This window comes from Oncorhynchus tshawytscha, linkage group LG09 (genome assembly GCF_018296145.1).
Source record: "Oncorhynchus tshawytscha isolate Ot180627B linkage group LG09, Otsh_v2.0, whole genome shotgun sequence".
Classification (NCBI taxonomy): Eukaryota; Metazoa; Chordata; class Actinopteri; order Salmoniformes; family Salmonidae; genus Oncorhynchus; species Oncorhynchus tshawytscha.
Genome location: NC_056437.1, coordinates 48,933,166 through 49,221,523, shown reverse-complemented (window position 1 = coordinate 49,221,523; position 288,358 = coordinate 48,933,166). Strand labels below are relative to the sequence as shown.

Genomic DNA, 288,358 nt, shown 5'->3' with positions numbered 1-288,358 from the left:
ATCATGTCAGGTAGTCCTGGGTCATGGTCCTAGGGCTCAGGTCCTCCGAGAGAGAGAAAGAAAGAGAGAATTAGAGAGAGCATATGTGGGGTGGCCAGTCCTCTTCTGGCTGTGCCGGGTGGAGATTATAACAGAACACGGCCAAGATGTTCAAATGTTCATAAATGACCAGCATGGTCGAATAATAATAAGGCAGAACAGTTGAAACTGGAGCAGCAGCACGGCCAGGTGGACTGGGGACAGCAAGGAGTCATCATGTCAGGTAGTCCTGGGTCATGGTCCTAGGGCTCAGGTCCTCCGAGAGAGAGAGACAGAGAGAAAGAGAGAATTAGAGAACGCACACTTAGATTCACACAGGACACCGAATAGGACAGGAGAGGTACTTCAGATATAACAAACTGACCCTAGCCCCACGACACATTAACTACTGCAGCATAAATACTGGAGGCTGAGACAGGAGGGGTCAGGAGACACTGTGGCCCCATCCGAGCACACCCACAGAATATTTTATATATATATATATTTTTACTCAAGGGTCTTCTAATTCAAAATCAAATAGAAATAGTACCTTCTTAAAACAATTCCTTATAGCTGAGTAAAACCCAAAATCTGGTCCACCAGCATTATTATTTGGCCCCCCAAATGAATTATAAAAACATTTAATTAATACAAAACCCTACCTAAATATGTAAAACTTGTATTTGAACTTGAACTTCATGAGGAGAGAGAATGCTGGAGTAAAGCAGGCAGCAGACCATTTTGTGGTGCTGAAACGTAAAGCTACAACTGTGGCGTGTCTGTGTCTGAATGTCTGTATCGGGAGTCTCGGGATAGCCTGCTCCTGACCAAAGAGAAAATACCTTCACCTTGAGACCTAAATGTGTTATTGTGTTATTGACTGCACGTTTGTTTATCCCGTGTGTAACTCTGTGTTGTTGTTTTTGTAGCACTGCTTGCTTTATCTTGGCCAGGTCGCAGTTGTAAATGAGAACTTGTTCTCAACTGGCCAACCTGGTTAAATGAAGGTGAAAACAATAAATAGCCCTGGATAAGAAATCACAATTATGTTGGTATTTAGTATTGATTGCTTTCATAGAGGTAAAGGAAGACTCGCAGGTGTAAGTGGATCCCAACATTGTTAGCACATAAAATGCACATTTCCTTATTGTGCTGTATTCATCTGAGCATGCCACCCAAAACGCACACAAGGACTCGACACCTCTGAGCTCATCCATGATATGTCTCGATGTCTGGGATTCAATCAGCTCAGATTGCATTGCGGCCTCATCCAGCTAGGATATAATTTTCTTACTGTAGCAAGGGAGGAGAATTTTCCACCTTGGCGGACTGTGAGAGGATCATGTACAAACCCAATAATATCCCTGGGTAGACTGCAGACTTCAAATCTGGTGAAGAAATTGTCCCTTAGCTGCTTGATGAAATATTATATCACTTCTATGACAATGCTGTGGCCTGGTCCCTCTGCTTGTCGTTTCTTCAGTGTGTTGAAATCCAGTAGCCTTTCAGATGACAAGTCCAAATCAAACAACTCAAGCTTCCTAGTAAAGGCCTCAACTTTTTCCACCATGGCCACGACTGTTTCCCCTCTTCCTTGTAAGGGAACACCCCCCTGAAACGTACAAAAATGAATGGGAAGTCATTGGCACTGGACAAACCATATACACGGTGTCCAATACCACTCAAAAAGTGCTTTCTGGACTGTTTTTCGAAATTCTTTCGATTGTTGTGTCAATTACACATGTATAAGAACTGTATCAACATACTTTAGTCAAATTTTATTATCATAATTTTTTTTTTTTACTTGTGCATAAGGCATATGTTTTGTCTATTTGCAATATGATTTCATAGGAAGTCAAAAGTCGAAAATGTAAAAAAAAAATCAAAAACATACCACCCCCTTAACCCTTTCATGGGTGAGTTCCAAATATCTCTAACGGTCACCCCAGCGTGAGTTTTTTTATGCACGTGATGTTAGAACGTTCTCTCCATTCCAGAATGTGATTGTTCGGTAACAGTACATTTAATCGGCGCTGCCCTCAAACCAAAGCACGCAGCCTGTTTTTATTTGTCAATTTTAAATTATTTTCTAATAAGTTTTTTATTTCTAATAACAGTTTGAAATTAGGTGTGTTCCGCCTCATTCATTCACATACAAGTAGTCATTTTTACTTTTGCGGATCAATTAATTTTTTTGACATTTCTGACCCGGACAAAATTCCCCAAACACTTCTCAATTGTTTGTGCAGTTCAAGTCTGCAGACATTTGCTCATCTGCCGTCCTGCACACACATGTTCATGTTTTCCACCTGTCGCCTGCATCGCAATCAAAGTTGTTTTCGTTACCAATAATAACTTTGGAAATGTGTGCGTTTCTATCAAAGTGCCTTATTACGTTATAATAGTTTCTGCATGTTGTTTCTACTGTAGCATAATATTTTCGGTATATTCCTTATAACCGTGGACACGCAATGTAACGTTACTCATTTCATAACATTTATGGTGTTATACTCAATGATTAGGTAGCTAGCTACATTCTTCTATTAGCTCTGGAAAACAATGCTAATTGCATCAGGGAAGTAATAGCATGTGTTGTATTTTGAAGCTACCCTGGCTTCATGACTCCCAAGTGGCACAGCGTCTCCGTGCTAGAGGCGTCACTACAGACACCCATCTTCAAATCCAGACTGCATTTCTATCAAAGTAAGTGCCTTATTACGTTATAATAGTTTCTGTGTGTCGTGTTATACTGTGTCTACTGTAGCTCACTGTGTGTATGGAACATAATATATTTGTGTATATTCCTTATAACCGCGGACACGCTAGGTAACGTTACTCACCTTTTATGGTGTTATATTAAATTGTGCTTATGTAGCTAGTTACATTCTTCTATTAGCTCTGTAAAACAATGCTAAATGCATCAGAAGAAGATGTTGTATTTTGACGCTACCCTGGAAAAATTTAGAAATATCTTATACCACTTGGTCGTTTTCTGAGTGCATTCCACAAAGCTGTTTATCATGTCAGCCTTATCCACTGCCCCCATTTTGAGGTTATAGTCAAGCACGCAGTCTGGTTGGATGTTTCTCTGTCTGGTTTGTTTCTCTCTCCCGTCAGGTGGTCCAAATTCCCTGTGGCTGACATGGTTGCTGTATGGACAGAGGAGAGGACATGGACGTCTCGTTTGTCATGGAACTTTACTGCCAGCTGTTAACATTTTTTATTTTGTATAACGGGTAATTTAGGATGGCAGTAGCGTTGTTGATGAAATGCAGTCATAGCAGCAGAACTAGAAAGCAGTCTTGGGAAAAGAGGGTGGCAAAGAAGGGAGTTGCAAACATAGGATCTCTGCCCCAGTATTCTCTTATGGAGTTCGTCTCCATAAGAAATGTATACATTTCACTAATTGTGGCTGCCCCCCCTCCCCCCACTCCAGACTCGGACTCATCAACACAAACAGCAGGGCCAGGAGGGGTGAAATGGCTGGCAGCCTTCCAGCTACCACAGAAATCCTGTACTATCGGTCTGCCTCCGTCACCACCAGCATCTTCGAAGGGAACTGGGACTTTGTCAGTCGACAAGGGGTCCTCTGTCACTGTCAGAACCTGATTCCTGACATTCAGACTCATTGTCAGAATTTTTTTTAAATCTCCATTTCTGCATTTCTGAGTTGTCTCCTTTTGAAAGACATTGCAAATGCTACAGCTTAGCTCATTAGCTACGTACATAACAACACTGAATGGCTCAGAGCGGGAGTGAGAGGTTACGTGATTGACTGCCTGCACGCGCCATTTGTATCAATAAATCACTATCAGAAAATGTTTTTTGTAGTGTTCCTATATTTACTATTTTATTCACGTTTTTCAATTACCGGTGATAAATCATGCATTCCGATTTTTGCATAGATTGTAAAGGGCACATAGTATGTGTGTGAAATAATGTTTTGAAGGTTGTACTGATTATGAGCTAAGCTAATTCCAGCTATGTGTGTGGAGCCATGTTTGTTGACATACAATGCATTCTGGGTTTCACTTGATCGTCTGTCGGACCAAAGATGCTATAGCAAAATGAGGTAAGAGTTCACAAATTTTTTGAGGACTTCCGGAAATTAATGGTGGGATGTGAACGACGGTAGATGACACACCCCTTCAACATGCATACTATAAACAGACCAAACACATCTCGTCTTCTCTTATCTTCGGTTTCTGTGAGAAAAAAAATGCATGGCTGCGCGCTGAAACTAATCGTCGGATTACTTTCGATTTCTATAGTCTTTTACATAGTTATTTCGATCAATGGTGAGCTCACCCGTGATGTGATTAATTATACATAGTAATTGCTATTAGCAAATTCATAATGTAGTTTATGTCAGCCTAGAGCTAGAAAATATGACAGCTTGTGTGGGGTCAATCTTTCCTCAGTTAGCACTAGGACAACTGTAGCTTACATTTTTCTGGTTAGGATGATTGTGTTATGCTATATATACTGTACTTCTGTGAATATCTGAACATTGCATCCCAAAATAAACTGCTCACATTCTGGACATAACTTTGTAAGGACTGTGTTTGTGTAAATAGTTTCTGAAAAAAGTGTGGCCAGCTCAAACGCTGATTGTTGCGTCATTCGAAACTGGCCGTTCTAAACGAGCATTCTAAATGAGTGTTCTAATCACACAGGTGTGATCGTATGCTTCAGGGACCACTGTAGAACGATCACACCCATGTGATGGTACGTGTGAAAGGGTTAAAAAAGTCCTTTCTGGACCGTCTTTTGATTATTTTTGTCAATTAATCATGTGTAAGAACTGAATGAATATACTTTTGTGAAATTTTATTATCATACATTTTTTATTTTTTTTATTTTTTATACTTGTGCATAAGAAATATATTTTGTCCATTTGCAATATGATTTCATAGGAAGTCAAAAGTCACTTTTTTTGGCCAAATGCCATAAGAAATGTCCAAATGCAATATGAAAGATTTGAAAATGCCAAATCAGGATGTTATGTCCATTTGCCATGTACCATCACGAATCTGACATGCTCCAAAATACTGCAGAAATGCTAAATTGACTGGCCTGATGAACACAGGATGGCCGGGCAGTGATAGTGGTTCCTCTCCGTCGCTCGTTGTGTTGATTTCATCATGTCCATTTGGTGATGTTATTTCTAACCCTAACCCACAGATTACAATGACATCTCTCCCCATAGGAATACATTGCCTGCTCCCCTAAATTCAACCTAGAGCCTATGTGGGTTAACAATACCTTATGAACCTGTCTTTAATGACAATCCATCAGGCCACTATGAGGTCTACCTGTGTCTATTCTAAGCTTCCTGGAGCAACCGGAAGTGGTTAAATTCACCCAAAAGGTATTTTGATGTACATAACCTGCAAATGTGAAAATTACTGCATTCAACCCTGTGTAGATCAGTCAATTCTTAACATAAAGTCCTTAAACTCAGGATTCTGTAAGAGCATACACCAAGCAAGATATGGGTTTACTTATAGCTTCCTGTGCCGACCGGAAGTGCCTTTAATTGGGGTCACAGTGTCTGTTTCGAAGGGTTAAAAAGTCCAGATAAAGGTTCTCCCACTGTCACCCAAAAGCAAATGAAAATTAGGGCCAGGCTTCACCTCCATGACCAAGGCCCTTCTCCCCCGATTGCTCAGTTTAGTTGGGTAGCCAGCTCTAGGAAGAGTATTGTTGGTTCCAAACTTCTTCCATTTAAGAATAATGGAAGCCACTGTGTTCTTGGGAACCTGCAATGCTGCAGAACATTTTTGGTACCCTTCCCAGATCTGTGCCTCGACACAATCCTGTCTCGGAGCTCTATGGATAATTCCTTTGACATCCTGGCTTGGTTTTTGCTCTGTCATGCACTGTCAACTGTGGGACCTTATATAGACAGGTGTGTGCCTTTCCAAATCATGTCCAATCAATTGAATTTATCACATGTGGACTCCAATCAAATTGTCGAACCATCTCAAAGATTATCAATGAAAACAGGGTGCACCTGAGCTCAATTTTGAGTCTCATAGTGAAGGGTTTGAATACTTATGTTTTTTAATTTTTATTTTACCTTTATTTAACTAGGCAAGTCAGTTAAGAACAATTTCTTATTTTCAATGATGGCTGAGGAACAGTGGGTTAACTGCCTGTTCAGAGGCAGAATGACAGATTTGTACCTTGTCAGCTCAGAGATTTGAACTTGCAACCTTTCGGTTATTAGTCCAACACTCTAACCACTTGGCTACCCTGCCGCCCCATGTAAATTATGTATTTCTGGTTTTATTTTTAATAAATTATTAAAACATTCTAAATACTCATTTTCACTTTGTCATTATGGAGCATTGTGTGTAGATGGCTGAGTATTTTATTTAATTTTATTTAATTTTATCTTTATTTAATGTGGAAAAAGTCAAGGGGTCTTTCCGAAGGCATTGAACATATGCATAAATGATCAGATACAATTTTTAGATAATTTACTTGGTTTTATCTGCATTATTAACCCGAATTACTCAACCACAAACCGTCACCACCATGATAAATCATCAAGTTTAATCCATCATTGTATTCTTTTATTCATTAAATTGGAACATCATCCAACAACAGTATATCTAAGTCTGGACATTACATCATTAGCATTTCCATCATTCATGCATCAAGTGGCTAAGAGGAACTTTGAAATTAGTCTGAATAACAGTTGTTTTAGCTAACATTCCACTCCTTATCATTGCCAAAGAGACTGTACTTTCAGCAATCTCATCGTTTAACATGTGCTGGAATTAAGGCAGAGTTGCTCATTAGTTGTCGGAAATAATTAGAATTGATAGCAAAGTCAAAAACAAACATTTAGCTGTTAGCTAGGCAAGTTGTTGTATTTTGAGGACTAAGTTGTTTTGTGGCTGGAATGTATTTAGTTTGAAAATTTAGACATTCGCTATCAACTTTTTGGCAGAATGGTTTCTTCTGGACAAAAAAAGGTTGCTTAGCAACCGGATAGCAACGTCTTCAATGTGGAGAAAAAAATTACCATGTTCCTGCAACAATGTTCAGGGAGTGTGTTTAAATAAAATAAATGGAACGTAATACATAATAAACTAGAAACACTAACATGAAGGAACCAAAGGAGTGACATACAGTATATCGGGAAGGTAATGAGGGAAGTGATGCAGTCCAGGTGAGTCTAATGGCGCGCAGGTGCGCATAACAATGGTGACAGGTGTGCACCATAACGAGCAGCCTGGTGACCTAGAGGCCGGAGAGGGAGCACACGTGACAGTTCCAATATTTGTATAATTGTTGTGATTGGAAGATAGCTGTAAGGGTGATTGAATCATGGTCAAATCCTCTGTTTTCCTGGAGCTCATTAATTATTGAATGTTAATATTTTAAGATGGCAGAAAGGTCAGTCTGGCACATGACATGGTGGACAGGGAGTGGACTAGCTAAAGAGATTGGTACCCAGGCTAGTGGGACAGGTGTATTTCATTGATAATTCAAATGAAACTGTTAACAGACATTGCCCGGGGATTGTGGTGAATAACTTCCTGCTATCAACCCATCAGCATCCAGGATCCAAACAACCCATTTTATAAAGAATGTTAAGTCTCCTATTGACTGAGGTGAATGACGCTACAGCAGCCAAGGTGATAACGAGTGAATTTAGCTTGTTTTTGTTGTTTTCCTAAATGCATTTGAGTTTTTAAAATGTGAAGAAATGCAGTAAATGAGTTTCAAACTAATATATTAAAAATAAATATATATTTTTAATATATTAGTTTGAAATGTGCATTTCTTCACATTTTAAAAACTCAATGCCTGACCTTAGGTCAGGGTGTGACATGGATGATGTGTGTTTTTGTCTCATTCTAGGGTGTTTTTCACTGTCTAGGTTTTTTTGTAGATTTATGGGGTTGTTTTTATCTAGGTGTTTATGTTGGTCTATGGTTGCCTAGATTGGTTCTCAATTAGAGGCAGGTGTTTATCGTTGTCTCTAATTGGGAACCATATTTAGGCAGCCATCTGCTTTGGGTATTTTGTGGGTTATTGTCTTTGTTAGCACAGTGTTTTATATAGTGGTCACAGTCGTCACAGTCGTCTTATTCATTTTTGTTTAAGTGTTCTTCATTAATAAAGAAGAATGTATTCTAACCATGCTGCGCTTTGGTCTACTCCATATGATGATCGTGATATATATATATATATATATATATATATATATATATATATATATAAAAGGGCGGGGATCACCCTCTCAAGTCCAACCCTATCCCTTCGCCATACCCTAAGTTAAGCTGAAATTAAGCCTCTGCTGTTTTTTAAGTGATAATGCCCTCGAAGCCGGTGTTTGGAGGATATATTGGAAATTATATATTTGAAACTCATGCCAATAGAAGTAAATCACAGCTGAACATGTCCAATGTTCTTATATTGTATATACGGCTAATGTGGATACCTAATACATGTCTTTGATAGCAAGGGAAGATGATAATGTGCTAGAAATGTTCTTCTGAGTATCCAAAATCAAAACACCTCGTCTGTAGGTGTGCAGAGGTTTTTTTGGACGTTTTTTGGACGTTTTTTTGCATTGGTTTCAATGGACCACTTCTCTTCCCACTCTGTTAGAAAATGTTAACGTAAAAATGTTTGTCAGTGAACAACATCTTTTAGATCTAAAAGTAATGGGTAATTCCATGAAATGAGTGTCTTTTGCATCCATTTGATATTTTAAGTAGACATTGTGCACCAATATTGACTTCTAAAGTAAATTATATAAAAATAAATGCCCTTAAATAGACCACATGGATAATTCAATAAATATATTTTTTTATTTGTTAAAGTGCCAAAGTTCAGCATTTGACATGTTACTCCGTCAACCATGTGTTACTTCTAGGATAATTTCAAACCACAATCAAAACATTTCTCCAAGTTTCACCATCATTGTAAAGGTATTTTGTTGCTTTGACAAAGTCATTTCTGAAGATTGTGATTAGTGATTCATTTACTCATTCTAAGTTCACTCTTACATGAACTCAACTCTCGTTTTAACATGGTGAAACGATTCCTTTTAAAATGTTTTTTTTTCTCAAAAGAAACGTTGAGCATTTAATAGTCAAATTATAGTGTAAAAGCAGGTGAGCTGGTTTTACTGTTCTTGGCCATTTTCTGGTGTTTTGTGGTGGGAAACAGAACGGGTCGAGCACACAGTGCCTCCAGAAAGTATTCACCCCCCTTCACTTTTTCCACATTTTGTTGTGCTACAAAGTGGGATTACGATGGATTTCATAGTAATTTTTGTCAATGATCTACACAGAATACTCTGTAATGTCAGTGGAAGAAAAATTCTAACATTTGGAAAACTTTTTGAAAAATAAAACATTAACATTATCTTGATTACATAATTATTCAATGAATTGCAAAAATCACTGAAACTGGAGACTTATATCTCCCTCTCTAACTTCAAGCAACTTCAAGCTTACATCAGCTGTCAGATCTGTAAAGCACACAACTGCCTCATCCCCATATTGTTATTATCACTGCTCTTTTACACAGACAATCTGTAAATATTTTGCTAAGGCCACACAACTGCCATATATTTTCATGACTGTAACTGTAAATGAGAACATGTTCTCAACTGGCCTACCTGGTGAAATAAAAATTAAATAAATTCTTTTAAAAATTCATCAAGCTCTGTCAAGTTAGTTGTTGATCATTGCTAGACAGCCATTTTCGAGCCGATTTAAGTTAAAACTAACTAGGCCACTCAGGAACATTCAATGTTGTCTTGGTAAGGAACTCCAATGTATATTTGGCCTTGTGTTTTAGGTTATTGTACTGCTGAAATGTGAATTTGTCTCCCATTGTTTGTTGGAAAGCAGACTGAACCAGCTTTTCCTCTAGGATGTTGCCTGTGCTTAGATCTATTCCATTTCTTTTTTTCCAAAAACTCACTAGTCCTTGCCGATGACAAGCATACCCATAACATGATGCAGCCACCCCCATGCTTGTAAATATGAAGAGTGGTACTCAGTGATGTGTTGTATTGGATTTGCCCCACATGTAACAGGGTTATATTGGTGATTCCCCTTGCCACTTTATTGTTAGGCCAATGGGTTTTTGGTTTTAGTTTGGTCTTGCCTTCACCTACTCAACATAGCATCAACATGGCATCTTATTGGCTGGTTTGCGTGGATGTTTCAGTTAGAATCGTCCCAGTGAACAAGCACCAAACCAGCGGTAAGTTGTTGGTTGCAAAGCACTGTACATCAAAAGTAATTTTTATACTCCCAAGTGATGATTTGAATGTACAATTTATATTAATCTGTTTGTAAATGATATTAGAACTTCACACATAATATCCAGTGTTTATTTTGTATTATTTGGGAACTACGTTGCCCAGCAACCAAGCACCAAATCAGTGTGCGTGAGTGCAGAGTTGGATGGTGAGCCGTGCACACCATGACGTGCAATTTTGTGCTGGAAGTTGGAATTTGTATCAATGAGTGATTGTACACAACGCAAGAAGAGTACTGTTACACAAACATAGCACCTTGTATTCAGGACATAGTTGATTAGTTAGTTGATTTCTTTGACAGATTTTCTGCGGTTTTACTGTAGTGCCTTATTGCAAACAGGATGCATGTTCTTTTATTCTGTACAGGCATCATTCTTTTCACTGTTATTTAGGTTGACATTGTAAAGTAACTACAATGTTGTCAATCCATCCTCAGTTTTACGGATACAAGTATCCTGTGTATTTCTCTTCTCTCCTTCCTCCCCTCACAGGTGGCAATCATTCCCCAATCAGTCGCTAATCAGAAGACACCTGCTCCTTTTCGATTACCCTATCACATCCCCCTTCCCTTGGTTTAAAAACCCATTCAGTTGTTTTCTCTGGAGCTCGATCTCTCTGTGTTTCAATCTCTCTGTGTCTCTCTCACCATCTCTATTTGTATGCAGAGATCTCTCTTTTGGTGAAACTACATTTCACTTTGTCCGTTATCCTGTGAGTTTTGTTATGATGTTTGACTGTTTGTTTGATGGTGGGAAAGGGGGTACCAAGACATGTTGCCCATGGGCATACACTACCCGTAGGTCAACTTTGTCTAAATACACTAGTTAGAACCGGGCGGCTCACCCACTGTGTTTTGGTTAGTTAGCTAGTTGTTGTTGAAGCAGGTAGACTAGCTTAGGGGTGTTTTTGAATACTTATTATTTATTTCATTGGGTCCAGCTCAGCCCCTTTTCCTGCTCCCCTTTACCCTTTACCGTGTGTTTAAAAAATACTTTTTCACTATTATACTTTGCATGAGTTATGTTACGGGTCTTGTTATACACCCCCCCCCCAAAGGGATTCGTAAGACCCAGTTTTCTCCTATCACAGCTATTTAAACTTTGTAACTGTTGGAAAGTCAACATTGGCCTTATGGTGAAATCACTGAGCGGCTTCCTTCCTCTGCAGCTACTGAGTTAGGGAGGACGTGGTCACTGGTGTATTGATACTCCTTCCAAAGTGTAATTAATAACTTCACCATGCTCAAGGCGATATTCAATGTCTGCTTTTTTAACCCATCTACCAATTAGGACCGATCTCTGCGAGGCATTGGAAAACCTCCCTGGTCTTTGTGGTTGAATCTGTGTTTGAAATTCACTGCTTGACTGAGGGATCTTATAGATCATTTTATGTGTGGGGTACAGAGATGACATAGTCATTCAAAAATCATGTTCAACATTATTATGAGTCCATGCAACTCATTATGTGACTTGTTAATTAAGCAAAGTTATACTCCTGAATCTATTTAAACTTGCCATAACAAAGGGGTTGAAAACTTATTGACAAGACATTTAAGCTTTAAATTTGTTTATGTAGGCCAGTGACCCCCAAAAAATCCAAATGTAATCCATTTTAGGCTCTAACACAACAAAATTGTGAAAAGTCAAGGGGTGTGAGTACTTTCTGAAGGCACTGTAACACACTAATCCTTTAACCCATAGACAGGCTAGAAATGTTTAAGCAATATTTTTTTAGAGGGGAGGGGGGGGTGACACTTACATTCAATTGTCACTGCCTTTTGCACATAACAAGCTTCCATTCCCCCTGTCATGATTTATGGCTGATTTAAGATGAACTTGTCGACCCTGATACTTTATTTGGCACTTAATAGATTTTTTTATTGAGTTGGGAAAACGTGCTTTGTTATGGAGTTGAAGATGTGCTCTTCATGACAGAATGTTAAATTGAGGTGAAATCTAATGATTTTTTTTGGAGAAAGTTCCACTTCTCAAACGGCACCAACTCGGTGGAATGACCCTAATAACTAGGTCAAGATAACAGCTTGTAGCACCATAATCTGGTTGTTATAGTCAAGCACAAACACAATTTACAACATAAGATGTCTTTCAACACCACCTGCTTGTCATATTGCTATGACAATGCACAAATATTCTAATCTACACTGTACAATATGATAAGTATTGTTTTGACCATTTGAAATTGCTTTTCTTTAAACTGTGACATCCACATGGTTTTATTCAATCAAACTCACTCTCAGCGATAATAATGGAGGATTTCCAGGAAGAAACGCCACATGACATTTGCTGTTACTTCTGCTTAGGTTGACTAGGGTCTTGGCCCCACTGTTGCTTCCATGGCCTGCGTGTAGCGGATAGCCTGATAATTCCCTAGCCTTGCACAATTAAGCCTCGATTACAGACTCCAATGGTCCAGGGGCTTTGAGTCTTGGTCCATCAAGTCCTCTACCTCTAACCTGTATCCCTTCCATTTCCTGATCCAGCTTACGAATACATGGGGTTCTCTCTTTCAGTGACACATCACCTGAGCTTTTGGTTCTGCTCTACTGACAGAGGGCAATGTAATAGGACTGCAAGGTACCGAACACCTGGTTTCAAGAGATTTAAAAAGAACATGGTTGGCAATGACGGTTTAAAAGTTGTACACTTTTATGTATGGATAGCCTACTAAGTAGTTAAGTCAGAGTTACCGACAAATTTCCAATATAGTAGCTGAAACAATATCCTTCATTCATGTAAGGGACAATCAATGAGGGGCTATGTGTTTTATGGAAAATAATGCATGAACTGGAAGGTGTGTGCCACAATGCACAGTGCAGTGGCACTCACCTTCCACGGAGTTGCATTACCTTCCATAGAACCCCAAGTTGATTATCACACTTATACAACGGCTATAATTTATCATACAAACACATTTTGCCACTAGAAATGTGTTCAACATTCACTGAAGTTAGCAAGTTTACTGGATGCCTGCAGTAGTTGCCATGGTAACCTAAGAACCAGGTTTGCAAGCTAATCAGGCCACCTCTCTGTGTAGTGTCGTTGTCTAATAGGGCTCAGTCCACCTCTATTGTGTTGTTATAATGTTGCACTTTTGGTTTTGCCATTTGGCAACATTGTATCAGCTATGCCACGCGTTATAGGGAATTATACAACGGGTGGGTCTAATCCTGGATGCTGATTGGTTAAAACCTCATTCCAGCTGGTGTCTATTTAAGTAACAAGGCACGGGGTGTGTGGTGTATAGCCAATATACCACGGCTAGGGATGTTCTTAAGTACGATGCAACGCAGAGTGCCTGGATACAGCCCATAGCCGTGGTATATTGGCCACATACCACACCCCTTATTGGTATTATAAACGGGTTACCAACGTAATCAAAAATAAATGTTTGACATACCCATGGTAAACTGTCTGATATACCACAGCTGTCAGCCAATTAGCATTCAGGGCTCGACCCACCCAGTTTATAATACACAAGTGACCACTGGCTAAAGCTATGACATTGAAATGCCTATTTACTCTGTTCCATCTCACTGCACAATCCACTGTCTCATCAGCCCAGCCAAACCATTTACAAACTTGATCTCCACTGTAAAAAGCAGACATTATCTTCCATTTCCTTTAGACTAGAATTGGTATTCAATAGCGGATATTTGTATAATACTTGTGGTCTGTATCTCCAACATTTGCAACATTGTTTAAATATTGAAATCGATCTCCAGCTGTCCCATAGTAATGAACGTGTAGGGGTCAGGAGTCGGGAAAAGACAGACAGGCATGCAGCTTTTCGCAGCCAGTCGAAATCACGAATCAGCATCAGTTTTATGAACATATACAAAGAAATGTAAAATGAAACAAAGTGCAGTTGGTTTGCCTCCTGGGTGTCACAGTGTGCCACCAGAGATACTGGGTTCGAACCCAGGCCGCGACTGGGAGGACCATGGGGCGACGCACAATTGGCCCAGCGTCGTCCGGGCTAGGGAGGTTTTGGCCGGCAGGGATATCCTTGTCTCATCACCAGGTCGCCAGGTGTACGGTGTTTCCTCCGACACATTAGTGCGGCTGGCTTCCGGGCTGGATGTGCGTTGTGTCAAGAAGCAGTGCGGCTTGGTTGGATTGTGTTTCGAAGGACACATGGCCCTCGACCTTCGCCTCTCCCGAGTCCATACAGGAGTTGCAGCGATGAGACTTTTACCACCTCCAATTGGACACCATGAAATTGGGGAGAAAAAGGTGGTTAAAAAAAGAAAAAAGAAATGCAGCTAGTTTGCAGTCTTTCCCGCGATTGTGTTAGCTGCGTTGTTGGCTAGCTGCTGAACAACAGTGTCCTGATGAGCGCAAACATTTTCTATGCCCGGTTAAATTGCGCATCATTTGCCCATTCTTATGAATGTATCCAAATAAATGTCACTCGAAAACAGCTGTAACAAATGCATCTACTTTGCTGTTATTCTGGCTGCCCTGTTTAACGGGACTGTAAGTTAGCCGTACTTGATTAGCTAGCAAGCAAGGGATAAGAACGTTGACAGCCAGTACGGCAATGGAACCCTTAGAACGAACGACTAGGTCATGTCTATGGCAACTAAACCAATAGAAAAGAACGACTAGCCAGCTTGGGTAACAACCCTAGATTTGTGTCAGGTCTATGTCTCGTGGAAGGATGAAATAGTATGAATAAATTAATTATTTGATTATGTTGATAACCCATTATATAAAAGTGATAATGCCCTCGAAGCCAGTGTTTGGAGGATGTATTGGCACGGTGACTTCGTCTCTGGTTTAACAACATCCGTGCCAATATATCCTCCAAACACCGGCTTCGAGGGCATTATCATTGAAATAATGAACACCAATCAGAAACGAGTATTCAACAATGCTGTGTTATAAATGTGATTACTGTATACTTAAATTGTAATTACCCTTTAATTAATTAGGTTGTCATGTGTCTACATATATATGCTGTCAAGCTTACAGGCATTTTCTTCAATGCCATGACAGGTGTCATCGAGTATTATTAACCTGGCCAGATCACGTGAGCACTCATTACTTCACCATAACCACAACCGGCTCACGGCTCTCACACCTCTGGACTATTCTTGGAAAATCTGCACCTGTGTCCAAGCCTATTTATCAAATGTGAGTTGTTTCTGCTGAAGCATAAAAATCATAGCATAGCTGTCAAAACATGATTTATTCCATTTGAGGACTGGTCTAAACTCACTTGGTTGTCACTCAGCTCTAAGCATATCAATTTACATGTCTTGTTCTGTGTTACATTTCACTCACCAGCCAGACTTGAGAAATGTCATGAAGAAAAACTTATTTGGAAGTCGCTTATGATCTAACTCAATTGAGAAAGATAACCCTTTGTATTTTGATTGATAATTCTGTCAGTTTTTTATGATCTTTCATAAGATCTTTTCAAAAACCAAGTGAATTGAGATCTAAAAGGCTGTTTGATATTTTTTGTCTCATCTTGGGCGTAATATCAGACTTTTATCTGATGATTCACTTTTACAAAACGAAGTCAATTACATGATGACATGAAAAAAATATTTTATTGATGGAGAAGGGATGTCTTATATATGATTTCCCTCCCAACTCCTTAGTACTTTAACACGTGTCGCAAATGGCACCCTATTCCCTGCATAGACATATGAGCCTTGGTCAAAATTAATGTAGTATATAGGGAATAGGGTGCAATTGGGGCCCTAACCAGGGTTTGAGATTTAGTGAGGTCTGCATAGAGGCTCATTTACTGCACTTCTATACGGTTAAAAAAAAATCCTAAATGCTATTTGGAGAACAGCATAAACAAGCAAACATTAAAGCTGCAAACAGCATTCCTGGGGTTCAAGCTGTGTGCCCACTGAGACACCATCAGGGCAAATTGAACTTCTGTACTCCTTACCACGGTTGGCTAATATCAGAACTCAAAATCAACAAGATCATGCTAAATGCTTTTGATTTATTTTGGACAATTTCTGTGATATTGAGTACTTTAAACATCTTCTTCTCTTGAACCAAATTGAGTATATAGCATCTATGTATTCATGTCTTTAAATGCAACATTTTCCGAGAGTATATCTAATACATGACCACTATGAACCAATGAGCTTGCATTAATGTTTTTTCCTGTCACACATTGCCACCATGCGGCCAAACTCAACCATACTCTACAAGTTAGCTAGACCCACCTCCCCTCACCTGCATCACTCTGAGTCAAACAGATCAAGATATATAAACGTGTTTGTTATTACACCACCGTGTGGTCAATCTAAATGTGCTTAGATATATTGAGTCTTGACAGTGTTTGAATTCTTGTCACAAAATGAAGACTCATTTGTGTGAGACCTCGCCCATGTGAATGTTCATTGGTCAATAGCAGCCATGTTGTTTTTGTTACTAGTCTGGAAAATATTGCGTTGAGAGAGCTTAGTCCATGCATTCCACATGTCAAGTTTCATGCAGATCGGTACTAGAGGAGTAGAGTTAAGTGATTTTCATAAAATTCAAAATGGCAGAAAATTCATAATTGCAGACTTTATGGGTTCTTGAGGCAAATTTGTTCCTTGTGAGGGGAGTGACCTATGAACGAAATTCCATTTCTCTAGGTCACATGGGGTGCGGGTGCTGACCTTTCAAAGTTAGCATTTCAGTCGCTTGTTATACGTGGCCAATTTGCATTGTATTGCATGAGCGGAGGTGGCCCTTGGGCTTTTCCCATATTACTTAGTTGCACAGTGCTGAGCCTTTACATATCACGGGAATTCTAATTTCTTCACCAAAAGGGCAGAAAAAGGAACATAATAATTAAATCCGCAAGCAGCATTGCCGGAGTTCAAGCTGTGGGTCCACTGTGCAACCGAATTGGACACATCGCCCTAGGATGAACAACTTCTGTACTCTTTACTACGGTTGGCAAATATCAGAAATAAAAAAACAACCAGACCATGCCAAATGCTTTTAATGTACAGTACCAGTCAAACGTTCGGACTCACCTCATTCAAGGGTTTTTCTTGATTTTTATTATTTTCTACATTAATAATGGTGATGACATAAACTATGAAATAACACATATGGAATCATGTGGTAACCAAAAAAGTGCTAAACAAATCAAAATATTTTATATTTGAGATTACTCAAAGTAGCCACCCTTTGCCTTGATGACAACTTTGCACACGATTGGCATTCTCTCAACCAGCTTCACGAGGTAGAAAGCGGCCTTTCAGGTTATGTCAATTTAGGACTCGTTTTACTGTGGATAAGATACTTTTGTACCGGTTTCCTCCAGCATCTTCATAAGGTCCTTTGCTGTTGTTATGGGATTGATTTGGACTTTTTACACCAAATTACGTTAATCTTTAGGAGACAGAACGCGTCTCCTTCCTGAGCAGTATGACGGCTGCGTGGTCCCATGGTGTTTATACTTGTTTGTACAGATGAACGTGGTACCTTCATGTGTTTGGAAATTGCTCCCAAGGATGAACCAGACTTGTGGATGTCTACAAATTATTTTCTGAGGTCTTGGCTGATTTCTTTTGATTTTCCAATGATGTCAAGCAAAGAGGCAATGAGTTTGAAGGTAGGCCTTGAAATACATCCTCAGGTACACCTCCAATTGACTCAAATGATGTCAATTAGCCTATCAGAAGCTTCTAAAGCAATGACATAATTTTCTGGAATTTTCTAAGCTGTTTAAAGGCAGAGTCAACTTAGTGTATGTAAACTACTGACCCACTGGAATTGTGATACAGTGAATTATAAGTGAAATAGTCTATCTGGGATCAATTGTTGGAAAAATTACTTGTGTAATGCACAAAAAAATGTCCTAACCAACTTGCCAAAACTATAGTTTGTTAAAACTTCTCTAGGATAGGGGGCAGCATTTGGAATTTTGGATGAAAAGCATGCCCACAATCAACTGCTTGCTACTCATCCCCAGAAGATCAGATATGCATATTATTAATAGATTTGGATAGAAAACACTCTGAAGTTACTAAAACTGTTTGAATCATGTCTGAGTATAACAGAACTTATGTAGCAGGCGAAACTCCGAGGACAAACCATTCAGATTCTTTTTTGAGGTCAATGGGTTTTCATTGGGAATCCAGATTTCTAAGTGACTTGCTTGCAGGTCCTACCGCTTCTACTGGATGTCCCCAGTCTTTAGAAATTGGTTGAGGTTATTCCTTTATGTAATGAAGAAGTAGCCCTGTTTAAAATGACTGTCACTTCAAGTGTACTGTGTGAGAGAGGCACGTAAGCACAAAGGTAGCATCAGTTTGTTTTCTTCCTGTATTGAACACAGATCATCCCGTCTTCAATTTTATCGATTATTTACTTAAGAAATACCTAAAGTTGTATTACAAAAATAGTTTTAAATATTTTGGCAAAGTTTACAGGTAACTTTCAAGATATTTTGTAGTCACGTTGAGCAAGTTGGAACCAGAGTTTTTCTGGACCAAACACGCCAAATAAATTGACATTTTGGATATATATGGACAGAATTATTCGAACAAAAGTACCATTTGTGATGTTTATGGGACATTTTGGAGTGCCAACAAAAGAAGATCGTCAAAGGTAAGGCACGATTTTAAATGTTATTTCTGCGTTTTGTGCTGCGCCTGCAGGGTTTAAATATGTTCTCTCTTTGTATACGGAGGTGCCACCCTCAGATAAAAGCATAGTTTGCTTTCTCCGAAAAGCCTTTTTGAAATCTGGATTCACAACACGTGTAGCTTTAATTTGGTATCTTACATGTGTGATTTCATGAAAGTTTGATTTTTATAGTAATTTATTTGTATTTGGTGCTCTGCATTTTCCCTGGCTTTTGGCCAGAGAGGTTTTAACAAGAAATTTGTGGAGTGGTTGAAAAACGAGTTTTATTAACTCCAACCTAAGTGTATGTAAAGTTCAGACTTCAACTGTAAGCCTCACATGTGAATCCTTAAAGAGATGGGTGAGACTAATGCTTAACTTCTTATGGTATAGGGGACGCTTGCGTCCCACTTGGCCAAAAGCCAGGGAAAATGCCGCGCGGCAAATTCAAATAAAATTATATAAAAATCTAACTTTCATTAAATCACACATGTAAGATATTAAATTAAAGCTACACTCGTTGTGAATCCAACCAATGTGTCAGTGTCACGGTCGTCCTCCTCTTCATCTGAAGAGGAGAGGCGAGATGGATCGGAGGACCAAAATGCGGCGTGGTATGTGTTCACCATTAATTTTAATAAAGAAAACACTGAACACTGAAACCCTATACAAAAAAAACAATAAACGAAATAACAACCGTGAAGCTAATGCGAACTGCGCTGAAACAAGCAATCAACATAGACAATCACCCACAAACAAAACAGTGCAACCGAGGCTACCTAAGTATGATTCTCAATCAGAGACAACTAATGACACCTGCCTCTGATTGAGAACCATACTAGGCCGAAACATAGAAATCCCCAAATCATAGAAAATCAAACAGACTGCCCACCCCAACTCACACCCTGACCAATACTAAATAATGACAAAACACAGGAAATAAAGGTCAGAACGTGACAGTCAGATTTTAAAAAGGTTTTTCGGCGAAAGCATAAGAAGCTATTATCTGATGATAGCACAACAGTAAACAAAGAGGGTAGCATATTTCAACCCTGCAGGCGCTACACAAAACGCAGAAATAAAATATAAAAAATGCCTTACCTTTAATGAGCTTCTTTTGTTGGCACTCCAATATGTCCCATAAACATCACAATTGGTCCTTTTGTTCGATTAATTCCGTCCATATACGTATATCCAAAATGTCCATTTATTTGGCACGTTTGATCCAGAAAAAAACTACTTCCACATTGCGCAACGTCACTACAAAATATTTCAAAAGTTCCCTGTAAACTTTGACAAAACATTTCAAACTACTTTTGTAATGCAACTTGAGGTATTTTTAAAAGTTAATAATCGATCAAATTGAAGACGGGTCTATCTGTTTTCAATAGAGGAAGAAAACAAGCCAAGCTACTTTTCAGGTCTTGTGCAACTCTCATCAGTGTTACGCAGTTCCTAGATGGCCATACTTCATTGCACAAGGGAATAACCTCAACCAAATTCCAAAGACTGATGACATCCAGTGGAAGCTTTAGGAACTGAAAACAAGTTCCTAAGAAATATCGTTTCCCAGTGAGATTTCGCTGAACAGAGACCTAAAAAAATAAAATCTGAACGGTTAGTCCTCAGGGTTTTGCCTGCTACATAAATTATGTTATACTCACAGACATGATTCAAACAGTTTTAGAAACTTCAGAGTGTTTTCTATCCAAATCCACTAATAATATGCATATCTTATATTCTTGACATGAGGAGCAGGAAGTTGAAATTGGGCACACTATTTATCCAAAAGTGAAAATCCTGCCCCCCTGTACCTTAAGAGGTGTCAACAATGCTGAATGGGTGTAGACAATGAAGACCTCTCCAATAGGTACCAAAACATTCAAGGGCCAAATTTATCAAAAGTGAGGTTACAAGTTTAGCAGTTTTCAAAGCAGAATTACTTCCCCTTTGTTCCTCAACTGTAGAGTGTATGATATACCATTTTCTAGCTCTGAGTCTCACAATTTCAAATTTTGCTACAGAAAATTTGAATCGACCTGGTCGGTCACATATATTCTATTTATCAAATTTTATGCGGATCGGTCATTCATTGCTAGAGGAGTATCGTTTTCAGCGTTTCTTTACAAAATGAATCAAGGCTGACCTTATTGGTCCTTAAGGAAAATGTGTTCCTTGTGAGGAGATGTATGTACCGAATTTCATGACTGTTGGTCAAAGGGGGGGAGGGGGATTAGCTTTCAAAGTTAGCATTTTTAATCATTTGTTTTTGCACCAACATGTGGCCAATTGGCATGGGATTGCATAAGAGGTTTTGGCCAATGGGTCTTTACCATCATGTGAAGTTGCATGTTAATTTTCCACGACGGAATAATAATAATAATTATAATAACAATAGTGACTGCCAACAATAACAATAGGTTTTTATCCAGATTCTCTTCTTTGAACCCCTAATAACCCCAGCTGTTTTCACCTTGGCATGTGTAGGTTCATTCACTTCAGGCGATCCACAAACACAAACAACAATTGTAATGTTATACTACTGAAATTGGGAAATATGAGAAATTATTGACACTGACAAGTAGCATCAGCGACTGTTCAGATTGTTGTATTCATGAATTGCATAAAGACCAAGACATTTTAGTAAATTACGTAGTGTTCACATTTGTATTCCTAGGCATTACTAATCAACCTCTGCACAAACAGACATCAATGGAGCACACAGATTATCATATCTCATTTACATGAATTATTAGAATATGACTTACGATTCTGTATTAATATCAGTGACGTAATCGTAAAAAAGGTGGGTAATGGCTTAACTATAAACTCTAGTGGGCGTTAGAGATAAGATGAATAACCACCCATGTAAACAAAAAAGTATGACATTTTTAGAAGTGTATTTGTTCCATTCTGATTGCTTTAATTTTGTACGTTATCTTGCAAAGACACTATCAGCAGAGTCTCTAGTTGTCTACTTGAACCGGCTGAAAGATGGGGTAGTTCGCTTCAAGTCTCAGGCCCTTGGTCTGTGCCGTGAGAGGGTGGTGCAAGCCGTTTGAGAGTGTGGTGAATGATATAGAAAGAATTACTGCTCATAATTCCACTTGTTTGCAGCGGCAGGCCCAATGAAAGCTTAGTCAGATCAAGAATATAAGCGTTCTGAGCCTAATATTGGGAGCAATATTTAGATGTTAATCTGTAATTGATTTTCTTTATTTTGTACAAAATACACTGAATATACAAAACGTTAAGAACTCTTTCCATGACAGACTGACCAGGTGAAAGCTATGATCCCTCATTGATGTCACTTGTTAAATCCACTTCAGTCAGTGTAGATGAAGGGGAGGAGACCGGTTAAAGAAGCATTTTTAAGCCTTGAGACATGTATTGTGTATGTATACCATTCTGAGGGTGAATGGGCAAGAGAAAATATTGAAGTGCCTTTGAAAGGCAGTATGATAGTAGGTGCAAGGCGCACCGGTTTGTGTCAAGAACTGCAACGCTTCTGGGTTTTTCATGTTCAACAGTTTCCTGTATGTATCAAGAATGATCCACCACCCAAAGGACATCCAGCCAACTTGACACAACTGTCACGTCTGCTCCCGCTCCCCTTCTCTAGCGCTCGAGGTCGCCAGGCACCATTGTTCCGTGCGCCTGCGCTTCATTGGACTCGATCACATCATTGATTGCCTCCCCTATACCTGTCACTTCCCCAGTTTCATTCCCGTGTCTGCATCGATGTTGTTTTGTTTCTCTTGTCCAGACGCTGTTCTTGTTCATTTCTTTTCAATTTATTATTAAATCCTCACCCTGTTCTTGCTTCCCGTCTCCCAGCGTCTGTGGTTACGGAACCGTCACAACAACTGTGGGAAGCATTTCAATATTTGCGCAGGTATGTGAAGTGAATTACCCATCTCGCAGTCGGTTCAAGCAGGCACTTAGACGCTGCTGATAGTGTCTTTGCCAGATGCCGGACAACATTAAGGTCATTTTAAATAAAATGCAATCAAAATGCAAAAAAGACAGTACTAAATATGTCATGTTTTTTTGTTTACATTGGTGGTTATTCATCTTATCTCGATCACCCACTGGAGTTTAAAATTGTTTAAAGTAAATAGCAAATATACAGTTTATTCATGATGGAACGGTGTCCTACACTATATCACAGACACCCACCTGAGTGACCTACCCACTAAGGGGAAGTCATTATTCATTTCATAGGCCTACTGCAAATACAGTTGTTGCTCAACTAGGTTTTGCGATTATGCTGTGGGATTTAGAGGTCATTTGTGGGTTAGAACGGTACCCTGCGTCACTACTTCCAGTGCAAGGGGGAGTTAGAGCACTGATTACGCTTTTGGGTCCCAAGGCTCTACTGTGTCTCTAACTGACAATGAATGGGCGACATAAACCAAATAGAAACTGATAATTGTGCACGACTTCAAAATTGAATTTCAATTAACTGAAGGATGAGGATGGAAAAGGTGATTGAATTTACAACAACAGTTTAAGAACTGCACGTGCACACCCTGAAAAATACACTTGTTTTCTTGTTTCTACTCGTCAGTATTATTTACTAAAACTATTGTTACACTAAGGTTTTTATTCTAAGAGAAACAAACATTTTCAATTATATTCCATGATGTTCTTAAGATATATGTGTTGACTGAATATAAGCAAGTGATGTCTGCTAAATAATCAATTTGATGCCGGCGTAATATAGCCTCGGCAACTACATAAAACCTGAGTGACTCACTCATTCACGGCGTTGGATCAAAATTAATAAGTACCAACATTCTTTCTGATAGTCTTGAAGAAATAACTGTTTTGGTTATCCTGATCTGGACACCATGTATTATAATTGCCCATTATGTGCTATGAGCAGGACAATAGACTCTTGCCAACACCTCTCTGTATTTTGATAAGGCAATTGATCAGCATTAAAAACTTTGTGGATGGGACCTCACGAGTGGCGTAAAAATATTGTTATTTTTTCAACAAAGCGAATATTGTTATGATAATTCATTAATTTAGAATGATATAAAAGCCCCTTAGATATTCTCACAGATTAGATTTGCCCTAACGAAAAATGCCACTCATAATGGCACTGACGAGGGAAATGTTCCCGCTGTTCTTAGTGCCTGTCTGCATGTTCAAACTAAAACTTAAACTGTAACTAATAATGGCGCAAACAATGCCGCTTAGATATGATTTCAGAGGGCAGAAATTATTAAATGATAGTCTACCAGTATTCTTGAAATGTCTCCAGTAGATTTTCCGTTCCTTCTGAAAGCCCTAATCTGCTTACTTAAATTATTAGAGAGCCTGGTCATGGTGCTACAGTATGTTACAGAATAAGCAAAGTGAGGACAATCGGCGATCTACTGTATACTTATGGCCTATTGAATATGAAAGTCACACCTTTCCAGTACTCCTCACCTCACCCCGCCCCAAACTCCACCCTTAACACAGTTACCATTCAAAAACGAGCTGTTTATCTGTTTATCTGCGACCAAATAGAACAGACGAAATGGACAAGCCAGCTTCTTTCTATGGTGCTACCCTTTCCAGGGTTAGGACCGTAAATGAGCCGGAGCTGAAAGGATCACCAAACCAAAGGTATTTTGGTTTCAGTGCATTTTCTTTTAAAACAAATTATATACCCTATCAATGTGTAGGCATACTGTGTAACAAAATTGATCATTAAATACATGTAAAAAAATAAACGTGAATTTGTTTTTGCAGAGCACACAACCATGATGACAACCGGGCAACAGCTAATGCGTTGGTCCAGAGCCAGGTGGTATTGGCAGAGAGTCACATGCACTGCCTACACCAAACGACTTCTTTTTAAATGATGTGAGCAAAACATTTCCACTTTACTTATAACAGCAAGCCAGACAAAATTAAATGGGCCTATTTAAATAATGAATATGAATTCGGAAGGCTGGAATTATAAAATATTAAAGCATTGACCCGCTCACTAAAGGCTTCAGTCATACAAAAGGTGTACTTAAATCCAAACTGGTTTTCCAGCAGATCAGAAGTAATGGCTCACCCAGTGTTGAAAAATGGCCTTTTTCCCCTTTCAAATTACAATCTCTCACCTTCGGTTATTTGAAAATGAAATAATCTCCAGAATGTAGCTATTTTTAAAAAAGCCATAGAATACTGGTTGCAATTTCAGTTTAACCCACCAGAAAAGACAGAACAAATATTACAACAAATGTTATGGTTAAACTGAAATATACCAATTGATATGAAAAATATAGATTTTGGTAGAATAAAAAAAAAACTTGTCTAATCTTTGGTAACGATATCATAAATAGGACTGGTAGAGTTATGTCACACATGCAGCTAACAAAAATATATGACAACGTCTGCTCTATCCAAAATTACAACCAACTGATTGTAGCATTATCACAAAAATGAAGGAGGCAATTGGAAGGGGGAGAAGGAAAGGAACTTGTCTGTCTGCCCTACATAAAAGACCAAAATTGGTTAAAGAAAATTGTGATAAAAAAGTATACCAGTTTTATTTCAAGACCAAAACATGTATACCTGCGCCATACAGGTTGCAAAATAGTTGGGAAGAGATTTTCAAAGTGCCGATTCCATGGCATGTGTTTTATGAAATGATACACAAAACAATGCCAGAATAAACACGTAGTTTTTCAATTTAGATTATTATACACATTTCTTGCAACCAATGACATGTTAAAATGCATTCAATATTCAGACCCCTTGACTTTTTCCACATTTTGTTATGTTACAGACTTATTTTAAAATGGATTAAATTCCATCAGTCTACACACAGTACCCCATAATGACAAAGCAAAAACAGCTTTAGATTATTTTGCAAATGTATAAAACAATAAACTCTGTAAATATCACATTTACAAAAGTATTTAGACCCTTTACTCAGTACTTTATTGAAGCACATTTGGCAGTGATTACAGCATCGAGACTTCTTGGATATGACGCTACAAGCTTGGCACACCTGTATTTGGGGAGTTTCTCCCATTCTTCTCTGCAGATCCTCTCAAACTCTGTCAGGTTGGATGGGGAGCGTCGTTGCATAGCTATTTTAAGATCTCTCCAGAGAGGTTAGATCTGGTTCAAGTCCGGGCTCTGGCTGGGCCACTCAAGGACATTCAGAGACTTGTCCCAAATCCACTCCTGCGTTGTCTTGAATTTTTTTTTAACCTTTATTTAACTAGGCAAGTCACTTAAGAACAAATTGTTATTTTCAATGACGGCCTAGGAACAGTGGGTTAACTGCCTTGTTCAGGGTCAGAACAACAGTTTTTTACCTTGTCAGCTCAGGGATTCAATCTTGCAACCTTCCTGGTTACTAGTGAAATGATCTAACCACTAGGCCACCTGCTGTTTTGGCTGTGTGCTTAGGGTCTTTGTCCTGTTGGAAGATGAACCTTCACCCCAGTCTGTGGTCCTGAGCGCTCTGGAGCAGGTTCTCATCAAGGCTCTCTGTATTTTGCTCCGTTCATCTTTCCCTCGATCCTGACTATTCTCCCAGTCTCTGCCGCTGACAAACATCCCCAGAGCATGATGCTGCCACCACCATGATTTATCGTAGGGATGGAGACATGTTTCCACTTGGCGTGATGCTTGGCATTCAGGCCAAAGAGTTCAATCTTGGTTTAATCAGACCATAGAATCTTGTTTCTCATGGACTGAGAGTCCTTTGGGTGCCTTTTGGCAAACTCCAAGTGGGCTGTCATGTGCCTTTTACTGAGTAGAGTCTGGAGGGAAACCTTGCACCATCGCTACGGTGAAGCATGGTGGTGGCAGCATCATTCTATGGGGATGTTTTTCAGTGGCATGGGCTGTTTTTATTTGCAAACATTTCTAAAAACCTTTTTTTGCTTTGTTGTTATGGGGTATTGTGTGTAGATTGACAAAAAAAGACTATTTAATCCATTATAGAATAAGGCTGTAGCGTATTAAAATGTGTAATAAGTCAAGGGGTCTGAATACTTTCAGAATGCAGTGTATGTATACTCTAAGCTGGAAGTAGAACACTAAGTATTGTTGTCCATTAGTTTACTCCAATTAATAAGGGAGGGGTGGTAGGGTTAGGGGAAAAAATAAAGTACAATATATGGGGGGATTAGAAATGATGCAGAGAATTACATTGAAAATACCCACAATCTATGTGCAATATTAAAGATGATCTACCCGATACATTTTTTCTTTAAAAGAACAAGCTAAAATAATGGTCCACCACCCAAAGGACATCTAGCCAACTTGACACAACTGTGGGAAGCATTAATTTCAGGGCCAGAATCCCTGTGGAACGCTTTCGACACCTTGTAGAGTCCATGCCCGACAAATTGAGCCTGTTCTGAGGGCAAAATGGGATATAACTCAATATTAGGAAGGTGTTCCTAATGTTTTATTTATTTTTCCAATTTAGAAAAAATTACAGAGGTCCGGACTTCGGTGGCCTCGTAAGTAGTTATGGCCCTGGGTGCCATTTGGGACGCAGACTTCAACACTAAATCAATGGTGTGATGGCATTCATGTCCCACCTCAATGGCTTTCTGCTCAGTGCATGTTGGAATGTGCTACAAATCCCGGGGGAGAAGCAGCTTCTGTCAATTCAATACTTACTGTTGATTAATTGTCTTGCAGCGCTCTCTGTCAGTAGCCTATAATTTATGTAGAACAGAAACGAGACATTTGTTGATCCATGGGCTGCCAGATATCAGAGTGCACAGTGGGAAAGTGTAATTATAGGGAAGATCTGTCACACTATCTCAAAATTGTGGGGTCTCATTTATTTATATATTTTTATTTGTATTGATTGAATTTTGTTTTCTAATTTCAGGCGACAGGAACATTGTGTTATTAAGTTGTTAAAATGTTCCCAAATCAATTTGGTCGTGACTTATTCTGTGGAATTGCAATCAGTTTGGGTAGGTATGGGCATGAATTTTGCATGATGTGTTTCTCCTTTTTTGGGGCGCCGTATTCTTCAAGATGCCTTGTGATGCTGATCAAATCAACCTAATTAGTCTGTTATTGCGCAATCATGTACAATTATTATGTACTTTTCATGATTCATTATACAATGCCAACTAATTGCATATGGTAATTGTCACCATTTAGATACTTTACATTCCTTCAAGTAACATGTCACATTCCACATACTGGTTGAATCAGCATTGTTTCCAAGTCAGTTCAATGAAATTACATTGGAACTAACGTAGAATAGATGTTGAATTGATGTCTGTGCCCAGTGGAATACAAAATACATCTGTGGTGGGTGTAATAATAGCTAATTGCTGGTTTCTCGCCATTTCATTGCTGTGGTATGCATAATATTTATCACTGAAGCACTTACACATCCAAAGTATTGCTGTCTAGAGAGCCACCGTATGTTTGCACCACCCAACAATACTCAACCTACTACCTGAATATGATGGAACTGTCAAGTCAGCTCGGGGGAAGGTACAGATTCCCCTAGGTATGTATCTAGGATCAGCTTCTCCAATCCCAAAGTCAGGGTCTAGGGGTAACTTCACTCTGTTCCAGATTATATAACCCATGATACCTGAGTACTATGGAGCTGTCAAATCAAAACACTCAATTCCATAGTCCACTCTTGAGTTCATTCTAATTCAGGTATGTATTTCATACAAATGTGTGCTAATGTATTGAGGACAGCCATAAAGGAAAACCTAGGCAGTTGCACAATTGAATGCATTCAACTGAAATGTATTTTCTGCGTTAAAGAAAAATCCCCCCCGACGCTTTCCTCTTTACCATGCATGACCAGAGAGGACTGGTAGAGGAATAAATATGGCAGTTGCTGTTCAAACACACAAACACACCCCACCAATGGTGTCTCTTCCTGTGTCACAAACACTCATTAGCTAAGTAAGCCAATTAAGAAAGAGAGGGAAGAAAAACACCTGTTTATGTAGAGGCTTAACTGAATGAACAATAAAGACAGAATACAGTATGGAATTGTATTAAATAGTTTGGGGTATGGATTCCTCTCTGAGGATTAATCCTTGGAGCCAGAGGCTGAACAGGTAGCCCTTTGCTGGGCATCTGGCATTGCTTACCTACAAGCCCTTAAAAACAATGCAGTTTAAAAAATAGAGTTAAGAAAATATTGACTAAATAAACTGAAGTGAAAATAAATAAAATGTAAAAGTAACACAAGGAAATCACATAACAATAACGAGGCTATATACAGGGGGTACCGGTACTGAGTTAATGTGCATGGGTACAGGTTAGTCGAGGTAATTTGTTAAGTGACTACACATGGATAATAAACAGTGAGTAGCAGCAGTGTAAAAATAAGGGGGGTCAATGTAAATAGTCCGGGTGGATTCATTGTTCAGCAGTCTTATGGCTTGGGGGTAGAAGCTGTTAAGGAGCCTTTTGATCCTAGACTTGGCGCTCCGGTACCTTTTGCTGTGCGGTAGCAGAGAGAACAGTTTATGAATTGGGTGACTGGAGTCTTTGACATTTTTTGGGGCCTCCCTCTGACACCGCCTAGTATATAGGTCCTGGATGTCAGGAAGCTTGGCCCCACCCTCTGTAGTGCCTTACGGTCAGATGCGGAGCAGTTGCCATACCAGGTGGTGATGCAACCAGTCAGGATGCTCTTGATGGTGCAGCTGTAGAACTTGTTGAGGATCTGGGGACCCATGCCAAATATTTTCAGTCTCCTGAGGGGATAAAGATGTTGTCGTGCCCTCTTCACAACTGTCTTGGTGTGTTTGGACCATGATAGTTTGTTGGTGATGTGGACACCAAGGAACTTGAAACCCTCGACACGCTCCACTTCAGCCCCATCACTATTAATCAGGGCCTTTTCAGCCCTCCTTTTCCTACAGTCCACGATCAGCTCCTTTGTCTTGCTCACATTGAGGGAGAGGTTGTTGTCCTGGCATCACACTGCCCGGTCTCTGACCTCCCCCTTATAGGCCGTCTCAACGTTGTGTCGTCAGCAAACTTAATGATGGTGTTGTAATCGTGCTTGGCCACACAGTCGTGGGTGAACAGGGAGTACAAGAGAGGACTAAGCACACACCCCTGAGGGGCCCCAATGTTGAGGATCAGCACGGCAGATGTGTTGTTGCGTACCCTTACCACTTGGGGGCGGCCCGTCAGGAAGCCCAGGATCCAGTTGCAGAGGGAGGTGTTTAGTCGCAGGGTCCTTAGCTTAAGGATGAGCTTTGTGGGCACTATGGTGTTGAACGCTGAGCTGTAGTCAATGAACAGCATTCTCGCATAGTTATTATTTTTGTCAAGGTGGGAAAGTGCATTATTGTACCATACTTATAGACTAAAAGTAAATAGGGGAATGACATTCCACACATGGCTAATAGTAAAGAGAAGAATGAGACTCTAAACATCAATGAAATAGTCTATATTGATAAATTACTGTGATATTGCAAAGCACCACTTGTAAAATAGGCTACGATTATGCATGTAAGCCAATTTAATGTCAAATATGAATGACTATGCATACAGACTTTAGGAAACATGTTGTCTCTGATAATTATACGATATCAATTCATGATTGCTGCTGATGGCGATGGTGAGGCCGTTTGACAAGCTGTCCTCGGGTTCACCTTAGTTTGAGTCCACTCCATGAATTGGAGTGCCTTGAGAAATTATTCATACCCCTTGACTTATTCCAAATTTTGTTGTGTTACAGCCTGAATTCAAAATTGACTAAATCGATTTTTTCCCCACCCATCTATGCACAATACCCCATAATGTTTTATAGTAATTTTTTCACATTTATTGAAAGTTAAATACAAAAATACATAATTTATATAATTCACACCCCTTTTTTATTTGTATTTTATAAAAAAACATGTTTGACTAGGCAAGTCAGTTAAGACCAAATTCTTATTTACAATGATGGCCAAACCTGGACGACGCTGGGCCAATTGTGCGCCGCCCAATGGGACTACCAATCACGGTCGGATGTGATACAGACGGGAATCAAACCATGGACTGTAGTGACGTCTCTTGCACTGAGATGCAGTTTCTTCGACCGCTGCGCCACTCAGGAGCCCTTACCCTTTCTGGGAAAGACTAAGTGCTTTCCATACCTGGATTGTGCAACATTTGCCCATTATTCTTTTCAAAATTCTTCAAGCTCTGTCAAATTGGTTGTTGATCATTGCTAGACAACCCTTTTCAGGTATTGCCATAGAGTAGATTTAAGTAGATTTAAGTGAAAGCTGTCACCCGGCCACCCACATTCACTGTCTTCTTGGTAAGCAACTCCAGTGAAGATTTTGCATGGTCTTTTAGGTTATTGTCCTACTGAAAGGTATATTCATCTCCCAGTGTCTGGTGGAAAGCAAACTGAACCATATTTTCCTCAGGGATTTTGCCTGTGCTTAGCTCCATTCTGTTTCTTTTTTATCCTGAAAAACTCCCGAGTCGTTGAAGATTACAATCAGCTACCACTATTCTTGAATATATGGAGAGTGGTACTCTTAAATGTGTTGTATTGGATTGGCCCCAAACAGAACACTTTGTATTCAGGACAGAGTTAATTGCTTTGCTTTTTGTGCAGTATTACATTAGTGCCTTGTTGCAAACAGTATGCATGTTTTGGAATAGTTTGATTGTGTTCAGGCTTCCTTCTTTAAACTCTGTAAATTAGGTTAATATTGTGGAGTAACTACAAAGTTGTTGATCCAACCTCAGTGGTCTCCTATCGGCCATTAAGCTCTAACTGTTGTAAAGTCACCATTGGCCTCATGGGATATCCCTGAGCGGTTACCTTCCTCTCCGGCAACTGAGTTAGGAGTAGTGTCTGGATGTATTGATACACCATCGAAGTGTAATTAATAACTTCACCATGCTCAAAGGGATGTTCAATGTCTGCTTTTTTTTTACACATCTACCAATAGGTGCCCCTCTTTGCGAGGCATTGGAAAACCTCCCTGGTCTTTGTGATTGAATCTGTATTTGAAATTCCCTGCTCAACCGAGGGACCTTTCAAATTATGTGTATGTGTGGGATATAGAGATGAAGTAGTCGTTCAAAAATCCATGCAATTTATTATGTGACATTTTTACTCCTGAACTTATTTAGGCTGGCCATAACAAAAAGGTTGAATTCTTATTCAGCTTGGGGGGAAAACATAATTCCACTTTGACACTATTGGGTATTGTGTGAAGTCCAGGGACATAAAATCTCAATTTAATCCGTTCTAAATTCAGGCTGTAACACCATTTTTTTTGTTAAAGTCATGGAGTTTGAATACTTTCTGAAAGCACTCTAGCTGTGAACAGCACAACAGCAATCGGCTTATGTAGAGTTCTCACGGCTGGCGGGGCACGACCATAAATGTTAAGGGGAAAGAATAGGACTGTGGGCTACAAACCTGACATGATAAAAGCCCCATCATGAGTGAATAAGATTGCCTCTGTAAAGCTTATACCCTGTCTAACCTGTACATCTGAGAATAAACATTTTATTGTATTGATTTGCGCAGGCATGATAGCAGGTACAGTGAAGCCTAAATTATAATGACTATGCTTATGTAATGCATGCAGAACTTAACCCTTGTGTTGTCTTAAGGGTAAAAAATGACCAGCCACGATGTATAACAGCAAATTTGATTACTTTTCCTAGAGTGACCCCAACATTAGAAAAACTTAAACATCGCCTTCGTTCATATTTCCATGAAAGTTGTAGAGCACCAGGGTACAAAGATTGTCTTAGGGTAAATTTTGACCGAGGAGTTAAGATAATTTACACACCACAAAGACACACACATACACACAACGAGAAATTGAGATTATGTGTGCTACTGATTGAACTCAGGCTAAACTGAAACAAAACTAAAACTGTATTGTGCATGTTCAGCATCTCCCCTCCACGACCCCACACATGACTCAAGTTCACAGACAACTTTTTTTTTACAAAATTCAGACATAATAAACACCATTTCTGACAAAATAACAATTTATTGAATGCATTGTTTACTAATGGGGAATGCAGTCAGGGGCTATAAAGGTGCTGCAGATGACAGTCCCCCCAGTTCTCTCTTTTGCTGAAGCCATGACTGCAAGTTTCAGTGCCCAACAGGTCGTAGATCTGATTTTTTCCAGATCTCCAGGAGGAACAAGTGAACAATGATTTAGAAGAGGAGGGGGTATCTGAAGAAGAAGATGGGGAGGAATTACAACCCAGAGCACGATGAATCATCTTAAGATGAAGAAGAAATCCCCCAAGCTGAAAGATAAACAATTTTGTCAAGTATTCAGACCCTTTACTCAGTACTTTCTTGAAGCACCTTTGGCAGCGTTTACAGCCTCGAGTCTTCTTGGATATGAAGCTTCAAGCTTGGGACACCTGTATTTGAGGAGTTTCTCCCATTGTGCTCTGCAGATCCTCTCAAGGTCTGTCAGGTTGGATGGGGAGCGTCGCTGCACAGCTATTTTCAGGTCTCTCCAGAGATGTTCGATCAGGTTCAGTCCAGGCTCTGGGTGGGCCAATAAAGGACATTCAGGGACTTGTCCTGAAGCCACTCCTGTGTTGACTTCGCTGTGTGCTTAGGGTCGTTGTCCTGTTGGAAGGTGAACCTTCGCCCCAGTCTGTGGTCCTGAGAGCTCTGGAGTAGGTTTTCATCAAGGATCTCTCTGCACTTTGTTCCGTTCATCTTTCACTTGATCATGACTAGTCTCCCAGTCGCTGCCGCAGAAAAAAATCCACACAGCATGATGATGCCCCCACCATGCTTCACCGTAGGGATGGTGCCAGGTTTCCTCCAGACTTGACCCTTGGCATTCAGGCCAAGGAGTTCAAGCTTGGTTTCATCCGAACAGAAAATCTTGTTTCTCATCGTCTGAGAGTCCTTTAGATGCCTTTAGGCAAACTCCAAGCATGCTGTCTTGCCTTTTACTGAGGAGTTGCTTCCGTCTGACCACTCTACCATAAAGGCCTGATTGGTGGAGTGCTGCAGAAATGGTTGTCCTTCGGGAAGGTTCTCCCATCTCCACAGAGGAACTCTGGAGCTCTGTCAGAGTGACCATCCGGTTCTTGTTCACCTACCTGACCAAGGTACTTCTCCCCCGATTGCTCAGTTTGGCCCAGCAGCCAGCTCTAGATAGAGTCTTGGTGTCTCCAAACTTGTTCCAATTAAGAATGATGGAGGCCACTTTGTTCTTGGGGACCTTCAGTGCTGCAGAAATGTTTTGGTACCCTTTCCCAGATCTGTGCCTCGACACGATCCTGTCTTGATGTACCACGGACAATTCTTTCGACCTCTTGGCTTGGTTTTTGCTCTGACATGCACTGTAAACTGTGTGTACCTTTCCAAATAATGTCCAATCAATTGATTTTACCACAGGTGGACTCCAATCTATTTTTTAAACATCTCAAGGATGATCAATGGAAACATTATGCACCTGAGCTCAATTTCGAGTCTCATAGCAAGGAATACTTATGAATAAGTATTATTTATGTAAATAAGGTATATTTTTTTTATTTTTAACACATTTGCAAACATTTCTGTGTAGATTTTTATTTAACTAGGCAAGTCAGTTAAAAACAAATTCTTATTTTTTATTTTCAATGACCTCAATGGCCTAGGTGAGTTAACAGTGGGTTAACTGCCTGTTCAGGGGCAGAACGACAGATTTGTACCTTGTCAGCTCGGGGATTTGAACCTTCCAGTTACTAGTCCAACGCTCTAACCATTAGGCTACCCTGCCGCCCCAGATTGATGAGGGAAAAATAATATAATACATTTGAACAAGTCTAATGTAACAAAATGTGGAAAAAGTCAAGGGGTCTGAATAGTTTCTGAATGATCTGTATGACCCATTCCATTATATTTATCAGAAAGTGTTTTTTTTTGTCAGACTTGCCTTCTGGATTCATGTGAACATTAATGTGCTTGTTGAAGGAATTCTAAATTCCTCTGTTTTAATTCCCAATCAAAATTAAACACACTGTCAATGCATTAAGGGTTTGTAAGACCCTTATTTTCTAAGAATGGACAGAGCCCCTGTCTTAAAAGTCAGGTAACAGCCTTTAATTCAAGAGAGTACTGCCTTCATACACATTTTACCACAGGTTATAAACTGAAAATGACGTCAGCGTTTTCTAAATGTTCTCTCTCTTCTTGACACAGGTAGAGAGGCCCTATAGTTCTCGAGCCTTCCCTCCTCGCCTAAAGCCAAGGTCAGTCAGTGTAGATAAGCATTCTAGACAGTCTGGAGATAGTCCGTCCCTGCCATCTGGAGATAGTTCATTCATTTGTACCAAGGCATTGTTCTAAACTCCTGACTATATTATATACAATTGGGAATGGGAGCAAGAGAGAAAATTCATACATGTACAGTACATAATAGCATTTGGACTAGTCAGTCCTGATTGAAATGTATACATAATTAGTCATCATTGATAAAAATTCCCTTAACAGTGCCTTAATAACAAACGTGTATGTCATCTGTAAATACGTATAACATTTTTAAATTACGAGCCTAATTGCTTTAGCCACAGAAAAGACACAAACCTTCACTCTAGCCATGATTGGCTGAGATAATGGATAGGCTGGACATGCCGAGAGATGAGATTGGAGTGGTCTGCCATGTAGCATGCTTCTGTCAATAACCTGAGTTGCTCTGTACCTGTAGATAATCCTTTCTACCGCAGCTTTTTTGGAAGATATCATGAAGAGCTGCAAAAGTGCTACTACTGCTCACAACTGAATTTAATAGGTCCTATCGACCAAGATCAGTGAGAAAAAGTTGAGATTGACTACTTTCTCGAGGACGATCATGCCATGACTCTCACTGACTGAAAATGAATCAAATGCTGAGGAAATCTAACGTTTAAGTAAAAACATTTTCATGGAACTAGACATTGTAGAGTATTCTGATGACAGTGATGGTGAAGAAATGGCAATCAACCGTGTTGTTGTCACGGAAGAAGTATAGTTTTGAAATTAGAGGAATGCCCAATGGAAGCACAGTATGATTGCAAATGCGGTGGGGGTCGAAAAGAGAACACAGATGGCTGTTGTATAAAACACCTTTCTCCGGGTTACATCTTCAAACTAAGGACAACTATGGCATCCATGACAGAGAGGGAGAAGCGTTCATCGATGTACAGTATATGGGTAAAAGTTTAGCTACATTTTCAGATATTATAAGTTTCTAATTTCGTCAGAAAGTTGTTTTCATTGCAAGTTAAAACATACTGTTAGAAAGCTAGCTGGCTGGCTCACTAGCTAACATTATGTGTATGAGCTGTGTAGTAATAATATTTGTATCTAATTTTCATTGTTGGTTATATCCTAATGTTATCTAGCTAGCTAACATTGAACCTAGTTGGTTAGCTTTAGCTAGCTAACAGTACGCTTTCCATGGCATCCATGACAGAGGGGGAGAAGTGTTCATCTATGTATACAAGTAAGAGTCTTGCTACATTCTCTGATATTATGGTCCTTTCAAGACAACTGGGAACTCTGAAAAATATGAGGTCAAATCATGACGTCAGTGATCTTCAGGTCAGAAAGTCAGAGCTCTAGAAAGAGGCCCGAGTTCCCAAGTTGGAATTCTGAGTTCGAAGCTCGTTTTTTCCCAGTTGTCTTGAATGCACTAAAGACAGTAGTCTCAGAGTTAGCAGTTGTTTTGAATGCAGCATTATACGTTTCTAATTTTATCAGAAAGTAGTTTTCATTGCAAGTGAAAGCGTACTGTTAGCTAGCTATCTAACATTACCTGGCTGGCTCGCTAGCTACTCACTAGCTAACGTTGCGTGTATTAGCTGTGTAGTAATACTGTTCGCATCTCAGAAATTAATTTGTGTTGCTAGTTATAGCCTAATGCTCAGCCTGATCAGCATAACTCCAAATCCATACCTCCTTGGGTTGATAAATTTGATTTCCATTGATAATTTTTGTGTGATTTTGTTGTCAGCACATTCAACTATGTAAAGAAAAAAGTATTTAATAAGAATATTTCATTCATTCAGATCTAGGATGTGTTATTTTAGTGTTCCCTTTATTTTTTTGAGCAGTGTATTTACTCTGTTGCCTGCCTAGGTTTGTGTGGGATTATTCTTTCATTGTGATGTGCTCGGTGAGGTCATGCCATTCTTTGTTTTCACGGATTCATAAGACTATTATTGTAGGAACTTTGTTTGTTCCTCCGTGCGTTTGTACGGTTTCTCTGTTGTCGAGAGCATTGTACTTTTTTATTGTGCCATACCCGTATTGGTGGACTTGACAATTAAAGTACGCTTCTAAGACATCTCTGCTCTCCTGCGCCTGACTCCTTCACCTACCTCCTAAACGTAACATTATCACAGCGGCGGTTCTGATTGTATATCTACTTCAAAAACACCAAAGGATTATGGTCTGTGAAGACCAGTATAGGCAAGGCACTGGAGCCCACATATACCTCAAAGAACAGTAAGGCTAGCAAAAAAGCCAGCGTCTCTTGTTCAATGGTGGAGTACTTTGAATGACACAAGTTGAACTTACGGAAAAAGAAACTGATGGGCTGATCCACTCCATCTTCATCATCCTGCAAGAGAACCGCACCCACTCCCACTATACCAGCGTCTATCTCCAACTTAAAAGGTTTGTCAAAGTTGGGTGGCGGCAAGCACTGGGGCACTTTAGCGGACTCAAAATCATAGTTACAGTCATGGGAGCACTTAATGGTACCTTAGGACTAAGAAGAGATGTAAGGGGAGCTACTACCGTCGAGAAATTCTTACAGAATGTACGATAGTACCCTACCATCCCCAGGATTCTGTGCAACTGGCGGAGAGTCGTGGGAGCAGGAAAAGCAACAATTGCTTCCACTTTGCCAGTTACTGGGCGCACTTGACCTCGTCCCACTTGTTTCCCTAAGTAAGTCACAGTAGCCTTCCCAAACTCACACTTGGCCAAATTGAGGGTTAAAGAAGCATTCTCCAGCCGCTGAAACACACGTTTCAAGGTGGAGAGATGATCAGACCAAGTAGACAAATGAATCACCACATTGTCAAGGTGAGCAGTACAATTTGGCACATCCACGAACACAATGTTAACTTGCCGTTTAAAAGTAGCAGGTGCGTTACACATTCCAAAGGGCATCTCAGTGTATTGTACGAAGTTATCAGGCATAACGAAAGCTGAGATGTCTGAAGCTCAAGAGGTCAGAGGCACCTGCCAATAACCTTATAGCAAATCTAAGCAGCAGAGCCAATTCTATCAATGCAGTCATCTAAGCGAGGTAGAGGAAAAGAATCAGACTTTGTAACTGCATTTACACGACGATAGTCCGTACGTAAGTGGGACGTACTGTCAGGCTTAGGGACAAGAATACACAGGGAACTTCAGGAGCTGTTACTGGGTTTTGCCATGTCATTCTGTAATAAATAAGCTACCTCACTTTTCATTACCTCCCTTTTCTTTGCATTAACCCGGTGCGGATGCTGACATATAGGAGCAGCGTTCCCCACACCCACATCCACGCCAAGATGGACGTGCGACTTGGAACGTCCTGAAACACATTGAGAAAACTATTTGTCAAGAGGATAAGATCATTAGTTTGATCGTTATCCAAATGTTTCATTTGAGCGGGTAGCTTTTTCTGCATCTCTGAATTAAATAAGCGTTCACACTGCTGTAATGTATGGCGTAACTCCAACCCATCCTCCTTATCCTCCTCTAGGTCCCAGCCAAGGTTCAGCACCACCGCAGCCACACTGGAGACGACGGGCTGGCCTGGCTTACCTGAGGAACTGTTGGGAGGATCATGCACATAATATGCTTCAGCATGTTAACATGACACATATGGGAATAACGCCTATGATCTGGGGTCTTTATCACATAATTGGTGTCACTAAGTTTAATTTCCACAAGATATGGCCCAGAAAATAGTGCCGACAGAGATGAGCCAGGGATTGGCCACAAAACTAAAACTTGATCCCCTGGTGCAAAGCAACGGCCAACAGCCTTTTTGTCATAATGCAACTTCATGCGTTTTTGAGACGAGGAGAGAGACTTTTGGGCTAACGCACATGCGGCGTGCAGTCTCTCCCGCATATTCGTAACATAACCCAACACATTTTATGGGGTGCCCCTGGGTGTAGGAGATAGGATTTGCTCCTTCAGAACTTTCAGCGGACCCCATGGGGTGTGTCCAAACACAAGGTCAGCAGGACTGAACCCTAAGGACTCTTGTATTGTCTCCCCAATAGCAAATAGGATTAAAGGGCACCCCCTCATCCCAATCGGAACTGGTATCCTTTTAATACTTGCATAGCATCGCCTTTAGCGTCTGATGCCAGCGTTCGAGGGCCCCTTGACTCTCCAGATAATACGGACTGGAGACCTGATACACAGCGTCTTTAACACATTTGAGAAACGTTTTTACATAAAGTTGGTTCCTTGATCAGTTTGGATTACTTCAGGGAGTCCAAATGTAGAGATGAACTTCACTAGTTCCTTCACCACAATCTTACCCATTATAGTACGGAGAGGAACAGCCTCTGGGTATTGAGTAGTACTGCACATTATTATTAGTAAGAACTGGTTGCCTGACCTGGTTTTTGGCAACGGACCTACACAATCGATTATCACTCTTTCAAACGGTTCCCCCCACCAAAGGAATCGGGCAGAGCGGCACACGAGGAACTGTTTGATTCGCTTTCCCAGTGAGTTGACATACATGACATGTTTTACAAAATTGGACCACGGCAGATTTCAAACCTGGCCAGAAAAAATGTTGAAAGACTCAGTTATAAGTCTTCGTGATCCCCAAATGTCCGGACCACGCCTGGTCATTGGCGAGTGACAACCCCTGCTGTCGGGACGGTGTTAGAACAACCACTTGACACACATCACTCCGGTCACTAACGGTGTCATGAGTTGCCCATTTACGCATCAAAACGCCTGCTTCCATAAAGTAGGCAGTCTCCTTAGTTTTTGCTTCCTCTGTGGAAATTACCAAAGCAAAACACTTGCGAAGACTGTTGTCTCCTTTTTGACATTCAATCACCTTCTCGGGGCTGACAGACAAAAGAATGTCATGTAATTGGGGTGCAATTTCGCTTTCCCCTGCCTTAGTTTTTACAAGGGTAAAAACCGTCAGCCTTGCAAAAGGAATACTCGGTGCATTGTCTTCTACCTCAACATTCTCAAAAATGGAACTAGACAAATCCACCACATCTCCTAGCTTACGAGATTGTGCCCTCGTTAACACAAGCAGGAAAAACATGTGGAAATGCTTGAACCAATTCATCATCTGTAGTTTGGATTTCTGGGTTGTCTACTACCTCTAACACAGGAGTGACGTTTACCACCAGCAATATCATTCCCTAGTAGCAATGTGACTCCTTTTACTGGCAGTGTAGACACTACACCAACACGGAAACCAAGTCTGACACTAAGTGGACCCAGTGTAATGGTACAGGTACGGTTTTTGTCTCTATACCCTGTAATATGACATACGAGCCACAATACGTTTCAGGAGACCAGGGTAAAGCATCAGTAACAATTACTGACTGCGCTGCCCCGGTGTCTCGTAAGATTTGAATTGGCTTTTGATCCGCTTGTTCTCCAGTTAAGGAAACACAACTGGCAGAGATAAACGGAGCATAGATAGGATCTGGTTTCCCAAATGTTGAATCAATAACTCGGTCCAACGGATGAGCCAAAGACTTGACTAAACCCACACTTTTCATTTTTGGGGACGATGACACGGACTGTTTCGGTTTATTTTTCAAAACCGGGCAGTCCGCAATCACGTGACCCTTTTGGTGACAGTTAAAACAGTCACGGATTTCATGAAAAGGCATAGGGTTGTCAGAAGAAAAGTGACCTGAATGAGGCACTGATGATGTAATCGTTCGACCTTCAAAACGAGGCGCATCAAAGACGGTCTTGTGTGTCAAAACGTACTCATCTGCCAACACTGCTGCCTGGGCCACTTTCTGTTCATTTAAATGAACTACAATTCTATCAGGGAGGTTGCTTTTAAAATCCTCCAACAGCATCAATTCTCGAATATCAGCAAAGGTGTTAGCTTTGCTGGCTGAACATCATCAATTAAACAGAGACTCTTAGTCCCTTGCAAACTCAACAAAAGTACGGTGAGAGGGTTTTTTGTGGTTCCGGAAGCGCTGCCTATAAGTTTCATAAGCCTGCAACACGGTAGTTTTAACTGTATCATAGTGTAAACTGTTTTCCAGGGAGAGAGCAGCTACTACTTCCTGGGCTTTCCCAGACAATTTACATTGCATTTGAATAACCGCATCCCATGTACTCCCATCAGTTTCCCAGTTACTAATCCCTGTGGCATGAGTATTCATAAACTGATATCCCAACAACGCTACTAAAGTGACCCCTGCTACTACTAACATGGCCCATGCCTATAATCTCCTTCAGTTGCGATCCCTTCGGCAACTGCCGTGAGAATAACTACTTCCTATAATCTATCAAGTGTTCGCCGGCTGTTAGATATTGGGAAAGAGATTAAGGAGTTGGAAGAATATTCAACCTACATATCATTCCATCTAACCCATAACACACTAGTCACTACTCCTAATGCACTTCTACAGTTATAAACATACTAATGCATTCTCAAATCATTAAGTCAATATACATCACAGGACAATAACCTAAAACACAAGTCCAAATATACACTTTAGTTGCTTAGTAACCTGACATTGAATGTTCCTATATATCCAAAATGTCCATTTATTTAACTTTCATAAAATCACAAGTCTAATACATCAAAATATATCTTAACTTCTTGTTAATCCAACCACTGTGTCAGATTTCAAAAAGGCTTTACGGCGAAAGCACACCAGGCGATTATCTGAGGACAGCGGCCCGCATACAAAAGCATGAAAAACATATTTCAACAAGGCAGGTGCGCCACAAAAGTCAGATATAGCAATATAATAAATGCCTTACCTTTGATGATCTTCTTCTGTTGGCACTCCAAAAGGTCCCAGATACATCCTTTTGTTCGACAATGTCCTTCTTTATATCCATAACTCAGTTTAGCTGGTGTGCTTCAGTCAATAATCTACCCAGTTTCCCTCCATCAAAATGCATACAAAATGAATCCCAAACGTTACTAATAAACTTTTCCTTAGGTACCCTAATACATAAATAGATAACATTTAAGACATCGTTATTGTCTTTACTGGAGAAAAATACCAAAGAACGCGCTCTCTGCAACGCGCTTGGAAACACTACAGAAAAAATGGGAGTCACCTAGAAAAACGACAATTACTGGCAAATTTTTCCAAAAACCCACATGAAACTCTTTCTAAAGACTATTGACATCTAGTGGAAGCCCTAGGAACTGCAATCCTGGAGAATTTTGCCTTATAATAAAAGTGACAGCCATTGAAAACAGTGGTAGGCTGAATTTTGGGGGGGATGGTTTGTCCTCGGGGTTTCGCCTGCCATGTCAGTTCTGTTATACTCACAGACATTTTAACTGTTTCGGAAACTTTAGAGGGTTTTCTATCAACATCTACTAATTATATGCATATCCTAGCTTCTGGGCCTGAGTAACAAGCAGTTTACTTTGGGCACGCTTTTCATCCGGATGTGAAAATACTGTCCCCTACCCAAGAGAAGTTAAATGGTTCCATTCTGCCGTGAAGCTTTCATCCATATATGCGGGTAAGAGTCTAGCAACATTTTCAGATATTATACGTTTCTAATTTAGTTAACACGTACTTGTCACGGCTGGCTGAAGGACTGGACCAAGGTGCAGCATGGTAAGCGTACATTTTGTCTTTATTGAAAAATGATGCCGACAAAACGAAGAACAAAAACCAAACTGTGAAGCTTTGGGCTATGTGCTCTGAACAAAGACAAAGTTAACTTCCCACAAAACAGGTGGGGGAAAAGGGTACCTAAGTATGGTTCTCAATCAGAGACAACGATAGACAGCTGCCTCTGATTGAGAACTACACCCGGCCAAACACATACAAATAGAAAATCATAGAACATAGACTGCCCACCCAAATCACAACCTGACCAAACCAAAATAGAGATATAAAACGCTCTCTACGGTCAGGGCGTGACAGTACTGTTAGCGAGCTAGCGAACGTCAGCTTGCTGGCTCTCAAGCTAACATTATGTGTATGATCTGTGTAGTAATATTATTTGAATCAGAAATAATTTTGTATTCTTAGTTATAGCCTAATGTTAGCTAGCTAACATTGAACCTGGTTGGTTAGCTTTATCGACCTGCAGATTCATACTACAGCTATGCCAATGTTTGTATTGGTTGGCAGCAGTATGAGTTGGGATTATGCCAGTTCATTGTTTAGCTAGCTACATGTTTAAACAAAAGACTTAATATCTAAACAAAACCCTTCGCCAGATGATTACACGACCCATCAAGTTAGCCATGTGTGTCTGGGGGTGATTATGGCCATCTATTGTATTTCATGAACATTTCTAGACAATAGTGACACATCCACTTAGCTATATGTGACTGAGGGTTGGTTATAGCATTTCCATCACATGACAATCAATTTAGACAAGTTTGTCAGGTAAGTGTCATCTAATACTTTTAAAGTATTTATAACATATTTTTTATCTGGACACTTTCTGTTTTTGATATTTCTACTATGCAATTAACCATTTCACTGTACCATTTACACCTTCTGTAAACTGGCATGTGATAAATCCACTTTTTATTTTATTTGATGTAGTGTGTGTTTACCAGAGATGGTAATATGAAGAACAACATGACCTGCACCAAAGTCAAATTAGGATATAGGCCAAGGACTAGATAAAGTGTATTTTTACCTGGAGTTTTTCCTCATTGTAGGCTACTATTTTCACCACTTTTAGTCTTGAAATATTTGGTTGTTAACTAAACTAATCACTCTGTTTAGAAAATTGTCTCACATGTGAATCCCTAAAGAAATGAGTGGGGCTAAGGCTTAAGTGGGTGTGAACGATCCTGAATGGGTACAGAAACAGAAGAGCTCTCCAATAGGTGACCCAAAATATTCAAGGGCCATTTCAAAAGTGGGGTTACAAGTTTATAAACTTTAAAAGCAGAATTACTTTCCCAATGTTCTTCAACCGCAGTGTATGATATACCATTTTCTAGCTCTCGGTCTCTACTTTTATCCAATGTAAAAAAACACTTTCAAATGTTGTTACATAAGACCTAATTGACACAGTCAATCACATGTCATTCACTTGTAATGCACTGTACACAGACACAAGACCCACTGGAGACGAGCAGATATATTATTTTTGTAAGTTGGCATGTGCAATATCAGAAGTCTGATTCCTTGAAATCAATGTCCCATACCTTGTGCTGAGATTGAGGCTATTAGGAATATGGACACTGTATAATGGCTTTAGTAAGCGGGGGGCAGAATAATTTACCAACAGTAGTAGTAGTAGTAAGTACTGTAGTCAGTAGGAGTAGTAAGTAAAATAGTGATTGATAGTGTGAATTTATACAACATCAATTGAATTAACGTATTCAATTGTAGTTAGACTGAACGTTTTGACCCAAGCAGTTGTGTCTCTTTTTAGTTGTTTTTTCCTTCTTTGCTTTCACAATTATCTTCCACTTCTTCCAATACTCTGACTTTATCTGATTGATTGACTTTGCAAGGATCCTGAGTCAAAAGCCTTTCCATATGTGACCGACCGGCTCGATTTGTTCTTATGTAAAATTGAAATTGTGTTTTTCACATTTGATAAAAGTAGAGGTTCAGAGCTAGAAAATGGTAAAGTAATTCTGCTTTGAAAGTTGATGAATTTGTAATATCACTTTTGAGAAAATGGCCTTTGAATGTTTTGGTAAACCTACTGGAGAGCTCTTCTTTGTCTACACCCATTCAGCATCATTCACACCCTCTAAAAACCTTCGTCCCACTCATCTCTTTAACTTCTTGCGTCGAGCCATCCCGGATCCGGGATCGTGAATACAGCCTCAAGCTCATTACCATAACGCAACGTTAACTATTCATGAAAATCGCAAATGAAATGAAATTAATATGCTAGCTCTCAAGCTTAGCCTTTTGTTAACAACACTGTCATCTCAGATTTTCAAAATATGCTTCTCAACCATAGCAAAACAAGCATTTGTGTAACAGCTAGCGCAGCTAGCGTAGCTTTTAGCGTTAGCATCAGCAGGCAACATTTTCACAAAAACCAGAAAATCATTCAAATAAAATAATTTACCTTTGAAGAACTTCAGATGTTTTCAATGAGGAGACTCTCAGTTAGATAGCAAATGCTCAGTTTTTCCTGAAAGATTATTTGTTTAGGAGAAATTGCTCCGTTTGGTGCGTCACGTTTAGCTATGAAAAAAAACCTGTATCCAGGAGTGTAATTATCCCCGCAGCTCATTAGCATAACACAACATTAACTATTCATGAAAATCGCAAATGAAATGAAATTAATATGCTAGCTCTCAAGCTTAGCCTTTTGTTAACAACACTGTCATCTTAGATTTTCAAAATATGCTTCTCAACCATAGCAAAACAAGCATTTGTGTAACAGCTAGCGCAGCTAGCGTAGCATTTAGCATTAGCATCAGCAGGCAACATTTTCACAAAAACCAGAAAATCATTCAAATAAAATCATTTACCTTTGAAGAACTTCAGATGTTTTCAATGAGGAGACTCTCAGTTAGTTGGCAAATGCTCAGTTTTTCCTGAAAGATTATTTGTTTAGGAGAAATTGCTCCGTTTGGTGCGTCAGGTTTGGCTACCAAAAAAAAACGAAAATTCAGTCTTCAAAACGCCGAAATTTTTCCAAATTAACTCCATAATATCGACTGAAACATGGTAAACGTTGTTTAGAATCAATCCTCAAGGTGTTTTTCACATATCTCTTCATGATATATCGTTCGTTGAAAGCCTCCTCTCTCCACTCAATCACTGGATGACTGCGTGCAGCTTGTAGATTACGCACCAATTTAGACAAAGGACACTGGGCGGACCCCTGGTTAATGTAGTCTCTTATGGCCAATCTTCCAATGATATGCCTACAAATACGTCACAATGCTGCAGACACCTTGGAGAAACGATAGAAAGGGCAGGCTCATTCCCGGAGCATTCACAGCCATATAAGGAGACAATGGAAAACAGAGCTTCAAAAATTCTGCCCATTTCCTGGTTGAAGTTTCATCTTGGTTTCGCCTGTAGCATGAGTTCTGTGGCACTCACAGATAATATCTTTGCAGTTTTGGAAACCTTAGAGTGTTTTCTTTCCAAAGCTGCCAATTATATGCATAGTCGAGCATCTTTTCGTGACAAAATATTGCGCTTAAAACGGGCACGTTTTTTTATCCATAAATTAAAAGAGCGCCCCCTATATCCAAGAAGTTAACTTCTTAAGATATATGGGGCAGCATTTTCACTTTTGGGTAAATAGCGTGCCCAATTTCAACTTCCTGCTCCTCATGCCAAGAATATAAGATATGCATATTATTAGTAGATTTGGATAGAAAACACTCTGAAGTTTCTATAACTGTTTGAATCATACAGAACTTATGTAGCAGGCAAACCCTGAGGACTAACCGTTCAGAATTAATTATTTTTAGGTCTCTGTCGGTTCAGTGAGTCTCATTGGGGAACGATATTTCTTAGGCACTTGTTTTCAGTTCCTACCGCTTCCACTGGATGTCACCAGTCTTTGGAATTTGGTTGAGGTTATTCCTTTGTGCAATAAAGAAGTACGGCCATCTAGGAAATGGGTAACACTGTTGAGAGTTGCGCAAGACTTGAAAAGTAGTGTTAGTTTCCTCTCGTCCTCTATTGAAAACAGATAGACCCATCTTCAATTTGATTGATTATTAACGTTTAAAAATACCTAAAGTTGTATTACAAAAGTAGGTTGAAATGTTTTGACAAAGTTTACCGGCAATTTTTGAAATATTTTGTAGTGATGTTGCGCAATTTGGAAGCAGTTTTGTTTCTGGATCAAACGTGCCAAATAAATGGACATTTTGGATATATATATCGATGGAATTAATCGAACAAAAGGACCAATTGTGATGTTTATGGGACATATTGGAGTGCCAACAAAAGTAGCTCGTCAAAGATAAGGCATGTTTTATATTTTTGAAATATACTACTCTCTTTGTTTACTGTTGTGCTATCATCAGATAATAGCTTCTTATGCTTTCGCCGAAAAGCTTTTTTGAAATCTGACATGTTGGCTGGATTCACAACATGTGTAGCTTAAATTTAGTATCTTACATGTGTGGTTTAATTAACGTTTGATGTTTATATCATTTTATTTGAATTTGCCGCGCTGCATTTTCCCTGGCTTTTGGCCAAGTGGGGCACAAGCGTCCCCTATACCATAAGAAGTTAAGGATTCATGTGTGAGGCCATGTACTAAACAACCAAAGATTTCAAGCCTAACGACTGGTTTATACTACGTCTATCAACAGTTGTCGCAGTAACATCATGAACATTCCATTGTCATCCAACATCAAACTTGTCGTTGTCATTATGAAACAGTATAAACACAAAAGCTACAGATTGCATGACATCATTAGCCTGGTGTTCTAAAATAGCATAACTAGTGTATTTTAACACCAATAAACCCACCCGTTTAAAAATGAATTTAATATATTTCAACCTAGCACACCAGGCAACTGTTAAGTTAGCTAGCTAATGTTAAGTTAACTGGCTAGCCAGTTCAAATAATGACCATATCATATAGCTGACAATGTCTTCACTTTAGCTAATGTGTCTTCATTATATTACAGGAAAATAAACTGACAGCAAGATCATTATTTACAAGTTAATGGCGAGTCAATTACAGAAAATGGATTACGGTTGTGAGTATGACGAAATAAAAGCAGGGCATTCTACCAGAGAATTTTATAACTTAGACACTGTCTCGTTAGCCTAAGGTTATATATTCTAATTTTACTTTGGTGCATTACTGGTGCATTAATGTCTCTGAGAAACACATACTATAGCAAATACAATGAAAGTATATTTGTCACATACACAGGATACAGAAGATGTAGTGAAATGGTTTCCTGCAAAGTGGAGTCTTTTGCTTAGACATGTAGCTAGCAAGCTAAATAATGAACCATAATCCCAACTCATAATGTCACAAGCCTTTATGAATCTGCAGGTAGCTACCCAGCTAGGTTCAATGTTGGCTAGTTAGTTAACATTAGCCTATAACTAGCAATGCAAATGACTCTGAGATACGAATAATATTACTATTCTGATCATACATGTAACGTTAGCTAGCCAGCCAGCAAACGTTAGCTAGCTAGCTAACAGTACGCTTTAATATGAAATGAAAACAACTTAGAAATGTACAGTATAATATCTGAAAATGTAGGTAGCTAAACTATCTTTTCTGTACTAATGGATGGAAGCTTCTGCCTCTCTGTCATGGATGCCATGGGTTGCCCTTAGATTTAAGATGGAATCGGGAGACAGGTGTTTTACACAACAGCCTTCTGGGTGTTCTCGTTCCGACTCCCTCTGCATGTTTGCAATCAAACGCCATAATTTTCTCCATCTCCTATCATACTCTAATTGCATTGGGCATTCCACTGATTTAAAAATTAGGTCCTCCAGAAAGTGCAGAGCAACACTTTTACAGTTCTACTACGTGATATCTTTCAAAAAAAGGTTCTGTTAGAAAGGATTACCTACACATACTGACCAGCTCATGTTATAGACAGAAAAGGGCTACACGGTTGACCAATCTGAACTCATCTCTCTGCATGTCCAGCCCACCCATTATCTCAGCCAATAAAGGCTAACGGGTAGGTTGCCTTCTTTTTCCATGGCTAAACCAACTAGGCTTGTAATTTAACACTTTTATTGATATTTACAGATGGCATACAACTTTTCTAAGGTACACGAAAGTTTGCATGTTTCAGAAGGTATTTCTGCCAAAAAAAGGATTTAGATTTTCAAAAAAGATTACATTCAAATGCCTCTCCTGTGAAGTAGTGCGACATATGCCTGGTTTCCTGAAACGAGTCACATATGATTACACTTTTCCACCCCAATTAACTTCAGTAGTTCTCTTTTGAAACAATCGTTTTCAGAAGTTATTTTTTGACAAATGGAGCTTCGAACTAGTCATGACTTAAAAAGCTAAGGATTAGTTGGGCACATTCTCATCCCTGGTATGACGTTTCTTAAAATGTGATTTGTAGATTTATTTTTTAACAGGCACCACAAGCCCCTACCACTGCCATTGATTTTTAGCTAGCAGTGGCTGAAGTTAGCTTAAGTTTATAGTAGCTGTCTAAAGAAAACTGAACCATGGATTAGAGTTTCTCCTGGCCTGTAGACTACTTTAAGGGCAGTGGCGGTCAGTGCCGTTTAAGATGAGGACGGATAATTATTTTAATGAGCTCGGCCTTATTTCTATTACAGCATATCAGATGATTCTCATTCATATTCCATTCACCCAGTTCAATGTAACAGCGATAGGTTTAGTCTACTACATGATACTCACATTTTACCCATACCCATCATGAGGTTGCTACAACCTAGCCTATGAATGAAAGTATACAACGTAGGTGCGCACAGGTCGAGAGACAAATTTGACATTCAATACCGCCTTGCACACTCTTGCCTGGATCTATCTGATATAGATTAGAATCATTAGCCCAACAGTTGCAAATGAGTTTCTATTAGACAAATTCAGGTATGTTTATCCCTGTTTTGTTACGTTTGCTTTCGCTTAAGAAACATTTTTCGGTAGAATAGATACACCCGTGTTCACGCGTATAAACAGTTCACTTTCATGGCAGCCATGTCCTATGCCAGGGCTCTCCAACCCTGTTCCTGGAGAGCTTTCCTCCTTTAGGTTTTCAATCCAACCCCAGTTGTAACTAACCTGATTCAGTTGATCAACCAGCTAATTATTAGAATCAGTTGTACTAGATTAGGGTTGGAGTAAAAAACCTACAGGATGGTAGCTCTCCAAAAACAGGTTTGGAGAGCCCTGTCCTATTCACCCTACTTCTCTCACCTCTTCCCTTAGCTTGTGGAGTTCAATGCACAACACATTAGCTGTATGTGACCAGGCGAAAGCTAGCTGTCCTCCGGCTACCCTACAGAGTGCTGTTGATCTTCTTTGCAAAGTAGTGTGTTTTAATCAGTTATTTGGTGGCATTTGATTATATTTAGGATATAAAAGGATATATTTTAAAATGTATTGATATTTGAATTTTTATGAAATTCACTGAGGAGGATGGTCCTCCCATTCTTCCTCTGATGAGCCTCCACTGTTTAAGGGTAAGGAGCCATCTAATATTAATTTGTAGAGCACTGAACTAACCATTTTAACACACACTTCAACAACCCAAAGGAGCTTACTTGAGATTTTGACACTTTGATTGTGCGGGGACCCAGGTTAGTCAAGGTAATTGAGGTAATATGTACATGTACAGTTGAAGTCAGATGTTTACATACACCTTAGCCAAATACATTTAAAGTCAGTTTTTCACAATTCCTGACATTTAATCCTAGTTAAAATTCCCTGGCTTAGGTCAGTTAGGATCACCACTTTATTTTAATAGTCAAGAGAATTATTTATTTCAGCTTTTATTTCTTTCATCACATTCCCAGTGGGTCAGAAGTCTACATACACTCAACTAGTATTTGGTAACATTGCCTTTACATTTAAAAAAAACTTGGGTCAAATGTTTCAGGTAGCTTTCCACAAGCTTCCCACAATAAGTTAAAGCTTGAATTTTGGCCACTTCCTTTTATTTATTTATTTATTTCACCTTTATTTAACCCGGTAGGCTAGTTGAGAACTGTAACGGTTCTCTTGTGGTGAAGGAGAGTCGGACCAAGATGCGGTGTGTAGATTGCGATCCATGTTTAATAAACAAATGTAAAAACACGAATCAATACAAACACTACAAAACAAAGAACGTAAATGAGCGTAACGAAAACCGAAACAGTCCTATCTGGTGCAAACACAGAGACAGGAACAATCACCCACAAACACACAGTGAAACCCAGGCTACCTAAATATGGTTCCCAATCAGAGACAATGACTAACACCTGCCTCTGATTGAGAACCATATCAGGCCAGACATAGACAAACTAGACATGAAACATAGAATGCCCACCCAGCTCACGTCCTGACCAACACTAAAACAAGGAAAACACATACGAACGATGGTCAGAACGTGACAGTACCCCCCCCAAGGTGCGGACTCCGAACGCACAACCTAAACCTATAGGGGAGGGTCTGGGTGGGCATCTGTCCGCGGTGGCGGCTCTGGCGCTGGACGTGGACCCCACTCCTTAATTGTCTTAGTCCACCTCCTTAGCGTCCCTTGAGTGGCGACCCTCGCCGCTAACCTTGGCCTAGGAAACCTAACAGCGGACCCCACTGGACTGAGGGGCAGCTCCGGACTGAGGTAGCTCAGGACTGAGGGGTAGCTCGGGACTGAGGGGAAGCTCAGGACTGAGGGGAAGCTCAAGAGGAAGCTCAGGACTGAGAGGAAGCTCAGGACTGAGAGGAAGCTCAGGACTGAAAGGAAGCTCCGGCAGGTTGATGGATCTAGCAGATCCTGGCTGGCTGGTGGTTCCGGCGGTTCCGGCGGATCCTGGCTGACTGGCAGATCCTGGCTGAATGGCGAATCCTGGCAGACTGGCAGATCCTGGCTGACTGGCAGTTCTGGCAGATCCTGGCTTACTGGCGGATCCTAGCAGACTGGTGGATCCTGGCAGACTGGCGGATCCTGGCTGGCTGGCGGATCTAACTGATCCTGGCAGACTGGCGGCACTTGCGGCGCTGGACAGACTGGCGGCACTGGGCAGACTGGCGGCACTGGCGGCGCTGGGCAGACTGACGGCACTGGCGGCGCTGGGCAGACTGACGGCACTGGCGGCGCTGGGCAGACTGACGGCACTGGCGGCGCTGGGCAGACTGACGGCACTGGTGGCGCTGGGCAGACTAGCGGCGCTGGGCAGACTGGCGGCACTGGCGGCGCTGGGCAGACTGGCGGCGCTGGGCAGACTGGCGGCACTGGAAGAGTCTGGTTGACTGGCGGATCTGGAAGAGTCCGGTTGACTGGCAGATCTGGAAGAGTCCGGCTGACTGGCGGATCTGGAAGAGTCCGGCTGACTGGCGGATCTGGAAGAGTCCGGTTGACTGGCGGATCTGGAAGAGTCCGGTTGACTGGCGGATCTGGAAGAGTCTGGCTGACTGGCGGATCTGGAAGAGTCTGGCTGACTGACGGATCTGGAAGAGTCTGGCTGACTGGCAGATCTGAAAGAGTCTGGCTGACTGGCGGATCATGGCAGACTGACTGATCTGGCTGCTCCATGCTGACTGGCGGCTCTGGCTGCTCCACGCTGACTTGCGGCTCTGGCTGCTCCATATAGGCTGACAGCTCTGGCGGCTTCTTACAGACTGGCAGCTCTGGCGGCTCCGTGCAGACTGGCAGCTCCTTGCAGACTGGCAGCTCCTTACAGACTGGCAGCTCCTTGCAGACCGGCAGCTCCGTGCAGACTGGCAGCTCCGTGCAGACTGGTAGCTCCGTGCAGACTGGTAGCTCCTTGCAGACTGACAGCTCCTTGCAGACTGACAGCTCCGTGCAGACTGGCAGCTCCTTGCAGACTGGCAGCTCCTTGCAGACTGGCAGCTCCTTGCAGACTGACCTATCTGGCAGCTCCTTGCAGACTGGCATCTCCAGCTGCTCCATGCAGACTGACAGCTCTGGCTGCTTCATGCAGACTGACAGCTCTGGCTGCTCCATGCAGGCTGGCAGCTCTGGCTGCTCCATGCAGGCTGGCAGCTCTGGCTGCTCCATGCAGGCTGGCAGCTCTGGCTGCGCTGAACAGACAGGAGACTCCAGCAGCGCTGTAGAGGAGGAAGGCTCTGGCTGCGCTGAACAGGCGGGAGACTCCGACAGCGCTGGAGAGGCGAGGCGCACTGTAGGCCTGATGCGTGGTGCTGGTACTGGTGGTACTGGACCGAGAACACGCACAGGAAGCCTGGTGCGGGGAGCTGCCACCGGAGGGCTGGTGTGTGAAGGTGGTACTGGATAGACCGGACCGTGCAGGCGCACTGGAGCTCTTGAGCACCGAGCCTGCACAACCTTACCTGGTTGAATACTCCCGGTCGCTCTACCAGTGCGGCGAGGTGGAATAGCCCGCAATGGGCTATGTAGGCGAACCGGGGACACCATGCGCAATGCTGGTGCCATGTAAGCCGGCCCAAGGAGATGCACTGGGGACCAGATGCGTAGAGCCGGCTTCATGGCATTTGGCTCGACGCTCAATCTAGCCCGGCCGATACGCGGAGCTGGAATATACCGCACCGGGCTATGCACCCGCACTGGAGACACCGTGCGCACCACAGCATAACACGGTGCCTGCCCGGTCTCTCTAGCCCCCCGGTAAACACAGGGAGTTTGCGCAGGTCTCCTACCTGGCGTAGCCATACTCCCTGTGAGCCCCCCAAGAAATTTTTGGGGCTGACTCTCGGGCTTCCGTGCTTGCTTCGCCAACCTCATTCTCCGATAACCTTCCGCGCACTACTCCATCGAATCCCAGGCGGGCTCCGGCACTCTCCCTGGGTCGACCGCCCACCTGTCTATCTCCTCCCAAGAAGTATAGTCCATACTGTACTCCTCTTTGGGCTGCTCCTGTTGCCTCCTCTCCTGCTGCACCTGTTGCCTCTCCTGCTGCTCCAGCCTGTTGACACGCTGCTTGGTCCGGTTGTGGTGGGTGATTCTGTAACGGTTCCCTTGTGGTGAAGGAGAGTCGGACCAAAATGCGGCGTGTAGACTGCGATCCATGTTTAATAAACAAATGTAAAAACACGAATCAATACAAACACTACAAAACAAAGAATGTAAATGAACGTAACGAAAACCGAAACAGTCCTATCTGGTGAAAACACAGAGACAGGAACAATCACCCACAAACACACAGTGAAACCCAGGCTACCTAAATATGTTTCCCAATCAGAGACAATGACTAACACCTGCCTCTGATTGAGAACCATATAGAAATAGACAAACTAGATATGAAACATAGAATGCCCACCCACCCTGACCAACACTAAAACAAGGAAAACACATACGAACGATGGTCAGAACGTGACAAGAACAAGTTCTCATTTGCAACTGCGACCTGGCCAAGATAAAGCATAGCAATGCGACACATGCAACAACACACATGGAATAAACAAAACATAAAGTCAATAATACAGTACAACAAAAGAAAACAAAAAGTCTATATACAGTGAGTGCAAATGAAGTAAGTTCAGGAAATAAATAGGCCATGGTGGCGAAGTAATTACAATTTGGCAATTAAACACTGGAATGGTAGATGGGCAGAAGATGAATGTGCAGGTAGAGATACTGGGGTGCAAAGGAGCAAAATAAATAAATAAATAAATACCAGTATGGGGATGAGGTAGGTAGATAGCCCATCTATGTACAGGTGCAGTGATCTGTAAGCTGCTCTGACAGCTGGTGCTTAAAGCTAGTGAGGGAGATATGAGACTCCAGCTTCAGAGATTTTTGCAATTCATTCCAGTCATGGGCAGCAGAGAACTGGAAGGAAAGATGACCAAAGGCTTTGGGGGTGACCAGTGAGATATACCTGCTGGAGCGCGTGCTATGAGTGGGTGCTGCTATTGTGACCAGTGAGCTGAGATAAGGCGGGGCTTTACCTAACAGAGACTTGTAGATAACCTGCAGCCAGTGGATTTGGCGACGAGAATGAAGCGAGGGCCAACCAACGAGAGCGTACAGGTCGCAATGGTGGGTAGTGTATTGGGCTTTGGTGACAAAACAGATGGCACTGTGATAGACTACATCCAGTTTGTTGAGTAGTGTTGGAGGCTATTTTATAGATGACATCACCGAAGTCGAGGATCAGTAGGATGGTCAGTTTTACGAGGGTATGTTTGGCAGCATGAGTGAAGGATGCTTTGTTGCGATATAGGAAGCCGATTCTAGATTTAATTTTGGATTGGAGATGCTTAATGTGAGTCTGGAAGGAGAGTTTACAGTCTAACCAGACACCCAGGTATTTGTAGTTGTCCACGTAAGTCAGAGCCGTCCAGAGTAGTGATGCTGGACGGGCGAGCAGGTGCGGGCAGTGATCGATTAAATAGCATGCATTTAGTTTTACTTGCATTTAAGAGCAGTTGGAGGCCACGGAAGGAGAGTTGTATGGCATTGAAGCTCGTCTGGAGGTTAGTTAACACAGTGTCCAAGTAGAGGCCAGAAGTATACAAAATGGTGTCGTCTGCGTAGAGGTGGATCAGAGAATCACCAGCAGCAAGAGCAACATCATTGATGTATACAGGAAAGAGAGTCGGCCCAAGAATTGAACCCTGTGGCACACCCATAGAGACTGTCAGAGGTCCGGACAACAGTCTCTCCGATTTTAAAAACTGAGCAAAATCAGAGAAGTAGTTGGTAAACCAGGCGAGGCAATCATTTGAGAAACCAAGGCTGTCGAGTCTGCCAATAAGAATGTTGTGATTGACAGAGTCAAAAGCCTTGGCCAGGTCAATGAATACGGCTGCACAGTAGTGTCTCTTATCGATGGCGGTTATGATGTCGTTTAGAACCTTGAGTGTGGCTGAGGTGCACCCATGACCAGCTCTGAAACCAGATTGCATAGCGGAGAAGGTATGGTGGGATTCGAAATGGTCAGTGTTCTGTTTGTTAACTTGGCTTTTGAAGACCTTAGAAAGACAGGGTAGGATAGATATAGGTCTGTAGCAGTTTGGGTCTAGAGTCTCACCCCCTTTGAAGAGGGGGATGCGTTCCAATCTTTTGGAATCTCAGACGATACGAAAGAGAGGTTGAACACGCTAGTAATAGGGGTTGCAACAATTTCTGCAGATAATTTTAGAAAGAGAGGGTCCAGATTGTCTAGCTCGGCTGATTTGTAGGGGTCCAGATTTTGCAGCTCTTTCAGAAAACCAGCTATCTGGATTTGGGTGAAGGAGAAATGGTAGGGGCTTAGGCGGGTTGCTGTGGAGGGTGCCGGGCAGTTGACCGGGTAGAGGTAGCCAAGTGGAAAGCATGGCCAGCCGTAGAGAAATGCTTATTGAAATTCTCAATTATAGTGGATTTATCTGTGGTGACAGTGTTTCCTAGCCTCAGAGCAGTGGGCAGTTGGGAGGAGGTGCTCTTATTCTCGATGGACTTTACACTGTCCCAGAACTTTTTTTGAGTTAGTACTACAGGATGCAAATTTCTGTTTGAAAAAGCTTACCTTGGCTTTTCTAACTGCCTGTGTATATTTGTTCCTAACTTCCCTGAAAGGTTGCATATCACGGGGGCTATTCGATGCTAATGCAGAACGCCACAGGTTGTTTTTGTGCTGGTCAAGGGCAGACAGGTCTGGAGTGAACCAAGGACTATAGCTATTCCTAGTTCTAAATTTTTTGAGAGGGGCATGCTTATTTAAGATGGTGAGGAAGGCACTTTTAAAGAATAGCCAGGCATCATCTACTGACGGGATGAGGTCAATGTCATTCCAGGATACCCGGCCAGGTCGAATAGAAAGGCCTGCTCGCAAAAGTGTTTCAGGGAGCATTTGACAGTGATGAGGGGTGGTCGTTTGGTCGCAGACACATTACGGAAGCAGGCAATGAGGCAGTGATCGCTGAGATCTTGATTGGAAACAGCAGAGGTGTATTTGGAGGGTGAATTAGTTAGGATGACATCTATGAGGGTGCCCGTGTTTACTGATTTGGGGATGCACCTGGTAGGTTCATTGATAATTTGTGTGAGATTGAGGGCATCAAGCTTAGTTTGTAGGGTGGCCAGGGTGTTAAGCATGTCCCAGTTTAGGTCACCTAGTAGCACGAGCTCAGAAGATAGATGGGGGGCAATCAATTCACATATGGTATCAAGGGCACATCTGGGGGCAGAGGGAGGTCTATAGCAAGCGGCAACAGTTAGACTTGTTTCTGGAAAGGTGCATTTTTAGAAGTAGAAGCTCAAATTGTTTGGGTACAGACTTAGATAGCCTGCAGAGTTCTGTATTACTATCTTTGCAGTAGACTGCAACACCGCCTCCTTTGCCAGTTCTATCTTGGCGGAAAACGTTATAGTTAGGAATGGAAATGTCAAGGTTTTTGGTGGTTTTCCTAAGCCAGGATTCAGACACGGCTAAGACATCTGGGTTGGCAGAGTGTGCAAAAGCAGTGAGTAAAACAAATTTAGGGAGTAGGCTTCTAATGTTAACATGCATGAAACCAAGGCTTTTACGTTTACCGAAGTCAACAAATGAGAGCACCTGTGGGGTGGGAGTGGAGCTAGGCACTGCAGGACCTGGATTAACCTCCACATCACCAGAGGAACAGAGGAGAAGTTGGATAAGGGTACGGCTAAAGACTATACGAACTGGCCGTCTAGCACGTTCAGAACAGAGAGTAAAAGGAGCAGGTTTCTGGGCACGATAGCATAGATTCAAGGCATAGTGTACAGACAAAGGTAAGGTAGGATGTGAGTACATTGGAGGTAAACCTAGACATTGAGTAATGAAGAGAGATATAGTCTCTAGAGATGTTTAAACCAGGTGATGTCATCGCATATGTAGGAGGTGGAACAACATGGTTGGTTAAGGCATATTGAGCAGGGCTAGAGGCTCTACAGTGAAATAAGACAGTAATCACTAACCAGGACAGTAATGGACAAGGCATCTTGACATTAGAGAGAGGCATGCGTAGCCAAGTGAACATATGGGTCCAGTGAGTGGTTGGGCTGGCTGGGGACACAGCGATTCAGACAGTTAGCAGGCCGATGCTAACAAGCTAACAGTTAGTAGGACAGGGCTAAACAAGCTAGCAGCTAGTAGACCGGGGCAAGCTAGCAGTTAGCAGGCCGGGTTAGCAAGCAAGCAGTTACAGACCGGGCAGGTAAGCTAGCAGTTAGCAGGCCCGGGCCGGCAGCTAGCAGTTAGCAGGCCCGGGCCGGCAGCTAGCAGTTAGTAGACCGGGGCAAGCTAGCAGTTAGCAGGCTGGGTTAGCAAGCAGTTAGCAGGGGATACAGTTAGCAGACCGGGTTAGCAAGCAAGCAGTTAGCAAGGGCTAGCAGTTAGCAGACCGGGCAGGCAAGCTAGCAGTTAGCAGACTGGGCCGGCAAGCTAGCAGTTAGCCGACCGGGTTAGCAAGCAAGCAGATAGCAGGGGCTAGAAAGTTAGCCTTTGGGGGACGTCGCGATGGGGGTAAGTCTGCTTTTGCCTCTTCGTGCGGTGACGTCGATAGACCAGTCATGGAATTAGTAGGGTTCCAAGTAGCTCTAGGTAGCTAGCAGGCCTAGCTGGTTAGCATAATGGTCCTTCAGCGGGCGTCGCGCCTGAGGGGCCTGTTGGAAGTCCTCGGCAGACTATGTTGGTATTCCAGTAGTAGGGGATCTGCTGGGTTCCTCCTGACAGAGCTGGTGTAACTGAGTCAGGTTTGTAGGCCACCTTGCTCGCACACACTATTTCAGTTCTGCCCACAAATGTTCTATAGGATTGAGGTCAGGGCTTTGTGATGGCCACTCCAATACCTTGACTTTGTCGTCCTTAAGCCATTTTGCCACAACTTTGCGTCATTGTCCATTTGGAAGACCCATTTGAGACCAAGCTTTAACTTCCTGACTGATGTCTTGAGATGTTGCTTCAATATATCCACATATTTTTCCTACCTCATTTTGCCATCTATTTTGTGATGTGCAACAGTCCCTCCTGTAGCAAAGCACCCCCACAACGTGATTGTCAAGACTTCCACCGAAGTTGGTCCCTCTCCCTGTTCGTTCGGCGGTCGACCGGATCTTCTAGCCATCGCCGCTCCACCTTTCATTTTCCATTTGTTTTGTCTTGTTTTCCCTCACACCTGGCTCACATTCCCTCATCAGACTAAATGTATTTTACCCTCTGTTTCCCCCATGTCTGTGTCTGGAATTGTTCTTTGTGTAGGGTGTTACGCTACAGGCTGGCTAGGTTTATTTATGTCCTAGGTTTGTTTGTTTTGTTTAATGCGGTTCATGTTACCGTGGTTGTGCTTGATGCTGCCTTGCCTATGCCTTTGGGCCAGGGTGTATATTAAAGTTATCCTGTTATCACCCATCCCTGGTCTCCTGCACCTGACTTTCCGGCAACCAGTTGCTCACCCCGTTACAATGATGCTGCCACCCCCGTGCTTCACGGTTGGGATGGTGTTCTTCCGCTTGCAAGCCTCCCTTTTTCCTCTAAACATAACAATGGTCATTATGGCCAAACAGTTTTATTATTGTTTCATCAGACCAGAAGACATTTCTACAAAAAGTACGATCTTTGTCCCAATGTGCAGTTGCAAACCGTAGTCTGGCTTTTTAATGGTGGTTTTGGAGCAGTGGCTTCTTCCTTGCTGAGCGGCCTTTCATGTTATGTCGATATAGGATGTATTTTATTGTGGATATAGATACTTTTGTACCTGTTTCCTCCAGTATCTTCACAAGGTCCTTTGCTGCTGTTCTGGGATTGATCTGCACTTTTCACACCAAAGTACGTTCATCTCTTGGAAACAGAACGTGTCTCCTTCCTGAGCGGTATGACAGCTGTGTGGTCCCATGGTGTTTATACTTGTGTACTATTGTTTGTACAGATGAACGTGGTACCTTCTAAAGCCATGAAATCATTTTCTGGTATTTTCCAAGCTGTTTAAAGGCACGGTCAACTTAGTGTTTGTAAACTTCTGACCCACTGGAATTGTGATACAGTGAATTATAAGTGAAATAATCTGTCTGTAAACAATTGTTGGAAAAATTACTTGTGTCATGTACAAAGTAGACGTCCTAACCGACTTGCCAAAACTATAGCTCGTTAACAAGAAATTTGTGGAGTGGTTGAAAAATTAGTTTGAATGACTCCAACCTAGGTGTATGTAAACTTCCGACTTCAACTGTACATCAGTTTTGCTGAATGGACAAAAAATGTATGCGAACTAGTTTATCTACCCAAATAAACAGCTTTAATATCAGAAAACAGTGAAAAATACAGAGCAGGGGAGCAGGGGAGAATAAACCAGAAGACAGCAGTAACTCTACTACTTTTGCAGTTCTACAATTGCTGCAATGCTCCAGGGTTGGAATGCAAATAGAAAGTTATTTATTTTTACATTCATAAATATGCTAGACTCTCATTGGCATACATACTCTATGCTGTATATTTATTTATTTGAGTTGTTTTTTACAAATCAAATGCAAGGCTCAAAACAAACAGGCTTGAGTGAACATCTCCAAATATGTGCTCATCCAGTGTGATTCCCTCAGCAGTTGTCTTCTACAAGATGCAGGCTCTTAGCAGGCTCACAAGGGATCCCTGGTAAACAGTGGAACTGTAGGAGGAGGCGCAACACTTCAGGATGATTTAACATGTGGTTGAGTTGGCTTGTAAACACAGCTCCAATCAACACACATTTGGAAAAGACTGAATCCATTAGAGGATTCCTTATGATTTTACATTTCACTACCGCAAGGAAGATAGTTGTCTTTATGTTTGACCATTGCTTTATTTGAAACTCAACCATTGCTTTATTTGAAACTTTGTATATGGGCTCAATGCCATTTTTATTATGTGTGGGTCAGTCCTACTCCTTTTGTATCTGTTGAAGTAATACTACAGTGTTGGATAGACGGGGAAGATAGGAGCATGAGTCAAAGGGCAGTTGGCGAGATTCAAACCCCTGTTGACTCAAGCATACATTTCTCCTGGGCTCAGCGGCTCTAACCGATGGACCAGACTGGCCACTCCATAATTTTTTTTAGCTTCAACTGCTCCACCATAAAGATACTCTTTGTGATTGCAGCGAGTTGTCATACGACTGTGAGATGTGGAATATCAAAAAGTCATTATTGTTATAAAAGAAGCCTGAAAATATATGATAGTCTATACTACAGTGATGGGACTGACTTTGATTGTAGAGTAATCCCCCCCCGCCAAAATATATATATATATATATATTTAGATGTTTAAAGTAGGATATTGCAGCTTTTTATTACTCAATGGTTTAAGCGCTTCAAAGCTGAAATGTTAGGCATTCTCCCTATGCTTTGCATAGGGAGAATGTTGTTGTTCTTTACATGGATAACTGCAGACAAAATGTTTTAGTCAATTGCAGATTGTCCCATAAGCAAAACACCTGTCAATTTTGCAGTGTAAACATGAAGATTGAAATTATTAATTGACAAGGACGTTAACTCTAAAATGGTACCAATGTAGGGTTGTGCATATTATGACAATATTGGTTCAAGTTTAGGACACCTTCAGTCTCAGCAGGACTTGTTTAAATTCGAATGATGGACACCATACAAATATGCTCACTGCAAGGTCCACTAAAATACCTTTCTGTAATATGACAATAGACCATAGACACCCTTCATTTCTCTGCTTATAGTTATTATAAAAAGTCACCTCTATGTTGTCCATATTAGGAGAGCCATCTCTTTGTTGTAAGGCATATGATAATCAGTCATTATGAATGGTGGTGCTGGTAAATACTAAACAGGCATTGGAGGCTGCATTAAAATATCAAAACACATTGGGAAGTCATTTGGTTTATAAATTACATACTGGTGATTGTTTATATTGGTGTAATGCTTTGCAATTAGATAATTAACAAATGCCTTATTAATGATTGGAAACTGTTACCCAAATGAGTCGTTTGCTTTTGAACGTAGTTGAGAGAGGAATTATGATTTGTTGACTTTTTGTTGTATGAGACAATGCTGCACTGTGAGGATGCTCATATTGGCACTCTCAACTTAAAATCCCGAAAGATCACACGCAACCTTCATCATATTGTTATATTGATCAATTATTAAATTAATTATTTAATGAAGTCCTATTACAGTAGGACCTCAGACACAAACCCCAGTGTTACAGACTGATTGATCAACCGAACTGACAATATCAAACTGGGATATGTAAAAGTAAAACACATGTAAATATGCAATCATTATTTTTCTATAAAGCGGAATTCAAAGTTACAGACATTTCTGTGTTCCAAACGACCTACGTTCTCAACGAGTTCCTATGTTTTAGGTCCTACTGTAGTAAATATTAATTATATTGCTAACCACCTTCAGTATTTACTCTTGAACATAACCACCTAATTGTCACTTCAAACTGAGTAGTACCATTTGAGACAAAACTTAAAACAGTGGGCACCAAGTCATTGTAACCACAGAGGCAACAGACAGAAAAAAGTTACTTTATCTTCATCGCCGTCATTTAGTGGCCAAATCACAGTACACAAAAATGCTGGATTTACAGAGCTCCAGTGTAAACAACACGATATCAGCTAAGTATGGCAAGCCACAAATATTAGAACAGCTCCGGCAGAGATGACATTGTATTTGGCTCCACAGCTATCTGCTCACACATATAAGATCAGGCTGCAAGTGTCTCACATTGAATGGAAAAGTACAGATGATAAGGTCCTTGACCTTTTCTCTGATGTGTAAATATGACACTGTCCTTACAGAAGAAGAAAAACGGTTCCAGGAACTGATGGTTTGTGAGTGAACAAAGCAATTGAAAAGTCAGCTCAAGTGAAGTAGTACAACAGTATGACACATCCACTTCTCCATGCATTTATCTATGATCTGTGACTCAGTAATGAACTTTCACAAGGCATACATCAAAAAGGCAAAAATATCACCATAAATCCAAAATAAAGGAGCAAAATATAGATTTTACCAAGATAACCAAAAGGGACAAAATCTATAATCGTTGAGAATTAAAGTTGTCCAGGTGTAGGGCTATTAGACCTGCAGGTCAGCCAATTGGCAAGGTGTTCGTCTTTAGTACAATGCCTGCCGCTCACAACATATTTCCTCAGAGGTTTCATTATCCATCTAAGGATATTTTTTTTGCACGTACAAGAAATGCCTCGGGTGGTCTTTAACAATACCCCTTTGTGCTTCAAACCCCAACCGGGCAGCTGAACATAGGCCCAAGAGTTTGTCTTCCTCCATAATGAAAATAAACTTTTAAACAATTCTGGAACTTATCCACACAGACGTGTGAATAATACCTACAGCTGTGCATTTTGAGGCAGTCCACTAGCTGAAACAGAATAGGGGACAACAGCAGAGCATTTTTCATTTAGGAAGTGGACTTCTGATTGTCATCTTTTTTTCCACCAATTGTAGCTCTCAAGGTTATGATCTTTTTTGTTTGAAAAGCTTGTTTCAAGGGGAATAGAGGTACCACATGTAATCCAAATAACATGTAAAAAGAGTTGTACGTACAATGTCCATATTACGACAGCCTCAGTCTCAGCAGGACTTCAGTCTGTCCTAATATGGACACCGCAGTTGCCCACCGTCTGCCAAAGGTGGAATACTGCATCATCTCCCTCGGGTGGATCAGAGTACAAACCAAACAAAAAATAGCACTGTATACCAGTCAGGCAGTGTTCCTTAAAGTGTCCAAAGGTGCAATACTCGACCCAACCCGTCCGAACCCATCCCCATCCATTGCTCCTTCTGCCATTACACATGGGTCTGCATGCGTTTCTGCAGCGGCCGAGTCTGGTCTGAGTTCTGCGAGGACGACTGCGAGTAGTGGGAAGATGAGGAGGCTGCCGAGGCCTTGCTGTCCTTGTCAAACTGCACGTAGCCGTCCTGCTTGCTGTAGCTGCTCACGCTGCTGTCACACTGCGTGTCGATGAAGGAGTTGGAGTCACTAAGTGAGCCTCGCTGGAACTCGCGCTCACACAACTCGATAGAGCTGCTGCCCATGCCAAGCACGAAGCGCTGGCTGTAGTCGTACAGGCGGTTGGGCCCAGCACCTAGCGTGTTGTAGATGTTTGTGAAGGACATGCCCGTAGGCACACGCTGCTTTCCCATGGTGGATGAAGAAGAAGCCAAAGGGTTCCTGACCTCAGCGCCGCTGGTCTGGTTGGCGGCCATTGACATAGTCGGGGTGCCATGGTGCTCCTTGAAGGTATTGACACTGTAATAGCCATTGGTTGGATCCTTGTGGAGAAGAGGGGACAAAGACACAAAAGGAGGTGTTCATTTAGTGTAAGGATAGGAGACAAATGTAAGGCATGTCAGTACAGCTACTATTTTGTTAGTTGTTATCGTGATCGAACTGGTCATTGTTAGCCAAAGAACATCTCAGGTCTGAATCACAGATAGCCGTTCCTATCTAAACTAATTTTTTCATTAGGCACAATGGCGATAGGAATGAAATGCATCTTGCCAGTATTGCCGAGGGCCACTGGGTGCACAGGTCTAGTGTCCGATCAATTGAAGCATTGTGTGGAATTGGAGCAAGTCACCTAAACTAAACCAAACAGTGTTGTGTGTAGAATATTTTATGCTTTTTGCACCATGACTCCTGCATGCTTTGTTGACTATGAACTTGCTGATTTAAACCGAAACACGGGACACACAATGTTTGTTCCTACTCAACTCTGACTCTATTGTTTACACGGACTCTTGGCCTCCGATCCTATTCTAACCACCTCTCATCGGCTTTGTGTTCATGTTATCTGATGAAATTTCTGTACAATATGATCTTGTTACCATCTGATGAACATTCAAATGTCATAGAAAAGCAACACTACAGAGCTTTCCATGTCCTCTGCTGTGGAAATGTGCATGTACACCCTGGCCCATCTACTGTTGCTAGCCCCAATTCTGACTTGTGCTCTGATTTCTGTTCTCGTAAATGCCTGGGTTTTCTGCACGTTAACGCGAGAATCTTATTACCTAAAATTGATAAATTGAAAGTGTGGGTTCACAACTACAATCCAGATGTGTTGGTCATTACTGAGACGTGGTTAAGACAGAGGGTTTTGAACAATGATACTAACCTTTCTGGTTATAACCTTTTTCGGCAAGACAGATCTTCCAAGGTGGTGGAGTGTCAATCTTTACCAAGGAACACCTTCAGTGCTCTGTTGTCTCCACCAAATATGTCCCCAAACAATTTGATTTGCTGGCTTTAACCATTCAAATAGCTCTTTGTTGACTGTTGCTGTGTGTTACTATCATCCACCATCAGCCGGCCTGCACCCTACCTGCCCTAATCTCTCTCTTGGCCCCTTACACTAAGTATGAATTTCTCATGCTATGTGACCTAAACTGGGACATGCTTAAACCACCTGACCAAGTCCTAAAGCAACGGGACTCCCAAACTCTTTCTCAGATTATTACCTTATCTAAAACAGGCAGAAAAGTGTACTCTCCTTGATGTTATTCTCACAAATAATCCTGATAGGTCTTAGTGTTTTTCTGTAACGACCTTAGTGATCACTGTTTTACAGCCTGTGTTTGTAATGGCTTCTCAGTGAAACGACCTGTTTTGATTTGTCATAGACGCTTGATTAACTTTAATGAACAAGCCTTCTCATGACCTGGCCTCTAGTAAATTGGTATAGAATCAGCTTGATTCTCTCTGTCGAAGACACTTGGACATTCTTTTTATATTTTTAAGTGATATTGTTAAAACACCACTGTAAAGAAAATGAGAATTAAAAACAGGTTCAGCCCCTGGTTCGACCGTGATCTGGCAGAGTTACTCCACCCCAAGAATTTCATTTAGGAAAAAGCTCGGCACACACATACTCCGGCTGGCTTACTTTCGTCCAGGCAAATGATGAATAAGTGCACGCAGGCTGTCCAGAAGGCCAAAGGAGCAGTTCTCTCTGTGAGTCTAACCCCAAGAAGTTCTGGAATCCGGTGAAAGACCTGGAGAATAAACCCTCCTCCACACAGCTGCCCTCCTCCCTTTAATGTTGATTTTGTTTTTACTGACAAGGAGAGCATAACTGAGCTCTTTAATCCCTACTTCATTAAGTCAGGATTTCTATTTGACTCATCCATGCCTCCTTGCCCATCCAAAATGTCCTAATTTCCCAGCCCTTCTAATGCGACTAGCCCCGATGCTCTACGACAAAGCTTTCTTAATGTCCAACAAGCTTTCTCTGCCCTAAACCTTGTTGTGAAACACCACCAAAGCAAAGGTCACGTTAACCTTGGGCTCCCGAATGGCGCAATGGTCTAAGGCACTGCATCTCAGTGCAAAAGACGCCACTACAGTGACTGGGAGTCCCATAGGGCGGCGCACAATTGGCCCAGCGTCGTCCGGGTTTGGCCGGGGTAGGCCGTCATTGTAAATAAGAATGTCTTCTTAACTGACTTGCCTAGTTAAATAAAGGTTAAATAAAAAAATGTAAATGTAGTTCGGTAAGAGGAATGCCCTTCGGACAGCTAGCTTCCATTCTCCTCTGGCTTCATTGACTTCAATACAAAACCTAGAAGGCCGGCAGGCCTCATCCCCTTCCTTAGACATACATTGTAATTATGACCACTTCCGGAGGACGTCCTCCAACCAATCAAAGCTTTTGCAGTATGATCTGACAGGTTGTCCATCCAATCATAGATGCAAAATCAGAGAACGAACCTAGTGAGTTGTGTTGTGATTGTGCCACAGAGCATTATGAGGGTTATATGTATTGAGAAGCTTGGTGACATTTTTGGATAGAGATTAAGAATGAAGAATGATGTTTGAGCATTTTTGGGACATTATTCAATTCAAATTATTTTTTCAAATTACAGGAGATGGAGGAGGTATGTTATCAATTGTTTTCTTGGGTGTAGAACTTTATTTTTGTGTCCGGTTAGTGCAATGTATTTAAAGTTGCCTTGCTAACTTCAGCTAGCTACCAGCGCAAGTGTGCAGTTTTCTCCAACAAAATGGTAGAATGTTGTGGACTTTTTGTTGAAATACCCCTTTCATTCTCTGTGCGGTACACAAAAAGGTGTGAATTGCAAGCGAGGGTTGACCTCTGCCTGAGATCAGTTTCATGAAGAAAGATGAAAAGGTGAGAGCGTTCAATACCAACTGGTATCAAATGTATAGCTGGTTAACAGGGAGCCTATCATCAAGCCGCCTGTAATTGCACGTTACGACACTTTACATGCTGAAAATCTTTTCTGGGATGTCGAAAATAATGATGAATGATTTGATAGCTTCCATCACAACATCCAATAAATGTTAGATTAAAGAGAGAGGTTGATGCAGCACATTGTTTCGTGTGCGCTCAAGTAGGCTTTGCACTTTCCTCCGGTATTTATTTAGCAAAGATGATAACATGTAATCACCCTGGACAGACACAGGCAAAATCTCATGACATAAATTTAACCGCAGCCTAGGCTACACCTAAACATTCTAAATGAGACTATTTTTCTGTCTGATCAACAGTAGGCTACTAATTAGAGCAGCTGCATACAGCCTATGTGCCCTGTCCATCTGGTCAGGGTAAACTAATTGGTAACGTTATGTATTTATAGTCAATTTGTGTGTCAGTGGAAAATGTGAATGTGATCAAATTTAGATTATATCCAAAATTGGGCTGGCTAGGCTACGTTTTTTCCAAAATTATTACCTGTAATTAATCAATCGACATAATTATTATGTCTCATTTTTTTACAAAGCCTACAATCACATTGGCCTGCATGATGCAAAGATGCTTAAAGCAAGCTCAGCCCTATGAGTTCTATTGACTATCAGTTGTTGTCTGGGTAGAGGAAATCCCCCTCCTAATCTAGTCTAAATGTTATTTATATGAACAAATACAGTGGGGCAAAAAAGTATTTAGTCAGCCACCAATTGTGCAAGTTCTCTCACTTAAAAAGATGAGAGAGGCCTGTAATTTTCATCATAGGTACACTTCAACTATGACAGACAAAATGAGAAAAAAAATTCCAGAAAATCACATTGTAGGAATTTTTATGAATTTATTTGCAAATTATGGTGGAAAATAAGTATACTACTCACCAATGTCCATTCTCTTGACAACAAGGTAAACAAAATCCGAGCAAGGGTTGCCTTCCAGAGAGACAGAAATTGTAACATTCTCTGTTTCACGGAAACATGGCACACTCGGGATACGTTATATGAGTCCGTACAGCCACCTGGTTTCTTCACGCATCGCGCCGACAGAAACAAACATCTCTCTGGTAAGAAGAAGGGCGGGGGTGTATGCCTTATGATTAACGAGTCGTGGTGTGATCCTAACAACATACAGGAACTCGAGTCCTTTTGTTCAACTGATCTAGAATTCATTACAATCAAATGCTGACCGCATTATCTACCAAGAGAATTCTCTCCGATTATAATCACAGTCGTGTATATCCTCCCCAGGCAGACACCTCGACGGCCCTGAAAGAATTTCATTGGACTCTATTTAAACTGGAAACCACATCCTGGGGCTGCATTTATTGTAGCTGGGGATTTTAACAAGGCTAATCTGAAAACAGGTCTCCCTAAATTTTATCAGCATATTGAATGTGCGACCCGGGCCGGCAAAATTCTGGATCATTGCTACTCTAACTTCCGCGCCGCATACAAAGACCTCACTCGCCCTCCTTTTGGAAAATCTGACCATGACTCCATTTTGTTGCTCCCAGCCTATAGACAGAAATTAAAACAGGAAACGCCCGTGCTCAAGTCTGTTCAATGCTGGTCTGACCAATCTGATTCCACGCTTCAAGATTGCTTCGATCACATGGACTGGGATATGTTCCGGATAGCATCGAACAACAACATTGATGTATACGCTGATTTGGTGAGCGAGTTAATTAGCAAGTGCATCGGTGATGTTGTACCCACGGCAACTATTAAAACCTTCCCCAACCAGAAACCGTGAACTGATGGCAGCATTCGCATAATACTGAATGCGCAAACAACTGCTTTTAATCAGGGCAAGGCAACCGGAAACATGACCGAATACAAACAGTAATGTTATTCACTCCGCAAAGCAATCAAACAAGCTAAGCATCAGTAATAGAGACAAAGTAGAGTCGCAATTCAACGGCTCAGACATGAGAGGTATGTGGCAGGGTCTACAGTCAATCACGGACTACAAAAAAAAACAGGTCCGTCGCGGACCCCGATGTCTTGCTCCCAGACAAAGTAAACAACTTCTTTGCACGTTCTGAGGACCATACAATCCCACCGACAAGCGGGCCGCTATCAAAACCTGCAGGCTCTCCTCTCCTTCAGCCAACGTGAGTAAAACAATTAAACGTGCTAACCCTTGCAAGGCTGCCGGCCCAGACGGCATCTCTAGCCCCGTCCTCAGAGCATGCGCAGACCAGCTGGCTGGTGTGTTTACGGACATATTCAATCAATCCCTATCTCAGTCTGCTGTTCCCACATGCTTCAAGAGGGCCACCATTGTTCCTGTTCCCAAGAAAGCTAACTGAGCTAAACGACTATCGCTCCATAGCACTCACTTCTTTGAGAGTCTGCTTTGAGAGTCAACAATCATATCACCTCCACCCTACCCGACACCCTAGACCCACTCCAATTTGCTTACCGCCCCAATAGGTCCACAGACGATGCAATCACAATCACACTGCACACTGCCTCAACCCATCTGGACAATAGGAATACCTATGTAAGAATGCTGTTCATCGATTACAGCTCAACATTTAACACCAGAGTACCCTCCAAACTCGTCATTAAGCTCTAGACCAGGGGTGTCAAAGACAAATACCCAGTGGGCCAAAATGTAAAACCTGAACAAAGTCACGGGCCAACATTGAACAAATTAACCTTTTAATATGGACCCAAACAAGTTTTGCTTTAACATTGAATATGGAACAAGCATCGCTTATTACCATACAATATATAATTTAATAGTGGAGACATGCAAAATCGAATTTCAAATGAAAAAACACATCAATGGCATTCATTTATTAAATAAATAAAATGTAAATAAAAATTGTATGCCTCTTTTCTATTTGCAGCCTTCTGATTTAAATACCAAAATAAACTTTTTCCACTGGCTAATAATTTTACAAATAAAATTATAATAAATCAATCAACCATTCAAGCCCATGCCTTGTAGCAAGAAAAAGTGCATAAAGAAAACGTTAATTATTGCACACTGGTCTAATCTGATGTGCCCAAGCCAGATACCTGGCATCTCTTCTTGGATGCTAGTTCATCAATGTCTGGGCTCAAGCTCTCAGCTGAAGAAATCCTCAGTATCGAGCGAAGATGTTCATCAGTCAGACGTCTCCTGTGAGTTGTTTTGGTCATCTTCATCGAGGAGAAAAGTTGCTCGCATAGATAGGTGCTGCCGAACATGGAGAGCATCTGAGCAGCTTGGGTGCGGAGCTGAGGCATTGTGTCAGGGATGAACCGTGGAAACTGTGCGGCGCCCACAGCATCATACTTTGACTTCAGCGTGTCGTTGCACTGGAGTTCAATCAGCTCCATTTGGATGTTGGTTGGTGCATTTTCCACATCAACTGCGAAGGGATTACTAAGCAGTTCAAACTTGCATTTCTGGGCATCGAAGTCGGCAAATCGCCGGCTAAACTCAGCGGCGAGAACACTGAGTTTTTCAGCAAACTGTGCGCATGGGAACACGGCGGTAGAGATCTGCGCTTTTATGGATTGGCAGCAGGGAAAATGGCAAGGGTTTCCTTGCAGCATCTGATTCTCCCACAGGCACAGTTTAGTTTTGAAGGCCCTCACTGCAGCTTACATGTCTGTGATGATGCGCCCCCGCCCCTGAAGCTGCAGGTTCAGCGCATCGAGATGGCTCGAGATGTCACAGAGAAAGGCCAGCTCACACAGGAACTTTTGCTCCCGGAGCTCTGCTGTATCCTTCCCTTTGGTTTCCAGGAATTGACATATTTCCTCACGCAGCTCGAAACATCTGTTCAGTACTTTTCCTCTGCTTAGCCATCTCACCTCTGTGTGATACGGCACGTCTGCGTATTCCGAACCACACTCCTCCAGAAAAGATTTAAACTGGCGGTGATTTAGACCTTTGGCTCTTATAAAGTTAACTACCTGTGTTACTGTGGTCATAACATGTTCCATCTTTAGGGCTTTGGCACACAGTGCTTCCTGATGTATGATGCAGTGGTAAACAGTTAGCTCACCTGCACAGTTCTCTTCCCGCATCTTCTCCCGAACCATGCCCACCAGTCCACTCTTTTTACCGCACATCGCTGGCGCACCATCTGTCGTTAATCCAACGAGTTTATCCCACGGCAGCTTTATTTCAGTTACACATTTGGAAACCTCCTCAAAGATTTCCTTTCCTGTGGTTGTGCCATGCATTGATTTGAATCCTAATAGCTCCTCCGTAACACACAGATTTGAGTCCACTCCACGGATGAAGACTGACAGCTGAGCAGTATCAGATGCGTCGCAGCTCTCATCCACAGCGAGGGAGAACGCAACAAAATCTTTTCCCTTTTCCATCAGCTGGTCATACAGATTGGTGGCAAGATCACATGTGCGATCAGCTACTGTGTTCCTGCTCAGGCTGACGTTTGAAAATGCTTGTTTTTTCTCTGGGCATACGAGGTCACAAACCTTCATCATGCACTTTTTCATGAACTCTCCCTCATTAAAGGGCCGGGCTGATTTTGCGATCTCTGCTGCCACTATATAACTAGCCTTTACAGCAGCCTCACTTTGTGATGTGGCTTTTTTAAACATAGTCTGTTGTGAAACCAAACTTCTTTTCATCTCCTCTACTTTCTGGCTCCTTTGAGTCATGTCCAGGTCCTTGTATTTGTCATGGTGTTTCGTTTCATAGTGTCGTCTAATGTTGTACTCCTTACTTACAGCCACGTTGACTCCACAAACAAGACAAACAGGTTTGTCTTTTACATATGTAAACAGATATTCTGCCTCCCACTTGTCCAGAAAGCTCCTGTTTTCTGCCTTTCTTTTCGCCATTTTTGGGAAGGGTTAGCTCGCTGACAGTTGTAGCGTCTATGTTGCTATGACTACTGTCACAGAGGAGAGAGCGTTTCTGGGTCCTGTCCTGATTGGCGAGCGAAAACAGCAGAGCATTATGGGATTCGTAGTATTAGTGGTGAATGCGCTGTATAATACCGGCGGGCCAGCTCTAGTAGTAATTTGGTATTGTCTCGCGGGCCAAATATAATTACCCCGCGCCAGAGTTTGACACCCATGCTCTAGACCCTGGGTCTCAACCCCGCCATGTGCAACTGTGTCCTGGACTTTCTGACGGAACGCCCCCAGGTGGTGAGAGTAGGAAGCAACATCTCCACCCCGCTGATCCTCAACACTGGGGCCCCACAAGGGTGCGTTCTCTGCCCTCTCCTGTACTCCCTGTTCACCCATGACTGCATGGCCATGCATGTCTCCAACTCAATCATCAAGTTTGCAGACGACACTACAGTGGTAGGCTTGATTACCAACAACGACAAGACGGCCTACAGGGAGGAGGTGAGGTCCCTCGGAGTGTGGTGTCAGGAAAATAACCTCACACTCATCGTCAACAAAACAAAGGAGATGATCGTGGACTTCAGTAAACAGCAGAGGGTGCACCCCCCTATCAACATCGATGGGATAGTAGTGGAGAAGGTGGAAAGTTTTAAGTTCCTCGGCGTACACATCACGGACAAACTGAAATGGTCACCACACACAGACAGCATGGTGAAGAAGGTGCAAAAGCACCTCTTCAACATCAGGAGGCTGAAGATATTTGGCTTGTCACCAAAAACACTCATAAACCTTTACAGATGCACAATCGAGAGCATCCTGTCAGGCTGTATCACCGCCTGGTACGGCAACTGCTCCGCAAACAACTATAAGGCTCTCCAGAGGGTAGTGAGTTCTGCACAACGTATCACTGGTGGCAAACTACCTGCCCTCCAGGACACCTACACTACCTGATGTCACAGGAAAGCCAAAAAGATCATCAAGGACAACAGCCACCTGAGCCACTGCCTGTTCACCCCGCTATCATCCAGAAGGAGAGGTCAGTATAGGTGCATCAAAGCTGGGACCAAGAGCCTGAAAAACAGCTTCAATGTCAAGGCCATCACTAACATTGAGTGGCTGCTGCCAACATACTGACTCAAATCTCTAGCCACTTTAATAATAGAAAATTGGATATAATAAATGTATCACTAGTCACTTTAAACAATGCCACTTTATATAATGTTTACATACCCTACATTTTTTAATTTAAAAAAAAATTTATTTCACCTTTATTTAACCAGGTAGGCTAGTTGAGAACAAGTTCTCATTTGCAACTGCGACCTGGCCAAGATAAAGCATAGCAGTGTGAGCAGACAACACAGAGTTACACATGGAGTAAACAATTAACAAGTCAATAACACAGTAGAAAACAAAGGGGGAGTCGTGCAAAAGGCATGAGGAGGTAGGCGAATAATTACAATTTTGCAGATTAACACTGGAGTGATAAATGATCAGATGGTCATGTACAGGTAGAGATATTGGTGTGCAAAAGAGCAGAAAAGTAAATAAATAAAAACAGTAAGGGGATCAGGTAGGTGAAAATGGGTGGGCTATTTACCAATAGACTATGTACAGCTGCAGCGATCGGTTAGCTGCTCAGATGGCTGATGTTTGAAGTTGGTGAGGGAGATAAAAGTCTCCAACTTCAGCGATTTTTGCAATTCGTTCCAGTCACAGGCAGCAGAGTACTGGAACGAAAGGCGGCCAAATGAGGTGTTGGCTTTAGGGATGATCAGTGAGATACACCTGCTGGAGCGCGTGCTACGGATGGGTGTTGCCATCGTGACCAGTGAACTGAGATAAGGCATTACTCATCTCATATGTATATACTGTACTCTACACCATCTACTGCATCTTGCCTATGACGTTCGGCCATCGCTCATCCATATATTTATATGTACATATTCTTATTCATTCCTTAACACTTGTGTGTAAAAGTTGTTGTGAAATTGTAAGATTACCTGCTAGATATTACTGCATGGTCGGAACTAGAAGCACAAGCATTTCGCTACACTCGCATTAACATCTGCTAACCATTTGTCTGCTGTTTGTATTTACAGCTAAGTTCTCACATGTTCCCTGATTAAGAGGTGATGAGTACTCCACTACCATTGTCAACTTTCTCCTGACATAATTACCGTAGTTGCAATCTACTGCAGAGATAGCCTGCAGAGTTCTGTCATACTATTCAGGTCTGTGCCCAAACAATCTTCTTCTTTTAAAAATCCACCTTCCCAGAAATGTCTCTCACCCTGGACACCATATGTGAATTGATTACCCCCCATCTATCTTCAGAGTTTGTCCTGTTAGGTGACCTAAACTGGGATATGCTTAACACCCGGGCCATCCTACAATCTAAGCTAGATGCCCTCAAACTCACACAAATTATCAAGGAACCCACCAGGTACAACCCTAAATCAGTAACCATGAGCACCTTCATAGATATCATCCTGACCAACTTGCCCTCAAAATACACCTCTGCTGTCTACAACCAGGATCTCAGTGATCACTGCCTCATTGCCTGCGTCCATAATGGGTCCGCAGTCAACCGACCACCCCTCATCACTGTCAAATGCTCCCTAAAACACTTTCTAATCGACCTGGCCCGGGAATGCTGGAAGGATATTGACCTTCTTCCCATCAGTAGAGGATGCCTGGTTGCTCTTTAAAAGTGCTTTCCTCAACATCTTAAATAAGCATGCCCCGTTCAAAAAATGTAGAACTAAGAAGAAATATAGCCCTTGGTTCACCCCAGACTTGACTGCCCTTGACCAGCAGACAAACATCCTGTGGCGTACTGCATTAGCATTGAATAGCCCCCACGATATGCACTTTTTCAGGGAAGTCAGGAACCAATATTCACAGTCAGCTAGGAAATCTACGGCTAGCTTTTTTAGGACTGATTCCAAAAAGTTCTGGGACACTGTAAAGTCCATGGAGAATAAGAACACCTCCCAGCTGTCCACCGCACTGAGGCTAGGAAACACTGTCAACACCGATAAATCCATGATAATCGATCATTTCAATAAGCATAAGCACCGATAAATCTACAATTATCGATCATTTCAATAAGCATTTCTCTATGGCTGGCCATGCTTTCCACCTGGCTACCCCTACCAACAGCTCTGCACCCTCCGCAGCAACTTGCCCAAGCCCCACCCTCCACACTTCTCCTTCACCCAAAATCAGACAGCTGATGTTCTGACAGCTGCAAAATGTGGATCCCTACAAATCAGCTGGGCTAGACAATCTAGACCCACTCTTTCTAAAATGATCAGCCGAAATTGTTGCAACCCTTATTACTAGCCTGTTCAACCTCTCTTTCGTATCATCTGAGATCCCCAAAGATTGGAAAGCTGCCGCGGTCATCCCCCTCTTCAAGACACTCTAGACCCAAACTGTTACAGACCTATATCCATCCTGCCCTGCCTTTCTAAAATTTTTGAAAGCCAAGTTAACAAACAGAACACCGACCATTTCAAATCCCACCGTACCTCCTCCACTATGCAATCTGGTTTCCGGGCTGGTCATGGGTGCACCTCGGCCACGCTCAAGGTACTAAACAATATCATAACCGCCATCGATAAAAGACAGTACTGTGCAGCCGTCTTCATCGACCTGGCCAAGGCTTTCGACTCTGTCAATCACCACATTCTTATCGGCAGACTCAACAGCCTTGGTTTCTCAAATGACTGCCTCGCTTGGTTCACCAACTACTTCTCTGATAGAGTTCAGTGTGTCAAATCGGAGGGCCTGTTTTCCGGACCTCTGGCAGTCTCTATGGGGGTGCCACAGGGTTAAATTCTCGGGCCGACTCTATTCTCTGTATATATCAATGATGTCACTCTTACTGCTGGTGATTCTCTGATCCACCGCTACGCAGACGACACCATTCTGTATACATCTGGCCCTTCTTTGGACACTGTTAACAAACCTCAAAACGAACTTCAATACCATACAACACTCATTCCGTGGCCTCCAACTGCTTTTAAATGTTAGTAAAACTAAATGCAAGCTCTTCAACCGATTGCTGCCCACACCTGCCCGCCCGAGTAGCATCACTACTCTGGACGGTTCTGACTTAGATTATGTGGACAACTACAAATACCTAGGTGTCTGGTTAGACTGTAAACTCTCCTTCCAGACTCACATTAAGCATCTCCAATCCAAAATCAAATCTAGAATCGGCTTCCTATTTCGCAACAAAGCCTCCTTCACTCATGCTGCCGAACATACCATTGCAAAACTGACTATCCTATCGATCCTTGACTTTGGCGATGTCATTTACAAAATAGCCTCCAACACTCTACTCAGCAAATTGGATGCAGTCTATCAAAGTGCCATCTGTTTTGTCACTAAAGCCCCATATACTACCCACCCCTGCGACCTGTATGCTCTTGTTGGCTGGCCCTCGCTAAATATTCATCGCCAAACCCACTGGCTTCAGGTCATCTTTAAGTCTTTGCTAGGTAAAGACCTGCTTTATCCCAGCTCACTGGTCACCATAGCAACACCCACCCATAGCCCACTTTCCAGCAGGTATATTTCACAGGTCATCCCCAAAGCCAACACCTACCTTGGCTGCCTTTCCTTACAGTTCTCTGCTGCCAATGACTGGAACGAATTGCAGAAATCACTGAAGCTGGTGACTTATATCTCCCTCTCTAACTTTTAGCATCAGCTGTCAGAGCAGCTTAATGATCACTGTACCTGTACACAGCTATCTATAATTAGCACACCCAACTACCTCATCCCCATATTGATATTTTTTGTTGTTGTTGCTCTTTTGCACCCCATTATCTCTACATAATCATTTATCACTCCAGTGTTAATGCTAAATTGTAATTATTTTGCCTCTACAGCCTATTTATTGCCTTAAAAAATAAAGATGAGCCGCACACTCTTGGAGCTCAGATGCAAAAATATTTATGTCCAATGTTTCGACAGACAAGCTGTCTTCATCAGGGCAGGATGACTCATTTATATAGTGTCAAAAGACACACAGGTGTCTGTAATCATGACCGGGTGTCGCCTGATATCATTGGTTAATTCTCACATTAAAATAGCATACAAAAAACATAAATGGATAGTGTACGATCAAGTGTTCCACTCAGCTAGCCAGCACCTCGCCTAAATAGGTGTGGATTTTCTTTCTTTCTTTTATTGCCTTACCTCCCTAATCTTACTACATTTGCACACACTGTAAATAGATTTTTCTATTGTGTTATTGACTGTACATTTGTTTATCCAATGTGTAACTCTGTGTTGTGTTTGTCGCACTGCTTTGCTTTATCTTGGCCAGGTCGCAGTTGTAAAGGAGAGCTTGTTCTCAACTGGCGTACCTGGTTAAATAAAGGTGAAATAAATAAATAAAATAAATTAACTGAAGCCAATACGTTTCATGTGCCCACTCATCCATAGGCACATTGAATGTTTCCCTTCCAAGCACTGCGAGTACCCCTATCCATTTTTTCTCCTTACTGTATGTAGAATCAATCACAATTACTACACATTATTACACAATACGTTACTACACATCAAAGATTTTACTCCTTGCTTTAGACTAACTCATTCTTAGCTATGTTGTCTAACTGTGTATTATCCTGGGTCATTGTTTTTTGTCTTACCAGTAAAGTCCTGTCCTCTGAACACCTCAACTCATGCCATACACCCTCATTCAATCACTGCTGCGATCATTTCCAACACTGTAAGTAGCCCTCTCATTCCCCTTCCCCATAATATTGTACTATAAATGTCTTTATTAAATGCTTTAGGTTAAAATAATTAATCTTTGATGATTTTTGAAGCAGACCTTTGTGGTCTCCGTGCGTTCTGCGCCTATACCGTGGGTCTCCCATCCTCCTTAATTTGTCAAGTCACCAGCCTCCACTGATTTCTACCCATTGCAAGACCCACTGGATGATGCTTATTTATAATACCCTCTTAGGCCTCACTTCCCGCTATCACATACAACACCCGTTCTGCCAGTCACATTCTGTTAAAGGTCCTCAAAGCACACACATCCCTGGGTCGTTCCAATTTTCAGTTCGCTGCAACTAGCGACTGGAACGAGCTGCAAAAAACACTCAAACTGGACAGTTTTATCTCCATCTCTTCATTCAAAGACTCAATCATGGACACTTGTGGCAGCTTCGTGTGAGGTATTGTTGTCTCTACCTCTTTGCCCTTTGTGGCTGTGCCCAAATGTTTGTACCACGTTTGTACCATGTTTTGTGCTACTGCTATGTTGTGCTGCTGCCATGTTGTGTTGCCACTGTGTTGTTGTCATGTTGTATTGCTACCATGCTGTGTTGTCATGTGTTGCTGCCATGCTGTGTTGTTTTCTTAGGTCTCTTTTTATGTATTGTTATGTCTTGTCGTGATGGGGTGATTTGTCCTACATTTTCTTTTACCCGTCTCCGCAGATGGCCTTTTGCTTTTTGGTAAGTCGTCATTGTGAATAAGAATTTGTTCTTAACTGACTTGCCTAGTTAAATAAAGTTTAAATACAAAAAAAAAGATAACTCACTGAAAGATTGATGATTACAGTTTGAAAGAGGCTCATCTGTTCCCTTTATCTGCGTCAGCACAGTCATACAGAAACATCTCATTTCTGCCATTCCTCCTTTGATGAGCCAGTCATTGGCTTTCATTTGAACTGGGAAGAGTTATGCTGCGTCATTTTGGTTGTGAATATACGTACCTAATGATGAAATATAAATACTTTGAGGCACCACTTACATTATTGGTGTTCTGTGTGAGGCTGATCCCCCAGCTGTTTCTTCAACAAAGAGCATCAATACAGAGTAGGGTAAAGGGTCCGTTTGACATTTCCCACACTAGAAATGGGGAAGGGTAAGGGGATCCTAGATCTGTACCTAGGGGAAACTTCACCCTGGAGTGCATAAGCAGACTATAAACTTGACTTCTATGTCAGGCTTCATCAACAGGTATTTATGCCCTAATCCTAGCTGGTCTCAAGCTGTGACACAGCAACACCCATTGTTTCTCATGTATTCAAATGCTTGCCTTTTTGTGACCAAGGTTAGTCACATCCAAATGAACTGCTATTCATAAGAATGATGGGAAAACGAAGAAACAGGCTGATGCGTGCCAACGTGAAAAATAGATTACTTGCTTTTGGGGTGTGAAATAGTCACCTCCCACAAAGACAAATAAATCCTGCTATCAGCCAATTAAATGGCCTTGATGATATCACATGTAGGAGCAGCATACTGTATGTGGAAAAATTACCACAGCAATTTATTTTAGGTCACGGCCTACATGTGTAAAGCGTTTTTCCCCCTTCCATCTCTTATTCTCTCTGTTACTCCATTTCCTTTCTTGGAATTAACTGATTGTTCGATCCCTGGAGGAGGGAGATAAACTTTGCCTGCCGACATTCCAAAGGCGGAAAAATACTAATTTTGCTGTCAGAGCAAGCAGATTCTGTATCTTTGTCTGTACTTGTGGCTGGGGGCTATTGCAAATAACTATTAGTTATTAGTTAGATGGCTAGATAAAAGGGATGTGTCACGCCCTGACCATAGAGAGCCTTGTATTCTCTATGTTGGTTAGGTCGGGGTGTGACTAAGGTGGGTAATTTAGGTTGTTATATTTCTATGTTGGCCTGGTATGGTTCCCAATCAGAGGCAGCTGTTTATCGTTGTCTCTGATTGGGGATCATATTTAGGCAGCCATTTCCCCACTGTGTTTTGCGGGATCTTGTTTTTGTGTAGTTTCCTGTGAGCACTTCATTGACATCACGTTTCGTTTGTTCTTTATTGTTTTGTGCGTTTCACTTCAAATAATATGTGGAACCCATATCACGCTGCGCTTTGGTCCGAATGTTCTTATGACGATCATGACAGGATGGTACACCAAGCAGCAGAATATCAAGGGTGGGAATTGAATTACCTGAGGAAGAAGAAGATTTATTAGAATATATCAGCAGATAACACATCTGACCTGGGAAATAGAGAAGGGGTAGCCTCACAGATAAGAGTCAGAGTCAAGGTTCAAAGGTGTCAAGGAACAGGCTTAAATTAAGCCTTTGAAAGTGGAAGTTTCCAATATCCCAAATGATATTGCATATCCGTGCCTATTTCCGGATGACCTAGTCTGTTGTCATTTTATTCAAACAGTTTGAGCAATGGGCTTAAATGTTTGGATGAACTGACAATACCATAAGTCAAAAAAAAAGTAGATCTTTGTTTTATGTGGACTAACCCTTTAATGCTTTATACTGCAATTGAGCACACATTTTAGTCTGTCAATTACAGACCACTGAACAGCCTACATACCCCACAATCCTACTCCTTATCCACAATAATGATGGTGACCTCTTAATGCATTTGGATGAATCTTTCCTCCCGCATATCATACTTGGTTATATACAGTGGGGTCCAACATTTTTTGATCCCTTGATAAAGATTAGCAAAAAAGACTGAGCTGTGATGAGCATTTTTTGATCCCTTGATAAAGATTAGCAAAAAAGACTGAGCTGTGATGTCCGCTAAAAAACTAGAATAATATTATTTTATACCAGTACAATTGCTCGGAGAAAGTGATTTGGTTTATCAAAATCAATTATTGGATCCCCTGTTTTCAATACTCCAGCACCCTCCCCTTGCGAGGATAACGACACTGAGCCTTTTTCTAAAATGTTTTTTTGAGATTGAAGAACACATTGGAAGGGATCTGAGAGCATTCGTCCATACATACTATTTCCAGTTCATTGATATCCTTTGTCTGTGCTTATGGCTGCCCTAAATCAATTAAAAACCTCAGGTTTTCAATGGGGTTCAAACCCGGACACTGAGATGGCGATTGCAAAATGTTGATTTTGTGGTCAATTAACCATTTATTTGTGGGTTTTCATGTACATGGGGTTATTGTCTTGCTGGAAGATCCACTTGTGGCCAGGTTTTTGGCAGAAATATCCTGGTACTGGGTATAGTGCATGATGCTGTTGACCTTAACAAAGGCCCCAGGACCAGAGGAAGCAAAATAGCCCAATAACATCAAATATCCACCACCATATTTTACAGTAGGTATGAGGTACTTTTCTGCATATGCTTCCTTCTCTCCATGCCAAACCCACCACTGGTGTGTGGCCAAAGAGCTTTATTTTTATGTCATTCAACAAATGTCATTCACACCTAGAGTTTACTAACTGCCATTGGCACTTTGATTGGAACAAGTGCAATTGCCAAATTACATGAAAATAGAGCTCTTTGGCGAAACACGCCAGTGGTGGGAGATGAGAGAGGCATATGCAGAAAATATCTATCATTCCTTACATCTGAGCAGAAATACCAAGAGTCATTCTTTGTGTAAAAATAACAAACAGAATAGGAGTACTAACTGAATAGAATACATGCTCCTCCTTGAACTACAATATCGTGTACATTTTAGGACATTCCTACTAATGTTGTATCACTGCCCCCTGTATACCTGGCTCTGTGCCCACCTTATTCGCTGTACATTTTAGGACTAATGTTATACCACTGCCTCCTTTATGCTTGTTTCTGTGCCCACCTTAATGTGCTGGAACTCCTTCTCTTCCTCTTGTAGGACCTCCAGCTGCTTCAGCACAGACTCCTGCGCCTGGAACTCCCCACGCTCAATCTGAGACACCAAGGGAGCAGACATGTCACTCACAGGGGGTAAACACATGCAACAATGTTTGCGTGCAGTGGGGGGTACATGCAGTGGGGGGTAAACACATGCAACAATGTTTGCGCACCTTTTTATTTAGTTAATAGCATTTAAGTGCCTATTTACACTAAATAAGCATGGTTGTCCATCTGGGAGAGATGACAGGGTTTACCCACTTTTCTTTTTTAACACTATATCCCTGAGTAAAATTCCCTGTCTATTTGAGCTCTTTGGGTTCCTGTGTTTGCAGAAAGTCTATTAGATACAGATGTATGATCTTAATTTGATCACCCTGTTGCAGGAGACGTTTAAAAAGTGTAGTGTATTTGAGGTTTAAAAAGGCTGCTAAAGTTTAATTTCCATTTGATATTCCCTAAAAAAAGTAGCAACCCTCCAAGAAATATCCATGAATTATAATCTGCATAATAACTCACATTTACTCTTGCTGCAGGATTATTTCCCTGCTGTTTATAGGGAAATGGCTCAAATTAAGATCCTATACCTGTAGATGTACTGTAGAATGGAAAAAGCTCTTCAATGAACTGTCGATTAGAACATTTTCAATTGATTCTGATGTACTACATACAGTGTGTATCGATGAACTCGCATATTACGTGCAAAGAGGAGAGATGAGGTAGTGTAGCGTTCAATTTACCATTATCTGCTTGATGGCTGTATGCTCCTCTGTTTCCCGAGCTGCGTTGTGATCCTTGTGAACAATCTCCACCCGGATGTCGTTTTTTGCCGAAACCACTCCTTTGAGATCTGAAGAGAGACAGGGAAACTGATGGGCACCACTGACATAAGTCAACTGGCACTAGATCATACCACATTTGTGTGGCCTCAAAAGCTGCTCAGATATCTTGATGGGAGCTTGAAGCATTTATGTTTAGATTATAAAGGTGTCGTGCTGCTTATTTATGTGTTATATACCTTATATAGGGCACTGACTGTTTACTAGAGTGTCACTGAAATTGGTGATTATCATATACTGTACAATCCTATCCTTATGTTGGCAGGCTTCTTATTCTGTAAACAGACAGCAGTGATTGCCGTCGTTCATGGACATTAATGACATGGATATTTATGTATGTAGCATGTATGCATGGTACTAGTGAAATAAACCTAATTGCTTTATCGACAGCCACTGACATTGTAAAATCCTATACAATCATATATACCAGTCCCTCCAGGATTAAGCTGGGGTTTTGTGTGATGTTTACGGACATTTTAGTTCTGTCATTTTGCATGGCTACATGCAATGATTGTCAAATTTGTTGCGAAAATGTGCTGAGGGAAAACGTTTGTTGACTAGTGGCTTGATTGAACCATATGCGGTAAATGTGCAGTGATTGGTTGAAATTGCCAGTCTTCTATTTGTACTGCGGTGATGCGTCAATTTTATGTGATAATATTGCACTGATTTTACTGATTTATGAGGAAAAGATGCAGTGATTGGTCAAATTAGCAAGCCCTCGCATAATATGCAGGGAATTACAGTATCCTGGAGGGACCTATATACAAAGGTGACTTACTCTCGGTTTTCATTTTGCCTGCAAGGTCTCTCTGGCAAGAGGCAATGGAGACGGGTAGGGAGGACATGACGAGGTGAACATCTTCTGGGGTAAACAACAACAACATGGTTAGCAGCAGATAACATTGACCGGATATCTGTGGGCTGTATCTCTACACTGAATGTCTTCTGTTGTAAACAACAGCAACAACAACAGTCTACATTGATCAGATATCTGTGTGCTGTATCTTGACACCCCACTGTATAGGATGGGCTTTAAATCAGATAAGGATATTGCTTTTGGGCACCAGACGGCTTCAAGCAATAAGTATTATGTTAGAGTCTGGCTGCAGATTAACTATCGGCTTTTTTAGGTCCATAAATGTGCACTTTGCAATAGATTTGATAAAAAGGGAGGGAAATAGAAGTACCATAGTTTCAGCTTTATGTCCCATCTCAAAGGATTTCTTGAGTTGATATCCTAAAACCATGAAGCTTAACATTCCAATGGGACTCATATTAAGCACTACATAACATATTGATATGCATATAAAAAAAAATGTTTGACTGTGAAACTAAGAGCGTCAACTGAACCCTTTTACTGTGAAACCAAGGGTGTTTTAATGAACTCTTTGGCTGTCCCAGAAAGCATAGGGTTTCAAAATGCACTTACTCCTCTGGAAGCGAGCACAGCAGAAGGCACCCAATGTGCCCATGAGAACAATGAGGGCAAGGAAGGCCCCCACAGCCACTCCTATGATTACAGCCAATCGGAGGGACTCTGAGAAAACATGGAGGAAAGACATTGGTACGGTGTCAATGTTAGAAGTCCTGATGAGACTGAGGCTGATATGGACACCGTACAGGGTGGTTCAGTCATACAGTTAATGCAAGAAAAAAAATCAAGGGACACATTATTTTGAACCACAGTAGTCTTACATCATGTCATATACACTGAGTGTACAAAAAGTTAGAAACTGCTCTTTCCATGTCAAATACCAATAGTTCCCAAATCGAGTTCTTGAGTACACCCAACAGCACACATTGTTGTAGCCCCGGACAAACATACCTGATGATTAATTTATTGATGGCCTGATGGTTAGTTGACAAGTTTAATCAGGTGCACTTGTTCAGGGCTACAATCAAAAGGTGTACTGGTGGGGTATATGAGGACTGGAGTTGGGAACCACTGACATAAACTGACCAGGTGAATCCAGGTGAAAGCTATGATCACTTATTGGTGTCCCCTGTTAAATCCACATCAATCAGTGTAGATGAAGGAGAGACAGGTTAATAAAGAAGGATTTTTAAGCCTTAAGACAATTGAGACGGATTGTGTATGTGTGCCGTTTAGAACGTGATTGGGCAAGACAAAAGATTGAAGTGCCTTTGAACAGGATATGGTAATAGGTGCCATGCACATCGGTTTCAGTGTGTCAAGAACTGCAATGTTGCTGGGTTTTTCACTCTCAACAGTTTCCCTTGTGTATTACGAATGGTCCACCACCCAAAGGACATCCAGCCAACTTGACACAACTGCGGGAAGCACTGGAGTCAACTTGGGCTAGCATCCCTAAGGAACGCTTTTCAATAGCTTGTAGTCCATGCCCCGACGAATTGAGGCTGTTCTGAGGACAAAAGGCAGTGCAACTCAATATTAGGAAGGTGTTCCTAATGCAAAGGCGAATGGAACTCGTGAATGGCAAACTTTGAAAACCTTTTACAGTACCATTTACAGGACTGACACTTGACACCCATTATGCACATTTACTTCAAATGGCTGAGAGGTTTACCACTTTATAACAAGTGATGTTCTAAATGTTGTGAATAAGTTCATAGGCTTCAGGGGTTGATTGGTTGAACGGAGTTGTCTTAAAGATGAGTGTATAAGCCTGTGGCTAGTCGAGGTCTAGTTAATTAATTCACTTTAAGAGCAAGGTTGTCTCTCGTAAGATCCTCCATTGAAATGAATTGTTACAGAATTGGAATTTTCATGATCCAATTGAAAACAGATAGTTTAGTACTTTAGAAGGAAGATACCTAATAAAAAGGGGGAAATAAATGAGAGAACATCATCTCATTTAGAATAAATATTTCAAATAAATCATATTTGAAGCTTTAACCAATTGAGGTGTCGTAAATTAGATTACAAATTGGATGCCGTTGCAGAATTTCACAGATTGAAATTGTTGACATTTACCCAAGTAAAAGGCTTATCACAAAGTCATTCCCTCATGCTTGAAGTGATCACGGCAATATCCTTACTCTCCTAGGCATAACCGCACTTCCACGAAACACACAAACTTTCTTCTTCTCTCTGTCTCTCGCTTTAATTTACCCACTTTCTCCCAGATCCCAAATCTCTGTCTCAAACCCATAGTCCGTCAGCCACATACATGTACCAACACAGACCACACCGCTTGATACAAAAACACACGTGTCCACTGTGTCGTGTCTTTGGCTCATGACAACTGCGTAAACATTCTGAGAAAACACAGTGTGTTTACACTTTAGAACAACAGAGAGAAAGCTATAACATGGCAAACTTAGCAAACAAGGCATTTATGCTAAGTGCATGAAAGCTGGCATCTTTATGCACATCTGCCATTGATTGAATGAGGAATTGATTGAAGTGGTACAAAGGGAGTTTGTGTACCTTGTTCCTTCAATGTAATGATCTCTGTGTCAGACCCAAAGCTGTTCCAGGCAGTGCAGTTGTAGATGGTCTGGAAGTCAGCAGGGACGATGTTACTCATGGTGAGGGTGGAGATCACCCCCTCCTCGGTGCTCACCGTCTCCACGGTGTATCGGCCAGACGTCCCTGACTCCAAGACTGTCTCCTTCCACGACCAGGCCTTTGGCAGAGAAAACTGTCAGAATTATACGTTACAGATACACAAGCACACCGTAACACAGCCATATGCAAACGCACCACACACACACACACACACACACACACAGGTATCGAGGCACGCACCCACAATCGCACATTCACAACACACCGGCACCTGAAAGAAACCAACCAACAAAACCTATTAAAGATAAAAAAGTATAATGAGCCTTTGGGTTGGGTTTAATGACTGTCCACTTCTATCTGCAATACAAAGTCACGGGTTATGTCCTAATGGCACCCTATTCCCTACACTTAAAAAAATGCTGGGTTGTTTGGATGACCCATTTACTGGTTTCCAGTCACTAAGTTGGGTTGTTAAAAAGAGCAAGGTTGGGTTGTCGATGCTGGTTTATTGATGTTCAGTTATTGAGATATGACCCAGTTAATGGGGTTAATTCTCCCACCAAATCCAGAAGATCAAAGATATTTTTTTAAACTTGTGAATTAGGACTGTTGCAACTGTAGCAAGTCTACCAGCGCAGCTAATGCTGAGTGGAATGACTTTTCATCTGACAAATGGCCTAGGCGTTGTGGCTGATGTAAAACTGTGAGTAAGGTTACTAATTATCCATTCAAGTCAAATAGACGTAGCTATCATAATTATGTTAGCTAGCAACCCCATGCATGCTAGGTCGAGCATTAGCTAGATAGCTACCTAGCTAACGTTTTCTAACGGTTGTCTATAGTTACCATAGCCACAAAGTCAAAATTGTCTATCCTAAAAAAAAAATACTTACGCCTAGGGTTAGGCATAAGGTTAGCAGTGTGGTTAAGGTTAGGGTTAAGGATAGCATTATATTTAAAATCAGAATTTAAGAAGATGCCATTTAGAAATACAGTGCATTCCAAAGTACACCTCATACTTTCCCACATTTTGTTGTGTTGCAGTCTGAATTTAAAATGGATTAAATTGAGATTCTGTGTCACTAGCCTAAACACAATACCCAATACTGTCAACGTTTGTAATTTTACATTTTTTATTCATGAAAAATGAAAAGCTGAAATGTCTTGAGTCAATAAGTATTCAACCCCTTTGTTATGACAAGCCTAAATAGTAAAGAGTAAACATGTGCTTAACAAGTCCCCTACTAAGTTGCCTGGACTCTGTGTTTATTGTTTAGCATGATTTTTGATTGACTACCTCATCTCTGTACCCCACACATGCAATTATCTGTGAGGTCCTTCAGTCAAGCAGTACATTTCAAACATAGATTCAACCACAAAGACCAAGGAGGTTTTCCAATGCCTCGCAAATATCGGTACCAATTGGTAAACGGGTTAAAAAAAAGCAGACATTGACTATCGCTTTGAGCATGGTGAAGTTATTAATTACACATTGGATGGTGTATCAATACACTCAGTCACTACAAACTCAGTTGCCGGAGAGAAAGGAGACCGCTCAGGGATTTCATCAAGAGGACTGTAGTGATTTCCTTACCATTTGAATATAGGCACTGCCCAAGTCTGATGCGCCATTTTTTCGGATGCATACAGTCCACATTCGAAGTTACCAAAAGCCAAATGGCAAAAAGCATTCACAGAGATACAGGGATTTAGTGCAAAATAATAATAATAATAATATTTTAGATCTATCAAAAATAATTATCAGATCAAATTTGAGCTTAAAAACAAACCAAAAATATAAAAATAAAGCATAGGTAGATAGGTAGCATAGATAGCATAGGTAGATCATCTGTGAATATGGTCAAAAGACTGTCTAGCTAGGAAAGCTTTTCTTCTGTAGGCCTATTGTGTGGTGTATCGTTTTGCGTCAAGTAGCTAGCTCGCTAGCCAGCCAACTTAGTGCCATGTGTATCTTGATTATTGTTTAACATTTTAGAGTCATATTCTCTAATCCTCAGGTAGGAACCAATATGGCTGAATATTCTGCCAGGCGACAAAAAGAACATGACATCCGAACCCTTTGTTCTGACTCTTGAGGACAATCACTTCTACTCCCTGGCATTCACCATCAGGAATGGGTAGGCTCTAGGTCAGAAGACATTGTTTCATTGTAGTTGTTTTACATAAAATCATGTTAAATACTGTTACATGGAAGGTAGTGGTGCCTGAATGAGTGGATATACTCAAATTTTGCCTAAATGTTTCCAAACGGCCCGCCCTTCAAACCTATAAATGAGGCTGTAAACTGAATCAGAAATTCACAGGTTTCTGATGATTAAAAAAAAAATGTATATCTCTTTTCATAGAAAAACAACTAAATTGGATGTTCTAAGTTCATAACAATGCTTAAAACACATCAGGAGACCACTTTTGAGGAATAGGAAAATTCTAAGAAGTATAGATTTTTTAGTGTAGTTAACCTTTAATTAAAGTGTGCAGGCACCTAGCATTGTTGTTAATTAAGTTAGCTGTGTTTCTGCAGCGTATGAGATGGAGTTTGCAAAACAAATGGTATAATGCAAATATTCCTGATATCATTCTGCCAGGTAGACATAAGCTAATTTGTAGCTAGTTAACATTTAATTGAAAAGGTTTTTGGAAAAGCAGAATACGGTTAGGCCTATCATTAGCATCACTATATATTTCCTGTTCCTTAGTTGTATGAAAGCTAGAAGTTTTACATCATATTATGAGGCATGTCTTATCATACCTTGCTTCAAAGTAGCCTGTAGCCAAAATCCGACGATAGAAACGTGGAGGAAATTCTTTTATAAAGACTTTTTCATGTGCATTTTCCTGTTCCATTGGTTTTCATTCATTGTCTAGGAGCCAAGCACATTATCCCAGTCACATAATTGTTGTTGCATCCTTGGATGCATCTTTAGATCTCCCCTCTTTTTACATTTCTAAAGGACATGTTCGTCTCTGTCCATGAAACTGCTTGCATGTGCGGTGGTGCGCATTTTAGAAAAGTGTTTTCACGCAAATTGCATTTTGAAACATTCGTGCCTAGGCCTTCTGCTGTGTGCATATTGCTGCGCCTAGAATGTGACTAAATAAAAGTTTATCAACATTTTAAAATAAACATTCTGATCTGTTCCATATGCCTTAATAATTGATACGGCATGTACCCTCTACTACACCACTGCTGTTAGGGTTTGGGGGAGTAGAGGGTAAAGTGGTTACTCTTCTTCAGCACCATTCCTCAGCTTTAACTGGTGGGGCTGCTGTGATTTTCAAATGATGGACTGTACTTTCAAAGTTTTTGTTTATTTGTGTGTTCTTTATTTATCGTTTATCTTTTGCATTGGATTCATTTTGTTGCTGAAATTAATAGCTGAATTTGTGGGGGGCCAATTTGTCTACAATTTGTCATGTTTGGCCATATGTCACTTCAACAATTTCATAGACTGTGTAGTAATGTTTTAACATTGTTATTGTTTGTATTTTTAGACAATTTGCAGATTCTGTAATAGAGAAGGTTTAAAAAAAATTACCCACTGCTCAGTAAAGAAAAATCGAAATAATGATAACCCAGCAATAAATTAAGAAATAATCCACTGCTAGGTCAAAAAGACATGAACAACAATAACCCAGCAAAATAGTAAAAATAATTACCACTGTTGGGATAAAGAAAGTAAATCAAAATAACCCAGTACTGGGTATGTACTATAGTGATCCAGCACTGGGTTACAGAATTGGGTCATTATTGACCCAGCATTTTTTAAAGTCTATATATTTCTCTAGTTGTGACAATGGGCCCTGGTCTAAAGTAGTGCACTGCATAGGGTATAGGTTGCCATTTGGGACGCAAACAGAATCATACCAATCACTCCTCTGATTTCTTCAATTGGGGCCATTACACCTCTTCTGTTGTGACATGGTGACATAGAGCCACATGGTATAGAGAGCATATTTAGATTGAACTTTCACTCAGAACAGGAAACGTATTAGTATAGGTCAGGGTTGGGATGAATTCCCCCATTTCCGCTGTGGAACGGCTTGGTATTCTGCTGTTATCTAAATGAGGATGACTGACTTCTAATTTTCAATTCACTTGCCTTCACTTCCCTTGATGTATTCCATTGCTAGCATACATATCTATGAGTTATTTCTCTGTGGACCACTACGCCCTCTTGTTTACCTTAGGATAGGATATTCATTAGGATATTCTTGATTAGTCTACGCAAATTCCTCAGGGTTGTCCTCACATGACCTACTTTCCTATCTCCCTCATTCACTTGGTTTGCACTGCCTTAAAGGGATAGTTATCCCAAATTACAAAATGCCATATTGGTTTCCTTACTCTGTAAGCAGTCTACAAGGTAAGAGGACAATCCATGCTGTGGAATGCTAAGGAAGCCAATAAGTAAATGTGTAATTTGGACAATCCTTTTAAGAAGATACTGATGTCAAAATGCATTACACACCATGCATTGTAGCCAATTAGTTTTGTCTTTATAGCTTATATTTCAAAGTTAAACTACTTTTTAACTTACAGTGCCTTCAGAAAGTATTCACACCCCTTGACATTTTCCACATTTTGTTGTGGTACAGCCTGAATTTAAAAATTGATGACATTTATATTTTGTGTCACTGATCTACAAATGATACCCCATTATGTCAAAGTGGAATTATGTTTTTAGAATTGTTTATAAATGAATACAAAATGAAAATCTGAAATCTTTAGAGTGAAGAGGTATTCAACCCTTTTGTTATGGCAAGCCTAAATAAGTTCAGGAGTAAAAATGTGCTTAACAGGTCACACAATAAGTTGAATGGACTCACTCTGTGTGTAATAATAATGTTTAAAAAGATTTTTAAATGACTACCCCATCTCTGTCCCCACACATTTCAAGCAAGGATTCAAGTACAAAGACCAGGGAGGTTTTCCAATGGTTCACAAAGATCTACCTATTGGTAGATGGGGTAAAAAAAAGCATGGTGCAGTAATTAATTACAGTTTGGATGGTTTCGCCCAGCGATTTCACCATGAGTCCAATGGTGATTTTAAAACATTTACAGAGTTTAATGGTTGTGATAGGTGCTAACTGTGGATGGATCAAAAACATTATAGTTACGCCACAATACTAACATACTGTAAATTACAGAGTGGAAAGAAGGAAGCCTGTACAGAATAAAAAATATTCCAAAACATGCATCCTGTTTGCAATAAGGCACTAATGTAATAGTACAGAAAATGTGGCAAAGAAATAAATTATGCTGAATACAAAAGGCTGTGTTTGGTGCAAATCCAAGACAACACATCACTGAGTACCATTCTTCTTCGTATTTTCAAGCATGATGGTGGCTGCATCATGGTTCAGTTTGCTTTCCAACAGATACTGGGAGACAAATTCCCCTTCAGCAGGACAATTACCTAAAACTCAAGTCCAAATATACACTGGAGTTGCTTCCAAGATGACATTGAATGTTCCTGATTGGCCTAATTTACAGTTTGACTTAAATTGGCTTGAAAATCTACGGCAAGACTTCCAATGCGTGGCTGTATGTGTAGCAATGATCAACAACCAACTTGACAGAGCTTGAAGATTTTTTTAAACAATAATGGGCAAATATTTTATAATCCAGGTGTGCAAAGCTCTTACCCAGATAGACTCACAGCTGTAATTTCTGCCAAAGGTATTGACTCAGGTTGAATACTTATCTAATCAAGATACTGTATACTAGTGTTTAATTTTCCAGTAATTCCATTAAAAAAGACAAATCCATTTTAATCCCACTCTGTGACACAGCAAAATATGTAGAAATTCAAGGAGTGTGAATACTTTCTGAAGGCACTGTATTTCGCAAGAGTATATAACATCAGGAAATCAGTCTTTAAAATAAACGTTTTTAGAAAGAAGGAGGGATGAGTGACTCACAATGCGGTCGGGAGGAGGAGTGCTGCGGATGAAACACTTGATCTGCCCCTTCTCCCCATAGAGGGCTTGCTGGGTCTGGGTGCTGGAGATAGTGGGAGGACCTACAGCAAAGCCAAGGGAAAACCAGTCAATCACTCCAATAAAACACTGACATATATCACTGGCCTATCAGAAGGCACACTTTAAAGGCGCCGCGGCGGGGGACGGCGAAGGGCATAGGCATTATAATAGATTTGAGTTTACAGTAAAATGGAGATGAGCAATTATTCATGATGATACTAATTTGTTTTTTTAGGGTGAGATTCCCGGCATGATGAAAAACTGGTTGTTTTTCATTGCTAAAAGGCAAAGAAAGAGACTATGAAATGTAGAAGGGTTGGAGGGAAGGGGGTGGACAGCAGAGGACAGAGGAAGGGTTAGATTAAGGGCTAGAGAAAATTAAGTCATATTCCAGTTTGCTGTCCTGTGCGTTAGTTCTATTTCTTCTCCTGCGCCTGTGAAAGGAAACCTTTGAAATGTGTGACCTTTGACTGACACATGGTGACGATGATAGACTCCCAACTCCCAACTCAAGGAGCTCTTGCTAATTCCAGAACTGCTGACTATGAGAATAACAACAACAAAAAATGTATTCCGTTCAACTGCAGCAGCATTTCACCCAACAAAAACAAGGGGCCTGAATTCTGTGTCACTGTTTACAGAAGCAAAACAGGCATCAACAGAAGTAAAATAAAGGGAGGAGGAAATAATACCTGCCTTCTGTTGAAGTAACAATGATTTTTTTTCAGGTAATTATTGTAGTTTGTAATGCTTTTTAGCAGAAGTAGTATCATCATAATATAATGACAGCCTCGTCCACATACTGTTTTATTTGTCCACCACAGCTACCAATTACAGTTACCATTGCATTCCTAAAATGGCTGCTATTCTTGCAACTGCATTCCTGCAGAATGTTGTACACTCTAAAACAACAGAACTGTCTATTTTCCCCCCGTCTAAACCTTGTGCAACATGTAAATGTTCCAGCCCAAATACTCTGACATCATTATCACTGGCGATGTCCCTGCCTCTGACTTGGGTGTCATTGAGCTACGCTTCTCTGACCACAAGGTTGTGACACTGCCTCTGACCGCTCCAACTCCTCTCCACTGCCCAAAGAGGACTTTTAAATTCCACAACCCGAAGAAACTTAACCCATCCCTCTTTCAGGAACACATCTGACTACAGTGACTACATTGGTCCTCGATGACATGGTCAATCTGTATAACAGCACTCTGAGTAATACGCTGAACATCCTTGCCCCAGAGGTCATCTCCTTGGTTCACTGTGCAGAATGAAGACTCATCGCCCCCAGTGACTTTGGAGGAAGGAGGGCCTCACTGTCCACCGATTGGCCTATAAAGACTACCAGGTTCTGCTTAAAAGCAGCACGATCAGCTTTCTACTCTGCCATGATTGACAATAACAAAGGTAACCCTAAAACCCTGTTCTCTATAATCAACTGCCTTTTCAACCGTGCAAACACATGCTCTATTGCAGCCTCATTTGAGCAGTGCAATAGCTACTCAGATTTTGTCAAGACAAAGATTGACACCATCAGGACAAACATCAAAGCCTCTAAGATGGTCTGCACCCCACCTCCTAAAACCCCAACTCAGACTGCCCCTCCCTTCAGCAACTTTACAGAAGTCACTTCTGCTGTTGTGGAGTCAATCATCTCTAAAATAAAGGCCCCCACTTGCTCCCTTGACCCTATACCTACATCCCTACTCAAAACCTGCTAATCTAGCCTGCTTATGTTTGGCACCAAAATGATCAACAATTCCCTGCTGATGGGAGAGGTACCATCGATTTTCAAAACAGCTCCAGTCAGCCCCTTACTGAATAAACCCAACCTTGACCAGGGCATCCTATCCATCTACAGGTCCATCTCCAACCTCCCCTTCCTATCAAAAGCACTTGAGAAAGTGGTTGCAAACCAGCTTCAATCACATCTATTATCTAACCAGTTGTACAAGGTTTTCCAGTCTGACTTCTGGCCCTTGCACAGCACCCGAAACAGCTCTGGTTAAAGTTACCAATGACCTACTGATTGATGGCTGTTGATTCTGGATCTCCTAGCATCCTCCTCCTCTTAGATCTTAGTGCTGCTTTTTACACCATAGACCACAGTATCCTCCTGTGGTATCTCAGAGAGCACACCGCTGTCTCTGGAATAGCTCTGAACTGGTTCTCCTCCTACCTCTCCATTAGGAAGCAATACATTACTATTGTAGAGTCCAGATCAAAGGAGTCTGCTGTCACATGTGGTGTCCCACAGAGGTCAGCGCTGGGGCCTAGCCTGTTTTTAATTTACATACTCCCTCTCGGACAAATCCTCAGAGATTATGACATCAACTTCCACTGCTATGTTGACGATACCCAGGTCTACATTAACACCAAACTAGAAACAATCTTTGCCCTAGCAAAACTCAGCAGTTGCCTAGAGGACATCAGGGCATCAAGACTGAGGCTGTGCTTATTGGGACACCGAAATAGGTCACTAGTGCTGGAAACATCTGCCCTACAATCAACGGCCAGGCCATCCCCCTGTCCTCTGTCATCCTCAACGTAGGTGTCAAGTTTGATCCTGTCCTTTGAAGTCCTTCGATGCCCACATAAAACCAATATGTGAAACATAATTCTTCCACGTTAAAACTTTGCCCGGTTCATACCATCACTCTCCCTGCTAGATGCAGAGAAACTCATCCATGCCTTCATCTTCTCTAGGATGACAAGAAGTCAGATCATATCACTAAAGCATTGACTTCAAAATTCTCATGCTTGTATTTAAAGACTTGAATGGATAGAGCCCCACCCACATCAGCAACCTCATCTCAATCACGAGCTATCTCACACTCGCACTCTCCTCTCCAGCTACTCCCTACTGCTTCAAGTCCGCAAGACATGTCTCCGAAGTATGCGGGACACAGCCTTCTGCTCCCTTGCCCCTTGCCTATGGAATGCTTTCCTTGACCATCTGAGAGCTGGTCCAACACTCAGAACTTTTGAAACGGGCCTTAAAACCTTCTTCCACAAACTATCTTTTTCATAGTCCTAGCCCCAATCTAAAATGTATTTAACACTATTGCTACACTATTGCTATTTTATCTGCCTTGATTTAAATGTATGTTGTTTTTATGTATACCTTTTATTTAGCTTTGAGATAACTCTGTAATGAAAAACGCTATACAAATTAAATGTACTATTATTATTATTATTATTAGTAGTAGTAGTAGTAGTAGTAGTAAAAAATATGGAGAGGAACAAAAAATATTTTTTCTGAGGGAGAGTGACTTTCCAGTGCAAAATGGGCTTCTCTATAGAGCCAAATGTATTCACACAGGGAGTGGGGAGTCCGAGAGATCTGACAAGGGATGGAGAAGTGCAAATGAGTGCTATTATTAGATTACTTTATCTCCCAGCCTCAGCCTTGGAGCAGCTCTCCTGATCTACCGGAGGAGGTAGACAGGGTGGGTGTATTTAATGGAGAAGCGGAGGGGAGGAGAAGAAAAAAATAATCGCACTTGTCGTTTCATACTAGCACCGGCATGTTCTTAATTGAGGAAAAATGTACTTACTATGACTGTAATATGTGGTTGTCTCACCCAGATATCTTAAGATGACACTGTAAATCACTTTGGATAAGTGTGTCTGCTAAATGACTCAAATGTAAATGCAAAAATTAAAGAAGAGAAGAGGAGAAAGGGTGTTACTTGTTTGTGATTGAATTTGAAGATTCACTAGCCTGGAAACTAAACTGATATGCTCTGTTTCACCATTGTTTTACTTTACAATATCAGTCTTAACCATAACCTGTCCAATCAGCCTCCTTTCATAAATGATGGTGATGGGTGGGTTTAGCGTGAAAACCCTTTGGCCAAATGCTACACCTTTTCAGTTTGTCAAATAATGGACTTCCTGACACAAGCTTCAAGGAGAGAATAAGCCTCCTTCATAAGGAAGGAGAAATTCACACATGCCTCTCTTATTGCTTTGCTACAGCAGAACTGTATTACATCAAAACAGTTTGTCTACATGCCTCCAGAACTCTTTCTCATTGACTGGTTAAACCTGCAATGAGAGCAGACAATAAGAGGGCCTCTTTGGCAAGGGAGAGGGAGAAAAAAGTACAATTTAAGGTCAGCCATTTTGTGAATACCTACGCACCTGCTATTCTTGTGCCATGAATTCTATTTCGACCTCCCATCTTCAGAAATTGTGCTTGTACGGGGGAGTTAGTTGATAGAGTTCGTCATCGATTGCCTGACTTGCACAGTCTTCAGGCGTATTAAACAACTGTCTTTGTTTTTCTATATCTATTTATTGATTAGTTAAAAAAGGTTGCAATCAATTTTCATTTCGCCTTGGCCAGCTGTAAGGCTGGGAGTTTAGATCGATTGAAAAATGTGTTAAATCGCTTTTTTCACCTTTAATGACATGTATCCTGTGTTGTTGTTTATTTCTGGTGCAACATGCTCATTCCAGTCAAGGTGAAGTCATTGTCAATTATGCTGATTGTATTATCGAACGCTAATTGACAATGACTGTTTATTTCCCTTTCAGATAACACACATACAGTGCCTTCGGAAAGTATTCAGACCTTTTGCCTTTTTCCACATTTTGTTACTTTACAGTCTTATTCTATAATCGATTAAATTGGAGTCCACCTGTAGTGGAAAGGCACACACCTGTATATATGAGGTTCCACAATTGACCGTGCATGTCAGAGAAAAAAACCTAGCCACGAGGTCGAAGAAAGTTTTCGTAGAGCTCCGACACATGATTGTGTCAAGGCACAGATCTGGAGAACGATACCAACAAAATTTTGCAGCATTAAAGGTCCCAATTGCATTACCTTCTCACGCCATTTGCACACACTGTATATAGACTTTTTTCTATTGTGTTACCGACTGTATGTTTGTTTATTTCATGTGTAACTCTGTTGTTGTTTGTGTCACACTGCTTTGCTTAATCTTGGCCAGGTCGCAGTTCTCAACTGGCCTACCTGGTTAAATAAAGGTGAAATAAAAAATGTATTAAAAAAAGGTCCCCAAGAACACAGCGGCCTCCATCATTCTTAAAATGGAAGAAGTTTGGAACCACCAAGATTCTTCCTAGAGCTGGCGCCCTGCCAAACTGAGCAATCGGGGGAGAAGGGCCTTGGTCAAGGAGGTGACAAAGCACCCGATGGTCTCTCTGACAGAGCTCTAGAGTTCCTCTGTGGAGATGGGAAAACCTTCCAGAAGGACAACCATCTCTGCGGCACTCCACCGATCAGGGCTTCATGGTAGAGGGGCCAGACGGAAGCCACTCCTCAGTAAAAGAATGCTGAGCTATAGTTAATGAACAGGATTCTTACATAAGTATTCCTCTAGTCCAGATAGGATAGGGTAGTGTGCAGTGCGATGGCGATTGCATCGTCTGTGGATCTATTGGAGCTGTAAGCAAATTGTAGTGGGTCTAGGGTGTCAGGTAAGATAGAGGTGATATGATCCTTAACTAGCCTCTCAAAGCACTTCATGATGACAGAAGTGAGTGCTACGGGGTGATAGTCACTTAGTTCAGTTACCTTTGCTTTCTTGGGTACAGGAACAATGGTGGACATCTTGAAGCAAGTTGGGACAGCACACTGGGATTAGGAGAGTTTGAATATGTCCATAAACACTCCAGTCAGCTGGTCTGCACATGCTCTGAGGAAGCGGCTAGGGATGCCGTCTGGGCCGGAAACTTTGTGAGGGTTATCATGCTAAAATGTCTTACGTCAACCACGGAGAAGGAGATTCCACAGTCGCGGTGGTAGTATTCGCTCAAAACTGAAAGCGCGAGGCACTGCATTTAACCATGGTAAGGTGACTGGGAACATGTCCGAATACAGGCAGTGTAGTTATTTCCTCCATAAGGCAACCAAACAGGCAAAAGTGACAAAGTGGAGTCGCAATTCAACGGCTCAGACACGAGACGTATGTGGCAGGGTCTACAGACAATCACGGACTACAGGGGGAAAACCAGCTACATCGCGGAAACCGACGTCTCGCTTCCGGACAAGCTAAACACCTTCTTCGCCCGCTTTGAGGATAATACAGTGCCACTGACGCGGCTTTGGAATCTCCTTCTCCGTGGTCGACGTAAGACATTGAAGCCTGATAACCCTCGCAAAGTTGTCGGCCTAGACGGCATCCCTAGCCATGTCCACAGAACATGCGCAGGCCAGCTGGCTGCTGTGTTTACAGACATATTCAATCAATCCCTATCCCAGTCTGCTGATCCCACATGCTTCAAGAGGGCCACCAATGTTCCTGTTCCCAAGAAAGCTAAGGAAACTGAGCTAAACGACTATCGCTCCGTAGCAGTCACTTCTGTAATCATTAAGCGCTTTGAGAGACTAGCCAAGGATCATATCACCTCCACCCTACCTGACACCGTAGACCCACTCCAATTTTTTTTACCGCCCCAATAGGTCCACAGACGACGCAATCACAATCACACTTCAATTGTTGGACTCAAAATCCATTGGGGTTGCCCAGTGCAGGTTTGAACCCTGCGAGCAGCGCTTTGACAATTGTATATAAAATATGTTTCTGAACACTTTTAGATGAATGTGATTGCTACCATGTTTATCGATAATAATGAATTAATCGTGTATACTGATGAGTGAAAAAGTTACAGAGGAACAAAGATCATACCACCCAAATAATGTAATCTCCCCTGTGTAATGGTGACATGATATTTTGGTGGCATGATCTTTGTGCATCTGTAATTCTCTCACTCATCATTATTCACGATTCATTCTTGATTATCCGTAATCATTGTAGCATCCACATTAATGTAGAAGTGTTCAGAAACATATTCTATTCTTATTTACAATAAAAGTGACTCCAAATTGACACAATACATTATTTACCATTCATTTGTATTGGACACAACATAATCCGAAACACAACCAAAACTACAAATTCATCCAACAAGTTTGTAGAGTCAGAAGCTTGATGTAGTCATTGTGTGTGAGGGATATGGGACCAAATATTACAGTTTTGAATAAACGTAATACACTATAAGTGAATTTGACCATACTTGACACCTTCACATGGGGGGACTAGATAGATAAATTGCATTCATTTCTAAACAGTAAAAGAGATACAGTGGGGCAAAAAAGTATTTAGTCAGCCACCAATTGTGCAAGTTCTCCCACTTAAAAAGGTGAGAGAGGCCTGTAGTTTTCATCATAGGTACACTTCAACTATGACAGACAAAAATGAGAAAAAAAATCCAGAAAATCACATTGTAGAATTTTTGTGTTTGGGATCATTGTCATACTGAAAGACCCAGCCACGTTTCATCTTCAATGCCCTTGAAGATGGAAGGAGATTTCCACTCAAAATCTCACGATACATGGCCACCCCATTCATTCTTTCCTTTACACGGATCAGTCGTCCTGGTGCCTTTGCAGAAAAACAGCCCCAAAGCATGAGGTTTCCACCCCCATGCTTCACAGTAGGTATGGTGTTCTTTGGATGCAACTCAGCATTCTTTGTCCTCCAAACACGACGAGTTGAGTTTTTACCAAAAAGTTATATTTTGGTTTCATCTGACCATATGACATTCTCCCAATCTTCTTCTGGATCATCCAAATGCTCTCTAGCAAACTTCAGACGGGCCTGGACATGTACTGGCTTAAGCAGGGGGACATGTCTGGCACTGCAGGATTTGAGTCCCTGGCGGCATAGTGTGTTACTGATGGTAGGCTTTGTTACTTTGGTCCCAGCTCTCTGCAGGTCATTCACTAGGTCCCCCCGTGTGGTTCTGGGATTTTTGCTCACCGTTCTTGTGATCATTTTGACCCCACGGGGTGAGATCTTGCGTGGAGCCCCAGATCGAGGGAGATTATCAGTGGTCTTGTATGTCTTCCATTTCCTAATAATTGCTCCCACAGTTGCAGATTCAGTCTTCCCAGCCGGTGCAGGTCTACAATTTTGTTTCTGGTGTCCTTTGACAGCTCTTTGGTCTTGGCCATAGTGGAGTTTGGAGTGTGACTGTTTGAGGTTGTGGACAGGTGTCTTTTATACTGATAACAAGTTCAAACAGGTGCCATTAATACAGGTAACGAGTGGAGGACAGAGGAGCCTCTTAAAGAAGAAGTTACAGGTCTGTGAGAGCCAGAAATCTTGCTTGTTTGTAGGTGACCAAATAATTATTTTCCACCATAATTTGCAAATAAATTCATAAAAAATCCTACAATGTGATTTTCTGGATTTTTTTCTCATTTTGTCTGTCAAAGTTGAAGTGTACCTATGATGAAAATTACAGGCCTCTCTCATCTTTTTAAGTGGGAGAACTTGCACAATTGGTGACTGACTAAATCATTTTTTTGCCCCACTGTATGTATGAAAATACCCTCAAATATAAGGTGACATTCTGTACTTTCACCTCATAAAAAAACTTTTATTTCATATACAAAATGATGGAGTATAGAATCAAATTAAACGTTTTAGCTTCAGTGTCCAAATAAATATGTAGGGGAGTGCATCTATAATAGGAGTAGGGTTGAGCGATATTATGATAGTATCAGGTATCAATGATGATTGACGGATATCTTGATATGGCAGATGATAGCATTACATCTAAACAGTTACAGTTAATTTTTACTTACTAAGTTACAGTCCTAGTTGTGATCAAATCCATGCTTTTCCTCTCCCAGTTAAAAGCAAACTACACTATGACCCCCTGATATTGACACCACTATTGTAAATATGTCTCTGCTTTTACTTTGTTGTCCCAGAGTCCAGCTAGCCTGAAACATGTCCCTGAGCTTGGAACAGCTTCCACATTCCACTGGGCAAAAACTAGTTGAATGAATGTTGTTTCCACGTAATTTCAACCCCAAAATGTTTTGCAATGAGGTTAAATCAATGTGGAAAACTGATTGGATTTTTAAAAGGCCAATTATTGAAGGGAATATAGTTTTTCGTCACTTTTAACCTAAATCCAATGACATGGTGAATTTTTTTGTTGATTTCATGTTGAATTCATGTTAGTTGACAACTCAACTGAATGTAAATTAAAATTAGACGTTGAACTGATGTCTTTGCCCAGTGGGATCCAGCTTGGAAATGAATTTGGTATTAATCCTGATGTGAAGTGCACTTACCATTCACAGTGAGGGACACTTCCTTTTCTCCAGCTCCAACTCGGGGGACCACCGCCCGGCATACGTACTTCCCAGCATCATCCTGCCTCACCGCCTTGAGCGTCAGGATGTTGTCATTGCTAAGCACCTGTGGACGGTCACGAAAGGTCAGGTTGGGTTAAAGGTCAAAGGTAAGGCAGGTGATAAAACGCTTGTCTCTGAACCCAAGACTGTAGCCGAGTACCGTCCAATCCTCATATATGCCCATCACAATTAACTCTCACCAAAAGGAGCACAGTTGGCAGCACCTTAATGTCTGCAAAGCCACTTGAGCCACTGCTTTAATAAACCGCATAAAAGTGTATGATAACTCAATAATATCAACATAAACTGCATGGGTGGAATTGCCTATATGTACAGGAGAGTACAGGAGAGGGCTCGGAACGCACCCCTGTGGAGCCCCAGTGTTGAGGATCAGCGGGGTGGAGATGTTGATACCTACTCTCACCACCTGGGGGCAGCCCGTCAGGAAGTCCAGTACCCAGTTGCACAGTACGGGGTCGAGACCCAGGGTCTCGAGCTTGATGACGAGTTTGGAGGGTACTCTAGTGTTAAATGCTGAGCTGTAGTCGATGAACAGCATTCTCACGTAGGTATTCCCCTTGTCCAGATGGCTTAGGGCAGTGTGCAGTGTGGTTGCGATTGCGTCGTCTGTGGACATATTTGGGTGGTAAGCAAATTGGAGTGGGTCTAGGGTGTCAGGTAGGATGGAGGTGATATGGTCCTTGACTAGTCTCTCAAAGCACTTCATGATGACGGAAGTGAGTGCTACGGGGAGGGGCGGTAGTCGTTTAGCTCAGTTACCTTAGCTTTCTTGGGAACAGGAACAATGGTGGCCCTATTGAAGCATGAGGGAACAGCAGACTGGGATAAGGATTGATTGAATATGTCCGTAAACACACCAGCCAGCTGGTCTGCACATGCTCTGAGGACGCGGCTGGGGATGCCATATGGGCCTGCAGCCTTGCAAAGGTTAACATGTTTAAATGTTTTACTCACATCGGCTGCAGTGAAGGAGAGTCCGCAGGTTTTGGTAGCGGGCTGTGTCAGTGGCACTGTATTGTCTTCAAAGCGAGCAAAGAAGTTATTTAGTCTGTCTGGGAGCAAGACATCCTGGTCCGCAATGGGGCTGGTTTTCTTCTTGTAATCCGTGATTGACTGTAGACCCTGCCACATAACTCTTGTGTCTGAGCCGTTGAATTGCGACTCTACTTTGTCTCTTTACTGACGCTTAGCTTGTTTGATTGCCTTGTGGAGGGAATAGCTACACTGTTTGTATTCGGTCATGTTTCCGGTCACCTTGCCCTGGATAAAAGCAGTGGTTCGCGCTTTCAGTTTCGCGCAAATGCTGCCATCAATCCATTTTCTGGTTTGGGAATGTTTTAATGGTTGCTATGGGTACGACATCGCCAATGCACTTTCTAATGAACTCGCTCACCGAATCAGCGTATTCGTCAATGCTGTTGTTGGACGCAATGCGAAACATATCCCAATCCACTTGGTCGAAGCAGTCTTGAAGCGTGGAATCAGATTGGTCGGACCAGCGTTGAACAGACCTGAGCGCGGGAGCTTCCTGTTTTAGTTTCTGTCTGTAGGCTGGAAGCAACAAAATGGAGTCGTGGTCAGCTTTTCCGAAAGGAGGGCGGGGGAGGGCCTTATATGCGTTGCGGAAGTTAGAATAACAATGATCCAGGGTTTTACCAGCCCTGGTTGCAAAATAGATATGCTGATAGAATTTAGGGAGTCTTGTTTTCAGATGAGCCTTGTTAAAATCCCCAGCTACAATGAATGCAGCCTCAGGGAACCACGTCTCGTTAATCATAAGGCATACCCCCCGCCCCTCTTCTTACCAGAAAGATGCTTGTTTCTGTCGGCGCGATGCGCAAAGAAACCATTATATGTATAACTCTCCAGAGAAACCTGGATTCAAATAAACACTTTAGATTCGCCCTAGAATAACTACTTTTGGAAAATACTGATTTTTATATGCACCATAATAATGTTATTTTGGTTTGTACACAGTCAGACTTTACATGGTATAGAAAGTAAAACGTTAGTTTAGTACATGGGGAACTATATCTCTACAGGTGATCTTTCTATCTGGCCAAAATCACTGATTCAGGTTCCCATCCACCCTCTGGTGGTATGGATAAATTGTTATTATGTCTCCAGAGAAACATAGATTCAAATAAAGGGTCAGATCTATCAAATTACAATAGACGAAATTAAGTGTTTTTGTCTGGTGTCAAAATGACCCAAAAGGAGAAGATTTTTTTTTTAAAGTCCATATTGATACAGAAACACCAAACAATAATTTATATTTATTAAGAACAAGACGATTGGCAAAGTCTTGTGCTATGATAAAAAATGTGCCTCTGGGCTCAAAATAACCAGAGTCTGTAGTATGAGGGTTAAGAGTTAATGGGTCTTGCACAATAAGCAACTGGAAATACAAGCATAATAAAAAGGATGATGGTGATTACAATGCCTACCACTCCAGAGCCACGTTTCATCCACACAATGGTGAGGGAGGGGTTTCCTGTCCAGGCACAGTTGAAGATAGCATCTGATCCCTGGTCTACCTGTAGGGACTGTGGCTCAGCAGCCATTCTGGGCCCATCTGGAACCACAGGAACAGAAATGGTTACACTTGATTTGGATAGTCACCTACAGGTGATCTACAGATACTTAAACTCCAGTATCAACAAACAAATAATTGCAACTCTGTTGATACACAACACCTTGCTGGGGTTAGGGTAAGGGCTAGGGTTGAGTGTATGATTTGCGTGAGGGAAAGGGTAAGGTTGGGGTTAGGTCTAGTGTTAGGGTAAGGATTAAGGTTAGAGAGAGGATTTAGTGGATAGTTAGTTGAAATGTTGTTGACAGTTAGTTAACATCTACAAACCTTCTATTTGGGACTGTCCATGTAGTGGTAGATGTGATTCTTAGTGCCTGTAGCTAGCTAGTTTTGGTTCCTTGGTCTGTTTGCTTGGGGACTACTCACAGTAGTAGTGTGTGTGTGTGTGTGTGTGTGTGTGTGTGTGTGTGTGTGTGTGTGTGTGTGTGTGTGTGTGTGTGTGTGTGTGTGTGTGTGTGTGTGTGTGTGTGTGTGTGTGTGTGTGTGTGTGTGTGCGTGCGTGCACATGTTGCTTGCGGATTACTACTCACAGTAGACATCCACGTTCCTGCTGATGTTGGTGCTGCCCAGCGCATTGGTGACCTCACAGGAGACGGGCTCTGTGAAGAACGAGTGGTCCACGATGACCTCATAGGTGTCACCTGACACCTGTCTGATGACGCTGCCCCCTTTGGCCCATCTGAATATACAACAGAGTAGGTTGAAGTTAGACCTAGATGCTGATCTTGGGTCAGTTTAGCATTTTCCCCACTAATGGTTAATTAGGATTAGGGAGGGGAAGCTGAACTGTACCTGAAGCTGCCTCTGGATGCTGATCTTGAGTCGGTTTTGCATTTCCTCACTTATGATTTAAAGGGGCAATCTGCTGTTGCTACATCCATTTTTGGATTTATAAATTAATGATACTGTATGTACCCATTCATTCTTGAAGAATATTACTTATAAATGCTTCATGAGATTCTGTACCCCATCTGAACCCAAAATACGCAATGTTCGTAAACAAACACCGGATAGCCTCCAAACATGGCTCAAACTATAATGTTGATATTATGGATGGTCAGTCCTTGCATCCATAGCTCTGTCTATGAATTTAAGAGTGGTTACAATTATCCAGCCCATACCTCATCTTCGGGGAAGATGGTGAAGTTGCCCATAGATGCTGATCTTTTCAGCATCTATGGTCAACTTCACTGTCTTTCCTGTTGTGACCACTCTGGCAGGAAGTTTAGGATCAGATCTAGGATCAGCTTTCCCTCCCCCAATCCTACACTTAAAGGGGAAATCCACAGTTGAAAAAATGACAAAGGGTTTCTCCCTGCTGTTTCGGTAAAAAGCTGAGGTAAGGAACTGGAGAAATGTAAGCACTCTTAAATTCATAGACGGTTATGATTTGGGTGGGGGAGGGGAAGCTGATCCTAGATTTGTACCTAGGTGTCACTTCAGCCCAACTGGGAAGAGGGAAGACAATGTGGGCTATGAAATCCAACCAGCAGGCCCTTTGGAGGTGGACATGAAAGACCCGTGTCTGTGTCACAAATGGCACACAATTCCCTGCATAGTGCACTACTTTTGACCAGGGCACATAGGGAATGGCGTGCTATCTGGGACTCAGCCAGTTAAAACGTGTTGCATTCGAGTGCAATTTACTCCGGTGTTCTGGGCTTCGCCAAGCATAGTGAAACAACAAAAGAAGATGTGGCTTTTGTTTTGTTTCGGTGCATTGCTTTTATCTCTTCTTCGTTTGAGCATATTCATGTGCTGCTTGTTGTCAACAAAGGGAGTGCTTGAGGAGGGCTTTAGAATATAGGTTTTCTCATTTTGTCTCTGTCATTCACACGCTTTGATGCCGAAGTCATTATAATGGGGTATAAATAAATTGGCTGTGCAAAGGGGGTTTAAGGGAAAAATACAAAGGACCCAGTTTAGAATAAATGCGATGAACAATTATGTACGCTAGGCTATACATCAGGATAAAACATAACTTTAGGATTCGGAGTGAAAAGAGCGACAAATCATACATAATTAACTAGGACGAACATATTTGACAATAAAATGTGTTGTTGTTTTTAACAATGCACTGTTTGTTGTGTGTAATGCTATGGTAGAAAAGATGGCCTGGTTATAGATGTCAACATTTAGATAATGAGATTATGAACATGCAGAACATTTTTAGTGAATACAGACAACACAGTCATATACTATCTTTCGAATTCTTGTCAAAACCAAATACAGACATTCACGAAAAGTCCTGTTTTCATTTTCTCATGTGTATTTTGTTCAATTGTTGGGCCCTAGTCAAATGTATTGCACTACATAGGGAATAGGGTACCATTTGTTAAGCAGACTGCATGTACTGTTGTAGAACACACTATTCACTTTCGATGCACCATCCAGGCCCGCATTGACATTCCCTTCCAGAAACATTTCTCAATTGTGGAATGTCCATTTAAAAGTTTAATCTAGCATTCAAATCAAAGATACAGGTAACTGCAAAATTAAAGGAAACACCAACATGAACTCTTAATAGAGCGTTGGGCCACCATGAGCCAGAACAGCTTCAATGCACCTTGGTATAGAACTCTACTGGGGGGATTTGACCGCTTCAATGCACCGTGTCTGGAATTCTATTGGAGGGATGCAAAACTATTCTTCCACGAGAAATTCCATCATTTGGTGTTTTGTTGATGGTGGTTAAAAACGCTGCTCCAGAATCTCCCATAAGAGTTCAATTGGGTTGAGATCTGGTGACTGACGGCCATGGCATATGTTTTACATCATTTTCAAACTCATCAAACCATTCATTGACCACTCCTTCCCTGTGGATGGGGACATTGTCATCCCATAGCCATGGCAGCTAAAATAATGGCCTGCCCAGCATTTTTATACCCAAAGCATGATGGGATATTAATTGCTTAATTAACTCAGGAACCACACATGTGTGGAAACACCTGCCATAAATATACTTTGTATCCCACATTTACTCAAGTGTTTTCATTATTTAGGTAGTTACCTGTAGATCAGGTGTACACAGGTTGCGATCCAAATGACACCCTATTTCCAATATAGCGCACAACATTTAACTGGAGCCCAATAGGTTTCCCTATGGGCCCTGGTCAAAAGTAATGCACAATAGAGGGATCGGATGAGATTTGGGACAAACCCACAGAAGCGATGCAATACGTTGCAATACAAGCTAGACACCAGATGCCATATGACAGTCTGCCATTTTGCGAAAGACATTTCATCACAGCGTTGAAAGGGATTGTGACCGCATTGAAGGGGAAACCAAAGTAAACCAAATCGCCTATGAGTCAGAAAATATTTTACGGCCTTACCATGGCACTCGAAAAACACATCTTGAAAATGGCAAAGACGAACTCCAAAAGGATGATGCTGTCTGCTGTCAAGGTTTCTTCAATATCCCTTCTCAATTTGAATGAGCGTTCTCTCTGTTCTCTCTCAAGCCTCTGAATGTCAGATTCAGAACAGATCAGAGCTACGTGTCTGACGCCAATCCTTTCCCAGTCACTTCTGAATTATTCAGTAACAATCGTATACATGAGCACTGCTTTTGAACATGTAACCCCACGTAACTGTATGCACGAAGGAATCCATTTAGCTTTTTGAGTTTTTGAAGTGCTATTCATGTTTTCTATGATCTTCTGCTGTACAATTCGAATGCAGGGTGTCGCACACGCACAGACACACTCACGCATGTTCACACACACTCTCCTCCCAGAGGGACCCTGTTGCATAAAACAACAACAATCAAATTAGTTCATGTCGATACACATAGAGAGCAATTTCTGTTCAAATCACCCACGTTCTCATCAAACAGTTGACAAGCTGAACTAAATCTGCACAATTGAGTGTTTTCATCAGACACCTCAGAAGTGACAAATTAGGAACCACAAATTGCCCTTCGACAAAAACAACAGCAGCAGTGACACCAACACCAGAAACCCCCATGAGGATAAGAAGTGTACTTTATTTGCAAGCGAAACCATCTCATTCGCTTCCCTCCCCACTTTATCCCATCTCTCTCTCTCTCTCTCGCTTTCTTTCTTTCTCTGCAGCTTTATTAGAAACAAAAAGTTGCTAATAGAGTTAGCTGCAGGACCACTCCCCCCTCTCACCTCTGTGCTGTCATTCAACCAGATGGCTTGCATCTCTCCCAAAATGGACCATCCCCTCTTCAGAGTTTATTTATCTTTCTGTAAGGTGATCTCATCTCCCTCCTTCATGTTTTTCTCTTCCCCCAATTGAGCTTGAATGAAAGTTCAAATTGCACCCTATTCCCTAGATATTGCACAACATTTGACCAGGGCCCATATGGTTCTGGTCAAACAAAGTGCACTATATAGAGAAAGGGAGCCATTATGGACGCAGCCTGGAGTATTAGATATTAATCTCCAAACCATTAGGTCTCCTCACGCTTCCAAACCATCATACTTCCTCTGAGTAAAAGGTCTGGAGCGTCTGAGATAAGAGATACCTCCCTATTCCTATCCCTCCTTAACCCTACATCCAGATTCCAAGCCCAACCTCATAGCATCGACAGCTTCCTGCTCCGACCTCTCAGGCATCGGAAGAACACTCCTCATTTCACAAGGAAAATGGTAGCTCTCTGGTGATCAATAGCCAAGCATTGGCTAAAGCCCTATACGCAGAGGTCTTGTATTACTAGAGAAGGTTGTGTATGTAATTATTACCCCATAATGTCCGTTATTTCAGATGACGATATGGAAGGGCTAAATTTTTTTCCAAACTGCCCCCTGTAATTTTTTTTTTCTCCATAAATTGACAGTTATGACGGAAGCCTGTAGGTTTTTATTCTAGGCATGAAGATTAATGAACATGTCCAGGCAATTACAGGCTTCACCGGTAACTCGAGCTTGGCTTTCAAATTTCTAAACCATACCAAGCCATCTTTGGTATAGTGTTGACATAATATTTGGATTGAGGAAGTGTGATCATAATCATTAGGATATTTTAGCGATCCGCAGTAGGAAGACGTCCTAAATGCCCCCCAGTCAGCAGATGTGAGCTAAACAGCACTTGAGATGTGTTTTTAGGCTATGGATGAGAAAGTGAACTTGTCATTTCCAAAAGCTTTGCTCAGTTCTAATGCCGCTTTGCGATCTAACAGCAAGGGTTGCATTAAATATGCACAATGTTTTTTTAACTTATGCATTTGGCAATGTTCAATTCATTGGCACAAAACGTATAAACAAAAGCATTCACTGTGAATGTTGATACATGTAGGCCATTCATATATAGGCTATGCGCAGCGCATCAATTTATCGAATCAGTTACTGCTTTCTTGCTCAAACTGTGAGCAACACCTGTCAAACGTTTTTTTTTACTTCGATATGCACGGGAAGTTTTTTTCCGGCTGGAATTATTACTCTCCTGCTATTTAGAAATAACCGACATGGCAGATTCGGACGGGACTTAAATTACAGATGTGGTGATTTGTGCTCATGCACATAATTACATAACCCTATCTCCCCCAGTAAAACGAATCCCATGCAAATAGGGCGTAATAAGAGGGCATTAAGAAGGCAGCGAGAAACAAGCCTGTCTGTATGCAGCTTTACGGCATGTAGCTTAGTGGTTAGAACATTGGACCAGTAACTGAAAGGTTGCTGGACTGAATCCCGAGCTGACAAGGTAAAAATCTGTCGTTCTGCCCCTGAGCAAGTCAGTTAACCCATTGTTCCCTGGGTGCTGAATATGTCGATTAAGGCAGCCCCCTGCACCTCTCTGAGTCAGGAGTTGGGTTAAATGCGGAAGACACATTTCAGTTGAATGCATTTAGTTATACAACTGCCTAGGTATTTCCCTTTAAAGAGAATAGATAGTAGTGATGTGTCCAAAATTGAACCCTAGTCCCTGTTTTAGCGCACTACTTTTGACCAGAGTTAATCAACCCTATGAGTTTCGTTGTGGGCCCTGGTCAAAAGTAGTGCATTAAATAGGGTGCCATTTAGGACAGAGCCAGAGGAGTAGAGAGGAGGAGGTGAGGATTTTCGCATCAAGTCTGGGCCCTACTGTTTCTTCTACATTAGATTCCCATTCTCTCCTCTATCTCCTGGGTTGGGAGGGCTGTGGACTTCTGCCTGTGTGACCAATCCCACACGCTCTCTGTCCATTTCATCACTATGCTGGGAAAGGTTCTTCTATCTCTACAGTCACAGTGCTAACTGTCCTTCATAGCTCTTTTTTAGGTTACTGCCTATACCACGGAAAGGGGGATCCCTAGTCAGTTGTACAACTGAATGCATTCAAATGAAATGTGTCTTCCACATTTAGTCCAACCCCTCTGAGTCAGAGGGGGGCTGCCATAATCAACATCCACGGCGCGCGGGATCAGGATCAGAACAAAATATTTTTACCTCGTCAGATCAGGGATTCGATACAGCAACCTTTTGGTTAGTGGCCCAATGCGCTAACCACTAGGCTACCTGAGTACAGTGATAAGGTGGCTATTGTGGGAACTACTTCAGAGGTGTACAATAACTTTTCCAACTGTTTGGTTGCCTAAAATGAATGCACACTAGAATAATCTATGCCAATCTGAGGCAAGTATTCAACAATGCAGTGGTATAAATGTAACTTTTAACTGTCCTAAACAGCTGTTATTTGCTCACTGCCTATACCTGAGCCCTTACCGTTAACCTCTTGAAACTAGGGGGCACTATTTTTTGGGGGGGAAAAATAACGTTCCCAAAGTAAACCGCCTATTTCTCAGGACCAGATGCTAGAATATAAATATAATTGACAGCTTAGGATAGAAAACACTCTAAAGTTTCCAAAACTGTAAAAATATTGTCTGTGAGTATAACAGAAGTGATATTTGCAGGCGAAATCCTGAGAAAAACCAATCAGGAAGTGACTCTTATTTTGAAACCCCTGTCTTTCTATGCATCCCTATTGCCCATTGAAAGGGATATCAACCAAATTCCTTTTTCTGTAGCTTCCCTAAGGTGTCTACAGCCTTTAGACGTAGTTTCAGGCCTTTATTTTGCGTCAGTGGCCAGCTGAGGACTTTCAGAGTGATTCTTGCGTAAAAGACAGAGGTAGTCATTTTTCCTCTCGGTCCTACTGAAAAGCCAATTGTCCCGGTTGATATATTATCGAATAGATATTTGAAAAACACCTTGAGGATTGATTATAAAAAAATTATTAAAAACATTTTGGCGTTGTCGTGACCGCTATTTCCGGTGGATTTCTCAACATAACGTGACCAACAAAAGGAGGTATTTTGGGTATAACAATAATCTTTATGGAACAAAAGGAACATTTGCTGTCTAACTGGGAGTCTCGTCAGTGAAAACATCCGAAGATCAATTTGTTAATTTGATTGCTTTTCTGATTTTCGTGACCAAGCTTCCTGCTGCTAGCTGTACATAATGCTATGCTAGGCTTTTGATAAACTTACACAAACACTTGTCTTGCTTTGGCTGTAAAGCATAATTTCGAAATCTGAGATGACAGGATGATTAACAAAAGGCTAAGCTGTGTTTCACTATATTTCACTTGTGATTTCATGAATATGAATATTTTCTAGTAATATTTTTTGACCGTTGCTAATTAGTGTAGTTGACAATTCTCCCAGATCCGGGATGGGTAGTTCCAAGAATTAAGTAAGTACCTTTCATATACACACTAGAGCAAATCTCAACTTACTAAGTCAAATTGTCACTCAGTCGTGCATTACCGGCAAAAAGGGGACGTCCTAAGGACATTAGGCGATGTTAACACAAGGTCCCTTTTAGGGTTTGTGCGATGCGTTCTCTCAATGACCTTCTAAAAACGTTCTAGGAACATTAAAACCTCTTGGGGCTATGGGGCAGAATTTTCACTTTTGTATAAATAGCGAGCCTGATTTCAACTTCCTGCTACTCATGCCAAGAATATAAGATATGCATATTATTCATAGATTTAGATAGAAAACACTTGAATCATGTCTGTGAGTATAACATAACTTATGTAGCAGGCAAAACCCGGAGGACCAACTGTTCAGATTTTTTTTTACCCTTTTTTGCCCCTCTGTTCCCTGACTTGTTATTGCCAAGGAATATTTCTTAGGAACTTGTTTTCAGTTCCTACCGCTTCCACTGGATGTCACCAGTCTTTGGAATTTGGTTGAGGTTATTCCTTTGTGCAATGAAGATGTAGGCCAACTAGGAACTGGGTACACTTTTGTGAGTTGCGCAAGACGTGAAAAGTGGCGCTGGTTTGTTTTCATTCCTGTATTGAATACAGATTGCCCCGTCTACATTTTGATCGATTATTAACGTTTAAAAATACCTAAAGTTGTATTACAAAAGTAATTTGAAATATTTTGGCAAAGTTCATAGGCAACTTTTGAATATTTTGTAGTGACGTTGCGTTTTTTGTAAGCTGTTTTTTTCTGGATCAAACGCGCTTTATAAATGGACATTTTGGATATATATGGGTGGAATTAATCGAACAAAAGGATCAAATGTGATGTTTATGGGACATATTGTAGTGCCAACAAAAGAAGCTCGTCAAAGGTAATGCATGTTTTATATTTCAGCGTTTTGTGTAGCGCCTGCAGGGTTGAAATATGCTAACTCCTTTGTTTACTGCTGGTGCAGATGTGCAGGCTATCAGATAATAGCTCCTTATGCTTTCGCCGAAAAGCATTTTAAAAATCTGACATGTTGGCTGGATTCACAACGAGTGTAGCTTTTAATTGAGTATCTTACATGTGTGATTTAATGAAAGTTTGAATTTTATAGTATTTTATTGGAATCTGGCGCTCTGCATTTTCCCTGGCAATTGGCCAGTTGAGACTTTTGCGCCCAGCGTATCCCTAACTAGTTTAAAAACATGATGTTATACTCAACACCATAAATGGACTTTCAGTATAGGCCTCAGTTTGGTCGCAGTATAAAGTCATAAAAAAGTGGTCCATGACACAACGTCCAGAGAATGTCCTAAAATCGTTCTTGGGGATATCCCGGGAACAAACCGGGAACAAGACAAAACCTCGACAGGAGCATAAAACAGCATCCTGAGCACTATGTTTCGGGGACATCGTAACTATTCATTTTTGTTTGCAGGTTTGATGTCAATGGGAGACTTATGCTGCATTCGTAATCAAGTGGAAGGTGGGAATTTACCAGTTTTTAAGTCGTAAATACCCTATCAGAACGCAAAATATAAGCTTGATTTACTCCAATGTAAACACTATATAGCATATATAACATGGTTAAATCTATAATTTTGATGTCAGGGATGGTCAGTCCTGGCACCCATAGCTCTGTTTATGAATTTGAGAGCAGTAACATTTCTCCAGCCCTATCCCTTAGCTTTTTGCATTTTTCAACTACTGGGTTGAAGCAAACAAAGAGTACACTTATTTATTTTTTCAGCTACTGATTGTCTCTTGTCTCTTGAAGGGGAAGGATTTTCAATTTGGCTAGAATTCTCTTGTAAATTGATTTTGGTCAAAAATATTTGTGGTCTTCAAGGGGAAGTTCAGTATTTCAGTACGGCTGCCCCTATCACTCACAGTGATGTTTAGCTGACGTTTTAAATGGCTGTTTAAAACAAACCAAATAATGGATTAAAGTTTCTCCTGGCCTATAGACTGAATTCATGATATAACACAGGAAAATCATGCTGTCTCCACCGCGTGAGTTTTTTTAATGCGTGTGATGTCAGAATGCACTCACTGTTCCAAAATGTGATTGTTACGCAACAGGACAGTTAACACGTGCTGCCTGCAAACCAAAGCAAATTATCTATTAAGATATGTTTAATCTGGTCGATTTCAAGTTATTTGCAAACAACAGTTTGAAATTAGGTGCGTTCTGCCTCCTCATTAATTCAAGTAGTTGTCGCCCATTTCACTGTTGCAGACAATTTACGTATGAGGCATGTTATGCAAATGTAAGATTAGGATTAGCTAGACAAATTTCTCTCTTCGATGAGAGCCTAATGAGTGGTTCCCCAGGTCAAGAATGCAGACATTTTCTCTAGTCAGAATAGAACCTGCCAAACTTTTTCCCCCTGGTGCCTGCATTGCTTTTATTGTTGTTTTCCTTACATTGTTTAAGGATGAATATCATGCTTGGGTCCAGGAATCATGCGGGCCATGGGAAAATGAAAATGAAATAGGAACTGTGATATTCGCGGCACGGCACAGCCATGCAGTGGAAAAGCACCATAAGAGCTTTGCACACTTGGATTAGACAATATTTGCAAGTTATATACAGTTGAAGTAGGAAGTTTACATACACTTACAGTTGAAGTTGGAAGTATAAAAACACTTAGGTTGGAGTCATTAAAACTTGTTTCTCAACCACTCCATACATTTCTTGTTAACAAACTATAGTTTTGTCAAGTCTGTTAGGACATCTACTTTGTGCATGACACAAGTCATTTTTCCAACAATTGTTTACAGAGAGATTTATTTCACTCATAATTCACTGTATCACAATTCCAGTGGGTCAGAAATTTACATACACTAAGTATGGAAATTCAAAAGAAATCAGCCAAGACCTCAGAAAAAAAATTGTAGACCTCCACAAGTCTGGTTCATCCTTGGGAGCAATTTCCAAATGCCTGAAGGTACCTCATTCATCTGTACAAGCAATAGTATGCAAGAATAAACACCATGGGACTATGTAGCCGTCATACCGCTCAGGAAGGAGAAGCATTCTGTCTCCTAGATATGAACGTACATTGGAGCGAAAAGTGCAAATCAATCCCAGAACAACAGCAAAGGACCTTGTTAAGATGCTGGAGGAAACAGGTACAAAAGTGTTTTAATGAGTCCAACCTAAGTGTATGTAAACTTCTGAATTCAACTGTATGTATGTGTTTATGTATTGAGCGTAATGCATTATGTGTGTATTCCTTAATAACCACGCAAGGTACTTATTTCATAACAATTACTTTACACTCAATTGTGCTTATATAAAGTAATCTATTAGTTTTGTCAAAACAATGCTAATGGCGTCAGAGAACTATTAGCTTCTTTTATGTTTCTGGTGGTACCAAGAATGAGATAAGATCTTAGTTTAGGAGACCAAACTGAACAATAATTTATAGCCAATGCTGTCTGGCTATGTGTGTCTTTACTATAAAGGATCTCAGTTGCCATTATGTAAGCACTCTCAGAGAATTCATTCATAGACACTGAATTGATCTGAGAGTCACAGGGCTATGGTGAAGCTCATATAATTAAAGATGGACTTTATGATAACTGACTTGTGTGTGGTTTGCTCTCTCATAATTTGGTAATACAGGAAATTTCCATGATACCCCCTTGGCATTTTTCCTATTTTGTTGCCTAACAACCTGGAATTAAAATTGATTATTTGGGGGTTTGTATCATTTGATGTACACAACATGCCTAAAAAGAGATGCAAGACATAAGACAAAAAAAATGAAAACTTGATAATGCATAACTACTCACAGTCCTTGCCTATGAAAAACATCCCCACAGCATGATGCTGCCGCCACCATGCTTCACTGTGGGGATGGTATTCCTGGGGTGATGAGAGGTGTTGGGTTTTCGCCAGACATAGCGTTTTTCTTGATGACCAAAAAGCTACATTTTAATCTCATCTGACCAGAGTACTTTCGTCCATATGTTTGGGAAGTCTCCCACATACTTTTCGGCAAACACCAAACATGTTTGCTTATTTTTTTCTTTAAGCAATGGCTTTTTTTTTCTTTTTCTGGACACCCCACAGAGATGGCTTAAAGTGGTCCTATGGACAGATACTCCAAACTTCATTGTGGAGCTTTGCAGCTACTTCAGGGTTATCTTTGGTATCTTTTTTTTGCCTCTCTGATTAATGCCCTCCTTGCCTGGTTGGTGAGTTTTGGTGGGCGGCCCTCTCTTGGCGGGCTTGTGCGGTCTGTACAATGCATCACAGGGGGCAAACTACCTGTCCTACAGGACACCTACAGCACCCGATGTCACAGGAAGGCCAAAGATATCATCAAGGACATACACCAACAAAGCCACTGTCTGTTCACCCTGCTATCATCCAGAAGGCAAGGTCAGTACAGGTGCATCAAAGCCGGGTCCGAGAGACTGAAAAACAGCTTCTATCTCAAGATCATCAGACTGTTAAATAGCCATCACTAGCACAGAGATGCTGCTGTCTACATACACAGACATGGAATCATTGGCCACTTTAATAAATGGAACACTAGTCACTTTAATAATGTTTACATATCTTGCATTACTCATCTCAAATGTATATACTGTATTCTATACTATCTACTGTATTTTAGTCTATGCGTCTCTGACATTGCTCATCCATATATTTATATATTCTTAATTCCATTCATTTACATAGATTTGTGTGTATTAGGTATTTGTTGTGACATTTTTTGATATTACTTGTTAGATATTGCTGCACTGTTGGAACTAGAAGCACAAGCATTTTGCTACACCCGCAATAGCATCTGCTAAGCAAGTGTATGTGAGCAATAAACTGTTATTTTATTTGTTGTTGGAGAGCAGATGCTGTAAGAGTGTAAGACTGCTAAGCCAACTGTCCACATACAAAGTGTGGCCCTTCCTGAAATGAGGAGACAGCATGGTCATTACCGCAAATGTCAGTGGTGGACCCTTGTAGACTATAATGTCAAATCCTGTCTATATGTCACACATAAAGAACTTGACCCCAAACCTCTGCCTTTTGGAGGGAATGTAGAACGCCAGCCTACCCCTCCGTATCATCAGGGACTCATCAATGCATAGGTCCTTGTATGGCACAAAGTCCCATCCAAATGCTGATGTCAGGCTGGTGAGAACATTTCTTATTTTGTGTAAGTGTTCATTTAGGTTGGCAGCAGCATTTTCTATGAAATTCAGGCATAGCAGCAGAATTAGGAAGCGGTCTTGGGAAAAGGGGGTGGCAAAGAAGGGAGTTGCAAACATAGGATCCGTGCTCCAGTATTCCCTTAGAAGGACTGTTACCAGGAAGGTAGACATTTCACTCATTGTGGTTTTCATCCATTTAGTAAGCTTCCCCCTCAAACCTGGATTTCTCTTCTCCCGTAGCAATTGATCATCTCCACTGTCTCCCACCTGCTCCTCTGTCAGAAACAGCTTAAAGCACTCTGACTCAGAGGGAGATGGCAAGGGGGCTTTGCATTCAAGACGAGGACCCTTCAAAGCCAAAAGCAGGGCCAGAGGAGGGGTGAAATGGCTGGCGGCCTTCCAGCTACCACAGACCCTCCGTACTTCACCCACTGTTGGTCTGCCTCCATCACCACCAGCATCTTCAGAGGGATCTGGGCCTTCGTCAGTGGGCAAGGGGTCTTCAGATTCAGGGTTCTCAATGGCCACAAGATTGGGGGGCAACTCCTCACTGTAACTGTCAGAATCTGATTCCTAATTTTAATACTCAGATTCTTTGTCAGAATAAACAAAAAGCTCCATATTTTCCACATATCTGGGTAGTCTCCTTTTGAAAGAAATTGCTAAGGCTACAGCTTAGCCAACTAGCTATGTACAGTGGGGCAAAAAAGTATTTAGTCAGTCACCAATTGTGCAAGTTCTCCCACTTAAAAAGATGAGAGAGGCCTGTTCACCGTAGGTACACTTCAACTATGACAGACAAAATGAGAAAAAAAATCCAGAAAATCACATTGTAGGATTTTTAATGAATTTATTTGCAAATTATGGTGGAAAATAAATATTTGGTCACCTACAAACAAGCAAGATATCTGGCTCTCACAGACCTATAACTTCTTCTTTAAGAGGCTCCTCTGTCCTCCACTCGTTACCTGTATTAATGGCACCTGTTTGAACTTGTTATCAGTATAAAAGACACCTGTCCACAACCTCAAACAGTCACACTCCAAACTCCACTATGGCCAAGACCACAGAGCTGTCAAAGGACACCAGAAACAAAATTGTAGACCTGCACCAGGCTGGGAAGACTGAATCTGCAATAGGTAAGCAGCTTGGTTTGAAGAAATCAACTATGGGAGCAATTATTAGGAAATGGAAGACATACAAGACCACTGATAATCTCCCTCGATCTGGAGCTCCACGCAAGATCTCACCCCGTGGGGTCAAAATGATCACAAGAACGGTGAGCAAAAATCTCAGAACCACACGGGGAATTGTAGTGAATGACCTGCAGAGAGCTGGGACCAAAGTAACAAAGCCTACCATCATTAACACACTACGCCGCCAGGGACTCAAATCCTGCAGTGCCAGACGTGTCCCCTTGCTTAAGCCAGTACATGTCCATGCCCGTCTGAAGTTTGCTAGAGAGCATTTGGATGATCCAGAAGAATATTGGGAGAATGTCATATGGTCAGATGAAACCAAAATATAACTTTTTGGTAAAAACTCAACTCGTCGTGTTTGGAGGACAAAGAATGCTGAGTTGCATCCAAAGAACACCATACCTACTGTGAAGCATGGGCGTGGAAACATCATGCTTTGGGGCTGTTTTTCTGCAAAGGGACCAGGACGACTGATCCGTGTAAAGGAAAGAATGAATGGGGCCATGTATCGTGAGATTTTGAGTGGAAATCTCCTTCCATCAGCAAGGGCATTGAAGATGAAACGTGGCTGGGTCTTTCAGCATGACAATGATCCCAAACACACCGCCCGGGCAACGAAGGAGTGGATTCGTAAGAAGCATTTCAAGGTCATGAAGTGGCCTAGCCAGTCTCCAGATCTCAACCCCATAGAAAATCTCTGGAGGGAGTTGAAAGTCTGTGTGGCCCAGCAACAGCCCCAAAACATCACTGCTCTAGAGGAGATCTGCATGGGGGAATGGGCCAAAATATCAGCAACAGTGTGTGAAAACCTTGTGAAGACTTACAGAAAATGTTTGACCTCTGTCATTGTCAACAAAGGGTATATAACAAATTATTGAGATAAACTTTTGTTATTGACCAAATACTTATTTTCCACCATAATTTGCAAATAAATTCATTAAAAATCCTACAATGTGATTTTCTGGATTTTTTTTCTCATTTTGTCTGTCATAGTTGAAGTGTACCAATGATGAAATTTACAGGCCTCTCTCATCTTTTTATGTGGGAGAACTTGCACAATTGGTGGCTGACTAAATACTTTTTTGCCCCACTGTACATAAACAACAACACTGAATGGCTCAGAGCAAGTATCAGGGTTGATGTGATTGGTTGCCAGCACATACCAACTGTATCAATAAATCACCTTCAGAAAATGGTTTGTGTCTTAATAATTTATTTACTTACTCTTTTATTCACGGAAACAAATGATGTGTGTAAAATACTTTTTTGAATGTTGTGCTGATCATGATAAGCTAATGCTAAGCTAATTGCCAGTAATGTGTGGAGCCATGTTTGTTGACATTGTTCAATGCCTTCTGTGTGTTACGTAAATGTCTGTCAGACCAAAGATGTTATAACAAAACGAGGCAAGGGTAAACTTCCCAAAGTGAATAATGGGAAGTTAATGATGGTAGATGACACAACCCCTTCAACATGCATACTGCAGACAGACCTCATCTTATTTTTGGTTAGGGTTTCTGTCAGCTGGTTGTTAACCAAAATGAATGCTTGTGTTAGCTCACACTTTCCTCAGTCAGCGCTTGTTAGCCCCCCCCCTCCCACCGCACAGGCATATGGCAGAGATATAACCGCCATCGTCTCAGGGACCCCGCCCATCTATAATATATGAGATGCCAGCTGCTGTCAAGAAGTTAAGGTCTAAGGTGAGATCTGGGTACATTTAGCACACTTTTTTACGTCGACAAACCACCTGCCCCACCCTGGACTACCTACAACAATGTGAAACATACAGTTGAAGTCGGAAGTTTACATACACCTTAGCCAAATACATTTAAACTCAGTTTTTCACAATTCCTGATGTTTAATCCGAGTAACAACTCATTGTCTTGGGTTAATTAGGATCACCAATTTATTTTCAGAATGTGAAATGTCAGAATATTAGTTGAGAGAATGATTTATTTCAACTTGTATTTCTTTCATCACATTCCCAGTGGGTTAGAAATTTACATACACTCAATTAGTATTTGGTAGCATTGTCTTTAATTTTTTTTTACTTGGGTCAAACATTTTGAGTAGCCTTCCACAAGCTTCCCACAATAAGTTGGGTGAATTTTGGCCCATTCCTCCTGACAGAGCTAGTGTAACAGAGTCAGGTTTGGAGGCATCCTTGCTCGCACACTCTTTTTCAGGTCTGCCCACAAATTTTCTATAGAATTGAGGTCAGGGCTTTGTGATGGCCACTCCAATACCTTGACTTTGTTGTCTTATGCTATTTTGCCACAACTTTGGAAGTATGCTTGGGGTCATTGTCCATTTGGAAGACCCGTTTGCGACCAAACTTTAACTTCTGATGTCTTGAGATGTTGCTTCAATATATCCACATAATTTTCCTTCCACATGATGCCATCTTTGTCCCCATGTGCAGTTGCAAATCATAGTCTGGCTTTTTCATGGTGGTTTTGGAGCAGTGGCTTCTTCCTTGCTGAGCGGCCTTTCAGGTTATGTCGATTTAGAACCCGTTTTACTGTGGATATAGATACTTTTTGTACCTGTTTCCTCCAGCATCTTCACAGGGTCCTTTGCTGTTGTTCTAGGTTTGATTTGCACTTTTCGCACCAAAGTACGTTCATCTCTAAGAGACAGAACGTCTCCTTCCTGAGCAGTATGATGGCTGCGTGGTCCCATGGTGTTTATACTTCGTACTATTGTTTGTACAGATGAACGTGGTACCTTCAGGCATTTAGAAATTGCTCCCAAGGATGAATCAGACTTGTGGAGGTCCACAATTTTTTTCTGAGGTCTTGACTGATTTCTTTTGATTTCTCCATTATGTCAAGCAAAGAGGCACTGAGGTAAAGGTACACCTCCAATTGAATCAAATGATGTCATTTAGCCTATCAGAAGCTTCTAAAGCCATGACATAATTTTCGGGAATTTTCCAAGCTGTTTGTAGGTACAGTCAATTTAGATTATGTAAACTTCTTACCCAATGGAATTGTGATATAGTGAATTAAAAGGGAAATAATCTGTCTGTAAACAATTGTTGGAAAAAGTACTTGTGTCAAAAGTACTTGTGTCATGTACAAAGTAGATGTCCTAACTGACTTGCCAAAACTATAGTTTGTTAACAAGAAATTTGTGGAGTGGTTGAAAAACGACTGTTAATGACTTCAACCTAAGTGTATGTAAACTTCTGACTTAAACTGTATGTGGTTGTTTATTGTGCTATACCCCAGTAGAGCAGCAGAACTTTGACAGAGAGACTACGGAACTCCTAAAAGCAGCCTGTATGCATAAACATGAGAGGAATGTAGATAGTGTGTATATAGGCCTACTGAACACAATAAGTGCATCAAAAAGTGGAGATTTTGGGTCACCCAAACCAAAAGATTTAAATCGGAGAGAAAAATAGATGTGTGTGTGAGAAAGAGAGTGCGTGTGTGTGTCTGTATATGCAGGTGTACTATCTCACCTGTAGTGGATGACTGGTGGGTTAGCTTTGGCAGAGCAGTGAAACTTTACCAGATTGCCCTCCAGTATGGGCTGGGGCTCAACAGATAGGTTGACCAGGGGCAGGTCTACATGGGAGAGAACAGAAGGTTAGTCTATAAACCAATGCCAGAGAATGGTGTTAATATTAGGACAGCCTCAAGTCCTGCCGAGACCGAGACTGTCCTGTGGACATTGTACAGGTGTCTGTGCCTGGGTCGTGCTAGTAAGGGCATGCTACTAAAAATGCTTCAAAACGTTCTCGAAATGGAATTTTAAAAATGTGTGTTTTGTATTGGACAAGTCAAAATCAATGTCAAATTTTACTGCTCACATACACACATTTATCAGATGTTATTACGGGTGTAGCGAAATGCTTGAGTTCCTAGCTCCAAAAGTGCAGTGGTAACTAACAATTCACAACAATAGAAACAAATCTAAAGTAAAATAATTGAATTAAGAAATATACTGTATAAATATTAGGATGAGCTATGTCAGAGTGGCATTGACTACAATACAGTAAAATAGATTACAGTATATACAGTCGTGGCCAAAAGTTTTGAGAATGACACAAATATAAATTTTCACAAAGTTTGCTGCTTCAGTGTCTTTAGATATTTTAGTCAGATGTTACTATGGAATACTGAAGTATAATTACAAGCACTTCATAAGTGTCAAAGTCTGTTATTGACAATTACATGAAGTTGATGCAAAGAGTCAATATTTGTAATGTTGACCGTTCTTTTTCAAGACTTCTGCAATCCGCCCAGGCATGCTGTCAATTAACTTCTGGGCCTCATCCTGGCTGATGGCAGCCCATTCTTGCATAATCAATGCTTGGAGATTGTCATAATTTTTGGGTTTTTGTTTGTCCACCCGCCTCTTGAGGATTGATCACAAATTCTCAATGGGATTAAGGTCTGGGGAGTTTCCTGGCCATGGACCCAAAATATCCATGTTTTGTTCCCTGAGCCACTTAGTTATCACTTTTGCCTTATGGTAAGGTGCTCCATCATGCTGTAAAAGGCATTGTTCGTCACCAAACTGTTCCTGGATGGTTGGGAGAAGTTGCTCTCTGAGAATGTGTTGGTACCATTCTTTATTCATGGCTGTGTTCTCAGGCAAAATTGTGAGTGAGCATGAATGGTCTCAGGATGCTTTACGGTTGGCATGACACAGGACTGATGGTAGCGCTCACCTTGTCTTCTCCGGACAAGCTTTTTTCCAGGTGCCCCAAACAATCAGAAAGGGGATTCATCAGAGAAATTGACTTTATCCCAGTCCTCAGCAGTCCAATCCCTGTACCTTTTGCAGAATATCAGTCGGTCCCTGATGTTTTTCCTGGAGAGAAGTGGCTTCTTTGATGCCCTTCTTGACACCAGGCCATCCTCCAAAAGTCTTCGCCTCACTGTGCGTGCAGATGCACTCACACCTGCCTGCTGCCATTCCTGAGCAAGCTCTGTACTGGTGGTGCCCTGATCCCGCAGCTGAATCAACTGTAGGAGACGGTCCTGGCGCATGCTGGACTTTCTTGGGCACCCTGAAGCCTTCCTCACAACAATTTAACCTCTCTCCTTGAAGTTCTTGAGGATCCGATAAATGGTTGATTTAGGTGCAATCTTACTGGCAGCAATATATTTGCCTGTGAAGCCCTTTTTGTGCAAAGCAATGATGACGGCATGTGTTTCCTTGCAAGTAACCACATTTGACAAAGGAAGAACAATGCACCACCCTCCTTTTGAAGCTTCCAGTCTGTTATTCGAACTCAATCAGCATGACAGAGTGATCTCCAGCCTTGTCCTCGTCAACACTCACACCTGTGTTAACGAGAGAATCACTGACATGATGTCAGCTGGTCCTTTTGTGGCAGGGCTGAAATGCAGTGGAAATGTTTTGGGGGGATTCTGTTCATTTGCATGGCAAAGAGGGACTTTGCAATTAATTGCAATTCATCTGATCACTCTTCATAACATTCTGGAGTATCTGCAAATTGCCATCATACAAACTGAGGCAGCAGAATGTGAAAATTAATATTTGTGTCATTCTCAAAAATGATGGCCACGACTGTACTTTTGAAATAAGTAAAGCAGAATGTAAACATTACTAAAGGGAATAGTGTTCCATTGTTAAAGTGACCAGTGATTCCATGTCTATGTATATAGGGCAGCAGCCTCTATGGTGCATGGTTGAGTAACCGGGTGGTAGCCGGCTAGTAATACTATTTAACATTCTGATGGCCTTGAGATAGAAGCAATTTTTCAGTCTCTCTGACCCAGCTTTGATACACCTGTACTGACCTCACCTTCTGGATGTTAATGGGGTGAATAGGCCTTGGCTTGGGAGGTTGATGTCCTTGATTATCTTTTTGCCATTCCTGTGACATCGGGTGCCGTAGGTGTCCTGGAGGATAGGCAGTATGCCCACGGTGATGCAGGAGAGCCCTGCAGTTGCAGGCAGTGCAATTGCCACAACTGTAAACATTTGTGAGGTTCTTAGGGGACAAGCCACATTTCTTCAGCTTCCTGAGGTTGAAGAGGTGCTGTTGCGCCTTCTTCACAACACTGTATGTGTGGTTGAATCATTTCAGATTGTCAGTGATGTGTACACGCAGGAACTTGTAGCTTATCTCCTTCTCCAGTGAGGTCCCGTCGATGTGGAAAGGGTTGTGCTCCCTCTGCTGTTTCCTGAAGTCCACAAACAGCTCCTCTGTTTTGTTGGCATTGAGGAGAGGTTATTTTCCTGGCACCACTCTGCCAGGGCCCTCAACTCCTCCCTGTTGGCGGTCTCATCATTGTTGGTAATCAGGCCTACTACTTTTGTAACGTCTACAAAAGTTATTGAGTTTGAGGCCTGCGTTGACACGTAGTCATGGGTGAACAGGGAGTACAGGAGGGGGACTGAGCACGCACCCTTGTAGGGCCCCAGTGTTGAGGATCAGCGAAGTGGGGGTGTTGTTTCCTACCTTCACCACCTGGGGTCGGTCCGTCAGGAAGACTGGGATAGGGAGAGCTTGAATATGTCTGTAAACACTCCAGCCAGCTGGTCTGCGGATGCGGCTAGGGAGGCCGTCTGGGCCGGCAGCCTTGCGAGGCTTAACACGCTTAAATGTCTCACTTAAATGTCTCACCCACGGAGAAGGAGAGCCCACAGTCCTTGGGAGTGGGCTGGTTTGGTGGCACTGTGTTGTCCTCAAAATTGGTGAAGGTGTTTAGCTTGTCCGGGAGCAAGACGTCTGTGTCCGCGACATGGCTGATTGTCCCTCTGTAATTCATGATTGTTTCATGTCTGATCCATTGAATTGCAATTCTACTTTGTCTCTGTACTTATGTTTTTGCCTGTTTGATTGCCTTACAGAGGGAATAACTACACTGTTTGTATTCAACCTTATGCCGAGTCACCTTGCCATGGTAAATGAGGTGGTTCGCACTTTAAGTTTTGAGCGAATGCTACCGTCTATCCACTGTTTCTGATTTGGATAGGTTTAAATAGTCACAGTGGGAACAACATCGCATATACACTTCCTGTTGAACTCAGTCACCGTGTCCATGTACATGTCGATGTTATTCTCAGAGGCTACCTGGAACATATCCCAGTCCATGTGATCAAAACAATCTTGAAGCATGGATTCCGATTGGTCAGACTAGCATTGAACAGACCTTAGCAAGGTAAAGTTTCTGCCTATAGGAAGGGAGAAGCAGAATGAAGTCATGATCTGATTTGCGGAAGGGAGGACGATGAGGGCCTTGTAGGGAGTAGCAGTGATCAGGCATTTTAGTAGCGTGAGTACTACAGTCAATGTGTTGATAGAACTTCGGTAGCGTTTTCTTCAAATTTGCTTTGTTAAAATCCCCAGCTACAATAAATGCGGCCTCAGGATATGCGGTTTACAGTTCGCACAAAGTCCAGTGTAGCTCAGCTTGTCGTAGTATCGGCTTGAGGGGAATATATACAGCTGTGACTATAACCAAAGATATTTTTGGGGGGAGGTAATACGGTTGGCATTTGATTGTGAGTTTTTCTAGGTTTGGTGATCAAAAGGACTTGAGTGTCTGTAGGTTATCACAATCACACCATGAGTAGTTAATCATGAAACACACACCACCGCCTTTCTTCTTCCCAGAGAGTTCTTTATTCCTGTCTGCGCAATGTACTGAGAACCCAGCTGGCTGTATGGATGGGGACAGTATATCCGGAGAGAGCCATGATTCCTTGAAACAGTATGTTACAGTCCCTGCTGTTTCTCTGGAAGGAGATACTCACCCTGAGCTTCTCTACTTCATTATCCAGAGACTGAACATTAGCGAGTAATATACTCGGAAGCAGTGGATGGTGTGCACACCTCCTGAGTCGGACTAGAAGTCCAGGCAGAATACCTCTTCTCAGCCGGCAGCGTCTTGGAGCAGCCTCTGGGATAAGTTCAATTGCCATGGGGGGTATGGACAAAAGATCAAATTCGGGAAGTCGTATTCCTGGTCATAATCTTGAGAGACCGTCGCTCTGATATCCAAAAGTAATTTCTGGCTGTATGTAATAATGTTAAAAAGTCCAGCTAATCCCCATGTTTCACTCCCTTTTCTGTTTTGGTGCCTAATGAACACTCCCCCTTTGACAGGGAGAGAGGATGTGTTAACCAACATTGGATATGGCGACAGCATCTAGGGCTCAATAAAATTAAAGGGATAGTTCAGGATTTTGGCAATGAAGCCCTTTATCTACTTCAGTCAGATTAATTAGTGGATACAATTTCTATGTATCTGAGTGCAATTTGAACGATGTTGCTATCAAGCCCTTGTGCAATTGCTAACTAGCATTAGCTTGACTGGAAGATTGCTAACTAGCATTAGCTTGACTATTGGAAGTCTATGGGAACAGCTAGCATGCTAGATTTCCAGTCATTTCGCTTATGCTAGCTAGCATTGGCTCATGAAATGAACTAACTTTCTTCTTGCTGGACACAGATACATAAAAATGGTATCCATAAATTAATCTGAATCTTTGGAAGTAAATATCGCCATCCCTTTAAACACCCAGTGCAGCATTTGCTGAAATAGTGCTTAATGACATATTGTGGTTAATTGTAAAATGGTTAATTCGGTTCCCTATTAGCTTTTGCAGAAGCAGAAGCTATTCTTCCTACAACAAAATCAGACTTAAAGGGGAATTTCACCCTGGCTCTGTCATAGCATACAGTCATGACTACATTCACAAGATTACGTTTTTAATCATAAACAACACAATTATCAAACCACAAGCTAGAACTAGCACATTTTAATTTCACAGGCAGAATTGGGCAGTTTCGACTACCTGTGTATTCGTCTGCTCATAGTGAACCACAAAGTCTGGCATTCATAGCGAAGGCTGATACCGCCCGCCAGGTAGAGGGGGCGTGCCCACAAACTTGAATACTGACGCTGTTTACTTCGTACGACCAACACACAGTAATCTCAGAACTTCTCTACACAAGTTTTTTTTTAAACGTTTATTTTTCACTGTTTTTCATCATGACCGTGTAGTGTTCTGTGCCTGGCAGTGCTAATTACAAGCAAGATTTAGCCCGCTTGTCACGCCCTCGTCATAGTATTTTGTGTTTTCTATATTTATTTGGTCAAGCCAGGGTGTGACATGGGTTTATTTTGTGTTGTGTTTATGTATGGGGGTTTTTCGTAGGTTTTGGGATTGTGGCTTAGTGGGGTGTTCTAGCAAAGTCTATGGTTGCCTGAGGCGGTTCTCAATCAGAGGCAGGTGATTCTCGTTGTCTCTGATTGGGAACCATATTTAGGCAGCCATATTCTTTGAGTGTTTTGTGGGTGATTGTTTCTGTCTCAGTGTTTTGTATTTTACCAGATAGGCTGTATAGGTTTTCACGGTCCGTTTATTGTTTTTGTATTGATCGTGTTTTGTCTACATTAAACATGTATCGTATTAACCACGCTGCATTTTGGTCCGACTCTCCTTCGACGGAAGAAAACCGTAACACCGCTTCTGCCAGTGGCTTGTGGCCATCAAGAATGATGCGGTGACCAAAGTCTATCAGAGGGATTTTCAGGCTTAACTGGTGGGGAATCCATTTCGATGACAGCTGAGAAGTGATGCGATACCATCCATTTTTTTCCCCCATTTACAACAAAAATGTAAGATTCTGAATTACAGGTAACCTTGCTAGCCTAGCCAAATCAAATCAAATCAAATCAAATTTTATTTGTCACATACACATGGTTAGCAGATGTTAATGCGAGTGTAGCGAAATGCTTGTGCTTCTAGTTCCGACAATGCACTAATAACGAGCAAGTAATCTAACTAACAATTCCCAAAAAAAACTACTGTCATACACAGTGTAAGGGGATAAAGAATATGTACATAAGGATATATGAATGAGTGATGGTACAGAGCAGCATAGGCAAGATACAGTAGATGATATCGAGTACAGTATATACATATGAGATAAGTATGTAAACCAAGTGGCATAGTTAAAGTGGCTAGTGATACATGTATTACATAAGGATGCAGTCGATGATATAGAGTACAGTATCAACGTATGCATATGAGATGAACAATGTAGGGTAAGTAACATTATATAAGGTAGCATTGTTTAAAGTGGCTAGTGATATATTTACATCCTTTCCCATCAATTCCCATGATTAAAGTGGCTGGAGTAGAGTCAGTGTCATTGACAGTGTGTTGGCAGTAGCCACTCAATGTTAGTGGTGGCTGTTTAACAGTCTGATGGCCTTGAGATAGAAGCTGTTTTTCAGTCTCTCGGTCCCAGCTTTGATGCACCTGTACTGACCTCGCCTTCTGGATGGCAGCGGGGTGAACAGGCAGTGGCTCGGGTGGTTGATGTCCTTGATGATCTTTATGGCCTTCCTGTAGCATCGGGTGGTGTAGGTGTCCTGGAGGGCAGGTAGTTTGCCCCCGGTGATGCGTTGTGCAGACCTCACTACCCTCTGGAGAGCCTTACGGTTGAGGGCGGTGCAGTTGCCATACCAGGCGGTGATACAGCCCGCCAGGATGCTCTCGATTGTGCATCTGTAGAAGTTTGTGAGTGCTTTTGGTGACAAGCCGAATTTCTTCAGCCTCCTGAGGTTGAAGAGGCGCTGCTGCGCCTTCCTCACGATGCTGTCTGTGTGAGTGGACCAATTCAGTTTGTCTGTGATGTGTATGCCGAGGAACTTAAAACTTGCTACCCTCTCCACTACTGTTCCATCGATGTGGATGGGGGGTGTTCCCTCTGCTGTTTCCTGAAGTCCACAATCATCTCCTTAGTTTTGTTGACGTTGAGTGTGAGGTTATTTTCCTGACACCACACTCCGAGGGCCCTCACCTCCTCCCTGTAGGCCGTCTCGTCGTTGTTGGGAATCAAGCCTACCACTGTTGTGTCGTCCGCAAACTTGATGATTGAGTTGGAGGCGTGCATGGCCACGCAGTCGTGGGTGAACAGGGAGTACAGGAGAGGGCTCAGAACGCACCCTTGTGGGGCCCCAGTGTTGAGGATCAGCGGGGAGGAGATGAGCCAGCCAAGTTAGTTAGCTAACATTACAGTCCAGTATTGCCATCAGCTAAATAATTTAGCTATCTTTTGGTATATCCACTGTCAGTCAATTTTGCATATTCCATGGTAGTCACTGCTAGACTGGTAGCTACCTTCAGCAGAGCAAACATGTTTGTTCATTCTATCTGACTGACGCAAGCTAGCTAATGTTACCAAATAGTCTCAATTGGTAGACATCTATTCCACACTTGTCTGGAAAACACTCCGTTACTAAAAATAGAATTGTCAATATAGCTACAGTGACTCACTAACTCATGTGTATAATTAATTTATGGTTGGTTCGTTGGTTCTCAGCCAGTTTCAGCTGGCCAGCAATCTTGCTGCCAGTTTTGTGAGGCTAGTAAGGTAACAGCATGCTGAAAATATTGAAATGTCCTTGTTAGGTATACTTAGCTAGCCAGTCAAATATAGATAAATACAATTAGTGGAGTCGTTAAATTGTGTTTTGTTGTAGGTGGTACAGAATCTGGGTCCACCAACATGCACTTCCAATCCATAGCTCTGCACAAGGTGAAGGTAAGTTGGGCAAAATATTTACAAGCTGACAGGTAAAAAAATAGGTCAATTTGCATGGTATAAACATGAAATGGGTAGTATGATTTGTGTTATGGGATTACAGGTGATTAGACTTAGCCTGAGGACCACAGAGTACCTTCCAGACCATGTAATCCATTTAGTTTACCCCTTTGCTAAAACTCAGGTTATCTGGAATCATTCCACGGTGCCCTGCTGAAAAGTACCCCAAAGTGGGGGCCTTTTTGGATACACACCTTACGGTTATGGAGCACAACAGATTGTGGGACAGAAACCAGCAAGGAACACTGAAAAGGTATACAATCAAGACTACAACAGTAATGACACAACCGCTTTATTCTCTCTGCAGATTCTCAAGACAATACAAATTCCTGTGGAAAGGGCAACTATTGACAATTATATGTCAAAGTCAATGGGCTGGGGAGGTTTAGACAGTACTTTGAGATGAGGAAGGGAGTTTTGGTTGTGCAGGGTTATGCTTAGACAGTTAATGTGTTGAATGATTGAGGTGCACTTTCTCAATCTCCCATACATAAATTCATACTGTGCAAGAACTGCCTTCCTACGACTTTTCACACCTTTAGCCCAGCCCATTGACATTGTTGACTGATCTTTCCTCTAAAAAGCAGCTCCTAATGTCCCCTCATTGTGCCTAAACAATATGCTAGATGGTAAAGAGATCAACTGAATGGTACAAACAAAGGCATGTTGCCCTACGTCTCTTCCACAAAGTGTAAAATGCTTTGTTGCTGATGTTACACGTTTGCTAACAAGTTATAAATGTGATGTGTGGTGCATAATAAGTTAGCAGGAACCAGGCTAACTGTAATATTTGTGTTGTGGAGAAATGACCAGGCAGGAGGCGGGAGTACAGTTTTCATTTAGTCAACCCCTCGTGCTCTACAGTTCCCGGCACCCCAGTGCGCATGTGCATTTCCTATTAGGTGTAGTAACATAACACTGCCGTAATGCATTACTGCTTAGTAACAGCACAGTAACTAATATAAACAGATGTAGATCCCAGATACTACACTAACTAGCTAGCCAACTCCAGTAATGTGCTAACGTCTGCTGGAAAACCTAGTTGTAACAGCGTTGCTTGCTGTTTAGTAACTAGCCATATCTATGACTAAAAAGGGAAGAGGTTTAACAACCGAGATACAAAATATTTTATTTTTAGTCATAGATATGGCTACAGGTTGTTTAGCTAGGTAATTAGTTCAAAATAATTTCTGTAACACAGTATGTTAGCCCAATATGGGTTTCAGTAGTTAAACTAATGTTAGCTAGCTAGCTAGGTGGCTTGCAGGAAAAAATTACTTACTTAGCTAGACAACGTATTTGTCATCTGCCCTCTTGGCTCTGGTATCGGCTGTAGCTGAGCTTCTAACGTTAAATAAATCCAACTCTTTGTTTCGAATCCTCTTCACTATATTCCGGTTAACACATGTATGATTGAATATCAACATGTAGCTAATAGATGGTCCATCGACAAATTTGTGTTGATGAGAGGAATCACTTGAAGTCATTGCGTCTGGTAAATTCTTTCACTATTGCCTAAAGGATTGTTACGGGCCAGAGAATCACCACCCAGTAGTTTTTCAGAGATTGTAAAAATGTGTCGGCTTGTATCTTTAATAGGCCACCGATAGGAACATCGCTGAAAGACGCCCAATGGCTCTATCGAAGGACAACCATATCTAAACACACAAGTATGATCAGTATAACGTAGAGCCTTCGCAAAATGCCACAAAGCAGGACTACATGTATTTTTAGATCTCACCCCCCATCAGTGACCTTAAAGCCATCATAGGGTGTATAATTCAGTGTGCAAAACCCTGACCTGCCTTCCTCCTGGGCAATTATGTCTGAAACACATCTCACTGCCCTAGAAATGTATCAGACATGATGAAAACAAGCCCAAATTCCCCTTTAACCCCATCAATCACGATGGCCTGAGTTATGTCGCCAAGATAATCATGAAACCATGATTAGGCGTCAGAGCTCAGGCCTTCAATAAAATAGCATGATCACCAGCTTTTGACAGATCCACAAACAAAGTAGCACATGTCATTTTAGTCTCTAAAGCATTGACAAGAACATTAACAACTAAAGTGGTTACTGTAATAGTGCTATGCCCAGGCCTAAACCCTGATTGGTTTACATTCAAAATACATTTCTCAAATAAAAAAGATTTACCAATGATTCAAGAATCTTAGCTAGACAAAGAAGCCTTGAAATGGGGCGGTAATTATTAAGATCACTACTGCCCCCTCCCTTATGGAATTGCAGCACAAGAACTGATTTCTGTACTTTTGGAATATTTCCTGATAAATGTTACATAAAACAACAATGATGCACACTTAAGCAGAGCAGTATCCATTGGTCGCCTCCTGTGGATTTATTGTTGTCTGTTGCTAGCATAGCATCCAGGACTTCTTATTCTGTAAATAGCCCCCCCAAAAAGCTTTTGCTATCATTTCTCTGATCATTCAGCAAGTTTCCCCTAACAACATCCTGCCCAATATCATTGTGAATAGGCTTAGAGGTTATTTGAAAGAGAGCCCAGTGAAATAAAATGGTGATTAAATGCATAAATGATGGCATTTTTTTCTGTAATGAGGTCAGTGTCTGAATTAATTTGTTGTGGCAGAGAGGAAGTAATAGAACCCTTCAGGGATTGGACAGTTTTCCAGAATCGTATTAATCACCAGTTTATTATTAATCACTCTTTCTGACACTGATAGTAACTCCTTATTTACAATTTCAGTGAGCTCATCGGCTTTGTGTGCTGACATGTAAGAGTGTTGAATCATCTGCATACATAGTCAATCTAGCTTTGTGTAAGACCCGTGGGAAATCATTTGTAAAAAATAGAGAAGAGTAATGGCCCAAGGCAACTGCCCTGAAGGACACAACACTATACATATCTGACGTTAGAGAAGCTTCTATTGAAGACACTCTGGATTCCATTAGATAAATAACTTTCCAATGATCTGATGTTAGGTGATGCAGAGTTATTTGTTTGTTTTTCTATTCAATTACAATGTATGATCAATAACATCAAAGGCTGCACTTAAATCTAACAATACAGCTCCAACTGACAACTTATTATGCATTTATTTAACCTTTCATTAATCCTCTGAGTCAGCGCAATACAAGTTGAGTAGTGCCCTTCTATATGCATGCTGAAAGTCAGTAGTTAACTTGTTCTCAAACAATTCTCTCCATCAATTTACTAAGGACAGGCAGCAAACTGATTTAGTGTCTGTTCGAGCCAGCAAATGGTGCTTTACTATTCTTAGGCAGCCCTGCAGCATTAGTGAAGAGTTGATCAATACAAGTGGACGTCACAGATCCAACACTATTGGTATGCACTCTAGTTGGTTGAGTGATAACCTGGGTCATATTACAGGCATTAGTCACAGTTTGAAGCTTCCTCTTGAGAGGCCCGCTAGTTGCTAACCAGTCAATGTTCAGGTCACCCAGAAAATAGATCTCTCTGTTAACATCACACATACTATCAAGCATTTCACACATATTATCCAAATACTGATATTTAGCATAAAAGAAGAGGCTTTCGATGAGACAGGTGAACATACAACCACAGCACTTCAACAACATTTGACATGCTTTAAAGGAAAATGGGTCTGAACATATTCTGCAGCACCTCCCCCATAGGCATTCCTGTCTTTTCTGTAGATGTTAAATCCTTGTATTGCTACTGCTGTATCATCAAATAATTATCTAAGTAAGTTTCAGAGATAGCCAGTATATGATTATGTTAGCAAGCTATTAGATTTTTTTAAACCTTATTTTTAAGGCTACATATATTAATATGGGCTATTCTTAGCCCTTTCTTGGGTAGCTTATCAGAAAAAAATTAAATAAAAACTTTGGCAGATAAAGTCAGTCAATCAGGCACTTGTGAGTGTCAGTTGATGTATGTGTGTGATATTGGGCTGAAGCTATTGACCCGGAAGCTTGGGTTTCTCCCTCACAGGCTTTTGGGACGGAGGGTGGACAATGAGCTTGTCGTAGCGGATGTAAGCAATGTCCCCATGCTTTCTTTCCACCTTTGGCACACAGCTTCAGAAGTCCTTGTTGAGGAAGATGTTGATTCCTCTCAAGTTCTCGGATCTCTCCAGAACAGCCATCTTTTCCTTCAACCTTGAACTTGACCACTATTGGCATGGGTCTGTCACCTGGGCTGGTTGCAGATTTCCCAGACCTGTGGGCGCACTCCGCCTCAATCTTCCAATGATCCATTGGCAGCTTTGCAATGATTTCTTTTCTCACTTTCTCCTGGTATGCCATCCACAACAATGTTATTCCTCCTGGCTTGTCCCTCTAGATTGTCTGTTTCAATGACTGACAGACAGTGCTGATGACATCTCGCGTTGACTTACAGTTTGTAAACTTGCTGCAAATCTCTTACAGGACATCCACCTCTGCCTGGGAGAACTGCAAACTGTTCTCTAGGCGGGACGCTACTTTCCCAACTGACCAACATCCGGTGAAATGGCAGAGTGCCAAATTCAAATAAAATTACTATAAATATTAACATTTCATGAAATCACATGCAATACACCAAATTAAAGCTACACTTGTTGTCCAGCCAACATGTCAGATTTCAAAAAGGCTTTACGGCGAAAGCAAACCATGTTATTATCTGAGGACAGCACCCCATCAAAGAAACACAGACGATCATATTTCAACCCGCCAGGCGGAACATGAAACTTAGAAATAAAGATATAATTCATGCCTTACCTTTGAAGAGCTTCTTCTGTTGGCACTCCAATATGTCCCATAAACATCACAAATGGTCCTTTTGTTCAATTAATTCCGTCGTTATATTTCCATTTGGCGCATTTGATCCAGAAAAACACTGGTTCCAAATTGCGCAACATGACTACAAAATATCTCATAAATTACCTATAATCTTTGTCCAAACATTTCAAACAACTTTCCTAATACAACTTTAGGTATTTTTTTTTAATGTAAATAATTGATACAATTTAAGAGGGGATAAACTGCGTTCAATACCGGAGGAAAACAAAGTGGAGCGTGCTTTTCAGGTTGCGCGCCTTTATCAAACAATACACTTCCCTTGACACTCATTCTGAACAGGGCTACGTCTTCATTTCTCAAAGGAAAACACATAAACCAATTTCTAAAGACTGTTGACATCCAGTGGAAGCGATAGGAACTGCAAGCAACTGCCTTAGAATTCTAGATTCCCAATAAAACTGCATTGAAAAGAGTTACCTCAATTTTTTTTTCTGGATGGTTTGTCCTCGGGGTTTCACCTTCCAATAAGTTCTGTTATACTCACAGATGTCATTCAAACAGTTTTAGACACTTCAGCATGTTTTCTATCCAACAAATAAAAATAATATGCATATCCTAGCTTCTGGGCCTGAGTAGCAGGCAGTTTACTTTGGGCTTTTCATCTGGACATGAAAATACTACCCTCTATCCCAAAGAAGTTAAAAGACCTGGACCTCTGGTCAGATAATCCCTTGTTTTGTTAGTTGAGTTCACCAGAAATTTGACAACGCTATTTTCCTGTTTCTGTAACAATTGTTTGTCGATGTTTAAAATATTGAAAAGATCACGCTTCTGTGAATGTCAAAACACTGTCTTCTCCATACATCCCACCTTTAGCTTTGGGTGGCATGATGGTAGAAACTTAGGTTACCTCTGTTACTCCACGCAATTCCAACCAGCACAGCTCGCAGCCCCGATGGAACCAGCAAAAAACAGCAGGGATTTAATCAGCCACAAGCCTGGGACTATCTGCGGTCGCAGCTCCAAGGGCTAACCGTGTCGTGGACTTTTAGTGTCTGTAAAACCAGATTGACTTCCCTAATAGAGTAAGTCGATTCAGATGTGTGTGTGGTCTGTCTGCCTGTCTGTGTGTTTGTGAATATGTGTGTTAGCACAGGCACGTGCGTGAGCGTATGACCCCAATCGAATGCAGATGGATTCAGTTGTCAGAGTCAGATATGTGTGATTGCAAGAAGCAGCCTGTTAACAACTGTATAAACATTGTTGCAGTGGCTGGGGTTTGATGCTATCCTGACCCCCGGTAAAGACATTTTCACAGCAGTGCTTAAACCGGTTAATTAAAGATTCACTCAGTCAAATGTTGGAGATAAAAGAGCAAAACAAAGCCAACAACAAACAGAGCGGAAAGGGCTTGTTAATACTCTCCTCTGTAATGGCTGATATTTTCCATTCCGATTAATTGGAGCCTCGTTTCACTTGCTAATTGCTACATTAGAAATGTATGCAACTTTTTAAAGAATACCCGTGATTAAGGACAGCTCCGGATGAAAGCAGCTAACACATAAATTAAACAAATTAAGAAAACAACAGTGTTCAGACGAATGAACTGAATGCGCCTTCAGTGGGAGCGTTGGGAGCGATGTCTTCGTCAGGGTCCTTTTTCGGGCTGTTTTCAAAACAAATCACACTTAGTTAAATAATCCACTGCTGAAATGACTGAAACTGAGTGGGATTGTGCAAATACAACAGGCTATCCAAATTACCCCTGGCACTAGCCTAGGCAGCCTCAGCAGCCCCACAAGCACGCCAGAGATTGATAGCGGGGCGGAACCATCAAATGCTCTCGCACTCTGTAACTCTCAAAGTGCTTTAGATGTGCGGAGCGATGGGAACCATTCTGTGCTGCTAGTTCCAAAAACGCCCTCTGATTTTCTTCAAAAGTACCTCTGATCTTTCATATAAGCAAATGGAACTCTTTCACTTTGACTTGTGCCGCCTTGATTGTGTTTGACTTATCAGGAAAAGGTTTAGAAAGTATACAAAATGACCTCCTGACCCTTTGGCCAAGGGGAGATTATAAAAATCTATTTATGTAGCTTAGTGTGTTTTTCATTCAACAGATCTTGCCAGTGCATTATTGGTGATTGTCACATTGGTATAAGGATCGGGAGACAGGTGCTGGAATGCGCAATGTTTTTTTTATTACCCAAATTATAGCGTGCCGTGTAAAGGCACAGGGACGAAGACCAAACAAACATGTAAACAAAACACACAGGGTTGAAACTCAAACAAAAGAGTGAGGAGTACCTCGAATAAATAACACAAGCGCACAATGATACCACACAGGACAAGACCCATAATCATCTGCACAATACAAGCGGCACGAAAGCCAAAACAACACAGCAGCAACGGACATTGTAACAATAATGGACAGCCCAATGGAAGCCAAAGGGCACATGTATACAAATACTAATCAGTGGGAATAGGGGATAGGTAGGTGTGCGTGATGAAATTTCCGGAGGGATCCTTGTCAATAATAACTTTCATGGATTAAAGATGTTCATTCATTTCCCGTCAAATTAAATGGAGTGCTTGTTATTCCCCCGTAAAGGCCTTGTAGGAAGCTTTGCTCGAATATTACAGGTAAAAGATTGACAATTTACTCCCAGCTCCAAAGAAAAGTAAATAATCTCCCAAAATATAAAGCAGTCACTTAAAAGCAAACATCCTTAGGTCAAGTCTTAACTCTTTTCTATATGTTGAAGAACCACTCTTATATTAGTTTTTTTATCCAAACACTTTTTCTGAAGTACTTTTATGAGGACAGTGTGGTACAGAAGTAGCCATATACATTTCAGTCTGAGAGCAGTTGCATCAATTTAACCATGGCCAGGGGTGTTAAGGGAAAGCGAGCTGTAGCCAGGCTGATAAAAGTACAGTTTAGGCTAACTAGGGGATCTCAAGATGCCACTCTTTGAGGAGTGTTATACTATAGCCCTTCTAACGGCACTTGAGTAATCCTACTGAAGTTTTCCATATGGGCTCTCAGCTGGAATTTACTTCCCAGAATACCACTACCACCTGAGGGGGCACGAGACACAGGAGGAACCCCTGAGGTGTTCCCCTAGGCTCTCAGCTGGGGCCAGTTCAGTTCAACTGCCATGGCTATAAATTGTGTGAGAGGAGATTGGGGATTCAGCTGCAGATCACTCCAGTCATAAGCTACTTCTGACCTCTGCCAAACTCTCACACAAGCATGTATCAAAATGTCAAAATGTGTAGTGCTAAAACGAGCTGTCTATGTGTTGGCGTGGATATAAATAGTTTGTGGAGATTAGAAAGAGGAAAGCAATTTGTGTTATATAGAATGTACTTTATTCCGTCTTGAAAGGGGAAACCTCAATGCAAAGTCATGTGAATGGAGCTGATTTTAGCGATTGTGATTGCATTCACACATCAATTCAATGAACGATTGCAATGGCGCAACATGTTTCTTTTCCTATTTCCATAACACCCTCACAGTATCTCCTGCCCCTGTTACACTCTAGAGTTGCGTTCTACCATGTATGAGCAGTCAGCAACCATCTTACAAATGGGTGGGAGTTTAAGTTGTGGACACTGCGTTGACTCATTAGCCGAGACACTGCAGCAAATGGAGGTTGGCCAAAGAAACAAGCTGACAAGCCATAAGACATATGCTTCAAAGTCTGGAACATCACTCGTTTCCATCAAGGCCAACCAATCAAACTTTCCCTCTTTGAAATGTAAAGATGTTTTACCATTGGCAGTCTGCTGTCTATTGTGGTTGAAGTACACACAATTGGAAAGCAGTAAATAAAAACGGCCAAATCAAATTTTATTGGTCACATAACCATATGTATTTGCTGTCTTGAATGGCTGCTCTTTTCCATGTTACCTCCAGATATCTTCTTTAACTGTTGGAGGATGCCTGGTCCAGATCATTGTTGTGCTGTTTGCTCCCATTGCTGATGGACTACTTTGTTGAAAGAAGCAATGCTTTGTTGAGGAGCTCAGTAACAGGGTGGAGTGGGCATATGGCATTATTGTTCCCTTAGCTGCTTTTATTTACTGCTTTCCAATTGTGTGTACTTCAACCACAATAGACAGCAGACTGACAATGGTAAAACAACATCATATTTCAAAGAGGGAAAGATTGATTGGTTGGCCTTGATGGAAAAGTTTGGGAGTAGAAGCTACTGTTACGGAACAATAGAAGGCAAAATAACAACACCGACAACAATTATAAAAAGACACTTCTAAAGAATTTTGTTCAAGAAAAAAGGTTGTCAAAAAGGGCTTGTTGCTTGATTATCTGTTAATGTTTTTGTGCTTGTCATTCTTATGGAAATCAAACGCCTGTGCTTTTCAAAGTCGATCCACCTTTGAAGACTGCCTCAATCTACCCCAGTCTGTCGGTTCCAACTGGCTTGAATATCGGTTCTACATTCGAAACAGCAGATACCTGTGGGCCGTATTTCTCATTAACAGTCAAATGCATTTCAATCAGGAAACACATTTGCACGTCGGACAGATGTTCTATTCATAATGCCTTATGTTGCAGGATTCATCTTTGTTTTAACACACACCTGCAGGGTTTGCAAATTAGATAGCCAACAAAGAAGGATGGGATGGAATGACAAAACAAATAAAAGTGATTCCACCCACCTTATGAAGGCTAATGCACTGTTTGAAAAGAGGGAGAGGTGGGGAACTGTATAATGAGAATAACTGGGAGATGGGTCTTCATGTGTTTGTACATAATATCCTGGGGGTCTTGTTTAATGTGACCAGATGCAGATTCATAAATGCTTAGTTGCAGATGACAATATTACATCTCAGATTAGTCATTCCATTGGTGGAAAGGGGTACAAGGGATCTTCAGCTTTAAAGCTGAATTTATTTTAAAAAGCCAATGACTTTGACAATTACTAATTCATTTACCATGAAATCTATGACAATGCAATGATGAAGGTTATGACAAAATTGGGCTCACAGGCTCAGTCACCCACAGGCACAAACATGACGCTCACCTATCATGTTCACTTGCTTAGGAGCCTTCTGTCAAAACCTGTGAAGTTGCTAATGGGGAGGTTCTTATAGAGATACTTCTGGTGAATGTAAATTCATGGGACTATTTTAGCGAGAGCAGCAGACTCCTGGGAGAGACTGGGCAGCTTCCTTCAGCTTTTTGAAGCACTCTTCTTACTTTAGCTGTCAGAGTGAGTGTGTTTTTGCTGTGAAGAGATACATTGTGTGGCTATGAGAGGGAGTTTAAAAGTATTTTGCAAGGTGTTCCAAGACGATGGCGCAGAGAACATAAAAGCCCTTTTACCAAATTCAGTTCGGACATTTGGAACAGTTAGCAGGATAAAGTCCAGCGAACGAAGAGAGTACCCACCACATTTCTGAACAATAAAAATGCACAAATGGTAGTAAACCCAAAATGGCTTTGTAAATAAAAGTATACCAGTGACTGAGCCTACGAGTGACTAGAGAAAGCCAGCCAACCCTGGTATACAAAGTGCAGTCAGTGGTGCGTAAGTGTTTTGCAGTTTAAAATAAATCTCAAAGTGCCATGTTAAAGTGTCAATTGATCTCAAACACTGAGCGGAGGCATTCTTATATAAAATATCCCCATAGTTTAGTAAAGGCATACATGTAGCTGATACTAGCCTCCGTCTGGCTTCAAAAGAAAAAACGGCCTTATTCCTAAAATAAAATCCCAATTTCAGCTTTCATTTTTTGTAAGTTGTTGATTATGCAATTTAAAAGAGGCTGTCATCAATTAAAATAACAAGCTATTTTTATGAGGTTACAACCTCAATCTCCTTGCCCTGACAGGTAGTAATAGGTGAAAGGTTCAGTGGTCTATTTCAAGGTATTAACATACTTTCTGTACAGTATGAGCAATGGGTAAATACAGAGTGCTTACTGTACTGTAGAAATGTACATGAAGTGCTTAAATACAGTTGAAGTTGGAAGTTTACATACACCTTAGCCAAATACATTTAAACTCAATTTTTCACAATTCCTGATATTTAATCCAAGTAAAAATTCATTGTTTTAGGTCAGTTAGGATCACCACTTTATTTTAGGAATGTGAAATGTCAGAATAATAGTAGAGTGATTTATTTGAGCTTTTATTTCTTTCATAACATTCCCAGTGGGTCAGAAGTTTACATACGTTCAAAAGTGTATTTAGTAGCATTGCTTTTAAATTGTTTAACTTGGGTCAAACGTTTTGCGTAGCCTTCCACAAGCTTCCCACAATAAGTTGGGTAAATTTTGGCCCATTCCTCCTGACAAAGCTGGTGTAACTAAGTCAGGTTTGTAGGCCTCCTTGCTCGCACACACTTTTTCAGTTCTGCCCACAAATGTTCTAAAGGATTGAGGTCAGGGCTTTGTGATGGCCACTCCAATACATTGACTTTGTTGTCCTTAAGCCATTTTGCCACAACCTTGGAAGTTTGCTTGGGGTCATTGTCTATTTGGAAGACACATTTGCGACCAAGCTAACTTCTTGACTGATGCCTCTTATGATATAATTTACAAATATTACACCTTTTTTAAAAACTTTTTATTGAAAAATATATTTTTTTAATCAATTTGTATATTTGAGATTATCCACAATATTTGTTGATTATTTGTTCTGTCTTTTCAGGTGGATCATACTGAAATTGCAACCAACTTTCTAAAGCTTGTTTAACCCTCCTGTTGTGTTCGTTTCATGTTAATTAATTCTGTGTTTCCGGTCAAATGATCACCCCATTATAGCTGATTATAAATCCATAATAATACATATATTATCACCTAATGTTGTGTTAGATCTTTTTATCAACTTAAGTTCTTGTGAACATTACAAGTTTCGAACTTCTCTTTGCTCTTTATGGCCTGTATGCCTCATTGACCTGAGCTCATACAACTAGTTCTTGAAATTATAACAAGGAGTCTCTCCTCCTCACCAGTGTCATGATCAAAGATCCGATCAAGAGCCTCACATAGAGTATATCGTTTGGTCATTGTGCTTGCTGCCAGAGAATGAATTGTGAGCAAGGCCTCAAAAAAGCTTTATATACACGAGAGCTGCAAGAAATGTTCTATATATTATTGAAACAATGTTTGTTTGTGAGAATGCCAACAGGTGTGGTTCCCGTGGGGGAAAGATTCTACTAGGGAAATCCCATGGGGGTTTTCATGGAAGCCAAGAAGGGGAGTGAGGTGTGTGTGTTCAAACACACATGCATGTGGGGGTCTGGGAGAGGAAGTGTGTCCAGCTGATGATTGGGCATGTGCCTGAACTCAATTTTATTCACTAATTGTAGTCTCACCCATTAATTTCTAATGACCGGTCATTTTTGATCAGGAACACCACAGGTGTACAAAGTTAAATGAAACACCCAAAATGTAATGGAAATCATCTAAATGTATTTTGTGTGGACAAAGTCATGGAACCTTATGATAATCAGATTAAATTAACTACATTTTTCAGAACTTGTAAATCGGTCAAAGTAGACCAGAACACAGCCGAAGGGTTAAAGAATTACAACATTTCGAAGATTTTGTTTTAAAATAACTGAAAGTGAGCATTTGTAATCTGAATAAAGGGAAAAAAAACATTCTTTAATATGGGGTGAGGCATTCTTACTAATTTACTAGAGAACCATTTCGGATTTAAGTATAACTTTTGTATGACTGATGCCGTTAGGGAGAGGTCTAATGCTTTAAAATGTAATAATGTCTGCCCTCCAAATTCATATTCATTATTTAAATATTGCCACATCCTGACCATAGCGAGCTGTATATTCTCTACGTTGGTTGGTGTGATAGTGACTAGGGTGGGTCATCTAGGTGATTAATGGTTTATGTTGGCCTGGTATGGTTTCCAATCAGAGACAGATGTTTATCGTTGTCTCTGATTGGGGATCATATTTAGGCAGCCATTTCCATTTTTTTTCCCATTCCACATTTTTCATTGTGCTTGGTGGGATCTTGTCTATGTATAGTTGCCTAGTAGCACTCTTAGCTTCACGTTTCATTTGTGCTTTATTGTTTTGATTTATTCAAATATGTGGAACTCTACGCACGCTGCGCCTTGGTCCGATCGTGACAAATATGCCCTTTTAATATTGTCTGGCTTGCCATTCCAAGTAAAATTGAATATTTTTTTTCTTCATATAATTTAAAAAGCAGGTCACTAGGTGTAGGCAAAACCATGAGCAAATACAGTGCCTTGCGAAAGTATTCGGCCCCCTTGAACTTTGCGACCTTTTGCCACATTTCAGGCTTCAAACATAAAGATATAAAACTGTATTTTTTTGTGAAAAATCAACAACAAGTGGGACACAATCATGAAGTGGAACGACATTTATTGGATATTTCAAACTTTTTTTAACAAATCAAAAACTGAAAATTGGGCGCGCAAAATTATTCAGCCCCCTTAAGTTAATACTTTGTAGCGCCACCTTTTGCTGCGATTACAGCTGTAAGTCGCTTGGGGTATGTCTCTATCAGTTTTGCACATCGAGAGACTGAAATTTTTTCCCATTCCTCCTTGCAAAACAGCTTGAGCTCAGTGAGGTTGGATGGAGAGCATTTGTGAACAGCAGTTTTCAGTTCTTTCCACAGATTCTCGATTGGATTCAGGTCTGGACTTTGACTTGGCCATTCTAACACCTGGATATGTTTATTTTTGAACCATTCCATTGTAGATTTTGCTTTGTTTTGGATCATTGTCTTGTTGGAAGACAAATCTCTGTCCCAGTCTCAGGTCTTTTGCAGACTCCATCAGGTTTTCTTCCAGAATGGTCCTGTATTTGGCTCCATCCATCTTCCCATCAATTTTAACCATCTTCCCTGTCCCTGCTGAAGAAAAGCAGGCCCAAACCATGATGCTGCCACCACCATGTTTGACAGTGGGGATGGTGGGTTCAGGGTGATGCGCTGTGTTGCTTTTACACCAAACATAACGTTTTGCATTATTGCCAAAAAGTTCAATTTTGGTTTCATCTGACCAGAGCACCTTCTTCCACATGTTTGGTCTGTCTCCCAGGTGGCTTGTGGCAAACTTTAAATGAGACTTTTTATGGATATCTTTAAGAAATGGCTTTCTTCTTGCCACTCTTCCATAAAGGCCAGATTTGTGCAATATACGACTGATTGTTGTCCTATGGACAGAGTCTCCCACCTCAGCTGTAGATCTCTGCAGTTCATCCAGAGTGATCATGGGCCTCTTGGCAGCATCTCTGATCAGTCTTCTCCTTGTATGAGCTGAACGTTTAGAGGAACGGCCAGGTCTTGGTAGATTTGCAGTGGTCTGATACTCCTTCCATTTAAATATTATCGCTTGCACAGTGCTCCTTGGGATGTTTAAAGCTTGGGAAATCTTTTTGTATCCAAATCCTTCAACAGTATCTCGGACCTGCCTGGTGTGTTCCTTGTTCTTCATGATGCTCTCTGCGCTTTTAACGGACCTCTGAGACTATCACAGTGCAGGTGCATTTATACGGAGACTTGATTACACACAGGTGGATTGTATTTATCATCATTAGTCATTTAGGTCAACATTGGATCATTCAGAGATCCTCACTGAACATCTGGAGAGAGTTTGCTGCACTGAAAGTAAAGGGGCTGAATAATTTTGCACGCCCAATTTTTCAGTTTTTGATTTGTTAAAAAAGTTTGAAATATCCAATAAATGTCGTTCCGCTTCATGATTGTATCCCACTTGTTGTTGATTCTTCACAAAAAATACACTTTTATATCTTTGTTTGAAGCCTGAAATGTGGCAAAAGGACTCAAAGTTCAAGGGGGCCGAATACTTTCGCAAGGCACTGTAGGTGAACTGTGATGTGACTAAAGAGTTAACCAGGGTGATTTTTCCACAAATAGACAGGTATTTTCCTTTCCATGGTAGCAAGATATTACCTATTTTTGCTAACTTTCTATCAAAATGTATTGGAATGAAAATGTATTTATTTTGGGATATTTATACCGAGTATGTCCATATCCCCGTCAGACCATTTTATTGGTAAACTACACGATAATGAAAAAGTTGAATTTTTTTGTGATCCAATACGTAATACACTTATTATAATTTGGTTTTAATCCAGAGAGGTTTGAAAAGTTTCTAGATCCTTTGAGGCTGTGGATGGATTCTAATTGTGGTTTTAAAAGAACATTAATTATCTGCGTACAATGACACCTTTTAGTTTTTAAGCCATGAATTCCAAATCCCTTAATATTATTGTTGGATCTCATTTTAACTAATATTTCGATGGCAATAATAAATAGATGCCGATAGTGGACAACCTTCCTTTACTCCTCGACAGTTTAAAACTTTCTGAGCTGTAGCCATTGTTTACTATTTTACACCTAGAGTTAGTATACATAACTTTATAAGAGATTCTCCAAACTTGAAATATTCCAGGTATTTATATATAAACTCCGGTCATACTTTATCAAAAGCCTTTTCAAAGTCTACTATGAAAACCAGGCTTAGTTTCCCTGATATGTCATGCTGTACTATTGTTTCCAGTACTTATGTTATTATCTCCAATGTATCTTCCATGTAAAAAAAACCTGTCTGATTAGGATGAATAATATCTGGCAAAACCTTTTTAACTTTTTCACACGTACCAACACACGGGTGTGATCATTCTACAGTGGTCCCTGTAGCATGATCAAACCGGTGTGATTAGAACTGTCGAGTGTGCGCAACTGGTTAACGGAAGTCAGGTGCAGGAAAGCAGAGATGAGTAAACAGGCACACTTTATTTGGCAGAAGGAAAACAGTCAGATGCAACTGCTTAATGACACTCCCGCCAAAGGTAAAAGCGAATAGAGCACTCGTCACACAAATAATGTACAGCGTACGATACCACAGGTACCAAACAAAGACCTGGCGAAAAACCAACATGAAGCGTCACACATGACATGTGACGAACGATTACACACAGACATGGGGGCAACAGAGAACAATATACACAGAGTGATGAGGGGATGTAAAACAGGTGTGCGGAAAATGAAGACAAAACAAATGGAAAAATGAAAGGTGGCGCGGCGATGGCTAGAATACCGGTGACGTCGATTGCCGAGCGCCGCCCGAACAAGGAGAGGAGCCGACTTCGGCGAGAGTCGTGACAAGAACACTTATTTAGAATGGCTAGTTTCGAATGACGCAACAATCAGCATTTGAGCTGGCCACACTCTTTTCAGAAACATTTTGCACAAACACAGTCCTTACAAAGTTATGTCCAGAATGTGAGCAGTTACTTTTGTGAATGTCTGAAAATTGCATTAAAAAATGATCTACAGCATAACACAATCATCCAAACCGGAAAAATGTAGGCTACATTTGTCATAACGCTAACTGAGGAAAGATTGAAGTAACATAAGTGGTCATATTTGTATAACTCTTGCTGACAAACTACAATATGAATTAGCTAATATAAATGACTATTTATGGTTAATCACATCACGGGTGAGCTCACCATTGATCGAAATAATTGAGTAAAACACTCTTGAAATCGAAAGTAATCCGATGACAGGTAGTTTCTGTGCACTGCCATGCTGTTTTTTCACCATCGTTCACACCCCACCATTCATTTCCGGAAGTCCTCAAAAAATTTGTGAACCCTTACTCACCTCATTTTGTTACAACATCTTTGGTCCAACAGAAGATTACGTGAAACCCATAATGCATTGTCCAGTCGTGGCCAAAGGTTTTGAGAACAACACAAATATTAACTTTCACAAAGTTTGCTACTTCAGTGTCTTTAGATATTTTTGTCAGATGTTAATATGGAATACTGAAGTGTAATTACTAGCATTTCATAAGTGTCAAAGGCTTTTATTCAAGACCTTTGCAATCTGCCCTGGCCTCAATTCAAACTGTTCTTAGAAAATAAAAAGTTGTTAGAAAATAATTTGAAATTAAAGTTGAAACAGCCTATAAATAAAAACAGGATAAATTCCTTGGTTTGAGGGCAGAGCATGTTAAATGTACTGTTGCGTAACAATCACATTCTGGAATGGAGAGAACATTCTAACATCACGTGCATAAAACAATTCACGCTGGGGCAACCGTTAGAGATATTTGGAACTCACGCATGAAAGGCTTAATTATATGCGCAAAGCATTTAGCTAAATATTTTGCATAAACAACACTAAAGTGTAAGAGGCCTCCAATTTTGTTAATGGCATGGATCTTTATATAAACCACTTTGATCTTGTTTCAGTAATACTGAAATCAGACTTTCTTGTTACGTGTCCGATAATCTACCGTTTATATAGGAGTCTTTAAAACATACTAATAATGGTCCTCTGAGTATATAAAAAGAAGTTTGCTATACCTCCACTGGTATGCCATCCAGCCCTGGAGTTTTCCCGGACTTAAAGGCTTTAATTTCATCAAGAAGTTCCTCTGTAATTTGGCCATCACATGAGTCTTTCTGTACAGGTGTTGCTTTTATATTATTAATTGGAAGAAAATCTATACAATTAGCTTCGGTTAGTGTAGATGGAGAAGACTGAAACAAAAACATTCTTAAAGTACTTTACTTCCTCTTTCAAAATGTTGTTCGGTGAATGATGAGTGACTCCATTTGTAACAAGTTTACGGTCCATAGAGGTATTTAAAACTGTATTAAAATCTCCTACCACAATAATAGTCTAGTGTTGCTTGTATAGAGTTGATCAATTAGTTTATATATTTTCAAAGAAGCTTGGATCATAATTATTTGGACTGTATAAGTTAATAAGCCATATCTGTTTATGGTCCAATAACATATTTTAAAGTCATTCATCTACCTTGAGGATCTGTTTCGACAATTTGCACTTTTGGATCAAAATTACTGTAAATGAATCATCATCCTTTTGAATTTCTTTGACCACAGGATAAATATATTTCGCCCTCCCTGTCCTGTTTCCTCAACTTCATAAAATTGTTGAATGAGTTTCCTGTAAACAATAGATATTATATTCCTTCTCTTTTAGCCAGGTAAATACTGATAGTCTTTTCTTATTATCTGCTAAGCCATTACAATTATAACTGGCTATACTTATTTCACCAATTACCATAATGAGACAAAAGTTTCAATTCTATTCATCATAATATATGTTTGTACCATTTAAAAAGTAACATGATGATTGAGTGTCTATAGCTGTACCATGATATTTGCATTGCTACTAAGTAAACCTCCAACTGGTCCCCACTATTTCACCCGCTAAAACCCCTCATCCTGAGTTGGGTTTTCATCCCAATGCCCGGCAGACCCCCCTCCCCGGATCCCATGGCCCTGGAGAGACAGGGACACATCATTTGAAAAGAGCACACAGTGGTCCCACAGAACAGAAACAGATCAATCACCAAATGATTTCCATCGCCCTCACCTCGATCTGTAATATATATAACCATTAAAAAATATATATTACAAAAATCCTGTTAATCTTATTTTCCATACTTAGCAATTCATATTTGTAGTAATGTAGGCAGTTTATGGAAATGATTTTTACCTTTCACCATTCTCTCCATTACCAAAATGACATTATAGCAAGGAATTATTATTTTAGCAAACAATAATTGTGATTCATCCTACAGTGGTTCCTCCTTTAAAAGTTGTCACACCTTGCGGGCTGCTGTAGCATTCTGTGGCATGTTATCTATTTGTCAGCCATTTTTTTCTGTCAATGCAAGTTATTGCTAGTTTGACCACCAGAGGGCATCTTTGAGAAGCATTTGATAGTCTTCCGTATTGGCATTACCAGAGAATTTAAACTTTTTTTGTAATAACATAGTATGATTTGATTTGAAGAAATGTGGCTTAATTAATTTGTTCTTAACTGACTTGCCTAGTTAAAGGTTACACTAAGAGCATAACATTTCTGCACCCTAATTTTCGAATTCTTGTCAACCAATACCCAAACGGAGATAAAAAATCTCATTGACTAATCAAGACCAGTCCCTATGCTTGTCTCAGAGCAGGGCGAAACGGTGCTAAAATAGTTGTAGGCTTTGCTTCTAACTTCAATATGCTCTTTAAATAAATGAGACCTACACCATTTTTAAAAGTATATCTAAAAAAAATGTTTCAACGATGTGACTCTCCTCCGGATTGGAGGACTCTATATTAATAACTAAGGGGCATTTCCGTTTGGATATATGAGACTATCTAAGGGGCTTTCATATAATTCTAAATGAATTAATAATAATCACTTTGTTTAAAAAGAAAACAAGATATATATATATATATATATTTTGTTTTCATTTAACCTAGAGTGAGCAAGAAAAAGGCAATTCTTGAACATGGGGTGAGACATTCTCACTAATTTTTAAATAAAGCCAGTTTGTTATTTAGAATGATTGATTTATTTCTGGAGAAACCTAAAAGCTGGCGAGACATTCATTAACGTCATCTTCACAGACTAATCAACCGTGGCCCTTGAGCAATTTGCTCAAAATTGCTACATAAAAAAGGAATAAGCTCAAGAAGATTAACGAAACCATAGATGTTGATGAAGAAATGCTGTTTTGAGTTAGAAATGTACCACCTTATAGTACTTAAGCATCGAATACATTGCAAGGTGAGGGATTTTCACAACAGTAGCCGGGCTATAAAAACGTCTATTGTCCTGCTAATAGTAAACATAAGCATCATCTACATTCTTTATTGTAACCACATTTTTTTTTCTTTCAATTATTGTTTTATGTAGGATGCTACATTTTTGACAAGTTGCAATTGTTGGTAAGCCCAATAAAAACAATCCTACTTCTGTTAGGCTGTTAAGCTTCATAGCCTACCTCAGCCAGTTAAGTTATTTTAAATAGGTCTAGGCTCAGAAGAAATAGACTCCAATTAAGCCCTCTTGTTGTTTGTAAAGTCAAATTAAAATGAAGATTATTGTTGAAATGAATTGCTCGGCTGGTGTAGGTTTTCTCCATCTGTTGGTGTGCAACACTTGCATAACAAGTTAGCTATATTTTCAGCACCAGCCACTGTTCACCTCCTATTAATTGCGTTGCGGTTGCCACCAGTTGTTTTTAAAAAATTGAACTTATTTAACTAGGCAAGTTAGATAAAAACAAATTCTTATTTACAATGACGGCCTACCCCAGACAAACCCGGATGACGCTGGGCCACGTGTGTGCCACCCTATGGCATTCCAAATCACGGTTGGATGTGATAGAGCCTCAATTTTGAACCAGGGACTGTAGTAAAGCCTCTTGCACTGAGATGCAGTGCCCTAGACTGCTGTGCCACTCAGGAGCCAAGACGAGATATAGATATAGATATAGATAGTTACAGTATATCACAAAAGTGAGTACACCCCTCCAATTTTTTGGTCAATATTTGAGTATATCTTTTCATGTGACAACACTGAAGAAATGACACTTTGCTACAATGTAAAGTAGTGCGTGTACAGCTTGTATAACAGTGTAAATTTGCTGTCCCCTCAAAATAATTCAACACAGTCATTCATGTCTAAACTGCTGGCAACAAAAGTGAGTACACCCCTAAGTGAAAATGTCCGAACTGGGCCCAATTAGCCATTTTCCCTCCCCGGTGTCATGTGACTCGTTAGTGTTACAAGGTCTCAGGTGTGAATGGGGAACAGGTGTGTTAAATTTGGTGTCATCGCTCTCACACTCCCTCATACTGACTGGTCACTGGAAGTTCAACATGGCAAAGAACACTCCGAGGATCTGAAAAAAATAATTGTTGCTCTACATAAAGATGGCCTGAGCTATAAGAAGATTGCCAAGACCCTGAAACTGATCTGCAGCACGGTGGCCAAGACCATACAGCGGTTTAACTGGATATGTTCCACTCAGAACAGGACTCGCCATGGTCGACCAAAGAAGTTGAGTGCACATGCTCAGTGTCATATCCAGAGGTTGTCTTTGGGAAATAGACGTATGAGTGCTGCCAGCATTGCTGCAGAGGTTGAAGGGGTGGGGGGGTCAGCCTGTCAGTGCTCAGACCATATGCCCTACACTGCATCAAATTGGTCTGCATGGCTGTTGTCCCAGAAGGAAGCATCTTCTAAAGATGATGCACAAGAAAGCCCGCAAACAGTTTGCTGAAGACGAGCAGACTAAGGACATGGATTACTGGAACCATGTCCAGTGGTCTGATGAGACGAATAAACTTATTTGGTTCAGATGGTGTCAAGTGTGTGTGGCGGCAACCAGGTGAGGAGTACCAAGACAAGTGTGTCTTGCCTACAGTCAAGCATGGTGGTGGGAGTGTCATGGTCTGGGGCTGCATGAGTGCTGCCGGCACTGGGGAGCTACAGTTCCTTGAGGGAACCATGAATGCCAACATCTACTGTGACATACTGAAGGAGAGCATGATCCCCCTCGCTTCGGAGACTGGGCCGCAGGGCAGTATTCCAACATGATAACGACCCCAAACACACCTCCAAGACGACCACTGCTTGCTAAAGAAGCTGAGGGTAAAGGTGATGGACTGGCCAAGCATGTCTCCAGACCTAAACCCTATTGAGCATCTGTGGGTCATCCTCAAACGGAAGCTCTGTGATGTCATCATGGATGAGTGGAAGAGGACTCCATTGGCAACCTGTGAAGCTCTGGTGAACTCCATGCACAAGAGGGTTAAGGCTGTGCTGGAAAATGATGGTGCCAACACAAATATTGACACTTTGGGCCCAATTTGGACATTTTCACTTAGGGGTGTACTCACTTTTGTTGCCAGCGGTTTAGACATGAATGGCTGTGTGTTATTTTGAGGGGACAGCAAATTTACACTTATACAAGCTGTACACACACTACTTTACATTGTAGAAAAGTGTAATTTATTCAGTGTTGTCACATGAAAATATATACTCAAATATTTACAAAAATGTAAGGGGTGTACTCACTTTTGTGATATACTGTATATAGATACATTCAAATTTATTTATATAGCCCTTCGTACATCAGCTGATATCTCAAAGTGCTGTACAGAAACCCAGCCTAAAACCCCAAACAGCAAGCAATGCAGGTGTAGAAGCACGGTGGCTAGGAAAAACTCCCTAGAAAGGCCAAAACCTAGGAAGAAACCTAGAGAGGAACCAGGCTATGTGGGGTGGCCAGTCCTCTTCTGGCTGTGCCGGGTGGAGATTATAACAGAACATGGCCAAGATGTTCAAATGTTCATAAATGACCAGCATGTTCGAATAATAAGAAGGCAGAACAGTTGAAACAGGTGGAAGTTGAAACAGCAGCACATGGCCAGGTGGACTGGGGACAGCAAGGAGTCATCATGTCAGGTAATCCTGGGACATGGTCCTAGGGCTCAGGTCCTCCGAGAGAGAGGAGAGAATTAGAGAACGCACACTTAGATTCACACAGGACACCGAATAGGACAGGAGAAGTACTCCAGATATAACAAACTGACCCTAGCCTCCCGACACATAAACTACTGCAGCATAAATACTGGAGGCTGAGACAGGAGGGGTCAGGAGACACTGTGGCCCCATCCGAGGACACCCCCGGACAGGGCCAAACAGGAAGGATATAACCCCACCCACTTTGCCAAAGCACAGCCCCCACACCACTAGAGGGATATCTTCAACCACCAACTTACCATCCTGAGACAGGGCCGAGTATAGCCCACAAAGATCTCCGCCATGGCACAACCCAAAGGGGGGCGCCAACCCAGACAGGGTGACCACATCAGTGAATCAACCCACTCAGGTGACGCACCCCTTCCAGGGACGGCATGAGAGAGCCCCAGTAAGCCAGTGACTCAGCTCCTGTAATAGGGTTAGAGGCAGCGAATCCCAGTGGAAAGAGGGGAACCGGCCAGGCAGAGACAGCAAGGGCGGTTCGTTGCTCCAGAGCCTTTCCGTTCACCTTCCCACTCCTGGGCCAGACTACACTCAATCATATGACCCACTGAAGAGATGAGTCTTCAGTAAAGACTTAAAGGTTGAGACCGAGTTTGCGTCTCTGACATGGGTAGGCAGACCGTTCCATAAAAATGGAGCTCTATAGGAGAAAGCCCTGCCTCCAGCTGTTTGCTTAGAAATTCTAGGGACAATTAGGAGGCCTGCGTCTTGTGACCGTAGCGTACGTGTAGGTATGTACGGCAGGACCAAATCAGAGGTAGGTAGGAGCAAGCCCATGTAATGCTTTGTAGGTTAGCAGTAACACCTTGAAATCAGCCCTTGCTTTGACAGGAAGCCAGTGTAGAGGCTAGCACTGGAGTAATATGATCAAATTTTTTGGTTCTAGTCAGGATTCTAGCAGCCGTATTTAGCACCAACTGAAGTTTATTTAGTGCTTTATCTGGGTAGCCGGAAAGTAGAGCATTGCAGTAGTCTAACCTAGAAGTGACAAAAGCATGGATTAATTTTTCTGCATCATTTTTGGACAGAAAGTTTCTGATTTTTGCAATGTTACGTAGATGGAAAAAAGCTGTCCTTGAAATGGTCTTGATATGTTCTTCAGAAGAGATCAGGGTCCAGAGTAACGCCGAGGTCCTTCACAGTTTTATTTGAGACGACTGTACAACCATTAAGATTAATTGTCAGATTCAACAGAAGATCTCTTTGTTTCTCGGGACCTAGAACAAGCATCTCTGTTTTGTCCGAGTTTAAAAGTAGAAAGTTTACAGCCATCCACTTCCTTATGTCTGAAACACACACTTCTAGCGAGGGCAATTTTGGGGCTTCACCATGTTTCATTGAAATGTACAGCTGTGTGTCATCCACATAGCAGTGAAAGTTAACATTATGTTTTCAAATGACATCCCCAAGAGGTAAAATATATAGTGAAAACAATAGTGGTCCTAAAACGGAACCTTGAGGAACACCGAAATTTACAGTTGATTTGTCAGAGGACAAACCATTCACAGAGACAAACTGATATCTTTCCGACAGATAAGATCTAAACCAGGCCAGAACTTGTCCGTGTAGACCAATTTGGGTTTCCAATCTCTCCAAAAGAATGTGGTGATCGATGGTATCAAAAGCAGCACTAAGGTCTAGGAGCACGAGGACAGATGCAGAGCCTCGGTCCGATGTCATTTACCACCTCCACAAGTGCCGTCTCAGTGCTATGATGGGGTCTAAAACCAGACTGAAGCATTTCGTATACATTGTTTGTCTTCAGGAAGGCAGTAAGTTGCTGCGCAACAGCCTTTCCTAAAATTTTTGAGAGGAATGGAAGATTCGATATAGGCTGATAGTTTTTTATATTTTCTGGATCAAGGTTTGGCTTTTTCAAGAGAGGCTTTATTACTGCCACTTTTAGTGAGTTTGGTACACATCCGGTGGATAGAGCCGTTTATTATGTTCAACATAGGAGGGCCAAGCACAGGAAGCAGCTCTTTCAGTAGTTTAGTTGGAATAGGGTCCAGTATTCAGCTTGAAGGTTTCGAGGCCATGATTATTTTCATCATTGTGTCAAGAGATATAGTACTAAAACACTTGAGTGTCTCCCTTGATCCTAGGTCCTGGCAGAGTTGTGCAGACTCAGGACAACTGAGCTTCGAAGGAATACGCAGATTTAAAGAGGAGTCCGTAATTTGCTTTCTAATAATCATAATCTTTTCCTCAAAGAAGTTCATGAATTTATCACTGCTAAAGTGAAAGTCATCCTCTCTTGGGGAATGCTGCTTTTTAGTTAGCTTTGCGACAGTATCAAAAAGAATTTTGGATTGTTCTTATTTTCCTCAATTAAGTTTGAAAGATAGGATGATCGAGCAGCAGTAAGGGCTCTTCGGTACTGCACGGTACTGTCTTTCCAAGCTAGTCGGAAGACTTCCAGTTTGGTGTGGCGCCATTTCCGTTCCAATTTTCTGGAAGCTTGCTTCAGAGCTCGGGTATTTTCTGTGTACCAGGGAGCTAGTTTCTTATGAGAAATGTTTTTAGTTTTTAGGGGTGCAACTGCATCTAGGGTATTGCGCAAGGTTAAATTGAGTTCCTCAGTTAGGTGGTTAACTGATTTTTGTCCCCTGGCATCCTTGGGTAGACAGAGGGAATCTGGAAGGACATCAAGGAATCTTTGTGTAGTCTGTGAATTTATAGCATGACTTTTGATGTTCCTTGGTTGGGGTCTGAGCAGATTATTTGTTGCAATTGCAAACGTAATAAAATGGTGGTCCGATAGTCCAGGATTATGAGGAAAAACATTAAGATCCACAACATTTATTCCACAGGACAAAACTAGGTCCAGCGTATGACTGTGACAGTGAGTGGGTCCAGAGACATGTTGGACAAAACCCACTGAGTCGATGATGGCTCCGAAAGCCTTTTTGGAGTGGGTCTGTGGACTTTTCCATGTGAATATTAGTCACCAAAGATTAGAATATTATCTGCTATGACTACAAGGTCCGATGGGAACTCAGTGAGGAACGCTGTATATGGCCCAGGAGGCCTGTAAACAGTAGCTATAAAAAGTGATTGAGTAGGCTGCATAGATTTCATGACTAGAAGCTCAAAAGACGAGAACGTCTTTTTTTTTTGTAAATTGAAATTTGCTATCGTAAATGTTAGCAACACCTCCGCCTTTGCGGGATGCACGGGGGATATGGTCACTAGTGTAGCCAGGAGGTGAGGCCTCATTTAACACAGTAAATTCATCAGGCTTAAGCCATGTTTCAGTCAGGCCAATCACATCAAGATTATGATCAGTGATTAGTTCATTGACTATAATTGCCTTTGAAGTAAGGGATCTAACATTAAGTAGCCCTATTTTGAGATGTGAGGTATCATGATCTCTTTCAATACTGACAGGAATGGAGGTGGTCTTTATCCTAGTGAGATTGCTAAGGCGAACACCGCCATGTTTAGTTTTGCCCAACCCAGGTCGAGGCACAGACACGGTCTCAATGGTGATAGCTGAGCTGACTACACTGACTATGCTAGTGGCAGACTCCCTATGCTGGCAGGCTGGCTAACAGCCTGCTGCCTGGCCTGCACCCTATTTCATTGTGGAGCTAGAGGAGTTAGAGCCCTGTCTATGTTGGTAGATAAGATGAGAGCACCCCTCCAGCTAGGATGGAGTCCGTCACTCCTCAGCAGGTCAGGCTTGGTCCTGTTTGTGGGTGAGTCCCAGAAAGAGGGCCAATTATCTACAAATTCTATCTTTTGGGAGGGGCAGAAAACAGTTTTCAACCAGCGATTGAGTTGAGAGACACTGCTGTAGAGCTCATCACTCCCCCTAACTGGGACTCCCCTATCTATCATCTATATGTATCTATCTACAGTGTATATATCTATCTTTATCTCTTTACCTCTATCTATGAGATAAAGATAGATATATAGATAAAGATGTATATATATCTATATATATATATACAGTGCCTTGCAAAAGTATTCACCCCCTTGGAATTTTTTCCTATTTTGCTACATTACATCCTGCAATTTAAATGTATTTTTATTTGGATTTCATGTAATGGACATAGACAAAATAGCCCAAATTGAAATTAAATGTGAAATGGAAAAAAATAACTTGCTTAAAACAATTCAAAACGGAAAAGTGGTGGGTGGGTATGTATCCACACCCTTTGCTATGAAGCCCCTAAATAAGATCTGGTGCAACCAATTACCTTCAGAAGTCACATAATAGGTAAACAAAGTCCATCTGTGTGCAATCTAAGTGTCACATGATCTGTCAAATGATCTCAGTATATATATATGCCTGTTTTGAAATGCCCCAGAGTCTGCAACATCAATAAGCAAGGGGCACTATGCAAGCGGCAACATGAAGACCAAGGAGCTCTCTGAACAGGTCAGGGACAAAGTTGTGGAGAAGTACAGATCAGGGTTGGGTTCTAAAAAATATCAGAAACATTGAACATCCCACGGAGCACCATTAAATCCATTATTAAAAAATGGAAAGAATATGGCACCACAACAAACCTGCCAAAAGAGGGCCGCCCACCAAACTCACAGACCAGGCAAGGAGGGCATTAGTCAGAGAGGCAACAAAGAGACCAACGATAACCCTGAAGGAGCTGCAAAGCTCCACAGCGGAGATTGGAGTATCTGTCCATAGGACCACTTTAAGCCGTACACTCCACAGAGCTGGGCTTTACTTTAAGAGTGGCCAGAAAAAAAGAAATTGCTTAAAGAAAAAAAAGCTCCCCAAACATATGGAAGAATGTACTCTGGTTAGAAGAGATGAAAATGTAGCTTTTTGCCTAAAAACGTTATGTCTTACGCAACCCCACTACCTCTCATCACCCTGAGAACACCATCCCAAGCATGGTGGTGGCAGCATCATGCTGTGGGGATGCTTTTCATTGGCAGGGACTGTGAAACTGGTCAGAATTGAAGGAATGATGGAGGGCACTAAAATACAGGGACATTTTTGAGGGAAACCTGCTTCAGTCTTCAAGAGATTTGAGATTTGTTCACCTTCAACAGGATGCTGACCCTAAGCATACTGCTGAAGCAACACTCGAGTGATTTAAGGGGGAACATTTAATGTCTTGGAATGGCCTAGTCAAAGCCCAGACCTCAATCCAATTGAGAATCTGTGGTATGACTTAAAGATTGCTGTACACCAGCGGATCCCATCCAACTTGAAGGAGCTGGAGCAGTTTTGCATTGAAGAATGGGCAAAACTGCCAGTGGCTACATGTGCCAAGCTTGTAGAGACATACCCCAAGAAACCTGCAGCTGTAATTGCTGCAAAAGTTGGCTCTACAAAGTATTGAATTTGGGGGTGGGGTGAATAATTATGCACGCTCACGTTTTTATTTATTTTTGTCTCATTTCCTGTTTGTTTCACAATAAAAAAACATTTTGTATCTTTAAAGTGGTAGGCTTGTTGTGTAAATCAAATTATACAACCCCCCCCAAATACACTAGAATTCCAGGATGTAAGGCAACAAAATAGGAAAAATACCAAGGGGGTGAATACTTTTGCAAGCCACTGTATATATATATATATATATATATAATGTAATATTTTTTTCCAGAACATTAACCATGTGTAAAGATAGATACAAATGATTTGTTGGTAGGGGGGGTCACACCGAGCTCGACTATTAGACAAATCTTTAGTAAAGGTTGAATATTCTATTGCTCAGCTAATAGCCCATCCTGCTACGATTGTGAAAAGCGAATAAATGTTAAAGATTCCAATTGATAAAGTTTTTTTAGCCACAATTGGCCCGATCCCCAGTTAATAGATTTGGGCACAGTCGATAGCGTGCTGGACTTCGGGCTAGAACGTTGAGGGTTTGAAACCTGCTCCCTGCTTGTTTCATTGCATTATTATGGTAGTCTCAGAGCAAATAGCCTGGATTGTTACTCCAATCTCGTTCCTTGCTCTCTTACACGCATTGTTCTTCGCCTGAGTGGCTCGCTGGTGGGCGTGCTGGCAGGATGTATTTATTCTGTATATATGATATTGGATATGAATGAAAAAAACTTGCTAATGACCGATTTTTGTAATTTAATTTAATGACAAAAATATGCACAATCGTTTGTCTCTACATTCACTAACATATTCCTATCAATTGTTAACTTTTTTTGCTTGACTCGTTATGACATAATTACTTACATTTGCTTCCACCGTAATGTTTTGTCAGCCATCAAATTCGTCATTGGAACTACTCGATATGATTGGTCATATAAAAACCTTGGGACCCAAATGCATAATGAGTGCTCTAACTCCCTCTTGTGGTGGTCTGGAGCAATGAAGCCGTGATTCTGGGTACCTCTAAGTCCCGTGGTGTAAGCTCATCTTTTAAAGGAGGAACCACTGTATATTGTCCCTAACATTTTTACTCCGTCGCAACAGTTGTGGCACACGCACACACACAAAGACACTCAAGACCTTTCCCCCACAACTATAGACTCAGATTCTCAACAGTTGCACCATCCCAGAGCCCAACTCAAGAAAGGTCTTGTTTAACGAATGCATATACAGTTGCAGCAGTATGAGAAGGCCTGCAAAACTAAGCAAAAAAATGGGCAGAAATGGGGAGATTTGATTAACCATTGTCACGTCCTAGGTGATGGAGGTCAGATATACCCACTTCCCCTGAAACACCCACACATGGTCCCCCCGTTGTGACCATATTCCCTAGCATCTCCGTGCAGTTATACTTTTGATTTTGTGCCACCAGGGCCACAATAAGATGCCCCCTCTCTGAATGTCCAAGTGTGACCATCTCCCCATGGGTTACTGCAGCTAGTGTTGCCAGCACTGCCTGGGTGGGGGCACCCCACCGGAATCCCCACCGGCTAGGTACAAGGTCGTCAAGGTTCTCATTAGCAGCTTTGAGAATTTCCTCGTATATTATGCTCTCCCATCAGGGGGCTCTGGCTTTGCAGGGCCAACCCTGCCAGGCAGGTTCAGAATCTTGAGGGGGCGGTGCTGCTCTAGAAGGTCTCTGACTGCATTTTGGCTGCATACAGGCCCATTACAGCAGGCCCATAAAACAGATAGGGACTTCTCATTAGCGTCTGGGTCGTTCAGGTGGGTGTATAGGGTGGTGGACCGTTCCATCAATATAGGATCATAAATAAATTAGATGTGTATATATATATTTTATTTAATGTTCCCCATGATACAGTAGGACAGTAAATAAATTAGATGTATAATTTATTTTAAAATGCAGTCCCATCATGATAGGAGAATAAATAAACAAGTATGCATGTATAACATGTATAATTCATCATAAAATTTATATTCCTCATCTGCACCAAATTGAGAGCTCTCTCACAATGCCACGCCCTGGTCTAAGTATTTTGTGTTTTTCTTCATGTATTGGGTCAGGCCAGGGTGTGGCATGGGGTTTTTGTATTGTGGTGTGTTTTGTCTTGGGGTTCTGGTGTGTTTGTATTGGGATTGTAGCTAGTGGGGTTATCTAGCAAGGTCTATGGCTGTCTGGAGTGGTTCTCAATCAGAGGCAGGTGTTTATCGTTGTCTCTGATTGGGAACCATTTAGGTAGCCATATTCTTTGAGTTTGTCGTGGGTGATTGTCCTTAGTGTATCTGGTCCTGTCTCTGTGTTAGTTTACGCAAGTATAGGCTGTTTCGGTTTTCGTTACTTTATTTGTTTTATAGTGTTTGTATTTAGATTCGTGTTACATTTGTTGAATAAACATGGATCACAATCTACACGCTGCATTTTGGTCCGACTCTCCTTCACACCTGGAAAACCGTTACACACAACCCCTGCTCACATACATGCATTGGTTCTGGGATATGCAACCATTTCCTTTCTTACTCACTTAATGCCACCCTTTCCCAAACACCAAAAAACACATCACCCCATCCATCTCAATACATCCACACATACCCACATACTGTGCCTTCTGTCTGTTGTTTTTATTTCTCCCTGTTGATTTAGTGCTTTAGTGTTGCAATTAGTTATATTTGAAGATGGATAGAAAAGCTATAGTATTGTGTTTCATTATTTGCCTCCTCTATGAGAACTTTGTAATTTTTAGACTAGCCATGGAGTATTCTTTGAGTCTCTTAACAATTGGTTATCAATATACAGTTTATCGACTACGAGAGCTATGCGTTTCCCTTTCATTCTATTTTCCTTGAAAATTGGATACAGAACTTCCTTCCGGAACTGGTCATTCATGCCTATTTTCATGCCAGCAAGTCTTTTACCCAGGCTTTTAACCATTATTTTATCTTTAAAGAAAGCAAATTTGGCAACTATTGGGCGTCCATACCTTTGCCCTCTCTGTCTGAAGCGGTGTATATGTTTGTGTTGGATTTTGGCGATAGCTTCACATGGGATCTGAAGCGCTGTAAGGAGGAACTCTAATGACAGATTTAGGAACATTTATCCTTATTTCTCTTGGATACCTGTAAGTACCAGATTCTCTCTCATGGATCTAGTCTATATGTCAAGTAAGGCTTCTCTCAGAACGATGTTCTCCTTTTTAAGTTCATTAACTTCTGTTTCAATATTATTGACTGTCCCTTTCAGCTTGTTTGTCTTTCGCAGCTTTTTCGTCACTCATCTCGAGGCTTTCCTTTATCTGTTTAATATCCTTACTTACTAGTTCAAGTATGCCCAGTTTGTCATTTATTGATCGGTTTCGACCTTTACTATTCCCGGTGGCGAAAATATTAAATTGTCTGTAGAAGAGTCACATTTTTGTTTTGCGATAGGTTGTTTGTTTTCGTAGTATTTGTTGATACATTTCTCTAGTTTTATGATTTGTTTTGTGTTGTTATCCAGATTTAAGGTTTTTTCCCACCAGATTATGAAGTGCTAATATTTAGTCTAATTTACCGATATTGAATATTACATTTTTATCTTGAGGTGATCTACATTGCTGTGTTCCGTCCTCCATCTTGGTTTCTCTGGCACTAATTAAATCATGTCTTTGCTTCATTAATGATTAACTAACAATCTGTTCCAAAATGAAAATTGAGGGCATATCAGCCAAAATAAGATTTTCAGTAACCATCGGATCGCCACACCTACTTGCTTGCTTCAACAAACCTTAGCTAGTGCCCAAGAAATGGCCACTTCCCTCTGGTGTATAGCACATCAGGTGTGCACCGTATCATCCATCAACCAATGGGTTGGAAGAAAAGCTTGTACAAACCAGGAGTTGGAAATTATTTTGCAATTGTTTAGTTCTGAACAAATCCACACAGCCTGGTACTGAACCAGGATCTGTAGTTGCGCAGCTAGCAGTGTGATTCAGTGCCATAGACCCTTGCGCCACTCAGGAGGCCTTTTTTCCTTTTTTAACTTCTTGATGCACCCATCATCCCGTTAGCGGGATCATTTTCGTCAACCACCGCTGAATAGCAGAGCGCCAAATTCAAATTAAATTACTAAAAATATTACATTTTCATGAAATCACAAGTGCAATATAGCAAAACACAGCTTAGCTTGATTTCAATAAATCTTTTCGGCGAGAGCATACCAAGCGTTTATGTAAGGACATCTCTCTCGGTAGACAAAATATTACAAACAGCTAGCAGCCAAGTAGATTGGTCACGAAAGTCAGAAAAGCAATAAATTAAATCACTTACCTTTGATGATCTTCGGATGTTTGCACTCACGAGACTCCCAGTTACACAATAAATGTTCCTTTGGTTCCATAACGCGCCAACCCAATGGATGTATTTATGTTCAGAAATCCATAGGCTCGAGCGGTCACGACATTGCAGACGACAATTCCAAATAGAATCCGTAATGTTCGTAGAAACTTTTCAATTTTTTTTTATAATCAATCCTCAGGTTGTTTTCACAATATATAATCGATAATATATCAACCTGGAATGTAGCTTCTTCAATATGAGAGAGAGAAAAAATGGCTGCTCCAAGCTGTTGCGCATACAAAACGCTGCTGGCACCCAGCCATACAATGACGCGATGCGATCTTTCTCGCTCATTTTTCAAAATAAAAGCCTGAAACTATGTGTAATGACTGTTCACGCCATGGGGAAGCCATAGGAAAAGGAATCAGGTTGATATCCCTTTAAATGGAGCGAAGGCAGGCTATGGAACATGGAGCTTTCAAAATAGAAGCCACTTCCGGGTTGGATTTTCCTCAGGTTTTCGCCTGCAATATCAGTTCTGTTATACTCACAGACAATATTTGACAGTTTTGGAGACTGTTTTCTATCCTAATCTGACAATTTATATGCATATTCTAGATTCTGGGCTTGAGAAATAGGCAGTTTAATTTGGGTACGTTTTTCATCCAAACATCAAAATACTGCCCCCTACACTCAAGAGGTTTAACCTGTGAAATCACGTTTTTTACATTTAGCTAATTAAATTACCTCATCATTCATTGCAGAAAGAGCTGGTAAGCTAGTTGTTTTCAAGCATGATGCACAGACAAAGACTGGAGCAAGATGCAACTGACATTTTGCAGGTGGGGAAAGAGCGAGAAATGGTTGAGGGGGAGGCTTGAAATGCTGGGCATCTTTTTATGACATGCATTATATGAATTAGGTCCTCAGAATTATACCTAGGAGGAGTAGCTTCTATGGAGTAACTTTGAATGTGCTTGAACTAGCTAGCTAACAAGCTTGTGTTTGTAGGGCTGTACCAGAATTAAAAACATATCTTACATTTTTGAAATTAATAAATCCAATGTGAAATGTGATAACTAGGCCTATAGTATTCTTAACTTGCATTGAAAAAGTTAATCCATTCTTCTCTAGCTCAACGCTGCTTGAGGAAGACTAGTAGTCGAAATGCATTGCAGTTGTGCATCCTGATGTACTACACTGACTGCTCCTATATGTATTCTTTTGTAAACATATTATGTTAATGGTTAACTAAAGTCAATTGCAATCTACTGGCTCCCTACTCAACTTCTTTCTCAGATTACATGACATTAGGGGCCTACCTTCCCATTGCCCTCATCTCATCCTAGCTAATTAAAAATCTCTCTCCCTATCTTCTGAATCAAGTGCCAATGTAACGTCAGTATAGTCAGTAGCCTATGCTTCAGAGCACAGGCAAAGATTTGAGCTTGCAGGCAGACACTGGAATATGTTTCTGAGGGACAGAGTGAAGGCTTTGCATAGGAGCTTTGTTGCATTTTGTTGTGGGACTGTAAAAAAATGCATGGAATGTAAAATAACTGGTTATTAACTGGTTCCCATGTTTTTAAAATAACGCTTCTGTTCAGGAACAGTATGGATCACTTTTGTTCCAGGTTATGTTTCTGTTTGTTGAAAAATGTCAATTTTTTTCAGGTTTTCAGTTCTGTTCCCTGAACTGGTTCCAAGCCCTGGTACAGACCATGAAACATGCATTGAAAGCGTCTCAGGGTGAAGGGATAGTGCACCAACGCTTGAACAGCGTCCTTCTATCCTACATGGATTTTGTACTGTAGATATGTGGTAGTGGTAGAGTAGGGGCCTGAGGGCACACAGTGTGTTGTGAAATCTGTGAATGTGTTGTAATTTTTTTTAAATGGTATAAACTGCCTTTATTTTGCTGGACCCCAGGAAGAGTAGCTGGGGAGCCATAATAAATACAAATACAAGAACATTCCTCATTACTCATGAAGAGAGATCTACACGCAAGCTTTGACCTTCTCAAACCTCCGAACGCAAAAGAGACATTACGCCGTCACTAGGAGAGTCAAGTCAAATATTGTGAACTGAGAGCAAAGGACAGCCCTTTCAATCCAAGAGAAACTGTCTTAGCCAGGAACTACCTCAACGGACCAAAGTGGGTTGCTGCTACAGACATTGCTCAGACAGTGTCCTACACTGTTAAGACGGCATAGAATGTAATCTGAAAAAGGCACACAGATCCGTTAGTGTTGAGTAAAGCCACACCGAAAGAACCGCCAGTCCTGTCTGGTCCAGAACTGTTACTGGGTGACACCTTGACCCAGCAGTGGTCACATAGGGACTCACAGGCATGTTCTCTGGACACTGAATCAGCCGTACCCACTCAAGGATGTGACGAGACTGTGACACAGGCTACTCAAATGCCTACACCACAGTCTAAAGACATCGTTATTGAGAGTCACGTTGACCACCGTTACCCTATGAGAGATAGACGGGCACCAAGATACTTGCTTGTAAGTTTGTTCATAATTGTGGTTCATAATGGGGACAATTTGAGTAGGTTGGGAGGAGATGTGTATTGGGGTTGTGCCGAAGATCATCATGGGAGTGTGTGTTGAGATGATTGCATTCTAGATACGTGGTCTACCATCTCATCAATATTGAATTGTTATAAAGATGTGGTCATGAAACCCATGAGACATAAAACCCTACAGTGTTCATTTCTACTGCATAATGGACCACCACAGATATTCAGGTGGTCAGGAACACATGCCCATAGACAGAGCTAGGAGAAATATGCGAAAACTCCATCAAAACACCCTTGCAAGCATTAAGAGAATGTCTGACGTGATTGGAGTGGCCAACAAGATGGTCCCCGTGTCCCAAGCTAACCCTCCTCCCCCGTGTTTGTCTGCCCTCTGCCCAATGCATTATGGGGCATGTGTTTGTGTGTGCTTCTTTCCACACCGCCCGCCACAGTCACCCAAACCAGCTGCCTCTCATCAATATTAACTGGCTACTGTGACAGTAGGGCTCTCCTTGTGGCAGTCAGCGCCCCCCCCCCGAGGACCCCTACGAGCCTCGTGGCCTCTTCTCCTCGCCACGCGCTGTCATCACTTATTCATCGAACACCTGTTTCCATTCCCCCACCCTCGGTAACAGGGGAGCCTGTGGCTAGTGGCTTATGTCTGGCTTTCCACTTTTCTAAATTGCTTCCTTGTGTTTTATTTTACCCCCCACCCCTCCCTTTGCTGCTGAATGTGCATGCAAAGTGAAACAAGAGACACATTTAGGTCCACGCAAATGCCCAATTGGAAATCAGTAAGGCTAATGCTGCGTGCTAAAGGCAGACCCATCGCTCAAGCTCTTCCCGGTCTGTTATGGCGAAGGGGGGGTAGTCATCTCTCACATTTCCATCCTTATGAGAATTGATTCCTACAGCTTTGCCATGCCAATAGAGTGTTACTCTTCGGGGGCTTTGTTCTTTCACCACTTGGTATATTGGGGAGAGTCCTGTCCTCAACCCTGCATTGTTGCAGTTCATTCCTATCAAATGAGCTACGCTTACGATCGGTATCAGATTCACCTTATTACACAAATTGATTCGAGCACAAACGGCATCACTATTGCTCCAGACTGCTGCTACTGCCTGCTAGGTATATATTTTATTTCAGGCAAACTCAAGTCTACCCAAACAGAAAGAGCTAGAGCTGAATCAAACATTTATTTTAATACAGCAGTTGACTTGCAGCGAGGGGAAAAATGCGCCATTGTTTTTCATGACAAAATGATGAGTCCCCTCTCTGGCAGTATACACAACAACAGCTAGTCAGTTAGCGCTCTTGTTTCTGTCTCTCCCCGTGCCAAGGCTTGGGGAGAGGATTCCTTTTGGATGAGACACAAAAATAAAAAGAATGCACGATGAGGAAGAATGGAGCTGTCAAACGTAATGGATCCTTGAATAGTATTTCAGTTTTATTAGTCAAACTTAATAGCTTTGAAGGAGCTGTGAGGGACGCAAGAGGCCTTTGTTCAAAATTCCTAACTTACGGCAAATGGTTTTAGTAATCAAATAATACCTTCTGAGAATTGCATTTTTGTACAGAGGGGACCTATTTTTCACTTTTCGGAAGGAATCTCTTTTGGTAGTAATTTCATATAAATGATTAGTGGCAGGTTGAGCACAAGAAAGAAAAGTGCACACAATGGCCACACACACAGGAAGAATCAAATAGCAAACACTAACATTGATTTTCACTGGCTGAGACCATGACATCAAACACATTATCTCTTTCATTGTGCTCCCAGACAAATATGTTAATTATTCTTTGATTGGGAAGTGCTGCAATTAATAGAATTCACATTTCGACAGTGTTTGTCAAAACCCAGCCTTGGACCCTCCAAAAGACATTGTTAATAAATATTGGAGATGTTGGGTTAGCATGTGCAATGTTAGGGGTAGAATTCTGCAGTAGAAATAGGATAAAGACCGTGTTTGATTGTTCAAATAGATAGACCAATGGATGAGTTTTGTGTGAGATATGGGGCGCCGCACTCACGTTGGATATCGATGGTGACAATGGCATCTTTCCCATTGGGCAAGGCCTTGTTTGAGGCCCGACAGGTGATTTGTTGGCCTGTCTCGATGTTGGAGGCAGAGAGGTAGAGTGAGCTGACTGTACTCTCCCTACGCTCATCCCGCAACAGTGTCTGAGGAAACAATGCAAGAACAGAGATGGCTAGTATCATTACAACATGTCTTATTTGAATTACATTTACATTGTGTTCATTTAGCATCTTTATCCAGAGTGATGAGAGCAACTAAAGTAAATAAGGCAAGCACATATCACTGCCATTGCAAGTTATACAGTAGGTGGGTGGCAATCAATTTACAGTACATCATGCAATATGTACAATCTGTATGACCTCATGAATCTCAAGTATGGCTTACCCTGAATTACATAGTAATAATGTGGTAGTAACGTGTTTGTAATGACATAGAGTTTAGTGGTACATTTTTTGAAGATTTCTGATGTCATACTGGACAGATAGAATCAGTCGTCTCTCTATCGTTTGCCTCAATTTGCATGCCTTGATATGCCAAGCCAAGTCATGATCTGACTCAAAGTATGTTTTTCCAAAACCCAGCTTCATCCTTGGATGAAGATGAAACGTATTGTTTCTCTGTCTCCAAAGTTATTTAACCTGATGAGTCTAAAATGGAGCTGATTCAGATTCAGATGAATCAAAAAGACTTGACGTCCTAACAGTGTGACGTGTACTCAATATGATGCAAACATTATCAAATGTGACACATTTCAAATGTTCTACACAGATGCTGATACTAAGTACTAACAAAGTAGCTATACACTATCCGTGTCAGTTATTAACCATCAAGATCCCAAGATAATTATTTTCCCAAAATAGTCCTTTTTTTCAAAACGCCCAAAAACATTTCTCAAGCTTTGAGACATTTATTTAATCAGGAAAGCGAGCGCTGATATAGAAATACATATGTCTAAGTGGCTTGCCTGTGTCTAAATTATGGTCTTACAATGAGTGAAGGGAGCGCCCTCCAGTCAGTTTGTGTGGGTTAGACTCACCCCAGAACGAGCAAGATCACACTGCAAGATTAAACGCGCCTCTCACTTTCTCCGTTTCCTACTCAGGACTGAGAAAGTGAACAAATTGCCCATGAACACATCCATAATGTAGAGTGTTGGAATGCTTTCTCTTTTTTGTCATGTTTAAAGAAAAACGTGTGTGCTCCATCTTGCCCCGCGAATCAAATAAAAAATCTCAGCTGCCATTAAACTGACAGAGCGAGGCCTTTTTCAGGACACTTTGAGGAAAGGATGAGTAAAGACAGGAGAAGAGAGGAAGATGGGAAGAGTGGGAAGGATTCCTCCAAGTGAGGGAAGAGCGAGCACACCTCTTATCAAGGTCCAAAAAAACACATTTCAGGTGCATAATGAATTTATTTATGTAAACTTAATTTCAGTGAATGCACCTTTTAAACTTTTTAGTGCAACATATCTAGATTCCTGTCTTGTATAGAGTTATAATAACAGTTTTATTAGTATGTATTGAATTTGTCCGTTAATAAATACAGTACCTACAGTACATGCATGTGGCGACTAGGTTTGGATCTCTTGGCGTAACAGCTATGGTGTCGGGTTGACATTCACTGGAGTTCTGGTCAGTGCAAACCCCTGAATTCTATACATTGGTGTCAGAAGTGGGATGATGTTACTGTGATACCATCAAAGTCTGGGTATGAGTGACGAGTGACTGCAGATAGAAAAGTGATGGGCGCTCTCTCCGTAGGAAGGGGACATTGTAGCAACCTTGATAAGTCTGTTTGAATCTCTTGGTGTAATGGTTAAGGTGTTGAATTAGTTTCAATATGTACGAAATAGCGATGTCCTGTTGAAAGAGTCAGGTCAGCACAGAGATCAATCAAAACTAGCCCAAACCATACCCAATCTAGATCCATAGCTACAGTGAAATTATAAAACTGCAATTTTAGAATATGGAGGGGACATGTCCTGCCTCATCCCTAGTGGAAGTTACGCCAACATCCTTACCTTAGAGAACATGGCGCCATTCAGGACCTGCCCGTTGCGAATCCAGATGATGGAGGCGGCAGGCTTGGCATTGTCGGCGTGGCACGTCAGGTTGAGGGGGTCGCCGGCCCGTAGGCTCACCACAGGTGCCCCAACAATCACAGGGTCATCAGGGGGAACTGTGGAGTACCATAAACCATTTATTTGCATTCATTTCTGTTAGATTTGTAGTGTTGTAGAGCAGTTAAAGACTTACAATAGCGGTTCATCCAAACAACAAAATTACATATTGGTTTCTTTACTCTGTAAGCAGTTTATAGACATGGTAAAACAGCAATTCATGCTTAGGTTTTGACCTGGTCTCTAAATGCTAAATCTTCAGCATGTTTGGCCCAAAACCAATGCAAGTGTAAAAGGCAATCAATATGTTGTTTTGCGATTTCGATGAACTATCCCTTAAACAGGCATTATGACATTGTATACCAACTCAGGGTAACACTTCTGATGTTTCATTCCGGGATGAAAACATGCAGTGCCTTCAGAAAGTATTGACACCGCTTGACTTTTTCCACATTTTGGTGTATATTCAACCCCTTTGTTATGGGAAGTTAAGATAAGTTCAGGAGTAAAGATGTGCATAACAAGTCACGTAATAAGTTGCATGCAATATCGTGTTTAACATGATTTTTGAACGACAACGTAATCTCTGTACCCCACACATACAATTATCTCTCAGGTCGAGCAGTGAATTTCTAACACAGATTCAACCACAAAGACCAGGGAGGTTTTCCAATGCCTCACAAAGAAGTGCACATACTGGTAGATGGGTAAAAAAATAAAAATAAGCAGACATTGAATATCCCTTTGAGGATGGTGAAGTTATTAATTACAATTTGGATGGTGTATCAATACACCCAGTCACTGCAAATATACAGGCGTCCTTCCTAACTCAGTTACAGGAGAGAAGGGATATCGTTCAAAGATTTCAATTTGAGGTACATTTTGACTTCAGAACAGTTAGAGTTAAATGGCTGTGATAGGAGAAAAGTGAGAATGGATCAACAAGATTGTAGTAACTCCACCATACTAACTTTCATAAGAGTGAAAAGAAGGAACTGATTACAAATAAGGCACGCTTCCGTGCCTTATTTGTAATCAGTTCCAAGCGGTGTCAATAAAACTGAAAACAAATGTGGCAAAAAAACATATTTTATGTCCAGAATACAAAGCATTATGTTTGGGTCAAATCGAACACAGCACATCACTGAGTAGCACTCTTCATATTTTCAAAAATGGTGGTGCTGCATCATTTTATGGGTATGCTTGTCATCTGCAAGTTTTTTTAGGATAAAAATAAATGGAATTAGCGCCAAGCACAGGCAAAATCCTAGAGGATAACCTGGTTGTTTGCTTTCCAACAGACACTGGGAGACATTCACCTTTCAGCAGGACAATAACCTAAAACACAAGGCCAAATATACACTAGAGTTGCTTACCGAGACGACATTAAATGTTCCTGAGTGGCCTACTTATAGTGTTGACTTTAATTGACTTGAACATCTATGGCAAGATCAAGAACCAACTTGACAGAGATTGTAAGAATTTTTTAAAGAGAAATGTGCAAATATTGTACAATCCAGGTGTTTTCACTTTGTCATTATGGAGTATTTTGTGTAGATGGGTAAGATGGGTAAATATATTTAATGCATTATGAATTCAGGCTGTAACACAACAACATGTGGAATAAGTCAAAGGGGATGAATACTTTCTGAAGGCACTGTAGAATAAAATACACTTCATTTCAGAGCAGCATGGGGGCTGAAGTATTCAACGTGGTCGCAAATCCAAATATTGTACATCATCATGAACAAGTAGCCTACATTTCAAATACACATTCAGTGGTAGGAATTTGCTTAGACTGCATTGCATAGAGGCTATACATCATCATCCTCACCCCTGCTACTGCTTTGTGTGGTCTGACACTTCTCACGGGTGAGTGATTACTCAGAGGCAAAAGAGGAAGCAGAAACCAGAGTCTGCCTCCTTTCAGGCAAGAGAAAGACGAAAAGAAAGAAAGAATGAAAGAAAGGCAGAAAGAAAGACAGAAGGAAAGAGGGTAGCTAGTTGGGGAGAGTTTCGCCGAATCCCAGCTCGTTAATGACACTTACATTCTTGTGTGAAACCAGCTCTGATCACCCTAGATTTGTATTCAAACTCCAGGGAATTATTGATTTAAACACTCAGCTCATTAGAGAGCAGATCTGGGGCACGCCTAAATCAAAGGCAACATAAAGCTGGCACATCCTGAGTGCTTGGCAGAAAGAGAGTAAGGGAGAGAAGGGGAGAGAGAGAGAGATCATTGACAGATGCTGCTGTCACTCCTTAACATGCTCAATATGCACTTCCATACACTTCATATGTAACATATTACATGAAACGGATACAAAATAAGGCCTATCGTCATCACCACCACTTCAGTGCAATACTTAGACATTGGACATCACCACCGCGGCCTTCTATCACCACTACTGCCTTCGCTGCTTTCACTTCATTAGCGTCATCCGTTTTTCTTCCCTCCCAGGGGTAAATTAGGAGAGAGGTATAGCTCGCTACATGCAGACAAATGCCTTATACGGCACGGTGGCAGCAGCATGAGAGTTAGAGAAAGAGTGTGTGATGGAGATGGAGTTTGAGAGAGCTAGCTGACTTCATTAGGGCATGACTTGGCCTATTTGCTCATTACTCATCCCTCACAGCTGGGGGGGGACTGATTAGAGCCTTGGCAATTGCTTTCACTTTTGTCAGCCATCTTTGTTCAGCACAGTCACAATGAGACTGGTAGAGCCAAAGATTGTCCATTATATTGACAAGATAGTCAAGTGACCGCTGTAACAATGGAAACGTCCTCAAAGATGAAAGGCAGCCGGGAGAAGGCGAGATCACATGGGACCATTATAACCATTGAGAGGGCGAATACAACAGGCCATGAATATAGATGGAGGACTCATCTTTCTATCTGTGCCATTATAGCGTTTGTGGGCAGTGCCATTTAGGCTACCTTGCACTTCTTCATTGGCTCATTGCTCCCAACTCATAGGAATCCCCACCCAGTTAACTACTTTAAAATGGTGGAAGCCCAGTGGCATAGTGCAATTTCAAGCATTGAGCATTTACAGACGCACAATTATCATACCCCCCCCAAAAATGGTGAGGTTAGCATGCCTTGGTTCTATGATATTTGTGCATCTGTAACTTTCTCACTCGTCATTATTCATGATTCATTCAGGACTATCCATAATTATGGTAGCATCAACATTAATGTAGAAGTAATTAGAAACATATTCTATACTTATTTACCATAAAAGTGACTCATAAAACGACACGATACATTATTTATCATTAATTTCTATTGGACACAAAATAGTATTAAACACAACCAAAACTAACAGCAAATGCATCCAAAAATGTTGTAGTCTCAAGCTTGATGTAATCATTGCATGCTAGAAATATGGGACCAAATACTGAACATTTGACTACGTTAATACACATGTAAGTGAATACATAGTCCTAAAATGGGAGGACAAAGTTTTTATTTCTTCAAAGTTTATTTGTCACGTGCGCCTTACAGTGAAATGCTTACTTACAGGCTCTAACCAATAGTGAAAAAATGGTATCAGGTGAACAATAGGTAAGCAAAGAAATAAAAACAACAGTAAAAAGACAGTGAAAAATAACAGTAGTGAGGCTATATACAGACACCGGTTAGTCAGGCTGATTGAGGTAGTATGTACATGTAGACACGGTTGAAGTGACTATGTATATACTGTATGATGGACAGAGAGTAACAGTAGCGTAAAAGGAGGGATGGTGTGTGGTGGGTGGCGGGACACAATGCAGATAGCCCAGTTAGCCAATGTGTGGGAACACTGGTTGGTCGGGCCAATTGACGTTGTATGTACATGAATGTACAGTTAAAGTGACTATGGATATATGATAAACAGAGAGTAGAAGCAGCATAAAAGAGGGGTTGGGGGAGGCACACAATGCAAATAGCCCGGGTTTTCATTTGATTACCTGTTCAGGAGTCTTATGGCTGGGGGGTAAAAACTGTTGAGAAGCCTTTTTGTCCTAGACTTGGCACTCTTGTACCGCTTGCCATGCGGTAGTAGAGAGTGCAGTCTGACTGGGGTGGCCGGGGTCTTTGACAATGTAGCGGTCCTGGATGGCAGGCAGCTTAGCCCCAGTGATATACTGGGCCGTACGCACTACCCTCTGTAGTGCCTTGCGGTCGGAGGCCGAGCAATTGCCGTACCAGGATCTCAGGATCCATGCCAAATCTTTTTAGTTTCCTGAGGGGGAATAGGCTTTGTCGTGCCCTCTTCACGACCAGCTTGGTGTGTTTGGACCATTCTAGTTTGTTGGTGATGTGGACACCAAGCTCTCTCAGGAGGACTATGTACATAAAGTGGTGTAATTTCTAAACAGTTCACCCGATATCAATGAAAATACCCTCAAATTAATGCTGAGAATCTACACTTTAACTTCGTAGTCATTGTATAATTTCAAATCCAAGAGCTGGAGTAGAGAGCCACATTTTTTTATTATAATCACTGTCCCAATACTTTGGAGCTCACTGTATATACGTTTAAGTAACTTCAAGAATAGTTTAAAAAGTCAGCGTAAATAAAGTACAGGCATCAACAACCTTCACCTTGACCAAAATCTGCACAATACATTTTTCAAATATTTTCAAATCTGAAGATCAAGACCTTGCTTGAAGATCCGAAATGTGAAACATCCCCCACAGCTTGAAAGGATACAGTGAGAATAAATGGTCACATTGAAATTTGAAGTAATTTTTAAGTCATTTCATGAAGGTGATGCAATGGTGGAGTACCAGTTAATATTTATACATTATCAGTGCTCTAAAATCAAGTCATAATGGGGCAATTTCATCCCTGAGTTTCCACTCTAATTTTACCATCTGTATACGGGGAACTATATTTGTTATTGACAAGGTGGAGTCTCAGGTTTCAAATCAGTGGTGATCCTCTGTGTTATACTGTGATGTTGGAAGAAAAATTATCTTTGTGTTTTAATTTCTTCTCTATCGACTAATGAGACCAGCAAGAAGGCAATAATGTTAGGTTGACAACCTGCATTTGGTTTGCTTTCAGTCTCATTTGTGGCACCCTATTCCCTATTTAGTGCACTACTTTTGACCTGGGACCAAATGTGTCTGTTCAAAGGCAGTACACCATATAGGGAATAGGGTGCCATTTGAAACGCTAACCAAGAGAGACTGAAAGCAAACCAAATGCAGTGAATAATTCATGGGGCTCCTTTCTGCGCCGACTGGTGCAATACAGGGAACCATTTTCAATATCTCTCGGTCTGTGATGCTAAATCAACAAACACTACAGCTGTCACTGGCACAACATATCATAAACAAGCACATTTACATTATTATCTAATACAAGCCGCTACTGTTAGCCATCTGTCCTCAACTGCCTGCCTGACCTTTCATGCTGTTGGGTTCCTTGTCTTAGGCCACATCCAAAATGGCACCCTATTCTCTACTTGTAAAACAACAAGTTTTTCACTAAATAGGGAATAGGCTCCCATTTGGGACACAGCATCAGACTCTGGATGAGCATCAGGTGACACCAACCACACACACATTTTAGAGGTGTGAAACAGCTATGCAACAGGCCTTGGGAACTCCACATAAAATACTGACCAGTGCAGTGAGTTCACCCTCCCAGGCCTTGTGTTGTGTCGTCCGTGATGTCAGAAATGAGGGAACCAGATGGCATTTTTGCAATGTGTCAGCAAAGGAGCTAATACCGCGTGACTCATTACACGGGCCTAATTCACAACATCAGCAGTGATGTTTGGTCTCTGAAGCCAAGTTAGACCCCAGAGAGAGCGAGAGAGATTGAAAGAGAGAAGGGGGGTTGAGAGAGGGGGAGAGTGACAGGGGAGAGAGAGATGGGGCCCTCCTTTCCAGTAACCCCATCATTTTTACCATGTTTGTGAATGTGGCACGGCCTAATGGTTCCAAATTGACGATTTAACGTGGCCAGTCAATAGATTTCTCATGAGCTGGCCTACATAGAGGTGGACTAAGCACCCCCTCCTTTAATTACTGCCGCTGGGTGCAAAAAGCCCCCTCTTCCCCTTCCCTCTCTCCCGTTCTTTCTCCATTTCTCTCTCTCCACACTAGAGCCTTGTTTTTTGTCACCAAATTACATTTTCTTTCTCTCCCCTTGATTCACTGACCCCTTGGGAGGGACCAAAGTCATTCAGTTCTGTAGATGGGGGAAAAAATTGCCAGGAAGAAATCGCAATTTAATTTAGGAAATAAACTGAAGGGAAGGATGACTTGGGGAAAATGTGACCCATTTTCAAATGTACCTGGATCTGGTTGTGAGATCTTAAGATGGCCGCCTTGCAGGAATTGGTGGCCGCGACCGATTTAATCACTTTCATGGTGGGTTCACTGGCAGTGCCACCTTCACCCTCGCACTCTCACCCTCTAAACTTTAAGATGGATCATGTAATACATCCTCTTCTTCACGTCAGCTGTTAGCATGCACTTAGCACACACATGCAGAGCTGTCGGCGTATCCTTCTTGAAAGTTCTACGCTACAAGTTCTATGGTATGGCACGCACAGCCCAACATCCAGATAAAAACGTGTCCAGGGCAGGATATTGCAGGCGAGAACGTTTTCTTCTGGAGATTTGGTTGGGGACAAATTCTCTTCTACCAGCCTAAGTTTTCACCCTCATTTTCCCCACATTTATCCATGCCATTGTAGCCCATTCACTTGCTTGAAATCGAATGGAAAGAGTCAGTACCAGGTCTCCACCGCCAACAAACAGCACTGAAGGAGATTGGCAATGCATTTGTGTCTGTGCGTCACATTCGCAGCAGGAGAACTTGCCAGCGTTTGCCTGTCACACCGTAACACCTTGCCTTAGTGAATGTTACCTCTCCAGATAAGGGAGATGCCACTGAAGTTAATTAAACTGTGATTAATTAAAATGGGGAATGTAATGGGTCCCAGAGCCCGAGATAAGGTACAATTTGTTTCACCGCTCTGGCTGGAGACTCCGGAGGGGCACAATGTCAACTGATGTACAGGCAGGAGGAGAATGAAAGAGAATGAAGACATTCTTTCAGTCTCTCGTGCCGGCAAGGATTTGTTGTGCCAAATACGAAGTAGGAAGAAAAATACTTGTGGCCATGCCTCCCATCCCTCCTCTGTGAATCCATGACAGATCTAAAGCAATTAACAAGTTATCACTGCTAAAGACATTTCAAAGCTGGCAACAGCCTTTAGCCAAGTTTTAATTAGGAGGAAATGGAAATATTATGTTTAAATTAGTTTCTCCGTCAAAAACATTACAATTAAATATGTTGTAGTAAATAGGAGGGTTATCGACAGAATGAATTTGACTGACTAGATTCTGATAGTAGTTACAGTATCCTGTCAAAGATTCCAATGTGTTAAGATGAGGGTGTTTGGGTTATTCCACACATCAATCAGATTGATAGGTCTGGTGAGAAGTGAGTTAAACCCAGTCCTACACAATCCACCATCTGTGGATGCTTGAAAACACAATAATTCCTCATTAAGGTGTTATTCACTGGTAATTAACATGTCACAGACAATGTATATAAGGCACATCATACAATGTGTGACCAGAACCAGATTCATTCCCCACAAATAATGGCTCCTCTCGGATATTCAGATGTTATTCACTCCTTAATGTGTATTTGAGGCCATTCATTTATTATTCACTGCTAATTAACATGCAATAGACAATGATGCCCTTCATATGAGGTGTGATCAGATTCATTCCACACAAAGACTGTCTCCTCTTTGACATGCATTCAACTGTGTTTGGAGGATATAGGCATGGGTGTTGTCAGACCCGAGACGAAATGGCGGCATTGAGGGAATAGCAGCAAAGTAGCTGCATTTTCATTTGTTTAAGCTGTTTCCAAGTTACATATATTTGGATACATTAATTGTAACGGCCGTTGGTGGAAGATGAGGACCAGGGTGCAGCGTGGTAAGTGTTCAGTTTAATGGTAAAACTGAACACTATCAAACAAGCAACAAAAGAACAACCGAAACAGCTCCGTCAGGTGCAAAACACACTAAACAGAAAATAACTACCCACAACCCATAGTGGGAGAACAGGCTGCCTAAGTATGGTTCTCAATCAGAGACAATGATAGCCAGCTGCCTCTGATTGGGAACCATACCAGGCCAAACACATAGAAATAGAAAACAGAATGCTCACCCCAACTCACACTCTGACCAAACTAAAATAGAGACATAAAAAGGGAACTAAGGTCAGGACGTGACATTAATAAGAATGATCTAATGATGCGTGATTTCACCTGGCACAGAACATGTGCGTTCTTGTCAGGACACTGTTGTTCAGAGGAGCTAGTCAACAACACACAATCTTTTTTTATTTTACCAGGTACGTTGACTGAGAACACATTTTCATTTACAGCAACGACCTGGGAAAGAGTTACAGGGGAGAGGGGGGGATGAATGAGCCAATTGTAAACTGGGGATGATTAGGTGACCGTGATGGTATGAGGGCCAGATTGAAAATTTAGCCTGGACACTCCTACTCTTATGATAATGGACATGGGATCTTTAGTGACCAGAGTCAGGACACCCATTAAACCTCTCTAGGGTATGAAGGACGCTAGCGTCCCACCTGGCCAACATCCAGTGAGATTGCAGAGCACCAAATTCAAATACATTACTCATTATAAAAATTCAGAAAAGATACAACTATTTTACATAGGTTTAAAGATTAACTTCTTGTGAATCCAACCACTGTGTCACGGTAACCAGCCAAGTAGAAGAGTTACACAAGTCAGAAATAGAGAAAATTAATCACTTACATTTGATGATCTTCATATGGTTGCACTCAGACATTCATTTATTCAATAAATGTTCCTTTTGTTCGATAAACTCTCTCTTTATATCCAAAAACCTCAGTTTTGTTCGCACGTTTTCTTCATTAATCCACAGGCTCAAACAGTCACAACAGACAAAAAAATCCAAATTGTATCCGTAAAGTTCATAGAAACATGTCAAAACGATGTTTATATTTAATTCTCAGATTGTTTTTAGCCTAAATAATATTTCAACCGGACAATAACGTTGTCAATATAAAAGGTAAACAAGAAAGGCACTCTCTTGGTCGCGAGCATGAAAAAGCTCTGTGACACGGCAGTGTCCACTCATTCAGACTGCTCTTACTCCCTCATTTTTCAGAATACAAGCCTGAAACAATTTCTAAAGACTGACATCTAGTGGAAAGCATTGGAACTGCAATTAGAGTCCTACGTCAATGGATACTGTAATGGCATTGAATAGAAAACTACACACAAAAAATCCTACTTCCTGAATGGATTTTTCACAGGTTTTCGCCTGCCAAATCAGTTCTGTTATACTCACAGACACTATTTTAACAGTTTTGGAAACTTTAGAGTTTTCTATCCAAATGTACCAATTAAATGCATATCCTATCTTCTGGGCCTGAGTAGAAGGCAATTTAATTTGGGCACGTGTTTCATCCAAAATTCCAAATGCTGCCCCCTACCCTAGAGAAGTTAACGTCCCATCCGAAAGACGGCACCCTACACAGGGTAAATTTAGACCAGATGAAAGGGTTCCTCCTACTGGCCCAATCACTTCAAACTGAAGCTTGAAAGACTGCAAACTATCTGCATTTCATTTCGTTTGACCTATTTTCGATTGACATTTCTTTGTGTGTCCATAAAAATGATGCTAGCTGATTATTTCGATTGGCTGAAAAAAGCTGCCTGCCTATCTTGTCCAGACTCCTGACCTCTACACATGTATTGCTTTGGGACTGCTGGAGATCAAATTTTAATAATTAATAATGGAACAATGCTGCAAATGTCATCGATCAACCTCAAGTTTTATACAAATCTCTGCTGTTGAAAACCAATTGCTAGTCTAAAAGAAATGGGAGATAATGTCTAGATGCTTTTTACAGTGGAGATTGTCTGGCTGGGCTGAGATGGAACAGAGTGTATAGGCATTTCAAAGTCATAGATTTAGCCAGTGGTAACTTGTGGAATAGACACCAGATGGAAAGCGGTTTTAACCAATCAGCGTCCAGGATTATGTGTGCCTTAATTTGTCCTTAATTTATCAAATGAATTATGTGCAAAACCAGGTGTTATTTAAAATTTCAAAACACCTTACACCACCCCTTAAACGGGGTTTACAGGGTATTTAAGGGGTAAAATGCCACAAATCATGCATATTTCACCCTAATTTCACTTAGTTGCAAAATAAATCCATTAAAGAGAAACATCAAGGATATTTTAAGATGCAGAATGGGTATGTACTTTACACATGCTTAAATTTTCCAAGTTAGGTGCTCTGAATTAAAATACATTGAATGACACTGGAGAAACACCTCAATTCAATTCATTAAAGAAGTAAAAAAACATCAGTGATACTCTATCCTTTAGATTCTAAAAAAATACAAGTCTCAAATTGACGTTATCAGAATTTATTTAGCAGGTGAAAGCCTTATTATATATATTTTTGCTTCCCTGAAATGGGCTTAAATGCTTTTGGGGGCTGTAGTCAACATTTTGCCAACCACTTTTCCTTGCCCCCCCACTGCTCACTTCAAGTGTCTCTCCTCTCTCTCTGATCTTACCCGCTCTCTCTCTCTGTTTCCTCCATCTCTGCACTTCTCCTCTCTTCCCCCCTCTATCTACTCTCTTCCTCGCTCTCCCCCTCACTCTAATTGCTCTATCATCTTCCACTCTCTCTCTACTCTCTCTTGTCTTTCCCTGGGTGCCAAACTTACTTCATATTTACTCCTGAAGTCTGGGGTGACATTAATTAACCTCAGCTTTGTGGAGTAGTCTTTAGCTGTGTATGAAACAAAAGGAAAATGAACTAGAGATTATTTCAACAGGTTACTAAAAATAGACCCAGTGTTTCCTCCACGGGTATTTGGTAGCGGCAGCCTACCACTGCTATATATGCTGCAAAAAAATAATTTGTAGGCTGCATCTTTAAATGAGATTTTATCCATTACTTTCCTATCTCATAATTTCAAGAGTAAGGCTCATTCAGTGAATTTAGGTAAGTAATTCAGACCTCTTGACTTTTTCCTAATTTTTGTTACGTTACAGCCTTATTCTAAAATGGATTAAAAACTTTTCCCCCTCATTAATCAACACACAATACCCCATAATGACAAAGCAAAAAGAGCTTTTTAGATTTTTTTTTGCAAATGTATAAAACATTTAAAACAGAAATACCTATACTTGCGCTTGTGGTTTTCTTACAAAGTGCAGTGCCATCATTACTCGAAAGGATGCATCATCTTTACGAAGCATCATGTGTTCCTTAATCAGCACTTAATCTGAACATTCGAGGATAAACAAAAAAATCTCAATGTATCAAACGTTTGTAGTAAGGTATTATTAAGGATACGTTTCGTGACATCCTTGATATGCCCTTAAATTTAAAAATAAAGTGCACTGACCAACAATTGAAATTAATGTATGTTTAATGCGTCCCCTTCTGGTTTTTAAAATAAGGGAGGCCAATTGTTTAATTTAAGGCCGATATAATTCATATTAAGGGATCTTAGCATGTTTTAAGGGAAAATTCAGGTACATTTAATACTAATTTAAGGCAGTCCTGTACTACATACAGTACCAGTCAAAAGCTTGGACTCACCTACCCAGGGTTTTTCTATTTAAAAAAAAACATTTTTGAATAATAGTAAAGACATCAAAACTATGAAATAACACATATGGAATCATGTAGTAACCAAATAAGTGTTAAACAAATATATTTTTTATTTGAGATAAAGTAGCCACCTTTTTCCTTCCACACTCTTGGCATTCTCTCAACCAGCTTCATGAGGTAGTCACCTGGAATGAATTTCAATTAACAGGTGTGCCTTAAGTTAATTTGTGAAATTTCTTTCCTTCTTAATGCGTTTGAGCCAATCAGTTGTGTTGTGGCAAGGTAGGGATGGTATACAGAAGACATCCCTATTTGGTAAAAGACCAAGTCCATATTATGTCAAGAACAGCTCAAATAAGCAAAGAGAAATGACAGTCCATCATTACTTTAAGACACGATGGTCAGTCAATACGGAACATTTCCAGAACTTTGAAAGTTTCTTCAAGTGCAGTCACAAAAACCATCAAGCGCTATGATGAACTGGATTTCATGAGGAAAGGAAGACCCAGAGTTACCTCTGCTGCAGAGGACAAGTTTATTAGAGTTTACCAGCCTCAGAAATTGAAGCCCAAATAAATGCTTCAGAGTTCAAGTAACAGACAAATCTCAACATCAACTGTTCAGAGGAGACTGCGTGAAACAGGCCTTCGTGGTCGAATTGCTGAAAAAGAATACTACTAAAGGAGACCAAGAAGAAAACATGCTTGGGTCAAGAAACACGATCAATGGACATTAGACCGGTGGAAATCTGTCCCGATGAGTCAAAATTTGAGACGCAGAGTAGGTGAACGGATGATCTCCACTTGTGTGGTTCCCACCGTGATGCATGGAGAAGGAGGTGTGATGGTGTGGGGGTGCTTTGCTGGTGACACTGTCTGTGATTTATTTAGAATTCAAGGCACGCTTAACCAGCATGGTTACCACAGCATTCTGCAGCGATACATCATCTAATCTGGTTTGTGCTTAGACCTTACACACATCCAGGCTGTGTAAGGACTGTTTGACAAAGAAGGAGAGTGATGGAGTGCTGCATCCGATGCCCTGGCCTCCACAATCACCCAACCTCAACCCAATTAAGATGGTTTGGGATTAGTTGGACGGCAGAGGGAAGGAAAAGCAGCCAACAAGTGCTCAGCATATATGGGAACTCCTGTTGGAAAAGCATCCAGGTAAAGCTGGTTGAGAGAATGCAAAGCTGAGTGATGTTTACAACTCCACTGTCACTCTACCGTAGTGCCTTTTAGTCTTGCAGTCGGACGATAACAAAATATATTGGTAAGAGTACATTGAAGATCAACACGTTCAATTATCTTATGTTATTGGCTATTACGCTTTATATTGTACACTGTTCTGTTCTGGAAAATAGTATTTTTTTTGCCACCTGTTCTGCATGTTTTGTAGTGTTTAGCTATGTTCTGGCTAGACCAGGCTAGCTGGCTAAATTAGTTAGTTGGCTAGCTAGCTAGGAAACTAACTGTTAGGCTTTTCGTAATCAAAAATGCTTGTTTTCCGTCACGCCTGCACCTTCTCCTCCTACCTGGTGCTCAAAGGCGCAAGGTTCCACAGTATTACACACTCCTGCCACCATCAGTACGCACATCTGCCTTTCCCTGTCACGTGCATCAGCATATTGTTGGACTCACCTGGGCTCAATCACCTGTTTATTACCTCCCCTATATTTGTCAGTTCCCCATCTCTGTCACGCCTCAACCGGGTCGTCAGGCTCCAACGCCTCAGCCAGTTAGCAGGGCTCCCATTCCCCTGCCAGTTCGTCTGGATTTTACACCCAGCTGCTTTGTCCAGTGCCTGTGCCTCGGCCGGCCCGTCAGGATTGCCCAGGTGGGTTGTCGGGTGGCATGCTGGGGGGGTGTACTGTCACGCTTGCTCCCGCTCCGCCTCCCTAGTACTCGAAGGCGCCAGGCTCCCCAGCATTTTGCAGGCCTGCCACCATCAGTACGCACACCTGCCTTTCCCCGCCATGCACATCAGCGTATTATTGGAGTCACCTGGACTCAATCACCTGTTTATTACCTCTCCTATATTTGTCAGTTCCCCATCTTTGTTCCCCGCTGCTGCATTGATTGTTGAATGTCGTTGTGTTGCCCGTGTGCCGACACTGTGCCTGTCTTGTTTCATGTCTGTTCCTTATTAAATGTTGACTCCCCATACCTGCTTCTCATCTCCGGCGATGGCCCTTACAGTTTTCATTTCATGTATTAGCAGATCATTGAGTAAATTTGTCTTCCTTCCACAAGAGAAGAATCCAAAGAGCTATCGGAGATGTCAGATCAAGTCGAGGTAATATAATATCTAGCTAATGCCTGTATGAATGATCAATGGGTGTTAGCTAGCTAACATTAGCTATCAGTCATAGCTAGGTCTATGACATATTTACAGCATTAATCTACTAATTGCAACACTTAGAGTAGATTTTCTGTTTATTGCTGAAAGCACCATTTCACCAGGTCAAATTTCTGGTACAGGTAAATGTGCATATACAGTTGAAGTTGGAAGTTTACATACGCTGAGGTTGGAGTAATTAACTTGTTTTTCAACCACTCCACACATTTCTTGTTCACAAATTATAGTTTGGCAAGTCGGTTAGGACATCTATTTTGTGCATGACACAAGTCATTTTTCAAACAATTGTTTACAGACAGATTATTTCACTTATAACTGCCACGCCTCTCCTTGTTCGGGCGGCGTTTGTCAGTCGACGTCAATGGTCTTCTAGTCATCGGTGATCCACCTGTCATTTTCCATTTGTTGTCTTTTGTTTTCTAGACACCTGGTTTCATTCCCCAATTAAATGTTCATGTATTTAAACCCTCTGTTTCCCCCATGTTTTTGTACATGATTATTATTTGTTCAGGTCGGTATGTTCCGACTGGTTTGTACCGTGTGCTGTTTATCACCCGAGAGGTTCTTTTTGAACTTTGTAAATTGTTTACGTTGTGCTGTTAAGTAAAGTGCATTGTTTCACTCATCTCTGCTCTCCTGCGCCTGACTTTATACACCAGCTACACCCACCATCTTGACAGAATCACGCACCAAACCATATGGAGTCAGCATGAGCAGACATCCCCCTATTAGGGGTCGAGGAGCTCGTCCAGCAGCATGCGGCCATGCTACAACATCTCAGCACTGCTATGGATCGCGTCCTACAGAATATGGATAGTTGGAGTTCCTCCAGCGCTTCCACCAGCACCACCAAGGGCACCCCTACTCACCCCTCCTTCACCCAGTCCCAGTGGAATTCGGGTCGCTCTTCCGAGGGAGTATGGACGGCTGTGGGATGTCAGGGGTTCCTACTCCAGCTGGAGCTCTACCTGGCAACCATCCAAACGGCTCCTTCGGGCCGTGAGTGTGTCCGCCCTCATCTCCTGTCTTTCAGGGAAAGCCCTGGATTGGGCCAACGCCGTATGGGAGGAAAGAGACACGGTGTTGGACCAATTCGAGGATTTCACCCACCGATTCAGGGCAGTTTTCGACCACCCGCCTGAGAGTGAACGTCTCGTCCACCTTAGGCAGGGGACGAGGAGCGCACCTGAGTTCGCCTTGGACTTTCGGACCCTGGTCGCCGACGCGGGGTTGAAGGACAGGGCCCTGATCGATCACTACCGTTGTAGTTTACGCGAGGACGTCCATCGGGAGTTGGCCTGCAGGGATACCACTCTCACCTTTGACCAGCTGGTGGACCTGTCCATCCGGTTGGATAACCTGCTGGCTACCCGTGGATGTCCAGATCGGGGACTGTCGATTCCATCCCCCAGCACCACCGCTCCTACACCCATGGAGCTGGGAGGTGCTGCAATTAGGGTGACTGGAGGAGGGGCCGGTCCATGCACCATCTGTGGCCACAGAGGGCACACTGCTGGTCAGTGCTGGGAGTTGATGCAGCAGGCAGGGCACTCGTGTCACCCCAGGTGAGTCGGCACCAGGCTCACCCAGAGCCCTCTGTTGCACACGTTTTTGTACATTAGTTTTCGCCGCATTCCCAGCATAAGGCATTCGTAGATTCAGGCGCAGCTGGGAGCTTTTTTGACAGATCATTTGCCCATAGTTTAGGAATCCCTATTGTTCCAGTTGATATGCCCTTCCCAGTTCATGCCCTAGATAGTCAACAATTAGGGTCAGGGCTAATTAGGGAGGCCACCCCTCCACTGGGCATGGTGACGCAGGAGGGTCACAAGGAGAGAATCAGTCTCTGCCTTATTGATTCTCCTGCGTTTCCCATGGTGCTGGGCCTACCCTGGTTGGCCTGTCATGACCCCACTATTTCATGGCAACAGAGGGCTCTCACGGGGTGGTCACGAAAGTACTCTGGGAGGTGTTTAGGGGTTTCCGTTGGTGCGACCACCCTGCACATCCCCTCTGAATATGCCGATTTGGCTCTCGCCTTCTGTAAGAAGAAGGCGACTCAATTACCACCCCATCGACGGGGGGATTGTGCAATAAATCTCCTGGTAGACGTAGCAATTCCCAGGAGTCAAGTGTATTCCCTGTCAGAGGAGAAGACGGCAGCTATGGAAACATATGTCTCCGAATCCCTGGGGCAGGGGGACATTCGGCCCTCCACTTCACCTGCCTCCTCGAGTTTGTGAAGAAGAATGGAGGTCTGCTCCCGTGTATTGACTATCGAGGTATCAACCAGATCACTGTTAGGTACAGTTACCCGCTACCTCTAATTGCCAGTATGATTGAGTCAATGCACGGGGTGCGCTTCTTCACCAAATTGGATCTCAGGAGCTCATACAACCTGGTGCGTATCCAGGAGGGAGACGAGTGGAAGACGGCTTTCAGTACCACCTCAGGGCACTATGAGTACCTCGTCATGCCATACGGGTTGATGAATGCTTCATCAGTCTTCCAGACCTTTGTAGAATAGATTTTCTGGGACCTGCACGGGCAGGGTGTAGTGGTATATATTGATGACATCCTGATATACTCCACTGCACGTGCCGAGCACGTGTCACTGGTGCGCAGGGTGCTTGGTCGACTGTTGGAGCATGACCTGTACATCAAGAATGAGAAATGTCTGTTCTTCCAACAGTCCGTCTACTTCCTAGGGTACCTTATTTCCACTTCAGGGGTGGAGATGGAGAGTGACCGCATTTCAGCCATGCGTAAATGGCAGACTCCCACCACGGTAAAAGAAGTGCAGCGGTTTCTAGGGTTTGCCAACTACTACCGGAGGTTTATCCAGGGTTTTGGTCAGGTAGCGGCTCCAATTACCTCACTGCTGAAGGGGGGACCGGTGCGGTTTCGTTGGTCAGCTGACGCAGACAGGGCTTTTGGTCAGCTGAAAGATCTGTTTACCTCAGCTCCAGTGCTGGCTCATCCGGATGGAGGTGGATGCATCCAAGGCTGGGATAGGAGCCGTGCTCTCTCAGCGCTCGGGTACGCCACCAAAACTACGCCCTGTGCTTTCTTCTCGAAAAAGCTCAGCCCGGCATAGCGAATATTTTACTTTGGGGCATTGGGATATTTTACTTTAGACCAGAGGAAAGAGTGCCTCCTACTGGCCAGCCAACACAACTTCGATCAGCATCTTGTCACCCATCCAGTGACCGACCCTTCATGGGAGTGTTACCAAATCCATTTCACACATAGCGCCTGGCCAGGTGTTGGGCTGAAACCGACATGCCCCTGCTGACTATCATTAGGTAATGATGGATACTTCCCTAGCATCCTGCCCATGCTCCGAAACACCAGATAGACATGGCCCAGTGGCCCACAACACTATTCCCCCGAACCAACACAGCTCAAGAAAAAAGAAGAAGAAGAGGAAGAAGAGAGAGGGGGGAGTGTTCAAATTCAGATAGGATGAGCTGGAATTTTCTCTCCACCGTCTAGTGTTCTGAATCCACCGTGACAGCAGAAAATTCAGAAAAATGGCAAAGGAGGCAAGCTGAACGTACAAATGGTCTCCTATCGTCATTTCTATTTTATTGTTCATTTGTTTGGGTTTTGATGCTGTAATCATTCTAGGGCTCTACACAAATTAGATGAGCTTTATTCAAGCTTGTTTATACAATGGATAGCATTTGTATCGAGCCGATTTCTATCAGTTTGGAGAGAAAAAATATTGCTCAAACGAAAATGGTCCCCCACAGAGAATCGTCATCCTTTTGTGTTAGATAAATATTTCAAGCAAATTATTAGAGGGGAATGTCACTAACTAGGTTTCTGTCCAACTATTTCACATGGATGAATTACCTGATGCATGTCAAACCCCCTAGAGTCGATGTCCCATAAAAATCAGTCAGTTTAAACTAGAGACATTTCTTTTTGCATTGGATGCATCTCAATCCACCGCATCTGACGATGTCCCACTTTTGCATCTGCGGTGAAAGGTAACAGAGCTTGAGCTGTGTTTGTCAGACCATGAGACATACCAATATCAGTCTTCTCACAAAATCGTCTGTAGCATCCGAGTATGACCCCTCTGTGGAAAGGTGAGACTCTCACGAACACGGTTGTCAGTTGTTTTGCTTTAGGATGCCAACAAGCCTCACAAGACTCGTCTGAAGGTCCCCCAGGACCAGTTGAAAAAATGTATGTAAGTGTATATGGCGACTGTTTAGTGACAAAATAAGGGGTTAAATACATGTACAAAATATATATTTCCTGATCTTTTTATATCTCTCAGATATATGACAGACACTTCCTTGAGATATTTTGTGAGGGACCATCTATTGTTCCATGTAGTGAATATGTTATTCATTGCGTTTGTATGAGCTAATAGCCATAAGGTCAAATAAAAATGTTCATCAAATATATATATAAATATTATACTTCCGTTCAAAGGTTTGGGGTGACTTAGAAATCTCCTTGTTTTTGAACGGAGAGCACATTCTTTTGTCCATTAAAATAACATCAAATTGATCAGAAATACAGTGTAGACATTGTTAATGTTGTAAATGACTTTTGTAGCTAGAAACGGCAGATTTTTTATGGAATATCTACATAGGCGTACAGAGGTCAATTATCAGCAACCATCACTCCTGTGTTCCAATGGCACATTGTGTTAGCTAATCCAAGTTTATCATTTTAAAAGGCTAATTGATCATTAGAAAACCCTTTTTCAATTATGTTAGCACAGCCGAAACTGTTGTCCTGATTTAAAGAAACAATAAAACTGGCCTTCTTTAGACTAATTGAGTATCTGGAGCATCAGCATTTGTGGGTTCGATTACAGGCTCAAAATGTCCAGAAACAAAGTACTTTCTTCTGAAACTCATCAGTCTATTCTTGTTCTGAGAAATGAAGGCTATTCCATGTGAGAAATTGCCAAGAAACTGAAAAGCTTGTACAAAGCTGTGTACTACTCCCTTCACAGAACAGCGCAAACTGGCGATCAATGTTTTTCACTAAAGTACAGCAGACTACCATTCCCTCTCCAATCTAGCGCTTTTTTATATAGCCTGGGCCACTTTGACATTAAATATGAGGCAGATTGGTAGAACGGAAGGATGTTGAGATGAGGGATAACAATATCAGCTTGCTATGTATGAGAAGACATCAATCACCATAGCAAGGTTACAGTGACCAAAAAACTGCCACTGTTGGGGGGAAGAGTTCAGGGAGTTTGGGACGTAAATGTGCAATGGCTCTATGGCTGCAGGCAAGAGGCGGTCTCGTAGACGAGGTGGTGTGTGCTGCTTCTCCTCAGTTTGATTGATATTTTATTGCTCGGCACAGGGGGTGAATACATCTGGAGTAAAGGCTAATCCATGACAAAAGATTGATATTAATAAGCGCTAAACTCCTGAGGGGAGGGAAAATCCTTTTTTGCTCTGAAAAACACTGGTTAATCTGCCCGAAGGTAGCCAGAGGTTCACACATGACATACTGTATGTATGTAGATGTATGTAGCAAGGCTTAACTTCATGTTTTATTTAGCAATCTCTCGCGGCACACCAAGGTAGATCTGAGCCTGTAATTCACTTTAATCCAACACAATGCTTGTGAATTGACGTTTACAGTTCACTTTGCATTTTTCCTCTGAAAAGGTATTGATCGAGTTAGCATGCAACAACCTTTTTGCAAAGGTATTCGACAGGCACTTTGGAAAATGTCAATGATGAGGTCAGATTATTTTATTCAAATGACATCACACACATTGATTAGAATAAATAACTGGAAAACGTTTATGGATAACGATAGAATTTGCAGATATGTCCCATGTAATTTCACTAAAGAGACATGTCAAAGAAAACACTTGTGAAATTTGCCCCCAGCCCTCAATATAATGCCGATAGCTGGGATGGCTTATACGACTTCATAATATAAGGGAAATACCCAGTCAGTTGTACAACTGAATGCATTCAACTGAAATGTGTCTTCCGCATTTAACCCAACCCCTCTGAATCAGAGAGGTGCAGGGGGTGCCATAATCGACATCCATGTCTTAGGTGCCCGGGGAACAGTAACTGAGCAGACACTGGCACTCCAGGTCATATGTTCCCTAATACAGAGGCTGTAGAGAAACTATTTGGGGACTTTTATTCAGTACTGAAAGGCTGATGTCTGCCCACGATTATAAAACTGCCTGCAAAAATAAGGGCTTTCAAAAAGCATGTTCAGATCTAGCAGCCGACATGAGGAGAGACGAGACGAGACAAAACTAGACAGTTTTAGAATTTTGTGTTGAAGAACAACTAACCAACACTTTTGTTAGACTTCAGTGCGGCTTTTGACATATTCGATCATAGTCTGCTGCCTGAAATACCTATGTGTTATGGCTTTACACTCCTGTTATATTGTGGATAAAGAGTAACCTGTCCAACAGAACACAGAGGATTTTCTTTAATGGAAGCCTAACCAACATAATCCAGGTAGAATCGATCTAGGCCCTTACTTTTTTCAATCTTTACTAATAACATGCCACTGGGTTTGAGTAAAGCCAGCGTGTCTATGTATGCAGATGACTCAACATTATACACGTCAGTGACTGAAATGACTGCAACACTTAACAAAGAACTGCATTCAGTTTCAGAGTGGGTGGCAAGGAATAAGTTAGTCCTAAATATTTCAGACACTAAAAGCATTGTATTTGGGACAAATCATTCACTAAACCCTAACCTCAGCTAAATCTTGTAATGAATAATGTGGAAAATGAGCAAGTTGAGGTGTATCCCTGGATTGTAAACTGTCATGGTCAAAACATATTGATGATGTACAACAGTATATTGGGAGAAGAGAACAGGTCCTAGAGGCCCTAGCTTTGTTGCAACTGGACTACTGTTCAATCATGTGGAAATTACAATTGGCTCATAACAGGGCAGCAGGGCTGGCTGTACACAGAGAGCAAACATTAATAATATGCATGTCAATCTCTCCTGGCTCAAAGTGGAGGAGAGATTGACTTTATCAAATCAAACTTAATTTGTCACATGCGCCGAATACAACAAGTGTAGACCTTACTGTGAAATGCTTACTTACAAGCCCTTAACCAACAGTACAGTTCACGAAGTGTTAAGGAAATATTTAGAAAATGGACTAAAGTAAAACATAATAATAAAAAGTAACACAATAAGAATAACAAAAAAGGGGGTACCGGTAACGAGTCAGTGTCCGGGGGTACAGGTTAGTTGAGGTGTTTTGTACATGTTGGTAGGAGTGAAGTAACTATGCATAGATATTAAACAGCGAGTAGCAGCAGTGTACAAAAGGGAGTGGGGGGTCAATGTAAATAGTCCAGTGGCAAGTTTATTAATTGCTCAGCAGTATAATGGCTTGGGGGTAGAAGTTGTTGAGGAGCCTTCTGGTCCCAGACTTGGAGCTCTGGTACCGCTTGCCGTGCGGTAGCAGAGAAAACAGTCTGGACTGGAGTCTGACAATTTTATGGGCTTTCCTCTGACACCGCCTATTATATAGGTCCTGGATTGCAGGAAGCTTGGCCTCAGCGATGTACTGGGCCGTACGTACTACCCTCTGTAGCGTCTTACGGTCAGATGCCGAGCAGTTGCCATACCAGGTGGTGATGTTCTCGATGGTGCAGCTGTATAACCTTTTGAAGATCTGGAGACCCATGCCAAATCTTTTCAGTCTACTGAGGGAGAAAAGGTTTTGATGTGCCCTCTTCATGACTGTCTTGGTATGTTTGGACCATAATAGTTCGCTGGTGATGTGGACAACAAGGAACTTGAAACTCTCGACCCGCTCCGCTACAGCCCAGTCGATGTTAATGGGGACCTGTTCAGCCTGCCTTTTCCTGTAGTCCACGATCAGATCCTTTGTCTTGCTCACAATGAGGGAGAGGTTGTTGTCCTGGCACCACACTGCAAGTTCTCTGACCTCTTCCCTATAGACTGTCTTACCGTTGTCGGTGATCAGGCCTACCATTGTTGTGTTGTCAGCAAACTTAATGATGGTTTTGGAGTCATGTTTGGCCACGTAGTCGTGGGTGAACAGGGAGTACAGGAGGGGACGAAGTACACACTCCTGAGGGACCCAGTGTTGAGGATCAGTGTAGCAGACATGTTGTTTCCTACCCGTACCACCAGGGGGGGCCCATCAGGAAGTCCAGGATCCAGTTGCAGAGGGAGAGGTTTAGTCCCAGTGTCCTTAGCTTACTGATGAGCTTCGTTGGCACTATGGTGCTGAATGCTGAGCTGTAGTCAATGAACAGCATTCTCACATAGGTGTTCCTTTTGTCCAGTTGGGAAAGGGCAGTGTGAAAGCAAACTTAACATTTGTAAATATTTCTATGAACATAACAAGGTTCAACAACTGAGACATAAACCGAACAAGTTCGACAGACATGTGACTAACAGAAATTGAATAATGTGTCCCTGAACAAAGGGGGGTCAAAATCAAAAGTAACACTCAGTATCTGGTTTGGCCATCAGCTGCATTAACTTCTAATGGCTTGGGGGCAGTATTTTGACATCTGGATGAGAAGCGTGCCCAAAGTAATCTGCCTGTTACTCAGGCCCAGAAGCTAGGATATGCATATAATTTGATTTGGACAGAAAACACTCTAAAGTTTCCAAAACTGTTAAAATAAGGTCTGTGAGTATAACAGAACTGATATGGCAGGTAAAACCTGAGGAAAATCCATCCAGGAAGTGGGATTTCTTTGATGTGGGCATTTTCAATTGAATGCCTATAGCTTTTCTAATGGGTTAGGACTCAGATTGCAGTTCCTATGGCTTCCACTAGATGTCAACAGTCTTTAAACGTTGTTTCAGGCTTGTTTTCTGAAAAATGAAGAAGAATGATTCCATTTTGTCAGTGGACTGTAGAATCAAGCAGAGTTGGTTTGCGCGTGTGACCAATTGCGCGCCCTTCGTTGTTTTTCTTTTCTATTGAATACGCTATTGTCCGGTTGAAATATTAGCGATTATTTAGACAATTGACAACCTGAGGATTAATTATGAACATCGTTTGACATATTTCAACAAACTTTACCAGAACTATTAGGATGTATTCGTCTGCATGTTTAGACCGCCTCGAACAAAACAAACATTTATCGTGTAGCTGGGACTCTTGTGACTGCAACCATATGAAGATCTTCAAAGGAAAGTGATTAATTTTATCGCTATTTCTGACTTTTGTAATTCCTTTGCTTGGTTGTAAAATGTTTGTATGCTTTTGTAAGCGGGGCGCTGTCCTCGGACAATCTCATTGTATGCTTTCACCGTCAGCCTTTTTGAAATCTGACAAAGTGGCTGGATGAACCTCACTAGGGTAGGGGGCAGGAATCAGAATTTTGGATGAAAAGCGTGCCCAAAGTAAACTGCCTGCTACTCAGGTCCAGATAATAGGATATGCATATAATTTAGTACATTGGTAGATTTGGATAGAAAACACTCTAAAGTTTCCAAAACTGTTGTGGGTATAACAGAACTGATATGACAAGCGAAAACCTGAGGAAAATCCATTCAGGAAGTGCTATTATTTTGAAATGTCTCTTTTCCATTGAAAGCCTATCCACCATACAAAGACTTATGACGCAGTTCACGATCTCTATGGCTTCCACAACACGTGGCCAGTCTTTAAGCATTGTTTCAGGCTTTCACTGAAAAATGAGGGAGAAACAGCACTTTGAGTGGACAGTGAAGTTTTCCAGACAGGAGTCCAGCGTGTGACAGGGAAAGCACCTTTCTTGTTTATCATTTTCTATTGCATTTGTCCGGTTGAAATATGATCGATTCAATTATTTATGACAAAAACAACCTGAGGATTGATTATAAACATCGTTTGACATGTTTCTACGTACTTTTATGGTACCTTTAAGATTTTTGACTGTTTTGTCTGTCTGTTGTGACCGCGCTTTGGTCCAATGTATTACTGAACAAAACAGAGGTTTTTGAATATAAAGAGGGACTTTATCAAACAAAACAAACATTTATTGGGCACATTTTAACGCTATTTCTGACTTTTTGTTTCTCCTCCTCTTGGCTGCTAACTGTTTGTAATGATTTGTCTGCTGGGCGCTGTTCTCAGATAATCGCATGGTTTGCTTTTGCCGAAAAGCCTTTTTGAAATCTGACACAGCAGTTGGATTAACAAGAGGTTTATCTTTATTAAGCTAGTGTATAACATTTGTATCTTTTATGTATGTTTATTATGAGAATTTCTGTTTTGTTGAGTTTCACGCTCTGCAATTTCACCGGATGTTGTTTGAGACAGTGTTTTACTGAACAAAATGCACTAACAAGACGGGGGTTCTTGGATATAAATAGGGACTTGATCGAACAAAATTAACATTTATTGGGTAACTGGAAGTTTTGTGAGTGTAACCATATGAAGATCATCAAAGGTAAGTGATTAATTTTATTGCTATTTCTGACTTTGTTACTCGTCTACTTGGCTGGTTACTGTTTGTAATGATTTGTCTGCTGGGCACTGTTCTCGGATAATCACATGGTTTGCTTTCACCGTAAAGTCTTTTTGAAATCTGACAATGTGGTTGGATTAACAAGAAGTTAATCTTTAAACCGATGTATAACACTTGTATGTTTCATTCATTTTTATAATGAGTTTTTCTGTTTTTGAATTTGATGCCTTGCAATTTCACTGGACGCTGGCCAGGTGGGACGGTAAGCTCCCCACACCCCCTAGAGAGGTTAACAAGAAGTTCATCTTTAAACCGGTGTATAACACTTGTATTTCTTATGAATGTTTACTTTGACTATTTCTGTATTTTGAATTTGGCGCTCTGCAATTTCACCAGATGTTATCGAGGTGGGTCGCTAGCGGAACGCCTGCGCCAGAAAGGTTAAATACTGCAGTGCATCTCCTCCTCATGGACTGTACCAGATTTGCCCGTTCCTGATGTGAGATGTTACCCCACTCTTCTACCAAGGCACCTGCAAGTTCCAGGACATTTCTGGGGGGATGGCCCTAGCCCTCATCCGCCGATCCTACAGGTCCCAGACGTGCTCAATGGGATTGAGATTCGAGCTCTTCGCTGGCCATGGCAGAACACTGACATTCCTGTCTTGCAGGAAATCACGCACAGAATGAGCAGTATGGCTGGTGGCATTGTCATGCTGGAGGGTCATGTCAGGATGAGCCTGCAGGGAGGGTACCACATGAGGGAGAAGCACGTCTTCCCTGTAACTCACAGTGTTGAGATTCCCTGCAATGACAACAAGCTCAGTCCGATGATGCTGTGACACACCACCCCAGACCATGACGGACCCTCCACCGCCAAATCGATCATGCTACAAAGTACAGGCCTTGATGTAACACTCATTCCTTCGACAATAAACGCAAATCCGACCATCACCCCTGGTGAGACAAAACCGTGACTCATCAGTGAAGAGCACTTTTTCCCAGTCCTTTTTAGTCCAGCGACGGTGTGTTTGTGCCCATAGGTGACCGTGTTGCCGGTGAGGACCTGCCTTACAACAGGCCTACAAGCCCTCAGTCCAGCCTCTCTCAGCCTAATGAGGACAGTTTGAGCACTGATGGAGAGATTGGCCTTTCCTGGTGTAACTCAGGCAGTTGTTGTTGCCATCCTGTACCTGTCACGCAGGTGTTATGTTCGGATGTACCAATCCTGTGCAGGTGTTGTTACACGTGGTCTGCCACTGCGAGGACGATCAGCTGTCCATCTTGTCTCCCTGTAGCTTTGTCTTAGGCATCTCACAGTATAGACTTTGCAATTTATTTCCCTGGCCACATCTGCAGTCCTCATGCCTCCTTGCAGCATGCCTAAGGCACGATCACACAGATGAGCAAAGACCCTGGGCATCTTTCTTTTGGTGTTTTTCAGAGTCAGTAGAAAGGCCTCTTGAGTGTCCTAACTTTTCATAACTGTGACCTTAATTGCCTACCATCTGTAAGCTGTTAGTGTCTTAATGACCATTCCACAGGTGCATGTTCATTAATTGTTTATGATTCATTGAACAAGCATGGGAAACAGTGTTTAAACCCTTTACCATGAAGATCTGTGAAGTTATTTTGATTTTTACAAATTATCTTTGAAAGACAGGGTCCTGAAAAAGGGACGTTTCTTTTTTTGCTGAGTTTAAAAATATGTATAATGCTCAGCTTATGAAAGCATCTTGTCAACAGAAGACATTACTGATTGAGGCAACTCTTGTGCAATGTTGTTCAATTAATTGGTGGCCATGTATGTCTGCATACCTGCAGTTGTAAGAAGCTCACGGCCCACTCTAAGTCTCCAAAGCCATTTAAAGCATCTGTGACCTCTGATAGCGCAGTGCTATCCCCTTTTATCCCGGTAATTGGTGGCGGTGGGTCCCCTGAACGCTTGGGGGGAGGGGGTTCTACAGATCTAATTAGCCTCAAGGGCCCCTCTGGATCGTGTCCCTGGACACTCTCGTATTCAAAAGTGCCACCGCCACCCGGCCACTCTTAGATGGGGTTCAATGTTTAAATGTCACCGGTAGAGGGCATTTTCATCCCAGCGATAATGCATGGAGTCACGAGGGTCTCTGGTTTCGGTGTTGTTTACAGTCCCTTGGTTTATCTGTATCTTCAGGTCCAGGCAGGCTGCAGTGTGTTGGGATATTATTGTGGGTCGGCAAGTAGAGTTATTTTATTATGAGTGTGGAAAGAAAGTTCAGACTATTATGGAAACAGCACTGCCTTGTCTCATGCAGCACATAACTTGTGTAATGGATTACCAATGCTGTGTATGAACACAGAGCACTTGTGCAGTTTGGGACATTGTATTGGGAGGGTATTGCAATGTAATATTATAAATGTTCAAATAACAGGGTTAAAAAAGGAATCCCACAGTATGTATAGCACCTACCTTCAACATCCCAAAAAAACATTGAAGCTGGAGTTGGGATTAATGGTAAACTATCCACTCTGGTTATGAGAGCACAAGAAGGCGAGGCTGTCATGCTTTGGCGGTTGGCTAACGCCAAGTCTCCAACTGTCTCCAGCATCGGAGAAGTGAAAGGCGGTGATTGACCCTGACAGCGTCCATACATTAACTTCATTACCTTACGGGGCTGCTGGTAGCTTGGTGTGCAACTTTTTTCCAAAGCGAGACGATTTGTCTGGGATTAAATGTCAGACTAATGGCTAGGCCTGGGGAGGAGGATGATTTGCCTCCCTCTCCCGCCCTCCCAACCCGGAAATAAATATAAAAGCAAATGGTATCCTTGTTATCTATAATTAATCATTTTAATGGAGCCGGATCACCAACATCTTAACTCTCCCCCCTTTGACCTCCCCACTAAGTAACCAGCTTTAGATTAGTGGGCAAAAATGTTACCACTGAGGGAGGGAATAATGAACTGATACCTCTAGAATATATCATGCTTTAAACAAGGGAGGATGAATCGATAATTCTAATTAGGGTGCTCCTCCCCTGCCTCAGCCCAAGGCACAGGAGGGTTTGCATCGGAGGGTTCCATCGATTCCCGCCCAAATGATGGTTGATAGAAAACAGACTGGGGCAGTTTGGCATCACCTGATTAGGCCTGATTTGAGGATACACCCATGATTTATCTCTAGCCAATTAATGTTCTGTCCCATCCCCCTTTTCAAATGATTACTGAGCAATTTCAATATTACTATATTCCTAACTCTCCTCATTTTCTTCCCCCTATCCCTTCTTATCACTCACTTTAAGTGTGCCCTCCAAACGGCACCCTGTTCCCTATATAGTACACTACTTTTGACCAGGTACCATTTTACTATGGTTAAAAGTAGTGCACTATAAAGGGAATAGGTGCAATACGGAAGGCAACCTTAACCCTCTAAAATGCACTCTCTTCACGTTCCCCAGATCTACCATTTGTCCTATCTGCTGTGAAACAGGTTGAAACCGTTTTGCAAGTGTAATGTGTTATGCGGCATGAACAGGAAGTTCACTCAACACTCTCTCAGATATCTCACCTATATGTACCATCAACTTGAGATACAGTAGTTGGCTTTCCCATTAACCTAAACCTTGCGGAACATACACACAATGGTTCAATGATCTTGAACGCAATCTAATAGTACTGTAGCTGTGTCTTACCGAGCACAGTCAGTCGGGCGGGGCGTGTTCTGATAGCTGCCTGGATGGCCTGGCACTCAAAGAAGGCGTCGTCCTGCATTTCGGTTCTCTGAATCAAGAGGTGGTATTCTCCCTTGCTGTGGTCTCCCACAATGTCATAGCGTGGGTAGCCTGGAACACAAGAACACACATTGTTACTCCCGCATCACTGCATGCACACACATACCCACACACATACTCACCCGCACACATGCACGCACACACACACATGCACGCACACACACACGTTCATGCACACACACTATCATGTTCACACACACACACACACACACACACACACAACCACATCTTCATTATGTAAGTTCACACGCTAGCCTTTCCAATTATCCAGGGCTATGGATTGTCATGACTACTAGTTTAAAGAAACAAAATTAAAGAACATTTGGTTTTCCAGATCGAGATTGTTATTCCTTTCATGAGAACACACCCAAACAATTACAATGGAGAACACACACAACTACAATTATATATGATGTGGGCTGCTTTATTGTTGCTTTCCACTCCTTTAAGATAAGACGTCTTTAGCACAGCAAAAGATGAACGTACAGTAATTACTTTCTCGGTTCACCTACAAATAGCATTGGAAGCTGAGAGGAGAAAGGAGGGTGACATTTCTTTTTTTCTTCAAATTTAATTTGAAATCGAGCAGCTGTCAGAAGACGAGCGGACTCAATTCTCCCATTGCCAATTGCATCTAGTCCAGTGTGTGCAGTAATGGCTATTATAACCATGTTTAAAGAAATATTAAAGATATGTAATATCTATTTGCTGTTTATTCCACTGCCCATGGATCAATGGTACGACTGAATCATCCATAAGCATTTTACCAAGCAGTAGTGTATGGGGAGGCGTAAGTGAGTTGAGTAGGAGAGACCAACTCCATAATATGACAGACGCCTACGTATAAGGCCTAATAGTAATCCTAGTAGTCAGACCAACCTATGTTAATAGGATGCAGAACAAACATTTTTCCTCATAGGAAAATTATTAAATTCAAAACAATTCATTTGACTTGACCCTCTCACAAAGCATGTGGGTTACATTTACAGCAGGGCATAAACACTTTCTAAACCCTTTGTAAAGGGTACCTTCATGTAAAGAGTTACCAGAACATGTAGTCACTTCTATTTCTGCGAGGGACATGATTCTGCTCAGTGAAACGACCTGTCCTGATTTGTCATAGACGCTTGCTAAAAAACTTGAATGAGCAAGCCTTCCTTCATGAACTGGCCTCTGTAAAATGGTATAGAATCAGCTTGATCCCCTCTGTCGAAGACGCTTGGCCAGTCTTTTTTAATATTTTCAGTGGTATTGTTAACAAACACGACCCCCGTAAAGAAAATGCTAATTAAAAACAGGTTTAGCCCCTGGTTCGACTGATCTTGCAGAGTTACTCCACCTCAAGAATTACACTTCGCGAAAGGCTCGACACATGCATACTCGGGCTGACTGGCTCTCGTTCAGGCAAATGAGAAATAAGTGCACTCAGGCTATCCGGAAGGCCAAAGTTAGTTACTTTAAGGAGCAGTACTCTCTGTATGGGTCTAACCCCAATAAGGTCTGGAAAACAGTTAAAAACCTCTCGGAACTACCCATCCCGGATCCGGGAGAATTGTCATCAACTACACTAATTAGCATAGCGCAACGGTCAAAAAATATTACTAGAAAATATTCATGAAATCACAAGTGAAATATAGTGAAACACAGCTTAGCCTTTTGTTAATCACCCTGTCATCTCAGATTTTGAAATTGTGCTTTACAGCCAAAGCAAGACAAGCGTTTGTGTAAGTTTATTGATAGCCTAGCATAGCATTATGTCCAGCTAGCAGCAGGAAGCTTGGTCACGAAAATCAGAAAAGCAATCAAATGAACCGTTTACCTTTGAGCTTTGGATATTTTCACTCACGAGACTCCCAGTTAGACAGCAAATGTTCCTTTTGTTCCATAAAGATTATTGTTATACCCAAAATACCTCAGTTTGTTGGTCACGTTATGTTCAGAAATCCACCGGAAATTACGGTCACGACAACGCCGAAAAAAATTCTAAATTATGGAAAACGTTTTTTATAATCAACCCTCAATGTGTTTTTCAAATATCTATTAGATAATATATCAACCGGGATAATTGGCTTTTCAGTAGGAGCGAGAGGAAAAATGACTACCTCTGTCTTTTACGCAAGAATCACTCAGAGCCCTCAGCTGGCCACTTATGCAATGTAGTCGTTTACGCTCATTCTTCAGCATAAAGGTGTGAAACTACGTCAAAATGTTATAGACACTTTAGGGAATATGTAGAAAAAGGAATCTGGTTGATATCCCTTTCAATGGCCAATAGGGGTGCATAGGAACACAACGGTTTCAAAATAAGAGGCACTTCCTGATTGGATTTTCCTCAGGGTTTCGCCTGCAATATCAGTTCTGTTATACTCACAGACGATATTTTGACAGTTTTGGAAACGTTAGTGTTTTCTATCCTAAGCTGTCAATTATATGCATATTCTAGCATCTGGTCCTGAGAAATAGGCGGTTTACTTTGGGACGTTATTTTTCCAAATATTTTCAAGAGGTTAAAGACCTGGAGAATAAACCCTCCTCCTCACAGCTGCCCATGTCCCTTAATGTTGATGATGTGCTTCGTCAGTAACAACCACATGTCTAAGCTCTTTAATCACCATTTCATTAAGTCAGGATTCATATTTGACTCAGCCATGCCTCCTTGCCAGTCTAACATATCCTTATCTCCCACCCCTTCTAATGTGACTATCCCTGATGCTTTACCTCTTTTTCCCCTGCACCGCTACAAAGTCTCTCCCTGCAGGCAGTCACTGAGTCCAAGATGCTGGAGGAGCTCCTGAAACTTGACCCCAAAAAACATCTGGGTCAGATGCTTAAGACCCTTTCTTCTTTAAGGTTGATGCCCCTATCATCGTCAAGCATATCTCCAAACTTTTAAACCTGTCTCTCCTTTCTGGGGAGGTTCCCATTCCCACACACATCACTGCACTCTATAGTCCTCTGTAAACTGGTCATCTCTGTATACCCATCGCAAGATCCACTGGTTGATGCTTATTTTTAAAACCCTCTTAGGCCTCACTCCCCCCTATCTGAGATATCTATTGCAGCCCTCATCCTCCACAAACAACACCCATTCTGCCAGTCACATTCTGTTACAGGTCCCCAAAGCACACACATCCCTTGGTTGCTCGTCTTTTCAGTTTGCTGCAGCTAGCGACTGGAACGAGCTGCAACAAACACTCAAACTGGACAGTTTAATCTAAATCTCTTCATTCAAAGACTCAATCATGGACATTCTTACTGACAGTTGTGGCTGTTTTGTGTGATGTATTGTTGTCTCTACCTTCTTGCCCTTTGTGCTGTTGTCTGTTCCCAATAATGTGTGTACCATGTTTTGTGCTGCTACCATGTTGTCTTGGTACCATGTTGTTGTCATGTTGTGTTGCTGCCTTGCTATGTTGTTGTCTTAGGTCTTTCTTTATGTAGTATTGTGTTGTCTCTCTTGTTGTGATGTGTGGTTTGTCCCAGGATGTGTTTTATTTATTTAAAAACGTGTTTTATCCCAGCCCCCGTCCCCACAGGAGGTCTTTTGCCTTTTGGTAGGCCGTCATTGTAAATAAGAATTTGTTCTTAACTGATCTGCCTAGTTAAATAAACATTAAATAAAATAAATTCTTCAGGAAATACTAATATACATTTAAATATCCCTGAGGAAACTAATTTTCCCTCTCGGGGTGTTGGAGAGAGAAAGTGTAGACCCAGAAAACCATTAAGACCCGAGATCAAGTGTTAGATTAATGTCCCCAGGTGAAATGGGAATGAATAGCTGAAGAAGCTGAAGACAAATACTTTTCAATTATGGCAAACAATGTAAAATAGCCCTAGTTATAACCTCTGTAGAGGCGATGGATCCATCAGGATTAGTTAGTTTGAGAGGGGGGTTCAGGTGGATGGTGATGTATTTCAGTATGTAGGAGGCACCTAACTGACACATCAATGGGAGAAAACGGCAATGAACACTCTCTGGCCGTATCTCAAATGGCACCCTATTCCCTAAATAGTGCAGTAGTTTTGACCAGAGTGTAGGGCCCTGGTCAAAAGCAGTGCACTATAAAGGAAATAGAGTGCTATTTGGGACACAACTTGAGTAGAGCCAGATCAAAGAGAAACAGGAGAGAAGGTAAAGGACACATGCAAAGTGAGCACTCCCTCGCTCCAATTAAAAGAGTGGAAAAAGGAAGAGTGCAAATCACAGACGGAGAGAAAGCAAGAGGCTAGAGCAGCGCCGATGCCATTGACAGTCAAACCCCTCCCTCAGCTTTTCTTTCAAAAACCATTTCATCGTTCTGTATTAGCATTTAAAAATCAGATTTTCCTTCATTGACTTCAGCCTTTGATTTAACACACCACTTCATTGCCATAATATATCCTATTCAGTCAAATATGCTAATTATGTTTAACTTTAAGTGCCATTATCCCTTACTGCTCGATCTTTTCGTCCATTGTCAGTATGTAGCCCTGCTGTCTACCCTCTCATAACTGTTGCATTGGCTAAGACGTCAAATTTTCCTGTCGTCACTAAGAGTAAACACTGTCTACAGTTCACACGGCCAGGAGATAACCTTTCCAGTTCACACTTGTCCCCGCTGTCATTGATCCACCAAAAATAATGAAGTCTCGCTCGCTCTCTCGCTCTCTGAGCTGAAAGTGATGTTTGGTGGCGATGGGTCCCAGGATGCTGCTAAAAGGACCTGGAGTGGGATTGTATGGATGTAATGGGATTGTTCTCCTAGGCCCAATTATGGAAACTCTGTCCATGACGAAATAGAACACTGGACTGAGGCAAAAGCAGACAATGTCTACAGTCGAAGACAATGTAACAGATTGGCATAGCAGGAGTCGTAAGAGAAGAAAACAAATCTGATGAGATGGCATTGTACCCAAACTGTGATCCATTGCCATACTGTAAACGCAGGTGTATTATTTTATTTTGATGTTATTTAATATTTTATTCAAAGAGTTTATCTAGTCGAGTGTGCCGTGCACCACATCTCTTCAAATACATTTATTGGGTAAAATTGTTTCCAAGGTGGGTTGTTAATGCCGATTCATCTAGTATTTGACCACCATTCTACCTACAGTATCCAAACAACACAATAACCTTTTTCTCTGTTCCAGGGGCCAGTGCAATGTTCCCCACACAGCTTTGAAAGCTGATTGTGGGGAATGATTTCCTCAGGCAGCCATCAGAGCGACGGAATGGTCTTCAAAACAGCCAGAGGAAAGATTGGGGGAAGGAGACTCTCTGCCGCTTTGGAAATGAGCAAAACACAATTTAACCATCTGCCGGAGCAGCAGATGTTGCGATAAATTGCTGCAACTTTCAAATGTTTACTTTTTTTTTTTAAACCCAGATGCAGTTTGGAGGGCTAGTTGAGTTTACTGTATTCTGCGAGATTGAGAAATATTTTTTTCTGGCTGTAATGTAAATTTTCAACGACCTCTCGTGACAACTGCAGTGTCATAAGATTACTAACGCAGAGGAGTAGGATCATTTGAAAACAGCAAAGAGAACAATTATGGTATTAACATAAAGGTACTCTAGCCGTAATCAACACACACTGACAATGGCCTAACAGCCAACAACAATTCGTTCAAAACATTGTGTGGATCCTCCACAGATTAAACTCTAGCAATATTGGCCATTTACCATATCATTTGCACTTACGACAATTTGATGTTTGTGATTGTGCCCAATCCCCCAAGTTTCTTTCACGTTATTCAAAAAGCCTGTTGCCATGTAACCCCCTAATTTGTCTTTGCTTAATTATTTACAAGAGGGTTCTGATTAATGCGAACCATGAAATATATTCAAAACAATTGTGAGAGCTTTGAAAGCAGCAATAACACAATCAGTGTGTTTGTGACTCTTGTGCCATGTGAAGTGGCTCTTTTAATTAATGATCAAACTCTAAATACTCCATTGCTCTGTGGCGTTGCTCTGTCATTTGTCCAGATGAGACAAGTGACAGCTACCTTTTTGATGACGACCATGTATGGATTTTTTTTTAATTACATGAAAGTAATGAAAGGAAAAGTGCAGATCAATGGACATGTGAGTGACACAACAACAATAGGAAACTATGACAAACAAACAGTTGCTAAGGGTAAGAGCGCAAAAGAGAGATGGACAGACAGATGGATGGTATGGGCCTTGAGAGAAATGGAGGGTATGGGTAAAGGTTGTGTCCAACAGAGGATGGAAGGAGAGGAAGAGAAATTGATCTAGATAAGAAGACAGGTAAGGGAATCACTCCAGCGAGGGAGGAAAGGAAAGAGAGGAAGAGAGCGCAATAAGAAGGTGAGACGTAGGCTAATACAGAGAGAAAGAGAGCTAGACAGGAAGACGAGTAAGGTGAGGAAAGAGAAAACAAAAAAACAGATTGACTGAAAGCCTTGCCCAAGAAAGAGAGACGGAGTGAGAGGAGAAGAGAGAGTAGGAGAAAAACTAAAAGGTAAGTGGCCCTGCTCGAGGAAAATAGAGAGAGAAAGAGGGAGGTAGACAAAGAGTTTGATTGGGAGAGGAGGAAAGAAAGATAAAGCCAAGTAAAAACAAAAAAAGAAGCTTAGCATTCATAAAGCCTTCATCATGCCTTTACATGCTTGACATAAAGAGTTATACTACCCTATGTTTATATGCTCTTTATAATTGGCATTAAACATAACACCCACTCCATAACAACTGTTATATATAATTTAAAAATATGTAGGGCTTATTACAGGTATTATGACTCTTTATGTCATGCATATAAAGGGTTTATGAATGTTTCATGAATGCCACATTATCACCATTCTAAGTAAAGTGAGGGACTCTCCTACCTGAGAGGTCCCTGTTGACCCCAAGGGCCATGCCGTCTCTGAGCCAGAGCACCATGCCGTGGTAACCAGGGATGGAGCAGGGCAGGGTCACCGGCTGACCTGCCACCACCACCAGGTCTGTGGGCTGCTGGGTGAACACTGCACTGGCCCCTGGAACAGAGAAAAAGGTTATTGTGTCAAAACAGTGCAACTTTTGATCAACAGTTTCAATATGATTTCATCATCTTCACAGACATATAGTGTCATATGCCATTTAGCAGACACTCTTATCCAAAGAAACTTATGTACATGCATACTGTGCATTTTCGTATGGGTGGCCCCAGCAGGAATTGGACCCACAACCTTAGCATTGCATGTGCTATGCTCTAACAACTGTGCCACAGTAGCCTACTCTTCATCCAATGGGGTACCGTCAGGGTAGATGTTGAATTGATGAAGCATTCAATGTTTTTATGTCTATGACAATAAATCCTAATAGCAATGTTGCCACAGTAGGCCAGTGAAAATAAGTGTACAGAAGCTATGTAGCTGCTAGTGGAGTTACAAACCAAAAAAGGTTATTGAACCGGCTATGCAGAGATGAACGGACAGGCTGATCAAACAGGTGTCAATCTCGCTGAGATTGAGGCTGCCCTACGTACACAGCTCAGGTGACTATTCAGTGTATAGTTAGTTAGCATCTATGGATGGTTGAATGAATGGGGATTGGTTCGCGTAGTGAGAAAGAGCACAGGAGATGGTACTGGCATCCGGCCTCATCATCCCACATTCATTAATACTCTGACCCATTTTCACATAGGAATAATCACACTTTCATTCCCAGTCATTTAAAGTTGATGTAAGACTTACAACACCGATGAGCCCAGATATTAGGCGAGCGTTTCTATTCAATTACCTTTTTAACAGAAAATGCATTACAACAAACATTAAATCAAAACGAGCCCATGCAGCTGTTCAACCCAATCTGTCTTCGGGCCTCATTCATTACCAATCACCCTCATCGCAAAAAATGACTTCCGTTTTGGTGGCTTCAGTTTGGGAAGGCAGCGGAGTGGTGCATTGCTGACAGCAGCTAACCTCATTTAGAGAACACATCTTGAAAGGGCGTGAATATAAGCAGACAGAGGGTTCAGTACAAAGTACATGCAGGACACAGACGGCTTTCATATCTTTTTGTATGAGGGTAGAGCCGAAAACATATTTTTTGTTCACACCAACAGTTTTCCCCACCAACGACTGATCCCTCTCATTAAAGCCACGGAAGTTGAAGAACGACCACAGTACTACAGACATTGTTGGTGGAAAACAGGACCCCCCCTATTATAGCGAATCTTTGTGTAAATAAAACGTTTTTAGAGGACAATCATGGCACCATTAATTGCTTATAATACACCATCGGATGTATGTCCTTGAACCGATTATTTTAAAATGTCACACAGAAGAAGTTATGAGGATAATTGTGTTGCTATTGGCAGCCTCCTGTATTCCAGCATCTCACTGAAGAAGATAACACATAATTCGAGGTCTTGCTATTTTGGGATTCTACCATATGAATATCTCCAGTACACGGAGTCCAAACATTTATACAGGATAAGTCTTGACTCTATACTTAATTTAATGGTACATTTCTGTCTTTTAATCCAAAAGGTTGCTGGTTCGAATTCCCGAGCTAACTAGGTGAAAAATCTGTTGATGTACCCTTGAGCAATGCACTTAACCCTAATTGCTCCTGTAAATCGCTCTGGATTAGAGCGTCTAAATGACAACCATTAACAGACACAACAAACAGAGAACTGCTGTGTTTTATTAGTGTGGTAGAGAGGATTATATGTCCCACAGGGCACCCTATCCCCTGTCTCGGCCCATAGGGCATGGTCAAAAGCAGTGCACTATATAGGGAATCGGTTGCTATTTGGGATGCAAACATAGAATTGTCTTTGGGTATATGCTTTCACAAATGCAGAAGACACATTTCATGTGAATGCATTCAGTTATACAACTGACAAGGTGTCCCCTTTTCCTTTCCTCTCCCTTTCCATTCTGACAGTCACAGCTCATAAGATGTCTCATTTGTATATACTGTATATGACTTATATGGTAACCTGTATTTCCAACTTATCTTTTGTCCATGTTATCAAGAGCACTTGCTGTAGTAATATGTGTTCGTTACTTGACGTAAACATGCAAAAGAGAAGATATTTTATTACTTGCTTTACGATTATTTATCTACCAGTCACCCCCTGGTCCAGATCCAGACAATTGCAAGATGGATGGTATGTTGAATATTGATCGGGCTAAAAATGTATAATGCTTTGCTCCCCAGACAATCAAACATTTTCTCAGAGTCCATTAGTGGAATCAACATTCTGTAACATGAGGCATTTTTGGTGCTCTTAAGGGGAATATTTGTTTAGCTCATCCAGACAGGGTAGCAGCGTTTCACAGATTTAGGTAAAGGCATGGTTTAAATTCGACAAAACCATTGGGAATGAGTGTAGTTTGGAGGCTCATTGTCTATTCCAAAATTGAGTCAAACATCCAATAATTTCTGAATCAATCTACAGTATGTGGACACCCCTTCAAATTAGTGGATTCAGACCCGTCTGTCCCCGTCAAGCTCTCAAGGCATCTCAGGACGGATATATGACGAGATCGGCCAACACCACAAAAACAACATTAGCGGTGAATCTAAATTGTAATTGCTCTGTTATCTCTCCTTGCTTCCTCAAAAACGCATTGGAGGAGATCATCAATTTGAGGAAGAGGTGAGGGGAATCAAGGAAATACATTAAAGATTCACAATTTTGAGGTGCATTCTATGTTCTGTTGACCTGGGACTCACGAGTATCTGATTTGTAGACAACATATGTGTCAGCAGTATTTCTACTCTGTGCTGTATGCACAAGGGAAATACAACTGCCTTCACAAACTGCTTACTTCTACTCATGATAAACAGCCCAGTTGAATATTGTCTTTGTCACTATTGGCGACATTAAACAATATTCATATTGACTTTCCACAGCAAACGTTTTTCCTAGTACTCCCACCAATGTCAAAAGAATGCCATCTCAGAAGTCCGAAATATGACTCTGGTTTGACAGTTTCCATACAAACTGACAGTTTGAGACTTCAAAGATAACCTCAGAAAGAGTGCAATCCACCAAGAGGGACTTAATGGCAAAGTCTGTTCACATTTGCATTTCTCAGAATCTGTGAGGGTGCAATGTAATGCTTCAATCTAGCCATGTACTCCTAGTGGTGCCTCACAACAGGGATTCTGCAGAGCATGGCTAGCTCTAATGGGAGTCTCAATTGAACAAATGAATCTCATCATCACATCGCCAGCTTCTGAGTGGGCAAAAACACTCTCAGTCAAATCAAAATAAAAAAATATATTTTGTCAAGGATACTTCTTTCACATCAATTTTCTGTTTGCCTTAAGCTTTTCAATTTATTTTGCAATCAGAATGCCAAATTACATGAACTCCTCCAGCACAAAAGCAAACATTTTGCCTACTCACAAACATTCTGCATTAGCTGGGGACTGAATTTCTCAGAAGTCCAGAATGTTTTGTTGTTACAAGACAAAATATAACACTGAGTCATCACTTTGTTTTCACCATGTCTTACTCAAGACAATACCAAAGTCTACACCCACAGAAAGGACTCAAGAGAAACTTAAGCTGAATTCACAAATGAGTCATCTCAGTTGTAAATCTCAATACATTGTTGCTGTGCCTATCTGATGATAGTTACATTTGTCTGAAAATCTCATCTTGAGTCATGGCTACTGAAGATTATTCATTTTGACAGGGTCACAGAGATATGTTGTGGACATTTTCACAGTAACAGAGTGATGCTGAGACTTTGTTTTTTCCCTTTAAAATGAATACCAAACAAAATCGAATGATTGATAAGTTTAACAAACCATACAATGATATGTACAAGAACTACTTTGAACAATTTCCACAGAAAAGTGTACAAAAACACATTTACTTGAAGAACAGTGCAGATGCAAAGTTTGGCAACAGAATGACAGTGTGTGCTGTTTGTGCCGTCATTATGTTACCAAACTTTGATTTGCATTGTTCTTTAAATGTTTTGTTAAAAGTAGTCCTTGTTCATAGAGTTATATGGTTTATTTAACTGTGCAATCATTGGTTTTGTTTGACATACATTTTACAATGAAGAATCAGTCTCAGCAATACTCTGCTACTGTGGAATTGCCCTTGTACTACATGGTTGATGAATACTGTACATACAGTATTTGATAGGCAAATGCTTTTTTCATTCAAATACCCAATATCATATTACTTTTCTTGTGGAAATACTTTACACTTTTGATGACATCAGCTATAAAGATGGTACAAGATTTAAAGCAGCATTTAACACAAGCACATCGTTCCTAGTTGTGTTTGCCTATGCAATATGCACGGTATAACAGGGATCGATTTCTCCCGTTGGCCTCGGATTTACTGAAATGCAATTAGGTCTACGAGCAGAGCCTCATATTCCCTTACCTGTTGAGAACACTGAAAAGAGCGGGCAGCTTTATTTAATTGTTGCAGTGGACTGTGAAAGGTTTTTCTCCGCAGCAAGATGGAAATGTGTGCCATAAACAGTGTCAGCGATTTAGTGCCAGAGTGCTGGGAACCATACAGTCTCATCACCGTCGTAGTCCAATCACACTGCTCTACGGAGAGGACCACTGGTGACGTAAAACTAAAACAGGAGAGAGTGAAATATGGGGTTGTGTGCCCTGTCGATTTGGTGGGGACTACATTACATTGACTGTGGATGCTAGGCTACAGCGCTAGTGTCACAGTAGCAGATTGAAAAGTATTTATTACCTCCGTTTGGTACCTGTCAGTGCAATGTGAATTGTTAACAGCTGTGCCAAAAAGGGTTACATTTCATTGTCATTCCGGGTACACTTTGTATTGTTACTGTCGGGAGGAGAAAATGTTATTCTATCTGAGGAAGAAAAAAAAGAAAACAGGCTTTGAATTAATCTGGTGTTTATAATGGATTTTTTTTTTACAGAGGATTGCCACGGTCCACCTACAGTCTACAGTACTTTGAAATATGTTTTCTAAGTTTTTGACCAAATGTGTTTCCTGAATGCTTATCAGCATTTTCAAGATAGAAAAACCAAATGATAAAGAACGAAAATGTGCCGCAGTGTGCCAAACATAAAACCATTACACGCTGCCTCCCATGGGTCCTCTGTGAAAAATATTATTGTTACTTGTCTGGTTGCAGACAGACCTTGGAAGATAAGGGTTGGGTTTTGGGGGAAAATTGGACTTCCTTTCAATTCATCAAGTTACCTTATTAACTTAACTATCCCTTTGCTATGAGACTTGAAATTGAGAAAAGGTGCATCCTGTTTCCAATGATCATCCTTGAGATGTTTCTACAACTTGATTGGAGTCCACTTGTGGTAAATTCAATTAATTGGACATGATTTGGAAAGGCTGTCACGCTCTGACCCTAGAGATCCTTTTTATGTCTCTATTTGGTTTGGTCAGGGTGTGATTTGGGGTGGGTATTTTATGTTCTATTATTTGTATTTCTATGTTTTGGCCGGGTAGGGTTCTCAATCAGGAACAGCTGTCTATCGTTGTCTCTGCTTGAGAACCATACTTAGGTAGCCCTTTTCACACCAGTCTTTGTGGGAGGTTGACTTTGTTTAGGGCACATAGCCTTTCGCCTTTAGCGTCATGGTTTGTTTTGTAGTGTTTATTGTTTTGTTTGGCGTCTTTTCCAAATAAAGAGAAAATGTACGTTCACCACGCGGCACCTTGGTCCTCTTCTTTCAACGGCCGTGACAAAGGCACACACCTGTCTATATAAAGTCCCACAGTTTATATAGACAGTGCATTTCAGAACAAAAACCAAGCCATGAGGTCGAAGGAATTGTCCGTAGAACTCCGATACAGGATTGTGTCGAGCTACAAATTTGGGGAAGGGTACCAAAACATTTCTGCAGCATTGACAATACCCAAAAACACAGTGGCTTCCACCATTCTTAAATGGAAGACTTCTGGAACCACCAAGACTCTTCTTTGATTAACTTACTTGAACTGTGTTATTGAAACACTATTGAATTGACAAAAGATCATTAGAAATTATTGTAAGATTGACAAAATGTATTCAGGTAATCATGTTTCAACTCAATTAGAACAAGTACCTCCCAAATGAATCAATTGTATCAGTTCTAGCTCTTTGAGTTGCGTTCATCTTAGCTAACTACTAAATTAAAAAAGCTCTTATTTTATTTCCAATTAACAATCGTTTAGGGCAGATTTCAGTAGGGAGCTTTGTGCTCCCATCTACTTCTGCTCCTCCACGAGCTTCTCCGCCAGCGAACCAACTACAACGACATTCTCATTAACGGTTACGTAACATTTTTACATGTACAGTAGTTGTTTATCTACCTTAGTTGAATGCACTGACTGAATGACCTAAATGTAAATGTAACTGTACAAATATATGGTTGCAAAGCATGCAGTAGGGGTGGTAGGTAGGGTGGCACATAGATTAGCGGTTAGGAGTGTTGAGTCAGTAACTGAAAGGTTGCTGGGTCAAATCCCCAAGCCGACTAGGTGAAAAATGTCTAATTGCTCATGTAAGTCGCTCTGGAAAAGAGCGTCTGATAAAATGTAATGCCTGGTATTATATTCTTTTGAGCTCTGTCCCCCCCAAAAGACATTTCTACAGTTCATTTCTACATTAATGAATCGGATACACATCAATTCCACCGGAGTTAAATTCTACACGAGACACTTACATTTCGCCAAGATAGAGCAAAACTTAAGGGCAGCCAAGATATTTTGGGGGGAGTGTATAAACATTGCCCAATAGTTTTTTCAGGCAACATACTGTGACTCCTGTGTCATCTCCAGCTTCATTGAGGGTAGAGGGAAAAAGAGAAGAAAATGTATCTTGACTAACTTTTATTCTCTGATTGATCCACTGCATGGACAAAAGGCGCTGAAACGCGGCCCTAGGCCATTATCGCTGAATTAGAAAACATAAATTCAAATTCTGCCAATTAAATACGTTTTACTTCATCTAAACCCAAGATGAAAGCACATGAAGATCACACTTTTGTCCCTTTCTCTTACTACAACATGAGGTGTATGGGTGTTTCTACATGACTCTGTTCACTTTAGACAACACTGCAGTTGCTTTGCGTACACAGTATTAACTGTGGGAGCATTAACTGTGGGAGGAACCTTCTGTCCTAAAGAAGTCAAGAAGGTTTGTTGTACCTTTGGAGTATGGAAAGAAGAGAGTAGAGAAGTGCCTATGCTTGAGGCCTATTCCCATTAGTCTTTCAAAACACAGATCTTTTAACAACAGAGAAGCTGGGAGTAATTGATAGATCGTCTGCAGGGAGGTGTGTAGTGGGGGGATTGAGCGTTTAAAGAAATGTGGGTACAGAAGATAATCTTGCCCCTGAGATGTGGCAAAAGGCCAAGCCATTGTGTCGGCATAGAAGCCTGTGTATCCAACTCGCTGTTCCTCTCTGTTATGATTTCTTTTTATCTCTGTTGAACAAAACTACACAGTAATTTCAAGGCACCACTGCTTCAAGAAGATTAGTTACTTTGTGTAATAACAAAGCCACAGACAACAACCTTGAGCACTCTCAAAGCACCCACGGCTATAAAGCAATATAAAGGTGGAAGTTCACGACATGTTTCACAGTTACGGTTTACTGTAAACTAATCTAACATATGAATTTGTATTTTTTCTTCTATAAAAGAAAATAAACATTGGTTGTGTTCTGCCACAGGCTATGATGTAGAAACACATTTCTGGAATGAAATCCCAGCGATTAGTTAGGCTGTAATGATACATTGATTATTGTCAATATAAACCACAATCATTATAATCAATCACTTATTTAGAGGCAAAATAGACCCAAGTTGGTCCCACTTCAAATGACGTGCACTTTATAGATGCTTCATATAGCCTTAATACAGCCTTCATAAACACCACATAAATGTGTCAAAAATCATCTATAACTGTATGTAATGCTCTATAAAGGGTTCATGAATGTGGCATAACTGTTTGACATAACCACCAATGTCAAATATGTCAAAAACCTGTGCTTTATAAAGGGTGACATAAGCACATCTTAATAAAGGGTTTATAAATCATATTAAATTCACGCTTCAAAGTATTTATAACCTTGTCATGTATCTTGGTAGAGCATTGCAGCGCCATGACGGGACCAGCCATATGTAAAAATGTATGCACGCATTACTGTAAGTCGCTTTGGATGAAAGCGTATATATTATATTATATTTGTAATGGGTGCGTGCTGGTGGCAGGGAAGTCAGGCGCAGGAGAACGAACTTGGTATAAACTGAGTCGTTTAATATGTGCTCACAAAACTCCAAAAACCAAAATATACAAAATAATAAAAGTGGGTACAAAACCCGTCGCACACCAGAACACAACTTGCACATAACATACAATCACACAATCGCCGACAAGGACATGGGGGGAAACAGGGGATTAAATACACAACATGTAATTGATGGGATTGGAACCAGGTGTGAAGGAAGACAAGACAAAACCAATGGAAAATGAAAAATGGACCAGCGATGGCTAGAAGGTCAGTGACGTCGACCGCCGAACACCGCCCGAACAAGAGGGACCAAATTCGGCGGAAGTCATGACAATATTACTCAAATTGCTGGGATTCACCAATGGTTTTCCCACTTTAGTGCATAGCCAATATTGGATCTGACCCTCAACTTTCCCCAAAATACAACGCTAAAATGTAGTGCAAAGCAAAAAACACAAAAACTAAATTATTTCCTAAATTTCCCAAAATGTTTTCTCAGTTTTATTTTTCCCCCATTTTTTTCTGCTATTCCCTGTAGTTTTTTCACACTTTTTTCTCACAACATTTTTTCTGTGTTTTTTCTGTGTTCACATCAATACTTAAACCACATCAGGGGATGACTTCTGAGTTCAGGGAAAAATCTACATTTCTAAATGTTTTTGTGTAGTTGCCCTTGCATAGGGAGCCAGGCCAAGCCAATCAGAATGAGTTTTTCCCCACAAAAGGGCTTTATTACAGACAGAATACTCTGTTTGTGACAAAACTGCACATTTTAGAGTAGCCTTTTATTGTTCCCAGCACATCGTGTACCTGTGTAATGATCATGCTGTTTAATCAGCTTCTTGATATGCCACACCTGTAAGCCATACGCACAAAAAGCTTAATGAATTAATTTCAATTGACTGATTTCCTTACATGAACTGTAACTCAACAATCTTTGAAATTGCGAGAAGAGAATGTAACATCGAGATCCTTCTAATACAGAGGGAGGCCAACTGGATATCATATCTTCACTCAATCTTTTCTAATCAACCTAATAATTATGACACAATGCTCACTTTTGTTATTGGTTGCCCCTGAACAGGCAGTTAACCCACTGTTCCTAGGCTGTCATTGAAAATAAGAATTTGTTCTTAACTGACTTGCCTAGTTGAATAAAGATAAAATAAAATAAAATAAAAATTGCACTGTTTGTCTGCATAACCTGGTTCAAACATTCATTCATTCACAGTGATGCCAAAACATTGGTGGTTAACCCAATACATTTTATATAGAGTGTGCAATTCTCTTTATTTGTTTATATAGCTTACAGTTTATTCGCCGTTAGTCAGCACCTCTATACAAAATAACTTTCTCTGGGTTTGCACCAGCTCATGCTTTTTATTAGACTTGTATAGGTTGGAACCAACATGCAGTACCTCCAGCAGGCAGAGAGACAAGAGCAATTCGTCCTTCAGCTCATTGACAAACTACACTATTCACAGCCCTTGTAATGTTCAATGTCATGGATTGTATTACTGGACTTCTGAACCTTTATGTATTTGCATTTTTTTATCAAAAAAATTAAATTAAATGTATGGTTTAACATGTCATTAATGTTTATTTGTTTTAGTCGTTAGTGATAATTCCCTATGTGTTAATACATTTTGGTTAACATCATTAAGCCATTATGTTTATTTTAATGTTTTTGTCACGCCCTGGTCTTAGTATTTTGTGTTTTCTTTATTTATTTGGTCGGGCCAGGGTGTGACATGGGTTTATTTTGTGGTGTGTTTTTGTATTGGGGTTTTAGTAGGTATTGGGATTGTGGCTTAGTAGGGTTGTCTAGTAAAGTCTATGGTTGCCTGAGGCGGTTCTCAATCAGAGGCAGGTGATTCTCGTTGTCTCTGATTGGAAACCATATTTAGGCAGCCATATTCTTTGAGTGTTTCGTGGGTGATTGTTCCTGTCTCTGTGTTAGTTTGCACCAGTTTAGGCTGTTTCGGTTTTTACGTTTATTGTTTTTGTATTGTTCGTGTTTCATCTTCATTAAAGATGTATCGAATTAACCACGCTGCATTTTGGTCCGACTCTCCTTCGACGGAAGAAAACCGTAACAGTTTTAATTAACATTCATTTAACTAGACAAGTCAGTTAAGAACAAATTCTTATTTACATTAACGGCCTATCCCGGCCAAACCCAGACGATGCTGGGCCAATTGTGCGCCGCCCTATGGGACTCCCAATCACGGCCGGTTGTGTCACACCCTGGAATCGAACCAGGGTCTGTAGTGATGCCTCTAGCACTAAGATGCCGTGCCATTCGGGAGCCCTATGTATGTGTTATGAATGGCCAAAGGTGTCAGACTTTAAAGGATAGCGTCATGTGATATAAGGCATTTATGGATGTGTTATGAATGACCGAAGGAATTACAGGACACCACATAGTGTCAATAAATAGGTTATTAATGTTCTGCTGATTTTCTAAGGTTCTCTCATGATCCACAGGTTACTGTAGGTTGTGAGAGGTATTTAAATGGGCTGAAAAGCTTGCGTTTGTGTGTGTGTCAGAGCCAATATGATTTAGAATAGTCCAACCTGAGACTACTGTCCTCCTCTTCTGTTCCCATGCTGTAGACCAGGGCTTGGTTACAACCTGCGGGGGAGTTGGTAAATATTACAAAGACCTGACTGTGCTTTAGCACAGCACGGCTTGTTATATTGTTGTGTGCGTGTTTGTGTACTAAGGAAGATGCAACATGTTTCCAGAAGAAAACCAATTTCAATTTCCTTATTTTGGGGGCTTTAAGGTAAGTGTCTCTTGGTGTAACGTCGCCCCCAGGCTATTGAGCACACAGCACGCATATGCTTGGGATATCATTCAAAGTTGGCCTTAGTGGGCGTGACCATATAATTAAATGTGGAGTGACCTTACTGAGTAAAATATCTGTCATCAGGCTATGTCATTGTTAGCAAAAACATTCCCCCTGGTCATCAGTAGTTAACACAGCCATAAAGTCCTAATTATGCCTAAACCCAGCCTATTTACACAATTTCTCTTCTTACAATTTGATTTTTAACCTAACCCTAACTACTAAAGGACAAGTTTGATGTGACTAGCATGACTTCACTTTAGAGTGTGTGCCATTCTTCAGCACAACATGTCACCCTTTATAAAGCACACATTTATATCATATTCAACATAGTGGGTTGTGTCACACTTGACATTGTTAATCATGTCACGAAGTTATGTCACATTTATGAACCCTTTATAAAGCATGACATAAGGTTATAACATATTTGTAAAACATTTATGTAGTGCTTATGAAGGCGTTATGAATGCTTTATGAATCCTTCATTAGCTGAACATAATTTAAAGTGGGACCATAAAGGGTCATACAGTTTAATAAACGGTCTCTAAAGCTTTTATTTCTTAATGAAAAAAGGACCCAGGATAGGTCATTACTGCGATGGAAGACACCAAAATAAGTTGCTCGTTTTTTTGCACAGAATGACGGTGAAACTCAACCAATACCCGTTATCTCTAGCTATGGTGATATAACACCATAGAAGAATCGATTGTTTTGATGATGGGTATGAACCCAGTCAGCTCTATCCGTTACAGTGATGGGTAGTGACACTTTGGTGATGACCAAAAAGGGATGTTATTAAATGTTGAGCTTCTTCTCATTTACAGATGGAGGCCATGTTGTGTCCTTTGAGCGCGGGTGGTGTTCATATGTGGACGTCGAAATCACATCATTCGATCTTAATACGTCAATGGCATGCACATGCACTGTGTCGACGCACTTTGCCCTCAAGTCATGTTGTGACATTGGAAAGTGAAATAGGCATCGGTGTGTAAAACGGTGTCCAGTTTGAACACACAACAGTTGATGGACAGATATTTGTGGTGCGGGACTATATCCGATTACCTCCACCAAAACAAGACAAGGATGTTGTCTGGAAATGGCGGACCAATACATGCATTTTGTGGTCTTTCGACAGCTTGTACAGCTTATCTGTGTGGGCTAAAGACTGATATCGACATGTTGAAATACATGTGATTTTTACTTTGTTTCGTACGGCACAGGATGTCATGATTTGTGTGGCTTTGCAAGTGAAGTGCGCTGGGCAGTTACAGACTGTTTTTTGACCATGAAGCCCACCAAGTCAGCTTGATATTGCTTAACAATGACCTTAAGCTTCATCCTTGTAGATTGTCAACATAAAAGCTGAAATAATGAACTGTATCTGGTTTTGGAGGATATGTACATGATAAATGTCCAGCAACGTTAAAGAGAGGTAGCTAGAGTGCTCCACATCTGCAGTTTTGAATGTTTCATCTTAGCTGAGTGGTATTAGGCACAATACTGGCGACAATAAAGGCATTTGTAACTCAGTTATTTTCTAGCAGGACCTCTTTGCACTCGGCAATGACTTGTGGCTCTAAATCCATTTACTTACTCCACCAACCATGAAGAGAATGCACACAAACACACAGGTGGCAGAGAAGCAAAGAAAACATTCAATACCTCCCTTATGTGATATGTTTACTCTCAATTTTTCCTCTCATCTTTAGGGACTTATATTTCTCCAGTCAGGCCTTTAGCCTCAAAATCCCAGACCTGTGACAAAAAGATTGTAGACGGGCAATTCCAAAAACACATTCACTGGAAGACCTGTGCAGATACAAAGTTTGGTAACAGAATTCCGGTCAAATCTCCCTCAGTTTTGTATGTGATTCAAAGATGTCTACTGAAAGAATGGGGTGTAAGCTATGACATGACACCATGAGTATGAAACAAATCTAGTTTGGTTATTGAACTAAAAAGATTCCAAAGCAATATATAACTGACACACCACTCTGCTTTGGTATAATAAGTTAAGTGCACGTGACAACGACATAATCCTAACAGCCCTACTACCAAGCATATATTACCCTGCTGTAAGTGAAGTGGGTTTACATCTGGACCAAATTTGAACCAATCATAGATGTCTATGTTTCACAGGTTTGGACAGGAAAGTATATCACAGTAGAGCTCAAAGGAGTACAATACAGTACAGCTCAGCAGAGTAGAGATCAATACAGTAGAGTTCAGTACAGTACAGTATAGTACACTACAGTATTGTCAAGTAGAGTGTAGTTCAGTACAGTACAGTATAGTACAGTACAGTAAAGTATAGTTCAGTACAGTACATTATAGTCAACTCTAGTGTGCTCTACAGTCTTCTGTACTTAACTCGATTGCACTCTATTCTAATCTACTGTACTGTAGAGGACTGTACTCTATACTCTACCTTTCTTCACAGTACTGTAATGTAATGTACTGTACTGTGTCCAAAGTGGTGAAGCACAGACGTCAGTGATTGGTTCAGATTTGGTACGGACCAGACCATTTCTGAACCAATCATGGACTTCTATGTTTGGGACAAATGAAGGCCAGACAAGACCTCTGTGGACTTTGAAATCAAAACTAGTCCGGACCAAACCAAAAATGGTCCAAGACCAGGGTGGACTGACCAAATTTCAACTAGTTTTCAACATCCATGGATGTCCAGGTGCTGCTCAGTGCACTGTGGGTGAGGATGCTGGTTACAGTAAATGGAAAGAGAGGGAGGTGTCAGTAAGAGCTGGTAGAGGTGAACATGATTGGAGGGAGAGAGAGAGGTTGTTCAGACTTTTCACACTCTTGCTTTGACCACCAGACAACAAAAAGAGAAAGAAAACGGTTATAAGCTGAACATAACAGTATGCCAGTGGACGGGAGGACAGTAGCAGGTGACCGAACTGTGGTTTGTGGCTACTATGATTTCCCATTGTAGCCAATTCATTTACAGAAATTCCGTTCCCGATTTTTCTGGAATTCTGTTTTAATTTCAGAGTTTTAATTACTTGATCATTCAAACTAATTGATTGGGCTACATTTACTTGTTACTTCTGTGAACTGTAATTATCCCCCTCAAGAGGGAGAGAAATTAGATAAATATCTTAAAGATATGGGTTTTTCATAATGGAATTTCGAGCACAAGCCAATGTTTCTAAAACTTACAGAAGGCAGAAAACACAAAGTATAAAATGTTGATATTAGTTGGCAGGGGTCTTCAGCTCGTCATTATTGTGTTTTGATGTATTTCCAATACCTTTTGTGACTTATTCTGGTCGATGTTTTCTAAGACCCCTTTTCCATCTGTTTGACAAGAAATCAAAGCATTTGCTTATTCCTAATGTTTAGGATGGAAAATAGTTGAAAAAAGGTATATACAGTATGCTTTAATTATAATAGACTCTTAGCTTTCATTTGACATGCTCCTATGAACTTCACATGTTTGTGCTCATGGAAATGAAGAGACACAAACATTGCACATACAGGCTGATGGAACCACGTATACTATACATCAACACATTTCCCCCCTCCGGTTACGGTTTTCTTCCGATGAAGGAGAGGCGGACCAAAATGCAACGTGGTTACTTAGATTCATGTTTAATGAAAAAGAACACAAACAGTACAAAAACAATAAACGTAACGCAAAAACCTAAACAGCCTAATCTGGTGCAAACTAACACAGAGACAGGAACAATCACCCACGAAACACTCAAAGAATATGGCTGCCTAAATATGGTTCCCAATCAGAGACAACGATAAACACCTGCCTCTGATTGAGAACCACTTCAGGCAACCATAGACTTTTCTAGAAAATCCCACTATACCACAATCCCAATACCTACAAAAAAACAAGACTAAACACACCACATAATAAACCCATGTCACACCCTGGCCAGACCAAAATAATAAAGAAAACACAAAATACTAAGACCAGGGCGTGACACCTCCAAACTCGGTCTCACTTTTCTACATTTAACATTTTAGTCATTTAGTAGACGTTCTTATCCAGAACGACTTACATTCAACTAAGGTAGTAAGAAAACTACATATCACAGGCATTACTAGAAAAACTACTTTTTCTACTCAAAATACTTTCTCTCTTATTTCAGCATGTGCTCATTTATCAGGTTTTCAGTATTCTGCCTGCCTTTGTGTTCATTTTGCAGGCCTTTGACAGGCAGGCAGCACTCAGCATGAATGCTGCTGCAGGGGGTTTGGCTAGTTCTTTTGTCTGACCTCAGCACCTCTCCCATGGCAACTCATGCAGGTGCTGTTCTGAGTCCACAATGGCACCCTATTCCCTTTATAGTGCACATAGAGCTCTGGTCAAAAATAGTGCCCTATATGAAATAGGGTGCCATTTGGGATGCAGTCTCTGTGGAGGGAGACGGAGAGCTGCAGGAAAAAAACACTCGTTCCTCCATCCATCCCACCCTCCTTCGCTTTATTCCCCTGGCTCCTCCCTCTGTCCTATCTTTCACTCTCCTCCCTCTGTTCGCCTTCTTTTCTCCCTCTGCTTTCCTTTATTCTCTCTCTCTTTTCCTCTGCATGCCTCCTTGATGGTAATCTTGCCCAAGGCACTGCCGAGGGCCACACTCCAGCTTTCAGATTGTTAGGGTTCTCTGTGGACTGGCTTGTGCAGTAGGTCTGAACACACACACACACACACACACACACACACACACACGGTAGATACAACTTCTAGTATCGGGTCAGACCCCCCTTTGCCTCCAGAACAGCCTGAATTTGTCAGGGCATGGATTATACAAGGTTTGGCATTCAAATGTTGCTCAATTGGTATTAAGGGACCTAATGTGTACCATGAAAACATTCCCCACACCATTACACCATTGCCACCAGCCTGTACCGTTGACACCAGGCATGGACTAGCGCTGCCTACGCCAAATCCTGATTCTGATCAGCATGACACAACAGGAACCGGGATTCGTCGGACCAGGCGAAGTTTTCAACTCCTCAATTGTCCAGTGTTGGTGATCGCGTAACCACTGGAGCTGCTTTTTCTTCTTTTTAGCTGATAGGAGGGTTGGTGTACCTAATATACAAACACATACACCGAATTAACAAAACATTAGGAACACCTGCCATGACAAAGATTAACCAGGTGAATCCACGTCAAAGCTTTGATCTCTCATTGATGTCACCTATTAAATCCACTTCAGTCAGTGTAGATGAAGGGGAGGAGACTTAAGCCTTGATCTTTAAGCCTTGAGACAATTGTGACATCGATTGAGTATGTGTGCCATTCAGAGTGTGAATGGGCAAGACAAAATATTTAAGTGCCTTTGAAAGGGGTATGGTACTGTAGCAGCTGCCAGGCGCACCAGGTTGGGTATGTCAAGAACTGTAACCCTGCTGGGTTTTTCATGCTCAACAGTTTCCCAGCTTCCCACATCAAGAATGGTCCACCACCCGAAGGACATACAGCCGACATGACACAACTGTCGGAAGTATTGGAGTCAACATGAGCCAACTCAATATAAACGTGACATGCAACAATTTCAAAGATTTTACTGAGTTGAAGTTCATATAAGGAATCAGTCAATTGAATAAATTCATTAGGCCCTAATCTTTGGATTTCACATGATTGGGAATACAGATATGCATATTTTGGCCACAGACACCTTAGAAAAAGGTAGGGGTGTGGATCAGAAAACCAGTCAGTACATTTATAAACTTAGGGAAAAAAAAGAAACGTCCCTTTTTCAGGACCCTGTCTTTCAAAGATAATTCGGAAAAATCCAAATAACTTCACAGATCTTCATTGTAAAGTGGTTAAACACTGTTTCCAATGCTTGTTCAATGAACCATAAACAATTAATGAATATGTACCTGTGGAACGGTCGTTAAGACACTAACAACTTACAGACGTCACCTACGTCAAAAAGCACTCTTCACTGACGAGTCGCAGGTTTGTCTCACCAGGGGTGATGGTTGGATTTGCTTTTATCGTTGAAGGAATGAGCGTTACACCGAGACCTGTACTCTGGAGCGGGATCGATTTGGAGGTGGAGGGTTCGTCATGGTCTGGGGCGGTGTGTCACAGCATCATCGGAATGAGCTTGTTGTCATTGCAGGCAATCGATCCTACTCCCTTATGTGGTACCCTTCTTGCAGGCTCATCCTGACACAACCCTCCAGCATGACAATGCCACCAGCAATACTGCTCATTCTGTGCGTGATTTCCTGCAATACAGGAATGTCAGTGTTCTGCCATGGTCAGGGAAGAGCCCGGATCTCAATCCCATCGAGCATGTCTGGGACCTGTTGAATCGGAGGATGAGGGCAAGGGTTATCCGCCCCAGAAATGTCCCAGGAACTTCCAGGTTCCTTGGTGGAAGAGGGGGGTAACATCTCCCAGCAAGAACTGGCAAATCTGGTGCAGTCCATGAGAAGGAGATGCACTGCAATACTTAATGCAGCTGGTGGACACACCAGATACTGACTGTTACTTTTGATTTTGAACCCCCCTTGTTCAGGGACACATTATTCACTTTCTGTTAGTCACATGTCTGTGGAACTTGTTCAGTGTATGTCTCAGTTGTTGAATCTTGTTATGTTCATACAAACATTTACATATGTTAAGTTTGCTGAAAATTAACACAGTTGACAATGAGAGGACGTTTTTTTGCTGAGTTTATATTTTATTCAGCGTGAATACACACTTAATTCAGGTGATAATTATTAGAGTAAAGCACAAACAAACTTACATTTGCATTATAAATACATTGGTTGCAAGATCAAATGACAGGTAACCTAGTGGTTAGAACATTGAACTAGTGACCGAAAGGTTGCAAGATCAAATACCCGAGCTGTCAAGGTAAAAATATGTCATTCTGCCCCGGAACAAGGCAGTTGTTCTGAACTGACTTGCCTCATAAAATAAAAAATATATAAAAAATAACCACACAATAATTATCACCTTAAAACCTCTTGAAGCTAGGGGGCAGAATTTTCACGTTTGGATAAATAGCGTGCCCAATTTCAACTTCCTGCTACTCATGCCAAGAATATAAGATATGCATATTATTCATAGATTTTGATAGAAAAACTCACGAAGCACACAAAGTTTCTAAAACTGTTTGAATCATGTCTGTGAGTATAACAGGACCTATGTAGCAGGCAAAACCCAGAGGACTAACTGTTCAGATTTCCACCCCCCTCTCTGTTCCCTGATTTGTCTTTGCCATGGGATATTTCATAGGAACCTATTTTCAGTTCCTACCACCACTGTATGTCCCCAGTCTTTGGAATTTGGTTGAGGTTATTCCTTTGTGCAATGAAGAAGTAGGCCAATTCAGAACTGGGGACACTTATGTGAGTTACGCAAGATGTGAAAAGCAGCGCTGGTTTGTTTTCTTTCCTGTATTGAATACAGATTGCCCCGTCTACAATTTGATCGATTATTAATGTTTAAAAATACCTAACGTTGTATTACAAAAGTAGTTTGAAATATTTTGGCAAAGTTTATAGGAAACTTTTGAAATATTTTGTAGTGACTTTCCGTTTTTGTAAGCTGTTTTTTTCGGATCAAACACGCTTTATAAATGGTCATTTTGGATATATATGGACGGAATTAATCGAACAAAAGGACCAATTGTGATGTTTATGGGACATATTGGAGTGCCAACAAAAGAAGCTCGTCAAAGCTAATGCATGTTTTATATTTTATTTCAGCGTTTTGTGTAGCACCTGCAGGGTTGAAATATGTATATCTCCTTTGTTCACTGCTGGTGCAGATGGTGCAGGCTATCAGATAATCGCTTCTTATGCTTTTGCCGAAAAGCATTTTAAAAATCTGACATGTTGGCTGGATTCACAACGAGTGTAGCTTTAATTGAGTATCTTACATGTGTGATTTAATGGCATTTTATTTGAATCTGGCGTTCTGCATTTCCCCTGGCAATTGGCCAGTTGAGACATTTGCGTCCCGCCTATCCCTAAGAGGTTTTAAGTTGCAAATGACTTGGTAACCATCTCTCACTCTTTTTCTCTCCCTCATCGGCATCTACAGGCAACTTCACCCTACACCATTTTGTGGGGTCAAGAGCCTGTCAGCTGTCTCACACATACATAGCAGGTGTTAACACATACAGTTGAAGTCAGAAGTTTACATACACCTTAGCCAAATACATTTAAAGGATCACCACTTTATTTTAAGAATGTGAAATGTCAGAATAATAGTAGAGAGAATGATTTATTTCAGCTTTTATTTCTTTCATCACATTCCCAATGGGTCAACGTTTACATACACTCAATTAGTATTTGGTTGCATTGCCTTTAATTTGCTTAATTTGGGACAAAGTTTCCCACAATAAGTTGGGTGAATTTTGGCCCATTCCTCCTGACAAAGCTGATGTAACAGTGTCAGGTTTGTAGGCCTCCTTGCTCGCACAAACCTTTTCAGTTCTGCCCACACATTTTCTATAGGCTGGGGTCAGGGCTTTGTGATGGCCACTCCATTATCTTGACTTTGTTGTCCTTAAGCCATTTTGCCACAACTTTGGAAGTGTGCTTGGGGTCATTGTCCATTTGGAAGACCCATTTGCGACCAAGCTTTAACTTCCTGACTGATGTCTTGAGATGTTGCTTCAATATATCCACATAATTGTCCTTCCTCATGAGACATATATTTTGTTTAGTGCATCAGTCCCTCCTGCAACAAAGCACCCCCATAACATGATGCTGCCACCCCCGTGCTTCACGGTTGGGATGGTGTTCTTGAGCTTGCAAGCCTCTAAACATAACGGTGGTAAGTATGACCAAACAGTTCTATTTTTGTTTCATCAGACCAGAGGACATTTCTCCAAAAAGTACGATCTTTGTCCTCATGTGCAGTTGCAAACCGTAGTCTGGCTTTTAAATGGCGGTTTGGAGCAGTGGCTTCTTCCTTGCTGAGCGGCCTTTCAGGTTATGTCAATATAGGACTCATTTTACTGTGGATATAGGTACATTTGTACCTGTTTCCTCCAGCAGCTTCACAAGGTCATTTGCTGCTGTTCTGGGATTGATTTGCACTTTTCGCACCAGAGGACGTACATCTCTAGGAGTGACGGCTGTGTGGTCCCATGGTGTTAACCTTTCATACTATTGTTTGTACAGATTAACTTGGTACATTCAGGCATTTGGAAATTGCTTGTGGACTTGTGGAAGGTCTACAATTGTTTTTGTGAGTTCTTGGCTGATTTATTTTTATTTTCTCATGATGTCAAGCAAAGAGGCACTGTGTATGAAGGTAGGCCTTGAAATACATCCACAGGTACACCTCCAATTGACTCAAATGATGTCAATTAGCCTATCAGAAGCTTCTAAAGCCATGACATAGTTTTCTGGAATTTTCCAAGCTGTTTAAAGACACAGTCAACTTAGTGTATGTGAACTTCTGACCCACTGGAATTGTGATACAGTGAATTATAAGTGAAATAATCTGTCTGTAAACAATTGTTGGAAAAATTAATTGTGTCATGCACAAAGTAGATTGCCAAAACTATAGTTTGTTAGCAAGAAATGTGTGGAGTGGTTGAAAAACAAGTTTTAATGACTCCAACCTAAGTGTATGTAAACTTCCAACTTCAACTGTACCTGTACATTGCTGCTGTGACACTAATGACACAGGCTCAGACACCAACAAAAGTAGCAGCACAATCTTCCCTTTTCAACACTGGTGATACACACATTCACACACACACAGCACAACCCTAATTAGGCTGGGGCACCACATGGTGCAGACTACAGAGAGGGGAATGTTTCGTTTTTTAGGTACCCATGCTACATTTTTCATTTCTAGAAGCTTTTCCTATTAATTTGTAGCTATAACACTTAAAATATGTTGGTATCACTTTGCGTTGTAGCTCAGAATAATGGAATAATAACAAAGTAATAACCATTTCCAGTAATGCCTTTTAGTTACCAGTAACAAGAAAGGTTATTACAAAGTAAATCAGACTGTAGTTTCTACATTGGTTGATAGATGCTTATTTCATACATATTGTTTGTCTGCTGTTTCCACATTGTTCTTGTGCTGTTGAAATCTACAAATAAAATACAAATGTAATGGGATATAAAAATGTAAAAATGAAATGTAAGACCCTCTTGCCCCTGGTCAATACAACACCCTGAAACAAGCAGAAGGATTACAAAAGCAATGGAGGAAATAAACAGGAAACCATTGTCTAGGAGGCCCTTGAGAACCACAGACCAGGCCCCTGAGAATGCTCCTATTCCCCTTCCTATGGCATTCGTATCACGCAGGTGAAGATGACCTATAGGAACATTTCTCATGGGATGAAAAAAGAAACATATATAAATCACCAGCCTCCCCTCTGAGACTGAGTGGTCCGAGACCACTCAGTGCTACTCTAGTCACAGGTGCACACATACCGTGTTGAAATCAGGTCAATTTAAGCTATGGAAATCACCCATAGCCGTTGTGACACGTGAATCACATTCGGCTTATGGACAATCTGGTGTGACTGAATTACTTCTGCCTGCCAGAGCCAAACTCGCAACCACCCTCCTGCATCCTCGCGATCCCCCTGTGTGTCAACAAGCAATTCCATTTCCATCAATGGCGGTGGTGGTAACGTTGCGGCGGTGACAGGTTGCTCACAGGCGAAGGCTTTCCTGCTCTGCTAATGGAGTTTATGCTCGGTAGAAAGGTCAAATCAGGTAAGATTAGGGCCTAATCTGCTGCTGACAGCTGTGACCTTATCAACATTGATGTCTCCACACAGCCCCATACCATCTCTCGCCATCTCCCCTGTCACTGCCCTCGCAGCTCTGACTAACACTGAGGCTGCCGTGACCACAGAACTGACAGACTAACAAAGGATGCGGGTTGGTTTAGAAACCCCTAAAATGGCCTGGATTAGGTCCAAGGTCAAGGGTCAACACCAGGATTTAGAGTGTGACGCCAGTTGACCCTGTGATGTAACATTACAGGGATGATTCAGAACCGCTGAAATGATCCCCCATTCAAGGACAGGGTTTGGGAAGGTTCTGTCTGTGTCTGCACCTCTTGTGTCAGGGAAGATGCTGTCATTTGGCTTCTGGGGTTATGTCAGATATTTGAATGCAAGTTATGTTATGTCAGATATTTTGTGTTATGTTAGGGTACATATTATGTCCTGTGAACAAATAACACAATACATCAAATAACATTCCACAGGAGATAAGCATGAGGCTCGGATTTATTCTTCAATTTAAAACCGCTCTTCGACAAGCCCAGGAATGGGCGGAGCTGGGGGAAAACAGGTGTTTAACCTCACTTCCATATTTCAGGGAACATTAGTTGTAGTCATACACAACAAGACCAAAAGTATGTGGACACCTGTTCGTCGAGCATCATGGGCATTAATACAAAGTTAGTGCAATGTTGGAACATTGCTGTGGGGACTTGCTTCCATTCAGCCACAAGAGCATTGGTGAGGTTGGGCACTGATGTTGGGCAATTAGGCCTGGCTTGCAGTCCACATTCCAATTAATCTCGACAAACCATTTCTGTAAGGACCTCGCTTTGTGCACGGGGCATTGTCATGCTGAAACAGGAAAGGGCTTTCCCCAAACTGTTGTCACAAAGTTGGAAGCATAGAATCAACTAGAATGTCATTGTATGCTGCAGCGTTAAGATTTCCCTTCACTGGAACTAATGGGCCGCTTGGCATTGTGCATGGTGATCTTAGGCTTGTTGCTCGGCCATGGAAACCAAGACGAACAGTTCTTGTGCTGATGTTGCTTCCAGAGGCAGTTTGGAACTCGGTAGTGAGTGTTAGAACCGAGTACAGAGGATTTTTATACGCTGCGTGCTTCAGCACTCGGTGGTCCCGTTCTGTGATCTTGTGTGACCTACAACTCCGCGGCTGAGACGTTATTGCTCCTAGACATATGCACTTCATAATTTCAGCACTTACTGTTGACCAGGGCAGTTCTAGCAGGGCATAAATGTGATGAACTGACTTGATGGAAAGGTGGCATCCGATGATGGTGCCACTTTGAAAGTTACTGAGCTCTTCAGTAAGACCATTCTACTAACAACGTTTGTCTATTGAGATTGCATGGTTGTGTGTTCAATTTTATACACCAGTCACCAACAGGTGTGGCTGAAATAGCCAAATCCACTAATTTATAGGGGTGTCCACATACTTTTGTATATACAGATGAAGTCAGAAGTTTACATACACCAATGAGTCATTAAAACTCATTTTACAACCACTCCACAAATTTCTTGTAAACAAACTATAGTTTTGGCAAGTTGGTTAGGACATCTACTTTGTTCATGACACAAGTCATTTTTCCAACAATTGTTTACAGACAGATTATTTCACATATAACTCACTGTATCACAATTCCAGTGGGTCAGACGTTTACATACACTAAGTTGACTGTGCCTTTGTAACGGCTCTCTTCTATCTCCTCCTCTGACGAAGAGGTAGAACAAGGATCGGACCAAAAAGCAGCGTGATGATGATTCATGATATATTTTAATGAAGGAAAACCTATACATACAGAAACTACAAAACTAACAAAATGAAATAATGAAAACCGAAACAGCCTATCTGGTGAAAATACAAAACACTAAGACAGGAACAATCACCCACAAAATACACAGTAAAACCCAGGCTACCTAAATATGGTTCCCAATCAGAGACAACGAGAATCACCTGACTCTGATTGAGAACCGCCTCAGGCAGCCAAGCCTATGCTAGACACACCCCTAATCAGCCACAATCCCAATGCCTACAAAAACCCCAATACGACAACACAATAAACCCATGTCACACCCTGGCCTGAACAAATAATTAAAGAAAACACAAAATACTAAGACCAAGGCATGACAGCCTTTAAACAGCTTGTAAAATTCCAGAAAATTATGTCATGGCTTTAGAAGCTTCTGATAGTTTAGTAGACATAATTTGAGTGAATTGGAGGTGTACCTTCAAACTCAGTGCCTCTTTGCTTGACATGGGAAAATCAAAAGAAATCAGCCAAGACCTCTGAAAAATTATTGTAGACCTCCACAAGTCTGGTTCATCCTTTGGAGCTATTTCCAAATGCCTGATGGTACCACGTTCATCTGTACAAACAATAGTACGCAAGTATAAATACCATGGGACCACGCAGCCGTCACACCGATCTGGAAGGAGATGCGTTCTGTCAGAAGAGATGAACATACTTTGGTGCGAAAAGTGCAAATCAATCCCAAAATAACAGCAAGATGCTGGAGGAAACAGGTACAAAAGTATCTATGTCCACTGTAAAACGAGTCCTATAATGACATAACCTGAAAGAAGCCACTGCTCCAAAACCGCCATTAAAAAGCCAGATTACGGTCAGCAACTGCACATGGGGACAAAGATCGTACTTTTTGGAAAAATGTCCTCTGGTCTGATGAAACAAAAATAGAACTGTTTGGCCATAATTTCCATCGTTACGTTTGGTGGAAAAGGGGGAGGTTTGCAAGCCAAAGAACACCATTCCAACCGTAAAGCACAGGGATGGCAGCATCATGTTGTGGGGGTGCTTTGCTGCAGGAGGGACTGATGCTATTGACAAAATAGATGGCATCATGAGGCAGGAAAATGATGTGGATATATTGAAGCAACATCTCAAGACATCAGTCAGGAAGTTAATGCTTGGTTGCAAATGGGTCTTCCAAATGGACAATCACCCCAAGCATACTTCCAAAGTTGTGTCAAAATGGCTAAAGAACAACAAAGTCACGGTATTGGAGTCACCATCACAAAGCCCTGACCTCAATCCTATAGAAAATGTGTGGGCAGAACTGAAAAAGTGTGTGTGAGCAAGGAGTCCCACAAACCTGACTCAGTTACACCAGCTCTGTCAGGAGGAATGGGCAAAATTCACCCAACTTATTGTGGGAAGCTTGTGGAAGGCTACCCAAAACATTTGACCCAAGTTAAACAATTTAAAGGCAATGCTACCAAATACTAATTGAATGTACAAAAACTTCTGACCCACTGAGGATTTTGATATTCTGATTCTGATATTTCACATTCTTAAAATAAAGTAGTGATCCTAACTGACCTAATAAAGGGCATTTTTACTAGGATTAAATGTAAGGAATTGTGAAAATTTTTATTTTATTTTATTTGGCTAAGGTGTATGTAAACTTCTGATTTCAACTTTATATGTAGGACAAAACACACATCACGACAAGAGAGACAACACTACATAAAGAGAGACCTAAGACAACAACTTAAAATGACAGCAACACATGACAACACAGCATGGTAGCAAAACAACATGACAACAACACGGTAACAACACAACAAAACATGGTACAAACATTATTGGGCACAGACAACAGCACAAAGGGAAAGAAGGTAGAGACAACAATACATCATGCAAAGCAGCCACAATTGTCAGTCAGAGTGTCCATGATTGAGTCTTTGAATGAAGAGATTGAGCTAAAACTGTCCAGTTTGTGTGTTTGTTGCAGCTCGTTCCAGTCGCTAGCTGCAGCGAACTGAAAAGACGAGCAACACAGGGATGTGTGAGCTTTGGGAACATTTAACATAATGTGACTGGCAGAACGGAGGATGAGGGCTGCAGTAGATATCTCAGATATGGGGGAATGTGGCCTAAGAGGGTTTTATAAATAAGCATCAGCCAGTGGGTCTTATGTCGGGTATTCAGAGATGACCAGTTTACAGATGACTATGGAGTGCAGTGATGTGTCATACATGGAACGTTGGAGGCAAATCTGATGGGCGAATGGTAAAGTACATCTAGCCACTCAAGAGCACCCTTACCTGCTGATCTGTAAATTATGTCTCCGTAATCTAGCATGGGTAGGATGATCATTTGAATCAGAGTTGGTTTGGTCACTGGGCTAAAAGAGGAGTGATTACGATAGAGGAAACCTAGTCTAGATTTAACTTTAGCCTGTAGCTTTGATATGTGCTGAGAGAAGGTCAGTGTACCATCAAGCCAAGCTCCCAAGTGCTTGTATGAGGTGACTACCTCAAGCTATAAACCCTCAGAGGTAGTAAACACACCTGTGGGGAGAGGGGGGCATTCTTATTACCAAACCAAACAGTATCATCTGCATATAAATGGATGAGAGAGCTTCCTACTGCCTGAGCTATGTTGTTGATGTAAATTGAGAAGAGCGTGGGGCCTAGGATGAACCTTGGGGTACTCCCTTGGTAACAGGCACTCTTTGAGAGAGGTAGTTAGCAAAACAAGCCAAAGACCCCTCAGAGACACAGCCCACAAGATTGGAATTGTCTACCATAAAGCTTGGCCAAGTCAATAAAAATAGCAGCACAACATTGCTTAGAATCAAGGGTGATGTGACATCATCAAGAACCTTTAACCTTGCAGTGACACATCCATAACTTGAGCTTAAACCAGATTACATACCAGAGATAATACTATAGGCATCAAGAAAGCCAGGTAATTGATTATTGACAAGTTTTTCCAACACTTTTGATAAACAGGGCAGAATAGAAATATCCGATTGATCTCCCTTTTTAAATAACGGACGAACCGTGGCTGCCTTCCAAGAACTGGGAACCTCCCCAGAGAGGAGAGACAGGTTAAAAAGGTCATATATAGGCTTGGCGATGATAGGGGCAGCAACCTTAAAGAAGAAAGAGTCTAAACCATCTGACACATATGTTTTTGGGGGTCAAGTTTAAGGAGCTCTTTTAGCACCTTGGACTCAGTAACCACCTGCAGGGAAAAACTTTGTAGTGAGGCAGGGGGAAAAGAGGAAGGAGCATCGGGGCTAGTCGCATTAAAAGGGGTGGGAGATGAGGAAATGTTGTACGGGCAAGGAGGCATGGCTGAGTCAAATAGGAATCCTGACTTAATGAGGTAGTGATTAAAGAGCTCAGCCATGTGCTTCTTGTCAGTAACAACCACATCAACAACATTAAGGGACATGGGCAGCTGTGAGGAGGAGGAAATATTCTCCAGGTCTTTCACCATTTTCCAGAATTTATTGGGGTTAGACCCACAGAGAAAGTACTGCTCCTTAAAGTAATTCACTTTGGCCTTCTGGATAGCTTGAGTGCACTTATTTCTAATTTTCCTGAACGAGAGCCAGTCAGCCTGAGAATGCGTGTGCCAAGCTTTTCGTCAAACGCAATTCTTGAGGTGGACTAACTCTGCAAGATCACGGTTTTTAATTCTCATTCTCATGGGGGATTGTTTGTTAAAGTTTTTAGCAAGTCTATGTGAAATCAGGACAGGACATTTCACTGAGCAGCCATTACAAACACAAGCTGTAAAGCAGTGATCACTAAGGTCATTACAGAAAACACCAGAACGATACCGATCAGGATTATTTGTGAGGATAACATAGAGGAGAGTAGCCTTTTCTGGGTGTTTGGAGTCATACATTTTGGGATTGGTCATAATCTGAGAAATATTTATGGAATCCCATTGCTTTAGGACTTGGTAAGGTGGTTTAAGAATGTCCCAGTTTAGGTCACATAGCAGGGCAAATTCAGACTTAGTGTGAGGGGCCAGGAGAAATCTTAGGTCAGGTAGTGCTCAGGCCGGTGCTGATGTAAGACGATAGCACCCAGCAACAGTCAACACAGAGCTATTGACAAGTTTAATGCTTAAAACCAGCAAATCAAATTGTTTGGGGACAGACTTTTTGGAGACAACCGAGCACTGAAGATGATCCTTGGTAAAGATTGCAACTCCCCTACCGTTGGAAGATCTTTCTTGATAAAAAAACGTTATAACCAGAAAGGTTAACATCAGTATTCAAAACACTATTCCTTAACCACGTCTCAGTAATGACCAACACATCTGGTCAACCATTTAAATGCCCAAGACACCGCCAAAACCCTGGTAGAGTGGGCGCATACACCACTAGATAACCCTTGCCCCTTGCTGCTATATGCCAGGGATATAGCCTCCATAATCCAGTGGGAGAGATGCTGATTAGTGAGCGCCCTACCACGACCTGGATTAGCAAAACAGACAAAAAGGTGGCACTACTCCCTGAATTGAGTAACCCTCGCACAGCATGCCCCACCCTTGGGAGGAAGCGCCTGTTGTGACCACTTTGCAGGACAACACCTGGCCCAGGGCTCCCTCCACTGGGCCAATGCCCGAAGACATGTCGGTGACACCTGAATAAACCAGTCAAGCACGTTGCTACTTGTGGGTACTGTCGTCACAAAGGGTGTTTAGGGAGGTTGGCAAGGCAGGACAGGATCCCGTGTCACCCCCCCATCCCCGAGCTAGGTGCGAGGGGGCTGTCTCCTTCCCAGAGTCACAGCAGGACTAATTATGACACCTGCTTGTTGATAGTAGAGCTTCCCTTTAATGAGATACACATGGAAATGATCAGAGGCAACCAATTGATGGTGTTGATCTTTGTAGTTTCAGATCTCTGGAGACCTACGCAATTACAAAGTATTTGATAATCCCTTTACCTTTCAGTGTATTCAAGTCTTATCACAAATTGCACAAGAAACACTGACAAACAAAACACAATTCATCTGCATATTGCAGGGGGAGGCAGTTTAGGCTGAATTAAATTCCATTCCCGTGTGTCACTCCGGGACACTCCAATGTCATTAAAGTGCACTGAGGCAGGTTGAGGAACCGCATGAAACGTAGCGAGGTACAGTGATTCTGGAACCATTTGCACTGACACACCTTACCAGCAATGATCAGGCTTCTTTCAAATAGAAATGTCAAGACCAGTAAACACTCTCCTTCCTGCCTCTACCACCCCCCGCCCCCCGCCCCCCGCCTCCCAACATAAACTACCCTCCAACCTTCTCTCACTCTCTGTCTATTTCTGACACACACGCACACACAAACACACAAATAAGCCACACTTGCCCTCCTCCACCGAACGGCCGGGTGGGTAAGACAAGCCATGTCATAACCAAACTCATCAGTTCCCTGATAACCGTACTTGTCAGCGCGCCTGCCCTTGCTTCAGTAAACAATCATTCAACAGTGTAGGAGGATGAACAGCAACAGCCAGCGCCAACCTCTGGGTCCAGGTAGGGGGTAGGAGGAAGAGCACTGCTGGTTGTTGTTGTGCCCTAGTTGTTTTATTTACAACCTCTGCTGTGATTTACATCATATGGAACGTTTAAAGAGCAAGAGCTAATGCAGCTATACCTGGGGACACTTGGAGTTAGTTTCATGGGTTTAATATGAAAATGTTGCTATGTGAGTATCATTGTTGAGTAGTTTGGTCGCAGATCTTACTCTAAAAGGTATCAAAACAATACAATACAATAATACAGGGAACGTATCGCATTTCTAAGCTTTAGCCTGAACAGCTTTATATTTGAGAGTACTGTTGTTGACTAGAAATCTCATAGACTTTAATCTTTAAATCATTTAAAAACATGTCCTTGGAAAGAAATCATTTGTTATTAAGAATGAACACATAATACAAAAGCGTTTAGCCTTTGTCAAATGGAACTTCTTGATTCCTGGCATTACATGGCATTGCAATAATGTTTCACTGGAAACAGAATTCTGCCCCTGGCAATAGAGCTAGGCTAGCGAACAAATACTTGTCAACAGATGCACACAACTTCTTCTTACTTTGCAGTTACATCTACAGTTGTTTCCAAAATGTGTCAAATACACTGCAGAGATAATTGGTTATTTAAAAATGTGTGTCCTCACAGTGGGTTCGAGTGTATCTTCAGACATGGAGAAGGATTCAAACAGACAATGATGCTCTAATTAAATGTACTGATATTATTATATGAAATAATTATCTGCCTTTTCATCCAATTTTACCTTCAATTAATGTCCTTGTGGAAGAAAAGGGCAGGTGATTTGCAACATGTGCAATGCAACACCGGAAATATTAAGATAAGTTTGTCGTTGTGACCAATGTTGGGGGAAATGGTTTACAAAGGTTATGTGTTACGTAATCAGATTACTTTTATGATTAATTTAGTAAAGTAACACACTGCTTTTTCAAATTGGGTAATATCATTAGTTACTTTGTCAAGCAACGCGTGATACTTTCAGAATCATATCTCTACCGGGAGTGTTTCGATGATCCAGTCTCGGCTTGTTTCATTATTTAATTCTCGAGCGAGCGGAGAAAGGCTGTTTGGAGAAATTTCACGACAGCTGTTGTCCATAGAAATGTATAGAGGGCGCACTTCTGAACTATGCCATTGATCGCTTCTGTGATACCATAGAGGGCTTTCCCATCTAGTGGCAAATGTGCCCTTTATACTGTACATCCCTATGAGTAAGTGTGTTCTCCTAAACAAGAGTGGCGGCTCGAGAAAAAGATTTTGAATGAACAGATAGGATATCTGTATAGATGTTTGCCTTACAGTATACATAGCTAATTAAAAAGCCCATATGATAGAGCAGAACTTGTAGACTAGCACAGGAAAGCAGCGACACAGATAAAATCAGAATTGTGGATTGCGCAGATGATTACGGGTCTCATCCCGGGGGTTAATCGTTGTGCGAGTCCAGCACAAACACGCCTTTGGCTTTAGAGTTCTTTAGTGAGCTAATCACCTTGTTCACCTCTGACTCAGAAACCTCACTTATGATGAAGACAGGTTGAGTGTCATTCACTGGTGCTAAGCTGAGCCCAAGAAACCAGTGTAATTGAAGGCTGTTGCTATTTTGACTGTGTCCTGTGTTAGACTCATTCACATTGATTTCTAGTCTTTTTGCAGTGTTACTATGGTCTTCCCTGTTCACTTTTTTTAGATTCTCCCAGATCAATTGATAATTTCCCATCCAATTATTTTGATAAAAACGTTTGCCTTGAACTGTTTGATTCCTTTCATCACCTTATTGCTCAACATGATCTGTCATGCTCTAATTAGAACTTTAGAGCTCTTTATAGAGCATGATCACGTTCTTTCATGCTCTTTTGGCCAGTTTTGGGTGAGATTTTCTTCAGGAAGCAATTTAATGTAGTCTGGATTGTGGATAGGACAATAGATCAGTGCAGTTAATTCCCTTAATTGCGTTTTCAGAATAATTTAATTCACTCTTAGGCTTTCTAACAGTAGAGAGGTTAAACCTGTTCTTGGAAAGCTTTCTGGCTATAAATGTCAGATTATGATCAGACAGCCTAGTAACCATATTAAATTATTTAGTCACTCTCTCTGGTCTATTACTGAACACCAGATCAATCTGTGTTTCAGAACAAGTCACCCTGGTGACCCTTTAACTAGCTGTGTAAGGTCAAATGTATTAGTGACCTGTTTGAGAGTTTTCCTACAAGACTTCATAATTCATGTTAAAATCTTCCATTAAGAAGACCTCTTTCCCAAAATCACATTCCCTAAGCATGTTATTAAACTGATCAAAAAACACACTTTTGGTGGAATGTGCTATACAGTATACAGTACATTCCAATTAAGGTAAAATACATTTGGAAAGACAGTGTAATGTTTAGGCCAATACATTCTAGTTCATTATCACATGACCACTCAATTTGTTTCCATCGGACTTGTTCTTTAATGTAAATCATCAGACCCCCTCTTCTTTCAATCCTGTCTCTTCTGAAAACATTGTAGCCAGGCAGAATCAAAGCAGCAGATGGAGAGTTTTTAGAGACCCGTCTCTCTAAAAAGCAGATGAAGGTTGGAGTCTGTGAGAAGATGTTGAATTTGATCACTTTTTGGAATCTTCTGTGTTTTCTGACTGCTGGGTTTAGGCTGTTTGTTTCGTTTTGATTATGGGCAGTTCGGTAGTGCAATTAACTATCCCTTCCGCTTGCACTGGATGCAGTGAAAGAATTAGAAAAGCTTGCATGCCAGAAGCAGAGTTGGGGATCGAATAACACTCAGAGATTTCACCATGAGGCCAATGGTGACTTTAAAAAAGCTACAGAGTTTAATGTCTGTGATAGGAGAAAACCGAGGACGGATCAACAACATTGTAGTTACTCTACAATGCTAACCTAAATGACAGAGTGAAAAGAAGGAAGCTATTGCAGAATAAAAATATTCCAAAACATGTATCCTGTTTGCAATAAGCCACTAAAGTAAAACTGTAAATGATGTGGCAAATAAATTAACTTTATGTCATGAATACAAAGCATTGTGTTTGGAGCAAATCCAATCAATCAACTCTTCATATTTTGAAGTATGGTGGTGGTTGCATTATGTTATGGGTGTGCTTGTCATCGGCAAGGAGTTTTTTGGGGGATAAAAATAAACGGAATAGAGCTAAGCAATGGCAAAATCCTAGAGGAAAGCCTGGGTCAGTCTGCTTTCCAACAGACACTGGGTGACAGATTCACCTTTCAACAGGGCAATAATCTGAAACACAAGGCCAAATATATATATATATATTTAATTAGGCAAGTAAAACAAATTCTTATTTACAATGACGGCCTACCCCGGCCAAACCCAAACCCTAACCCAGAAAGCGCTGGGCCAATTGTGTGCAGCCCTATGGAACTCACAATCACAGCTGGTTGTGATACAGCCTGGAATCACGTTGGTATGAATGATTCAGGAGACAGGCGCAGGAATTCGTAATAGGGGTTTCTATTACAATCCCTTAATTACCGGGATCCGTGTAAAGCCACGGGGTTACCTCTTGTTCCAGTGCTTTTCTGAAGACAAAGGAATTCTCCGGTTGGAATCTTATTGATGTTTTATGTTAAAAACATCCTAAAGATTGATTCCATACATCGTTTGACTTGTTTCTACGACCTGTAATGGGACTTTTCAAATGTTTGTCTGGACAAAGTGCTCACGCCTCATGAAGATGGATTACTGGGCTGAACACGCTAACAACAAGTGGCTATTTGGACATAAATTATGGACTTTATGGAACAAATCAGTCATTTATTGTCGAACTGGTATTCCTGGGAGTGCCTTCTGATGAAGATCATCAAAGCTAAGTGAATATTTTTTCAACTTCTGTTGACTCCAAAAAGGCGGATATTTCTCTGGCTGGATTGGGCTCTGAGCGCCATTCTCAGATTATGCTTTTTCCGTAAAGTTTTTGGGAAATCTGACGCAGCAGTTGCATTAAAGAAAACCCTCCAAGTTATATTAGATAGATAGCTCTGAATACACAATATGGCAAGAGGTTGAAAAGCCATAACACATATGTTTTTTCAACAACAGGTTATGGTCAATAATATCAAAGGCTGCACTGAAATCTAACAGGACTGCTCGCACAATCTTCCTATTATCAATTTCTTTCAACCAATCATCAGTCATTTGTTTTAGTGCAGTACATGTTGAGTGCCTTTCTCTATAATCATGCTGAAAGTATGTTCTTAATTTGTTTACAGAGAAATAGCATTTTATTTGGTCAAACACCATTTTTCCCAATAGTTTGCTAAGAGCTGGTAGCAAGCTTTTAGGTCTGCTGTTAGAACCAATAAAGGCCACTTTACCACTCTGGGTAGCGGAATTACTTTAGCTTCCTTTCAGGTGTGTCAGATTTCAAAGAAACTTTACGGAAAAAGCATACTTTGAGAACGGCGCTCAAAACCCAAAACAGCCAGAGGAATATCCTCCATTTTGGAATCAACAGAAGTTAGAAACAACACCATAAATATTCAGTTACATTTGATGATCTTCATCAGAAGGCACTCCCAGGAATCCCAGTTTTACAATAAATGACTGATTTGTTCCATAAAGTTCCATCATTTATGTCCAAATAGCCACTTGTTGTTAGCGTGTTCAGCCCAGTAATCCATCTTCATGAGGCACTTCATCCAGACAAAAACTCGAAAAGTTCCGTTACAGTCCTTTAGAGACATGTCAAACGATGTATGGAATCAATCTTTAGGATGTTTTTAACATAAAACATCAATGATGTTCCAACCGGAGAATTCCTTTGTCTTCAGAAAAGCATTAGAACGAGAGGTAACTCTGTCGGGAGCGCACGTCATGAGACCAAGGCTCTCTGCCAGACCACTGACTCAAAGAGGTCTCATGAGCCCCTCCTTTATAGTAGAGTTCTCATTCAATTTATTCAAAAGACGGTTAACATCTAGTGGAAGCCGTAGGAAGTGCAACTTTATCCATATCTCAATGTGTATTTGGTAGGCCAAGCTTTGAAAAACTACAAACCTTAGATGTCCCACTTCCTGGTTGGATTTTTCTCAGGTTTTCGCCTGCCATATGAGTTCTGTTATACTCACAGGCATCATTCAAACAGTTTTAGAAACGTCAGAGTGTTTTCTATCCAATACATAATAATAATATGCATACATTAGCATCTGGGACAGAGTAGGAGGCATTTCACTCTGGGCACACTATTCATCCAAAAGTGAAAATGCTGCCCCCTATCCGAAAAAGGTTAATGGAAGCTTCTCTAATGTCAAACATGTAACGTGTGGTGTTTTGCAGGGCAGCTCTCTAGGTCCTCTACTCTTTTCTATTTTTACCAATGACCTGCCACTGGCATTAAATCAAGTGTTATTGATTTAATAAGTTAAGAAAAAAAATACAAACAAGTTTTAAGTAAAAAATAGATCGATAAAAGTAACATAATTAAACAGCAGCAGTAAAAAATGCATCATACTACTGATTCCGACCTCTCTTTTAAAAAGCAGGTGAAATGGTCATTCAAATAACAAAATTCAACCTAGCTAATTTCTTATTCATAAATTTTTTTATATACTACAGATGTAGCAAAACTTTACTTGAATGCTATGATAATACACCACTTAACATACTGCTTGACTAGTTGGGCACAAGCTTGCTGTAAAACATTAAAACCCATTCAGTCTGTCTACAAACAGGCTCTCAAAGTGCTTGATAAATAGCCATCATTACCGTTACATTCTCAGAAAGCATGAGCTCCTGAGTTGGGAAAATCTTGTGCAATACACCAATGCATGTCTTGTATTGAAGATTCTAAATAGCCTGGCTCCCGCTCCACTTAGTACTTTTGTCAAACAGAAAACCCAAACCCATGGCCGCATGTCTACAAGGTCTGCCATGAGAGGTGACTGTACAGTTCCTTTAAGGAAAAACACCTTTAGTCAATTCTCTGTGAGAGCTCCTGAGGTCTGGAACACACTGCCATCAGACACAGACAACTGCACCACCAATCGCATCTTCACAAAAACAAAGACAGTGCTAAAGGACAATCTGCCTGAGAATATATGGACAACAACAAATACCTAGGTGTCTGGTTAGACTGTAAACTCTCCTTCCAGACTCACATTAAGCATCTCCAATCCAAAATTAAATCTAGAATTGGCTTCCTATTTCACAACAAAGCCTCCTTCACTCATGCTGCCAAACATACCCTCGTAAAACTGACTATCCTACCAATCCTTGACTTTGGCGATGTAATTTACAAAATAGCCTCAAACACTCTACTCAGCAAATTGGATGTAGTCTATTACAGTGCCATCCGTTTTGTCACCAAAGCCACATATACTACCCACCACTGCGACCAGTATGCCTTCACTACATATTAGTCGCCAAACCCACTGGCTCCAGGTCATCTATAAGTCTTTGCTAGGTAAAGCCCCACATTATCTCAGCTCACTGGTCACCATAGCAACACCCACACGTAGCACGTGCTCCAGCAGGTATATTTCACTGGTCATCCCCAAAGCCAACATGTGCTTTGGCCACCTTTCCTTCCAGTTCTCTGTTGCCAATGACTGGAACGAATTGCAAAAATCACTGAAACTGGAGACATATCTCCGTCACTAACTTTAAGCATCAGCTATCAAAGCAGCTTACCGATCACTGCACCTGTACATAGCCCATCTGTAAATAGCCCACCCAACTACCTCATCCCCATTTTGTTATGTTTTTGTTGTTGTTGCTCTTTTGCACCCCAGTATCTCTACTTGCACATCATCATCTGCACATCTATCACTCCATTGTTAATGCTAAATTGTAATTATGGCCTATTTATTGCCTAACCTCCCTAATCTTACTGCATTTGCACACACTGTACATATATGTTTCAATTGTGTTATTGACTGTATGTTTGTTTATCCCATGTGTAACTATGTGTTGTTTGTCACATTGCTTTGCTTTATCTTGGCCAGGTCGCAGTTGTAAATGAGAACTAGTCTACCTGATTGAATAAAGGTGAAATAAATAAATTAATCAAATCAGACTAATGAACATAATCCTTAGTTGTGTATTGCTGCTTCCCATGTTATCCGTTATCTGTAGCTTGTGAGGTGTGGAAACACTTTGTTGTTTTTATGTATTTTGTTTGGTTGCTTTTTGTGCTATTTCTCTGTCTGTTGCTTGTTCTATGTCACTCTGCATGTGCTCACTGCTCATTGTTTGTCTGTATTGTTATTGTAATTGCTTTTAATAACCTGCCCAAGGACTGCGGTTGAAAATGAGCTGGCTGGCTAAAACCGGCACATTAACTGAAACATTAATTAATGTGCACTGTCCCTGTAAAAATAAAAATAAACTCAAACACTATTATTGCACACAGAGTGACTTTTTATGTGACTTGTCAAGCACATATTTGCTCCTGAACTTATTTAGGCTTGCCCTAACAAAGGAGTTGAATCCTTATTGACTCAAGACATTTAGCTTTTAATTTTTTATTCATTTGTATACATTTCTAAAAAGATCATTCCACTTTGACATTATGAGGTATTGTGTTAATATATTTTAAATTCAGGCTGTAACACAACAAAATGTGGGAAAAGTCAAGGTATGTGAATACTCTCTGAAAGAACTGCTACTAGTAATATAACTTTTAATGTTACTTTCCACACAAAGTAATATTGCGAAGTATTATGAAATATATTACTTTCCTCAAGTAAACTAATGTACAAAAAATTTCAATGTGAACACACTAACCTATGCTCAACCTTTTTACGGCTTATGCTTTTAGAGCTAAAATAAGGACATGTGCCATCCACATAAAATAAAAATAAGAATTACATGGCATAGTGTAAATACATTCAGTGCACATGTTGTGGTTCAAGGTCTGGGGGTTTGATGTATAATGTATATAACATATTATATGAGGTGAAGTGCAGGACAACAGTGTTACTAATAGATGGGCTTCCCCCTTGAGAAGCTGTATAGTACAGTATATTAAAGTAAACATGTTGATACTAATACCATCAGCATATTAGGTATATTGAGGGCAAATGGGTCTTCCAAATGAACAATGATCCCAAGCATACTTCCAAAGTTGTGGCACAATAGCTTAAGGACAACAAAGTCAAGGTATCGGAGTGACCATCACAAAGCCTTGAGTTCAATCCCTTAGAACATTTGTGGGCAGAACTGAAAAAGTGTGTGCAAACAAGGAGGCCTACAAACCTGACTCAGTTACACCAGCTCTGTCAGGAGGAATGGGACAAAATTCACCCAACTTATCATGGGAAGCTTGTGGAAGGCTACCCAAAACATTTTACCCAAGTTAAACAATTTAAAGGTAATGCTACAAAATACTAATTGATTGTATGTAAACTTCTGACCACCTGCGAACGTGATGAAAGAAATAAAAGCTGATATAATTCATTCTCTCTACTATTATTATGACATTTCACTTAAAATAAAGTGGTGATCCTAACTGACCTAATTAATACAGGGAATTTATACTTGGATTAAATGTCAGGAATTGTGAAAAACTGAATTTAAATGTATTTGGCTAAGGTGTATGTAAACTTCCAACTTCAACTGTATACAATCCATATCTCCAGGTTTAAAAATCAATCTTTAACCTGTCTCCTCCCCTTCATCTACACTGATTGAAGTGAACTTAACAAGTGACTTCAATAAGGAATCATGACTTTCACCTGGATTCACCTGGTCAGTCTTGTTTTTTTGTTTTGTACACTCAGTGTACGTAATGGCTATGTTGGGCAAGCTTTACAGCAATGAGGTGTGGGCTTTGGAAGGCTTGATAGATTGATGCTACAGATCAACCACCCATATATCACTGAATCTACGGCTTATTAAGGGAAATTCTAATTATGAGTATCTGTTACAGAGATTTAGCGGAGAGAGAGAAAGAGAGTGAGTGAGAGGATGTGTGTGTGTGTGTCTGTGTGAAAGACAGATACTGTAAAGAGGGAGTATGAGAGGGACTGGGAAGGTCTGGCTGAACAGGCTTCGGATGCCATTATTAAGGACTGTGTAAATCGGTAATTTGGCACACAATTTGGGGTGATCAACTGGAGAGCAACAGGCTGTCAGCCTTTTCACAGTAGAATCTGTCTAGCCTCAGATGTCCTTCTCTCATCCCCCTTAGAGAATGGGCGGAACTAAGTAGGTCTGTGGATTTGATAGAGATATCTAATGTGGCGGTCATCATAGCAGCTTTGGTTCGGTAAACTCTGTTATCGGGGAAACACATTTCCAAGGTAAAAAAGGGAGACTTTTATCTAAGGGCAAACTAGAGTATACAGTTCTCCTCTGCTTGAAGAAACCCAATTAAAACCATGGAGTCAACTTCATTCACAGGAACGACTAAACTAGGGTATGTGCTTTGGCTTTGATAGTTTTGTAAGGATTAATGCACTCTGTAGGCCTATTTCATCTATTGCTTTTCAGTCTGTACAATTGTGTAAAACAAGCTGCAGTAAGTTAGCTCAAGGACTTGGCAGCCACGATGACCTCCAGCTCAATTTCTACATGCCTTGCTATTTTCAGCTCAAATGTACTGTATACCCACTAACTAGAACTACTGTAGCAGTTGCCGCCGTCTGTGAAGGAACATCACGTGTCTTCTAAACGTCATTTACTCTGACACATAGTTATAATCTTAGTGAAGTACTTTTAAATTCATATAGTGTATATTATCAAACTAATGTCATATTTTTTACATTTATGCTTATGACCTGCTGTTAATGGTTCGAGGTCAGTAAAAATGTATTCAATCGAAATTTGGTCCTGAGTGGCTCAGTTGGTAGAGCATAGTGCTTGTAATGGCAGGGTTGTGTGTTAAATTACCCAAGGGGAAAAAGTTTTTTTTAAATTTTGTAATCGCTCTGGATATGAGTGTCTGCTAAATGAAAAACAAACACACAAAATCATTATCATGATTACCATATAATTTAAGGCACTACACTGCAGTGAGGTCATGGGGCTTAATGTTGCTAATGTCACTCCTGCTCCCCCTCCCCTTCTCTGGCGCCAGGCTGCCCTTCATTAAACACACCTGTTACCATCATTGCGCGCAGCTGCGCAATATTGGACTCACCTGGACTCCATTACTTCGTTGATTACCCCTCTATATCTGTCTGTTCCTCACTTTGTTCCCTGTGTCAGCATTGATGTCATTAATTTACCCTGTCCAGACGCTGTTCCTGGTCTGTTTCATGTCTGTGTTTCATTAAATGTTCTCTCCCTGTACCTGCTTCTCTTTTCCAGCGTTGATCCTTACAGCTAAATAATCATCAAATGGTTAACCTTTTAGTCAAGCCAAAAGATACAAACCAACCAGCAGGATTCATAGTTGCTGCTGCACAACTTTCAGACCACTCCCCAGTTTTAATACTTTATCACAAACTGAATAGAATACACTTGATTTTGTTTTGACAATGTCTCTGCTGGGTGAGAGTGTATCGCTTCAGGCCAAATAGCACTATGAGGGAAATGTAGGATTTTGGCAAACCTATATATTTTTTTTCAAAAGTTATGTGTTTGAGTAGTAAACAAAGAATAGTATACAGAGTTCAAATACATGTAAAATAACAGAAATACTGTTTGCAGCTGCCTCAGGCAGACCATGACTAGAGACATATTCATAGCAAACATCTCTGCAGTCTGGGTTGATGGATAAGACAGTTTACCGAGCCACTCCTTTCTCCTACCCTCTCCCTGGCCTCTGGCTGTGGCAGCTCAGTCCTCCATGACATGTCCCTTGGCATAATCATGCATGGCACCCTGCATATGGGACACCCTGTACTCTAGCCCCACACACCACAGGGTCTCATTTCCTCAGCCATGCTTTCTATTGACAAAGTGGCTTGAACAGCATCTAAGTTGATGTTACAGTGGGATGCTGAGAGAGATGAAAAGGGTTCACTAGTCACAACACCTGACCAGCCAAAGACAGTGCGCTACCTTGCCAAATATTGGCATGAGAATAAAGGCCAGAGGCTGAAAAATACCTGACATGGTCACTGACATCATGAGCTGGCCACCAGTACACTTACAGTGAATTCGTAAAGTATTCAGACCCTTGACTGCACATTAAGTTAATAACGTGTTAAGGCATAATACTGCCCCCTTTGGATGAATTGCGTGCCCATAGTAAACTGAAAAGAAATCTGTCCAAAATTGCTAATATATGCATATACTAATTATTATTGTATAGAAAACACTCTAAAGCTTCTAAAACCGTTTGAATTATGTCTGTAAGTATAGCAGAACTCACATGGCAGGCAATCTCCCAAACTAGTTTTGGAAGCCTGAAACTTGGGGCAACTTTGACATCATCGCCCCCATCCTTCCCAACCAGCTATGGATCTGGAGACACTTTCTATGTCTTCCACTAGATGTCCTCATTCAGTAGAGCGTTTAATTGTGCAAATCCCGCAAGCTTTGACCCTTTGGGAGTCAAAATAGTGGCTGTCGCGAGAAAATACATGGGCGTTAGAGCGCGCTTTGGGCACAGAGCTTCCTTTGTTCCAAATTGCCTGAGAAGGAGTATGATTGTCCGGTTGAATTGAGAATTGTTTTGTACGTTTATAACATCCTAAAGCTTGATTCTGCACTTAGTTTGACCAGTTTAGTCAACATATAATATGTAATTTTGAAGTTTTGATGCGCAACTGTTCGGGACCAGAAGTCATTTTGGATGCATTTCAGTTGAAAGTGATAGCAGATGCTACTATAAGGACACACGAACTGAAACAAAACAATGTATTGGGTAAGTATGACTCCTTCCACTACATTCTGATCGAAGACCATCAAAGGTAAGGGAATATTTATGTTGTAATTTTGTATTTCTGTTGACTCCAACAGAGCGGAGAAATATTGCATACGTCTGAGCGCCGTCTCAGGTTATTGCATAGTCAACTAATTCTGTAACGTTAAAAACAAATCTGACACAGCGGTTGCATTCAGAACCAGTGTATCTTTCTAACTATATGTAAAACATGTATCTTTAGTCAAAGTTTATGATGAGTATTTCTGTTATCTGGCGTAGCTTTCCATAATTTCTCCGGACATTTTTGATAATTTTATGAACATGGCGTCAATGTAAACCGTGATTTATGGATATAAAATGCATATTATTGAACAAAACATAAATGTACTGTGTAACATGTCATATGACTGTCATCTTATGAAGATTTTCAAAAGGTTAGTGAATGATTTATTTTTTAATCCTGCTTTTATAATTTTATATTTTCTGGGACAAAATGGCTGCCTCTTGTCTTTCTTTCAGTGGTGGTCTAATATAAATATGTGCTGTGTTTTCTCCGTAAAACATTTAAAAAATCTGATATGCTGGGTAGATGAACAAGGTGTTTATCTTTCATTTGAGGTATTGGACTTGTTAATGTGTGGAGGTTAAATATTTCTAAGAATATTTTTGCATTGCCTGCGCCACCTTTTCAGCTGAACGGGGGGGGGGGTGGACCCTGAGGTTAAGAGATGTTTGCTAATTTATTACAAATAAAAAACAAAAATACCTAATTTACATAAGTATTTAGACCCTTTGCTATGGGACTCAAAATTGAGCTCAGGTGCATTGTGTTTCAATTGACCATCCTTGAAATGTTTCTATAACTTGATTGGAGTACACCTGTGGTAGATTCAAATGATTGGGCATGATTTGGAAAGGCACACACCTGTCTATATAAGGACCCATGGTTGACAGTGCATGTCAGAGCAAAAACCAAGCCACGAGTTTGAAGGAATTGTTCGTAGAGCTCCGATACAGGATTGTTTCGAGGCAGAGATTTTGGGAAGGGTACCAAGAACACAGTGGCCTCCATCATTCTTAAAAGGAAGAAGTTTGGAACCACCAAGACTCTTCTTAGAGTGGCCACACTCGGGGGAGAAAGGCCTCAGGAGGCAACCAAGAACCTGATTGTCAATCTGACAGAGCTAGGATAAACTTCCAGAAGGACAACCATCTCTGCAGCACCCCACCAAACAGGACTTTATGGTAGTAGCCAGATGGAAGACACTCCTGAGTAAAAGGCACGTGACATGCCACTTGGAGTTTGCCAAAAGGCACCTAAAGACTCTCAGACCGTGAGAAACAAGATTATCTGGTTTGATGAAACCAAGATTTAACTCTTTGACCTGAATGCGAAGCGTCACGTCTCGAGGAAACCTGGAACCATCCCTACGGTGAAGCATGGTGGTGGCAGCATCATGCTGTGGGGATGTTTTTCAGCAGCAGGGACTGGGAGACTAGTCAGGATCGAGGGAAAGATACACAGCGTAAAGTACAGAGAGATCCTTGATAGAAACCTGATCCAGAGCTCAGACTGGGGTGAAGGTTCACCTTACAACAGGACAACGACCCTAAGCATACAGCCAATACAACAAAGGAGTGTCTTCGGGACAAGTCCTTGAGTGGCCCAGCAAGAGCCTGAACTTGAACCCGATCAAACATCTCTGGAAAGATCTGAAAATAGCTCTGCAGCAATGCTCCCCATCCAACCTGACAGAGCTTGAGAGGATCTGCAGAGAAGATTTGGAGAAACTCCCCAAACACTGGTGTGCCAAACTTGAAGTGTCATACCCAAGAAGATTCGAGGCTGTAATCGCTGCCAAAGGTGCTGTTGTATAGCACACTGTATTACTTATACAACTAATATAAGGACAGGACATGAGACGGGAGTAGAAATTAACGTGGGCATTGTTTATTAATGCGTTTCACAGGAAGAACATTCCAAGCATTTCAACGTAGGTAAGCAAGGGGGGTTTACAGGTGCCCTAAAGGGACAAAACTAGAATATCAATACACAACATATTCCTCCCCCTTTACCTTTGATGACTCATAAGGAAAAATACAATTTTCACTGTTTGCCAATTGTTTTCTTTTTAACATAAGTTCTCTTAATGTAAATAAATGAACTATTCAGAATAACCTTTTCTCAACTAGGGAAAGAGGGTAGACTGCCTCAGTTCCCAGACTTAACCCTGGGGTGTATTCTGCCTCCATGTCGGAGGTTAGTCTGAACTAAATAGTCAACCTGTCAGGGAGTTGTCTTTCTCTTGCAGGGTAATGACGACGTACAGGTGAGTCTACATTGTCTCTGAGTCTGAGTGGTGATGGTGTATGCCCAGACTGGGGTGCAACAGTACCCTGAGTAGAAACTGGCTGGTTCAGGTGAGTCTGGAACACTTTCCACATTTGTAGGTTGCTGCAGTGGATGTTCAGGTGGGTCTCCAGTAGCTGATCTTCGTTTGTCACTTGACAGGAGTTATCTCTGAGGTTGGTTCCTGGCAACAGTTGATCCACGTGTCTCCTCCAGATGATGTTTTCCGGTGTGTGAACTGTGTAGGACACAGGACCTATTTGTGCAACCACTGTGGCTGGTATCCACTTTGAACCTTTGCAGTAGTTTCAAGCAAGAACTATCTCCAGCTATGAAGCTTCTGTCTTTTGCTTTGCTCCGTCTCTCCACCTGTGCTCTCTGTTGTGTCTGTACAACCTGTTGAGTCTTTGGAGGTCGAGTCACGTGCGAAACTGTCTTTTCATCATGGCTGACGCGGGTGCCACTTTGGTTGTAGCGTGGGGAGTGTTTCTGTAGGTTAACAGGAAGGTGTTTATGCACCTATTGAATGAGCCGTTCCCTTGTGATGCTTTTAAAGCTTGCTTTATCGTTTGGACAAACCTTTCAGCGAGGCCGTTCGTTGCAGGGTGATACGGCGCTGACTTGATGTGCTGAATTCCATTTGCTTCCGGAACTCTTCAGACACCAGTTTGGGGACATTATCACTAACGAGTTGCATTGGCAAGCTGAAGCGATTGAAGATTGACCTCTTCAATGGTCCTCTCCGCTGAGGTGCTCTTCCTCACTGTGACCTTAGGCCTATGTGCGTGAACTATGACTAAGAACATACGATCCTCCAGTGGGCCTGCATAGTCTATGTGGACTCGCTGCCAAGGCTCCTCTGGGAAGTCTCATGGGTGTAGTGGCGCTAGCTGAGGCATGTTCATCTTTTGACATGCAGAACATGACTTGACCTTGTCTTCGATAGCTGCGTCCAGACCTGGCCACCAAAAGTAGCTGCGTGCAATCTCCTTCATTCCCACCATGCCACAGTGCCCTGAATGGAGTTCCTCAAGCACCTGCCTTCTCAGTGGCGGTGGTATGATGACTCGAAAACCCCATAGCAAGCATCCAAAATGAACTGTGATCTCGTTTCTCCTCACTAGGTAAGGTTGTATGTTGGCTGTCCGACATCTCTCCTTTTCCAGAAGTGGTAATGTCCACGACCTCAGACATCACTGGATCAGTGTGTGTGAACTTTTTCACTTGGACAGATGTAACTGGGGCGTTCGTTGAAGTAACTGGGGCGTTCGTTGAAGTAGACTTGCATCCATACTGTGTTTCCATCCAGTAGTGGTGTCACCCAGTATCCGTATCCCTTGTCTGAAATGAACAAAACATGCAAAGATTCTTCCCCTTCAGACAGGGTATCACTTTGTTCATCCTCTGTGTTCTCCATTTCATGCACTTTCTTTTTATACTCCCTGAAGTCGATTTTCCTTTGCTCACTACTTTTGTTTGATTGTCTCTTTTTGTTTTTACATGCACGTTTCGATGTGACCCTTTTTCCCACAACTTCTGCCGTCTAAGTCTTTGCGCCAACGCTCTGCTTGGCGACCTGGTTTCCCACAGCAATAGCATGGCTTGCCACGTCCTGCCTTGTTTTTTAACTCCATAGACACCTTATGCACTAGGGTCGATGCACTTAGCTGTTGTGTGTCTTTATTTGCCATTTCCATTGACATACTCACTTATATTGCTCTCTGCAATGTTAAATTACTCTCAGTGAAAAGGCGATCCTGAATTGCCTTGCTGCGCATGCCACACACGAACCTATCACGTATAGTGTCACTCATTGATCGCCCAAATTCACAGTGTTCAGATAACTGTTTAATATAGCAACAAACTGTAAGATTGATTCCCCCTCCTCTTGATTTCTCTTATGAATCCTGAATCTCTCTGCGATTATCAGTGGTTTGGGAGAATAATGTTCTTTGAAGGTAGCCACAATTTCATCATATGATTTATCACCATGTTTTTCAGGTGTTACTAGGCTGCGCAGTAGATTGAATGTTTTTCCTCCCATAACAGTCAAAAATGTTGGCACAACGGCTTTAACAAAAGGCTAAGCTGTGTCTCAATATATTTCATTTGTGATTTTCATGAATAGGAACATTTTCTAGGGATATTTATGTCCACTGCGTTATGCTAATTAGTTTGAGGCGATGATTACGCTCCCGCATGCGGGATGGGTAGTATCAAGAAGTTAATTCCATTTGCCAATACAAAGTACTCAAAACGTTCTGTGTAAGAACTCCATTGTTCCACAGATTAATGTTCCTATATTTCCAACCAATGTAGACATGTTCAGTTTATTTTTCTTTCTGATACTTTTCAGACTGTCCCTTACTCCCAGACAATTTATTTTAATTTTAACTCACGCTGACTTCACTTTCTCCCCCAGCGAAATGCTTCCTATCCCTCGAGGGTCTCGTTGCTGTGACATCAAAAGCTAGCTAGAATCACTCGACTGGCTAGCTCCACGTGCATCTTTCTACAGTAGAAATTAACTCAGACTTTCTATCGAAGATAATGAGCATCAATGTGAAAGCGTTTCTTCCTCGTCGCCAGTTTTGTTGTATAGCACACTGTATTAATATACAACTAATATAAGGACTTCAACGTAGGTAAGCAAGGGGGGGTTACAGGTGCCCTAAAGGGACAAACCTAGAATATCAATACACAACAGGTGCTTCAACAAAGTGCTGAGTAAACAGTCTGAATACAGTGCCTTGCAAAAGTATTCACCCCCCTTGGCATTTTTCCTATTTTGTTGCATTACAGAATTGAAGGAATGATGGATGAAGCTAAATACAGGGAAATTCTTGAGGGAAACCTGTTTCAGTCTTCCAGAGATTTGAGACTGGGATGGAGGTTCACCTTCCAGCAGGACAATGACCCTAAGCATACTGCTGAAGCAACACTCGAGTGGTTTAAGGGGAAACATTTACATTTCTTGGAATGGCCTAGTCAAAGCCCAGACCTCAATCCAATTGAGAATCTGTGGTATGACTTAAAGATAGCTGTACACCAGCGGAATCCATCCAACTTGAAGGAGCTGGAGCAGTTTTGCCTTGAAGAATGGGCTAATTCTTTCCATTTTTGAATAATGGATTTTATGGTGCTCTGTGGGATGTTCAAAGTTTCTGACATTTTTATATCCCAACCCTAATCTGTACTTCTCCACAACTTTGTCCCTGACCTGTTTGGAGAGCTCCTTGGTCTTCATGGTGCTGCTTGCTTGGTGGTGCCCATTGCTTAGTGGTGTTGCAGACTCTGGGGCCTTCCAGAACAGTTTTTATAATTATATTTTTTTTAAACAAGTTATTTTTTTCACTTCACCAGTTTGGAATATTTTGTTTATGTCCATTACATGAAATCCAAATAAAAATCTGACTAAATTACAGGTTGTAAGCAAAAAAATAGGAAAAACACCAAAGGGGGTGAAAACTTTTGCAAGGAACTGTAATAAGTAGATTTTTACTGTCAGTAAAAGACATAAAGAAAGATATACAGATCTGGTCATTTCATTTGACCCAACATTACATTTTGCCATGGATGTAAATTAGGATGTAAATGGCTTTATGCTCTCAATCAAATTACACATACTGTATCAGGCAGTTGCACGATTTCTTGTGTACACAGAGCAGTCAAGTTATCAAGTGTATAACAAAATCTACGATTAAGGGACTTCATCTTGGTGGTCATTGAGAGTCTCATCTGTCACAGTGGCAAAGTGTCTAAATCCCTCATTCCTGTTTCCCTCAAACAGGAATTAGGATTTAGACACTTTATCACTGTTATTGTAATTGACTACTACTAATATTTACTAATTGACTTGGTAACATAAGAGGGAATGCTTTGCAGTATTCATCAATAAGATTCGATAACCCAAATGTTGAGCCCAATATCTCCAATAAACAATAAATGTTTCTATCCTCTGTGATACACTTGGGTGGGGTTACAATCATCATCACCCTCAGTAATAGACAGTGTCAACCTGCAAAGCTTCAAACTAAACACATCTAAGAAAGTTCACTTAAGGACCATACTAGCAAATTATTCATTTTCAGCAGACTTCCCCCCTTCAAGATGAAAGAACACTCTACCACCATCAAAGCGAATTATCATTTTCCGTCGAACTTCCCCTTTAAGGTGATCATCAGCCTCTACAGCTTTGCTCCTCCATAACAGTGCATTGATCCTGTGGTTTTACAAGTATTGAGCAACCCGGCTTCTGAAATTGGGTTTGAACTTGAACTTTGAGTCAGCATATTCCCTCGGTCACATCTTTAATTATCAATGTAATAGCCAGGCCAACCTTGGCATTTATTTGACAGATTCCGCCAATAGGGGACAGGTTGATTTCCAGTGTTTGGCTGGCTGGCTAGCCTAAATGGGGTGAGGTTAGAGGGTGAGATAATACAGCAATATACAGCAGTGGGGGTCTAAAAGTGTACACCTAATGGGATGAAAATAACCCCTTTTTTCTAGCTACATAGTAATGCATTAATGCCTTGGACAGAGATGAGACAACTTAAATATGTGGGCAACACTTTACGATAAGGTAACCTTGATAAAGGGTTTTACAATAAGGTACCCTTTAAAAATGGTTTATAAAGGACTTATAATTGCATAAACCCTTCATGAACTCTTTATAAAAAAGACCTTATTGTAAAGTGTTAACCGTGTAAGCATATAAGAATACTTGTAAGCAGCACAGGGCTACAGTATAGTGTATTCATTGTCTTGGTCAATGTAGACTAGTTCGGCACATACAGTAGCGCCAGGTGGCAAGAATATGGGAACATCTAAGCTGTCAACATGTCAATTGTCAAGGGACTAGACAACAAGCTAAGGTTGGGAGTCATATTTTGCTTCATATGTCAGAGATGTGTCTTTTAAGGCGTCATCTCTCCTGATGTCTGTCATAAGATTGATAAGACTGTTGCATGGTGTGTATAAAACACAAGACATGCAGTCTGAGCTGTTCATGTTCTGTTTGATTGAAGCTGTCAAAAACATACAGTAAAACGAGCATGGATGTGCCCCAAATGGTACCTTATATCCTATAGTGCACTAATTTTGACCTGAGCCCTATGCAATACATTGGGAATAGGGTGCGATTTGGGATGCAAGTCATGTTACTTGTAGGCTTTATCAATATTTTTCTCCAATAAGGCATTTCCCTTCACTACGGCTGTCTGAATTCAATTAGAGGGTGGAATGTTGGTAGAAAAGCAAAGAAAAGCATTCATTTCTATGACATTCTATTTTCAAAAGGTAAATCACTGTCAACTTCTATATCATTCACTTGTATTTTCTGTTTATCCTAAAATATTTCTCAGCAAAACACACACACACAAACACACACACACACACACACACACACACACACACACACACACACACACACACACACTGCAAGAATACATTAAATTTCCCAAACCATTGTGCCATGTCTCTTTATTGAATTTCCCATGTGGTCATAATATATGACTTTAAAGACACTTGGCGCCCTCTTTACCAGTGAAATTTCATATACTTTATCTGCTTTATGACGATTTTCCCAAACCTTCAAATCAGCAGAGATTTCCTGTAAAAGCAGCTGCTCAATTTGGGGAGTCCTTTCAGAGTCTGGGAAATTAGGTTTTATTTGTTGGGAAACACAAAGCCAGAGAGCAGTGACTTTTGATTTTGTTGTGATTTAATTCAATCTTCAAGCTCATCATTTTGACTTCACTCGAATGTGTGCTTGTTCTTCCTTGTGTGGATTCATTCACAATGCTTTGACACTCTTTTCAGCAGTTTGCAGTTTGCAATTATGGTATGGTTCTTTATAAATAATTCTCTTAAAAACAATATTTCAAAACAAGAACGTTCTTTTCATTTGCAGAAGTCACCCGACGGGGTCCTTGCATACATAATAACAATATACATCAGATGGAATACATTGAACTGTGGTTGTTTTGGTGGTGCAAACAAAACTTAATTAATTAAAAAGTTGAAACACAAAGAGCCCAGGGTGGAAGAAAGCCAGGCGAGTTGCAGCACTCTCCATGGTCAATTGCAACACTCTAATTTACAAACCTAACGCAATGGTAAATCTTAGCACTGGCAGTGGCGCTATAGGTCAGGGGGTGTGTCCGATTTTTTTGTTTGTTGCTATCTTAACAGTAGGAGTTAATGGCGCAAGAGCTAGCAGTGGCGTGAAAGGGCTGGTTGTAGATGTGTCGAGGCTTGACCCCTCACTGGCCAATCAGAACATGCTTCATGGCTTAATACTATATGGCTTAATACTATTTGTGGTTGCGTATTTGTGTATTTGTGTGTTCACAGTCTTATGTACTCCATTGTCATCAACTCCAATTCGAAGTTTGTTATATCCTATAGTTTGGTAAATAGCCTACAACAACAAAATAATGAAATGTAGGCCTTTGCCATCTTTGCTAAAAATGTTAAACATGTTAGCAGACGACGTTGTTCTAAGTAATTCCATGGCTTCAATATGGAAATATATACATAGCATTTACACTGATATAGGGGCTAGGCCTGCTGTAAATTGCATTATGTCTGAGCCAAGGTCATGACAAACGTTCTGAATAAGCAATATAACATTCACAATTGATAAGGCAGAAAAGAAAGTGAATCATTTTAATGAAATTCTATTTAAAACAAAACATCTTTTTTTTTTAAATAGACTCTCTAAATACAGTTACAAGCACCATAATTGCTCCATGTGGGAATACAGTCGACTATTAAGGCAATGTAGACTATGGAGGGTTTTACGCACATTCAAACTTTTCACAAGGGCTGGACAAAGATGCAATATAAATAGAAGGGGGATGTCCACTCACTGTTACACTGCGCCCAAATGTAATGTTTTATAAACACTGTGGAAATGTTTTACAGATTGTATTTGTACTTCTCCAGAAATAAATTGCATGGGAGCCATCGTCAAGAACGACGAAGGACGATGAATCATTCTAATAAGTTTGGTTTGTAATCAAATGAAACGAAGAAGAGCCAATCTGTTTTTTAAAACAACAATAATATGTCCAAGTAGGATGGGGTCAGAAGTACAGGGAGGCAGGTAGTATAGTGGTTAAGAACGCTGAGCCATTAAACGAAAGGACTAGAGAAACATCTGTTGAATTGCCCTTGAGCAAGGCACATAACCCAAATCGCTCCTGTAAGTCATTCTGGATAATATAATACACTGTATCTTAAATTCTGAGAGAATGGCAACCAAACTCTGTGTATGTTTGGTGTGACGTTGATGGAACACTCTCCAAACCTCTCAGCCATTATCAGCTAGATTTCAGTTTCCCCCTCCCCAATCAAACCTCCCCCAAACCTCCCCCAAGTCCTAGCAAAATTATTGGTTGGGAAATATTGCTTTGCTAAAAATATTGTGTAAACAATGATTGAAATACAGTATATTGCACAAGTGATTTTATACATTCAAATATAACATGGGGAACCTGTTTTTTTTTAAAGGAGACAGGAATGTACACTAATGGTACAAAACCTGATTGACACCTGCTCTTTTCATGACGTAGACTGACCAGGTGAATCCATGTAAAAGCTATGATCCTTTGTTGATGTCACTTGTTATATCCACTTCAATCAGTGTATATAAAGGGGAGGTGACAGGTTAAAGCAGGATTTTTTTGAGACAATTGAAACATGGATTGTGTATGTGTGGCATTCAGAGGGTGAGTGGGCAAAAAGGAATGTGCCTTTGGACGGGGTATGGTAGTTGGTGCTAGGCGCACCGGTTTGTGTAAAGAACTGGTGCCCGACTGTGTTTTTCACGCTCAACAGTTTCCCGTGTGTATCACACAATGGTCCACCAAACAAAGGACATCAGCCAACTTTACACAACTGTGAGAAGCATTAGAGTCGACATGGGCCATCATCTCTGTGGCACATTTTCGACACCTTGTAGACTCCATGCCCGATGAAATGAGGCTGTTCTGGAGGGGATGCAACTCAATATTAGGAAGATATCCTTAATGTTTTGTACAGTCAGTGTATTTGATATGCCCGTACAAAAATAAATAATACTTTAAAACAAAACATACATTAAAAACAACAACAACGTATAACAAAATCACAGCTTGTCTTCAAAATTAATGTAGCAATTATAATATTACATTAGGCTAATATTAAACACTTATAAAATTAGATACATTTGAAACAAAACTAGTATAGGCACTTTAGGAGTAGAGGGAAATTGCAGTGTCTCTATGTAGGTAAAGAGAGGCTGCCACATTTGGTAAAATTTGTCAGAAGAACTTCGTAGGGTATATTTAATCTTCTCCAATTTACTAAAGTGTAAGACATATTTAATAAACCCAGAATGAGAAGGAGGAGGAGCTGACATCCACTGAAGTAAAATCAACCTTCTTGCCTGTCACGTTCTGACCTTTATTTCCTTTGTTTTGTCATTATTTAGTATGGTCAGGGCGTGAGTTGGGGTGGGCAGTCTATGTTTGTTTTTCTATGATTTGGGGATTTCTATGTTTCGGCCTAGTATGGTTCTCAATCAGAGGCAGGTGTCATTAGTTGTCTCTGATTGAGAATCATACTTAGGTAGCCTGGGTTTCACTGTGTGTTTGTGGGTGTTTGTTTCCGTGTCTGTGTTTTTCACCACACGGTACTGTTTTGGGTTTCGTTCATTCCACGTTTATTGTTTTTGTATTCACTTGTTCATGTGTACTATTTCTTATTAAAAGAACCATGGACACTTACCACGCCGCATATTGGTCCTCCGATCCTTTTCGTCTCTCCTCTTCGGAAGAGGAGGAAATCCCTTACATTGCCAACAAATTTAAAAATGCCAGAGTTATGTTTTGGCAGCATCAAAGTATCAGGTATTAACTCAAATAATGATGTTATGGGCAGTGTAATACTTTAGATATGTTAGCAAAGATGGGAGGCAAATAGTTATGTCGCAAACAGGGTCAACATCAGGATAGCTCTTCGGAAGTCTGAGTTCAGTCCATTGAGTGTGGTGGAGGATTTTGCACTGGATCAAACCATGTTTAGCACAAGTAGAAGAGGAGTGGACACTGTACAGAATATCTTCCCATGTGTCATCACCTAGATCTTTTTCCCATGAAGGTTTTAATAGCTGCACATGAAGGAATATAAGTGTGCAGCTTTGTCTGTGACATGACCTCTCAATTCCCCTCCTTTTACAGTTGGAGATGGTGTAAAAAATGCATGAGCGGAAGGTCCCACAGGAAGAGTGGGGAATTGAGATGTCATGTCACAGACAAAGCTGCACACTTACAGTGCTTACGGAAAGTACATTTAATAAATTGTTATTTTTTTAAATTGTTATGTTTCTTCAACAATCAGAGACTGGGTTCGTGCCCAGGCTCTGTTGCAGCCTGCCGCGACTGGGAGGTCCGTGGGGCGACGCACAATTGGCCTAGAGTCATCCGGGTTAGGGAGGGTTTGGCCGGTAGGGATATCCTTGTCTCATCGCGCACCAGCGACTCCTGTGGCGGGCCGGGCGCAGTGCACGCTAACCAAGGTCGCCAGGTGCACGGTGTTTCCTCCGACATTTTGGTGCGGCTGGCTTTCCGGTTGGATGCGCGCTGTGTTAAGAAGCAGTGGCGGCTTGGTTGGGTTGTGTTTCGGAGGACGCATGACTTTCGACCTTCGTCTCTCCTGAGCCCGTACGGGAGTTGTAGCGATGAGACAAGATAGTAACTACTAATAATTGAATACTCCGAAAGTGGGGAAAAAAACAAAACAAAAAACAATCTACATGCAATACTCCTTAATGACAAAGCAAAAAAAGTTTTTTGTTTGCATATTTATTCAAATAAAAAAATGAAAATATGACATTTACACAAGTATTCAGACCCTTTACGTCGCAGTTTGAGGAGTGGCTTCAGTACTTTGGCATTGATTACAGCCTTAAGTCTTCTTGGGTATGACACTACAAGCTTGGCACACCTGTATTTGGGGAGTTTCTCCCATTCTTCTCTGCAGATCCTGTCAAGCTCTGTCAGGTTGGATCGGGGGCGTCACTGCACAGCTATTTTCAGGTCTCTCCAGAGATGTTAGATCGGGTTCAATCCGGGCTCTGGCTGGGCCACTCAAGGACATTCATATACTTGACCCGAAGCCACACCTGCATCGTTTTGGCGATATATAATACAAATCATTGAATTATTTGATGCCAAGGCTAAACCAAATGGAGAGGGCTCCATCTACTAGGGATGGATGGAAAATGTGATTTCTTAGTAGAGGTGCCCATAATTAATAGGTTTGCATTTCAAAGCTCTGCAAGGGTGAGTAAAATGGTCAGAGTGAGCTGTTCTCTCATTTGTGTCTGGAAGTAGCTAGATTGGGTGCTTGACTGCTGTTGTTAGGTCGGATCAACCCTCCACCTTGGCCAGAGTGTCCAGTGTGGGTGCTGAATTCCCCGAGAGCGAAACGCTCTGAATTCACAAACGGGCAATCTGACAACGCTCTGAATTTACAAACAGACAATCTGACAATGTTCAGAGTTTAAGAACGCCCAGAGCACACTCTGGCACTCCAGATTACATTTACGAACACATCCGTAGTATAAACCAGCCTTTAGTCTTGAAATCTTTGGCTGTTTAGCACATGGCCTCACATGTGAATCATTATAGAGATTGTTGGGGCTACAGTTTAAGAGGGTGTTAACAATGCTGAATTGGTGTAGACAAAGAAGAGCTCTCCAGTAGATGTACCAAAATATTCAATGGCCTTTTTCTCAAAAGTGAGGTTACCAACTTTCAAAGCAGACTTTCAAAGCAGAATTACTTTCCCATTGTTCCTCAACTGTGGCTATGATAAACCAATTTCTATCTCTGATTCTCAACTTTTATCCAATGTAAAAAACACAATTTCAAAATTTGCTACATAAGAACGAATCGAGCCTGTCGGTCACATATACAGTATGATGTGTCCTGGCAGCGTATGTTTGAGTGTGTGTAATTGTGTATGCAAGTGACTGTTTGTGTGTGCAAGCAAGTGTGTGCATGTGTCTGTGTGTGTGCATGTGGCTGTGTTTGTTGTGTGTGTGTATGTGAGCATGTGAACAAGTGTCTGTCTGTGTGCAGGTGTCTGTTTGTGTGTTTGCAAGGATGTGCACAAGTGTCTATGTGTGTGTAAGTGCCTGTGTGTGTTTGTGTGTGTGTGCGTGGATGGGTGGGTGGGTGGGTGGGAGCAGGGGTCCTCTCAACACTGGCGCTCCGAGCTAGCTGGTTAGTGTGTGTTTGTGTGTGTGTGTGTGGATGGGTGGGTGGGTGGGAGCAGGGGTCCTCTCAACACTGGCGCTCCGAGCTAGCTGGTTACTGTGTGTTTGTGTGTGTGTGTGTGGATGGGTGGGAGCAGGGGTCCTCTCAACACTGGCGCTCCGAGCTAGCTGGTTACTGTGTGTTTGTGTGTGTCGCTGTGTGTCAAGACATGATGGATCCGTTTGGACAGAGGGGTGCCAGCACTGCCACATGGCATTAAGCTCAGTAGGGAAAGAGGTGCACACTTGGAGCCCACACAGGGGGTGCAGCGATCACAGGGGGCGCAGCGATCATTATACTGTTTGACTTTCTCACTTGACTAACACAGACAGAGATGTAGGTTTCTGTGTGTGTGCACGACAGAGGCTAAACACATAGCAACACATGGAAAATGACAAATCGCAAGTATGCAATTTTAGATACATTTTGCTCTTGAATATTTCACTGGTCAACCCGAGGCCTACACTTAAATCAAGTTCTACAAAGTTGACTAATGTGTTCTTGATAAATGTACACTTTTTCCAGACAAAATTAACAAACCTTCTCAAAATATGTATCGAATACAATTCTTTGGCTCTTGACTATGGTACTAATTGACCCAATTAAGGCCTACACTTACACTTAGATCAAGTTCTACAAACTTACTGTCGACTTTATCAAGATCGTGTTTGATAAACATGAACAAAAATTCCCACCAAATAATGACAAACAACAATACATCTCTTATAGAATTCTTTCAAGCATAATTACATCCAATCTCACATGTTGCTACCACATGGAGTGTAAATCCCCTAGAGCTAACTAGAGGAAATTAGCTCATCACGTTAATTGCCTCTGCTTCACACTAACATCCATCTACAGGTTTCCAATCATTGTTGATCTAATATTAGAAATAGATTTCAGTGAGTTCATTTCTCATTGAGTGCAAATTCATCATTACTACGTTAATATGAACAACTTGTTTCCTAATACCTGCAGTTTTGCTGTATAGGCTAGTTGACATCAAATCGGTCTCTTGCCTAACCCTCCTCAGCAAGCAATCTGAACTTTCTCCACAGACCGTGGGTGAAATGAGCTACTATAAAATTACCCTTAAAGAGGTCTTTAAAAATGTATCACACCAAATGAATAAAGAAAAGCTTTAATAAGAACAGTGTGGCTTTTTCCCTGAGCGCCCCGATATTAGTCCAGTCAATGACCGGTCGCATAGCTGTATATGCAAAGTCCTGTAGAGGGGATATGGGACGCAAAACTGGGATTAACAAAAGACAGGAAAGCAATCTACAGCCAGGCTTTCATCTCAGTAGGATGCCCAGCAGTGGCCACGGGTAACTGTAAAAAGGAACAGGGTGAGAGTTGAGGGGGGAAATACACAAAAAAAAACAAGTTTGTGGAGATAACCCTGCACTTTATTTACTTCAGTGCTTTCGTATAGCCTCATCCTATTCACTTTATACGGCAATGGGCACACTTCAGTTATCATTAGTTCATCTGTATTCACCTGGGGATTCTCCTGTGAATTTCATTTCCTCCATCGCTCACTGGGGGATGATTTGAAGGGGTTTGAATTAGGAAAGGTTGAAGACTAGGAATCAACAATAAAGTCAGGTATGAGTTAGAGCGTTACATCTTTGTTGTTCGTGTTCATTCACCCAGTCATGTTTGGTTTGCGGTTGCAGTTCATCACTGACTGTACATATGACTGGCGATTTGATGAGGTGAAAACCTCTATTGATCAAATTCCGCGGATATACTTTGAAGTCATACCTCTCTATTGACAGAGAAACCCCATCCAAGGAAAGAGTAACACACGTATGGTTTTTGTGACAATGCTAACGATTTCATATTTACCTATTAAGGGGGGTTGTCGATTGGTCCTCACTGTGTGAAGAGTTTTGTTGATTGAATCCATACCCATTTCACCATTTAGAGGGATGTTTGCTGGGTTATCCCATAACATAGCATGTTTAATTTAGCCATACACAGAAATGGCATGGTAAATGAGCCATGCCTTTATGCTAATTTTGCCACAGAGCGAGAGTGACTGCTGAGAGCAATACTGTAACCGAACACTCAATAGATTTGTTGCTTTTTACTCTGTGATGATGTTTGGATAAATGTAATGATCCATTGGTAACGAGGAGAATGTGTATGTTTGTCTAGCATAAATACTATCATGAAGCCGCATGAATGAGGACTGCACGGTTGGGTGGCAGTAGACATTTTTATTTTCTAACTCAGAGCTCAATAAGTGACATTTGGAAGTGTGAATGTCTAGAAATGTCATGTTCGTAGACAGGGGGAGTGAAAGTTAAGTTGTTCCACTATTTCCCCAAGGCCCAGTGATTCTGGGTCAAGTGAGATAGACTGGACATGACTGAAGAGGACATCAGAGAGGATGCCTTTTAAAATAGTATTGGCTGTTGTGCTCTTTGTTCTGTTTACTTGGTGGGTTATTCACACTGACTGATGCATTGAGACATCCCACAGAGATGTTAGAAGTAGCCATTCTGTTCTGCAGCTTTGTTGCGTTCTGTGACGGGGAGCTATAGCATAACTCTGGGGTAGTGAGGAGTGTTGCTATAATGGTTTGTCCATCGGACAGGGAGGATGACTGGTGGTGCATGAGGAGAAGCAAAGAGATGTGGGGTTTTCAGAGGAAAGGGAAGTATTGAACAATCACCCAGAGGAGTGCAGGTATTCAGGGTCCTACGGGGCTGCTGTCTATACTAGTAGGACAACAGAGATCAGCCGAAGGATAAGGTTGGGCCTTGTCCTTGTTTGGGCATTTATTTTTTTCTTCCTTTCCTGTCTCCTTTTGTGATTTCTTTCCCTGATAATCTATACATTTTTTCGGGAAAACTACAGTCTGATATTACTGCTTAACACCGATACCAAAATAATGCTGTGTTGTTATTTGACTGCTCAGACCAGCGGTATTGTGGAAGGAAGGAGGGAGGCGGAGGCGCTGACCGCCGCTGTAAATTTTTATTTTATTTTATTGAATTTGTGGAAGGCTTTTTTTCTGTGAGGATATGCTGACCATAGGCAGGTTGCTGTTCCATTTGATTAACATTTTAAATGGGGAACAACACAGAGGCCTGTCGCATGGACCGGCTAATTGGAAAAGACGCCTGGAGGGATGGGCCGTCTTCCCCCCGGGCTCCACTGTGCTGAGCTGCCGGTGCTAGGCTAGAACTGAAGGCACTACCAAGCAGGAATGTCAATTTCCATTAGCCATCAGGTTTCATGCTAAGCTGCGCTGCATGCTTGGCCAACCCCCTGTCAAGCTCCGGGCCTCCTAACCCTAATTGACAGTCTCTGGGCCAATCTCCAGTGGTGGCCTATAGAAGGCCCGGACCAGGCATCGTAGAAAGGGCTGTAGTGACGGTAGCACAGAGGAATGGTTTTCAAGGATATGGTGGGTGTCCTGACAGTCCTTGCAATGGACTCTCACTCAGCAGCCACAACACAAGCTGCCCCTGCCACTGAGTTTGTAGACTTGCTTTACTAAGTTATGTGTCAGCAAAAGTATTACTGTCTGTTCTTTCCCACTTATACAATTATTGGATTCTTTATAGTTGGCTGTATTAGCGAATTGGATCCACAGTTGAGACGTCAGCTCAGCAAGGGCACAGGAACATTTCTCTGACTAAAGGGCACAGCTTTTATGGGTCTGAGTTCTCAAACATACTAGAAATAAAGAATGAAGAACCCACAAATTAATATGAATTGGTTATGTGAATAAATCCACATACCGTAATAGTCAACATGGATTTATCCTGGATGTACTCAAGAAGGTCTGTTATTTTGTTGTTCTTTTACAAGAAAATAAAGGTATAAGTTATATCTGTCTCTTCTACGCCAGAGAGGGAAATGTATAAATAAACCCCTTCTCATTACTGGCACTTCAAGTTGTCATATTTCTTGAAATAAGCTGTGAGCTCTGTCTACTGTGTTGACCTTGGTAAAGCAACACATTTCTCACCGATTTCTTTGAACCAGTGGCATAGGCAGAAATTGCTGTGTGGCATAGGTAAAAGTGGCTGGACCAAGAAGTACCAGAAGAAATACACTGACATATTTAAGTGAACATTTGTGCAAACACATTGCATAGTATAACACATAACACAGGATAAATGTGACCAAAAAAAGACCACACATTACCCTTGACAAACAAGCCCGTTATTATTGCCAAGTAGGCAGCGCAAGGGTGCAACTACACATCCGACAATAAACAAACATAATGAAATACACAACGTCTATCACCTACATATTCAGAGAGAGAGAGGGAGAGAATGAGAGAGGGATAGCGAAAGAGAAATAAAGAGAGAGATTCTACAGCTAGCAGTGCAGTGATAAAATGCAAAAAATGATATTGTCACAAAACACGGATAATGAATGAAGTGTTCAGTCCGACAGTCCAACCTCATGAAATAATCAACATATTATCAGATCGACAACTCCTACTCAAAGCAGCAATCTGCAGTACAGGCACAACGGGTGGATTCAGGACCATGGTCAGCACATCAGCCTGACACCAGCTTGGCACTGGTTTGGAATATGCGCAAACAGCTTATTGCACAAAATAAGCGAGGAAGAATAGAAAGCCCTGAAGGTGTTTGCATTAAGACCAAAAGCGCACACTTTTTGCCATATGAAAACAGCCACACACAATAAAATACAAACACTTTAGGCCTCTATCTTGAACTGTATGGCAGGTATGAAATTAATAGCTCATTTTGAATAAGGCATGAAAACATGAAATAATTCTACAAAATACCACGGGCGGGTAAGAATACACTAGGTCACTTGAATCTGCAGGTATGAATACACTGGCCTACCATGAAATCATCATACATAGCCTAATATCACAGCAGTTATGAATACACTAGCTCACTTTGATAGTGATACCATATGATAGCGATAAAACCAATTACATCCCAGGAACCTCCTGCATTTTTCAACATTTTTGATTAGTCAGGAGACAATACACGAAAACAATATATACAGTGCCTTGCGAAAGTATTCGGCCCTCTTGAACTTTGCGACCTTTTGCCACATTTCAGGCTTCAAACATAAAGATATAAAACTGTATTTTTTTGTGAAGAATCAACAACAAGTGGGACACAATCATGAAGTGGAACGACATTTATTGGATATTTCAAACTTTTTTAACAAATAAAAAACTGAAAAATTGGGCGTGCAAAATTATTCAGCCCCTTTACTTTCAGTGCAGCAAACTCTCTCCAGATGTTCAGTGAGGATCTCTGAATGATCCAATGTTGACCTAAATGACTAATGATGATAAATACAATCCACCTGTGTGTAATCAAGTCTCCGTATAAATGCACCTGCACTCTGATAGTCTCAGAGGTCCGTTAAAAGCGCAGAGAGCATCATGAAGAACAAGGAACACACCAGGCAGGTCCGAGATACTGTTGTGAAGAAGTTTAAAGCCGGATTTGGATACAAAAAGATTTCCCAAGCTTTAAACATCCCAAGGAGCACTGTGCAAGCGATAATATTGAAATGGAAGGAGTATCAGACCACTGCAAATCTACCAAGACCTGGCCGTCCCTCTAAACTTTCAGCTCATACAAGGAGAAGACTGATCAGAGATGCAGCCAAGAGGCCCATGATCACTCTGGATGAACTGCAGAGATCTACAGCTGAGGTGGGAGACTCTGTCCATAGGACAACAATCAGTCTATTATTGCACAAATCTGGCCTTTGTGGAAGAGTGGCAAGAAGAAAGCCATTTCTTAAAGATATCCATAAAAAGTGTTGTTTAAAGTTTGCCACAAGCCACCTGGGAGACACACCAAACATGTGGAAGAAGGTGCTCTGGTCAGATGAAACCAAAATTGAACTTTTTGGCAACAATGCAAAACGTTATGTTTGGCGTAAAAGCAACACAGCGCATCACCCTGAACACACCATCCCCACTGTCAAACATGGTGGTGGCAGCATCATGGTTTGGGCCTGCTTTTCTTCAGCAGGGACAGGGAAGATGGTTAAAATTGATGGGAAGATGGATGGAGCCAAATACAGGACCATTCTGGAAGAAAACCTGATGGAGTCTGCAAAAGACCTGAGACTGGGACGGAGATTTGTCTTCCAACAAGACAATGATCCAAAACATAAAGCAAAATCTACAATGGAATGGTTCAAAAATAAACATATCCAGGTGTTAGAATGGCCAAGTCAAAGTCCAGACCTGAATCCAATCGAGAATCTGTGGAAAGAACTGAAAACTGCTGTTCAAGCTGTTTTGCAAGGAGGAATGGGAAAAAAATTCAGTCTCTCGATGTACAAAACTGATAGAGACATACCCCAAGCGACTTACATCTGTACTCGCAGCAAAAGGTGGCGCTACAAAGTATTAACTTAAGGGGGCTGAATAATTTTGCACGCCCAATTTTTCAGTTTTTGATTTGTTAAAAAAGTTAGAAATATCCAATAAATGTCGTTCCACTTCATGATTGTGTCCCACTTGTTGTTGATTCTTCACAAAAAAATACAGTTTTATATCTTTATGTTTGAAGCCTGAAATGTGGCAAAAGGTCACAAAGTTCAAGGGGGCCGAATACTTTCACAAGGCACTGTATGTGCGTCTTATGGATTGTGGTTGTTGTGGATAGCAGTTAAGTCTATATGTGTATTTGAACCCAATAATGGTTGAATTCGAGAAGTTTAATCAGCCTATCAATCATTGTTTTTGAAACCAGTGGACAGCCAGTGAAAAATGCACTCTTGCAATAGCTGCACAGTGCGGATCCCAGCCTATTGAATAAAAGTGGGGCTTTTATTGCTCAATCTATTTCATGCTGATAAAAAAAATCCATAGGCCTAATGCACACATGCTCAAACTCGCACACTTTTGATAGACTTAAAGGGTCATTTTTAGACTTATAAATTATATATATATTAATGAAAATATATCATTTAATCATATTATTATATGTAGTAGAAAGTGAGTGGTTAGAAGAAGCCCACACAACCAATCCCAAAAAGTAAAATTTAACATCCATATATGGCCAGCTACATAAACTTTAATATTGATTTATCCTGAAATAGATTTTTGTCTTCTAAAGCCTCTTAAGGGGAACGTAATCTAAAAGTAACCAAATGTAATCAGATTACGTTACTGAGTTTGGGTAATCCAAAAATTATGTTACTGATTGCAACGGATTACTTTTAGAAAGTACCCTACCCAACCCTGTATATATATATATAAAGGTCTAAGCAGTGTCACAAGCGTAAACTTAATATCAACCATTTCAGTGGGTTATGTTAATTTTTTTGGTAAACTATGTTTTGGAGCCCCCTCTTTTCTAGCATGCATTCAAAGCAGAGGTGAAGCCACAGCAGGGCCAGGTTGGGCAGAGGCCCTGCCAGTTTGAACATTGGCCCACACAATGAGGCTGGCTGTAACCATATATGAAATGGTTGATATTAAGTTTACGCTTGTGACACTGCTTAGACTTTTTTACTAGGGTCTGAACCTGTAATAGCTTAACATATTTCTGGGTCAGGGCCTTAAGTGAAAGTCATCTTGACAAACAGCAGGATGACTCTCAGTTTCTGTTTCTATTTCTGCTCTTATGTTTCATCTTAATATCAGTGGAATAGTATCACACACGTGTCATGTCTGGTCCCGCTTCCCTTCTCTGGTGCTCGAGGTTTCCAGGCTGATTATCATTATTCACACCTGCCACCCTCGTTACACGCACCAGTGCTTCATCGGACTCACCTGGACTCCATCACATCATTAATTGCCTCCCCTATATCTGTCACTTCCTCAGTTTCATCCCTGTGTCTGCATTGATGTTGTTTTGTTTTGTTTCATGTCTATTTATTATTAAATCCTCACCCTGTACTTGCTTCCCTTCTCCCAGTGTCTGTCGTCTCAAGACCGTTACAACACTAGCAACTAGAAAAGAAAACTGCTGAGAAAGAAAACCGTTTTGAGTAATGGACAGGTTGCTTCAAATATGAGAATACATTTTATTAAGGCAAATTAGACCAACATTCTGGAGATTAGGGGCTGGTTTCCTGGACCCAGATTAAGTCATATTCCTGGACAAAAGGGCATGCTCAAATTAGTATCTTCATTGAAAGTGCTTTTTAATCCAGGATTAGACTTAATCTGTGTCTGGGAAACCAGCCCCAATAATTATAATCTTTTAGTTGATCGATTGGAAGTGGAAATTAGTGTTTGTGCACATTTAGAGAGGGATTACAATTCAGTTACACATTATTTGATGATGACGATCAACTGCAGCTGTTGATTAGGTTAGGGTCTGGTTTAGGGTTAAATTTAGGTCTATGGTTATGGTTGGTGGATAGTAACTATCATTTTTATTGTTAATTGAACATCTATAACTCATCTGTAAGGGGACTCACCAAATAAAGTGTTACCTGATATTCTGTGAGACACCAGACTGCAAACTCACAATCCTGAGTTAGTTTTTCAGACAAACAGCAGCTCTGACACTTATGTTAGTTGAACTAAACTCAGGGGGCATGTCTAAGTTTATATTATTCAAGAATGAATAGGTATATATAATACATAAAATTACCATTGAACAGCAGTAAACACAACAGATTGCACATTTAATGAAACCTATTATTTGGAAAGTAAAGCACATTCTTGGGAAAATGGTAGGCTAACCATGTAAAAAAAATATATACAGTAGTTGGGCTAAATTGCATCTTTTGAGGACATACAGACTCGAGAGGAGAGTAGCCCTTTCCTGCAGTCAAATTACCTAGTAGCCTCATGGGTGGAATCATCTTAATATTTGTCATAATTTCATAAATAATAAACAGTCGATAAAAAAATCTGCCGGAAATCTGGTTATTTTATGTCTAATGGATGTGTTATAGTTCAGTCTTCTGTGATGTATATAAAGTGTAATATTACAAACTCAAAATTGAATAGAACTCAAATATATAACTGACATGGTACAGGTGACGTCTTTATTTTAAACCCATAACCATGTATGTGAGGTGAAACTTTTATTTTGAAGAAGATTTATTTAAGACAACCAAGAAACAATCTGTTTGACCCTGATTTAGCCCACTGCAGTAATTAAGGGGAAGACAATGGCTCAGTTTGATGAAAGCTCTTTGGGAGAGGGTAGTTTGTTGAACAACAAGTCTGTTGAAGTGGTCGCATATTAAGGACCAATCAAAAGATTGGAAATAATTACTCATTCAAAGGTTTTTCTTAATTTTATATTATTTTCAAAATTGTAGAATAATAGTGAAGACATAAAAACTGTGAAACAACACATACGGAATCATGTAGTAACCAAAAAAGTGTTAAACACATCAAAATATATTTTATATTTGAGATTCTTCAAAGCAGTCACCCTTTGCCTTGATGACAGCTTTGCACACTCTTGGCAATCTCTCAACCAGCTTCAACTGGAATGATTTTCCAACAGTCTTGAAGGAGTTCCAACATATGCTGAGCACTTGTTGGCTGCTTTGTCTTCACTCTGCTGTCCAACTTATCCCAAACCATCTCAATTAGGTTGAGGTCAGTTGATTGTGGAGGCCATGTCATCTCATGCAGCACTCCATCACTCTCTTTCTTGGTCAAATAGACCTTACACAGCCTGGAGGTGTGTTGGGTCATTGTTCTGTTGAAAAACAAATGATAGTCCCTTTAAGTGCAAACCATATAGGATGGCGTATCACTACAGAATGCTGTGGTAGCTATGTTGGTTAAGTGTGCTTTGAATTCCAAATCCATCACATACAGTGTCACCAGCAAAGCACCCCCACACCATCACACCTCCTCTTCCATGCTTCACGGTGGAAACTACACATGCGGAGATCATCTGTTCACCTACTCTGCGTCTCACAAAGACATGACGGTTGGAACCAAAAATCTCACATTTGGACATCAGACTGAAGGACAGATTTCCACCAGTCTAATGTCCATTGCTCACGTATCTTGGACCAAGCAAGTCTCTTCTTATTATTGGTGTCCTTTAATAGTGGTTTGCAGCAATTCGACCATGAAGGCCTGATTCACACAGTCTACTCTGAACAGTTGTGCTGAAATGTGTCTGTTACTTGAACTCTGTGAAGCATCTATTTGGGCTGCAAACTGAGGTGCAGTTAACTCTAATAAACGTATCCTCTGCATCAGAGTTAACTCTGTGTCTTCCTTTGCTGTCGCGGTCCTCATGAGAGCCAGTTTCATCATAGTGCTCGAGGGTTTTTGTGACTGCACAAAGATAGACTGACATTTCTTTTTGCTTATTTGATCTGATCTTGCCATAATATGGACTTGTTCTTTCACCAAATAGGGATATAATCAGTATACCACCGCTCCCTTGTCACAACACAGCTGATTGGCTCAAACGCATAAAAAATTAAATAAATTACACAAATGAACTGTTAATTGAAATGCATTCCAAGTGACTACCTCATGAAGCTGGTTGAGAGAATGCCAAGAGTGTGTAAAGCTGTCATCAAGGCAAAAGGTTTGAACTTTGAACATTCTCAAATGTTTTGGTTAGTACATGATTCTATATGTGTTATGTCATAGTTTTGATGTCTTCACTATTATTTTACAATGTAGAAAATACAAAAAATAAAGGAAAACCCTGGAATGAGTAGGTGTGTCCAAACGTTTGACTGATACTGTACTGTAGATGTTGACTTATATCAATTACAAGCACAATAGACAGCATACATGGTTAATATTTGCCATTTACCTCTGCTAGATCACATTTATCAATAAAAGTACTTTTAATTTTTTTAAATAAAATGTGATTTTTGTAAACAAAAATCAATTTTAATCAAGACAGTGGTGGAAAAAAATCATGTTTATCTTGAACAAATATAAATGAATCAAGGTTTTCATCACCATTGACGTTAATTGCTTCAAACTAAGCAAATCGGAAGGACAAATTGTACACATAGTATTTTGCTGCAATCTAAAATGATGAAAACACTAAGTGTTTATGAAAACACTTAGTTCAGACAGACACACATGTAACAACATCACTCACACTTACTTCCGGTATTGGAGTTGTTGGGTCTGTGGGTCAGGCAGATCAGGCACCAGCATCCTCCTCCTGAATCCTCTTCACGATGGCTGCAGAAGCTGGGGTCGTTAAGGTATGTTGCCTCCTCTGGATTTGAGGTCGTACCAATGCCTTGCCCAGCTCCCCAAGAAAGAGCTGTCTCCTCTGGAGCTTCCCTCTGTTCCAATCTGGGTTAAATGCCATCCAGATGGCAAAAACGCTTTGTAAGTCGAGATGGCCAGCGTAAGGTTCTTTTTTTACAGCTTATCACCAGCTTGTCTAAATTGTCCACCCCTCCATTTGAGGCATTGTAATCCATTATGATGTCTGTTTTTTGGTGTTCCTGGCCACAGATTCTCCCATCCCTATGCAGCGTACTCATGAGTACCAAATGTTTGACTTTCTTTGACACGTAGAACACTAGGGATGTGTCGGCCATGAACAAAAACTTAGAGGAATTGATAGGGATGTTCCGTGTATTCAACAGCTGAAGTGGGAGCTCTGGCTTGTTTGTTTCGTACTGTTCCTGCTATTGTCAGGTTCCTGTTGAGGAGCTCTTGTCCCAGCTTGTGCAAAGAAAAAAGTTATCACATGTAATGTTGTGGCCACGGAGTACCTGTGTCCTGTGTCACGTCCAGAACAACACACATCCCTTGGTTCTTCTCAGGGGCTCCTCCATCTGGCTTCCCCGTATACACTTGCAAGTTCCACGCATATGATGAAGTGGCATCACAGGCAAACCAGATCTTGATTCCATATTTTACAGATTTAGATGTTATATACTGCCTGAATGGGCAGCAGCCCCTAAATGGCATAAGCTGCTCATCAACAGTACCATTTGGCTCAGGTTTGTAAAACAGGGGAAGGCGGTCCACCCAGTTGTCCCACACTGACCTGATTGCAGCTAGCTTGTCTCTCTGCCGCCGAGCTGGTTTGGTGTCTTGGTTATCGAACCGGATCATCCTGGAAATAATTTGGAAGTTTTCCAGAGACATTGTTGCATGGAAAAGTTCTCTGCCAGTTTCTTTATCCCACAGGGATTCTGTGGATTCCCAATGGATCTTAAAACACCAGCAAGGTTATGAATCTTAGTATGGATGAAAATTAGTTTGGTCCATCTCTTTCCATCTCTCTCCAAAAACATGCCTTCCCTTCAAACTAGTGCAGTCCGGAAGGATTTTCTAGATGGTGTCTGGGATGAACAGTTTAAAAGAAGACTTTATGTGCTGCACACGAGTAACCACCATCCGTGTCGGCCCTGGTTGCATCCTTATCACATTGGCAGCCATGAGGGGTGACTCATTCCGATGGGCAAGAAGACCATTCAATTTCACAATTTTTTGATATCCATATATCTCCTCCTGCAGGCTGCTGATGAGCTGGTTGCTGACAGGCTGGTCCTGGGGCTGCCTGCTGACGGGCTGGTCCTGGCTGAGGGTCAATCTCATCATCTTCTTCCAACTCACTGTCAGACTCCGGGTTGACAGACATGATCCTCATTCTGAAAATTCTTCATCTTCCAAAGCAGAAGAGGCTCCTTCCACACTAGCTTCTCTCTTTGCATAAAAACATCTGAACAGAGATTATTTTTGCCATACTGATTGACTGTGATAAGGAGCCACACATGCAAAGCTATTTATTTGTTGTGTCCCTCCCCCAGTTTCCACCTGGCTGGAGTAGAGGGTGGGAAAATACTTGTTTTCTTTTTTACAATGTATCTAAATATTGTATTGTAATAACATTGTGCAGGTTCTCGCAAGACATTGTGTAGTTTAACACACTACAAAGGGTGTGAGAAAAGTGGCAGGCAGGCACACAGACATGTTCTTGGTGCTATGTTGAAACAGCAGGCTAAGGGAGGAGGAAGACAGAGTGAAGGCACACAGCAAACCTATGTTTCATTTTTACTTGTTTTCACACTCGCGGTGTTCCACACTTTTATTAACCTCGATCCAGTGGATATAAATGTGAAAGAGGGGTGCACAGTGTATTTTACATGTTCTTCACAGAAAATGAGCCAAGGCCAATGAGTCTCAGGTTGAAAAAAATAATTAAGTGTATCATTTTTATTTGAGTAAACATTGAAAATGGGTTCCACAGACCCGAACATCACACAAGGGTTAATTGAAATGCATTCCAGGTGACTACCTCGTGAAGCTGGTTGAGAGAATGCCAAGAGTGTGCAATGCTGGCAAAGCGTGGCTACTTTGAAGAATCTCAAATCTCAAATAAATGTTGATTTGTTAAACACTTTTTTGGTTACTACGTGATTCCACATGTTATTTAATGGTTTTGATGTCTTCACTGTTGTTCTACAATGCAGAAGATAGTAAAAATAAAGAAAAACCTTGGATTCAGTAGCTGGCCAAACTTTTGACTGGTACTGTATGTATTTTGACCGATCTCTACACACAAACATTTCATAAACTTTTTAGACATAGTAAATCATTAATATATTATGAGTTGTCAATATGTAAGTAGTTTGTAACGAGATGTACAGTGCCAGTCAAAGTTTGGACACACCGGCTCATTCAAGGATTATAGGGTGTGCCTTGATAAAAGTTAATTTGTGGTATTTCTTTCCTTTTTAATGCTTGTAAGCCAATCAGTTGTGCTGTGACAAGGTTGGGGTGGTATACAGAAGATAGCCCTATTCATTAAAAGACCAGGTACATATTATGGCAAGAACAGATAAAATAAGCAAAGAGAAATGACTGTCCATCACTACTTTAAGACATGAAGTTCAGTCAACGCGGAAAATTTCAAGAACTTTGAAAGAGTCTTCAAGTGCAGTAGCAAAAATCGTCAAGCGCTATGATGAAACTGGCTCTCATGAGGACCGCCACAGGAAAGGAAGACCCAGAGTTACCTCTGATGCAGAGGATAAGTTCATTAGAGTTAACTGCACCTCAGATTGCAGCACAAATAAATGCTTCACAGAGTTCAAGTATCAGACACATCAACTGTTCTGAGGAGACTGTGTGAATCAGGCCTTCATGGCCGAATTGCTGCAAAGAAACCACTACTAAAGGACACCAATAATAAGAAGAGACTTACGTGGGCCAAGAAACACGAGCAATGCACATTAGACCGGTGGAAATCTGTTCTTTGGTCTGATGAGTCCAAATTTGAGATTTTTGGTTCAACCGCCAGTGTTTTTGTGAGACACAGTGTAGGTGAACAGATGATCTCCGCATGTGTGGTTCCCACCATGAAGAATGGAGGAGGTGTGATGGTGTGGGGGTGCTTTGTTGGTGACACTGTCTGTGATTTATTTAGAATTCAAAGCACACTTAACTAGCATGGCTCCCACAGCAATTCTCCAGCGAAAAGCCATCCCATCTGGTTTACGCTTTGTCGGACTATCATTTGTTTTTCAACTGGACAATGACTCAAAACACCTCCAGGCTGTGTAAGGGCTATTTGACCAAGAAGGCGAGTGATGGAGTGCTGGATCAGATGACCTGGCCTCCACAATCACCTGACGTCAATCCAATTGGGATGGATTGGGATGAGTTGGACAGCAGAGTGAAGGAAAAGCAGCCAACAAGTGCTCAGCATCTGTGGGAACTCCTTCAAGACTGTTGGAAAGCATTCCAGGTGAAGCTGTGTGAGAGAATAACAAGAGTGCGCAAAGATGTCATCAAGACAAAGGTTGGCTAATATAAAATATATTTTCATTTGTTTTGCACTTTTTTGGTTACATCATGATTCCATATGTGTACAATGTTGAAAATAGTACAAATAAAGAAAAACCCTTGAATGAGTAGGTGTCAAAACTTTTCACTGGTACTATATATACACACAGAGTATACATATGTATATATATATATATATATATATATATATATATATATATATATATATATATATATATATATATATACAGTGCCTTGCGATAGTATTCGGCCCCCTTGAACTTTGCGACCTTTTGCCACATTTCAGGCTTCAAACATAAAGATAGAAAACTGTATTTTTTTGTGAAGAATCAACAACAAGTGGGACACAATCATGAAGTGGAACGACATTTATTGGATATTTCAAACTTTTTTAACTAATAAAAAACTGAAAAATTGGGCGTGCAAAAACAATACTTGTTGTTGGTTCTTCACAAAAAAATACAGTTTTATATCTTTATGTTTGAAGCCTGAAATGTGGCAAAAGGTTGCAAAGTTCAAGGGGGGCGAATACTTTCGCAAGGCACTGTATATATACACACACACACACACAGAGTATACAAAACATGAAGAACACCTGCTCTTTCCATTACATGGTGAATCCAGGTGTAAGCTACTCTACATAACCAGAAGTGAGTGGACACCTGCTCGTCAAACATCTCATTCCAAAATCATGGGCATTAAAATGGAATTGGTCCCCCCTTTGCTGCTATAACAAGCCGCCACTCTTCTGGGGAGTTTTTCCACTAGACGTTGGAACATTGCTGAGGGGACTTGCTTCCATTGATCCACAAGAGCATTAGTGAGGTCGACCACTGATGTAATTCGGTTAGGCTTGGCTCGCAGTCGGCCTCCAATTCATCCTAAAGTTGTTTGATGAAGTTGAGGTCAGGGCTCAGTGCAGGCCAGTCAGGTTCTTCCACACTGGTGCATTGTCGTGCTGAAACAGCAAGGGCCTTCCCCAAACTGTTGCCACAAAATTGGAAGCACAGAATCGTCTAAAATGTAATTGTATGTTGTAGCGTTAAGATTTCCCTTCACTGGAACTAAAGGGCCTAGCCCAAACCATGAAAACAGCCCCAGACCATTATTCCTCTTCCACCTAACTTTACAAGTAATACTATGCATTCGGGCAGGTAGCATTCTCCTTGCAGCCGCCAAACCCAGATTTGTCGGTCAGACTGCCAGATGGTGAAGTTTGATTCATCACTCCAGAGAACACTTTTCCACTGCTCCAGATTCCAATGGTGCTTTGCTTTACACCACTCCAGCCGACTCTTGGCATTTCGCATGGTCATCTTAGGCTTGTGTACGTACGACTGCTCAGCCATGGAAACCAATTTCATGAAGCTTCCAACGAACAGTTCTTGTGCTGACGTTGCTTCCAGAGGCAGTTTGGAACTCGGGTAGAGAGTGTTGCAGTCAATGACTGACACATTTTATGCGGTTCGCGTCTCAGTACTCGATGGTCCCGCTCTGTGAGCTTGTGTGGATACCACGTCGCGGCTGAGCCGTTGTTGCTCCTAGACTTTTCCATTTCCCAATATCAGTACTTGCAGTTGACCGGGACAGCTGAGCAGAACTGACTTGCTGAAAAGGTGGCATCCTATGACTGTGCCACATTGAAAGTCATTGAGCTCTTCAGTAAGGCCATTCTACTGCCAATGTTCGTCTATGGAGATTGCATTGGCTGTGTGCTCGATTTAATACACCTGTGTGGCTGAAACAGCCGATTCCAATAATTTGAAGGGGTGTCCACATACTTTTGTATATATAGTGTATGATCCCTTATTGATGTCACTTGTTAAATCCACTTCAGTCAGTGTAGATGAAGGTGAGGAGACAGGTTAATGAAGGATTTTCTAAGACTCGAGACAATCATGGATTGTGCATTTGTGGCATTCAGAGGGTGAATGGGCAAGACAAAAGATGGAAGTGCCTTTGAACGGGTTATGGCATTAGGTGCCAGGCGCACCAGTTTAGTGTGTCAAGGATTACATTGCTACTGGGTTTGTCACACTCAACAGTTTCCTGTGCATACCAAGAATGGTCCACCTCCCAAAGGACATCTTGCCAACTTGTCACAACTGTGGGAAGCATTGTAGTCAACATGGGCCAGCATCCTTGTGGAACACTTTTGACAACTTGTAGACTCCGCGCCCTGACAAATTGAGTCTTTTCTGAGGGCAAAAGGGCGTGCAATTTAATATACACGTATCCAAACGATTCTGAATGAGATGATTATTGTAATCAGTGAGGAGAATCAGCTGTTAGAGGATATGTACAATAGTCCTGGCTAAAATGCAATATCTCGTTCCAATCTGTTGTTGTGATGCGTGTTTGCCATTAACACAGCACAAAGGCTGTAAACACCATGTTGAATGACGTTCTGACTTCAGGTTCCGCATCCCACATCGCCCAGTGCCGCAGCTCAAAGACTTCGATTTGAGAAATAGGTAGTAGGAATGCGTGAGAAAGATATGGTAAGGATGTGCTGATTGGATGTCTACAGTCTTTTGAATGCGCTTTTCCATTTGTTTGTGTTTACTTGCAGATTCCCTCAAAATGAATCAAGCAGGAGAGGAACAACACATATTGAGTCCATTTGATTTGGGGAATATGACAATTGGATTGAAACCCATGAAATCCTTCTGTCTGCAAACCGGACATCAGAACTGAACCAAAGCTATTTGATCTATTACAAAAGCTCTGTGCTTTGAAAATCTAATGTTGGGACATTAAACTAACAGAAAGTCAATACATGGAGTTTGAGGTTATACAAAGCAAGTAACCATATAACGAAACGAGACCTCGTATTTTTTTCAGTTGAATAGAAAGTGCACTTGACAATACATGTTATTGATCTATTATTTTCAGCAAATGTATTTTATATTAAAAAATAACCAGATATTTTGACAGTTAGTCTCTAATGTCTTCTCTTATCCATGGTGCGGAAGTAAACATTTGAATATGCCAGTAATATATCTATAAAAAAACATTAAACAACCTCAAACTCTGTAACAAAATGGTCTCTTAGAAACCAAAACCCTACAATAGAGATAAATAAACATCTACAGCATATTTTCCATTTCACCATATGACTACACAAAGCCCATAGATAACACTTGTCCCAGGCAGCAATAACAAGCTCAGGTCCCCCTTAGCCTTCTGTCAGAGCCACTGTCCCCCTAGGGAAGAAGAGGTGACACACTGCCAGCCCCTGATAACTGACAGCTTCATCAGCTCCGCCACACACACCTGTCAGGACCGAGCCTGAGCCAATGCTGGCCCTCGTTCAACAGCGGTCAGGCTCATTACCGCAGAGCCACATTCTCTACAACGCCTTTTGTCCTCTGCTCTACTCCCTTAGTGATATCAACATGGACGACATAGGCAGTGTTCTATTTTTCCTTTCTACTGTTCCCTCTCTGGGTGGTATTAATATGGAATGTACAGGGTCAAAACCAGGTTGAGGCTATTACTCTATTGTTGAATTTTTCTTATGCAAAGTGAGGAAGTATATTTGAACACATTAGCAAATGAGTTTCACTTTGTCGCCATGTGTAAACATTGTTTGGTGGGGTATACGACTACAAATGTGAATTATTGGAGCACAGTACATAAATAAATAGACCATTTGGTTAATATGGAAAGCGGGTTTCATTGAAGATGCATCAGGTGTGTAGTTGTGGGAGATGCACATAAAATCCATATGGTGCTTTACTAGGACGAATACATTTTTTTTTTTAAAGTTAAATATTAAATGGTCACTTCCTATGAAGAAAAATTGATTGATTTTAGATTTGAAAAGCAGTGAAGTAGACTAAGAATTTAAACACTTTAAGTTTTAGTCTAAGTTGTTGTGCAAGTGGTAAAAAATGTGATTATTTATCATTTTTTAGAGAAAATGTAGTTGAATGCTGTAACGGTCTTCCTGTTGTGAAGGAGAAGCGGACCAAAATGCGGCGTGATTATACTCATTCATGTTTAATAACAAAAAGGAATAAACATGAACACTACAAAAACAAAGAATGTGGCAAACCAAAACAGTCCTATCTGGTGCAAACACAGAGACAGGAACAATCACCCACAAACACACAGTGAAACCCAGGCCACCTAAATATGGTTCCCAATCAGAGACAATGACTAACACCTGCCTCTGATTGAGAACCATATCAGGCCATACATAGAAATAGACAAACTAGACAATGAAACATAGAATGCCCACTCAGCTCACACCCTGACCAACCAAAACATAGAAATATACAAAGTAAACTATGGTCAGGGTGTGACAAATGCAGTGAATTAAACAGCTGTGACGTTTGATTGAAAGAGGAAATTTATGTTATAAGTTCTGTACTTACGCTCTATGTTTATATATAAAAGGGATGTTTGGATCCTGGATGCTGATTGGTTGATAGCAGGGATTTAATCACCACAATCACCATGTAATGACTTTTAATAGTTCCATTTAAATTGTCAATGCACATCCACTGTCCCACAGCCCAGCCAGGCTGTTAATCAACTTCATCTCCCTTGGCAAATGTGTCTAGACAATATTTCCCAATGCTACTAGCCTAGCATTTGGTTTGCCACAGTTGGGGTTTGTCTACCTTAACCTTAATATATACCTCTCCGACCTGTGGAACAATGTTGCTGTTTGTTTTTTTGCGATTTTCACCGTGCCATGAATATGAACATGATGAGCATCATTATAATGGATATATCCAAAGAAATGGCAATCGAAACAAAGATAAAATAAATGAAAATGCACATACTTTTCTGTCATCTCAGCTGCTTGATTTGTGTTAGCTAGCTAGCAAAATAGAAGTAACTAGCCTAAATAGCTACATGCAAATTTTTGTTTAGCATAGCAACCATTGCAAATAGAATAGAATGAACGACTAGCCCATTTGGCTAGAAACATCAGAATCTCAGAACTAATGACTGGCTTTTGCCGGTACTATTTTGTATGATGGCAGGATGAAATAAAACTAATTTACTCATTAAAAGAAAGTTAATGAAATCATGTCATAAATCTTTTTTAATATGTTGGCATCCATTTTATAAAAGCAATGAGGCTTTCAAACCTGAATAACACCCTAAAGGCTGTTCCCCTGGTCCAAGCCTTCGCCTTGAGCCTAAGAACAGCCCTTAGTCGGGAGTTGTTCACATGATAAGTCCTGGGTTCTCAGGCCTTGTTGCATAAGTCTAAGTTGTTGGGAAAGTGGTCAAAGTAGCTGATTTTTGTCAAAAGTCAAATTGTTTACTAATTATGTCATGCTTAGAATGTACTTCCCTGGTGATATAATTAGACATTTCTGTCATTTCCATGGCAGTAAATTCAACAGGGGGAACTCAATGAAAGTAGTTGATACAGTTACTTAAACAGCTGTACCTCTTGATTGGTAGAATATATTTCAGATTTGTGTCAACATTATTTTTTTAATGTTACAGTGAATAGAATGTTGGAATTCTGGGAGCTTTTAGAAAGGCGACCTTTAAAAGTCGAAGAAATCCCATAAAATTGTAATAGTTTAAAAAGTACAAATGTTGTACTATAGCACACTATTCCAGACAGGTCTACACGTTTTATAGTTTGAATGGCATTTCTAGCTTGTAAGAGGAGTAGTGTTCCAAAGAATATGTATAAAAAAGTCTGAAATAATTCTTACAATATTTAAAGTGGGGACTTTTGCTTTCATAAGTTTCATGATCATTTCCCTCTCTCATTTTGCAAAGCTATCTGCAGTATTTGATGTTGCTGCAGTATGATACTTCCAAGGGTAAAATGAAAGTCTGTAACACTTTCTATGAATCGCCTGTGTGTTGTGCTGTTATGAATGCATAGCACCACTATGTAATGCATTATTAAGTGCGGAGTTCAATCCGTTCACGCTTGTAGACAGCGCATATTTTAAAGGAAATGTTACCCTGTTCGTGGAGATTGCATTTAAGGTAAACTGCAGATGTCCACTCAATTAGAAATTACCTTTAAATGTCAAGCATGCTAAAATGCGGATCTAGTGAGGACTTTTAATGGACTTTTAACGCTTTTAAATGGAGCCCTGGGTCTAGGAATCTTGTGAATGCTCATAACACATCTTTGGATACACTATGGGGTGATAGACATTATGACTTCATAATGCCTTCATAATACATTCTACAGACACAGAGTGAACAACTGGTGAAGACTCATGCACATGTTCTGTGTCTTTCCTCTGAGACCATTGATCTGAAAGAACTACATATGAAGCAAATATGGTAGAAATCTCACATGTTGGAAATTGATTTAGCCTACACAACACTTTTCATTAGTGCATGAAGGAGGGGAAACAAAGAGATAATAAAGAACCTTTGACCCCAGAAGTAGCCATATCGAGTCATGAGATGACTTTGTGTTTTAACATGACTATTCCTGCTTTTTTTTAACCAAGTCTACATTTAATCAACATAAATTGCCGGCCACACGCTTGATTGCATAACGATTTCTGTTCCACCAGGATCTTCATTTTAGTCTATACATGCAAATAATACTGTGACACCACCTATGTCTGTTCCTGTCATGACTCCCATTCAGTCTTGCTTCATGGACACTGACTTGTATAATTCCTCCATTACTCTCCCCATTGTTACTTTGCACAGCACATTAAACACTCGTATTGAACCATCACTGAAGCATGATACATGGATTTTTTTATTTATTTGGTGGGCACTAAAGAGAGAGAAGGGAAAGAAAAAATAAAGCCTGTTTTAAAAAAACTAAAAACCTTCAGAGTCTATTAGAGATTTGAAATCACAGGCGCTCAACAGTGTTTCATCCGGTACATTAGCTTGTTAAATTCACGTAAAATGCTACAGAAACATTTCTACATTTACACAGAGATAAGGCCGGGCCTCCTCCGTATATCATTGTATTTTGTTCTCCTCCACTAGCCGTCGCCAGGTCCTGTGGGTTTTCCAGGCGTGTGGCATTAAAGAGGTATTTCTATTACATTTGCAGGCAAAGAGGGCTGATTTATTACTGCCCATGTATTTCACCTCTCTTCAAAAAATGCACAAAATGGATGGCGCTGACTTGTATAATTCTTAACGATAATATTGTTGTGATTATTGGTACGTTCATTCAAATTTGCTAGTTATGCTTAAAAACACGGCAAGAATCCTTAGGAGAATTTAAATATCAAGAGGGAAACCATGCTTGAAACCGACTATGAGGCTGCCACAGGACCGCCTTTTGAGAGGTTGGCGTGCTTCAACATCACCCACCCAAATACTCTGACGTCTGCAGGATTTGAAGGGTCGACTCAGGATACGAGGGCCTTCTTTGTGGGTCACCATTGCCAAAACAGAAATTAGCACACACAGCCAATGCCAGCTGGACACGATGGCAGCAATTACATACACTCGATTGTGAATGCAAACCCTGAATACATTTGAGAATGTTGCATTAATGTCATGTTTTTGTCTGGTAGCACCTGTTTTTGCATTGTACAGTGAGCCGCAACGGAAGCCAGCCAACCAGTCAGCACGTACAGCATCTCAAACAGTTCCCAGCCTCCCAACTTCTCTCCTCTCCTCACAAGGTGAGGTTTTGTAAAAGCAACAGGGAGCCTATCGCTCAGAGCAGCTGTTATCAGTCTGGAGCAGGATGCAGAACACTAAAAACATCCTCCACCCTCCACCCCAAGCCAGAATATCACCCTCCTCCTAACCGAGCAGTCAAGTGCCCTTCACCTCGGAGACAGCTAAGGCTTGGCAACACCATCCAAATCTTGCATTACTTCCAAAGCTGGCTCTGTGAATGGTTGCAATTACTGCCATTAGCATGCTTAATTAACAGATTGCTGTCAGCCAGAGCAAAGTGACATTGCCCACCATTTTCAGTCCATGTGGCAGTGGCGGCCGATTGGCTGCTCGACAGCTCTCGAGTTGGAGGTTCATGACTGAAACGGTGAGAAAAACACTTCTATTTCTCTTAATGCCTCACCTCAAGCTTCTTTATACATTTTTTATCACTTTTGTTTTTCATTTACAGAGGGTTACAACGAAAACAAAAAGGAATCACCTTAACCCTCCAATAAGCTGCCTTCACGAAATGTGTATCACGAAGACGGTCCTGATGTAAAGTTGTTAGATCGGTTTATTTAATGAAGTATGAATGCGTGACGACATTACCAGACCTTTAGCTGACCGTTAACTGACCCATGACACCTCAGTGGCTGGTTTTCAGTAGACATGCTGCACATCTCTTCCAACGGTGAGCTCTGCTAGACATCACATTAGAGTCCAGGTCTAATAGGTTTTTAATGAACCCCAAAATACCCCTACATACCAAACCCATCATAGACTTCGCATGTCTTTGTAAGGGAGAAAAGTACAATAGTAGAGCTCATTGTTTGTGCTTGATTTAAGTCGAGTAGCTCAAGGCCAAACACCTTGAGCTAAAAAACTAACCTAAAATGTTTTATAATACTCTTGCAATCACCAGCCGAAAACAAAAACTTTTAAGTCTAGAGAAACTGATAATTTTGACAATATTTTTTAGATGTAGTCTATTCTTAGACATTTTGACTAAAATATCATTGTCTGATTTAGTCTAATTATTTTCAACATGATGAAAAAGAGTGGGCTATTTTCACTTTAATTTTAGTCACATCTTTGTAGTGACTGGGTGTATTGATACACCATCCAAAGCATAATTAATAACTTCACTATTCTCAAAGGGATACTCAGCATCTGTTTTTTATTTTATTTTTACACATGTAACAACTGGTCTTTGTGGTTGAATCTGTGCTTAAACTTCGCTACTCAATTGAGGGATCTTACAGATAATTATATATGTGGGGATGAGGGACAGAGATGAGGTTGTCATTCAAAAATCATGTTAACCACTATTATTGAACACAGAATGAGTCCATGTCATTTATAATGTGATTTGTTAAGCACATTTCTAATTATGAACTTATTTAGGCTTGCCATAAAAAAAAGGTTATTGACTCAAGACATTTCAGATTTGTATTTTTTATTAATTAAAAACATGTTCTACAAACAAAATGTAACTTTGACATTATGGGGCATTTTGTCTCAAGCAGTGTCACAAAATCTAATTTTAATCAGTTTTAAATGCAGGTTGTAACACAACAAAATGTGGAAAATGTAAATTGGTGTTAATTATTTTATACATTCCGAAGGCACTGGAAAGGTGTTTGATGAATATTTTTGTCACTATTAAACAGGACTAGCAGGAAGTCAACCCACCATCACCAAAAAGGAATATCAGTGATTGTGAAAGATGAGTTTGTTCTTGTTCTGTTTAGTTTGACTCAGCATGCTATTGTTCCTCGCAGACTTGTTTAATACCAATCAGTACGCTTGTTTAATTGAAACCACCAATTTTATGAATTAGTATTCCGGATGAAAATGCAAGCCGGTACATATTTGGTGCCCTATCTGCCTGCGCCAAAGCGAGGGGTGATATTTTTACATGATTACCACAGAGCCTCATTGGCATCGCCCACTGGGTGCCCCTTTGCACTTCCCCCGCCCCCATCAGCCTTCATGCCAACCCCCTCCGGCTCCTCTCCCGACCTCTGTTGCTAGCAACTTACATCACTGGGATTTGCCAGAATCCCCCATGAAGAGGATGAAAACTGATCCCCACTCCTTACTCCAGTTAATTACAACACAGCTGCCATTTATGTAAATATTTGTATGCTGCCCACACCGTCTGCCAATTTGCACAGAGACAAGGCGGCCGGGCATCGTCTGGCTCCTCCAGGAGACCCAGGTTAAGCCATTCAATTGTTTATCAGCTGCTTGATTTTAATAGGGAAAAGGAGGGAAGAGGTTGACGTCCTGGTTAGCTTAGCTGTCCGCCCCTGTTCGGGACCGAGCCCGTCTGAGCCTGTCTTTGGTTGACCAAATTAATATTATCTACAGTGGATCGGAAGAGCAAATGGACAGGACTTAATGAACAAAATAAATCATATTTTCCAGGTGGCTATTTTACAGACGTGATATTTTAATAGATCATGGTTAGTCATTAGCGAGACGAAGGAATTTAATAACCTGGATACGAAGTGAAATAAAAAGCATGGGAAGCTGGAATATAAAATGCTTCGAAACCTGCAATGAAGGGTTGATTAAAAAAATATATGTTTTTATGTGAGTCAACTATAAATACTACCAACAAAATATCTTGACAACCCATGAGCAAACAGCAACACTTTAGACCCAACATTTTCAGTTTGTATAGATTCAGAATGTCTTTGTGTACCTAAAAACACTCACATGTTCCCTATTACATGTGTAATGATACATGCTTTGGGGGCTAGAAACAACACATTCTGATTCAGTTATGCTACCTGAGTCAACAGATTTATGTGAAAAATATGGATCATTAATTGGAATGTACTGATGAGCCTCATAACACTGGAGGAAAAAGAGGCAGAAAGATTGCAGATGAGGGAAGCAATAAATCAATAGCATCTGACGCCACAGCACATCGAGGAAACAATAGCTGTACATCTTTACTGACTTTATTGTCCCCTTGGAGAAATGTTGTTGCAGTATCATGTACATGTTTAAAGTGGTATTTAAATACAGTAGACAACAAATTGATACTACAAACTTCTTAACAGTTACAGTACATACAGTGTATACCGATGAAAGAACACCAGCTTGCTGGCCTTACCAGGTGGACATTAGCCCGAGCTATTTAGGAGGGACATCACACCTGGCACAAATTATTGTCTAGTTCTGTTTTTCCTGCCGAGGGGTGCCCTATACCGGCACCCAGAGTAGTGAAAGTCCTGTTACAGGGGGTGGCTTAGGTATAAAAGGATCCCCCCAATACACACACACACACACAGCACCCACACAGCACATATACAGCAACACACACACACACAGGCACACACATGGGCACACACCCTCCAACTGCCCCAGCTGTGCTTGGTGCAAGACGGAGAGTAGCTAATGAGCCAAACAAATTGTTTGACAATTCCCATCTGTTCCCCCTCTTAAGAAACCCTGTGCCAGCTCCATAGAAAATCCGGGTCACTGTTGGCCAAGCTCCTTCACTCATTCACTCCTTCCCTCAAACCATGGCTCCAGTGGTTACTAGGGCTAACCCAATCTGGACAACAAACAAGAGCCACCTCTATCCGACTCGGTGGAGAGCAAAGAACCTGGATCGGTTTGTTTGGAACAAGAAAAGATTAGTTTGGAAGCGATGTAGAGTCGAATAACGCTTTGCAACATAACGAGCAACATAACACCTGTCTAAGTTTGTATTCATAATAAATCATGTTGCTTTCCATATGGGAATGGTGAAGCACATTTCCCAGGTCCCGTGGAACACATGCAGACAGATTACACAGTGTGTTTTTGTGTGTGTGTATAATGGGAAGCTCGCAAGGTTGGTTGTCAGTCTCCAATGCTCTCTCGGCCTCCTGGTTGCAACATAAAAGGAACAAACTGGGTAAAGCCATCCTGTTATTTTCAACACTCTTTTAAGCATCAGGAACATTCTGTAAGTGACATCTACATCTGATTCTTCATCCTCACTAAACAAACACGAGACAGGGCATTCAAAAGCCTGAGTGACAGTAGTCTCCCCCATTCATTTCTATTTTAACGAGGACAGAGAGAGAGAGAGAGAGAGAGAGAGAGAGAGAGAAGAAGCAGCAGCCCAAAGGAGCACAACTGTCAGTCATGGCAGCCATTATTGTAACACAATTCATATTCCTGGAGAAAGCTGCTTTGAGTGAGTGTGTGTTTGTGTGTGAGCATGTAATACTATACAGTATGTATGTGTATATGAGTCTACTGTAAGTGTGAGTGTGAGTGTGCACTGTATGTGTGTGGGTGTTTTTGTGTGTGTGCCAAAGCCGTATAGGGGTGAGACTGGAATCCCAGGGTCACGGCCCTCCATCGCCATCGCTCATTACATTGCATTATTTGGCAGTTGCTGCATTAAGTGAATGGCATTAGATGCATGTATGTCAGCTTCCTCAGGAAAGTAACCTGCACGGAGGAGGGGATTTCAGTTGATTGGATTCCAGTTCATTTAAATGTGACATTTAGCCTTTTGTGCTAATGTTATTATGCTTTTTATAGGGGACTATTCTAACCCTGCAAAGTTTCACCTAACCTTATCATTTGCAGACCATGGTGTATAAGTTCAGGCTCTCCTAGAATGGACAACATAACAGATAGCAGGTATTATCCAAATGATAGTGGCGGAGGGCAGCTAGTGATAGACTGAGACTTCACCTCAGGGAACGGATTGCCTTGAGACGATTCATTGGGAAGATCTCAATTGCATACTCCTCACGTCCTTCTCTTCATCTCCTTCTCAAAGCCCATTGGAGGAGAAGGTCATAGGGGCGGGACCTCTGGCTTCCTCATCCAGTGGGTTTTGAGAAGGAGACGAGGAGTGAGGATGCGAGGAGTATGCAATTGAGATCTTCACAATATCATGTTTTCAAACTGCTAAAACTCTACCACTGTGCTGGGAACAGGCCACCTAGCAATTGTATGAAGTTGGCTTTAGCTAGCCTAGATATGTCCCCAATCTCCGAACATAACTAGCTACCAAGAATCAATCAAGTTAGAGTAGCTAGCTTTTATAACTAGCTTAGCTGGCATTCCTGCTGGCAAGATTGGTAGACTTTAGAAAATACAGCACAGGAAATACAGTACAGAAAATAAGACAGTACTAAATAAGACTCACATTCCTTTCAATATTTTACCCAGATTTTAGCAGAGACTCGGAGAAACATATTTAGTTTATTTAAAAAAAAAAACACCAGTCAGAAGGATACAGACCGCTCAAGAGGTATGCTTAGATATTCAGAAAAATAAACATATATTTTTTTACATAGAATTAAGCATAAGGATTGTGGCTCTAGACTGCAGGAAAAAGCTGTTTCAGGTGTTTGAAAAAATGTTAAATTCTTACTTACTGATGGGGGGGGCTAGCCTTTGTGACCCCTCAAATTTGTGGGGTGCATGACGCCCCTGAGAGGGACAGACAAGAGAATTGAATTTGCACGCCGGGGCAGGCATAACCGCACTCTTGGCTTGTGCTCCCCGTTCATTTAGCACACTTCCCTTCTATTTTTCATTAGCAACATCTGCTTTTTTGCATTAGGGAGAACTACACAGGAAAGGATGCATGATCTGTGGCTTGGAGCTTTGGAACCAACATTCCCCTTTCAAATTATTGGTCTTTGACATGACAAGAACCATTGCCAACTATGTTGACTATGGATGTTTATCATTGTAATTGTCTGATTCTAACTTCAGTAGCAAACATGTTCATGAAATAATACATTGATCTGAGGGTTATAACATATTTATTGCAGTGTTATACTTGCTTTACAACATAGGGTCCAAGTTGGAGGACACCAGCACTGCTATAACAAATGACCCAATATCTTACACTAAATACAATTACGTCTTACATAACTTAATTAAAATTATCTTAATTGTGTAAAATTAGCTTTCAGCTTCTCCAAGCTGGGTCTAAGGTCCCATTCCAAATGCCACCCTATTTCCTTCATAGTGCACTACTTTTGACCACAGCATTGTGAGCCCTGGTCAAAATAAGTTCACCATATACAATTTGAAACAGAGACTATGGTCAGTGACTTAAGGCAAACTGAAAAATCCTAGAAAGTTAGCCCATTCTCAATACTCCAGGGACTGGGAAGATAAGGGGCTAAAAGATGGTGATGTCTGTGGATGAGCTGTTGAGCCGTGTCTTATCTGCCCTCAGCTGTCAAGTGGGAGGTCTCATGTCTCTGGGTGTAAGAGACTGAGGGAGCTGCAGTCCCCTCAAGGTTGCACAGTCCAAACCGTGCCGTGGCTATAAATCCTATCCAGCACCTCTACTCCAAAAGCCTGGCAATTGAGAATGAGCAGGTGGTTGTGTGGAATGCATGGCTATTACATACGCTGGATTCATGTCACTATTCCAGCACAGTGGCGCTCCCTGTCTCAGCACAAGTCAATGGAGGAGCTCTCAACAGATGTGTATTTAAAAGGGCAGAGGGGATGGGGAGGAGGCTCCAGACTGCAGATAAGAGTATAAAGGTATATTTGAAGTCGGAAGTTTACATACACCTTAGCCAAATACATTTGATCTCAGTTTTTCACAATTCCTGACATTTAATCCTAGTTAAAATTCCCTGTACTAGGTCAGTTAGGATCACCACTTTATTTTAAGAATGTGAAATGTCAGAATAATAGTATAGAGAATAATTTATTTCAGCTTTTATTTCTTACAATTTGGTAGCATTGCCTTTAAATTGTTTAACTTGGGTCAAATGTTTTGGGTAGCCTTCCACAAGCTTCCCACAATAAGTTGGGTGAATTTTGTCCCATGTAACTAAGTCAGGTTTGTAGGCCTCCTTGCTCACACACGTTTTTTCAGTTCTGCCCACACATGTTCTATAGGATTGAGGTCAGGGCTTTGTGATGGCCACTACAATACCTTCACTTTGTTGTCCTTAAGACATTTTGCCACAACTTTGGAAGTATGCTTGGGGTCATTGTCCATTTGGAAGACCCATTTGCGACCAAGCTTTAATTAACTTCCTGACTGATGTCTTGAGATGTTGCTTCCTATATTTCCACATAATTGCTGGAAATTGCTCCCAAGGATGAACCAGACTTGTGGAGGTCTACAATTGTTTTTCTGAAGTCTTGGCTGATTTATTTTGATTTTCAAGCAAAGAGGCACAGAGTTTGAAGGTAGGCCTTGAAATACATCCACAGGTACACCTCCAATTGACTCAGATGATGTCAATTAGCCAATAAGAAGCTTCTAAAACCATGACATCATTTTCTGAAATTGTCCAAGCTGTTTAAAGGCAGTCAATTTAGTGTGTGTAAACTTCTGACCCACTGGAATTGTGATACAGTGAATTATAAGTGAAATAATCTGCCTGTAAACAATTGCTGGAAAAATTACTTGTGTCATGCACAAAGTAGATGTCCTAACCGACTTGCCAAAACTATAGTTTGTTAACAACAAATTTGTGGAGTGGTTAAAAACAAGTTTTAATGACTCCAACCTAAGTGTATGTAAAAACTTCCGACTTCAATTGTATATGCTCCATCTCTTTGACTGACATTAACCATGACTCTAACTCAAGACAACAGCCGCTTCGCAGTTAACTAAATATGTGAGGAGGGAGGGAGGGTGCGAGAGAGAGAGGGAGAGGGAGAGATTCATCAATGTGCTGATGAAGAGAAGCTGCGGGTTCTCTTGAATTGAGGGAAAGCAATAGGAGAGAGAGCAATAGGAGGAGGAAAGGGATGAATGAGGGGAGAGAATGAGGAGGAAAGCATCAGTGAATTACGCTGTTGAAAAATGTTGAATTTATTTATTTTTACTCAGAAATATGATGCAACTCAATGGCAAAATTACATTCACAACAGTTTACAGCAGAGGAAGATTTTCCCTCTGGTAAATAAATGTCCAATTTCTACAGACTGCATCATCAACAAAACCATGTGTTAATGACAGTGTTGGGGTCGTACCTAAAAAAAAGTAATACATTACCTATTACTAATTACTGCCTTACACAGTTACACATTACTTTACTTATTACTCCCTGGGAAAGTAATTAGTTACACTACTAAATCTGACTCTCCTGCACTGACTCTATGAACACACTGGACTTTGGGAAATTAGAAACACAATGCAATATTGTAGATTCATATTGAAATGTTGGTTGATTTGGTCAGAAAAGGCTCTAAGCAGAGAAGGAACGTGGAGGCATTCTGAACCACAGAGAATCGGTCTCCAATATGCTGTTATTATTTGGAATATGGAATATGTTGTACACTAAAGTAAATTCATAATGATGAAATCAGTATTCAAGCTGCAATCTAAGCACAACTTCCACCACAGAGCAATATCCTGTTAAAACTGCCCATTTTGTAATTGTCAAGTAGTCCCTCCAAGGTGATTATATGACCAGATGTAATTACCATATATCCATGAAATCACACAAAGGGATTGTTGTTGTATGAGAACACGTTATCGGTCTACTCTTTTCATGTATAAAGCAAGTGGGTCTAAAAAAGACAATGGAATAAATTACAACCATTCTTTCACCTGGAATAACATGAGCAAGTGAGAACATAATTACAGCACAACAATCAGCCCTAAATGGAACATCACAATACCTAGCCTGGCGGTGAGGGGATGGCTGCCCGAGAGAAAACAAAAGTTTGTTATTTGATTGAAAATATGTGCAGGTTGTGAGCTTGGCTTTACAAGTCGGTTGAACCGATATCCCCATTAAAACCTGTTAACTTAAGCCTACCC

The 288,358-nt window shown here is 41.2% G+C and overlaps 1 protein-coding gene across 1 annotated transcript; it reads right to left on the bottom strand.

Moving 5' to 3' along the window:
* Nucleotides 1-62,098: 62,098 nt before the first annotated feature.
* LOC112259141 (kin of IRRE-like protein 3) lies at nucleotides 62,099-202,874 on the bottom strand. The gene is made up of 16 exons (XM_024433889.1): nucleotides 202,868-202,874; nucleotides 202,572-202,721; nucleotides 195,639-195,788; nucleotides 167,408-167,565; nucleotides 165,380-165,530; nucleotides 120,923-121,028; nucleotides 103,959-104,107; nucleotides 103,283-103,410; nucleotides 100,752-100,878; nucleotides 91,565-91,665; nucleotides 85,539-85,737; nucleotides 83,556-83,663; nucleotides 82,905-82,988; nucleotides 82,025-82,134; nucleotides 81,250-81,339; nucleotides 62,099-63,908 (listed from the first exon to the last, which is right to left on the bottom strand). Exons 1-16 carry the CDS (start codon nucleotides 202,872-202,874, stop codon nucleotides 63,423-63,425), a joined length of 2,304 nt encoding a protein of 767 aa, XP_024289657.1. The 3' UTR covers nucleotides 62,099-63,422.
* Nucleotides 202,875-288,358: the final 85,484 nt, after the last annotated feature.

Bases quoted from the DNA above. Each gene is read 5' to 3' on its own strand.
- LOC112259141 (XM_024433889.1), bottom strand. The intron at 165,531-167,407 runs GTAAGGATGTTG...TTGTTTCCTCAG, and splicing joins ATGGCGCCATGTTCTCTAAG to ACACTGTTGCGGGATGAGCG. The intron at 83,664-85,538 runs GTACACAAACTC...ATGTTTTCTCAG, and splicing joins CATTACATTGAAGGAACAAG to AGTCCCTCCGATTGGCTGTA.